Here is a 288358-nt window from a genome sequence, read left to right as displayed (position 1 = left end):
TACTGTTTGCTACACCACGAACAAGAGGCAGAAGAGTTTTACTAAAGCTTGGAAGGTTCGATATATGCAATATTATAATGGCAAATTTTGTCAAATAATATTCTTCTGCTGAAAGTCATGGACATGTCTGTTCCTCTGTTGAAACCCTTTCACCTATCTTTACAAAAACTCAAGGCTTCGCTAGGAAGGGAATATCTAGCATAGCGACTATTGGGGGAACGATTCTCAGGGCTTTCCTGAGGACAGGGTTCATTTTGTAGAAGTAATATCATGCTATAATTCCTCCCTAATCCCCATCTCATTTTTGTTACAAAATACGTGACTGAAAGGTAGGGAAGTTGTAGTCAATTCATCAAGCAGGCATTAAGCCCTGACATTGTGCAGGACATTGTGGGTTTTATGAGGAAAAGAAAAATGACTGAGAATCTGAAAATGTAATGAGAAGAGTAATTGCAAAATCCTAGGCCCAAGGAGTCAGAAACACCTTTTCTCAAAATCTAAATTCTAATACTTGCCAGTTATGTTACCTCCTGCAAGTTACTTAACCTCAGTTTCCCTGTCTTTAAAAATGTCTGTGCCATGAGGATTACAGGAGCAAAATGTGAGGAAAACTCTTGTATAACAACCATAAGAGAGGCATTCAGTACACGTTAGTGGAATCTGGCCCTGTTTCTGAAAGAAGTGACAGTGAAGTGGCCGGGAGAGAGCCAGGAGCCACCTGACCACCGCATGGGACAGAGGCGCCATGGGGAGGCCCATGTGGAGGAGTGTGGGGCTGAGAAAGGGACAACAGAGAAGGGGGCAGAACACTTCAGGGAAGAGGTAGTGCTTCAAGATTGGGTATATTCAGAATATTCAGAGGAATATTCCAGATGAACGAGTGTAAACAAGAGCACAGAGCAAAACAATCATGGGAACTGCATCTCTTGGAAATAGAAAGCATCCTGTGGAACTGGAGTTTGGGTTTCAGGACCAGAACCAGGCCCTCTCCAGGGACCCCAGGGTCCCTGTCCCAACATGCTGAGTGTTACTGAGGAACAAAGAGGGTGGGGTAGCTGCCCTCAGGAAGCAGCATGGAGAGCCGGTGAAGGGGGAAAGGTGGGGTCAGAGTTGTAAAGCTGGTAAACGCTTAGCAACTAGCTCTCAGGAGGACCCTGATTTGTAGCGTGGTGTAAGTACTCTCATCACGGCTGATTTCAAACTACCAACATGTTTAACAACCAGATGGCAAAATATTTCCTAAAATTTCAACAATAGGCTCTCACAAGCAAGTGTTAGCCAACAGCAGTACCTCTCTGGATTGGGTTGAAGAAAACTGGGAAATGCCATCCAGGTCCTCAGCATTTTAACATTTTGGACTCTTGGTTGTGATGAGCTTTCACAATGATTGTGAAGCTCTTCATAGTTTGGGGGGAATACCCCCATGCATTATCCAGATTTTACTAGTATGCCCACTTTACAGGGGACAAAACAGTGTCAGAGTCCATCTGACTTGACTAAACGGCACCATTAGAAATTTGGAGTCTGGGTTCAAATCTAATCTGCTGTCTTCCTGCCTCTCGAGCCCCAGAGGAGCCTTGCCACCTGACACCTCGTTCATTCCGGGTCAGAAAGAATGAGTCGCTTCCCTAGCTCCGCTCCATCCTGAGTTTCAAAAGATGCTGAATAGATTTAGGCCACCTGTCTTCCCAGCCTTTGGAAAGGGAACCCCAGGGGTAAGCCTGAAGCTAGGTTCTTCTTCTCCCCCGGCTTCCCCCACTCCAGTATTTCAAACCCCAAACTCCTTCCTACATGCTGCTTTCCAGCCCAAGAAAGTACAGCAATCTCATCACCTACAAACAATTTGCTTCAGTGCTGCCGCATCTTCCTGCTTATTAAATTGTACGATTACTCCACTCCACTGCCGCGACGGGGCTCCTGGACTGTTTTATTGCTCTGTTGCTCAAAACTGCTGAGCTCAGCACCACAGCTTGCTTCTCCAGGACTCCGGCGGCGAGATGGATGAGCTGGCACCCGCTAGCGCATACTGAAAGCAGAGACCTGTGCTCTAAGCCCCAAAATCAGTCTCCAGCTGAAGGTTTGCTTTCTAATTTTTTGTCTAACGGTAGCAAGCACGAAAAGAAAGGCCCAAACGTGGCTTATTTCTCCCTCTAACAAATCAGCAAGCGTTTGTGAGGAACCTTTCACAGAAATGTTTTGCCACTATCCGCCTCTCCCCCTCTTTTTCTACCTCAACTATTTTGCCCACCTAATCTCCTTTCTGGGTCTGTTACGTAGGCAAACCAGGCTACAACACCCTGACATTATGGTTAGCTGCGGGTGAAAGCGCGCGCTCCTGCGCTCCTGCGCACCAGCCCTCCCTGTGCTGCGCTGAGCAGCCTGGTGGCCTCAGCGCCTGTCTTCCTTTACCAGGTGCGCGGGTCAGTTTCTCCCCATTAAAACTTGCTCCTCGCCTGCCGATCTTCCCTCTTTATTTAGCAAACTCTAACTGGCATCTGATGAAACACACACACACACACACACACACACACACACACACACACACACACACAAATGCGGCAAGGCAGCCAACAGAGATTGCCAAACTTGATTACCTGCGTAGATCCATCAGAGGTGCTGATAAGGAATTTGTCTCCGATTTTTTTTCCTCCTAAGCAGGGCGGGCTCCTTCAATCCCCTCCCATCCTTCACTCCAGACCCCCCACGAGGTAAATCTGCATCTGCCCAGTGACCCAGGATGGAACTTGTACTTTTTTTATCTTTTACTAAGGTAGAAGACAACCTGCCCAGCCCTGCCCAGACCTACCACCCCAAGGAATCCCCACTCCGAATTCTCTCTTTTCTCCAGTTAGCACATTTCCTCTTGCATTTCCGAGCTCCATGGCAGTGGCACCTTCTCCATGAAGCCTTCCTGATCTGCAAGGCAGGACTAGAGCCTCCCCTCTCTTGGCTCCTGCATTGCTAGTTCAAGAACTATAGTACTTGTCCCTCCCTCTTGCAGCTCATGTCACCAGGCTGGCTCCCTCACTACACTGCAAAGTCTTTGTGTTCAGGAGCTGGGTCTTAGTAATCCATTTATCTCCAGCACCTGGTAAAGTATCTGGCACATAATAGGTGCACAATAAAGGTTGAGTGATGATATGAATTAACAAATGACACCAGTCTGTCCCCTGCGTTGTCCATACCTTCTAATCCTCCAAAAGATGAGAGCCATGAGACAAGGACAGGTGCAAAGCTATCAGTGTTTTTTGGGTCTCCCTCTTGGTGTTTAATAATATGAACTGCTTCGGCTTATCAAAGCCTCTTCCATTAAAAATGTTCCCCCATTCCTCTGCTTTCCTAAGGTAGGATTCAGATATGGACATAGAAAAATAAAATCTCAAATAACCATTCTTCATATAAATGGAAGTTCCCCAAACCCAAAACTCCTCCAGGCAAGTTGGAGAGATTGTTTGGAGTAGATAACTGCAGGAAATGTCCACAGTGGCCGAGCTAAAGACAAACTGATTTCACTTTTGCTTGCTATAATGTCCCCTGGGCTCCCTCTTCTGTCTTTAGCAGGAAGGGGACAGGGCAGGACCTGGGCTTTGTCTCTCACCTGAAGAATTAGGGTAGGTCTGGGGAGGGAAAGGCCAAGGAGAGGAGACCATCAGCAGGCAGGTCCCTGCCCCTCTCACTTCCTCTACAGTCCCCAGAGAATGCCTTAGGAATGAGGGGCTTCCAGCCCCAGCCCAGAAACAGAAGAATGGACAATGAGCAGTCAGATCCCCTGGAGCAGGAAAACATCTGGTCCCAGCTCCTGAAACTCTGGGATAGGTTCTGATTAATGTCGGAGTGGGGAGGGGCCAGGAGAGTAAAGGAAAAGAGGTATTAGACCCAGACCCCAAGGAGCAGAGGGTCAAACTTCCTCATGCGGGCCTCTCTTTACCTTCACCCATTCAGCAGATGTTTATTGAGCACCTACCACGTGCCAGGAACTGGGGGCAGGGAACGTAGGGCTTTCTTTCCTTTTAAGAGAGTCATGGTTTAGTGAGAAAGAAAGACAAGAAATCAATAACTATAAGATGATGTTTATTGGAGTATGCACAGACCACAGGATGTTATATGTGGAGTGGCTTCAGGATATAGTCGACTTACAGAGCCCTGGCTAGTGAATACCAACCCAAAAGTCAACTTCTGGCTGCACACCACTTGCACCAAGCAAGTCAACTAAAGAGATCCAATGAAGTGGGAGGAACAGTGAATTCAAGATGGCAGGAAGGGGCCTTGGTTTGATTTATTGATTTGGGTTCAGGGCTTTGGCCCCACCTGTTCCAACAGGTGTTCTGTACAACCTGGTGGGTGTATGCAGGGAGCATGCCTGGTCCTTCCAATTACCCCTTGGGAAGACACTGCCTTCTCTCAGGGAACTGTATTGACTCCAGAATCACCAGGCTTCTTTTGCTGTCTGTCTGTGTCCTCTGCGGTCTGTTTCTAAGAAGATCGTTCTATGGGGATCTAGTGTTAGGAAAAGAAATTGCCCCTAATTCTACCCATGAGACCACTAAGAAAAATATATACCTCTTCAAAACGGCACATCTTCATGTACTTGAAAACAGCTATCCTCCCTCTGCTCCCCAGCCATTACTTCTCCAAACTAACCATCCCCTGTTTCATAATCCTTCCTCAGAGTGACCTATTTCCAAGTCCAATGAACACTTTATTCTCACTTTCAGATTTGTATTGATCCTTCTGAAAATGTGAAGCCCATAACTGAACAGAATAAAGCAGGTATAATCAGAGCAGTACAGATTAGAGTAGGAATATCACTTCCCTTGTTTTCTGTATCATATTTCTAACAACACAACCAAAGACAGAATTTGCTCTTTTGACAGCCACATCACACCACTGAGTCCCACAAAGCGTACCATAAACTCAGACTCTAAGTTTTGGGGTTGTGTTTTGTTTTGTTTTCTATTTCTGCTGCTGCTAAACCACACCTTCCCCACCCCACATTTGTGCAGTTACTTTCTGGGCCAAAGTGCAGAAAATAAGCAGTGGCAGAAGAATTAACCTTAATGCCTCCTGACTTTGGGCCCTAACTGAGAAACCTCTCAGGGAGAGGTCCCCCTGGGTTCTCACCACGTGGGGCAGAGCTAGAGGCCTAGGACGAGTGAGAAGACGATGATGAAGTCTCCAGTTTGCAGGCAGCCCAAGAGGAACCCTCCCCCACCTCCAGTCCATGGGCTCTGATGTCCCCAGCAGGTTCTGGGAACAAGCTGTCTCCTTGTGTCACACTGTCCTTCCTGTTTCACCCCAAGAGGCCAGCACACTCCAAATATAGTACAGTGGGGGCTCTTAGAAACCTCTGTAGTGTCACTTTCGGTGTCCCTCCTCACTAGAAAGGCTTGCAGTTAACTCCGCGGACCTTTATGGAGAATCTGAGGCACAGTGCTGGGCGTGGAGTTAGATGAGCTTATAACCAGCATTTATTCAGGAGAGACTGGTAGGTAACTTCACGCTAATCCGGTGTTGGAATACTTGGGAGAGTTTGCAATCTTTCACTTGTTTCCTCAAAAGCTATAGATGTGACAGTAAGCTATGGGGCCGGGAGTCAGAGCAGAGGGAATGGCAGAGCGTTTTCAGGACCAGAGATGCTTGTGGGGACCAAGGATCTTATCACAACAGAGAAGCCCTGGCAAGGGCATGTTGAGGAGGAGAAGGAATGAGGATCAAGGGATATACAGTACATCAAACCAAAATATGTAGCCCTGGATTAGAGTAAGTGAGTACACACCACGATAATGGTGAGCTCCTGAGTGGAGGTGGGAGCCATGCGCTCCCAGCCCAAGCACCCTGCCCTCACGCCTCCATTCCTCTCTGCCCGCACACTCTTGTGCATCCCTTAAAAGAGTCTGGGGAATGCCTCTTAAAGATGCAGAACTAAAAACGTGGGGGAAGGGAGGACATTCTAGTGCTTTTGCCTCTAAAGTGACTTTAGAACAAAGAGCCAGACCGAGGGCCGGGGGGACAGGAGACTTCCAGCAAAGGCGCCCAGATGCGCTTCCCACCCTCCTCTAGACCTGCCATACAAACCTGAGTCCAACCAGTCCACCTGGATGATGGTGAATCAAGTCGAGGGAAGATAGGTAATAATAATGATAATTTAGGGCAGGTGAATTTGTCCTGGCCGTGTTGTCTGGGTTAGTCTTTATTTCAAGTTTTCTGAACAAATTTAGATCAAAGATGACCCCTGGAGGGGAAAGAATATGACCAGCAGGACCTGTGCTTATTTCTACCCTGGACACCCCTCCTTTCCTCCCTTTACCTTACATTTTGGGGCAGTCCGTCTCCTGCCTCTAGTCCTACCCTGGACCACCGTGAGCTTCTGAACCATAGTATGAGGGCTTCTTCCTCAGGGTTTTCATTCATGCTGGTCCTAACCAACTTCCTGCCCTCCCCGCATCTTTCCAGAGTTGATTCAAATGTCACCTTCTCTGTGGGACCTTCCCTGAATCTCATAGACAAAAGTTGACATACCGTGTTTCTCTGAAAATAAGACCTAGCCGGATCATCAACTCTAATGCGTCTTTTGGAGCAAATATTAATATAAGACCCGGTCTTATTTTACCATAAGACTGGGTCTTTAATATAATATAGTATAATACCGGGTCTTATATTAATTTTTGCTCCAAAAGATGCATTAGAGCTGATGGTCCGGCTAGGTCTTATTTTCGGGGAAACACAGTATCCCTTTTGGGGGTATTCATCGTGTTTTTCTCATTGGCCTGTTTCTTATGTCTGTTCATGTGTACAAGTACCATGTTTCCCAGAAAATAACACCAGGTCTTATATTAATTTTTGCTCCAAAAGACGCATCAGGGCTTATGTTCAGGGGATGTCATCCTGAAAAATCATGCTAGGGCTTATTTTCCAGTTAGGTCTTATTTTCAGGGAAACATGGTATATCTAAATTGGGATCTCCTAAAAGAGTAACCACAGTCTCTCACGAACGTGGTACAGAGATGATGCTCTCGTGGAGTGAGGCCATGAGGGAGAGCGTGAATGACTGAATGAGTGAGTGAATGAATGACCGAAATACAGGAGGAGGGAGAGGGATGCATGAGGGCACAGGGTCTCTAACCCACGTGTATGTGTGTGTCCACTTTCCCAGGTGCACTTTGCTTCTCTCTTTACTAATTGGAAAGTAGAAGAGCTGAGGCTACGCTAAGGCCAGTTGGGGAAGGTTTCCAGCTGGCAGGGAAACCATGTGCCCTGAGAGTTTGGGGAGGAGTCCTATACTTAAGAAAGTTTTATCCCCTGGACAATCTCCTTCCCCTGGTCCCCAACAGACTCTTTCTTTCTTCCAGAAAGAGTGCCAGGTGCTCCAAACAAATGTGAGGCCCTCCGAAACCAAGGGAGGCAGCATGGAGTGTTTGTTATAGTGAGCCTTTACGTGGAGGTCAGTAGCTCCAAGTAGATTAGAATCTTGACCCTACACTGGCTGTGTGAACTTGAGGCAGAGATTCTCCTCTGAGAGCCTTAGTTTCTTCATCTGTTTAGTAAGAGGTTTGGATTAGCTGATTCCTAAAGAGGTTTTGAGTAGATAGGACCTGGTTCTATGAAGGGCTGGGGGACAGGACTGCACCAAGGTACCCTTTAGATTGGGTTAACTCCCCTCCTCTACCTGGAAATGGGAGAAATCTAGCTTTGCTGCATGCAAGGAGATTGGCCTTGAGAATAAATAGAAATCAGGCTAGGGTTCTAGGCAAAATACACTACATTTGAAGAGACTTCAATTTCCCTTACCTTCCCAATGTGCCAAGAGGGAGAAGTGGGGAAAGGGGAGCAGGAACAGAGAAAAAGGGAGGGTAGGGTGGGGCCAAAAATGAGCAGGGCAAGAGGGAATTAATCAATAGTTGATAAACGAACCTCTTTAACTCTTCCTAGTGAGTTTGCTGGCTCGTTCTCCAGTTCCTTTTATCTTCCTAACTTTCCCTCACAAAGAGTAGTCTTTTCCCCAAGCCCAGGAATGGAAGGCAAGCAGGTTGCAAAGCCTCTTGGATTGTAAAAGCCACTTGCTTCTCACAGGAGAGCAGCAAACTCACTCTGTACTAGATGCCAGAGTAACTAACCCAGAAAGGGTCTCTGCTCTGACCCTTGGGCCTCTTTCTATAGCTGTCCCTTGATGGGCTGACGCATCTCTGCTGGATTCCTCAAGAGCACTGTGCACAGCTCAGAACCGGGGTCAGGGCTAAAAGCTCAAAAGGCCATCGATTTCCACTGTCTACACACATGGACACACACACACACACACACACACACACACACACACATACACACAGGAGGGCTTTTCTAGCCCAGATAAGATCAGAGCATTCCCTTCTCTCCACCCCAGGTCTTCGGGAGGCCAGAGCTTTCAGGGCCAGCGCTCAGATAACCTGCAGTCTCTCCAGTGATACCACCTCACCTCCCTTTTCTCCCTTTTCTGAGGTTTACAGAACAATAAGAAAGTAAGAACAGTTTGTAGAAAGGCCTCAACATTCACGGTCCCCTGGGGTGTGGGTTCTGAGAGGCGGAGCCAGCAGCCCAGGCCCTCTCTTCATTGGTTGGGCTCTGCAGGTAACCTGAAGCTTTATTGAGAGGTGCATAAATAAAGAGTGAAACTAGTCCCACCTCCTTGAAAGGGGCCAGTCCTTCTTCACCCTTGCCTTGGAAAAACCAGTTTCTCTCTCTTGTATTGTCTGTTACAAACTTCTATTCTAAAAGTTCAATGGAACCAACCATACTTCACTCTTTTTTTCCAGCTACCTTTACTCCCCCTACTCCAATTCCACTTTCCTCTGCTTTCATATTGCTTTTTATTAAAAGGAGAATGACTATTCAGGACCAGTCCCAACCTTCCCTCAGGAGCCATTTCTGTTCTGCACAGGCCTGCCGAACTGGACACTTTTTGTACAGTAAGTGTTTCTCATTTCTAATTTCCTGTCCTCAAGCCTTAGGAGTGAAAGAACATTCCAACACTTGGAATTCCTTCTCTTCCTCTCATATGCATGAGCCTCTAGCCACCTCTTTGTTCTGAATTATCTTATGAAAAATCGATTTATTGTTTTGCATCAAGCTCAAAGTAGGCCCTGCTATTTTGAAGGTACAGACACTCATACTTACAGGTAAGTCTCTGGATTTTGGGGCTTTGGGAGACTCACACTGAGAGGCTGTATCAAGAGGATCACTGAGCAGGAAGAGGATGAACTGTGGGAAAAGCCACAGTCACTGGAAGTTGATCATCAACTTCCTCCAAGGCTAAAATAGCTGAACCTGCTGCATTTAACCAAATCCCCAGCCCGTTCTATGTTTTCCTGGGGATTTCCAGTGATCCCAGGCAATAAATCTCACTGAAAATGGGAATCGGTGTGGTAAGGTGGGTGCTGAGAAGTTAAGTACCAAGTCTGCTGTTCTATCTGCTTTGTGGAGATTCACACAACTAGAACAGAGGCTTGGCTGGCTTTTCTGTCCTAGGCTGGAGGGTGCAGCTCTACCAGGAAATTTAGGACCTGGTTCCATTCTTTGCTTCTCATGTCCAAGTTGGTTTTATTAGGAAGCCATTTGGGGCAAATCTTGAGGGCAGTTGGGGGCAGGGGAGCAGTCACTGGATGAACTTACTCTATAGCCAAACACATGCGGGGTTTGCTTCAGTGCCCAAAACGCCACTCTGTTAGTGGCCAAGGCTAACGTCATTGGAGTGTCAAGTTAGCAAAGGCATGGTGGGCAGCGGACACTTGAACTCTGGGTATGTGGTCCAGAGTGGGTCAAGACTCCTGATATAGGTTCTAGCTTTTCTCATCGCTGCCTTGTAGCAGCTGCAGGTCTGTAGGGCAAGGGGAGAACCATAAGGGAAGGGCCTGCCTTTTCTGGGCTCTCTAATATCAAAGCTACCTCTCATTTGCATGGCCTTTCACAGTTAAAGTGCTTTTACAGACACTGTCATCTCTGGAGTATCCACCCTGCAGGCTAAGGACCCCATATGAGGGCGAGGCTCTCTGCACACTCCGATTGAGGACTTGAAGAATCTGGTGGACCATACATGTTGGGAGGGTAAGAGTGGGGTAAGGAGGGTCTGGAGGGAGACAAACTGACCCCTTTGCTTTCAAATTGGGGTAAAATCTAAAGAGAATGCAAAAAATCCTTCCATCCTAAAATTACTTTCTTTCACTGTCTCCTGCCATATTTATCAGAACCAAAGAGGCTGCTCTCTTTTTCCTTTGACTGTGAAGTAGGCCAAAGACAGTGCAGGAGGACTGGATAGCCTACATCATTCACAAGCAGGGCACATTCTCTGTCATGATTGAGAATGTGTGGATTCATAAAGAAAGCTGAGTGGAAGAGAATTGGCCGGTCTCCTTCCTCTCAATACCTATATCCCAGCCACCAGGACACCCTGTGTCCCCCCGACCAAAGACAGTGGGGCTCTTCCTCAGCAATAGGTGGAACCCCAAGCCCTTGTTGAAGAGTCTTTTTCAGAGGCCCAGTGCCCAAGGGGCTGGCTGCAGGGGGAGGGGCCCATTATAAGCTAGTGCCTCCCTGCATCGGGTTAGAACAAGCCCTAGGAAGAAAGTATTCCAAACAACAGGGTGGATCTGCCCTAACTCACCCAGTCTGCGTGTTGGTGCTGAGAACAGCCTTTTATGGGGCTTACACTGAGCCATGGGCATGTCTGAACACAGCAAGGAAGAGGCCAGAACAGCAACTACACAGCAACTGGTAGATGGGCATTTCTTTTAGCAGGGCGGGAAGCTCGCAGAGAGTTTCTATCTTCCCTGTTTAGTTCGGTCTCTAAACACCAGATTCCCTCCTCCTTCCCCACATCCCCCAACCTCATTCCCAAAGATGATGTGGCGGTGCCAATTCCCAAGCAGATTTGGGAAAGGAGGTGGAGTCACCTGAAAGCGGACATCCTAGATAATCCTATGGGAGCTAGATTCTAGAGTCTCCCTTCCTCTGCCCACCCCCACCCCCAGGAGCGGGCCTGGCTCCAGCCGGGTGTTCTGGTCCCTCCAGAGCTCCTCACCACCTCTTCCTGACTTCCCACTAGCAAAGGGGCCTGCAAAGTGCTGTTCATAGTCGACGGACAGTACGTTCTGCTGAGACACACCCTCGCCCCTGCATTCCATCACCTTGGTAAGCGAGTTCATAGTTGATGGATTTTTCTAAAGCAATTTCAGAACTCCTGACTTCTCCAGCCAGACCAGCCACACGGAGCTCAGTGATGTCACACACAGGGGGACACAAACAAAGGGAGAGGATGACCAGCATCCCAACTAAGGAAATAGGGAAGGTTCCACATGGACTTGTCTGGGGTGGCTGCCTGAGGGTGAGAAACAGCAGGAGCCCCCAGCCCCACAGTGCCATCCCCACCACTCAGCACTGCCCGTCTGTGCTGCAGACCTAGGCGTGTCTAGGTGAGCTGGCTCTCTGCAGCCTCCCGGAAGGAAGTGATCCTGGGAGAGCATTCAGGTCCTCCACATCTCTGAGTCAAAGATCCTGGAGGCCTTTGACCAAACAATAACCCTGCGTGCAGAGGCTAGGGTTGACATGAAGCCCACCCTCTGAGAAAAAGACCCCCAGACAATCCATGTGTTTCTCTTGTCCTTCATTCCACCGGAGTCTGTCTCATACCCAACCAGATTTCAGTGGAGTGAAGTTCAGGAGGCGTGGAGCTGACACCGCAGCAGCAGCAGCAGCAGCAGCAGTCACAGTAGCTCTGACTTAGAAAAAGGAACAGCCAATGAGAGATGTGATAGATAAGGAGACATCTGGAGGGCACGGTCTTCTAAAGAGGGGACGGGCCATGGGCAGGTTGCAAAAAGCACCACAGATGGCAACCGCTGGTTCTTTCCTAAAACTGATGCTATGGAAATATGTGTTTTCTGTAACTCGCAAAAATTAAAAGTCGTCTGTCTGCTGGAAGGCTGTGTCTGTGCTTCGTGCTGTTGGATGATGACTCCCTGACCTGAGTCACCTCCCCTTTGGGTTAGTGGTGGAGACATGACCTGGAACAACGTACTCAGGCCCCTCTCTCCTTGGGTTCTCCAGGCAGGTGACTGAAACTCTATTTGCAATCAGCAAGGAACCCCGCTGCCTTCTGTCCGCCTCCCCGCAGTTCCAGCAGGACCTGCAGAGTGGGGTGAAAAAACTCTATGGCCATGTTTTTAAGCCCATTTATACTGTAATAAAATTAATGTAAATAAGATTTAAGTGAAGGCAGGGTGCAGATATTTTAGACACTATACAAGTATGGGTGTAAATTCTGCGGAGGTTAATGAACTTAAACATATTTGACACATAAAAATGCCAGACCCAACATTAATCATTTACCCATGGTAATTGCCTTTATATGGGTCTTTTCTCCCCAAGAGGTATGCTTAAAGTACCAGGCTCGGTAGAAATCTGGGAGGAAAAACACAAATAATACATCTCATCTGTCAGGGTCTATGATTTGCTTTGATAGATTTACCATTGATTTCATTGGCTTCACAATCCTGTGTGATTTTTTTCCCTCCACATCTCTCCTTTAGGGAAGTAGAAGGTTGTGGGGAGGAGGGAGGACCCCTAAGTCCTAAGGAAGTCCACCAGGTTATGGACGGGATGCCAGAGCCTTTGTGTTAAACCCCCTCCTGCCCCCACCAGGTAAACAGGGTCTCCTTCAAGGAGCCAGCCTGGCTAAAGGGGCAAACTGTGAACAAAGCTCGGCCCTCAGAAAAACTGGGTTTTACCTCCAGAAAGTGCCCCAGGCAGCAAAACTCAGTAGAGCCCGGTGGCCTGATGAGGGTGTTTTTCTTAGCAGCTCCCTATAAAGGATTCCAGCTTTGCCAAGGGATGCCTGCCATGTAGGTATCCAGGCCCTCTCCCAGCCCACGACCTCTGAGGAGAGCTCTTCACCCTCCCTGCTTCCCTCTTCCCAGGGACTCTGCCCCTGAAGGATAAAGCGCTCCTAGACTGACAGCAGGAACCTAGAAGAGTAAGCATTTCTCCGAAGTATCTTCCTACTTCAAGTTAATATGGATTCAAAACCTGTCTCCGTCACCCTTGCCCCTTCATTCTGAGGTCCACGGATAACGAAGTGGTGAGGAGGCCACGCCACTGGTATTTTTAAAAGCTATGTTTACCCATAAAAATCTTAGGCAGTGAACCAGGTTGAGGAGGGCTGTTGGAGTACACAGGCGAATTAACCAGCAAATACCTTCCATTCGAGTTTCCACGAGAACAAAGGGGCACAAAGCAGAAATGATGTGGCGTTTCCATGTGCAGCTCGGTTTGAGCCCTATGACCTGGAATCTTTTTAAAGGAAGAAGTGTGTGTGTGTGTGTGTGTGTGTGTGTGTGTGTGTGTGTGTGTGTGAGAGAGAGAGAGAGAGAGAGAGAGAGAGAGAGAGAGAGAGAGAGAAGAACCTAGCTTAGGTGGGAGTTGGAACCAAAAATTGTGACCAGAGGGCTGACCGTCGAGGGCCAGCCAGGCATTATGCTGTGACTACAAAGGGGGCGCTACCTGATGGGCTACCTGTTGGGTCCCCACATCCCACATCCCACCCCAGCACCATCTTTGAAGCAGAGACACAGAGCTTGTATTTCTGGCACTGAGGTCTGAACTGCCCAGTTCCTCCCACCCCGCTGCAGAGGGAGACCACCCTGAGCCTGGCCGGAGCAGCTTGCCAGGGAGGCTGGGTTGTGCTGAGAGCTGGAAGAACTGCCCCATCCCTCCTCCCCGTCCAACCCCCACTATTTTATATCTCACATCGTCATGGCAGAACACAACCCTGAGAAAATGATTTAATCAAAATTCCCTTGCAACAACAACAACAAAAAAATAATATCGCTCTGCTTTCCTTATTCATGATCTTTTATTGAAGCGAAAGGCAAATATCATTGAGCCAAACCTGAATAGACAAATATATACAACCACTGGTAATTTAATATTTTGTGCTAATGGTATACACTGTAGATACAACACGAGAGGAGTAAATTACAATCCTATCAATAATACATCACATCTGGGCTCTGGTTTCCCACTTCATGAGAAAATGTGTATTGGCAAAAGGCTCTCCGAATATTAAAAGCCATGCACATAATGAGGCTGCGGGTACAGAAACTAGGCTCTCTCAGAGGACTGTGTTCTGGTCTTTGTGATCAAGGTCCCTCACGGGGGAAATAGCCCACGCTGAAGCTCTGACAGCCGGTGCTAAATGAAGACATCCTGTCCACATTCTCAGCAGATCTCCGGGTGAAGTTACAGTCACAGAATAACCTACAATCAAGGCACTCATTTGCCAGACTGCTCAGAGCACTGCATCCATTGGATGCCTCAGATCTATGGTAAACGTCTAAGGTGTGTTGGGGTACCAACAACAACGGACTGCAGAAAGCCCCACTGCAGACACCAATGTCTGAGAGCAAAGCCATGTGGCTTCAGAGCTCCCTCTCATCCTCATCGTGACCCCAGCTTCCCCAATTGTGGGTGCTCCTCCAACAGAAAGGAAGAAGGGAGGGAAGGCTGATAACAGGCAAGGAGCCAACCACCTGCAAAGGATAAGAGATTTATTCTGGAATTTAAAATGTCCCCACTTCTTAAAAGTCGGTGGATTCAAATTCCCTTACCCCTCGTACCAGGAGAAGCAAATGACAATCTTCTCTGAGAGAGGGGAGGAAGGATTTCTGTCATGGTAATATTACTATCATGGGTGAATTAGGTGAGTGTGTGCAAGAACACACACTGGTTCCCGTCTTTGACCTCCCCTGATTAAGGAAGTATTGAATCAGAAGGGCCAGCAGGGTCAGTACCTTCGCTGTTTTAATCAGACCCTGTAAGGAGAGCCCACAAAGGATTGGAAGCCTGTCAGGGGTTTCAGGCAAAAGGAAAGGGATGCAGTTGGCAGCCCCAACCTCAAGCTCAGTGATGAAAAGGCCTAGCCAGATACCAGTTCATTAGAGAAAATAAAACTTTCCTAAATTGTAGGGAACTGACCAGGCTTTCGAGAGAAAGACATCTGTGCATCAAAGGAAAACAAAGTTCCTTTGTCTGGAGGCAAGAATCAGTATCTGGAAGTCTTGTCACATTCTCCCTCTCTTCTCCCTACAACCCCTTCACACCCCTTCCATTCCTTTCCTGGGGTGAAGAAGGCCATTTTCCTGGCTGCATGTCAGATTGCAGGGCTGGGTGCGACACCTGGTGGGAAGTAGAGGAATTACACCTGCTTTCCGTCTCAAGCGTCACTGTCCCGGTTTGAGGAGACCTGGGCATCCTGACATCATGGGAAATAACAAGGCAGGCAGCTCCCTAGGGTATGTGAGAATGAAGTGACCTTTAAACGTAGTAGCAATTCGGTAGAAACTGACCTACATTTCTGCTATGTTCAACTGTATATGGGACGAATTGGTGGCTAAGAATAAATATAAACAAACAGACTCTATAGGTCAACAAATATACACTAAGATTGGCAATACAACTCCCTCATTATTTAAACTTAAAGTCATATTGAAAGCAGATACTGTTCCAGAGGACTCACCAATTTTAACAGCTGGGAGACTTCCCCCTGAAGATAACCTATAGATGAGAAACTCTTACCAAAGATAATCGAACATTGACTGCTCAAGGCTAATACTGATTCCTTATTTGTACCCAAGTGCATGTCCAGCAGCAGGCTACAGTTTTTGAGTCAATGTATGAAGTGTTAAGAAGTGTCAAATTAGAGCTGGAGCCAATTTGATCGGGTAGGGGACTTTGGGCCAGTCACGTAACCTCTCCAAGACCCAACTGATTTCCTTATCTGTCACATGGAAATACTAATAATAGCAAGTACTAAGGGTGAGAGACTGCATGCTTTGTGTATATTAAATCATTTAGTGCTGTCCATCACCTTAGTGGTATGATGGATATTCCAGTTTCATGGGTGATAAATAAAAACGGAGTGAGGGTAAGAGACTTATCCAAGGTCACGAAGTTTGTGAGTACCAGAAATGGGAGCCAAGGTGGGCTGTCCTGCTCTGGAGTTCACACATGGATGGAGGAATTGTTACTGCATCCCATCTTTTAATGTTGGCATGAGGATTAGGTAAGATTAATGCATGTAAAGAGCTTCGTAGGGGCTTAGTAGACTCCAAAGAATAAAAAAAATATTTATTACTGTAACCTCAGTATCACAAAAAGTATCTTTGAGAAGCTTGTCTAGTGTCCACCAACCAGAAACTACTAACTGTATGCACATCTTTGGCTGCCAGCAACCCACTGGTAAATTTACTGTGCAGATTAGTCACAACTGAGATCCACCTTAGCTTTAGAATAATTATCTCCTCCTCCCGTCACTTTCATTTTAGGTGAGTTTTCATTTTTTAGCTTCATATTCAGTACATGTGTCATACTGTGGGAACCTTGAGGATTTTTTTAAATAGGCATAGCATAAATCAGAAATAATCATTTTTCCAAGAGAAGTGCCATTTCAAATTTTACTCTGTTTTTCCGAGGGCAGGTGGAAAGTACTCGTGAAAAAAACTGGTGAAGAGCTAATAAAGAAGAAAACAAAACAAAAAACTTCCAAGCTCCCAAGAAAGTAGAACAATCAAGAGAAATAAATCAGGAAATAGCAAACAGACAACCAGAAAAGAGACTGCGATGGCACTCCACGCAGCACCCTGTAGCCAGCGTTTGAGGTTTGAGGGGCAGCTTTGTGCTGAAGCCAGCGTTGGAGCAGCTCTGATACCAGGTATGCTGTCCCCAGGCTGGAGTGCAGTCACCAAGAGCTTTCAGAGATGGGAGTGGGGGCAATGATGCCACTTGGACCCTTTGGCCCCTGGCTGTTAGGTCACCACTCCCTCCTGGAGTGTCCAGCTGATTTCAGAGGACGAGGGCTGTGGCTGCAGCTTCTCCCCTGAAGCTGGACAAAAAGTATGGCCAAAGGAGAAACTAAAACTGTTTACAGAGCAAGGGCCTTTTGTCTCATTACCTTACCCTGTGACCGTCTGCCTTTCATGAAGAAAGGGAGGCTGGAACAAAGAGACTGTTCACTTTAGTAACATAACCATATCAGTTACATTTCATTACTACACCATTACGGCAGAGTGCGTTATAATCCAACTGCTAATGGCCGCACCTCAAAAGCCCACATCACTCCCCTTTGCCCCCCAAAGGCCTGGCTTTTAGCCGTTACTTTACTGCAGTTAGGTCCAGACTCCTGTCTGTCCCTGCCAAGCCCGCACCAGTAATGGCAGCAACTTCCCTACACCCCAATAAGGGGGCTCTATCAAACATCTCTTGCCACTTGGAGGATAATCTTAAACGTTTCTACAGATTAATAAAGCAGCAGTGCTTCTTTAACGTCAGTGTGCATACAAGTCACCTGGGAATTTATAAAAATGATTCAGCAAATGTGGGCTGGGGCCTGAGATTCTGCATTTTTAACAGGCTCCCAAATGATGTGGTACAAGGACCTCACTTTGAATAGTAAAGAATTAGAGTTCTCACGATTCAAAGTGCAGTCCCCCCCAACACCACTCTGCTCAGTTCAGCATAAGGCCAGGACCTACGTCTCAGCATGGCTTTGATCCTTCTCCTCTGGTTTTTCTTTCAAGTCATTGGTGTCTTAGCCACTCTGGGTGGACGTGAGAGGCGCAGATGGTTCAGGATTGTCATGGCAACCCAGGCTCTGACATGTGACAAAGGAGTTGGGATCTTTCCCAAACTTGAAAATGGCCCGGACAATCCCTACCCAGAGAACCCACAGCATTTTAGGATAGAAATAGTACTCCCTAACATAGGAGGTCGATTACTCAGAAATGAAATCTTTGTGATTCAGGAACTAAGATGAAGCAACTTCAAGTACCTCTGCTAGTGACCCCCAACCACCTGGCACAAGTAGCCATGAGTATACTTTGGCTGTCAGAAAACTCAGAGCTAAAACTTAGTGAGCAGTTTTCAAGATGAAGGAAGAGAGAAGTCAAATGATTTACCAAAGACCAAGATTCTGGGCCAGACCTTGAACTGACCTAGCTCTTCTGCCTCTTAGCCCAGTGTTGTTTTGAGCAAGTCCCTCTATAGCTGTGCTCAGAACCTTCTGCTCTCTTGCTAACTTTCCATGTAGACATGTTAACACCCTAGAAGTCAATGCCTCAACTCGTTATTGTGTTGTTGTTTTTTTAATAAAATGGGAACTGTAGTGCTGATAAATTTTTTAATGAAATACTCGATATAATATATATTTATAAAAGTATACTCATAATGTTTAGCTATTTTTCAGCGTTTACTGGAGAAATGAGTATCTTAGATAAATGACCGTTCCAAGCAGTAACATGTTGGATCATGAAGTCAGTGACTGGGTGGAAAGAACTCCAGCGAAGGGGGACAAATTTGGGTTCAAAGCCAGTCTGTGCACTTCAGTGAAACAGTAGACCTATTTGTGCTTCACTTTACAAAAAGTTACAAAGCAAATCATAGCCCCTGCTCTCAAGATCACTGTAGGTACAAAATGTGCTCAGCGAACAACAAAAAGGAACCTGAGTGTTTTTATGCATCTCAATGGTAGTAGGACACACAGACAATGAAAGACAGCAGGACCGGAAGAGCTGAGGCAAGACAGTGAGATCAAAGCCCTGTGGGAACAAAAAAGGACCAAAGGCCTCAACAAAGTGGGGGTATAAAACCAAATGGGCAGACGAAACAAAAAGTCAGGATAAGCAGAGCATCCATGGGTCCAAATGATTGATGACGTATACATAGGCTGAGTGTACACACACTGCAGTCAACAACCAGAATAAAATAGTCGTTCAGCAAACCAAATACACGCGGTGTAGGAGTTCAGAAAGATGCATTTCCCAGAGTCAAGGTGAGGCAATGAGTCAAAAGGCCATGCAGGTTGGTGGGCAAGAAAGGCACCCAAGAAAGGCTAGAAGTTGACATTTTTAGAGGCAAGTGTCTGGCCCAGTCAAGAGGTCCTCAGTTCTTCCTATAAGTGCATGAAGAGCTCAAAGCCTGCAGATTTGGGCAGTGAAGCCACAGCGTCCGGCTAGATTGTAAAGAGAAGAACAGAGCAGCAATTGACAGCAGATTCTGACACAGCACTATTAACATATTCCTGACCCACATTCGTTTTGTCAAAAGATGCTTTTTAAAATTGAGTCATTATTGAGAAGATATGTACCTAACTCTGATTTGAACAGGCAAGATAGCTGCATGTAAAATAAGTTAGAGAGTACCTGCTTTATGCCATCGCTCTGTATCTAGAAGCAAAGCACCCTATTTTGTATTCATATACTGTGTTCGGAATAAACTGTCAGGTCCCTCCGCCAGATTTTTATGGATAATTAGAAGGCTGCACGAAGCAGATGCTATGAAACTATCTGTGACTAGTTCTTAATAGTAAATGACAAGAACTCAGCACCATTTCTTAATTACACGAGACATAACTAGAGGTGTAAAAAAAAGAGAGAGAGAGAGAGAGAGAGAGAACTTGTCCAAGACTGACAAGGTATCAAATGGTTAACCACCCACATTTAACCGGAACATTTCTTTACCATGTAATTGAGAACATAGGTCCCACCTCCCTTAAGCTGAATAATTTTGTAATTTGTGTATTCTCCTATGTTGCTGCATTTCAGGTTTTAATAACTAAAATATGAGCTTCTGCATAAAATAGGTGGTTTTTCTGGTTGAAATTGCCCTGACAAGAAATTTTGCATTTTATTAAATACAGACACAGTTTTGTTACATCAGATCCTATTCAGTAGGATAAAACGAAACTATACTGCTTGCGAAAATTGGGTTCTTGTCCCATGAATATGATAACACAACTAACAGTTTTTGAGATGTTGCTCTGTGGTGGACAACAGAGAAGCTTTTTGCCATATGTCACCTTATACAATCCTCACAGCAACTCTAGGTAGGTGGACATTTTATTAGGCCCACTTGACAGAAAGGAAACTAGTAATAACAACAATAATGAGAGCAACAAAAAACAATAGCTACTACTAATGGCAGGTACTGCATTCTTCCTATGTCCTCACATTCTACATTGCCTACGTCATCTCATTTAATAGGGCTAGGGTCATAATTATTTTTATGTCCATTTAACAGCCAGGGAAACTAAGTTTCCAAGAGATTAAATAATATGCCCAAGTGATTATAAATGTAAATTCAAAATTCCAATCCTAGTCTTTCTGACTCTAAAAATAGTATATTTAATTCCTGGGCTGTACGACCTCCATTTGGCTGGTTGACTGTTATGGGCTGAATTGTGTTCCCCAAAATTCGTATGTTGAAGTCCTAATGCCCGGTACCTCCAAATGTGGCTATATTTGGAGACAGGACCTTTAAAGTGATAGCCGAGGTCAAATGTGGTCACATGGATGGGTTCTAATCCAGTATGACAGCAAGAGGAGATTAGGACAAAAGTAGGCACCGAGGAAAAATCACGTGAAGACACAGGGAGGTGGCCATCGGCAAGCCAAGGAGAGGGGCCTTTTAGAAACCTACTCTGTCAACGCCTAGATCTGAAATGTATAGCCCCAATACTATGAGACAATAAATTTCTGTTGTGTGAGCCCCTCAGTCTGTGGTACTTTGTTATGGCAGCCCTAGCAAACTACTACAGTGTCCTCACTTAAGTCCCTGACTTCAGAATTTCTCAGTTTCTTGAGCTCGTTGTCTAAGACCCTTCCTAAGTGCAGCGCCCCCTGCGCACTCTCTCTTTTTAACCTTCTTTTCCCTGCTGGACAATTTGCCAAATACTTTCTTCCCATGGCCACACAGGCTAACAGTGCTCCTCACTCTTCAGTCTCGCTGACTTGTCCCTCCCTTTCTTTTGTCCTTCCCTGAGCTACTGGCCAAGGCCCAGGTCAGAAATAGTGGGGAGCAGCCCTGCAAGGGATATGAGGGGTGAGCCAGAGATGGAAGCTCAGTGAGAAACTGAGATCTTCTCCTCTTACCCCTAACATACTTTCTCGACTACCCAACTTTTATTTATACATTTATACATTTGTATATAATTATTTATACATTTATATTAAACATTATTGATAAATTACTCACAGTGTGGTAGCCTTTATGCAGTGTGCAGAAATATACTTAAAACAAAAACAGCATTCCGATGCTCATTGAGTATACAGTATAAAGGGGAAATGGAAATTAGATAATCATACTATTTATTGAATATGTAATCTGTTAAAGGACACAACTAAAACAATTTAGGAACAAGTCTGATGACATTTATTCAAGAGAAAACAGGTGCGCTCTGCTCCTCTTGCTTGGCTGGTGCCTGCAGGGCCTGAGGTTCACCATGTTCCAAAATGACCAAGCAGCTGGACAAGACCGCCAAGTACTACACCCTGGAAGAGATGCAGCAGCACAACCACAGCCAGAGCACCTGACTGACCCTGCACCACAAGCTGTTATGATTTGACCAAATTTTTTGGAGGAGCATCCTGGTGGGGAAAAAGGCTTAAGTGAGCTGGAGGTGATGCTACGGAAAAGTTTGAGGACATCAGGCACTGTCCAGGTGCTAGAGAATTGTCCAAAGCATACGTCACTGGGGAGCTTCATCCACACGACAGACCAAAGATAACCAAGCCTGCGGAAACTCTTATTACAACCGTTGATTCTAATTCCATCTGGTGGACCAACTGGGGGATCCCTGCCATCTCAGCACAGCTTGTGGCCCTGAAGTATCACCTCTACACAGCAGAAGGCTAGGTACATCCTCAGAGGTCAATGAAAGAAAAGACTGCTTTGGACCAGCAGGAGAGAAGCCAATGTTAAATGCTATGACTGACAGAAACCTTCACCTGAAAAATAATTTTGACATACCTCTTTCCGTTTTCTCCTATGTTGGAAACAAAACAAACCAAAAAAAAACTGTCCTATTCTCTCTACTCTTGAACTTCCGCAATGTGCCTTTTGGTTCATCAACTTTATTTCGATGTTCCATGACTATGTAATTCACTTATTGTAGGCATGAGCTTTTAAAAATATATCTGGGTTTTAAAATAAAGAGAGAGAGAGAGAGAAAACAATCCATGGATTGGTGAAGCCCTGTTCCCCAGAGACTTTGGGCGAGAGTGAGTTGTGTAGACCTTTATAAGAGGCACCCTGGGAGCAAGGCATGGCTGACTAGAAGGTTGTGATTTCCTTGTAAAGCCAGGAGGGCCTGTTTTCTATGGGAAGGTGAGTCAAAGCTGAGATGAAGAACTGCGATTGGTGTTAGGATCTCTTGACAGTGAGGCATTTCCCCAAAGTGCAGACTTTGTATGTGGCCCAGCCACTGGGTCATCCTCTATTTTGTGGGTCCCGATTACGAATTAACTTCATCAACTTTAAAACAAAAATTGATTCTCTGAAGGAAAAAAATCAGAGTTCATTAGACTTTCTATAGAGCCTTTTCCCCACACCCCAGAATAAAAAATTAGCCTAAAAAGGCAAATACTCCAGGCAAAGACAGCATACTGACTTACAATCACACCGAACTATAGATGATTAAATGAGTCCTTTGCCTACAACTCAGTTTTATGAAGATAATTAAATAGCAGAGGTAACAGGGTGCTGGGAGTAGGGAAAGAACACAGGAAAGAGATGCTAGATAACTGAAAACAAATACTTGCTGCTTTGCAGTTTCACTTGGGGCTGAGCTCGGCTGTTTCAGGAGGTCCACTGGCGTTTACCAAGTCCACATGGAGGAAAGAAGAGAACCTTAGACCCCCAGGCTCTACAGAAAGAGAAAAAAGTAACTTAAATGAAAAGGTCCCTCCTCTGAGATGTCAGGGAACTTTGTCTTAAATTGAATAAACAGGTACACACCCAGGAATAATTAGACAATGAAGATAACTCTACTCAGACTACCTGTCTTTGTTTTTACAGCAGTGAAAAACCAAATGCATTTCATTCTGCATCAAATACGGATGGAGAGCCTATGGTGAGCCACACTTGATGTTAGGCACTAGGGCTGGAAAGAAGAAAATTACATGGTCCTGTCCTCATCATCCAGAAGTTCACCGTGGAGGGAGAAATTCAGACTCATTATCAGATCACTGGCTGACAAAGGCAAAAACAGAGGGTACAGAATGGCAGAGGGAGGGGGCTTGGAGCCCACAGGATAAAGATGGATCAGAATGGAGAGAGGTTAATCAGGGAAGCATCTGGGTGATAGCGTTATGAGCAACGCCCGAAAACACAGGGGTAGCCACACAATAAATTATAACATCGGAGAAAAGTATTTGCCTATCAACTCTACAGGCAGCACAGAACGTGGAGCGGTGGAGAGGAGACAGGAGCTTTCCAATTACGGTAAGAGCGGTGGGATTTGCCAGAGAGGTGTTGCAGGATGGGTTCCCGACAAGCAGACTGAGACATACATGTCGTTTAGGAATTGCTCATGGGGCCGGCCCGGTGGCTCAGGCGATTAGAGCTCCGTGCTCCTAACTCCGAAGGCTGCCGGTTCAATTCCCACATGGGCCAGTGGGCTCTCAACCACACGGTTGCCGGTTCAACTCCTCGAGTCCCGCAAGGGATGGTGGGCTCTGCCCCCTGCAACTAAGATTGAACATGGCACCTTGAGCTGAGCTGCCGCTGAGCTGCCTCCCGGATGGCTCAGTTGGTTGGAGTGCGTCCTCTCAACCACAAGGTTGCCGGTTGGATGGTGGGCTGTGCCCCCTGCAACTAGAAAACGGCAACTGGACCTGGAGCTGAGCTGCGCCCTCCACAACTAAGACTGAAAGGACAACAACTTGAAGCCGAATGGCGCCCTCCACAACTAAGATTCAAAGGACAACAACTTGACTTGGAAAAAAGTCCTGGAAGTACACACTGTTCCCCAATAAAGTCCTGTTCCCCTTCCCCAATAAAATCTTAAAAAAAAAAAAAAAAAACAATTGCTCATGGAATTAATACCTGCAGAAGAGAGGACAAAAACAAGATTGGGAGAAGGAGATGTTAAGATGTGATGCAGGCCCAACAAAAACCTCAGGGACCTCACAGGGAGTTCTGGAGCTGGAGGGCCTTGCAGAGTTATACTGACTTGAGGTGAATGGGCCGAGCCTTTATACTCCTGTGATAAGTCATTGCATGTGGGACCCCGCTAGAAGGAGGCATGACCTCGGAAGAGGCAGCTTTCCCAAGCTGAGACAATCCCCTAGAGCTAGAGCTGATGGCCGTCTTAAGCGGCTGGGGAAATAAGTTCCCTTTTCCTGAAAGGGGGTCTGGGCAGCATGTCACAGCAGACTCCAGAGGCCACCTGTCGCACTGCTTGGATCCACTTCTTCACATAAGTTCTAGGGGGAGTTCCTCCATGATTCTAGTGAGCACCTCTTTGCAGGAAATCTTGGAAGAAGACTAATGGAATGAACTACGCAGTCTCCACCACTGCAGCTGGCTTGGGAGCTACAACTGACAGATTTCGCTCTCTCCTCTGCTATCTCCTAGAGATTCCCTCACTTTCAGCTATTACCTCTGCTGCTCTTGGTGTTATGACTCCTTGGAGTTCGAGCTCTTGGTCACTGTTCCCTCCTCACGCCAGGGTTTCTACACCTGCCCATTTCCTCCTACTGTTAAGAGTTTAGCCAAGCTACTCCATAGGACTGCTGCCTTAACATCCTTTTTTTTTTTCTTTTTGGTCAAGAGGCCTGCAGGGACCTTAAACAGACACTAGCCCTCCATGTAAGCACATACCCTGGATAGCAGCTGCAGAGTCACAAAAAATGTAAGTTCCTGATATTGTGATATTGATGTGACTTCCCCAACAGCCCTTGTGATAAACAGTCTTCCCTGCCTCCAAGCACCTAATGACTTATGAACCCCTTTAGATAAGACTCCCATGGGGCTTACAAAAACCCCACTCTTTTGGTTTGAATTGACTAATCCAGCCCTAGCCTGGGAACCCCAAAGCACTCCACCCACAAACCTTAATAAAAGCATGTGCTTAGGTCCTGCCTCTCTCTCTGCAACCTGCCTTGACCTCTCCATGTGGCGCCCCCGAGACGTGCCAAGTACTTTGTTGGGGACCTGTGACTAGTAAACTTCTCTATTTTAATTTCTCTTGTAGTCTGTTGTTGAATTCTGATTCACCATCTGGCATCCTGTGCTCCACTTAACAAATGTTAATTTAATAAATTCATAATACCTACTGAAAATGGTTAAGATAGTCCCAAGAGATGCCCAGGAGAATCACCCAAATGCCAAGCATGTTTCTCCTTGCCTCCAATGGGTAACAGCAGCCCTACTCCTCCTGCTGACCAGGGTAAAACAGTGACTCCTCTTTTTGCCCTCTGGTCCCCAGGCATAAGGAGCCTGAAGGGCCAACAAAGTAAGATTTCAGCAGGTTTTCCCCTTTAACAACAATTGTTCCTACACAGGCAGAGCCCAAAGTTGTGGGGGTGAAAAGCACATGTTCCCTAAGCACATGTCACTGGAATGAATCTATTCCTGCCCAAATACAGTCAATTTGTCACCAAGTGGCCATCTCCTTGAGGGATGTAGTCCAAAGTGAATTGGATTGTTGGAAACAGCGTTGGGTTGGAGAATCGGTTGTTGGTACTGAAAAGGACAGGAGAAAATTCTGAGGCATCCTAAGTTAAATTACTGTGGGCCAGAGGGTGGAAGGAAAAGACGAGAAGGGGTCAATCAGTTAACCACTGAGGGGCAAAACCAACAAAAGACTGCTAACATTCCAGAGTGTACAAGGTCGGACAATTAAGTTCACGAACTTGTTGCAAGGTGTTGATAAACTTTTATTGATATCAGAGGGATTATTCATTATGAATTTGTGCCAACTGGACAAACAGTTAACCAAGTCTACTATTTGGAAGTGCTGAAAGGGCTAAGTGAAAAAGTTAGATGACCTGAACTTTTCACCAACAATTCTTGGCTCTCACATCACAACAATGCACCAGCTCACACGGCACTGTCTGTGAGGGAGTTTTTAGCCAGTAAACACAAAACTGTATTGGAACACCCTCCCTACTCACCTGATCTGGTCCCCAGTGACTTCTTTCTTTACTGGAAGATAAAGGAAATATTGAAAGGAAGACATTTTGATGACATTCAGGACATCAAGCGTAATACGATGACAGCTCTAATGGCCATTCCAGAAAAGAAGTTCCAAAATTGCTTTGAAGGGTGGACTAGGTGCTGGCATCGGTGCATAGCTTCCCAAGGGGAGTACTTCAAAGGTGACCATAGTGATATTCAGCAATGAGGTATGTAGCACTTTTTCTAGGATGAGTTCAAGAACTTAATTGTCTGACCTCGTATGTTAGAACTTTGAATTAATTTCCAGGTGGCTATTTCAATGATTATCTAAAAGAGAATAGCCAGGTGACACCCCACCCCACGAGCCTCTGCTTCTTGCTTACACAGGAACTTTCCAGTCTGTGGCCCAGCACCCGTCCAAAGGAGCAAATACTTCTTCCTTACAGACTCTGCACTTGCCCAGAATCGCTTCACTTCAGCTTATCCCGCCCCCCTTATCTGCAGCCAATGTAAATTCTTTCAAAACAACTTCCATTTTTCTTAGCCCTACTTGATGTATGAAAAAAGGCCCATCGACTCCAGGACTGTGGGCATGGTGCCTTCTCCACCTAACCGTGCTGCCAGTGGTTTCGGCATCACACCCCAGGACCTGGTCTTTTCCTCATTAGCAACGATCCAGTAAACCCTTTCTTTTAAAAAGGTTTTCAGCCATGGAAGTTAAGTACTTTTGTTTTATAGGAAAAATCACACAGGCCCTCACACTGTTGTCCTCCTATGGCTGTGTCCCCATGCCAGAAAGGCCCAGCCAGTCTGGAAGACGTGACTTCTACTGCCTTCACTGCCTTCTCAAGGGTCTGGATCCTCTGCCTTCTCTCACAATCCTTTGTACCCAGCACTGTAAATATAATAAATGTTTTGAGAGGGGAAGAGGGCGAGAGACCACATTCACATAACTTTTATTACAGTGTATTTTGTATAATTGTTTTATTGTATTGTTACTTATTGTTATTAATCTCTTATTGTGCATAATTTATAAATTAAACTTGATCATAGGTGTGTATGTAGGTTAAGAAAAAACGTAGTGTATGTGGGATTTGGTGCTATCTGTGGTTTCAGCATCCAGTGGGGGTCTCGGGATGTACCCTCCACAGATGAGGGGTGCTGGGTACTGGGTGACTCAAGGACAACAACCAACTTTTCCTTTTTAAGTTTCCACCACTGTCTGCTCATAGCCTCACTATCAAGTGTTGAGAGGCAGAGCAGCTAAAAACTACTCACAGCAAATGGCCACTGATGATGAGTCAGAAACTCTTCAAAGCTGTAATCAGGGGCCAGTGCGATGCGATGCGTTCAGTACCGTGCTAGGCAAGCAGAAGTCACGTCCAAGGAGGATCACAATCACCGCCATCAGGCTGAAGCTGTGCGACCCCCCTCCCCCCAGCACCTGGCTCCTCATTAATTTACCTGTGACATGTTGCTACACTTAATTGCATTTGACAATTAGTAACATTTCAACACCTCTTTTAATGGAACAATTAAGAGAGTGCTTGTCTCCATTGCAAGAAAATATATGAGCTGATTTTTCAGAGGAAAAGACAAAACATAAAGCCCCAGTGGTAATTCAGTTATAGACAGCTTTGAGGTAAGCCCTTTCCCTTTCGCATTTGGCAAGAATTATGTGCCAGCACACCTTTTCGTGTTTGTTTGTTTGTTGCTTGGTTTCCCTGAATGAGCATTTCTCCACCAGACAGCTCCAGGCTGTTCACGCAGCCACGTGGTATTAATTACAAGGAAGAATGGATGCTAAGCAGTTGCCGTTACTCATTTCTCACTCGTGTTGTTGCATTGATGGCTTGGGAAAGCAGATGCCCCAAAGGCAGTTCGTCCCACAGGCAGGAAGGGCTCCAGGAAATGCTGAGAACAGTCCTTGAGGCTTTGTCCTGGTTTTCTGTTCCCTCCTAGTGATAGGCCAGTGGGGAAATGTGGCCCCTAGGGGTCCCTGAAAAATTTTAAGTGACTGCTTTTTCTATTATCCACCCCCCACACATATTTATAAAAGAAAATTATACTGTTCTGTTATTACAAAGCCTAGCTTACAGCAATAGTTTACAAATCTTTGGACTCACAAATGGCACAGTATTGCCCCTGTAGACAAGACGGCAAGGACTGTGTGCTTGAAGGCTTATCTACAGAGCTGTGAGGGCCACAGAATTAAATATGTCACTTGCAAAGGACCGATGCATTTCATTTCCCAAAACAGTCATTTGGCAGAGCAGATGGCCTCCATTATTGAAGTGGTGTCTGCCTTAGAAAAAGTCTCAAGAATATGACCGACACCATTGTTGAGGCTTCCGCCATCCCCAGTGCCCACCAAACCCAGCAGATTCCATCTTCATAGCCCACGGCCATCCTGGTTCTGGACAAACTGGATACTTGCTACCCCTGAAAGTGAGTGCTACTTTCCCACCACTTGGTCATATGTTCTTCCTGCAATGCCATCCTGCTCTGCTGTCCAAAGCCTGCCATTCCTCGAGATACAGCTCACGTCCATTGTCTTCAGGAAGCTTCCTCTGAATCCCTCACCCATTCTCTCGTACCCCTCACCACACTTGGATACATCTCATACCATTCATTATCTATGGCTTTGTCTTATGGGCAGCTGGATCTTCTGATCATGCCTGAGTAGACTGGAAACTCCTCTGCGTCCAAGAATCATATATTATTCTTGTTTAAATAATTCATAAACTCTAATACAGCGTATGCTTATTTATATTGTCAATAATAATTACAACTGTCAGGGATCCTTCACTAAGTGTTTGTCAAGTCAAATTGTATTGAATTTTCAGACAGTTGAGTCTGAATTTTAAAAACTACATTGGTTTGATTGACAGTTGCCTTTTTTACCCCACCTATGCCCCAAAATAGCACCTGTATAGATGAAAGGACGGGAAGGGCAAAGAAAGCATTTCTGCTCCTCCAGTTGTGGTTTTAATGCCCCTCAGTCAACTTAAGTTGGTGTATCGCACACTCCAGAGAAGCTGGGGATTTGTAACCCAAGCCCTGTCACAATGTCTCCCAAGGGAGAGATGCAATCAGAAGAGCAATAATGACTTTCTGTGAGCTGGGATGAACAGCCTCATCTCTTGGGTCACCAGGGCAACCATCCTGCGAGATCCACCACGATTTATCACAATCCTTTTTCTCCCTTTCCACACTGACACTATTTCCTCTTCCCTTACCCCCCACACAGCAGCGTGTAGCCAAGGGGCCCTGACTGGACTGTTCTCTCCTGGGTCAGGAGGGAAGGGGGTCACTGGTTCCAAAAGGGGGACTTAGTTTCTTCTTGCACCGAATATTCTCAACACTCACACCTCCCCAACACACACACACACACACGCAAGGCTAACTGCACACACTGTGCCACATCTTACTAATTGTGTTACCCTCGCTGGTTATTATTAAGGTCTTGCTTTCAGGACAGAGAGAGAACCAACCACGTAATGATCAAGGAGACAAATGGAGCATATCACGGCAGCGACTGCGCAATGATAATGAGTTACATAAATCACAAGTTCGGTAATTTACCTATCAGATTGAGCAGTGAATAGGGATTTTCAGCTACTGTGATTGTTTTGTGATAGATTTTTTTAATAACTCTTTGTACATAGATGTTCTAGAAACTAGAGATTTGTTTCCTAAAGGGGGGCAACAGAATGCTGTGCGAAGAAGACGGCGTGATGTGTCAAAAGCCCCTTGAGTTCATTTTAGCTCTGCCATGTTGGGGGAGGAACCAGCCCCCTTCTCTGGCCTGCAGATTCTTCTGTCAAATAGAAGGGCCTTTGCACTCCTTCAGGGTCCCTTTCCTTCTGAGATTCTATGTCATCTATACTCCTCAGACAAAATGCAGCAGGGCTCCTCCAGCGTTCTACTTTGCAGAGAGAACCGAGCAGCAATTTCAGTGAAAGTCAGGCCAGCCCTTCCCCAACAGAGAAACGGGAGTTTTTCCTCACTCTGTGACCCGATTCTAAATCAAAGGATGGTGTAATCCTCTTCCTCTTTTTACAGTGAGTGAAATGGTTTGTCCATGCATGTAACTGGGTGGTGTCATCCGCGTCATTTCCCTCGAGCTAGACCACAAACTGTTTGCAATGTTAAACCATTTTGTTTTGTTGGTGACTTGTGGGTTAATACTCAGGAACTTTAGGGAATAGATTATCTTTTGGACCTATGGAATTAATTATTCATTTTGTCCTGATTTCCCAATGGAATAAACTTCCATTAGGAAGTAGGATGTCCCCTGAACCAGGCCCAGACTCAAGAGGCAGAAAAATCCCATCAAGATCGTTAGATTCAGAAAGGAACCTGAGCGTGGGGATCCTTTGAGGGACTGTAACTAGGAGTGCATGTGTCCATATATGTATATGTGTGTCGTGTGTGTCTGCATATGTGTGTATGTGTATATGTGTACATATCCATGTGTGTGCTTCTATGTATGTATATGTATGTACACGTGTGTGTGTGTTGAGTCCCTGGATGAAGTGATGGTTATATTTATGACAAAAAGGGTGAAGATGCCAAAATCTTACCCCTTCCCCAAACCACTGGCCCCTGCCTCCTTCTCAAACAAGGATCTCTTCACTACAACCACAGGGAGAACATAATCTCTGCATGGAAGGAGACTCGCCAAGCACGAAGCAAGTTGGCGCTAGCTGCCTTAAAATGAACAGATAAACAAACAAACGGGAGCTTGAAAGGAGGGGATGGTTTATGAATAAAACAATGTTTTATTAGGTTGCTATTAAATTTCAATTGAACAGTGCTTGGGATACATAGGCACAGACATATTCCTGAAACTAATTGGTTTTCCACATCTGCCTTGCTTCCTAATTGGACTAATTACTGCACTGTAGGATCATGTTCATCGTACTACAGAAAGCAAGAAACCTTGATTTACAGTGAGAGAGCAGCAATTAGAGGGAATTAATTCATAAAGCAACATATAAATAAATCATATTATGAGAAGACAGCGATGTAATTATTGTGACTGGTGGGTCCCTGGTGGGGGAACATCAAACTTAAACCTCAGACCAAGCTGCTGAAGTCTCCCCAGATCAGTGTAGCATCTCCGATTTCATCGGGCGTGTACTACCTATTCGTTAAGGCCTAATTGAGGTGCGGTGTCAGAAACAATATGGCCCAACACTTCTCCTCTCCAGAGGTGGAGCAAAAGACATCGAGTTCTCACCATCTCATATTTGTCCTTTGTCAGAATGAAATATGAGCTCAGCACAACATGGGTAATGTGTTATGGCTACAGTTTCAAAATGGGAGCCTTTGCAAACTTAAGTGTCATTATGAATCTTCTCTTGACATCCAGTGGTATTTTGGGATTGTAGCTAAAAGAGCTTATTAGTAAGAATAACATGCTAAATGCTGATGTTTCAATAATTCATCTGGCCTCATTATGAAGTTACAGGCTAAGGTCCTGCTTGGCTCTCGTGGGTCTGAAAGCCCCACAGCCTTCACTTGGAGTTTCCTCCCCTTTGACAGTGGAGAGCCTCTTCATTTTTTTCTGTTGTTTTTGCCTTTTGTTTGTTTGTTTTCTTCTCACTGTGATTGAGAACCTGACAAAACTTGTGAACAGCTTCCAGAGTAAATCCTTTGAGGCTCAGTTTCCCCATTCATAAAATCTAGTTGTTTTTTTTTTTCCTTACTAAAGTGCCACCATGCAAGATGCTCTAAAAAGGGTTTCCCTACTTCTTCACATCAAGGCACATGTAGAAAATGATGCTTTTATATAACACTAGGGTAATCAGAAGGGGCTGTTTGTGGTTCAAGGCATTTCAGGTTTCTGGATCTAGGCTCTGGCCATCCCAGTACCTACCTGTCCTACTGCCTTGTTAACTGACAGGATGAATTACTTGGCACCCCTATAACCCATTGGTACTATGGACACCCATTGGGGAACTTTCTCCCAAAGAAACTACACTCTGTACTTCAAAGGAGCTTCCTGTACTCTCATTGGCCTGGAGCAGCCCAGTCCTGCAGCCTGGCCGTTCACAATACAGGTAGCCCTGAGCTCTCTGGCGACTAAGCCAACATTTGCTCCTCTCTCTCTGCTAGTAGAGAGGTAGGGACCACTCCAAGGACAATAACCTCCAAAGTAACCACACACAGTGTAAGGGCTCTGAACTTCCGTTGGAAGGGAGACTTATTGCATGCATATTAAATCAAGAGGCAAAGAGTTTAGCAGGGGGTCAGAGCATGGCTTTAGAAGCATGTCATTGACTCCAGGACTGGAAGAGTGTAACTGTCAAAAACAAGTGTGTTTAGAATCTTAAAAACCTGCATTTAAATCTACTTCTGTGTTGTTGAAGTTTGAATACACCATTTAACCTCTGCACCTCAGTGTTCTCATCCTCACAATGGGGATATTAATACCTGCCTCATGAGGTTGCTATAAGGATTAAGTAATACAGTGTGTATAGAGCAGTTAGCCCCTTTCTATGCCTAGACTAAGCTTCATAAAATAAAAGTTACTGTTGTTATTAATATTATCATTATTGTTATTATTATTAACCCCACCTAATTCTTCTGGTCATTCTCATGTAACCTCACCAAATGGTCGTCCATCTGAATTCCTCGGAGAATGGGAATTGACTTCCTTCTGAAACAGCCCATTTAATTTTCAAGCAGCCCTGAATTTCCTGGTTTCAACCTTCTGAAGGTACACTACATCAGTTTGTCTATGTCATTTCAAAATGATTCATTTTGCCCAAATTGATACAGCAGCATCATTCCCTGGGAGCGGAGTGAGCTTCCTGTAATGACTCGATCTTAGAAATGCTTCCACTGGGGCTTGTCTACAGAGGTTCACTTTGGGGATAATGATTCAAACGCAGCTCCAAGCAGATTCTTCAAATCCAAAGCATTATCTATTCTGATCTCACGAACATAATTCTACCTAGATTTATAAAAACAATAGCCAATAGGGAACAGTTTTGTTTAAAAAAAAAGTTGATTTCACTTCTATTTCTCTCCAGGCGCTTCCTTAAAATGCAGATCTGAAAGAACAAATTTCCTTGTGATATAGAAAGTATTTTATGTCACATTCCAAGACTCATTTGGATTCTATGAGATTGTGTAGGTCATTAGCTAACAAATATTAAAGTTGAATAAAAGTGAACATGCCCACACGAAATGTGATGGCCTCAAATAATTCAAGAAGCAGAGGATTTCAAATAGAAGATTTGGATTTGTCTTTGTTAAACACAAGACTCTAGCAACACCAGCCAGCCTCGCCAGGTTGAAAGAACTCTGGGGCAGGACTTCAGGACATGCACAAATCTGGCCTTCTCTCTACAGCTGTGGAGAAGTAACAATAGTGCACCTACATGTACCATGGGGTGGACCCCAGCAGAGGCACCCACCACCTCCATTTGCTCATTGTTTTGTGGGGTGAACATGGGAGTAGCTTTACATGGGAGGATACACATTTGGGCTCAGATGTCCAGTAGCCTCAGCTTAGGTGCCGGCTCTTGGAGGGATACCGAGAAACACATGTGCCTAATGCCTGGGGGACTTGTGGCCCCAGGACCTGTAGGAAGCTAAGTTTTGGCACAGCCCCTCCCTCTGTGGAAAGAGGAGCTTTTGACCTCAGCTACCTCAGGACCAGGCAAACCGAGCTTCCAGGCTCATTCACTGGACAGCCCTCTTTGTTTTTTCAGATTTCCAGCTTTATAGCCTAACAGTTACATGATTTTAGGGAAATAATTTAGGATCTCTGAGTCCTCAGTGTCCCATTAGTAAAATGTGGCTGACAGATACGCATGCTTGTCCCACAAAATGGTGGCGTGCGGAATAAATGAGATGCTGTGCACAAAAGGCCCCAGTCAACCACAATGCTGCCGTGAGCTCTCAGGTTTAGGACAATCCATTTGCGAACACCTCCCTTTTCACGAAGAGGAGCCTGGGCAGTAACTAACCCCTCCCCCCATCTATTTTCCTTTGTTGTTCTATAGTCACATCACATTAAGCTGTGTCAAATCACCTTCGTGTGATGGAGAAAAAAATGAACATAATATGGTGTTGGAGGGCCTGTTTGCTGCTCGATACACCATAAATTCCTCCAAATAAAAGCAAAGCTTCACAGAAAATTACCTGCTTTTAACCAAATTTTTATCCAGTATGAGCCAGAAAAATGAGGGATCATTTCAGGCAAGAAAGGGATCCATCCCAATTTGTGATGTTTACGCCGTGGCAAGAAGGCCCTACAATCTGTTCCCCAGCCAGTGTGGAGAGTATTGAAAGATAATGTCACTCCAGAAAGATGCAATCCAAGAGGGGCACAGAGTTGTTCAACATTGTTCTCTCTCTCTCCCTCTCTCTCCCTCTCTCCCTCCCTCCATCCCCTCACCTGTGGAATGAGTGACCATGATTTGACAAAGCCCAGAACATGCAGAGGCTTCAGCCCTCAGCCCCAGTAAAGATCTCAGCCGACAGTCGAAATCTTATCATATTATCAACCACTACACATGGGAGGGGGGTGAGTATTCAGATGATTCCAGCTCCCAGCCTTCAACTTTTCTAGCTGAGACCCCAGACATTGTGGAGTAAAGAAAGGTCCTGTTGAAATTCCTGACCCATGGAATCCAGGAGTCTAACAAAATGGTTCTCTTATACCACTAAGTTTTAGAGTAATTTGTTACGTATCCATAGTAACTGGAATATCATCTTAATAATAACAGGCTTAATAATAGCAACGCTTTCTAGCTTTTCATATTCACTACTCATGTAATCCCCAATGAGGAACATCTCATTACCGTCCTCCTTTTATACAAAGGCAAAGTTCCTCGATGAAGAGACAGAGCTGGCGTTGAAACCAAAATCTTAGTTTAATTTCTTCTATACTGCCTTCACTGGGTCATAATGCATTCTGATGAACAGGAGATGGGCTCAGTTAAATCTGTGATTTAGAGGTGATTCTAGTGGCGGTGTCACATGTTATGTGCTGCGGTTCTGGGATCAAATTGCCTGGGTTTCCGGCTGTGCCTCCTATGAGCTGTACGACCTGGGAGAATAGAGATGTGCCCAACTTTTATGATCAGTAAAGAATGTAGAACAATCTGGTAGATCAGACATGCTCAGTAAATGTTGATCATGATTATAAATTGTATGAGGTCAGACAATTAAGTTCACGAACTGATCCTAGGAAAAGTGCTACCTATCTCATTGCTGAATATCACTACGGTCACCTTCGAATATCACTACAGTACTCCCCTTGGAAAGCTATGCACCAACTCCAGTGCCTAGTCCACCCTTCAAAGCAATTTTGGAACTCTGTTTCTGGAATGGCCATCAGAGCTGTCATCGTATTACCCTTGGTGTATTGAATGTCATCAAAATGTCTCCCTTACAATATTTCCTTTATTTTCAGGTAAAGAAAGAAGTCATTGGGAGTCAGATCAAGTGAGTAGGGAGGGTGTTCCAATACAGTTATTTGTTTACTGGCTAAAAACTTCCTCACAGACAGTATCGTGCATTGTCATGATGCAAGCGCCATGGACTATTGGCGAAAAGTTCAGGTCATCTAACTTTTTCACGTAGATTTTCAGCACTTCCAAATAGTAAACTTGGTTTAATGTTTGTCCAGTTGGCACAAATTCATAATGAATAATCCCTCTGATATCAAAAAAGTTACCAACATCATTTTTACTCTTGATTTGGACTGATGGACCTTTTCGGATCGTGGAGAATTGGCTGACTTCCATTTGCAATTTGACGTTTTGTTGAAGGGTCATGTTGGTACACCCATGTTTCATCACCAGTGATAACACAGCCAAAAACATCCTCTTGCCTCTCCAAAAGGTCTTGGCAAACTTCAACAATACTTTGCTTTTGTTCATCGGTAAGCTCCTTCGGGACCATTGTTGTACACACCTTTCTTGTGCCAAGATTTTCAGTTAAGATTTTTCTGTTTCTCTATCAATGTTTACTTGGTCTGCCTCCTTCTCACAGCCAGCTGACGATTGTGATGCACAATTTGACGAATTTTTGCAATGTTTTCATCAGTTCTGCTCCTTCCTGGCTGCCCTGACCTCTCTTCATCAGTGACGCATTCTCTCCCCTCAGAAAACCGCTTAATCCATATATACACTGCCGTTTTCTTCATGGCATTATCCCCATAAACTTGTATTAGTATTTTCCTGATTTCACTTCCATTCTTGCCAAGTTTAACAAGAAATTTAATGTTTGTTTGTTCCTCTAATTCAAGCTCAGATATTCTCGCAACGGCACACAAAAACACGCAACAACAGTAATGAATGCCATTCAACGAGACACCACCATATGTCGACATGAACACAGCTGTGAGACACTGATATACCAAGGTTATGAAACCTTACTGAGCTGTTCGTACAGTGCTGCCCATGGAAGCGCACGGTGGCAAGTTCGTGAACATAATTGTCAGACCTGGATATAGAACAGGACAATGGAAGAACAGCAGAATTGGGGGGAGGAATATAGTGAGTTTGGTTCTGTGCATGCTGAACTTGAGGTATCAGCAGACTATCCAAATGGTGAGGACTATGGTTTTGATATATAGATATGGCAAATATTAAGGCATAGAGATGATGCAATCACCAGAGTGGGAGAAAAAGGATAGATAGCTTCTCAGAAGAAGAAGAACCAGTAAATACGCTGTATCAGTTACGATAAGCTGAAGTAACAAATGACCCCAAAAGCTCAGGAACTTAGAGCATCAAAGGTTTATTTCCCTTACACATGTGTATTGTGGGTCATTTATGGCTCTGTGCCATGTTCTCTAACCAGGACCCATGCAGGTGGAAAAGCATGCCTGGTGGGGGTTGCAGAGGGACAAGAGATAGTTCCCACACAGGTCCTGCTGCTAACATTTTATAGGGCAAAGCAAGCCACATGGTGAATCCTGCCATCAATGGGGTAGGGCAGTACAACCTCTCCCACAAAGAAGCAGTGATTATTTTTGAACAATAGTATAGATAATGACATGCCATTCTAGAAAGCAGGTCTTCACACCCGTGTCACACCTCCTTTCCCTATTCCATAGCTGAAGCTGCCTAGCCTGGGAGTAGGGTACAATGCTGCTTTTTGAATAATTAATAGTAGTGAACCAAGTTACCTGGTGGGGAGTGAGGCATTAAGGTGCTGATGTTCCAAATGGAGCAAAAGCATATACAAACGTATGGAAATGAGAGAAGTTTAATCACTTGGTAAGCACTTCATTATCTATCATGTACTAAGCACCAAGTACTGGAAAAAGATCATTCTACAAACTCAGGAAGTGGCCCAATACACCTAATACAAATAATGATTTATAGCCACAAGGGAAAGCAAATTTTTTAAATATTAAAATATAGTTGACATATACTATTATATTGGTTTCAGGTGTACAACACAGTGATTCAACATTTATATACATTGTGATGTGATTACATAAGTCTAGTAGCCACCTGTCACCATACAAAGTTATTACAAAATTATTGACTATATTCCCTTTGCTGCACCTTACAACCCATGAATTAGTAGGTTGGTGCAAAAGTAATTGCGGTTTAAAAAGTTAAAAATAATTGCAAAAACCACAATTACTTTTGCATCAACCTAATTTTTATTTTATAACTGGAAGTTTGTATCTCATATTTCCCTTCACCTTTTTCGCCCATCCTCCCAGTCCCCTCCCCTCTGGCAACCAACAGTTTGTTCTCTATATCTATGAGTCTATTTCTGTTTTGTTTTGTTTGTTCATTTGGTTTGTTTTTTTAGGTTCCACATATAAGTGAGATCATGTGGTATTTGTCTTTTTCTCTGATTTATTTTATTCAGCATAATATACTCTAAGCCCATCCATGTTTGCACAAGTGGCAAGATTTCATACTTTTTTTTATTGCTGAGTAATATTCCATTGTATATATGTACCATCTCTTCTTTATCTAATCATCTATTAATCGACCTTTCTTTATCCATTCATATATCAAAGGATACTTAGGTGGATTCCGTATCTTGACTATTATAAATAATGCTGTAATAAACATAGGGGTGCATAAACCTTTTTAAATTAGTGTTTTTATTTTCTTCAGATAAATATCCAGAAGTGGAATTGCTGGGTCAGATGGCAGTTCTACAAGATCTGACAATTAAGTTTGCGAACTTGCCACCATGTGTTACATTGGGCAGCTCTGTACAAACAGTTCGGTAAGGTTTCATATCCTTGGTATATCAGTGTCTCACAGCTGTGTTCATGTCGACGTGTGGAGGTGTCTTGCTGAGTGGTGTTCATTATTGTTGCGTTTTTGTGTGCTGTCGTGAAAATGTTTGAGTTTGAATTAGAGCAAAGAACAAACATTAAATTTCTTGTTAAGCTTGGCAAAGGTGGAAGTGAAATCAAGGACATGTTAATTCAAGTTTATTGGCATAATACCGTGAAGAAAATGGCAGTGTACAAATGGATTAAACATTTTTTTGAGGGGAGAGAACTTGTCATTGATGAAGAGAGGTCAAGGCAGCAAGTAGCGAGCAGAACTGATGAAAACATTGCAAAAATTCATCAAATTATGCATCACAATTGTCAGCTGACTGTGAGAAGCATAGCAGACCAAATAAACATTGATAGAGAAACAGTTAGCAAAATCTATTTTTTCAAAAGATTTTATTGGGGAAGGGGAACAGGACTTTATTGGGAAACAGTGTGTACTCCGGGACTTTTCCAAGTCAAGTTGTTGTCCTTTCAATCTTAGTTGTGGAGGGCACAGCTCAGCTCCAGTTGCTGATGTTAGTTGCAGGGGGCGCAGCCCACCATCCCTTGTGGGAGTCGAACTGGCAACCATGTGGCTGAGGGCCTACGCTCCAACCAACTGAGCCATCTGGCCACCTGGGAGCTGAGCGGCAGTTCATTGACTTCAGTCTAGTTGTGGAGGGCACAGCTTGCTGGCCCATGTGGGAATGAAACTGGCAACCCTGTTGCCCAGAGCTCACGTGGTAACCAACTGAGCCACCCGTCCGCCCCAGTTAGAAAAATTTTAACTGAAAATCTTGGTATGAGAAAGGTGTGTGCAAAAATGATTTCAAAGGAGTTCACCAATGAATAAAAGCAAAGGACAGTCGAAGTGTGCCAAGACCTTTTGGAGAGGCAAGATAATGTTTTTGGCCGTGTTATCACTGGTGATGAAACATGGTTGTACCAATACGATCCTGAAACCAAGTATCAAAGTGCACAATGGAAGTCAGCCAATTCTCCACGACCAAAAAAGTTCTGTCAATCCAAATCAAGAGTCAAAACAATGTTGCTAACATTTTTTGATATCAGAGGAATTATTCATTATGAATTTGTGCCAATTGGACAAACAGTTAACCAAGTTTACTATTTGGAAGTGCTGAAAAGGCTGAGTGAAAAAGTTAGATGACCTGAACTTTTCGCCAACAATTCATGGCTCTTACATCACAAGAATGCACCAGCTCACACGGCACTGTTTGTGAGGGAGTTTTTAGCCAGTAAACAAATAACTGTATTGGAACACCCTCCCTACTTACCTGCTCTGGCCCCCAATGATTTCTTTCTTTACCCGAAGATAAAGGAAATATTGAAAGGAAGACATTTGGATGACATTCAGGACATTAAAGGTGACAGCTCTGAGGGCCATTCCAGAAAAAGAGTTCCAAAATTGCTTTGAAGGGTGGACTAGGTGTATAGCTTCCCAAAGGGAGTACTTCGAAGGTGACCGTAGTGATATTCAGCAATGAGGTATGTAGCACTTTTTCTGGGATGAGTTCGCAAACTTAATTGTCAGATGTCATATATACAGAGGGTGCCAAAAAGAGTATACACATTTTTAAAAAGGAAGAAACTGTATTTAAATTACACTGATGGTAACCACTTTGAGCACCTCTTGAAATTGCAGAAGTCAAATGTGACTTGTATTCATCTTTTGTTATCGGTATATATTAAATATTACAATTTTCATACAGTTTTTTCCTTTCTTAAAATGTGTATACTTTTTTTGGCACCCTCTGTGTGCATGTGTGTATATATGTGTGCATATATATATATACATACATATATTATATATGTAATCAGTCTATTTTTTAGCTGATAGGTGTTTACATTAAAACTCATTCTAAAAGCACATGTTTACCCTCCCTCCTATGTTTCATGTTTTTGATGTCATATTTTAGTTTTTTTTGTTTTGTGTATTACCTAACTACTTATTGTACCACGTTTCCCTGAAAATAAGACCTAGCCTGACAATCAGTTCTAATGCATCTCTTGGAGCAAAAATTAATATAAGACCCAGTATTATTCTACTATAATATAAAAGCCGGTCTTTATAATATAATATAATATAATATAATATAATATAATATAATATAATATAATATAATATAATACAATACAATATAATATAATACAATATAATATAATATAATACAATATAATATACCAGGTCTTATATTAATTTTTGCTCTAAAAGATTCATTAGAACTGATTATCTGACTAGGTCTTATTTTCGGGGAAACAGGGTAGTTATGGTTGATTTTGCTATTTTTGCTCTTCAATTTATTGAGGCTTGTTTTTAGGCCTTTCATACTAGGTTTCCAAGTGGCTGCACTGCAGCAGCCTTTTCCGCCGCTAGAACTCTTGGACCGAGCTCCCATCCATGCTGTCTAAGGGGTTAAAGAGGGGAGATGTAAATAATGGCACCGCTCAACTCCTTTGATCCCAAAGAGTTTCTGCAGATCCTGAGGCTTTCTGTAGGTCCCCACCTGTTTAGCGGTTCCCTTGTGATTAGAAAATGGATTTTTTTCATATAATTTAGGCGCCCTTTAAATTACTTTTGATTGCTGTGCCCCAGGACAAGCCAGTCTGGATGCGGGCCCCTAAGTCTACTGTAGGTTGCCGCATATAGTAGGGTTCCCATGCTTACCTCCTCTGTCTCTCCTGCCGTTCTCTATTTGGTCCCTCTCTCGTTCGCTGTATAGAAGCTGTTCAATCTGCCCTCAGTGGTTGGTCTTCAGGAGGAATTGCTCTATATGTATACTTAGGGTGTTCATGGGAGGAGGTGAGTTCAGGGTCTTTCTATACCACTGTCTTGGACCTGCCCCCCAAAACAACCATTTTTAATGGAGCAGTTTCTAATTGCTTTATATCCACTAACCACCCTACCCAATAATAAGGTGATAATTATTAATGTCATTTTACAGATGAGGAGCGTGATGTTCTAGGTTTAATAACCTTCCCAAGGTTACCCTGCTGGCTAGGATCAGAGCCTGGATTCCAATCCAGTTCTCGTTCTAACCTCCCGTTGAATCATCTGTTTTCAGCATTCAGGAATCTGTCCAAAGTGTGGGAAAATTCAAGCACAGAGTAAACAGAAGAAAGGCCCCAAAAGAGACAGGGAGATAGTTATTAGGATACACAATTCATTTTAGATGGCAAAGATTCTTCCCACTGAACTCCTGGAGAAAGCAATGCATTAACACTAAGAAGGGACTGTCAAATATGGAAGACAAAGCATTGAGTAGAGCAGCTGGGTTGAGGTTGTAAGGTGAATATGGAGTAGGGAAGACAATGGAGAATTGTCTCGGTGAAGAAAGCATATCAGCCTTTGAGGGCCAACTGAATTATCATCTTTTCTCCACCTCTTTCCTAATCTCCCTAGCACATTTAGACTGTGTCATGAAGCACTTTGTAGCTCTCTTAAAACACCATATTCTGCTTTCTATTGTAGGTTGCAAACTGACCTTCCTTTGGAGATTGTAAACTTCCTAAATACTGCAACCGTCTTATTTGTCTTTGTTTGCCAACTGCTTGGCATTTATAGTAGAATGTCAGTGTATCTGACCAGTTCCTCAAATAAGTCTCCTTGAGGGAAAGGATAACTGCCCTTGATTGGAGAAATTTTAATGGCTATATTTATAAGAGAGGTTAAAGGGGCTTCTCCTGCAATGGGTTTAACTGGAGAGAAGAAAAGATTATTTCCAGAACATTAGGGGTTGCAGTAATTTGAAGAATCAAAGACAGTCTTCTCTGTCAACTCAAGGATGCTCCTTTGCATTTAAAAGCAATGCCATTTACTGACAAATTATAGTCTGTTTTATGCAAATGAACGACTTCTGGACAGTTTCCTCTCCCCCAGATTAGCTAAGAAATGTGGGGAAATTGACCAGGCCAGCAAAATCCTAAACCTGACCTGAAGCCTATTAAAATAAAGCTTCTGTTTAATTATTCCTATTTCTGAAATAAGAAGCAATTAGAACCCAGTGAAGTGGCAGAAGGGAGCTGGCCTAGAATTTTGCTTTTATTTATGTGGATTCTGGGTCTGGATGTGGCCAGCAGAGCACACTTGACCTGACAGTGTAGGGAAATTGCTGAGTGCAGCAGCCTGTCCCAGGCTGGACCTGACCCAAACTTGCAGGAGAATGTGGTAAATTACTGAATCCCTTTGGCCCTCTGTTTCTCTGTTAAATAGGGATAACCTCTTTATGGGAGAACTGATGAGATAATATTAATCTAGTGGCTGGTCTTCAACAATTTACAATTTACAAAGTGTTTTTGCATCCATTATCTCATTTTATCCACACTAGGTGGGAATTACTATCATTTGCATTTCCAACAGGAAAACTAGTGCTGTTAGAGGTTAAATTGCCCACGTCACATAATGAATTAGTGAGGGAGGCATGCTGCTTCTAACTCCAAATTCCATTAGGCCTTTTTTCCTTCCTCATAGATAGAAAGATAATGAGAAATGTAGGGGAGAAAAGATTTCTTCTTGCACCCATCTTAAGTTTTTCTTGTCAGCGTGACTGGCCAAAGGCAGATTAACAAGAAAAAACAAGCAGAAGTTTATTAATATGTGCACTACTCGTGCACATGGGAGCATCCATCAATGAGTAACCCGAAGGGTTGGTTTGAATTTGTGATTATCCCGATAGCACTTTAGGCTAAACAAAGGAAAAACAGTTAGGGGCTTCTGGGATGGGGGAGCCAAATAATGGAAAGGTGACCAGGAAAAGTATGGTAAACAAGAGTAGTTTAATAAGATCTGTAACACGGATTTAAGTTGTTGCCTTCTCCATTAATAAGAAGAGTTCTTAAGAGTCTTCTTCTTCCTCATCTCTACAAACAGAAATTTCCTCTATAAAATGAAAATTTTATAGTATTTTCTGCATCTACTTGCTCTCAATGGCCTTTAGCTCATGATAATTCGTATGCCAAAGGGGTATATTTTGAGGTGGCATATTCTGGTACCCCCGAGAAGATAAGACATACCTAATAACAAACACATATTACTTCCTAATTGCCAGGCATGGCTCAAACAGCCATATATATGCAAATTAATTTAATCTTCCCCAAAACCCAAAAAGGTAGGTGCTTTTGTGTCATTGGAATTCACCCCTGGTCCTTTGCAAAAGGTGGAAAGAATTCCCAGACTCAGCCTGAAATGAGGAGAGCAGGGAAGTAAGTTTATTCAAGAAAAAAGAAGCCGGCCTAGACGTTGCCGGGGCAGAGGACTGCACCTAACTTTAGGTTCGCTTTCTCTTATATAGGAAATTGTAGATAAATTTCCTTACGGCAGGAGATGTGACGCAATGACTGAAGCCATTGGATGGACATATGTTGGTTATATAACTAGTTTCTTTCTGCACATGCTCTTACCCAGAATGCATCCAGAAAAACGCACCGGAGTGGGGGCGGGGGTGGCAGGGGCAAGGCTTCATGTTCATTCCATTGTAATTGTATTATAATTAGGCTACAGTTCAACTAACGGCCAGGATTTGGCAGTTTGCGCATGTGTGAAGAACCAGTTAAAACCAGTTGGGTCTTATCTCTTCTTTTCATGAGGGTTTAGACATCTTAGATTTATTTCTATGGGATGAGCCTGGGCGATTTCTGGGGAGGGGATGCAGGCCTGGGCAGTCCCCCTTCAGGTTCACTTTTATTATCTCTTTTCTGCCTCATCAGGTGCTATTATTCTTCTCATTTTACAAATAAGGAAACGGAGACACAGAGAGGCCAAGTCACATAGCTAATAGGTAGTGGAGCTGAGATTAGAATTTAGTTGACCGGTTCTATAACACATGTATAATACATGTCTCTAATACATGTTGTTAAGCCCTGGATAATTACTTTACCCATTTCCTGTGGTCTAATAGGAGGAATATCTATGAATAGTTACAGCTATGGTACTACTTGAAAGATGAAAGTGCGTATTTCCTTCCCATACACCCCTTTTCCTCACCCAAGAGAAATCTTTCTTACTAACCACAATGTCAGAAATTCTACCATTACTGGTTATTTCTCTGGACAATATTATTAATTCTCTTTGTTTAAAGAGTCTAACTGCCTCCTTACTCACCCAGCCCACCCCGGGTGCATGCAAACAGAATAAAGTCTAATCCTCTAGTAGAAAGTCCTCCATGATTTCGATTCCCTCTTGTCTCAGCTCTCGGCCCTCCCTGATTCATACCCTGCCTTCCCAAACCCCTGTTTTTTATAAAGGCCACAATCTCTTGTGTATTGTTCATCTTCATGTTTAATTCTCTCTTCCTCATTACCTATTGAACACCTTTTTTTTTTTTAAAGTTCTTTTGATGCTTTCCCAGTTTACTTTTAATACACTTTCTTAGTGCTCCCATAGCAACCTGAGCAGTTTCTTTTCATAAGGCATAATTGTTTGAGCAAATTCACTGGGAGCTACTTAGCTACTTGTAGGAATATGTTCTTTTTGTTCGTCTGTGTATTACCTAGTTCAATGCCTGGTACTTAGGAGATATTTGATAAAGTTTCTCTAAGTCAATACTGTTTATCAATACTTTTATAAACTAGTTTATCAGTACTTTTCTTCCAGAATGAAAATAGCTTTATAGTTTTTTTTCCTGATTATTTAAGTAAGGCGTTCTTCTTGTGAATATTTTCCATTATTATAAGAAAATGTAAAGAAAAATAATCAACATCACTGATACAATATCACCATCAGAGATAACTTCTCTTTTAGATCGTTATCTATAATAGCAGCTAACTGAGAAAGGATGGTGCTTAGGACATGTTTGTTCAACATGAACAGGGCCAAGAGGAAAGGAGAGACTTAAACTATAGAGCTTCGCCCTTGCAAAGCATCTTTGAATTGAACACTTAACTGGCTATATTCCAGCTCAGTAGGGAGAAGCACAAGATCACTGGGTGCTGAAGAAAGAGCACCAGGAGAATATGACAGCAAAAGCTACAAGAAGAGAATGAAGAAATAGGCTTCTTTGCTGCTTTCACAGAGCAGAACCAGGACATGTAGAAAATTTGCAAGGAGTCAGTCTTTGACTCAATGTAAACAACTTCCTAATAATCAGAGAGATCTACAAAAACAATATACTATCTTTTGAGGTAGTAAGCAGCCTGTCCCTGGAGGTGTCCAAGGAGCTGCTGATATTACCAAACTCTGGTCCATGTGCTTAATGCTTCAAAAAGCCAAAACTCAAAACATCAGAGAAAACATCAGGGTTAAGAGGGGACTCTGGCTAAATCTACCTAATAGGATTCTTGGTGAAAGCAGGCCAAGGTGATCAGACACCACCTGGGGAATGGTGGATTATGAGAAACTCGATCAAATATTGAGAGTGATCAGATATTGAGGGTGGAGGATTCTGGTCAAACTTTTCTAGCAGAATTCTCGTTAAAACTGGACAATGAAAAGACAAACACAAAAATCCAAAAGTCAAGGCCTTATTGAGAGAAGAGTTCAGGGAAACCTAACTAGAGTTTTGGTCAAGGAGTTAATTATTGTCATTGGGATGTATACATTTATTTACTAAGTAAGCCATTCAATTGTGGGGGTTCAGAATGAGCCACCCCAAGATGGGCTTCAGAGGTATGCAGATTACTTTGAGTTAAAGGCAATTTAGCTGCAGGCTCCAGAGAAACTTGTGCCCCTCCCTTTAACTACCTAGAACTTTTATTAGGGGCTTTGCCCACAAGAGATTGTCAGGGATATCTTTTTTTGACCTATCTATAGGGCAAGGCAAACTTCTATTTACTAGATGTCTGTTCTTCTTGTCATCCTGCTGTGACCCTTGGAAACTCCCAAGGTGTATTACCTCATCTCTAGCTCAGGATGTCCTATATACCTCGGTCCCCCTTTCTATCTCTGAGCTTCTCGTGCATGTGGAAGTTCTGACTCGCATGTATGCAGGGTTCCCACACTTCTGTATGTATTACATTTGGTTATTTTTCTCTTGCTAATCTGTCTCGTGTCTATTTGATTATTGGACCAGCCAGAAGAACCTTGAAGGTAGAGGCAAGTTCGTTCCTCCCACACACAATCAATACTTAGCGAGCACCTGCTACTTGTCGAATGAAGTTCTAGGTGCTTGGGAACCAAACCAGCGGTCCTCATCCTCAGGTGGCCATGCATCACGGGCAAGATCCTGCTACTTTGGGGAAGCAAATGTTTAGTAAATAGAAGTCTGTCCTGTCCTACAGACAGATCAAAAGAGGTTATCTCTGATAATCTCCCACTATAGGCAAAGCCCTTGATTCAAATTTTTCCAAGTAGTCAAGGGCGGGGCATAAGTTTCTCCTGAACCAGCAGCTAAAATTGCCCTTAGTTCAAAATAATCTGCATACAATAAAAGCACATCTTGGGGTGACTCTCACACCACAATAGGTGCGAGGGTAGACCAGATGACTTTTGAGATCCTTTCTAACTACAGCATCCAATAAGTCTTGCTTCTGAGACGTTTGGTCCCTGAAAACTGCATAAATGTATTCCAGCTTGAATGTGGGTAAAGGAGAGAAATGGGCGGGCTTTTTGTGACACATTTCTACCTTCCTTGTTGAAGAGTGCCTATTACTCCTCCTCTAAGGGAGGAGAGAAAGAGTGGCTGCGTTTCTAGTTAGATTTAGGAAAATTCACTTTCCAAGAGGTTTGGATTTTTACAGGGTTTTATTTAAGTTAAATCATGGAGCAAACTTGGCTCATGACCAAAGGATTCTTCATTTCATAAAATAAACTGCAGTTTGGTGCTTCAACACTGGAAGCTCCCCTCTTGCCTTTACAATTGGATTTGATCTCACCAAAAAATAATCCTCTCACCTTTGAGGAGGCGGCCTCTTTGAGAAACCAAGGCTGACACGGTTATCTCCCAAGACCTTCACATGCTCAGTTTACCCCCTTCACACAGGTACGTCAACTCTTCCCTACTTCTTTGCTGCCTGCTCGGGATCCCTTTCTACTATCACAGATGACCTGGGACCTCGGCAGAGAGTTAGCGTCATGGGCATCTCGACGGTTGTAGAGGAAAGGCTTGCAGACTGAGCAAGTCACTGGACTTTTGTCTGGTGTGGACTTTAGGGACAGATGAGGTGCTTCCCTATGTAAATTGAATATCAGGTATTTTGTACCCTGGTAAATATCCTGATCCAGCCTACCTACTAAAAAATCAAACAGCATCCCCATAGGGTCCTCTTTGCCTAATTGCCTGGCACCCCAAATTTGCTGTTCCACTCCACCACATTTCTGGTACTAGATCCCCTTCCGTTCCCCTTCTTTCCTAGTCTCTATTGCAAAACATACCTGTGTTTCCCTCCACCCAAAAGTTTCATTATATTCTTTTCTTTCATAAGACCCCAGAGTGCAATTTTAATGTCATCCTAAATAATTAGCATGTGTAGGCATGCGTATACATGTGTACACATAAACACAGGGCAGGGAGGGTTTGGTATTCAGAAGCATAGTTGCTAGTAAGGAAATGTTTCTATTTTATTCAAGAGAAGGCCACCTTCCTGTCCGTAAGAGAAACTGACTTCTTCTAATGCAGCAAAGAAAAAGCCAAAAAGTAAGTTGAGCTTTTGACATTTTTTTTTAAAGCAAGTTGGACACAAATATTCTGTTGCATGTCCGTGGAAGATGTAGCCAAAACAGCTCAATGACTGCGGGCTCAGAGGAGGGCTGGGGATGCTCCACGTGTCACCAGGATGAGAGCAGAAGACACCACAAAGATGGTTGAAGACATCAGCCGCGGTGATGCCTGGGGTGGACCCTGCACGTTTCCCCCAACCTCTGCTGGTTGTTTCTGTTTCTGGCCTGGATAGAATGGCATGGGGGGATTCTACGAAAAGTACCAGATAGGCCGCTGAGTAAGCTGTCTGGGTGATTTTAGCATGTACTTCCTTAAAGGGGCTGTTTAAAAGAGTGGAGGAGAGAAGAGAGAGGTCAATGGCAAACTTTGTGAAGAAGAGTCTCCTTCTGAAGCCAATATTTGAATTCCCATCAGTAGGGCAGCTATGTATGGATATGCACATTATTTTCGGAAACACACACACACACACACACACACACACACACACACACACAGCCAAAGGGGCAAGTTAAGGCTGAAATCCAGGCTTGGCACAGGGCTACATTTACCCAGATCAGGTATCTCTTCCAAATTCCATAAAGGCACTGAATGGGTTAGCAACTCCTGCCAAGAAGTTGCTCTGAGATTATGCTGCTCGTATCATTCCAGTCCCAGAGTCCAGTCTGTTTCCCTGCCCTGGAGAAAGCTGGAAGCATCAGGACAAAACCCAGCACGATCACCATGTTCACATTCTCTCCACCCTGTCTGTACCCCCTCCCCTTTGGACAGGGGATTGAAGGAAGCTCTAAAGGGTGAAAACATGGAGGGGCTGAGGTGTCCAGGGAATGTGTTACAGCTGCTGCTGCCCTACTGTGTACCTATAATCTCCTTGGATCTTGGTGTCTTTGTTACTAAAATGAAATCTATCACAGTCCTACCTACCTTGAAGTTTATTGTGACAATAAAATAAAATGGATTCCCTGCCTTTCCCTGTCTTCAGGGATAATCAGAACCCCTCCATCCTGTTCTCTGCCCCTCCCCCACCGGACTTCAAGCAAGTGAGGACACTTTGCATTGTACCGATTTACTCCTGAAAATGCTGCAGTGTGTTTTCCCAAAGAAAATTTCCCTAGGGGCTTCCAGGGGTGGCTCTGAGCAGTCTCAGGCCCTGAGCCATTTTCTATCTCTCTGCAGCATTCCTCTACAATGGGAGGGAGAGGAAGTGCTTACCAAACTTGTTCAAGTAACTCCAGGCAGCTGAAACATGAGGTCGCCTGCCTGTCTTCTCTCCATCCCTTTGTCTGCTGCCCTCTGCTGCAGATAACTGGGGAAAGGCTGAAGTCCCCCTAGTCAGGGTGCAGAGGCTGGATCAGATGTCATTGTCACCATGCATATATGGCAGTTCCCTTTGCCCTTCAACCCAGCACTCCTTGCAGGGCAAAGCCTCTGGTGAGATCATTATTTGCTCCAACCTTCGGCTGCCAGCTGGGTGCTCCCAGAGCTCTCCATCTAGAAGGAGTCGGGACTGGAGATTTAGTAGCCAATCGGGGACCAGTGCTTCCAATTTATAGTTCAGAGGAAAGAAACCCTATTAATCTGGCACCTTTTATTCCACTGTAAATCCCAGCTGTATTTAACTCAGCCACCATCAAGATTTCCCCTCTATCCGCCAGTGGCAGAACCATAATAAAAACTTGCCAATTCAAGGAGAAATTAAGATCCTGCTTAGTATTCAAAGAGTGGTCCCTTTCACAAGCTTCTTTAGAAGCTCCCCACTATTCTCACTTAGGCAGGGGAAAAGCATCTCTGCCATAACAGGGCAGCACTTTGGGCCATGCGCCTGGGGAAAAAGAGACCTGGTTTCCTTTCAGCAAGTAAAAGGTAAACTTGGACTGTGCTGATGACCTAGTAACAGTCCCTTCCCTTCATGGGGCCCAGAGGACAAAATAACTCACCAAGGGGTTCATAAGTGGCAGAACCAGGGACAGAGAAAGGAGAAGAAAGGGGTTATAATTAATTAATTAACTAACTGACTGATTGATCAATCAATTAATTTTATGAGCATCTTCTGTATTCAAGGCACTTTTCCATATTCTTTCCTATTTTACAACTCTTCAATGTCAGTGTTACTCTCTCCATTTAAGAAAGGAAGAAACTGAGGTTCTGACCCCCTGGCTAATAAAGAGTAGGGCTAGGATTAAAGTCTCTGGCTCTAATGGCAATTCCTTCAGAGTTATCCAATATTTCCTGAGGACCTGCTATGTGCCAGGCACTATACTAGAAGTAGAGAATATAGAAGTAAACAGGAAATCTCTGTCTTCCATTCTAGTGGAAAGATACAAAAATAAAGAAATAAATAAAAACATATCAGAGTAATAAATGCTCTACAGAGAATAAAATAAGATCATGTATTAGAAAGAATTGACAGCAGATTGAGTAGTCAGGGAAGGCCTCTCTGAGGAGGTGACATTTAAGTAGGGATCTGAGGACAAGAAAGAGCCAGCTCAGGCGAAGGGAAAAGAAGGGGGAATCATGGTCACTGCAAAGGGCCAAACGCAGGAATGACTGCGGCTGGTTTATGAAACAGGAAGAAGGAAGAAACAGGAAGAAGGCCGGTGTGGCAGAGTGGGAGAAGGTGAGGTGAGCCCAGCACAGTAGGCAAAGGCCAGGAGAAGGAGTTTAGATTTTATTCCAAGTATAATGAGAAACCATTGGAAGGTTTTAAGTGAAAGGCTGACATCATCTTTATAATTTAAGAAGAGCCATTGGCCTCTACAACTTGAGTGGCAACGATGAGATGTAATTGTTTTCCTGGTTAAGAGTTTTTCAAAAAGTCAAGTAGCCAGATTCTCTATGATGTTATCTGCCATGGTTCCTGAAATTCTTGCCAGCAAAGGATTGTTTTCAGGCAAAGAAAATAATGAACCTCTCAAAAATAAAAACATGAAGGGGTCGGAACCACTAAACCAATTGTGGGGACAGGAGTGCAGTTTCCAGGTTCTCGGCCTCACATAGAAAGGTGCTCACTCGGGTAGTAAATGGCCATCAACTGTGATTGGATGGCCATCAGCTGTGGCTAGTTGGCTGTCAGCTGTAACCAGTGAGCCATTGGCCACTAATATAACTGCCGTGGCTACGCTAGCAGGAAATGGGGGCTAATAAGAAGATGGTGGCTGAGCCTGCAAGAGCAGATTGCAGTTAGCACTGTGGATTGCAGTTAGCAAGGGGTTGGTTAGTTGGCAGAGAAGCAGACGGCAGGTTGCAGATCGTGTGGCTCCTGCTTCCTGTGTCTCCAACCCAGCCATCAGTGAGACTATAGTGGTATGACTCCCCTATCTATGGCTCTGTGGGTGTTCCTTTTTGGCCTCACCATGTCCTGCTTTCTTAAGTGGGGAGTGGGACCAGAGACACCGCATGACACCATGCATGACACCAGTGTTAGCTGATACAGCAGAACAAGTTGACCAGCTAAGTCATTCTATGTTTATGGATCTGAGGTAAATAAGACCCAGGATGCTGAGGTGCTGATGGGGAAGGGTACAGATGAGACGAGACCACGGTGGTGGCCTGAACAGTCCGCTGGCTAATTCCCCCACACCTTACTCTAATGTGTTTGAAAGCTATCGGGGAGTAGACTATGTAACTTTCCATCTCTTCATACAAACTGGCAGCTGTAAAGTCAAAGTCTATAGCTCAGCCCCTGGAAGGTGATGGAAGGCAGGGTTCTCCTTCTACCTCATTAGGTGGCCAGCCCTCTTCCACTCTTCACAGAGTTGTTTGGATGTGATACCTGGACAACTAGTCCATGTGCTAGAACAAATGGCATGCCATTAACTCACGGGCAGAGCCAGGGAATGTGAATTTGCAAGAATGGCAGCATTCTGATGCTCACCAATATTTGTGGACTGCTGGATGACCTGCGAGTCACCTTCTGTTGGCTGAAGGTGGAAGTCCCTGGTGGTGGCAGCGGTGGTGGTGGTGGTGCTTCAGAATGTTGCTCATGTCAACTCCTGCTCATAATAGTTTGACCTCTACTCTTTTCAAAATGAAAATTATCTCATTTGTCTTCAAAAGCCTTAGGAGAAGGTAAGGAGGAATAGAAAGTGATAGAGACTGAGGTTTAATGACTTGCCCAAGGTCATGTAGCAGGTAAGGAGTAGAGCTGGGTTTGAATCAGGTCTTCAGAGTTCAAACCCCATGTTGTTTCAAATTATAGAAATCACCTGCCCCAGAACAAAGGAGAAATGCTCCTTCTTTGCAGCACTGGGAGGCGACTGCAGAGCCTGGAGGCAAAGAGGCTGTTTGGAAGCACCAAGCAGAAAAAGAAATGCTGTGTTTGGAAGGGACTTACTTGATCTGATTTATCTCAACACAAATAAGGAACTACCATGGGTCCTCAGAGTACAGGGAGTCCTGGTTTATTGTCCTTTCCCTGAGGCACATTTTAAGAAGTTCTAAAAGACTGGATTTTCATCTCTTGGTGCCTACCGTGTAGAGTAATCAGTTTCCTGATCACCTCCACCAGCACATGGAAGGGAGGGACTGAAGTTATTTCTCAATATGGGGAGGAGGCAAGAGGGGAGAAGATGGGGATTTGGGGTGAAATTTCTCTTTGTTCCTGGGCCAAGTAAGCTTGTCCCACTGTAGGCCCTTCAGGGAAAAGAGTGGGATTAGTTCTAAGGGGCTTCAAAGAAAAATCACAACTGCTTGGCAAGTCTGAAACTTGTCCAAGTTGGAGTGAGTCATGGGGGTGAGAGTAGGAGTTGACAGAGATTTTTAACCCCTTCTGGGGGAGAGGTGTCTGACCAGCCTAAATCAAAGATTTTCAAACCCTAATGTGGATAAGCATCACATTGGATTTTACTTAAAATGCAGATTCGTAGGCTCATCTCCAATGAATCTGATTCAGGAGGCCTGGGAAAGGGCGTCAGAATTCACCCTTTAGCAAGGACCCCCAGGTCATTCCATAAGATGGTCCACAAGCGCATACCTTGAGAAAAACTTGACTGCCTGGACCAGATCCAGGGCTAGGATTCTCACAGATTCCCCCCCAGTAGTAACATTTTACCTACACAGAGAAAATCCATTTCAAGTAGGGGCTTGATGACTCCCATAATCCACTGCTCTCTTCCCAGAGCACAGCTGCTCCTCAACCACATGATGGAAGGAGAACTACTCTTCCTTGTCTCTGACTTCCTTTTTCAGATTCTTTTCTACCATGTGACACTCCTTTGGTGCCCTTGTGAAATAGTTGCCCATGGATTCCAGGATATATAGGACGTGAAACGAGGCCAGGAGAGAGCAAGGGCAGAGAAAAGAGAAGTGCTTTTCAAGGTCAATAATGAGGTTTATGGGAGCGATAGAAGCCAAACAGTCCCTGGTGAAAGTGGGATCCAGATGTTTCCATTGAGAGAGGCTGAAGTGAATTTGTTTGTGGAAAGCAAAGAGACTCTCAAGCTGTAGAATTTAACATATCCACGTGGACATTGAAGTTGCCCAGACAATGATAGAAAATAGCTTGTAGAGGAAGACGGTATGCTGGATGCTGAATACTTCAGTGAAGAGATGGCCAGGGCCACCAGGTCAGTAGATGACAGCAAGCCCTGGGTATCAAAGGAGGAATAAAGTTGGACAATAATGGCTGAAAGCAAAAGTGACTGCCTAGAGGATGTCAACCTGGTCTCCATGCTGGAGCTGGAGGAGGGGTAGTGGTAGAAAGAGACACAAGCTAAATGAGTAACTTCCAAAGGCAATGGTTGCAAAGGAGGTGTTCCTATCAGGAGGAAGCCAAGCGTCAGTTAACACAGTATCCTGTAGTGATTTAGGAATTAGATAGACTTGGGTTCTAGCTTGGTTCTGCCAATTTCTAGTGTGCAGTCCGGGGCAAGACACTTCATCTCCCTTTGTCTCATTTTCCTTATTTGTGAAATGGAGATATAAGCAGTGCCTGCTTTCTAAGTTGTTTGTAAGGATTTGATAAATTAATGTATATTGGGTGATTAGCACATACTAAATGCTCAATAAATGTCAGCTATTATTACTAATATGAAGTTTTTTAAAAAAAATCAATGCATGGATGGAATAACTTAGAAAAAGTTTGGAGCGGAGAGGAAAAATTGCTTAGTGATTTTAAAAGAGATTAGTTAAATGTTTATCCATCCCATTTCTTCCTCCTGGGCACACAGGAAGACTGTTTCCCAGCCTCCTTTGCAGTGAATCTCCTAAGCTTGAATCTTACATAAATAAAACCTTTCTTTGAAGTAGTTTTTAATGTTTTCTGAGCAACACATATCAAGCACAAGAAAGCAACCAAAGGAAGTATAAGGGCGGAACAATTGCAAATAGAGAATCCAGTTATTTCCTTTGAGTTGGTAATAAGCCTGCTTTGTCTCCTTAACCCCTTCTATGAGCAACACTCCATGTGCTACAGATTATCATACAGTTTAGAGATAGCTTTTCTTCACCAGGTAGTGGAGAATGGGATTCACCTGAAACAGCAAAGTGCCTGCGACATAAGTTATCATCTTCATAGAAGATGCCATTGCCATTCCCAGCACACACTTTGAGTTGTTTCTTCTGGCACAGTCATATTCTCATCAAGTACAGCAACCATTGATAGGTCCCATTTTCGAGAAGACTGTTGAACATGTTAGGAACAGGGGAATCCAACCCACAGTCTTGACCTCATTAGGGCTGTGTTGTAATCAGCTCAATACGATCCCATAATCATGATGGAGTATGTAAGTGCAGACCCTCCAATGGTGAAACTCTATTCATTTATTTAACCAGTATTCATGGAGTGCCTTCTAGGTGTGAGACACCATGCTGGGTGCTAAGGGTTTGATGACAAACAACTCAGACAAGGTCCTAACTGACCTGGAAGATAACTATTAAAACAAGCTATAGCAGTGAAGTACCAAGGATGTTAGGATAGGGGGAGTACTACAGGAATAGATGTAATAAAAATCTAATTGCAGTATCCTTTTCATCAGTTCCCTGTGGATTGAATTACCCTGGGCAAGCCTTTCCTAGGTGTGTGTTTCAGTTTTGTCATCTATCCAATGAAATAGCACCCTTCTCCCTTCAGAAGCTTAGAGATAATGTATGTATAACATTTCATAAAACATATATTCTTGCCCAAATGTGAGAAAGTATGGCTTAGAGATTTACAATCTATCTTCCCTCCTGAAGGCCTCATCATGCTGAATGGTAAGGGAACTTCCTGATGGTTTGAGTTTTACCAAAATCAATAATGTGAAAGTCCATTTGTGGCTGAGCCCCAGGCTTGCAGGACTCACCAGCCAGAGGTACTTCTCTAAGGCTCATTCTCGGTGTCAGCTATTTGCACTTCTTCTGGATGTGCCTGAACTCTGCCCTGAACTCATTAGTCATCCCTGCTCTTTCCCTACTTTCCTGTCCCTTTTCCAGTATGGTTAACAGAGCACACTGCAAACTTCTCTCCTTTATTACTCAAAAATGTGGTCTGAATCACAGCAGCATCAGTATTCATTGGGTACTTATTAAATGGAGAATCATGGACCCTAACCTAAGCCTCCTGAATCAGAATCTAAATTTCAACATGATTTCCAGATGATCTAATGTGCATTAAAGTTTGGGGGACACTGGCTTAGAACATAAGTTGATTTCTACCCAGCTGCATAATTCTTTCATTCTAAAAATAATGACTCTGCACCTACTATGTGCTGACACTGTGAACCCCCAGGAAAATATCTGTTTGAAGTCTTTTTGGAATGAGGCCTATTACAAACTAATAAGAAGTGGCAAGGACTGACCCACAGATATATTGATGTAGTAGAATACGAGAACTGCTCTGTATGGATGACAAACGGCTGTGGGAATATGAAAAGAGTTAAGTTGGCACGGGCAGTTGACAAAGACTCCACAGAGAAGGCAATGCTTAGGCTTAATGTTGAAGGATGAGGAAGAGCTAAATGGGTGGAGCAGTGTGAGGATAAAATTCCCAGCCAAGGGACAGGGATGATGGACGTCAAGGCAAGAGGAGGCCTGTTCTGTTCTTGGCTGGAAGCCCAAGCTCTGCTGTCACCATGGGAAAGCTCTCTTCCACTTGATGCTCTGCCAACAACCACTGTGGGGCTTTGGGCAAACCACTGCGCCTATCGGGATCCCATCTTCATCTAAAACTTGGAGGTTGGATTACAACTTGGCAGTTTTCAAAATGTAAAGAGTTCTTTCAACCTTCAGCAATGGCCAAAGGGAATGCGGAAGAGGCAGGACTCAGGGCGGCCATGAGAATATGGGTTAAGTGTATGCGTTTTCCACCATGGGCTCCACTGAGCTTTAAAAAAGGAGGGGTGGATGGAGTGGGATTCTACATTTTTAACAAGTGTGAAAAACACTGAAGGGGTGACCTCTAAGGTCTCAAGTCAGTGTTAACAATGAATTCTTATCCAGTTCTTTAACAACTCTGCAGGTAACCACCTAGCTTAGACTTTCAACTTAATGGCCAGGGGCCTCTTTTTCAATATATGCCCTAGAACTGTAATTTTCACACTTTTTTTTTTTTTTTTTTTTTTTTTAGCAGAACTTCATTCCTAATTGAAATCATATAGGAAAAACGTAATATGAAGAAAAGATCAAGGAATAAACAGATGTCTGGGCAGATTAAATCTCATTATTTGGTAATATTCTTTTATATGGGGACTACTTGCCCCTATCACCACCCCACCTCCAGCCCTTCTGTAGACCCCCAGGATTGAATGTAAAAATCAATGATTCCAAGGAAGGGGTTCAAGCTGAGATGAAGGTTGTGATAAGTCCTGGAGCTATGAAAGCAGAGAGCTGTCCTAAAGGAAGGTACAGTGGGGGGCTGGGAACAGCAGCTTAAAGGGAGTTGGGAATGGAAAAAGGGAAAAGGAGAGAAACAGAGAAAAGAAGCCAAACAAACAAAAACACAAAAAGACAAGAACAGAAAGAAAGCTCCCCAAAAGGCCAATTAAATGGTCCGAAGGAAGACGATATAAAGGCTTAGTGCCTATACAGACATGAAAACCACCATTTAAAGAAAGGGACCCCAATTCATCCTTTCCCACTTGCTTGCTGCTATGGGTTGAATTGTGTCCCCCAAAATTATACGTTGAAGTCCTAATCTCCAATGCCTCATAACATGGTCTTATTGAGAAATAGGGTTGTTGCAGATGTAATTAGTTAAGACGAGGTCATACTGGAGTAGGACAGGACCTTAATCCAATACGACTGGTGTCCTTACAAAAGAGAGAAGACAGACACACAGGGAGAACACTATATATCACAGTGGAGGCAGAGATTGAAGTGTTATAGCTGTTAACCAAGGATTGCTAGCCACCAGCAGAAGCCAGGAAGAGGCAAGGAAGTATTCAGAGGGAGAATGGCCCTGCTGACACACTGATTGTGGATTTCCAGCCTTCCAGATGACAAATTTCTGTTGTTTAAAGCCACACAGTTTGTGGTACTTTACAAAAACAGCCCTAGGAAACTAATATACTTGCTATGGAACTAGCAGCAGTAGGTTTTCCTAAAGAAATCGTGCCTGCTCTCAGCAGGTCAGTTGGGCATGGGCGTGGACACAAGAGAGATGGGTCCCTCCAAGCCACCCTGGTACTCTCTGTCCAGTTGGGGTATTCCCATTTATTGATAGCAAATCACACCCTTTCTTTGGAACCACATAAATACAAATGGTAAAATCGAGAGAGCACAGATCAGAGCCCAGCTCACCACAAGTCACTGTTTGCTAAACAGAATTCACTCCTAGTCAACTCTGTGGCCGGAAGGAGAAGGCATCGAATACAGAAAAGAGATCTTTAGAGTAACAGAGGGGTGTAAGCAGGAACTCCCCCAGAAGGGTATGTGGTGTAGGCAGACTGTGGAATAAATCTGCTGCAGGGGTGAGGCATCACATCACCCTTGGAAGCACTGGAATGCCTATACTTGCAGGCAAGGATGCAAGGAGATAAGAAAGGGAAGCAAACGTGAAAAAAAAAATTTATGGATGAAGGAGGGAGGGACTGTATAGAATGACCAACCATCCCAGATTGCCCCAGAGTGAGGGAGCTCCTGGGACACGAGTTTGAAAACTGGGACAATCCCAGGTAAACAAGGATGAGCTGGTCACCCAACAAAAGAGAGTAAAGAGGGTCTGAGTGGAAGAAGAAAGGTTTTGGGTGATGGGAGAAGTTGTCAGCCCCCGGAACACGTATGCAGACGTGACCTAGACAGACGCAGATCAGGCCAGATGTGGAAGGCTTTTGGCTTTCCTGTGGCTTGGCCAGCTGGGCCTCTTAGTGGATTCAGGGGAACTGGTGCTCAGGATTCACTCAGAACCTGTACTCTGACCAAGGACTCTTGGGAAGGGCGTGGTGGGTGACAGGATCACCCCTTCTACGGTCTGGAAAACTTGTTCTGTCTAGCAATGTCACTAAGGGGAGGAGCCCTTTACATGGAACTTGCCAATAAATCTCCTTCAGTCGGAGGGGTCCACTGTATTCCTCAGTCCCACGGGGAGCCCTGGAAGGGAGGGAGCCCGAGGCCCTGTCCACAGAGATGCTTTTCCTTCTCCTTGTTTTTCACTCCCTCCCTGCCATGAGTCTTACCTGGGATGCTCTCGAGGATGTGGGGGAAAAGGCACTTACCAAATTATCCCCTCCAAGCGAGAGAAGTCCTTTTGTTTAAGTTTCTATATTCTCCCAGGTATATGGCCATCATGGCACTTTTCAGAATGTAACATGGTCATTGGTTTTATTTTCTACCTTCTCTGCATGAAAACTATTTTCTTCATAGCAGAGCCCATACCTTGCTCACCTTGGAAATCGTGTGCAGGAAAATGCCTGGCATGTAGGAGTTCCTCATGCAATGCCTGGCAAGTAAGCTAATTAATAAATGAGTAAGTTAGTTAATGTGGATTAGCATAATCTTTTGCTTTGAGTCAAGTATCTGTGACCTGGCACTTTCCGGATTTGTGATGTATCAGTCATTAAGCCACCTGCATGCGGTTCAAACAAAAGAGAACAAGAGAACGAACCATATGAGAGCCCTGCAGCCTCAGAGGTCGCACCTGAGTCAGCAGTCACTGTGGGCAGCTCTACGAGCAAGCCTAGGGTCTCATGCCAGGGCAGTGACAAGGCTCAGGAAGTGAGTACAGACGCATCACACATCACAACGGCCTCTTCTTTCATTCTTACCTGATGACTGGTTCTAAAAGAAGAAAGAAGAAACTGAGCTAGGGCAAAGACCAACTGTTGAGCTCCAGACGCCACTCGATAAAACAAACAGAATGGTATAAATTGGCAAAGGGAACACTTGGCTTGAACACTCTATACTATTAATCATATCTTGTAAAGAAGTCCCTTGATAATGAGGTAGGGGGCCTGGAGGCTGAGCTCCATTCTACTACTGTGTGTCTTTAGTCAGGTGGTCCAGCCTCTCTGAGTCTCTATTAGCCCATCTCTAAGCTCAGCTAATAATCTTTTTCCCCACAGGTCTGTTGAGCAGACATGCGAAACAACACATGTCAGATATCTTGAATTCTTCTAAAGAGATGCCCTCGAGAGATTCAAAACAGAGAATTTTCTCTGTCTTAAAATGACTCCCAGAGCTCCAAGGACAATTATTTTAGAAAACCTGCTGACGGATTAAAGTTTATGAACCCAAAAGCTAATGTACCTTCCTCTATAAAGAGCAGGGCACTGCTGGATTTTGGGCTGCAAAAAAACTCAAACATTCACCCAAGAAGCCTATTAGTAAATAAGGCTTATCTTCTGTAATGCAAGCATTCTACTTCTAGAACAACACTGTTCAAAATTCTTTTGTTCTGAAATTTAAAAAATAAACAGACCTAATATATCACTGATCTCCTGTGGGCAAAAGAAAGAAGTTCATTTGTTCCACAGATCTAGGTTTCCTGGCATGGGCTAAGGAAGAACTTCTTAACACTATCTACCCTATGGAAAATTCGTGCTCATTTACAGACCTCCTGGGGATGATATTCCACACACAGCATTTCATCTTGCCCCAGGATCCTTCAAGGCCTTGTGGAAAGTTCCTCAGGATAACTCCGCTGATACTGAAGTCCATTTTATAGTTGCATACAACGGCAAAGCAGGCAGTGCAGGGCAGGCATCATGGAGGAACTGATTGAAACACAGATTCCTGAGCTCTTCTAAGAGATTCTGATTTTGTGGGACTGGGCTAGACCTGGGAATCTGCATTATGTCGTAAATCTCAATTTAGAGAAGGAACCTCCCTCACCACACCCTAAAGAAACATGTGCTCAGAGTCAGCTAGAGCTTTGTAATCTACTAAAAGATGCAAGCTGAGATTGCAATCAGAAGCCTTTCAACAAGCACCAGGCCACTGAAACATAGGAATAGAGAGTCATTCAACTAGGGAATAGCTGGGACAAAAAATAAAGGCTATTCAGAAGGATGGGTCCAAGATCCAAGATCCAAGATTCCTTCAGAGGAGGTCACAAATAAGCATTGTTTAAATGGGTCAAAGGAATAAACAGCATTATTCTAATGCACTGTTTCTCTCATTAAGCCCTGTATTAGTTATCTATTGCTGCATAACAATACTCCAAAACGTGGCAGTTTAAAATAAACGTTAATTATCTCACACAGTTTCTGAGATCAGAAATTTGGGAGTAGCATCACTGAGTGAGTAGTTCTGACTCAGTAGCTCTCATCAGGCTGCAGGCCTGCCAAGCTGCAGGCCAAGGCTGCTGTCTTCTTAAGGCTGGAGGACCTGCTTCCAAGCCCAGCCATGTGGTTGTTAGGAGGCCTCAGTCTCTCACTGACTTGGTCAGAGGTCTCAGTTCCTTGCCATCTGAGCCTTTCCATATGGCTGCCTCAGTGTCCTCAAGACATGGAGATGGTATCCCACAGGGCAAGTGATGGAGAAGAAGAGAACCCATGAGGGAAGTTGTACTCTTTTATAACATAATATCAGAAGTGACAGGGATATTCTATTGGTTACACAGGATGATCTGTGAAACCAGTGGGGGAGGGGACTACACAAGCGTGTGAATACCAGGAGGCAGACCGAGATTATTGGGGGGCCATATTGGAGGCTGAGTACCACAAACTCCTCCTAGCTCTGCCCACCTTTCCTTGTCCACACAACCCCTCCATGTGCCAGGTACTATGCTAAGCACTAGCAATATAGCCAAGAACACAACAGCCAATTTCTTTTGTCCTGGAACTTCCTGTTTAATGTAAAAAATTGATAGTAGACAATTTAATCACATAAATAAATGTACAATTACATGTTTGAGGAGAAACTGAGAAGTTAACCTAAGATGCATGACATAAAAGCAGAACACTTTGCAGAGGGTTGGAGGGTGGAGCATTAATTGGAATGAAGAAATCAAGGAAAGCTTTTCTAAGGAAGTAAAGTTTCAAATTTAGTCCTGCAGTGAGCTAAAGGAAGGATAGGACAAAGAGTATTCCAGCAGTGAAACAACATGAGCGTATTTCCTATAAAAGGGAACATACTGGCACATTCAGGGATGTGAAAAGCTAGTGTAGCTAGAACTCTGTAGGCCAAGAAAAGAGTACACTTAGTTTTCCCCTTCTGGAACGGCCTCTCATTCAATTTTTCTCCTCCAAAGTATGCCCTTAGGGCTCATTGAAGCCTCACCTCCTCTCTAAGTCCTTACCTACGCCAACGTTTATCTCTCTCTGGTTATTCAGTCCTACACCACATAGCCCTAATGCCTTGTGATTCCAAAGTAGTTATGTATCATGCTGTATTATTTTATGGATTAATATGTTTTCTTTCTCTATGGATAGACTTGCGCACCTATTATAATGCATGACATATAATGGACATTTAATATGCTGGAAGAAGTTATACCGAAACCCATGATAAAAAAGTAGGATTGGAGACCTATCTGCATACTTGTACATACATATGATTGCATTCTCTTCAAATGTACACATGCATGTATGCATGCACGCACATCTATCTATACAGCAGGCTCTGAAAGTAAAAGTAGTAAACAGGACATCTGAACTCTGGTAAGATTAGACTATCCTGGTGATTTTAACTTATTCAAAGGAAGAAAGTAAAGATGTCAAAACAATGAAGACAGATTAAACGCACACAATTACATTTGTTTCCTCCAAAAATCTCACTAATATTACTGCTAAGACATATAAAGCATAACTCTCAAACATAAAACAAAAAGGCACAAGCAACAAAATTTTAGAAGCTGGAAAACAGATAAAAAAAAAATAGTAACTTAGTGACTTAAGAAACATGAAAAATATAAATCCTAAGCTAATAGTAGAGAAATCCTACAAGTAAAATTTATACTGAGGTAATTCCAAAAGCTCAGGGATTGGCAGCACAAGGCAATTCTGGAAGTGGGGATGAAGCTGGACCTGCAAACAGGAGCATTGATCTAAAGTCTGCTTAGAAGCAGTCACTCTGAGAAACATACCTTGAATGAAAAAAGCAAATTATAGAAGAACTACATATAATATGATACCATTCTTATAAGGCTCAAAACAAACAAAACCCAAAACATACAGTGTTTATGGATATATACATATGTGATATATACATTAAACCATTTTTAAAAACAGAGAAATGATAAATATAAAATTCACGATGGTTAATTACCTCTGAGATAGGATGATAAAGGAGGCTGGGAGATGGGAAAGAGGAGTATAGATGTAGGTCCAAAAATATTTAGAATGTTCTAGTTCTTAATTGTTCATTTTATTAATATGTTTCATAATTTACATGTGTTACTTGTATTATTTTATAAATATGTGTATATTTTATTTTGTATAAATATTACATAATTTAAAAAGTAAATAACCAGCTCTCTTTCCCCATTGCAAGAACCTGGGTGACTGCTTCTTCCATACTCAAAAAGAAAGACCAGAGATTTAATCTCTAAAGAGAGTAAAATAGAGTTTCTTTGGAATGGTAGATACCAATCAGAGTTAAAGAAAGGGGTCAAACTGTAAATAAACACAAAATGAATATGTATATTTATATTGAGTATTTTATGACCTTTAGTCATTTTCCTCCAATCAGTTTCCAGAATGATTACAGGTAGGCCTATAAGGTAGACGTTTGAAAGACATTACTTGGAGCCCAAAGACATTTCTGTTGGAGTCCATAGAAAAATGTTAAAGATTTTCACATTGGAGGTTTCCCAACGAATGGCCCACACTAATCACCTTATACTGCAGCTCAACAGTCACCAAATCCCACCTATGTGTTCAGAGATTTCAATTTTCTTGTTAGTGCTTATTCATAAATATGAGCAGATGACCAAAGATTCCTAAAAATCTGAAGAAGTCCTCTAATTAAAAGATAGACACAAAAACAAAGAGGAAAATATAACTTACAGAAAACAGACAATCCAAATAACACAAAAAATGTAAAATTTTATATCATCAGTGTTCTCAGAAAGATAACAAGAGAGATATTGTATCCATGCCATGAAACAGAAACAGCAAATTGTGAACGAAAATTAGAAAACAAAAAAAAAATGTTCTTGGAAATGAAGAAGATGATTGCAGAAACAAAATAGTCAATATAATAATTCAAAGATTAAATTGATAAAATTTTATAGAAAGTGAAACAGAGGGGAGAAAAAGAGAGAGGGAGGGGGAGAACGAGAGAATGAAAAACAGGAGAAAAGGTAAGAAAATTAGAGGCCAGTCCAGGAGGACCAATATTCAAATAGAAGGAATTCTAGAAAGAAACAACACAGGACATGAAAACAAGCATGAAGCAATGTAAAAAAATTTTCCAGGACTAGAAGACATGAGTTTCCAGATTGAAAAAAATCTACCAAATGCCAACAGATTAGAAATCTACCAAATAATACAGATTAGAAATGGATAAGAACAAACTCTCGTTATTATATAAACATGACATTTCAGAGCACTCAGGAAAAGGAAGGCATCTACAGTCATTTGTGCAGAGTGGGATGGGGATAGGGACAGATTACGTACAAAAGATTAGTAAACAAAATGGTTTTGTACTTTTGAACTGCTACATTGGGAGCTAAAAAACTGTGGGAAAGCCATCAAAATTCTAAAGGAAACTATTTTCAACCTAGAATTCTATACCCAACAAAATTATCAATTAAGTATGAGAGTATAATAATGCCATTTTTAGACAACCAAGGTCTCAAGAAATTTATTTCCTATGCTCTTTTCTCAGAAAGCTGTTAGAGAATATGAGATTGACTGCCTTTTTCATAGGAATCTTTGAATTTTTGACTGAAGTTCTGGGGTCTGTGAGAGAATTAAAGCTATGGCTCTAAGGCAGCAGTTCTTAAACTTTTTTTATTTCATGACCTCATAATACTCAAAAAAATTATTGAGGATCCCAATGAGCTTTGCTTTATATGGATTCTATGTATTGATATTTACATATTAAAATTTTTAATTGAGAAAAATTTTAATATTTATTTTAAAAACAGTAATAAACCTATTACATGTTAATAAAACAACATATTTTTATTAAAAGATTTTTTAAATAGTGAGAATAATGCATTGTTTTATTTTTTAAAATCTTTTTAAAGTCTAACTTAATGGAAACATTTGGATTTACATATCTGTTTCTTCATGCAATCTTTGTGATATTTTCTTGTGGTGAAGTAAATGAAGAAAATTCAGCCACACAAAGTGAGAATAATTTCAATAGCCCTTTCTAATAATTGGGGATATTCTTTGATTCTACACCAAAATGCAACAAATGATAGTTCCTTAAAGGTTTGTTATAATGTAGAATCTGATATCATGTCAATTAACTTTATGTACTCTGTTACATTAAAATTTACTCATCTACCTTGCAGTTTGAATGGTTCTTTTCGTCCATGTATGATTTTATAACACTATGTATTGGTCATTTGGAAAGTATTAGCTCACTGAGTTATGCAGATCTTTCCAAACGTTGACCTATTTTATTATACAATATCTAAAAGTTGTAATCATTAATACCATCATCAATCTCATCAGAAAATCTTTAGGTATTGAGGAATTGTCAAGCTCACAGTGGTAGATACGGATTTTCCAAAAATCTAATTTTCACTTGAAAACTCAGTTTTATCATAGGAAAAATATATTTTCAGTTGGTTTTCCCTGAACTGACTGGCCCTCTGATGTACCATATCTTGCTATGGATAATGTGCACTTTTTTGCCCAAATTTATGAGGGAAAAATAAGGATGCACATTATACATGAGCAGTACTAATTCCATATCTACATAAATGTTTTTAATTATTTTATTTATGCTTATGAGTTAAAAGTATAATAATAAATAAATAAATGTTAAAATTCCTTTACAATACAAAAAACCAAGTACCTAAATATAAACAAATAAAAATTTGAATTAAAAAATTAAAATGAGGGCTGGCCTGGTGGCTCAGGTGGTTGGAGCTCCGTCCTCCTAACACCGAAGGCTGCCGGTTCAATTCCCACATGGGCCAGTGGGCTCTCAACCACAAAGTTGCTGGTTCAACTCCTTGACTCCCGCAAGTGATGGTGGGCTCTGCCCCCTGCAACTAAGATTGAACATGGCACCTTGATCTGAGCTGACACTGAGCTCTCGGATAGCTCAGTTGGTTGGAGTGCATACTCTCAACCACAAGGTTGCCAGTTCAACTCCCGCAAAGGATGGTGGGCTGCGCCCCCTGCAACTAACAACGGCAACTGGACCTGGAGCTGAGCTGCACCCTCCACAACTACAATTGAAAGGATAATAACTTGACTTGGAAAAAATCCTGGAAGTACACACTGTTCCCCAGTAAAGTCCTGTTCCCCTTCCCCAATAAAAAAAATCTTTTTAAAAAAATTAAAATTAAAGATTTTTCCCCCTGAAAGTTTGGGCCAAAAACATGGGTGCGCATTATACATGGAAGCACATTATACTCAGCAAAATACAGTATTTGTTGGAAAATATCTGCTAAATACCCAAGTCTGAATAATAATAGTTTGTCTATCTGTCATTCTTTCAAGTAAAAATGGTGTTCCATGGAAGAATCTGCTAGTTCAGCCCCACAACTCAAACAATCATACAACTACTTTTCCTCAAAATGTTCATGGTACTTTATGCAGCAGAAATTATTTATGTATATTTGTTATTTTGTGACACAAAATGTTTTTTAAATCCTAATCAAGAAGACAATGGAGTAGATAAAGACTGTGCTTACCTCCTCTTATGACCACATTAAAATTACAAATAAATTATAGAACAATCAACCTGGAGAACCATCTGAACATTATCAGAATATAAGTCTAGAAATCCTATAATTAAAGATACAAAGAATAAGCCATGTAGAGACTGGTAGGAGGGCAGGAGACTCGGACCGGGACAGCCGCACACCTGCATGTGGTGGTTGAGATTTGGGATGGATATCTTGGCCAGAGAGGTCCTCTCCAAAGTAACAAAGGACCCCAGCCCCATATCAGGTACCCCAGCCCAGAATATTGGTGCCAGAAGAAGGGCCCCCACAACATCTGGTTGTGAAAAACAGTAGGGATTCCAACCTTCTCAGTGAGACAAAAGACTGTGGGAAACACAGATGTCGTTTTAAAAGGCCCGCACTACTCACATACTCGTAAGCACTCACCCTGGGCTCCAAAGGAGGGACAGTGACTCGGAAGGTGTCAGATAAATACAGGGAGAGACTGAGTTGTATGACTTTGGGTAGAGGACTGGAGGGACAGTCACTATTTTCCCTGTGTAGAATTCTCCTCTCCTGCAGCCAATAGGTAGGCACCATTTTTCCTGTATTGAGCCCTCACCCCATGCCCATGACCAAATCTGATTGGCCTGGTGAACTCCACTCACTCCACCCCTGTGACTAACTGGAAGCCCACCCCACCCAACTCCCGAAATGCCGGAGGCACGTTCAGGCAAATAGCCAGCCTTGCCTGTGCTACACTCTGTCTTGGACAACTCTTGGGGTTCCATGCGTCCCACCCAGGCAGGTGGTGTCTAGCCTCGATATGCTCTGAGACTTTTTGCTGAGTAGTTCTAGGCTCAGCACTGGCACCAAAACAAAATCCACATTAACCTGGTGAAAATCTCATCCCACCCTGATGACTCCCTGAGACCCAGCCTCACCCAACTTGTGGATCACCTGAGGCTCTCTCAGCAAATGAGCCTTATGGAAGCTGGCAGGTAGCAGCAGGCCTCAGGGTGCCCTGGGCTTTTTGTAGAGCTACCCCAGGCCCAGTACTGATGGCTGCCATACTCAATTGGCAGTGTGGCCTCTCACATGTGCCTCCAGGTCCAACACAGGCAGTGACAACCATAGATCACTTTGTATCTCCTACCAGTTAGTCCCTAGCTGATCACAGGCAGTGGCTGACCTAGGCCAGCATTGGAGCCTCTCACAAGAGGCTCCAAAACCAACAAACTTGGAGGTTTTCCGACAACGGCAGAGCATCACTCAATTAGCCCCACAAGTGGCACACTCAATCAGTGGTCTCAGAAGGCACTAGAGGCAACTGAGACAAATCCTGTCTACAGAGTAAGTCTCTCGCACAGCACTCCATAGGCTGTGGACAAGGCCGAGCCTCACAGCCAGTCAGCCTGAGGGTCAATCCCACCCACAGATGTGCCAATAACTATCAAGGCTGAAATATAACAGGAGGGCACACATAATCCCCACAAGGAACACACTTGGACTACCCAGCGAGGGGTGACCAGGGAGACTGACCTACTGGGCCCCACAGGACGCCTACTACATAAGGCTACCTGGCAAGACTGGAAGACGTAGCAGATCTACCTAATATGTAGAAACAAACACAGAGAGGCAGCCAAAATGAGGAAACAAAGAAATGTGCCCCAAATGAAAGAATAGGAGAAAACTCCAGAAAGAAAAAAACTAACTTAAAAGGAACATATCAGATACAGAGTTGAAAACAGTGGTGATAAAGATACTCAAGGAACTTAGTGAGAACTTCAACAAAGAGATAGCAAGCATAAAAAAGGACACAGAAACCATAAAAAAGAACCAGTCAGAAATGAAGAATGCAATAACTCAAATGAAGAATACAATAGAAGGAATCACCAGCAGACTAGATGAAGCACAGGATTGAATCAGAGATTTGGAAGATACGATAGTAGAAAACACCCAATCAGAACAGCAAAAAGAAAAAAGAATTAAAAACAACGAAGATAGTTTAAGAGTTCTCTGGGACAATACCAAGTGTAACAACATTCACATCATAAGGTAAGAGGAGGAGGAGGAGGAGGAGGAGGTGGAGGAGGAGGAGGAGTAGGAGGAGAAGGAGAAGAAGAAGAGAGGAAGGGATTGAGAATCAATTTGAAGAAATAATGAATAAAACCTTCCCTAACCTGGTGAAGGAAATAGACATACAAGTCCAAGAAGGACAAAAAGGCCCAAGAGGATGAGCCCAAAGAGGCCCAAACCAAGACACATCATAATTAAAATGCCAAAGGTTAAAAACAAAGAGATAATCTTAAAAGCAGCAAGAGAAAGGCACTAGTTATTTACAAGGGAGCTCCCATAAGTCTGTTGACTGATTTCTCAAAAGAAACTTTGTAGCCAAGGAAGGATTGGCACAAAATATTAAAAGTGATGAAAAGCAAGGACCTACAATCAAGATTACTCTACCCAACAAGGCTATCATTTAAAAATTGAAAGAAAGATAAAGAGCTTCCCAGACAATAAACAGCTAAAGGAGTTCATCACCACTAAACCAGTATTACAAGAAATGTTAAAGGGATTTCTTTAAGAAGAAGAGGGAGGAAATAACATAAATACGAATAATAAAATTGTAATAAGTATGTATCTATAAATAATCACCTTAAATATAAATGGATTAAATCCTCCAATCAAAAGACACAGGGTAGCAGAATGGAGAAGAAAATAAGACCCATGCATACTTGTATGCTGTCTATAAGACACCCACTTCAGATCGAAAGATACACACAGACTAAAAGTAAAAGGATGGAAAAAAGATATTTTTTGTGACTAGAAATGAAGAAAAAGTTGGGGTATCAAACAAAATAGACTTTAAAACAAAGCCTATAATAGGAGACAAAGAGGGACACTACATAATGATAAAGGGATAAATCCAAAAAGAGGGTGTAACACTTGTAAACATGTATGAACCCAACATAGGAGCACTTATATAAAGCAAATATTGCTGACATAAAGGGAGAGATCAACAGTAATATGGCCATAGTAGGGGAGTTTAAAACCGCATTGATAGTAATGGACAGATCTTGCAGACATAAAATCAACAAGAAAATTGCAGCCTTAAATGACACACCAGACGAGATGGATTTCATTAATATTTTTAGAGCATTTCATCCCAAAGCAGCAGAAAATACATTCTTGTCAAGTGCACATAGAACATTTTCCAAGATAGATCACATTTTAGGTTACAAAACAAGTCTCAATTTAAGAAAGTTGAAATCATATCAAGCAACTTTTCTGACCACAATGGTATGAAACTAAGAATCAATTATAAGGAAAAAAATTGAAAAATACACAAGCACATGAAGGCTAAATAACATGCTGCTAAATAATGAATTGGTCAACAATGAAATCAAGGAAGAAATCTTAAGATACCTTGAGAAAAATGAAAATTAAAGCACACAACCCAAAATCTATTAGACACAGCAAAAACAGTCCTAAGAGGGAAATTCATAGCAACACAGACCTACCTCAAGAAACCAGAAAAATCTCAAATAAACAATCTAACATTACACTTAAAGGAACTAGAGAAGGAAAAGCAAACAAAGCCCAAAGTGAGTTAGAAGGAGGGCAATGATAAAAATCAGAGTGACAATAAACTAGAATCTTAAAAAAAATACCAAAAAAAATCAATGAAACCAAGAGCTTTTTCATTGAAAAGATGAACAGAATTCATAAACCTTTAACTAGACTCATCGAGGAAAAAAGAGAGAGGACTCAAATAAATAAAATCAAAAATGAAAGAGGAAAAGTGACAACTGACACTACAGAAATACAAAGAATAAGAAAATGCTGTATTGTGCCATGTATAATGCACTCCCGTGTATAATGTGCACCCACATTTTTGGCCCAAACTTTCAGGGGAAAAAATCTTTTGTTTTAATTTTTTAATTCAAATTTTTATTTGTTTACATTTAGGTACTTGTTTTATTTTTTTGTACTATAAAGGACTTTTAGCATTTATTTTTAAACACATTATGGTACAGAAAAATTTATGTAATGAATAATTACAAAACACAAGAACAGATACAAGGTACAAGAAATTTTGTGTACCAGTAACTAATTTACAATATTTATGTATCATAGAAGGCCAAGAACTCTTCATTGTTGCAAGTTTGTCATAAGTTCAACAAAACTGATTATCATATTTCAGGGTATTATTTTGCATATGGATATCGTTATTGATTTCTAGAATTACACTTTTAACTCATAAGTATAAATAAAAGAATTAAAAACATTTACATAGATATGGAATTAGTACCATCCATGTATAATGCACATCCTTATTTTTCCCTTACAAATTTGGGTAAAACTGCACATTATACACAGCAAAATATAGTATTACAAACAATTATATGGCAACAAATTGGACAATCTGAAAAAAAATGGATAAATTCCTAGAAACATACAATCTTCTAAGAGTGAATCAGGAAGAAACAGAAAATCTGAAATGACTGATTACTACTCACAAAATCAAGTCAGTAATAAAAAAACTCCCAACAAACAAAAGTCCAGTCCTGGATGGCTTCACAGGTAGTTTGTCTGACATTGAAAGAAGAATTAATATCTATTTTTCTCAAACTGTTCCAAAAAATTCAAGAGGAGGGAAAGCTTCCAAGGTCATTTTATGAGGATACCATTACCCTGATTCCAAAACTAAATTTTACAATAAAAAAATTATAGATCAATATCCCTGATGAACATAGATGCAAAATTCCTCAAGAAAATATTAGCAAACCAGATGCAGCAATACATGAAAAGGTCATACACGATGATCAACTGGGATTTATTCCTGGGATGCAAGTTTGGTTCAATATCTGCAGATCAATTAACATGATAACACCATATAAAACAAAATAAAATACAAAAATCCTGTGATCACATCAATAGATGCAGAAAAAGTGTTTGACAAAATCCAGCATCTTTTATGATAAAAAATCCTCAGCAAAGTGGGAATAAAAGGAACATACCTCAATATAATGAAGGCCATTACGACTCAATGGGGGAAAGCTAAATGTAATCTCTTTAAGAACAGTAACAAGACAAGGATGCCCACTTTCACCACTTTTATTCAACATAGCATTGGAAGTCCTAGCCACAGAAATTAAACAAGAAAAGGAAATAAAAGTCATACAAATTGGAAAGAAAAAAATAAAACTGCCATTATTTGCAGATAACATGTTACTCTATATAGAGAACTTAAAGATTCCACCAAGAGCTCACAAGTACAACTTTAGTGGAAAATAAAATAAAGCAAAAGAAAAAAAAAAAAAGAAGAAGAAAAAAAAAGATTCCATCAAAAAACTATTAGAACTGATAAAGGAATTAAGTAAAGTAGCAGGATACAAAATTAATATTCAGAAATTGGTTGCATTTTTAGACACCAATAATGAACTGTCAGAAAGGGAAATGAGGAAAACAATGCCATTTATAATTGCATCAAAAAACAAATAAAATTTTACCTAGGAATAAATTTAACCAAGGAAGTAAAAGACCTATATTCAGAAAATTCTAAGACACTGAAGAAAGAAATTGAAGATACCAATAAATGGAAGGAAATACTGTGTTTATGGAGAGAAAGAATTAATATTGTTAATGTTCATACTATCCAAATAAATCTATAGATTCAATGAAATCCCTATCAAAATGCCATGGCATTTTTCACAGAACTAGAACAAATAATCTTAAAATTTAATAGAATCACAAAAGACCCTGAAAAGCCATAGCAATCTTGAGAAAGAAGAACAAAATTGGAGGTATCATGCTACCTGATATCAAACTATATTACAAGGCTATAGTAATTAAAACATCATGGCACTGGCATAAAAACAGACACATAGATCAATGGAACAAAATAGAGAGTCCAGAAATAAATCCATGCCTATATGGCCATTTAATCTATGACAAAGGAAGAAAATATACAGTGGGGTAAAGACAGTCAATTCAATAAATGTTGTTGGGAAAACTGGACAGATACATGCAAAAAAATGAAACCAGACTACCTTCTTACACCATATACGAGAATAAACTCAAAATGGGTTAAAGATTTAAATGTAAGACCCAAAACCATAAAACTCCTAGAAGAAAACATAGGCGGTAAACTTTCTGACATTGCTCTTAGTAATATTTTTTCTGATATATCTCCTTGGGCAAGGGAAACAAAAGAAAAAATAAACAAATGAGACTATATCAAACTAACACATTTTTGCACAGCAAAGAAAACCATGAATAAAATGGAAAGATAGCCTACTAAATGGACGAAGATATTCGTCAATGATACATCTGATAAGAGATTAATATACAAAACTGATAAAGAACTCATACAACTCAACACCAAAAGCAAACAGTCTAATTAAAAAATGGGCAGAGGACCAGAATAGGCATATTCCAACGAGGACATACACTTGGCCAACAGACATATGAAAAGATGCTGAGCACCACTAATCATCAGAGAAATGTAAATCTAAACCACAGTGAGATATCACCTCACACCTGTCGAAATGGCCATCATCAATAAATCAACAAACAACAAGTGCTGGTGAGGATGTGGAGAAAAGGGAACCCTTGTGCACGGTTGGTGGGATTGCAAATTGGTGCAGCCACTATGGAAAACAGTATGGAGGTTCCTCAAAGAATTAAAAATAGAACTACCTTATGACTCAGCAATTCCACTTCTGGGTATTTATCCGCAGAAATCCAAAACATTTATTTGAAAAGATATTGCACCCTTATGTTCACTGCAGCACTATTTACAATAGCCAAGATATGGAAGCAACCCAAGTGTCCAGCAATAAACGATTGGTTAAAGAAATTGTGGTACCTATATACAATGGAATATTACTCAGCCATAAAAAGGAATACAATCTTATCATTTGCAACAACATGGATAGACCTAGAGGGTATTATGCTATGTGAAATAAGTCAGACTGAGAAAGACAAATACTATACATGAAATCTAAAGAACAAAATAAATGAACAAACAAAACTGAAACACACTCATAGATGCAGAGAATAAACTGATGGTTGCCAGGTGGGAGGGGGTTCGAGGGGCTGGATGAAAAGGGGGAAGGGATTAACAAGTACAAATTGGTAGTTACAATATAGTCATGGGGATGTAGAGTACAGCATAGAGAATATAGTCTGTAAAGTTGCAACAACTATGTATAGAGACAGGTGGGCACTATACATAAACTTATTGGGGGATCACTGTGTAGAATAATCGGGGAGAATCAATGCATAAATTATATAAATGTCTAACCACTATGTTGTATACCTGAAATTAATATAAAATAATATTGAATGTCAACTGTAACTGAAATAAATAACTAAATAAATAAACTTTGAAAAGCCTACTGAAATAATTCTTAAGGGAAACCAACGTTTTTCCCCAGCAAATATGTGGTGGTAAAAAATGTAATATTTCTAGTGCAATTTATTGCCACTGGTTGATTCATGCTAAGGTGACAGTAGTTTAATTCACCACTACTTTTGTATAACCAATGCAATTGTCAACATAGTGAAAAAGGAAAATACAGTTGACCCTTTAACAACTGAGGGTTAGGGGTGGTGACCTCCTGTGCAGTCAAAAATCCATCTCTAGCTGTAGTCAGCCTTTTCATATGTGGACTCCCAAAACCAGAGTTGATCCTTGAACAACCAGGTTTGAACTTAGAGTGTCAACTGAAAAAAAAATCTGCTTATAAGTGGACCCATGCAGTTCAAACCCATGTAGTTTGAGGGTCAACCGTAATGTCTTAGAATTAGTATAAAAGTGTTTTGACCTCAAGGATCTCCTGAAAGAGTCTTAGAGGTAGCCGGGGACTCACACTCCACACTTTGAGAACCACAGTCATAAGGTATCCATTGTATGTAATGAATTAATTTATCTCCCAAGCATCTAAAACATCCTTGGGAGAATTGAGAAAATTGTCACTCGAATCACATTCTTGATTCTGTGATTCAACAGAGAAGTTCCTTTTGAAAAAGACTGCTACTGTGTGCATGTATATCTTTGAAACAAAATAAAATCAAAATTAATTAAGGGAGGTAAATTGGTGTTATCCACAGACTCAGCCACACCAACCAGCTGTTGGGCACTCTCTCCTCTACTCTCTCCCCATAATCATGACCAATCAGGAAACAAATGAGGCTACAAAGTTCAGGAGTGAGAACTTGTGATACAGATTCATGTTAACAATCATGTAGTGTAGAGGCCTAAACTAGAAGTCAGGAGACATTGTGCTTATGCTGTATTAGTATGATGTGGTAGAAATTGTCCAGGCTTTGGCAAGCCAGGTTCAAATCCCGACTCTGCCACTTACTAGCTGTGGGACCCTACTCAATGAATTCCAACTTTTCTAATCATCTGTAAAATGGCAATCATAACATCAACACTTACGGGGTATTGAAACTATTAAATAAAACAATGATTATCAAAACAATGACTAGCTCTGACTCTGTACAGAGATTGCCTATTAACATCATATACACAAAGCATAAGTTCAGGTCCCAAATTCAAGGAGCTTATGACTTAGATGGGGAGTCAGCATAACATACATGAAATAAGAGGTGGCAACAGCTGACCCCAGGTAACCAGATACTATTTCCAAGGTCCTGACTAATAGAATCCTAGAAACGAAGAGCCAGCACTCCTCTTTTTAGCCACATCAGAACAACTTTGGGACACTTACCATTCCTCATTATCCCTATGATGATTCTCAGGAAAACCAGGAAAAAAAAGGTAACCAGGCAGAAGCAGCGGGGACATAGGTGGCTACCTGCCCAGTAAATGCACTCAGGAGTTCCAGAGGCCTGTCTGCCCAAACAGGCCCTCCTCGACCATAACAACACTCTTTACTATAAGACCCTGGATCCTGAAAGCTCTTGTTTCAAGGGAGAAACATCAGCTTGAGTAGCTGACCATTAACTAGGGTTCAAGTGGTTTTACCAGTAGGATTATCTGAGAATGCAGAATTTCCAGGTCTCCTGAGGGCTGGTTGCTGACATCTACCTATTTCGGTCAGGGGAAGTCAGAGAAGGCCTTGATCTCAGGGAGGACCCGGCTAGGCTATGAGGCCCTTGGTCTGTATGAAACTCCCCCAAATCTGGAAGGATAACAAATCAGAAGGCTGATACCAGGACACTTCTTTTTACACTTTAATGAGGGCGTTAGCTCCTAAGAAGAGAGAAAGGAGAACCTCTGCTGAGGGCAGGTCTTGGATTCTCTGCTCTGTACACAAAAGTCCTACACTTTCAAGTGGGAAGTTTGACAGCCCTTCAAACACCCCCAGGTGCAGCAGACAGAAGGCACCCCCTGCCACTGAAGGCAGATTTTCCATATGCTGAGGGAGAGAACCGGGCTCAGCAGAGATGTCACACACACAATGTGACTTCCACTCACAAAGGTCAGCAAGAAAGATGAAACAGCCACTCCTGACAGGGAGAAGCGATTTAGAAATCAGCTGCTCCCATCTTCCACCATCTGCTGCTGAGCCACCGTAATTAAAATGGAGGGAAAACCTGTTGACAAGTTAATAACAGTGCTAGAAATCTCAAAGGAGTAAGTGGGGAAAGGTCCGTCATTAACTAGAACAGGAAGGCAGCCCTCAGGAAATGCCCAACTTACAAGGGAGATGAAAGGGAAACAGGAAGAACAGTGAGGGGTCTGAAACATCCCTAATTCAGTAGGCGGCTTGCAAGGGAGCTTTTGCTCGTGGCTGCTGTTTTCTTATTTTTCCTGCCCCAGGGCAGCTGGTTGTCAGGACAGCCACCACCACCACCACCTGAAGCTCTAGGCATCAACTGTAGGGATGCTGCCCCAGCCGTGAAGTCTCTGGAACTCGAACACTTGAAAAACTGAGCTCTGCTAAGTGCAGGTCAAACAGCCTAGCTCAATGGAGATCCTAGCAAGGTCGGGGTGGGGGGGACGGGGGGGATGTAGAGGGCATGGTAGACTCCATAGACTCCATAGACTCCATCCCAGGCTTGGCTCCTCAGCAGCAAGAACAGGAAGGCACGAGTTTCAGACCTACTGACTGGGTATTGAGCTGCATGAATGACATGGGGTGAAATGAGGGGCCAGAAAAAGCAGACTGCCACAGGTTATCAAAACCCGGTCTCTCTCCCACCCCAAAATATGCCCTTATAAATCTTCAATGGCTCCCTAGTGCCAATTTCTACATGATCAACTCTTAGTTTCTTTAAGGTCTTTCGCAGCTTCACCCCCATCTTTCCGCCCTCACTTTTCTTCACCCTCCCCATCTCTCCCTTCCCTGCCAGCCACGCACAACTTGTCGCCTTTCCCTGAACATCCCAGCTTTTGCAAATTCTGTTCCCTCTGCTGTGGTAGCCCGTTGCTTCCTTTCTTTCCAGAGCAATTTCAGTTTATCTGTCAAGGACCAGTTGTGAACTCTCCCCTTTATAGTCCCTTTGTTTTTTGTCCCCTCTAGTTATGCATATGGCACTGAAAGAATCTGTTTACCTAACAATAGTGATACTTAGTATCATTAATTGAATGGTAATTGTGTCCTAGGTATCGAGGATGTTCACAATGCATTGAAAGTATCTGTTTAACAATCTAATGACAATATAATAATGATAATGAGCATCATTAATTGATTGCTAATTGTGTTCGGAGCACCAGCCTACACATTTACAGAAATCATTTTGACACTTCACATAAGCCCATATGCTTATGCCAGGAGCAGAGGCAGGACCCAAACCGAGGATGGCCTGTGCCAGAAGACAGCTCCTCAGTGACAGGGACGATGCTTTATTTATTCTCGAACCCTCAGACTATATCAGGTCCTCAAATAAATGTTTGTAAAAAGAAGAAATGAGGGCACATAGGGGAACTTTACTCATGTTAGTGCCAATACCAGCTGAATGTTTATCGTTGGCCAGGCGCGATGCTTCACACTTCACTTGTCCTCATTTCATTTCATTTTTGCCAAAATATCTGTGAGGTAGGCACTATTATTATCAGCATCTGTCACAGAATTTGACACGTAATAGATGCTGAAGTAATACATGTTGAATGAGTTCATCTCTGTTTTATAGCTGTGGTAACTGAGGCTTAGAAATAGGAAGTATTTGGAGTACACAGGATAGGATGCAGCACAGCTGAGGCTGGGAAACTGTGTAACCTTCTCTGAGCTCACAGTAGAAAGGCTGGCAGACAGTTGGCTCTTCATTTAACAACATTCTAGATGAAGGACTGTGTTTGAGATTTCCAAACAGGGCATGGCGAGTTTCCTGAGGTGGGTTTTCTCTGTAGTATGCTTCGAAACATGTGGTAGAAACCAGCCCTGGACTATTTAGGAAGCCTGAACTCTGACCTGGTCTTAGCTCTTGTGCCAGACAGCAGAATAGCCACAGTGAGTCACAGGTACTGTCGGGACAGAGCTAGGAGTGCAGTTTCCAGGCTCTCACCCTCACGTGGAAAGGTGCTCACTCAGGTAGTAAATGGCCATCAACTGTGATTGGATGGCCATCAGCTGTGGCTAGTTGGCTGTCAGCTGTAACCAGTGAACCACTGGCCACTATTATAACTGCCGTGGCTATGCTAGCAGAAAAATGGGGGCTAGCAAGAAGATGGTGGCTGAGCCAGCAATAGCGTATTGCAGCTAGCAAGTGAGGTTGGTTGGCAGAGAGAAATGGACGGAAGGTTGCAGATAGTGTGGCTCCTACTTCCTGTGTCTCCAACCCAGCCGCCAGCGAGAATATAGTGGTACGACTCCCCTATCTATGGCTCCGTGGGTGTTCCTTTTTGGCCTCACCATATCCTGCGTTCTTATGTGGGGGGCGGGACCAGAGACCCCACCTGACACCCTGCATGACAGGTACTATTGTTTATGGGCTCAGGTGCCAATGTAGAGAAAAGTAGATGGTGTGGTATGAATATAAAGTTAGGGCACCTGTGAGTAAGATAAATCCACTGGTGATTATAGTATCTAGTATGATTGAGGCCTGATAAAGGGCTCCTGTGGGCTCACTGACTCTCAGGCAAGACAGACAATATGGGGAGTCAGCATTACCCCACAACTCACTCCAGCAGGGAGCTTCCAGAAAGTCCAATTAGCTACCTTGCACCCAACCTGGTCCGGGGCAGCTCTGGACCTCTGGGGAATCTGCCATCATCTTTCTTCCTCTGATTTTATTAGGACCATAACTGTACATTTTCCCACTTACCTGTGGTGATGAAAAAGCATCATTGTTCTCATAATGCATGGCCTGGGGAGTGAGGCTAGGTCTCCATGCATCACTTCTCATCGCAATGAAGCAGCACCAAAAAGCCATCCCTCATCATGTAAAAAACACTCTCCATACTGCAGTGTCTCTATTTGCAACAGCCTCTGAGATAATGCAATAGATCATATATTTGTCTGAGTCAATATTTCCCTGACACTGGAAGCCCGCCACCCATCCCTCCCATTCCCTTTGATAAAGCTCTTCTGTGTCACCTTTTCTCAGGCTTATAGGCTCCCAGGCCCTCCTTCACCACCTGATGGATGAAGTCCAGATGAAAGATTGCTTCACAAATTACTATCTTGGGAGCAGAGTCCCCGGAATTCAGTCAAGCCTGCCCAACAGTTGAGAAGACAGCAAAGAGATGTGGCATAAAGGCCAAAGTCTCATAGAACTCATCCAGAAAAGCTTGTAGTTCAACGTTCTAATTTAACAGATGAGGAAACTGAGGCTTACAGTGGTTAAGGAACTTGTCCAAGGTCTAGTAGACTTTGGATTCCCACCACACATGCTTTTTTTTTTTTTTTTTTAACTATACAGAGAAGATGGAGAGTGGTGGTTCCAGCTTGACTCTGAGGAAGAGCGGAGAATTCACTTCAAACCCTCTCTACTCAGCACCTAGCTGACCTCCTGAAGTGAGCACTCAGGCATGAATAGAACAGTTTCTGCCCTGGAAGCTCCACCCTTTGTCCTCTGGCTGAAGCAATTAGGTGACCAAACGAAGTGACCAGACTAAACATAAGTGTTCCGTGTGTATCACCATCCTGGTACCTACCCCCTCATCTCTCTCTAACCCTGCAACACACCTGCTTCCTCAAGGAAGCATTCCTGGTCAGCCTGTCTTTCCCTTTGCTCCATGTCCCACATTCCTCATGTGCATTGGGTCACCGAACCCTTCCAGGCGTGTGTCACAGACCCAAAACCCTCACACCTCATTCTTACCTCACTTTTTGCACTACATCTGTGCAACTGCCCTATTGTACATATTCTGCCTCCTCAAAATCTCTTCTCTCCAGTGGAATGTTTAATAGCCAGCATCCCCAAAAGAAGTCCCCTGGTTTATGGAATTTGCTGATTTACATGCTATAAATACCCCATTATATAAATAGATGAAAATAACCTTCAGAGCATAGATAATAGTAAGATATAATAAAATAATTAGAAAGCGAGACTTTTGAATATATATTACCTTTGTTTTTAATATAAAATTTTAAATTGTAAGTTTATGTAATTTAATTTATAATAAAGGCAGTGTTTAATAATTGGCTGAAAATTTAATAACTGGCTCTCGTGAGCTGGTGTAAGCTGGCTCCAGCACACTACTGTGTATCTGTTTTCTTTCCCTGGTTCCCTGTGTCCTCTTCACTTCTGTATCTTTGTCCTTCACCTGAACTATTTTAATAGCTTTCTAGACTGTCCTCTAGCGTCTGGTTTTCCCTACTCCAAACTATCCAGTTCTATCTTTCCAAACGTAGCTCCTAGTCTCGCTTACTCATAAATGGCAGGTATCTGATGCCTCCAAATCAAGTATAAACTCTTCCTGAATAGTTAAGGCCCTATACAGTAAGATTCCCCAAACTTTCTAGTTTTATATCCTAGGCAGTACACTACAGCTTTCTTGGCACTTCAGAGGCTGACCAGCCAGGGTTTGAAGTTTATCTTTGACACTTATTAGTTAGGTGACCTGGATCAAGTTACTTAACTTCTCTGACCATTAGTTTTCCCATCTGAAGAATGGAAAAATTCATAGAGTGATTGGGAGAATTAAATCAGATCACACATAATATTCCCAAGTCAGTGACTAGCCCATTTCAGGCAGCCAATTACAGCAGTGGAATCATCCTATGTGTAAACACTGGTTCTTTATCGCATTTTGTCTCATTGTTATCCCCAGTTGATAAATAAACAGAGATGTTTGGCAGCCATTTCTGCTAAATGCAGAAAACTGGAAAGACTATACAAATGCTATTCTCCATCCAATCTATTTTATTTCCCATTCTTCCCTAGCATTCACCCTTCTCCCTATTTAAGCTTTTGCTCCTGCACTGTGCCTCTTAAAAACATATCCATACAATAATAAAAAAGACACAAAACCTAATTAAAAAGTGGGGCAAGAATTTGAATAGACATTTCTCAAAAAAAAAAAAGAAAAGAAACATACAAATGGCTGAAAAGTGCATGAAGAGATGCTCAACATCATTAGTATTTAGAGAAATTTAAAGCAAAACCAAAATTAAATACCACTTCACACCCACCAGGATTCCACCATCAAAAAGACAAACAATAACAAGGATATGGAGAAATTGGAGCCCTAATTTAATTTGTTGCTGGTGGAAATATAATAAGGTGCAGCCACTTTGGAAAATAGTTAAACTTCTCAAAAAGTTAAACATAGAGATAACATATGACCCAGTAATTCCACTCCTAGTTATATGCCCAAGAAAAATAAAAACATATGTACACACAAAATTTTGTACATGAATATTCATTGCACCATTACTCATAATAACCAAAAAGTGGAAACATCCCAAACGTTCATCAACTGATGAATGGATAAACAAAATGTTGTATATCCATTCAATGGATTTATTCTGCCATAAAAAGAAATAAAGTACTGATACATGTTACAACATGAATTAACCTTGAAATCACACTAAGTGAAAGAAGACAGTCACAAAATACCACATACTAGTTCTGGTCAAATTGGTAGCATAGGTAAATATTGTGCTTGCCTCTTTGTGGGGACAGAGCCAGGAGTGCAGTTTCCAGGCTCTCGCCCTCATGTGGAAAGGTAGTAAATGGCCCTGGGTAGTAAATGGCCATCAACTGTGATTGGATGGCCATCAGCTGTGGCTAGTTGACCGTCAGCTGTAACCAGTGAGCCATTGGTCACTAATATAACTGCTGTGGCTACGCTAGCAGAAAATGGGGGCTAGCAAGAAGATGGTGGCTGAGCCTGCAAGAGCGGATTGCAGCTAGCAATTGAGGTTATTTGGCAGAAAAGTGGAAGGCAGGTTGCGGATAGTGTGGCTCTTGCTTCCTGTGTCTCCAACCCAGCCGCCAGCGAGAATATGGTAGTATGACTCCCCTACCTATGGCTCCGTGGGTGTCCCTTTTTGGCCTCAGCATGTCCAGCGTTCTTATGTGGGGAGTGGGAGCTGAGACCCCGCATGAGTCCCTGCATGACACTCCTCCAACCACATCAAAATTACAACTAAACTACAGAACAACCATCACTGAGAATCACTTGAAGTCTAGCTGAACAGATGTCCTATAACTAAAAGTATACAAAAGAAGCCACATCAAGACTGGTAGGAGGGGCAGAGACATAGAGTGGGCTGGTCTTATACCCACGTGTGGCAGTTAAAAAATCGTGAGGGATATTTTGGCTGCAGAGGTCCCTCCTCGAGAGTGATGGGTCCCAGACACACACTAAATTCCCCAGCCCAGGGTTCCAGTACCAGAAAGAAAAGCTGCCACAAGTTCTGGCTGTGAAAATCAGTGGAGATTGTGGCTGACTGAGAGGGAGGGCTGCTGGAATCCCAGGCATTGCTCTTAAAGGGCCCACACACATATTTACTCAGTGACGGACTCACATGTTCTGAGTTCCAGCGCTGGGGCATCAGCTCAAAAAGTACCAGGGACATATGGAGAGGAACTGAATTGTCTGGCTTTAGGACGAGGACTGGAGGGGAAGCTTTCTTTCAGACAGAAGTGCTGGCAGAATCCATTATTTCTTTATTGAGCCCCTGTCGTGCAGGGTAGCCTGCGGGGTCTCTGGTCCCGCTCCCCACATAAGAACGCAGGATATGGTGAGGCCAAAAAGGAACACCCATGGAACCATAGATAGGGGAGTCATACCACTATATTCTCGCTGGCGGCTGGGTTGGAGACACAGGAAGCAGGAGCCACAGAATCCGCAATCCACACTCTGCCACACTCTGCACTTGCTAGCTGCAATCCGTGCTTGCTAGCTCAGCCACCATCTTCTTGCTAGCCCCCATTTGCTGCTAGCATAGCCACAGCAGTTATATTAGTGGCCAATGGCTCACTGGTTACAGCTGATGGCCAACTAGCCACAGCTGATGTCCATCCAATCACAGTTGATGGCAATTTACTACCTGAGCCAGCACCTTTCCACGTGAGGCCAAGAGCCTGGAAACTGCACTCCTGGCTCTGTCCCCACAGCCCCCCCGCCCCCACACTCAGCCTGCACACACAGGCAGGCGCCATATCTGAGTCTCCATTAACCTGGCTAAGACCATTTGCCCCACCTTGGTGATTCCCTGAGGACCCACCCCACCCAATTTGTGGGCCCACTCAACTCATTTCAAGTTGCTTTTCCACTTGGCTCATGCTGCAGACTTGCCTAAAATCTCTCAAATGTTTGCAAACCACAAACTAGCAGCATCTGGCCTCAATGTGTCCCATACCTCTTGCTAAGCAGTTATAAGCCCAGCACTATTGGCAGCTTGCCTGTTTGTAGCTCAGCCTCTCTCAGGCACCTCCAAGTCCAGCACAGGTGGCAACCATCTGCAGATCACTTTGTAGCTCATACCAAGTGGCCCCAGGCAGGGCACAGGGAGCGGCTGAACTTAGGCTGCACCAGAGGCCCTCTCCAGAATCAACACACCAGTGGCCATCTTCAAAACACACCAGAGCACTCTCCAACCACCTCCACAAATAATACACCCAAAGGGCAGACTAGGATGGCACCAGAGCCCTGCAAAAGTAAAGCCTGCTCTGTAGGGTCAGCCCCTGCACAACAGCTCCTCCAATGTAGTCCTGGCCAATCTTTACAACCAATCAGCCTGGGGGAAATCCTTTCCAATGACCTGCCAATTATACTCAAGGCTCAAATACAACAAGAGGGCATACACAATCCACACAAGGGACACATCTGGAGTAGCCGGCTCAGGTGACCAGGAAGACTGTGCCACTGGGCCCCACAGCACACCAATTACATAAGGCCACTCTATCAATACTATTCAGCCATAAAAAGAAAAAGAAAGAAAGAAAAATAAATCTTGCCATCTGCAACAATATGAATGGACCTAGAGGGTATTATGCTGAGGACGGTAAGTCAGACAAATAAAGACAAATACCATATGATTTCACTTATATGTGGAATCTAAAAATAAAAATAAACAAACAAAACAGAAACAGACTCATAGATACAGGGAACATTTTGATGGTTTCCAGATGGGAGGGGGGTTGGCGGATGGGTGAAAAAGGAGAAGGAATTAAGAAATACAAAAATTGTAGTTATAAAATACTCATAGGGATTATGTCAATTATAGCATAGGGAATATAGTCAATAATATTGTAATGACCATGTATGATGTCAAATGGGTACTAGATTTATTGGAGTGACCACTTCATAAGTTATACAACTGTCTAATCACTATGTTGTCCACCTGAAACTAATATAATATTGTATGTCAATTCTAATTGAAAAATAAAAAAAATTATTTTAAAAGACACCACACACTGTATAATTCCATTCATACGAAATGTCCAGAATAGGGGAATCTATAGAGATAGAATATAGATGACTGGTTTCCTAAAGCGGGGGAGTAGGGAGAAATGATGGTGACTTCTTATTAGTGCTGGGTTTCTTTTTGGAGTAATAAAAATATTTTAAACTTAGATTGTGGTGATGGTTGCACACCTCCGTGAATATACTAAAAACCATCACATTATATACTTTAAAGGGGTGAATTTTGTAGTATTTGAACTATATCGCAATAAAGATTTTTTTAAAAAAAGAATATCTTGAAGAAAACAATTTCATTTATTATTACATCAGAAAGAATAAATATATAGGAATAAATTTAACCAAGGAGGGAAAAGACCTGTACAGTGAAAACTATAAGACATTGATGAAAGAAATTTAGGAAGACACAAATAAATGGAGATATTCTGTACTCATGGATTGGAAGAATTATATTGTTAAAATGTCCATACTGCCCAAAGAAGTCTACAAATTCAATGCAATCCCTATCAAAATTCCAATGGCATTTTTCACAACAATAGAACAAACAATCCTGAAGTTTGTATGGAACCATGAAAGACCCCAAATAGTCAAAGCAATCTTGAGAAAGAAGAACAAAGCTATAGGTATCACACTTTCTAATTTCAAACTATGTTATAAAGCTATAGTAATCAAAATAGCATATCATAGTAGTCAAAAAAGTATTAAAACAGATACGTAGATCAATGGACCAGAATAAAGAGCACACAAATAAACATATATATATATAATTTACAACAAAGGAACCAAGAATACACAATGGGGAAAGAATAGTCTTTTTAATAAATGATGCTAGGAAAACTGGAAAGCCATATGCAAGAGAATAAAACTGGACCCTTCTCTTATACCACACACAAAAATCAACTCAAAATAGATTAAAGACTTCAATGTAAGACCTAAAACCATAAAACTCCTAGAAGAAAACATAGGCAGTAAGCTCCTTGACATCAGTCTTGGTGGTAATTATTTTGGATTTGACACCAAAAGCAAAGAAAGCTAAAACAAAAATAAATAAATGGGATCACATCAATTAAAAAGCTTTTGTACAGCAAAGGAAACCATTGACAAAATGAAAAGGCAACCTATCAAATGGGAGAAAATATTTGCAATCATATATCTGATAACAGGTAAGTATCCAAAATATATAAAGAACTTAATAGCAAAAAACTAACAATACAATTAAAAAATGGGCAAAGGAACTGAATAGACATTTTTTCCAATGAAGACATACAAATAGCTAGTAGATACATGAAAACGTGTTCAACATCCCTAATCATGAGGGAAATGCAAATCAAAACCACAATGAGATATTATCTCACACCTGTTAGAATGTCTATTATGAAAAAGACAAGAAATAACAAATGTTGGTAAGGATGAGAAGAAAAGGCAATCCTTGTGCACTGTTGGTGGGAATGTAAATTGGTGCAACCACTATGAAAACCAGTATAGAGCTTCCTTAAGAAATTAAAAATAGAACTAGTATGTGATCCAGCAATCCCACTTCTGCGTGTGTATCTGAAGGACATGAAATCAGTATCCCAAAAAGATATCTGCACCGCCACATTCAGGGGAACATTATTTACAATAGCCAAGACATGGAAACAACCTAAGTGTCCATCGACAGATGAATGGCTCAAGAAAATGTGCTACACACACACACACACACACACACACACACACACACACACACACACACACACTGAAATATTATTTAGCCATAAAAAGGATATCCTGCCATTTGTGACAACATGGATGGACCTTGAGGGCATTATGCTAAGTGAAATAAGCCAGGCAGACAGACAGAGAAAGACAGATACTCTATGGTATCACTTATATGTGGAATCTAAAAAGAAAGGTCAAACTCACAGGAACAAAGAATAGAGAAGTGGTTGCCAGGGGCTGGGGGGTGGAGAGAAAAGGAAGAGGTTGGTAAAAGTGTACAAATTTTCACTATAAGATCAATAAAGTCTGAGGATCTAATGTAAAACATGGTGACTATAGTTGCTAACACTGTGTTATATAATTGAAATTTGCTAAGTGGCTAGAACTTAAATGTTCTCACCAAAACAGAAAATAAATAAACATTGAAAAGATAAATATGTAAGGTGATAGATTATCTTAATGAACTAGATGGTGGGAATACTTTCACAATGTATATGTATAATAAATCACTTTAAACATACTACAATTTTATTTGTTAATTACACCTCAGTAAAGCTGAAAAAAATACCTTGGAAAAAAAAGTTCATCCGTCAAAGATTATTGCAGAGAAAGAGCAATTCCTAGTCCCCACCTTCCTGCTCCCAGTTGGCTGTGATTGCTCCTTTTCTGAAGCCCAGTATCCACTGGGTGTTGTTTCTTTTCTCATTGCCCATAGTTTGCTTCCTATCCTAGTTATTTGTGTGTCACTTTTACCTATTAGACTAAATAGCCTCAAATTCTGTGAATGTGTAACATGGAGTAGATTCAATAGTATCCCTGAGAGATCACTCACACTTGTATTTTATGCTTTTTTTTCACACAGGGAAGAAAATAATGGTGTTTCAGCCCATACAGGAAGTAGTTGTGCCCGACCTGGGCCCACTCTCGGGAGTGTGTTGCTCACATGAATGTCATCCAACACAATGCGGGTGTTTGTGGGGTGGGGAGGCCACTATGCCTCTAATTGGGTAAAATCTACTGCAGAGCAATATCTGAGTTTTACAGCCTGGGCTCCCCTGTGGCCCCTGGCTCAGTGCTTACCCTACATAGGAATTCAAAGAATATGTGTGAAGTTCTTCCCTTGCTGACAAGGTGACCACCAAGGACAAAACTGAACTCATTCTTCAGCAGTTTTAAGTGTTCCTTTCACCAGGAAGCATTTGCCTTTACAACAACACATTGTCTTTGTTTTGACTTATTAATAAATTCGTACCCCCCTCCATCCCCCAGAATGAACCGTAGTGCCTTCTGGATGAGCAGAGGAGGACTGATTTTCTTCCTTTGGCACTTGGGTGCCCCATAGGGTATAGGGAGCTCATACAAATCCTGTATCTAGGCACAAAACTGATGAACAGTGTGGTCAAATCTAGAGAAGGAAAAGCAGAGTGGGGAGAAGGCTTCACTGGCCACAGAATGATAACACAGAGGCGAAGAAGGGAGGTGGGAGGGAGTCCAGTCTGTCCAGGGCAAAGGGATCAGGTGGTCCCTGCAGACCACAGACTCAGCATCTTCTAGGAAATGTGAGCTTGTTCAGAAGAGGGCTGCCATGGAGCTCTCCCTGAAACCTAATTGAATTGTTTCCCCCAGCGAAGATCAAGCGGAGAAGACAGAAGCAATCCATTTTCACTGAGTGTGACCCAGGGTGTTCAGTGGCTGCCTTGTGTTCCTGCTGCCTCATTTGCTGGTCACTGACATTAAAGTAAAAGTACACATCGATGGGTACGTATGCACATGCACGCACACGCAAACACACGCACAACCACACACTACCCTCACAAGCAGCTGGTACTCGTGGGTGCTAAAGCTGTTTTGTTAGAAGCAGCGGGCATGGATGAGTTAGTTATTTGTAAACCTGAGCTTGGTGACAAACCCACAGCGCCATTCTTTTAAGACCAGGGGAAAAAACGTTCATGCATCGCCACCTAATGGTACTTATACCTCATTACATCTAGGATCCATTCAAGACTAACAGGTAAGATGGGTCCTAAGGGAAAGATTCCTACTGAAAGATGTAAACTTGGACTCCATCTTCCAAACGTATATTCCAACTTTCCATCTGCAGCTCATGGAGTTGTGTGCAGTGTTAGTTGCTAGCAATACAGCTTGTGGCAGTGCTGCCTCGATGCCCCTATTCCAGTTCCTGTACTTTGGTGGCCCCTAGATATTCCTCCTGTGCTTCCCAGCTATTTCTTTAGTACAAAGTTTTGATCCCTTTTAACACATCCTCCTGAGGACTATCACTTTCCCAGATGTTGGATCAGGCTCTAAGGATAGGTTTCATCTGCCACACGATTTTTACCTAGGGCGAACCTGCCACATATGCCACCATCTTATGCTCAAGGTTCTAGCCTGCCTTCAAGGATTGCCCAGGGTCAAAGGGATTTGGAAAGCAAAATGCACCCCTGACTGGACTCTCAAGGGCTGAGCTCTGATTTGCTCCGAGTCCGGGAAGATGTTTGTGGCCTCTTGCCATACACTGGTTATATCAAGTCACAACCTCTGAAATTAGCAGAGTAGCTCTTGTTGACTTTTGAAAACCTAGGGATATTGGAAATCCTGAGGAACCAATAAGGAAGAAAGGGCGACTAAGCCACAGAGTGTTTGTCTGAATGACACCAGCCTGAAATGGGCCTGCCTCTGCCCTCTTCTCCCTGAGCTAAGCAATTCTCTCAGCTTCTCCCAACAAAAAGAGAGTGGTCGTGTTGTCCTCTGAGAGGCTGCACAAACAACATCCAGAGAAGTTAAGCCACTTGCCCATGATCACACAATGGAGCCTAGAGGAGAAAGCGCTGGGTTTTGGGTCTCCCAACATCCGGGCCTTAGCACATCCTTCCGGAGTCACGCTGGACAGGAAGGATGAACTTCCCTCTTTGAGGAATGACATTTACATTGCAAAATGCCCATTGTTGGTTGAACGACCAATAGTTATCTGAAGGGACAGGTTCCTAAATCTACTGTACCTTCTAGTAGAGTCCTATATGGGAAACTGGAACTATTTGTGTTAAATCAATGCATGAGTTGTTCACATGCCTTACTCTTTTAGTGCAGTAGTGGAATGTACTATGTGCGTGGGGGAAGACCGACTATGACAACCATTGCTTCTCTCTCTCTCTCTCTCTCTCTCTCTCTCTCTCTACCCCTTGCTCTCTTTTCTTCTCCTCTTGTACATCTCCTCTTCCTTCTCTATCCCTCTCTTGAATCCTTCTTCAGTAATTCCCTACAGAGTTTGATCAGGCTTTGCTTTTCTAAAAGAACATGCAGGAACTTTTTAGCTCAAATGCAAATCTTTCCCCCAATTTTGTAAGTATTCCTCCACCTAAACTTTTAAGGGTCATTTATAGTCAGTCTGTCCAAAGTTGACCTCATCATCTTTCCTCTGTATTGGATGGACTGATGGAGGAATCCATGGGGCCTTAATTCCATCAAATGAATATGATGGTAACTGATAAAAGTGGTCCCATCTGCTTTTGCCCACTCATACTCAGCATACTATGTTAAGAGGTAGAACCAAATGTTACCCACCTGTAGCTGAATGGACCAGAGAATGTTGGACAAGCTGAAGATGCCCCTACATGTGCTGGGCACAGGAGAGACCAGCCACCTATTCAGGGACTAACTAGAACTCTGTCCAGAAGAATCTCAACAAAAGTTGCTGGCATCAAACAAATTGTCCTTTGATTATAAATACAGCTGCCCATCTTAGAGCGAGGAAAACTAGTACCCTAATAGAGAAACCAACTCTTTTTGCCCAGGACTGTCACAGTTTTGAAGTGAAAGTCTTGTGTCCTGAGAACCCCTTAGTCCTAGAAAAATTGAGATAGCTGTTCACTGTAGACCCTAGCATTGCCGCTGTGGTGATAACCTCATCTCCTTCACCTTTCTGATGCCTTTGCAATAAATGTCCACAGTTTTGAGTGATCTAGATGCATCTCTTCTATGAAATCCATGAGGCACCTGGCCTGCAGATGACACTCTGCCTCCCCCAGCCCTGCTCCATCTCCCCACACTTGGCTCAACTTCTTTTTTCCAATCAATCCTCCCCTAGCTTATTCTATCCATGTTCTAGATGGCATTCGTCATCTTTGCTATGACTGTTTATTTTCATTACCTACGTGCAATTGATCAGTTCCACTGATTTATATTTTGAAATATCTGTGGAATGCATCTTTCTCTATCTTTGCTACCATTAGAATAATAATTGTAATAAAAGCAAACACCAACTCTAAGGACCAATTGGAATGGATTCAAGAAAAATGGAAGGAGACGAATGGGAATCCACAAATCTATAGAATTCAGAATTGCCCAAAATGATTTGATGATGAAACTTACTTTTCACAGAGCAGCTTCTGGGACCATTTTATTCCATGAAATACAATTTGGCCAGGACTCATCTAGCCTGTAGATGCACTGTTTTGCAGAATTAGAAAGAATATTTAAGAACATTAAGTTGAGCTCTATATTTTATATATGAAAACTCTGAGACCGTAAGGGCTTCAGCGGCCCAAGCCTCCCTGCTCACCTGCGGGAGACCCAGGCTTTGAAACAGGTCTCCTGACTGTTCAAGGTGCTTCACACTGTACCATCCCCTACCTCCTACCAGACACCCTGCATCCTGTTCCCCTCACTGAAACAGCCTTCCTCTCTCCCCATTGAATCCTACCCATAATTCAAAGCCAAGCCTGACTTTTAGTTTCTAGGCACACAAGCCCACACTGATGCCAACTGCTGCTAAATCGCTGTAAGAGTTAGTTATTTTTATCAATCAGTTTGCTATCTAATATCAGGCACTCTAAATACCTAGCACGTGGATCACCACCGACCCAATTTGTGACCATGTCCTTCATATCCAATCTGCCACAACATCCTCTTAGTCTGAACCTAGAAGAGCCTCAGAATGCTTTGCGGCATAATACTCCATATAGCCATAGCCACCCAGCCATGGTTAACCTGTAGGTGAAACTTGTGCGAAGCCCTGACTATGTCATCACACCATTTCACATCTGCATCTATTGGACCTTCCGAACAGCAAAGTCCGTCTCCTAATTCTTTCCCATAAACATTAGCTCCAAGTACAGTCCTTTGCCCTAAGAAGCGCTCAATAATTGTTTGTCTGAGTATCGTTAACATGGTACTAACTAACATTTACATAATGCTTAGTTACCAAGTACTTCCACACACGCTACCACGTTGCATTAATTCTCACAACAACCCTGAGAGATAGGGAAGACTATGCTCCCCGATTTCTTCTGGACAGTGACCCTCTGAAGGATGAGACTGTTTCATATGGGTCCCTGCGGGGCTCAGCTCAAAGTATGAGGTCGATTTCTGACGGTGCAGGCACAAGGTTTTGAGGGTTTTGTCATTTTCCCCAGGCCACCCCTCTGGCCACTGCACCACATAGCACAGCCAAGGCTTCCAAGTGCTCAAGCACCGAACCCTTTGCATTCTCCATGTTTGAATTCCACTGTCTCTAGCTTTTCTTTCCTCCTGGTAATGAAGCAAAGCCTGTGGGTTAATTAATCCTTCTGAAAGCTGGGCAGCAGTAATAGGATCAAGGAGAAAGCCTTTCTCCTGTTGCTCTCCCAAGGGTGCCCGGCGGGAGCCCGTGAGGAGATGGAACACAGCCTTCAGTCTGTTAATTGTTCAAGAGCAAATCATCTGTCAGTAGGAAACAGAAAAAAGACACCACTGAATTCAGAGTCAGAACAATAAATAACATTCAGTGTTGTACCCTTGAGAAAAATAAAGCTGCTGACATTCTGCTTCTCAGGGAAAACAAAAATGTGTAGAGTTTCTTCAGACCTGTGGAATGCAGTGTGATGCAGTAGAAAATACTGAAACCTGATCAAACTGGTTGTCTTTGATCAATTCAGGGCCCACCAACTCCTACCCCACACTCAGCACTCCGGCCCCAGGGGATCGAGGCAGGCAGCTAAGAAAACATGATCATTCAAATAGAAAAATCAGTTTCCTAGTGGGAAACCTCCTTTGGAGCAGGAGATAGAAGGCCCTATTACAATCGCCTCACCTCACACTAGTCTCCTTGCTTCCACTCCTCTACTCCCACAGCCTGAAGCTCCCCACAGACTTACAGATGAAGCCCAACCCCCATGATCTGGCACTTCTCTGGCTCTGCAGCCACACACCTCTGGCTTCAGCAGCACCAAATTGCTCATGATGCCACACTCAGGACACTGCTCCACTCTGAGCCTCTGTCTCTTCTTTCCCCCCATCAGGAGTGCCTATTCCTCCTCAGTCCTTACGGACCATATCACCTACTGTTACCACTTTCCCAACTCCAGCCTGGGCCACCAGAGTTGCTGTGCAACTACAGTCACATCCAGAATGGCAGTCCAGTACCATGGTCCAGTAAATATACCTGAGCCAGATAACTCGGGTTCTACTCTAATCTCTGCTGCATGTTGTTTGTGTGATCTTGTGTGTTTCCTCACTGCTGGATGCCTCTGTTCCTCACTTATAAAATGGGGTGGCGATAATAACAGTTTCTATTTGATAGAGTCATGTGAGGATTGAATTATTTAATACATGTCAATGACTTAGAACGGTGCTCATTGAGAGCTACTATGGGCATTAATTATATTTCATTATCATCGTTGTCAGGTCCATCTTCTCTAAGCTGTGAGTTCGATGAGGGAACAGTCCATATGTCATCCATTCCTCCATGCCCAGCACTGAGCATCATGTTCCCAAATGCCTGCTCCCCTCTGCCCTGTAAGAGGATTAGCCATCCCTCCCCATTGCCTGTGACTCGCAGTGCTTTCCCAAGGGAACATCGTGCATGATCCCGTGACTTGTTTTGGCCAATGAGATATGAGTGGAAGCGACAGTGGGCCAGTTCCAAAAAGAAGGTTCAAGAGGCATTGCGTGATCTCACCAGCAACCTTCCCACCTCTGCTATGAGAACAGCATGTCCCAGACAGAGGTTTTTCCTTTATCCTAGATCCCAGAAGACAGAACACACCTTGGAACAGAAGCACAACCACTCCTGACCTGCAACCAGTATATAATATGAAGAAGAAATAAGTATTTGGTTGTTAGCCACTGAGGTTTGAGGGCCATTTCTTACCACATAGTAATCTAGTAAAAGTGGCTGAATACAGCACCCAGTAAAGGCATGTTGAATAAATGATTGCATTGATAAATGAATGAATAAGTGAGTGACCTATGCTGTGTGTTCCTAGCTAGGATGATGGCTGTGTATGTACATCACTGAACCAACTAATTTAAGCCTGTGCTTTTTGAACAGTGAATGTATTTTCTAACATTTATTTTGAATATAATTCTTGGTAAATAAAAAATGAGATAGTGATTCTGTAATCATTCAGATACATTCAGAATATTCATCCCCAGGCCCAAGTGACAGTACATGTGTCAGTGGAACGAGTAGCATTTCTTGGACAGTTACTATTTGTGAGCGCTTTGCATTGGCCATCTCAGCAGGACCTTTCGACAATCCTAGGAGAAAACTGTTTCCAGACGTGGAGACTGTGGCTCAGAAACCACATGAAGGTCGCCAGAAATAACAAGTCATGATCCAGATGTGAACCCAGATCTTCAGAGCCCATTCTCTCTCCACCGAAGGACACTGACCACGGACGTATTTGAAGACAACCTGGGAAAAGCTGGCTATCCCACAACACTCTTCCTCTGCCATCTGACGGTCGTCACTTTCCTTTGGCACAGAGCCCAAAATTTTAACACAGATCCAAGTACAATAATTTGGCAACACAACATCTCTGGTGAGATTAAGCAGACTATCCGTCATTTATTCTCAGTAAATGGATTTGTATAATCAGATTGTTTTCTTATCACAAAATTAAAATCTGTCCAATAAAGGAGAAAATGCTAGTTTGGGTACAATGTGAAAGACAGAAAATGGCAAGAGTAATTTCCATCAGGGGCTTCAAATCTAAATGGCTCACAGGACCAAGAAGGTAAGCTAATACATGGAGAAGGCTGGGTGGGGTGTTGGCCATAGCGCACCTGCCTGGCCTATTGAGGACGGCAGCTGGTCTGTTTCAGTCAATCGCTGCTATGCTGGAATGCCAGGCTTCTAGAAGTGAGAAATCTGGATCTATGGGGAATCTTCAAATGTTGAAATGTTGGCAACAAATTCAGGTGTTTGTTTGTTTGTTTGTTTGTTTTGTTTTAATACTGCATATTCCAACCCTCCTCCAAAAGTTGTCACCCATTTGTGATGCAGAGGATGCTGGAGGAAATTGCAGGTTTGCAGGGACCCATGCTTGGAGAGGAAAAAGTGAGAAGGGGAGCCACCGTCTGAGCCTTATGCTCAGAAGGGAGGTGCCAAAGGCAGAGGATGCAAAGCAGGTGGAGAAGGTAAGGGGGGGCGGGGGTCCTAGGAAACGAACTTCTCTTAACACGATTGACTCAGTTCTTCCCCTATTTCAACCCTGCCTCAAGGAAAAGCAAACTCTGATAAGAAAAGCCATTTGTTCCCAAATAAACTTCATTACTCTGCTAAATATCTTTACTGGATTTCATTTGATCCCAGTCATTCTCAATTCAATATTGCAGTCAGCCAACTTAACCTTTTAAAAGGAGTTTTATTGATGGTGTGCTACGTAGGCATTAACAATTCTCAAATAAATAAATAAATAAATAAAATAGAAAGAATTAAATTGCTTTGCTTAGCGATCTTAATTATCTGAAATAATTAGCTCCAGTCAATTCTCCAACAAGAGCTCCCCAGAGAAATCAGTGTTTGGGGAAAGGGAAAAAAAAGGGAAGCCAAGCTTGGGACAAAAGCAAGCATTTGGCAAGTTATTTGGAAATATCTAATTAACCCCGAGAGTGAGGCTGACAATCAAATTCACTTCCTTAGTGCTTAATTATTAAAAGCAGTAAAGAAAGTAAATACTCAGGGAGCTATTCTATTGGCCACTGGGAAATAGGAGCCATTTTACACCAAAGTACTCAATAATCCCCCAACATACAGGCAGGGGAGTGTGTGTGTGTGTGTGTGTGTGTGTGTGTGTGTGTGTGTGTACACCCTTGCCTTTGTTCGTGAAGATCTCTGCTTAGGATATTCTTCCATCTCATCTCTGTTTAGAAACTGCTATCAGCCCTTTATGAAGTCTCCCTGACCCATCTTCCTCCCCAACCAGAGGAAATAACTCTCTCCTCTGTGCTTCCATAGTCTTTTGTACATAACAATCATCCCATGTATATTCAGTAGGTGCTTGTCTGTCCCCCTAGACTGTAGGCTTGGCAAAACTTGCGTTTAAGTGCTTATTCACCTCTGTATCCTCCGTGTCTGGTATATTTGGAACAGAGTAGGTGCTTAATAAATGGGAATTGAATGAACCTATGGATGAACAGCTTTTTGTGCCAAATCTGGTACATAGTAAAAATTCAAAAACTCATTCCTCATTTCCTTCTTTCTTTCCTCCCTTCTCTTTTCCTTTCTTTCTTTCTTTCTTTTTTTCCTTCCTTCCTTTCTTTCTATTTTTATTTCACTTTAGTTTCCACAATTAGAGGTATTGATGCTAGAGCTGCTGGACCCAGACAACAGTGTCTCCTATGTGAATTTGTCATTTTGACTTGTGATTGACTTTCAATAAGCCAATGCAGATATGCAGATCACTGGAGAGGCTGAGAAACCCCAGGGCAAGGGTGACACGGAGGTACCTACATGAGGAACTCCACTGGGAAGGAAGATTCTTGATCTGAAGGCACTACTCTTGGGCTTGTAGTGTATGAAACTGCTGGCCCCAAAAGAAGACTTGAAAGAAGACTGGAAGAGGAGAGAAGGAGGGAAGGGGAGAGGAAAACCGAATGACATACAAGGTTTCTGCTGATGTAACATGGGATGATTTGTCAAAATCAACTTGTATATATGCCTTGAGGACCATGAGAATCCTGGGGACAATTTGTAGAATTTGATTTAGATATTTGTCCCTGAACCTGGAGTTGAGTCTTAAAGGATGAGTAAGGATTAACTGGGTGAAGGATGTGGAAGGGTCTTCCGAAAGGAAGGAACAGCATGAACACAGCTCAAGGATGAAACAACATGGTGGGAGCAGGAACCCAGGCCAGACAATTTGGTTTTCTATACAACAGTGCTACTCTGCTAAAACATGCAAACAAAGAGTAAGGAAGATGTAAGACTAGTGAGTTCAAGGAGAAATATTTATAGTCCCCACTAATTTCTGGGTTCGGATGTGGCAAGGAAGTGATGATTCCCAACCCTGACATTCTCCCTAGTTACAGTTTCAGGGTACACTGCCTGCTAGACATTCATCCTCACTTGGGTGTCCCATAAGCACCCCAGATTCAACATGAAAAACAATCAATGCTTTATATTTCCCCATAGGCCTCTTTCTCCTCTTAATATTCTCTCCATTAATTGCACCATCGTTTTCCTAGTTGTCTAAGGCAAAATCTTGGAAATCATCCTCAATCCTCTCTTTCCCTTCCTTCCATACGCAACCAATCAGAAAGTCCTGAAGACTTGGCCTCCTAACACTTCTTGAATCTCTGCCGTCTTCCCCATTCCTACCATTAATATCGTCACGGTCTTTTTCCCTGGACAATAACCACCCAACAGGTTCCCTTACTTCCAGCCTTGCTTACCTCAATTCCAACCCTCCTACCTATTGTTCCTCTGCCAAAAGGTCTTCACTGGCTCCCCAGCACGTACAGGATAAGGTCCAAACCCCCAGTCATGTGTACAAGGTTTGCTGAGACCTGACCCTCTCATTTGATACCCTCCCACTTCTGTATGAGATATGACAATTAAGTTCAAGAACTTGTTGCAACGATGTTGCTAACCTTTTTTGATATCAGAGGGATTATTCATTATGAATTTGTACCAACTGGACAAGCACTTAACCAAGTATACTATTTGGAAGTGATGAAAAGGCTGCGTGAAAAAGTTAGACGATCTGAACTTTTCACCAACAATTCATGGCTCTTGCATCACGACAATGCCCCAGCTCACACGGCACTGTCTGTGAGGGAGTTTTTAGCCAGTAAACAAATAAGTGTATTGGAACACCCTCCTACTCACCTAATCTGACCCCCAATGACTTCTTTCCTTACCTGAAGATAAAGGAAATACTGAAAGGAAGACATTTTGATGACATTCAGGACATCAAGGGTAATATGATAACAGATCTGGTGGCCATTCCAGAAAAAGTTCCAAAATTGCTTTGAAGTGTGGACTAGGTGCTGGCATCAGTGCAAAGCTTCCGAAGGGGAGTACTTCGAAGGTGACCATAGTGATATTCAGCAATGAGGTACGTAGCGCTTTTTCCAGAATGAGTTCGCGAACTTAATTGTATTGCATTTTCCACTTTGGGAAATCTAAATGGCCTGGAGTTCCCCAAACACTCCCTGCTATTCCTCTCCTCTGTGGCTTTGCTCCTGCTCTCCCCGCTTCCTGAACATTAGTCCCACCTTTCTTTATCTGGCTATTACTCATCTTTCAACATTCAGTTCTCTTCCAGAAATCTTCCTTCAAAGGCCAGGCTTACCCACTTCCCCTCCTCTGTACTCCTACAGCTCCCTAGACACACCTGTGCCCTTTATCTTTCATCATTGTGCTGACATTATCTGGTTACAAGGAATCTGCCTCTGTAGGCTCTGACTTCCTCCAGGATGGCGGCCACCATGTCCTATCCATCTTAGTAAGTCCAGATCTTAATGTGGTGCTTGACACTCAGCAGTCACACATACGTTTGTTGAGCTGCCCTTCAGGCCATACCTCTTGAGATGTCTCTTTTGACAAACAGAAAATTCAGCCTGAGCCAAGGTATGCCTATTTTCACACACAGCAAAGGAAGGTGAGGAGAACAGCTGAGAGCTCCAGTGAGTTCTGGGAAGGTTTTTTTGTTGTTGTTTTTTTCTTTCAGTAAGTTCAAGAAGTGGAAAGAGCACAGGCTATGCAGTCCAAATGTATCTGGTTGAAATTATAGCTCTACAACTGTTAACTACTGCAAACTTGGGAGAGATATTTAATTTCTCTGGGCTTTAGGTGACTTGTCTGTAAAAATATGACTAATTTTTTTACATAAAAATTTGTTTACCTAAAAAAATGTTTGTAAAGCCCCTAGCACAGTCGCTGGAAAAATGTAAGTGCTCAATAAATATTAGTTCTCCCTTGTAGCCTCCCTATTTCTGGAGAAATGGCAAATCTTAGTAGCCTGGAATAGAGTGACTCTGGTTATCAGAAACACAAGATCTTTCTGTTTTTTGCATAACTTAAAACGTATTAGTTATCATTTCTAATTATCGTTATCAGTACTACTTGGCTTTCACCTATTAAGTGATTATTGTCTGCCAGGTACTATGCAAGACTCTTAATATACAGTGTCTCATGTAGGCCTCATGGTGACAATGATGATGGTGATGATGACGATGGGAGTTAACGCTTACTGAGTCCTTACTATGTGTTAAGCACTCGTCCGATTCCTCTCCAAGTATTGATGCATTCAGTCCTCACCATAGCCTTAGGAATAGGTAGGTAATATATGTCCATTTTACAAATGAGGAAACTGAGTCTCAGAGTCATTAAGCAATTCGCCTAAGGTACATATTATGAAGTAATGCTGGGACTAGAATCCAAGTCTGCCTGACATCAAAGACTCTGATTTTTTTTCACCTTGCTGTATAGTCTCTGCATTGTACACTGCTTTATTAAAAGTGAAGGTGATAGTTCTATTTTATTTTTAACACCTTCTTAGTAATGCCCCTCCCTTTTTGGTCACTTTATGTTGCTCAGCAAATAGTGTAGTAGGCAAGAGAAATATTGGGTAATTTTCAGCCTCAAGCTGCTTAATGAGATTGTAGGAGTTACGGATGTGACTAGCAAGAGGGAGAATATTTTGTGGACTGTCTCCACAAAGATCACCTAACCCTAATACTGACAGACCACTGTTTGGAAATTGTGGCAACACGTAATATTCAATAAGTGACTTGTAAGATACTTGCTGTACTGTATTGTATTTGAATATACATGGATTGAATTTGGAATTATGGAATTGCTTTAATACGGGCTGACTCTGGTTCTGAGAACCTTAAAGAACTGGGGTTAATTGCTCATACAGCAAGAATTCACTGGGTCCCTGATAAATCTCTGGACCTGTGGTAGTCTGAGGATTCAGAGATTATTAAATCACAGTTTCAGCTCATACGGTTCCATAGTTTTGTGGGGGAGACTCACAAAGGAATTGATTTGATGAAGGCTGACAAGTAGAAGTTCCCATATATAGATCCAAAGTGGAGTTCCTATATTTTGGAAGAGTTCTTAGTACACTATCCAGAATTCCATGCTTCTTTCTATCCTCTGAAATGAACTGATCTGGAAAACCTCAGCCTGCAGCAGTGGGGTATCTTGGGCAGAATGGACTCCCAGTATTGTGCTAGGGTGCTGAAGGATATTTGCTCCCACATGGACTCTCCTATGGCCAGATCTCTTCAGCCCTGGGTGTGAAAAAGGCTGGGCTGGACTTCTGCTTATGCTGGGTCCGATTCTCCTCCCCTTATTCTACCTCCCAAACAATGACATGCACCATCCTCCTCCCCCAGTTCCAGCTGTCTGCTCCATCCTCCCTCACAGATGCTCAAGCACGAGGTAGGCAAGACTCCTATTCTCTCCCATTGTAACAATGGGAGTTGTGGGGAGCATGAGTGTCTGGTCAAACCACAAATATTTCCTACATAAACAAAAGTCCAGTGAAATAAATATGCAGAACTCTCCCACTGGTGCCGGCTTGGTAGGGTCCACTCTTCATGTCAGGAAGGATAGGCAAGGTTTTTTTTTCAGCACACATTCCAGCTGTCCCAGCCCACAGGCCTTTGTGCATAACTTCTCTACTGAGACAGAGACACCCCCACCCCCTACCGCCACACTGCTGCTGGAGAGGCAGGTCTTTATTTGATCCTCAGTGGAGAGGAGGAAATAAGATATACTTTCTTAATCTGTTTCAGAAGGCTTGGGGCTTCAGTGGGCAGAGAGGAGCGCGCAAGAAGAAAGTGGGGAAACAGAAAGTGCCTACAGTGAAGCAGCCCACACATTTAGGAACCGGAAAAGGGAGAGCCCAGGCGTGGACAAAACCAGAATTATTTTCGTCTCCAAAAGAGGTGGCACGGAAGAAAGAAGGAGATGGCTTATTCAGCCTAGGGATTATCATAAGAAGAAACACATATGTGATTGAAAAAGGGGCTCAATAATCTTACAAGTTCAGAGACCCAAAGTAACCTCAAAGGGTCATGGTGGGTCGTCATGCCCCAGGCCTGTAAAAGGTTTATCTTTGTCTTAAGCAAGCCCTGTCCATTGTTCTTGTGCTTTGAGATTAACACACCTTTAAAAAAACAGAAGTAATCCTCTTTTCCAGACCCCTCAGAGGCTTAACCAAGGGGACACATAACCCGGTAATCCAACCACAGAGATTTTCCCACATTTCTTTCTCCCATTTTTATGTTATCTTTCTTACATTCCCTCCTTAATTCCACATGTGCGAAAAGAAGATTAAAACAGTCATTCTCCAGGTCATTCGAGAACTTGCTTCTTGGCATGTCATCAGTTGGCTCAAATAAACTCATAAAAATTCTCTACAGCTTTGATCATTCTTACGTCAACACATAGAGAAAATTCAAGAGGATGAAATGAATCTATGCTGCAGGAAAGAAATTTTTGGATTTGGAGGTGATGAAATTGTTGTGTTTTTCAGAAGCGGTATTATTCTCCCCTGCTCTACTCCACTGTCTGGGCTGGTACATGTAGAAGACAGGTTAACAAAAGAGAGCGTTTGTGATTTTAGTAATTCTCTCAGGTGCAGAACAAGAAACTCATCTCACATAACAGGTATGCTAAGGAGAAGCCCACTTGGCTGAGAAGGTTCGAATTGGCTGTTGATTGTGATCTCCTCACTCCTCTAACCTGCCCAAAGCAGAATGCAGAGGAGCACACCCAATTTCACACTCCCACATACCCACACCCACACCCACACTCACACAATGCTTGCAGTCACACTGGCGCACACACACACAGGCACATTTGTACATCTGCTCATACATGCATATACGCACACTCATATAATCACAGTCACACATGCTCACACTAGCACTCACACACATGTTCACAAGCGCACACGTACACTCACACAGAAGCCCATCTGGACGGGAAGCGGAAAGAATGAATGACCATAGCTGAGGCCAGGAGAACAAATGGGAACCAAGGGCGAGAGTCCTAGTGGGGAGACTTTTAGCCCTGTACTTCCCCACACCTGAAATGTTCTTCAAGATCATGTCCACATACATCCAAATCTTACCTGTCTGTAGGGTCACCTGCCAGAGGAGCTGCCCAGCCCCTGTTTTCTGGGAACTGCTTCCACAGCCCAAAGAGGGTCTTAGTAGCCATGTTTCTGGGGATAGTTCCTCAGGTCCCTAATTAGTTTAGAGGCTGAACTCCAGACACTTAGCTTGGTTAATCATTTATATCTCCCAGAAGTTGAAGGTTGGACCAGAAAGAGAATCACTGGCACTGAATTATATTGACAGTGGAACTCTCAGGAGAAGTGCCACCCATTTCTCTATTGTGGCCCCTGGGGATCTCAGCTTCCCACCCTGCCTGAGACTTATTTGTTGAGTACTTCCTTAAAGTCTGTGAGAGCCACAGCCTACTCCCCCGACCATCTAGAGCTAGATTGGCTTTGTTTTATTTTACTTGCAAATAAAAAATAAATCCACCATCCGCTCTAAGCCTCTTCAAACACCCACTCCTGCCTATGCCATCAGCTAGAAGAGATCTGTTCATCTTGTTTTTATGGCTCTATTATCTTTTCGGTACCACTGATTTTTCTCTTACCTTCAATAGTAGACCATAAGCTCCCTGAAGGGAGAAGCCACGTCTTACTCATTGTTTTAGCCCACGTAGCCCTAGGATACCACCTTGCACATAGTAGTTCTTGACGAGCATTTGTTGAACAAGTGAGCAAATGCATGATTGAATAAATGAATGAGTAAATAAATGATCACAAGTGATGCTAATATTTCTTCTCTTTCCCCCAGGAATTCATGAGGTCATGATCATAGAATCCAAACATCTTCACATGTGAATCAGCTCATTTTATTCCATTTTATTGATTTGTTGACGATCAACCATGCGTCAGACACGGGGGATACAAAGATGAGAGTAAGATATGGACTCCGTCCTTAAGAACCTGTGATCTCACTGGACATTAGGAGGTGGGGGTGAAAATGAGGCAGAGGTACATGGCTTCCTACTCTGGGGCGTAGCCAAGCACAGCCCGTTCCTGGGAGCAGCAGAACTGGGAAAGTCACATATTGTACATCCGCCCCAATCTTGCATCAAGGCTGTATTAAAAGCCATTTTTCAAGCCTGAGTAAGATGTTTATGACCTGTTAGATGATGGCTGGAAAACTCATTTCATCATAAATATCACAGCAGATAATATACTCCAGTATAAATGATGCATCTGCCTATGCTGTGATCCTCAGAGTGAGTAATGCGCCTCCATATGGGCTTCTTAAAGATAAACAAATTATGGACCGTAATTACCCAACGTTTGATTTTCTTTTTTATGAGCTTTTCTTCACACTCAGGGTGGGAAGATGGAAGCTACAATTGGGACACAAAGAAGGGAAGAAAAGGGATCTGTTCCCTCAGCAGCGAAGCGGATGTCAGATAAATGCCTAAAGAAGAAGCTGGCATTTCCATTGCTCTCGAAGGAAAGGAAAAATTCAGCAAGTCCACTGTGTGGAAAGTGGAGAAGTCAGTGGGGGAGAAAGTGGTGATTTCTCAAGAGGGTACATTTTTTAGAAGATGCATAAGACATAAAAGTAATTATTTCCCTGTCTCTGTCACACACACACACACACACACACACACACACACACACACTGCAGAGAGTGAGCCCAGATTTGCACATTTTTTAGCCCCCTGTGACTCCTGAATTTGACCCCTCCTCCTTTCTAACTGTAGTCTTTCCTGTGTCCCTTCCAAAGCATTGCTTAAACTTCAATTTTACAAACACCCCAAACCCTTCACCTTCTGATAGACTCTTGTCTGCTCTTATCAATTATCCCACCAAAATGTTTCCTCTGTGGTTTCAAGGACAAGTCATACTTGAAAATTAAACCTCACCTTAAACAAGGGACCAGATTCTATTGGGTTAGTATCTTCTTTTGAGGGATCAGAGAATACTTCAAAGCAGACAGGAAATATGTCATAAAAAAATCAATGAATCAACACGTAAGAGGGTCACAGTGTAACTTAGTAGAAAAAGCTCTGGATTAGACATCAGGAAATCTGGGTTTAATTACAACTTTTACCATTTCTTAGGCACGTAATGTTTCTTCACTTCTCTGCACATTATTTCCCCCTCACTTAAAAATGAGAATCACCCATCTATTAGGTTGTTTTGAAGGTTCAATGTAAGGATATTCCAAAAAGTCCCTGTCACTTTCTGGGTGTCCAATAAATATTTATTCCATCCCGGCTTCCTAAGTCTAGATAATAAAGGGCTCTAAAGTATTCACAGCATTCGATGCTGTGCTTTTGAAAGTTCTTTCCCATTAACAACATTCTCCGGAGGCAGGCAAGACAGAAGTGGTTTCCTCATTTTGTCAATGAAGACATTGGATCTCAAATAGGTTAAGAGAATGGCCCAAGGCCACATGGAGATTTAAACCCAGGTTCTCAAGTCTTTCCGTGCCTTTGAAGAAGGCACACCCATTTGGGATGCAGGTCAAGAGGAGGCTCCCTTCATTAAACATTTACAAAGCCTGACACTTCTGAGCAGAGAAGCAGCACACGCAGCTGCTGATCTGTGAATCCAGCAGACATGAGCTTTGCCCTCAAAAAAAAAAAAAAAAAGCAGCCAGCTGATACTGATGACAGGAACGTGACGGGTGAAGTTAATGACTGGACTCTGAGAAAACAAGCTGTGGGTAGGGGAGAGAACTATACAGAAACCTAGTGATACATGTGTTTGTTTCCTCAGGCTGATTAATAAATAAAGTACCGTAAACTGGGTGGCTTAAAACAACATATTCGCCCACAGTTCTAGACGCTAGAAATTCGAAATCAAGATGTTGGCAGGGCCATGTTCTAGGGAAGAGTGCTTCCTCAACTCATTTTAGCCTCTGGTGATTGCCAGCAGTCTTTGTGTTTCCTTGGCTGGCCTAGCGGTGCATCACCACTGTCTCTGCCTCCGTTTTCCTCCTTGGCATTCTCCCTGGATGTGTCTGTTTCAGTCTCTTCACCGCTCCTTCTTAAGACACCATCATACAGGATTCAGGTCCCAGCCTATTCCAGTCTGGTTTCATTTTAACTAACTTTATCAGCAATAAAGTCTTTCCAAATAAGGCCACTTTATTAGCCCAGGAACGGGCTGTGCTTGGCTATGAGGTTGTAGGTAAAATATGATATTTTGGGGGGTATGGGGGTCACCATTCAACCCAGTACAATAAGGAAATGAGAACCAAGCAGAAGAGGAAGATTGAGAAACCCAAGCAGACAAAACTGAAAGAAGAGAGAGACCATGAGAAAGAGAGACAAAAGACAAAGGAAGAGAGGTAAGAGGAGACCTAACTCGAGAGATAAAGAAAAACAGAGAGATGAGATGGGAAAAGAAAGAGAAAGGTGCTAGTAAAGGAAAGAAACATACACACAAACTCCTGCACACAAAGTGTGAGACACAGAGAAGAACATAAGAATTCCACTCAAAACATTCATCTTCCTTCTGACTAGATGTCCAGTGGGCAGCCCCAATGCTCTTCAGGGGCCTGAACTGCACCTGGATATTATCTTTGGGGTTAATAACGACCCCAGTAAGAGAGACCAGCTAGTTGGCGTCCTGGAAATCCCTAGCGGCTCTCACGTTTCTAGCTACTCCTATGACCCTGGCTCCAGGGGCTTCCAATTTTAAAGTCTGAGAGCCTGGGTGGTAGAGAAAAAAATTTTTTTTTTCAGAAAACCAATTCCAGGGTAGTCTCATGTTCATTCACCTCCTGTCGAGAAGAAAACGGGCCACCCAGGAGACGTGATGGCATTTCCCTCCTGAGGGGTATATGTTCCTGGTCTCTGAAAAGCTGCTAACTGTCCCTCTGTACCCATTATTCATCCAACCAGATGTTATTCATTGTGATTTTTCACATCCCACATCCTGATATTTCCAACTTCCTGGAGTTTCCCAAAGATTTGCAAAGGGGGAGACAAGACACTTTAGCATCAGCCAGAACAGACACCAGGTGAGAGGAATCATAAATTAACAGCAGGAAGGAGATCTCAGGACTGGCAGGCGAATGTGTGTGTGTGTGGGGGGGGGAGCCCTTTTGTGGAGAACTGGGTGGAGGCATAGGAAGCCCATCAATGTAGACCCAGCCATTTCTGAGCTTTGGGGCTCTAGAACCCTCTGTCATTGGAACAGTCACTCCTAATGGAAAGTCATGTAGAATAGGCAGAATTTATGAATGAGGGTCTCCCCTTGTTTTTCTTTTCTTTTGCCATATTGAAAATTAATTGAGTTTAGCTGTCAGGATAATAGTCCCCATTCTCTCTCCGTCATAGAAATCCCCACTTAAAAAGAGAGAGTCATAAACTTGCAGGGCTCCGCAGGGAAATTTCCCACACCAGCCTTACTTGTCCAGTAGTATGACTGGGGGAAGATAGGTCAAATTTCAGCAGGGCAGGCCAAGCCAAGGCTCACGTCCTTGGACACTGAGCCATTCCTTTGGAGATGTGAAGAGTCATCTTGCATTTCTGCATATTTGAAGCTCTGGATTTCTGGGCTCCCCAATCTTCTTCCTTCCCATAGTCGCAAAGGTAGTGAGGTGCCCATCTCCAGGGACAACCACAGAAAAGGAAGTGAGTTAGCAGGCATTTAACTCACATGGTCACTCACAGTGGCTGTTATTCATCCATTCACTCCCTTATCCATGCATTCGTTATTTTTCTTCGCCACACTTATATTGGACTATGTTAAGCATTAGAAGTACCAAGATGGAAAAAAATAAAACAAAGCTCGGTCACTACTTTTGATTCAGGATAAGAGTGAAGCAAGAAAAAGAAACTCCAGAAGCTGAGGTCTCAGTACCATAAACTGTAGCGATGGCCTTTTAAATCTCCCCCATAGAGCTGGGCCGGCTTTAGGTGAAATCACAAAGGAGTGTTTGGAGACCTCGTTCACTACTCTGGGACCCTCCTCTGCCCGGTGTCTAGCAACCCCTGATGACCAATTGACTTGAGACTCCCTGAGTTCATTCTCACAAGTTATGGCACTCCAACCCTCCAACCAGTTGGGGGACAAAAACCTCAGAGTTAATCAGTTAAGAGAAGTTTAGAAAGAACTGGAAGTCTGGAAATTTGAGAAGGGAGGTAGTTATTCTTGGTACCCTGTACTGACTGCCCCCAGTATTTCAAGCTAAAAGAGGAAGGGCAGACAGCACATAAGTGTGAAACAGTGAAATAAACAAAAATAGACATGGGTGCTAGCTGTACTAAGTCTGTGATGACACTAAATAAAAATCTGTGATGATACCATATACCCGAAGTTTCCCTGCTGGAATATCACTGGACCTAAGAAATACTCACCATGTAGAATTGCCTCCCAATATATGTTTGTGTTTCACCATAGGACTCCCACTTGAGCATCTGTAGCCAGGGTGGGGAATGGGAGAGCGATATCTCTGTCTCACAGTCCAGCCTATGCTCTACCTCCTCGGTGGAGCCTTTCCCAATTCCAGCGCTCTGTGCTGCTTTCCTTTCTCAGACTTCTTGCCACATGTACACTCACACGTGTGTCACACTTTGAAATGCTCCTCTTCTGTTTTGTTGGCACACTTCTTGCTTTTTCTAGCAAGACTGCAGGCTCTCTAGGAGCAGGATCCAGGTTTGAGATGTCCTTTGATGAATCAGGGGGGCACAAAGAGGGGTAGATCCAGGATTGGCTCAAGGACCTCACACTGGAGTGAGGCAGGGGTTGGGGACACCGACCGTAGAGGCAGAGTCTGGAGGCATCTTCCCTCCAGCGTGAAGACAAGGTGCAATTTGAAGGCTGCTGAGACTCCAGACATGATTCTTGTTGCAGCTGCTGAAGGAGATCCACTGGTCGGGAATAGGGAGGGCAAAGGACAGAGCACAGGGCAAAGAACCCAAGTAGCAGTTGGTGTTGAGGATGTAGGTCACTGGGTGCAGTCACCATCCAAGTAATGTCTGTTGCTAGTCAGACCCCAGGCAGTGGGCCAGAGCGTGATCCACCAGCCTTACACATCCAGGGAAAGGCAAGACAAGGCCCCCGGACACCAGGATGAGACTCAAATCAGGTAACTAGTGGTAGAGAGGCTGGACTTACGGACAGCAAAGCCATCAAGATTACAAAATGGGATTATTCAGCTCGTCTTGGGGGCTGACCCCGCCCAGAGCCCGAGCAGCATCTCTGGCCTCCTACCACCACCTCAGGGGTCCTCCCCAAGATGCAGAATTGACTCCCTCTCTCTCCTGACCTTCTCTCTTTGTAGCTGGTCCCAGATATCTGCCTACCCCTGTGAATTATTTCTTGATTCCCAAGATTTTATAATCCAAGACTCCCACTTTGTTCCCCTTTGAGGCAAGTCTGCAGCGACAGAGCTGTGGAAATAAGGTCCTGGTTGGTCCTTTATAACCCACAGCACCTGGAATTGTGCCAAGCACATACCTGTCCATCTGTTTCAACCCATCAAATAAGCTCAACTCACCAATGCAAGTGCATACCTGGACGGTGTGACGGATTCTCTGCTGGTGATGGCAAGTCAGCTTCAGAATGCATCCCAGTTATCTTCTCTGCCACTCCCTACTTTCCTCTAAAGATCAAGGAGACCTGGGTTCCCATCTGCCACTTACTAGCCTGGAACCTTGGGTAAATTAATTAACCTCTCAAAAAGATGGCAATAATAAATCCTGAGGGTAAGAGGCTCCTGGCCCAATCCCAGGGTACCAACTGGCCAACTTGCAACTCTACTTCACGCATCGAAATGTAGGGTTTGAGAATTGGTGCTCAGTGAAGACTTATTGTCTTGACCACTTGACTTGTGACTAAGGACATCAAGCTGCAGGCAAGGACCCATTTATTACAAGCAGGAGGACCCCAGCCCCGGGGATGTCATAGTTCAGTGCATGTGGGAACAGCTGATAGGATGTACACTGGTGGATTGTTCACAAGGATAGGCGCAAACTCTTCTTGAAAGACAAATCAGCATATAAATATGTGACACCATAGCAACATTGAGGCATGAGTCATGCTCAAAAGATGGATGGAAGAATGGCGGCAGAAGCACTAAGGAGGCAGAATGATGAAGGAGCAAGAATCTTTCTGTCTAGGCTACTGCCCCACACTCTGCTTCAAACTTTAGCATGTTTTTAATCACTTTACTATTACTTATACAAACCAATAGTAGGTCTCTGGTGGAAAAAAGAAAATAATGATTCAAGCATGAGAGTCATTTTCCTATTGATTTCCTTTCTCTTCATTTCCTTTTGACCTTAGCAGAGAAGGCACAAGTCTCACTACTCAAAGAAACCATAACTCAGTCCTCACTCATGGACTTTAAGAAGGTGCTTAATATTTTTCTTGTTATGTCCCAGGGAACTACATTTCAGGTGTTTAATCATCTTTACAGCCCCCAAATATTAGGGATTTATGGAAAGCATTTAAACTCAGTGGGGAAAAAGCCAGAATGTCTTAAATTCAGGGTAAATTTCTACTCTTATTATGGGTGTTAATTTATGATTCGATGGTGATTTCAAGGCTTCCCCTCAGATCCTCTGAGGCTTGTATTTTCTTATTATTCAACTTGGTTTTATTCTCAGTGTCAAATGAATCACACATTCAATCATACAGAGTATAATGTCCCCCGCCCAGGGTCTTAGTCAATGGAATTCTGAGCCTCCTGGGAAGAAGACCAGGTAGTTTTTGTGGTATCTCATCCCCCCTGCTGATGAAAATGCTTCATTCTTCAAAAGGCCGATTCTTGAAAGGGATAATGCTCCTGGGAGCTAAACCTTAGAGCAGAGTGTCTCAGCTGCTCTGAGTAAGCAATCCCGTAGAGTTATTCCAAAGTAATGAAGTGGTTTCTGGAAGCATTAATCTATGCCCACTAAATTGGCCTTAATTCCTTGGTCTCTGGGGGTGGATCCTTCAGCTGTTCTTCAAAGGAGGAAGAAGGAGCTGGGATCTGAAGCCTGTACTTTAGCAGTCAAGTTTTCCCACCCTTTGGTGAGAGACAAGAGAAATGGTTAGAACCAATCAAGGAGGTGGAGATTCAAGGCAGACTTTAGATGACATGGAAAATCCTAATGTTCTCCACCCAGTCATCATTGCTCCTGCCCAAGGCTGCAGGTATCTATGAAATGCCCCTGCAGCGACCATCTCAAGGCATAGCACAGTCTCCTCTACCCACCCTTGCTTTGTACTTTCATCTCTGGCCTTCCTGGATGCTGCCCCATGCTTTTCCCACCTGGACTCTCCCTTTCCGATTAGCCCCTTCAAACTGGTGACTTGTTTCAATATTCTGTCTGGATTTGGGCTTCAACTGCTTCCCAAGGTGAACCCCTAAGTCCCATATTCCTCACCTGTAGGCAAGTAATGCCCTCATCTGCACATTCTATCCAAAGCCCCCAGGTCCCCATTTGCCTAGAAGAGAGATTAGCTAGCCCGTGTTACCAACATTTCCAAAGGGAGACTGATGTGTCACTCAGGCTGTCCCGTGCTCCCTTCCTGTGTTTCCAGGCTCCGACACAGTGTGTACCCACAGGAGACCACTCAGGCCTGCAGGCCCTGAGCTGAACTGAGCTCTAGCTCTCCTCCACCTTTCTCCATCGAGGGTGCCTTAACTATGTCCCACAAGGCCTGCTAGGTCCGTGATATACTGATTTGAGATCAGGTGAAGACGGAAGTAACTTTTCAAAAGCCTATTTAAAAAGCCCCATGGAATGAGAGGTGGCATTATAGAACTTCAACTGGCCGGATGAAGGGATTATTTTAGGGAAAAATCATTCAGTGGTACTGTTCCAATCAAATTACATAGGATGAAAAAGCACCATAAGGAAGAAATAAACTAACGTTCACTTAGTACCTACTATGTGCCAGACACTGTGATGAGCTTTTCCTCATAAACTATTTTGTTCTATAAATAACTTACTTTTACAAACAGAAACTGAAACTTAACTAGATTAAGAAAATTAACTCATTCTACTCAGCTAGTAAGCTGCAGAGCTATAATCAAACCCAGGTCCGTATTTTCTCCTAAATTCAGGAGTTTTCTACCCCAGCATTTTCCCATGGTAGGCTTTTGGCTTCTGGAAGCCACTGTATTGATGCTTACATACTTTCCAGAGTAGCAACTGGTGGTAGTGGTGATGGTGGGTGTGGTGCTTTTCTCCATCGTCACCCTCTCTTCTGGCCCTGACACCACTTGCCACCCCAGGGAAAGATCAACGTCGAGCTGGCCACAGTGGTTCTTGCCTTGGGCCCATTCTGCTGCACACTGACCCCTCACCGCCTTGGGACAAGGCATCTCTCACGCTCAGAGACTCCAGACCTCTCAGGAGCCCTGCCTTGTTCTTGACGCTGCAGAGCCGTTCTCTGGAGGAGAGGTTTCAGAAGGGAAAAACCTGGATTTGGGCCCCAACAGAACTCCCCACTAGATGACTGCTCCAATTTAAGTAATCTGTAAATGGGAGCCAATTCTTCTCCGTGCACCTACCCATCTGGGAAACAACCTCGTAGAGATTGGGAAGAACAGAGAATCTTCTCAGCTCATAATAGTTTTGTTTCTTACACGAAGCATGATCCTTTCAGGTGCAAGGAAAATGCAAGTTCAGGGCTAAGCTGCTACTGAAATGCTTGAGTACTTGAGATGGAAGAAAAAAGTCCCATGACGCTTTTAGGAAACGAATATTAACCAAACAGCCACACAGAAGCCCAGAGAGTCCCAATAAAGCCAGATGACACCTTGCCTAACCCCCGTTGTCATTCCTTCAGCTATTTCTGATTCAGAGATTGTCGTTGGTGCCTCAGCCTCTTTCCCATTCTGATCATTGTCCATCTAACTCCTGGATTCAAGACCTGCTAGTGGAAGAGCGGCTAATAGTCACAGCAGCACCAGGGGGATAACTGCCTTTCTACCTCCCCCTTGGTTTCCGCAGAAAGAAAGGAGAATTAGGGGTTAATGCAGGAGCTCCCAAGACTCACACAGTGGCATAGGAACCAACCTTCTTCAAGTCTAATCAAATCTCTGTCCCTCTCTGACTGAGCAGAGAGGTAGGTGTGAGGCAAAGGAGCTCAAAGGTGAAGCATAAAGCTGTTACAAATTAACAAGAAAAAGATGAGCTCACTCTAGAGGAGTAAATCATGCCCCCCAAAAAAGACACGTGTAAGTCCCAACCCCCTCAGGACTTGTGAATGTCTTTGGACATAAGTTCTTTGCGGATGTAATCAAGTGAAGACGAGGTGATACTGGGTTGAGGTAGGACCTAATCCAATGACTCATGTCCTCAGAAGGAAAGGAAGATTTGTAGATGTACACACAGACAAGCAGGAAGAGAAGACAGATGCAGAAATCGGAGTAGTGCAACTACAAAGTAAGGAATACGAAGGATTCCGGGCAACTCCCAAATGCTAGGAAGACAATGAAGGACACTTCCTTAGAGTCTATAGTGGGAGCACGGCCCTGCTGATACTTTAATTTCAGACTTTTAGACTCCAGAACTGTGAGAGAATAAATGTCTGCTGATTCAATCTACCTCTATTGTAGTAGTTTGTTATGGCAGCTCTAGGAAACTAATACACACACTGTGTGGATAAAAAGGTAAAATTCTATGAAAAAGCAAATCATGAAAAAAGAAATGCAAGTACAATAAAACTTGTAAACAATGTCAACATCAGTGGTAAAAGAAGTGTGACTTAAAACAATGATATGCCCTTTTTACTCTTCAGATGGCAAAGATTAAAAAGAATTATAATGCCTGGTGTTGGCAAGAAGGTGGAAACGGACATCTCTACGCTGCTTTTTGGAATAAGTAGGAACAAATCGTCTGCAGCATAATATGGTAATATACATCAGAAGCTGTACAAACCATCATATTCAAGGAAATAATTAGGCAAGGGTGCACAGATCTATGCATAATGCTATCTTCATTAAAGCATTGTTTATAACAGCAAAATAAAGAAGGAAAGAAATTTAAAGTTCAAACAATAAGGAATTGTTAAATAATTTATGTTATGTTCACATCATAAAATTATTATGAAACCATTAAAAATTATACACACACACACACACACATTTTTTTACCAGTAATTTTTTATTGGACATTAATATTCAGTTAGGATATGAAAGGATTTAGGGGTGCCAGGCAAAGAAGGTCATGGTCAGTGATGCCTCTTTGGTGGTATTTGCATGGCCACTCATATTTGAGTTCCTGGTAAAAGTGCATAAGCTGCCAACACCATAGAAACCCCAGAGACGCTCCCTTTCTTCACATTGACACAGTTGTTGTAACACGGGTAGTAACTTCTTTGAAACGCTCCAGCAATGCCTTTAGGGATAGAAGCCCGCGTCACTAGCCAGCTTGGCATGCCCCTGTTGTGACATCATGAGTTTCTTCTCCTTCACTGGTCTGACGGATGCCATCTTGGAGTCCTGAGTGTCTGTTATCAATGTAGGTTGATATTTATCGACAAGGAGAGATGTTCATATATATTGCCAAGTGAGAAAGGCACAAATTAGAATAATATAATTGTGTGTGTGTGTGTGTGTGTGTGTGTGTGTGTGTGTGTTGATAGGGAAGAGAGAGAGGATATATACTATGTTAATTAGATGCTAACCTTATGAATAATCTGTTTTCTGAATTTTCTAAAATAAAAACAAATACTTTTTAAAACTAAATGTATGAAATGGATTTGAGCAGTCTTCTCCATATCTGGGGAGGAGAGGTCCCTGGGGTGCAGCCTGCCCACACCCCTTTGTTCAGCACAGCGCCCCAATCGTGCAGAGAGGGCCAAGTACGGACAGCAACTCCTCACCTTGCTTCTTGACTCTGCTTTGAAGCCTTGAGCACACCCTCCTTGTTTCACCTCCAAATCAATCAGTTCTTCCTCCAGCTACCATTTTTGGGGTTTTCTGCTCTTCTTCACAGCTTTCGTCTAACTTTTAACTAGGTCTAGTAACAAAACCAGTGCTTTCATCCTCCTTTCACATTGCGGCCCAACAACCTGTAGGACCGTCCATTTTCCCCACTATCGTGTGAGCCCCTTGAAGGAAGGACATCTAGTCTACCTGCATCTCCAGGGCCAGCACTGTGCCTGGCCCACAATTGTGAATTGAATACACAATTTCTAGAACTGAAAAAGGACTTGACAATCTTATTCTATGAAAATGAAAATGAAAAGCTCAGAAAACTGACATGACTTGTCAGTGGCAAAATTAGACACGAAGCAGAGCTACTGATGCTTAGACAGTGTTCTTCCCACTACACTACACTGGCTTTCTGAAGAAGTCCAGTCCTTCAGGCCTGGGCTGCAGGACCCCCAGTAGTTCCCACAGAACCTTCAGGAATTTTGGTGCCTTCATTGAGTCCTCCTACCTTTTCCTTCCCACATGTCTATCCCTCAGCTCCTTTCAGTGGGAACGACCTTCTTTATCAGTTGCCTTTCCTTCAGCCCGGGCTCTGCCCTTTGCCTGTCCTTGTTTCCCTGACTGCTCCCTCAGCCCTGGCCTATCTCATTTGGTCCCTCTCTAATGTTCTCATGCCTTCTGACCACATTTCTCTTCACCCTTTTTCTTGCCCCACCTCTGTCTCCACCCCAAGTTGACTTCCAGGCCGTCTTCCTTCAGTGGGCCCAGTGGGCCCAGAGAAAGTGGGTTGTGCCATTGCTGAGCCTTCAGGCCTCACATTCCACCTTCCACACCCGTGTTCATACCTAAGGACCTTTCTCCCGGATGTGGTGAGTGCTCAGCTTTCCCCACAGGTGACAGCTCATACGGTCTCTGCTTCAGCCCAAATGCAAGTGCCTCTGACCCCCTTCTCAGCGCTGCTGTTGTGCACACGTGGAGAATTCCTCTCACCCTGCCCTTCTCTCATCGTGGAAAGCAGACCTCAGCCAGCCTTTGCCTGTCTCCCCCAAAGGGAGGGTATGCTCCACATCCTCACCTTCATCTGCTGAGACATGAGCAAACCATTTCTCAGAAAGCTCACCATGGCTCTTGCGGGGCAGCAAGGCCTCTGTTACCACTCACTGTAGGTCAGTTTTAACCCCTGATGTGAGCTGGAGGAGAGAAAAGTGTTGGGGACAGAGCTCAGGAACAGGACCAAAGGCAAATGATGTGTAGATAAATAGGACATTGGTGTTTCCACAGAAACCAAGTTCCTCAGTGTCCCTGCGAGGTGGGGAGGGGCGGCCGGGCTGGCCGGGCTGAGAGCCCGCTCCTCACTTCACAGAGCAGCTTTATATTGAGAATAACTTCAGACTGTGTTTTTAAAATGGACACCATTATTAAAATCAAGGTTAAAAAATGAAAACCCTGAAGTTGGGGCTCTGGGGGGAGATTGGGTCTCAGGACTAAGGCAGGGGTTCAGTTTTCACGACTGGAACGTGTAGGCACTCGTTCGTTCACTTCACAAATGCTCTGAGTCATAATGTGCCAGGTGGCGAGCCAGGGTCAGGCTGCCCTGACTCACTGCGGAGGAAGGACTGTCTGACATGCAAGGTCGGGGTCGGGCTGGTTCTGAGGACTGGGTACCTGCCTTGGCCTGGGTTCCACTTGTTCTCTAACAAGCCACCTCAAAGGCAGGGCTGCAAACAACAACAATCATTTGTTTTGGTCACAAATGTGCAATGTGGGCAGGACTTGGTGGGGACAGCTCCTCTGCTTCATGCAGAGAATCATTTGAAGGCTGGCTCACATGTCTGGTGATTGATGCCGGCTGTCGTCTGGGACCTCAGCTGGAGCTGTCGGCTGAAACACCTCGACATGACTGTCCATGTGCCTGCTTGCTTCCTTGCAGTGGTGTCTGGGATCCACGAGTGAGCAAGAGAGAGAGAAAGTGGAAGTTGCCAGTTTCTTAACGCCTAGCCCCAGAAGCCAGCATGCTATTACTTCCCTATAGCCTATTCCCCTGAAGAAGCCACAAGGCCTAGATTCAAGGTGACAGTGGCATAGACCCCACCTCTTGACTCTTGATAAGAAGAGTATCAAAGACCTTTGGGGTCTTGTTTGTACATCGCCACAGTCTACAAGATAGGAAGAAACAGCCCCAGCGGGAGAGTGGTGAGGGTTGTAAACCCAGCTAACCTTTACCCTTCCTTCCATAAAGTATAATGGTTAAGAACGTGGCTTATGGTATCATTCACCCCTGGACACGTGCACTGCCCTGGCTGCTTATGGAAGATTGTCATAGAATAAATGATGGCTCCCTTACCCCGGGCCCAGTCCCAGGAATTACCTGTGCCCCAGACTAAGCCTTCTCAATTCCTTCATGATTTGTTTTCTAAGTCCCATTACCAAGCTGGTCAGTATCCATGGGAAACATCCACTCTTGTCAACGTGCCTTGGAAAATGCCACCCTTCATTCAGTGCTCACACCACTGACCAGCACCAAGTACCACTGGGCATCACCTCCCCATTGACTAATGCAGTCTAGGGTCTTCATCAGTCTCTTGGTTCCGTTAACACATACTGAGTTTGCAGGATCCTGAAACCCTCTCTCCTGTGGTGCTGTTAAACTCTAGCCCCTCATTCATAATAATTCAATTGCACAGCTATTAAGAGGAAAGCCTGTGCTTCGGCAGCTGGCAGTTGGGACCAAAGGATGGGACTTCACAAAACCTCGGAAGGGGAGCGTCACAGTGCGCCTTACAGTTTTCCTCTCTTAAGAGCGCTTTAGCTGAAGATTCCTGTTGCCAGAGGTATGGAAGTAGCACAGGCAGGGAGCGAGATATTACCTGTACTGTGGTTTTCAACAAGTTTAAAATACGCAACAGGACCATGAAATAATCTTGAGAAATGCCAATATCTTATTTCACTTCTCCACCCAAACCAGCCATGCTACTCCCTCCCAAGTGAGAGAGGGCACGTCCAAGAACAGATTTGGCTCCTAAACTGACAGGTGGTGGCACAGGGCTAGATTTATTTAGAAATACCTAATTAAGCTCCAGAGTAAACTAGTCATCAAGGTGTTTAATTGGCAGCATGTGACTATTAGGAGCTAATTAAGTTGTTCCATCATACTTTAATTAATGTTTGTCATTTGGTCACTGCATGGCTGGTGCAAGTTTAAGGAAAACAGAAGGGCCCTGCTGGCCAGCGTCTAGACTATGTCCCTAGCTGTTCTCAGCACCAAGGTGGAGCCGAGCAGATGGGGCAGTGTTGGGGCTGTGCAGCTCAGTTGACAGCCCCGTCCCCAGAAGTTACTTTGAATTCACTTAATAAATAGTTATTGAGGCTCTATTCCGTGACAGCCAGGCAGGCAGAGAGGCAGATTCTAAGCCTTGGCTCAAATCCCACTTCTACCTCTTACTCGTTGTATAACCATGCACCACCTGGCCTTTCTGAATTTTGATTTTCATATCTGTAGGATGACAACAAGTAACATTTACCTCATACAGCTATTGTTTTAAAATAAAACAGATATTCTCAATCCTGTGTTCAAAAACATTCAATGACTCCCCCATCTCAGAGGAAAAGTTAAAGCCCTCACAGTGATATGAAAAGCTTTTATAATTTGTCTCCTTCTTTCTCCTCCCCCCTTATCGCTCTACCTTCTCTTCCTACTACTTTCTTCTCCCTCTCCTTGCTCCAGCCACATTACTGTGTTTGCTGTTCCTTGTACACACCAAGTCCCCTCCTGCCTCAGGGCCTTTGCACTTGCTATTCCCTTCTCCTCCCTGGATATCCATATGGTTCACCCCCTCGATCTTTGCTCAAGTCACCTTTTCAGAGAGGCCTCCTCTGACCTACTTAAATTTCCAACACTCTCCCCTACCTAAAGTAAAAAGCTCGTAAGTACTCTGTCTCATTCCTGCTTTATTTTTCCCTTAGTATTTAATCCCATCTAACATACAATATATTTCAATATATTGTGTGTTTATTTATTGCTTTAGAATGCCTACCCCACTCCAATAGAGAAAGTAAACCCAATGACAGAAGAAAACGTTTTGTCTATTTTGCTCCTGGCTGCATTCCCAGTGCCTAGAACAGTGCCCAGTCCATGGTAGGCACTTGATAAATATTTGTTGATTAAACAAATGAGCATTAAATTAGATAAAGCACACAAAGGACATTGCTTGGTGCATATTGGTACCCGTTAATATTCATTTCCTTCTCTTGGCACTGCAAGAACTTGTCACTCTGCCTTTTAGGACCTCAAATCCACCAGGGAAAGAATTCATCGTGGACTTGCTGCACAAATACTCTCCCACCCATACCCCAACACCGGGAGCAGAGGAGAGACCAACAAGAGACCCCCCCTGTGGCAAGACTGAGTTGTTGCAATCAGCCACCCACAGGATTTATCCAGCACTGTCTGTAAAGCAAGTGTTCTGCCATGTGCCCTGGGAATTCTTACAAGATGGCTTACCACCTTCAGAAACTTATACTTTAGGACTCAACAAATTTCCTTGTAAAGAGCCAGATAGTAAATATATTTGGCTTTGCAGGTCATACAGTCTCTTGCAACTACTCTGCCATGGTAGCCCAAAAGCAGCCATGAAGAATATGCAAACAAACGGGTATGGCTGGGTTCCAATATAACTTTATTTGTGGATACTAATATTTAAATTTCATATAATTTTCATGTATCACAAACTATTCTTCGTTGTTTTTTTTCAATCATTAGAAAATGTGTATACTATTCTTAGCTCACAGTCTACAAAAAAGTGGACAAGATTTGGCCCATGGACAACCCCTGGTCTAGACAGAGAAAGAGCAAATAAAATACAGTTGCTTATAACTAATGTTTAAAATAGGATGCTGCAAACTACATCTTATAACTGTTCATGAAATGTTGGGATAAGAGCTGGACCGGAGCTGTCAGGGAAGATGTTTTGTTTTGGGGGAAAATTTACGCCCAGAGACTGAAATTTTATGCCCAATAATTTATTTAACACAGGATCCCTGTGGGAATTATAACAATTTCACAGGCCAGTAGCATACAGGATGATGTCTTTTAAAAAGCCAATAACGAAATACTTTAAATGAATTTATAATTGTTTTAAGCAAGGGGGGGGTTAAATGAAATAAAGTCCAGATTTAGTTTGATGTGTACATTTCTGTGAGTTGGTTGTCAAGAGTCGGCTTAGCCAACCCAGAGCTGATGTTCAGCTGCCAGCAAAAACCAAAGGTTCCTTGTTCCTAGAGCACAGTTGCTAGTGAAGGAAGGCACCGGTGTTGGCGGGCAAGCTAACATCCTTCATGGGGTGGCTGCACAGTTTTCTCCCCTGCTGATAAAGAGTGGCTTGACCAAGGCAGGAGCCCCAGGGTCTTTGGAGACCTCTTTAGGTCAGCAAAGAGTCGCTTTGCTCAGGCTGAACACTCTCGAATGGTCTCCCAAACTCTAGGTATTTATGACCTCTAGCCATAGTTGCCACCGTTGCTTCTCACCTGTTCTTATTGATAAGCCCCCCCCCCCCAGTGGTGCCCCTTAGCAGCTGAGCTACTACTGAGTGTTTACTGACAACCACAAATGTTGATGACGACATCCTGACACAACAACTTCACTCTTCTATCAAAACAGCTTTATTATAAAACAACTTCATTTTTGTCATAAGCAAATGGATCTGAAACCCCACCAAACCAATACACAACAGAAGACTTTGGAGAAGAGGTGAGATTTAGGCCAAGAGCTAAGTTATAGTTAGGGTCAGATAGGCTAAGCAGAGGACAGAAAGCTCCCCCAGCATGGAACATAACAGTAACAAGCGTAGTAGTAATAATGACAATAACGGCAGCTTATTGGGGGTACAGGAGGTAGCAGGCCCAGCTCTCAGCATTTTATAAACATTTTTTAATTGAATCCTCATAGGAAGTAAATTTACTCCCCTTTTCAAATGAAGAGACCAAAGCTCAGAGGGTTAATAATTTGCCCAAATATACAGTCAGTAACAGAGTCTGAATGTCAGCCTAGGTTTTCTGCCTCCAAAACCCACCCTCCATCCCTCCCACTAGATTCCACGCTTTGATCTAGATTCCCTCCCATTTCCTATGATCAGATGCTGCCAGGTCCCTGGTGTGTCTGTATTAATGTAAATAACCATTTCCTAAATACACTCAATGAAAAATCAATTACATAGCAAAAAGGCTGAGGTTTGGATAAACAACCTAATTGTTCCCTCTGGGGCTTCGGGCTGAGCCATCCCTGCTGAAAGGAGAATGAGAGTTACTGTTTATTAAGAGCTCTGCCTCAGGCACCGAATGTGCATTCTCTTCCTCCTTGGTCCCAGTGGGTCTGAACCCCTGTGACCAAGCCCTAACAGCTTCCCAGGGAAGTTGCTGGTCTTTTGTACCACTCCCAATGGGGCTAAGTGAGAACCCATGTTCCAAGTAGACCTCTGACTTGAGAACTTAACTCCCAGGGGTGCCTCCCAGAAGCCTTACTCAAAGATGAACACCTACCTGCCTTTTTGATTGATTTGATTGCAGCTCTCCAGGAAGGCCACCCTGCTTATACCCCTAGCTGCCCCTCATAAATTCTATGCTCCTATACTTAAATTTTTTCAATTAGACTTTCCTTCTTTTGAGTCAGGGTACTATCTCTGGTTGATATGCAGAGATCCCAATAAGGCGTATTCCATCCAACCAAATCATTAACACCTTACTGTGAATTAGTTTTCTGGACTTTTCAACCAGATAGGCAATTAAAATGGAGCATTGTCTGGAGAAGATGTAGAATCCAGGTTTGGGGCATAGTAAGGGAAGTTGGAAGGCAGAAAAATGGCCTTCAACGAGAAACTCTGAAAGGAAGTTATGGTATTCTTGACTGAATTCACATGGGCCTCCCTCAACCCCAGTTAATTATTATCACTAGTCATTTATGGTGAGCCAGGCAAGGTGTGTGGCTGGTGATGCCTGAACAAAGAAGGTATAGTTCATAACCAGGGATTCACAAATAATTACCATAGCATATAGTTAACATTTTAGGAACACCAGAACACATGTATCAGCTCTGTAGTAAAGTGTTCCAAGGTCTGACCATCTGACCATGGAAGTAGTAAGATAACTGAAGGAGCCCTAAACAAGAAGCCAAGAGACAAAGTTCTAATCCTGACTCTGCTGTGTGTGTATTTGCTGTGTGACCACTCTGGGTCATGGTTCACTCATGCATTCATTCATTCATTCATTCAATTTTGTGCCAGCACTATGCTAAGCTCTGGGTCTGAACACAGTGATAACAGATACTACCCCTGCTCTCATAGGCTTTACAGTTTAATGGGAAAAACAGACATGAAATAAATAATTTCACGGATAATTTTCCTCTAAAATGATGAAGTTGGTCTAGACCAGAGGCTTTCAACCCTGGTTACTGATTAGAATCTTACAATTCAAACTAGCAGGGCTCAGATGTAGAAATTATTTTACGTTCCCCCCAGTGATTCTCATGTGGAACCAAGAGTGAGGACCACTGAGCAAGACAACATATAAAGCTTCTTTCTGCTCTCACATTCTATCAGTCTTTTATATTCTATGGATAATCTAAGATACATATGTGTATTTCTGTCTATACGTATGTGAGATAAAGATGAAGATACGGGGAGAGAGAGAGAGAGAGAGAAAGAGAGAGAGAGACCAACCAAGACCATGTAGCATGTGGGTTAGAAGACTATGTAGTATGTGCGTAAGACAAAACATTGGAGACCAGTGGGAAAATAAACACTTCCCAAACCTAGCCTAAGGAACGTTCAGTTGGAAGTTTGGGTAGGGGCTATTGGCCTACTCAACATTCTTTCCTGTTCCTCTTTGGTTAGAAACCTCTGGATTAATTCAGGGCAGCAATGTGCCCGCATTTCCCAGCCTCCATGGCAGCTAGATGTGATCAATGAGATGGCAAAAAGAAGTCATGGATGGGACTTCATGAAATCTCTTTAAGGGAGATACTCACCACGAGGGAGCATACTTTATACCCTTTACTCCTTCCTTCAACTTTCTGCCTGGAACAGGGTGTGGTGGCCAGATATCATCAGCCATCTGGAACCGTGTAGCGACTTTGAGGATGGAAGCAATGAGCTAAGGATATTAGAACAGGAGATAAAAGGAGACTGGGTCCCAGATAATACCATGAGGCCACAGTCAGCTGGACTGCCTATTTCTGGATTTCTTTCACCTGAAAAAAAATTAAAATCCTACTTTGTTTAAATGACACACTGGAGATGATTTAACTCTGATACAGGCATTCTATGAACGAAAAAAGAAATCCCCTATTCAAATAAGTTTGGGAAATATTGCATATTCCAGGATAGTTCTACACATCATCTGTCAAGATTCCCATTGCACATTTGCCCATAATAAAGGTTCGTAACAACGAAACCTGTTCACTTTGTTTAACTTAACATTCAGAATCTGGCTTTCCCCAGACACATAGAGCATCTTTTAACATTGCATGGAACTAATATTCTTCGGTGCATTATTGGAGAACCTCTGACACAGAGATGTAAACATCCACCTGTTGACATTCCAGAATACTCGATATCTGAACAGTTCGATCCAAAACATCGATCAAATGTTTCACATAAGATGTGACAGAACCACAGTTAAGTGTTTTTTCTTTTTCATTTAGCTGTTGGTGTATTGGCGTAACAAAGTCACAAGTGTCTTAGTCAGAAACAGCCCCAACAACGTAATCCTTAATGGCCGAGGTGAGTTTTCTCCCTCCAGCAGCCAGTTGCTTCTGGCTACTCTTCTGCTCTGACTCAGCTTCATGCAGTGTATTGACATGTGTTTTCTTGCTCTAGCCTACCTGGAAGACTTCGTGGGATAGAAACAACAGTCAAGGCTGCCCAAGAACTGACTTTTAGAATAAAGCTCTGTTAGGAAATCCATTTCTCAGGCAGACCTAGGAAAGTATAAATCACCCAGCCACTAGCTTCTCCTTCATAATAACTAACTGTGAGTGTACACATATACGCAGCCTGACCTATTCAGGCTTGGCATTGGATTTGGCCATTTCAGGAGTCCCAAGGAGATCACCCAAGTGTTCCTCACTTAAAATCCTGAAACAGATGTATAGTCCTTTCACTTCACAAAAGCACAATCTGAAAAAAATTCCTGTGAAAAGAAATACTAACAAATTCACAAAAAGGACAGATGCCTGATACTCTTTCCTGAGAGCCAGAACAGTGGTTCTCTATCCCTTTATTTTAACCCATATGTGTCTTTATATGTAAAGTGTGTTTTGTAGATAACATAGTTGGGTCTTGTGTCTTTTATCCACTCTGACATTCTCTGTCTTTTAATTGGTGTATGCAGACCATTCATATTTAAAGTGACTATTGATGTAGCTGGATTAATCTCTCTCAAACGAACTCTCTCACACAGCCTCACACTCACACTGAAACATGCTCACGCTTACACACACCCACACATTCACACTCATGTACATCTGCACACACTCAAACTCAGACTCTCACATCCATACACATCCACACACATACTTATGCTTACACATATTGCAGAGGTTGGTGGGAGGCCCAGAAAGCTCTTTTATTTGCTTCAAGTCACACAGTACAACTGGGGCAGAAGTGGAGCTACATCCCAAGGTGAGAGCTCCCATTCAGTCCACCATGCTACCTACCTCTCATTGGGCAAGCAGGACAACAAGGGGCACAATGTGTCTGGGTGCATTAATAGCGATTCTTGTTTGCCACCAGCCAGCAACTGATGCCAGAACCATGAATAAATTAAGTACATTCCTAGGCTTTTGTGCTATTAGGACAGGTCTCCCTGCCTGTACTGCCTCAGAGAGAAACACTGTTGATTCTAAGGGCAGGAAGCACTTTGCTGACACAGCACTGAGCAGTCAGGGAACAGTGTGGACTTGCCAGGAACTGTCATCTTATCATCCCAGAAAAGCAGGGCAAAACATCTCAACCAAAAAATCAGATCACTCCCAGGCTCCTAAAAGGAAAGCCTGGGTGAAGGAAGCCATAGATGTTGTCCTAGAGCAGTGGTCTTCAAACTAGAGTGCTGTGTGACCTAATGCAAATAAAAGAAGTCTCTGGGCCTTCCACCAACCTCTGCAACGTGTTTGAGTATAGGTGTATTGTGGAAGTGTGTGAGGTTGTGAGTGTCTGAGTGAGCATGAGTGTGTGTGTATATGAGCATATGTTTCTGTGTGGGGGAGTTTGTAGGTATATGATATGTGTGATGGTGTATATGTATGTATGTGAGTCTGTGAATATATATGTGCGTGAGCAAGTGTTTGTAAGCGAGAAGGTGTGTAAGAGTGTGTTTGGGAGGGTATGATGAGTGTGAGCTTGTGAGGGTGTGTGAGTGAGAGTGCGTGCATGTGTGTGGTGCATAGATGGTGGAGAAAGATATTCCACACATGAGGACTTTCCAAGGGGAATGCAGATATGGCTAATCTTATCAATTGCAGGTCCCCAAATTCCATTTGCTACTTCCTGAGGTCATATGGGTTCCCTTTTCTCACTATTCCCCCTTTTTAATTGTCCTTCTTCCACTTTACAAAAGGAAGGTGCTTACCTCATTCATCCCCAACCTTACTATGATGTACTCTCCAAGATGTAAAATCCTTCAGGGTACCTAACAAAAAGGCAATTAAAAATATTATTTGGGGGTGAGTCTCCTTATTTATGAAGTAAAGCACAATAAACCCATCTTAGGACTTCCATCCCCTCCTTGTTTTATACATTCTTTAGCTAAAAGAAAGCCACAACCTTACATTCGCTCATAGAAGTGGTCTTTAATCAGATATATTATAGAATATGGACAGCGGGCCTGATGGCCATTTTCTAGTCAGGATGCCATCTCTACATTCCTCAAGTCTTATCTAAGAATGCATTGCTTTGACAAGGTCTGGGGAGAATGAAGAGAGGACAAGATTGTAAGAAATAATGAAGACTAAATATGGCTCCCCCCTGCCACACACATGCATATTAATGATAAGCAACTTTTTCCAACTATTCTCAATATTCAACCCTCAGAGGAGAAAAAACAAACAACAACAACAAAACAAAAAACCAAACATTTAAAAAAAAAAAAAAACTTTGAATAGTCAAACCAACATAGGTCTGCAACACTAATTGTTTTAAACATGACTGAAATGTTTTCAGGGGCTATTAAGTTGACAAGTTGTACTGGATAAAACCCACAGATAAAAATTTTATGTGATTTCTTTCTAATGCAGTTTGCATTATTCAATAGGAAGTTAAAATATATTTTATCAAATAATATACTGAGATACATATTCCAAATACAATCAATCCTGAGACTATTTCATCTTATAAAATGTTTAAAGTTTTTACCTCTTACACCTCCTATTAATCAAAAAAGAAAATTAAATACCAGCTGCTGCACAGATTCATTTTTAATAATATAGTTGACCCTTGAACAACGTAGAGGTTAGAGGCACCAGCTCCCCGCCCCATGCAGTTGAAAACCAGCAAATAAGTTTTGACTCCCCCAAAACTTAGTTGTCCCTTGGTATCCATAGAGGATTAATTCCAGAACCTCCTAAAAATACCAAAATCTGTGGATGCTCAAGTCCCCAATATAAAATGGTATAGATCAATGCATACAGTCTGTCCTCCACATCCATGCACTCCCAACCATACATCAAAAACAGCACAGGTAGGTTTCATCAAGCTGGTGGAGTAGGCAAATGTTGTGCTTGCCTCCTTCCATGACCACATTCAAATTACAACCAAATTATAGAATAATCAACTTGATTGTTCAGAACCAAGTTGATTGTTCAGATTTGACCTTGTGGGGGAAGGCTAGCTGAACAGAAGTCCTATAACTAAGGATATAAAAAAAGCCAAGTAGGGGCTGGTAGGAGCAGTGGAGACATGAAATAAGCTGGCCCTACACCCACATGAGGCACTTGAGAATTGGGAGGAATATCTCAGCTGAAGAGGTCTCCCATGAGGAGTAGGGAGTCCTAACCCTACACTGGGCACCCAGCCTGGAGCATTAGTGTTGGGGAAAGGAGCTCCCACAACATCTGGGTGAGAAAATCAGCAGGGATTCTGTCCACTCTGGTGAGATGGAAGGTTCCTGGAAACCCAGGCATCCTCTTGAAGGGGCACACAGACTCTCTTGCTCACAGGCACTAATCCTGGTCTCTGGAAGAGGGACTGTGGCTCGGAAGGCATCAGACATACAGGAAGAGACTGAATTGTGTGGCTTCAGAGAGAGGGCTGGAGGGATAATTGCCATTGTCCCTGTGTTGAGCCCTCCTCCCAGGCAGCTTACCAGTGGGCTTCATCTTTCCTGTGTTGAGCCCTCCCCACACAAGGTCAAATCTGAATCTACATTGGCCTGGTGAATTTGTCTAGGGACACCCTGGTGACTCCCTGGGACCCCATCCCACTCAACTCACTTATCACCTGAGGCTGTTTTGATGGTTGAGCTTTACCAGCAGCTGACAGGTGGCAGTAGGCCTCTGGTGCCATGGGCCTTTTGTTGAGCTGCCCCAGGCTCAGCACTGGTGCCAGCTGGCCTCAGTTCACAGCATGGCCTCAGTTCACACTGCAGCATCTCCCATGTGCTTCCAGGTCTAGCACAAGCATCGGCCAACTGTAGATCACTTTGTAGCTCCTACCAGGTAGCCCTGGTACAGGAAGCAGCTGACCTTGGCCTGTACTGGAGCCCCTCCCAAGAGGCCCCAGAACCAAAACACCCAGTGGCCAGCTTCATACCACAACAGAGCATCACCCGATTGGTCCCACACAGGGCATACCCAAAAGGTGTTCTCAGCAGGCACCAGAGCCAACTGAGATGAATCCCACTACATGGGGTCAGCCCCTGCACAGCAGCTTGCACACTGTGGTCATGGCCAATACTCACAGCCAGTGAGCCTGAGGGTCAATCCCACCCCCTGACATACCAACAGCAACCAATGTTCAACTACAACAGGAAGGCACACACAACTCACACAAGGGACACTCCTGGAGCACCTGGCTTAGGTGATCAGGTACACTCTGCCACTGGGCCCCACAGGACACCTACTACATAAGGTCACCCTGCGAAGACTGGGAGATGTATCAGATCTACTTAATACATAGAAACAAACACAGAGAAGCAGCCAAAATAAGGAGACAAACATGTCCCAAATAAAACAAACCAAATGAAACTAGACCACCTTCTTACAACATATATAAGAATAAACTCAAAATGGGTTAAAGACTTAAATGTAAGATTCAAAACCATAAAACTCCTAGAAGGAAACATAGGCAGTAAACTCTCTGACATTGTTGTTAGTATTTTTTTTTTTATCAGAATGTTTTTTCTGATATATCTCCTCAGGTAAGGGAAATAAAAGAGAAATAGACAAATGGAATATATCAAACTAAAAAGCTTTTGTACAGCAAAGGAAACCATGAATAAAACAAAAAGACAGACTACTGAATGGGAGAAGATATTCACCAATGATACATTTAATACTCAAAATTTATTTAAAAAAAAATAAACTCATTCATCTCAACACCAAAAGCAAACAATCCAATTAAAAAATGGGCAGAGGACCAGAATAGACATTTCTTCAACAAGGACATACACAAGGCAATGCACAGATGAAAAGATGTTCAATGTCACCAATCATCACAGAAATGCAAATCTAAACCATAAGATATCACCTTATACATGTCAAAACAGCCATCATCAAGAAATCAACAAACAACAAGTGTTGGTGAGGATGTGGAGAAAAGGGAACCCTCCTGACCAGTTGGTGGGATTGCAAATTGGTGCAGCCACTATGGAAAACAGTATGGAGGTTCCTCAAAGAATTAAAAATAGAACTATTTTATGACCCAGCAATTCCGTTTCTGGGTATTTAACCGAATAATCCAAAACACTGATTTGAAAAGATATATGTACCCCTATGTTCACTGCAGCACTATTTACAATAGCCAAGATATGGAAGCAACCCAAGTGTCCAGCAACAGATGGTTGGTTAAAGAAATATTGGTACATATATACAATGGAATATTACTCAGCCATAAAAAAGAATGCAGTCTTATCATTTGCGACAACATGAATAGACATAGAGGGTATTATGCTATATGAAATAACTCAGACTGAGAAAGACAAATATCATATGATCTCACTTTTATGTGAAATCTAAAGAACAAAATAAATGAACAAACAGGACAGAAATAGATTCATCGATGCAGAGAATAAACTGATGGTTGCCAGAGGGGAAGAGCATTGAAAAGCTAGGTCAAAAAGGTAAAGAGATTAAGAAATACAAATTGGTAGTTACAAAACAGTTATGGGGATGTAAAGTACAGTATACTCATAGAGAATATAGTCAATAAAATTACAACTACGTATAGTGCGAGACTAATTGGGGGATCACTTAGTAAATTATATAAATGTCTAACCACTTGCTGTACACCTAAACTTGATATAATATTGAATGTCAACTTCATATAAAATTGAATGTAATTGAAAAATGAATAAAAGTTACCAAAAAAACCAGAACAGGCATTTATTGAAAACAATCCATATATAAGTTGACATATATATGTGAACATATGTTGTTCAAGGGTCAACTGTACTGTATATAACTTTCTCTTTCATTAAATGTGTTGGAGAGTTTATCTCAATGTCTAATGAATTTAAGGAGTTATTTCTGTGTTTTTATACAAGATTCTTATTTAATTATTCCCAAATGCTAACTCCAAAGTTCAAAAAGTATACACACATGAATGCACGTTTACTGAAAAAAACACCTTTCATTATTTTTTTGTTTCATAAATAACTTACAATTTTGACTGCACATACCATTGAATTATGACAAACTAAGAGATGAGAAACAGCATATAGAGTTATTCTTGTTTTTATAACAGTTCATGAAATAGATTAATTATATTATGACCTTCATGATTTTAATCTTGAATGCTCTTACTACTCTTTTTTACAAGATTAGAAATAATCCTTCTTATGGTCGTTTTCATAATATTCCTCAAAATATAGGTTGTAATGTTGATTTGAATTAAAAATTTAAGTCAGTTTTTTCTTAGAGAAAGTAAGTCTGATTTGCAGATGAGTAGCTTTGACAAAGGAGAGTAGCTTTGCTAAGTAGATTATGTATAAGGCATTTTCCATAAATTAAATGAGCTAAATCTAAGCTCTAAGGTTTTGACTAAAAGATACTTAAGCATGTAATAAAATTAAAGTATTTTAGTTTTTAAAATTGTATTGGGAAAGTGGATTGAAATTAAAACTCTTTTAATTTTCCAACCCTTTTTTAAGAAATTAGAGCTGACAAGGTGAAAAAAATAACAGATGTAACTAATAGCTATTGAATAGATTTTAGAAAAGGCTCTTTGAATACTCCCAGAAATTGAGAAAGTGAATGGTTCTAACAGTGGATAACAAAGCTCTTAAGAGGCCTCTTTCTCTTTCAACAAAATTGTAGGATAAATATTTTTGAGGTGGGTCACTGTGTAATTTGGGGTATAATCCAAAATAATTAATGAAGTTATCATAATAAAACATCTCCTGTTTCTATCAACTTAGTGATGCAAACAAGATTTCAGTGTTCACATCTATAAAAACAAAACAAATTTTCAAAAAAGAATAGAATTGATGTTGCTCCCTTGCTCATTCTATCAGTAAGAAGTACTTGTTATTTAATTGGAGCGATCGCATTAATCTCATTGAAAAATGTAGTTCCAATCAATTTTTACTCTTTAATTTAGTATTGACAAAGTTTGTTATATTTATGTTCTATTGATTACTTGTACACTGGTAATTACTTTAATGATCACTCATTCAAGAAGTAATTTTAACATTTAGAACTTTATGGAAATATTTTAATGTTAAATTTTCTGACTACACACAACTGTGTGCATATACTTAACACTACTGAACTGTACACTTAATAGGGTTTACATGGCAAATTTTATGTTACGTGCATTTTAATCACAATTTAAATTTTTAAAGAATTTAAATTTCTGATTACATACCTATTTTTTCAGAAATGCATACTTGGTGACCAATAAAAGATTGTTAAGCATAAAAACGTACTACGTCAGAATAAAATTCTGTGGGAGATAGAAAGATGAGTTTAGGAAGATTAGAGAATGAAATCAAACTTCCCAATGTTAAAAAAAGTTTTCATGCGCATGCTTTTTAAATGGACGATGATGGACATCAAATCACTATGGTATTTAGATCTCATTGAATGCATTTAATAAGTGATAATGATTTCATTTTAAAGAGTCAGAATTTATAACACCCTGAAATTATATCCTTAGAATGATTTTTGACTTATGGAGAAAATTGTAGGCTAAGGATATTTGAGGAGCTATATGGATTTTCGGGATACATTGGGAGGTATGTGAGCAAAACTGAAGGCCTTTGAGCCTGGGGACCAGGAGGGGTCCTGGCAGCAGAGGTCAGCTTGGGGCTCCCTATGGAGTCATAATTTTCCTCCCACTTAGTTCCTTAAGAGTGTTTCTTTGTCCTGGAGAAAGCAGTGACCCTGTGGACCACTAGAGTTTGCAAAGGTATGGGTCCTTTTCTGGGTGTATCCACTCTGTGTTACACAGCTTTCCCAACTGGGAAACTCAGTTGGGCTGGGATTTTTAATGCGTGGACTACCTCATTACATTTAGGAAGGAGAGAAGGTAGGGATCTATAGTTATTGAGCAACTGCCATGTGCCAGATACTTTGCAGCATGCTTTACGTACATAATCTCATTTACTGATGAGAATAATTAAGGTTATTATGTACGGTTATTAATATTATATTGAGCGCTGAATATGTACCAGACACTGAACTTTACCAATCCTTACAATAATCCTATGAGGTAGGAATTATAATCATTCCCATTTGACAGATGAGAAAAATGAGGCTTAAATATAATAAATCTTTCAGAGTTAAACAGCTAATGGGTAACAAAGCCTGATGGTGACACCAGAGTCCACGTTTTTGACCACCAGAGTTGTCATTCCCAGTTATAACGAAGCTATGAGAGTCTACTGCTTGACAAGATTACAATTGCTAAGTCTGAGGTCAATCCGATTTATTTATTCCCTGTTTTGTTCCAGAAAGGAATCAAGGCCCTGCCTGATAACTACAAAGATTCATATTTATCTAGATCTTCCCAAGTACATTATTCACCTTGCTTCTTTGCCAGTTTTATAAAGTGGGCTGAATTAATTTTATGATAATTACTATTTTATTATTATAACTGATTTATATTATTATTATATAAGTACTATCCCCGCTTTGATGCAAATGAGGAAACCAAAACGCCCATAATCTTTTCTGAGACTCGCCCTGCCCCATCAGCATTCGCCAAATTCCTGATCAGAGCACATCTGACAGCTGTGAAAACTGAAAGCCAAGGCAGCTGACAAAACACCAGAGGCCCGCACAGCACACAGGGCTCCCGTGGCTGCGCTGGGGTGGGAAGCCCTTAACATACTCTTTGAGCTTTGCGGTAGCACTGCAGGTGAGGGCTCCTGACTGACTGGTCCCTTCCGAGGGGCCCTCTCTGTCCACAGTCTCCCTCACGGTTTTAAGTAGGGTGCCTCTGGGCCCCGGCCAGGGAGCAGACGGCATGAGGAGCAAGAGGGTGTGTGGGGCTCACGCCTCACTGCCACTCCCTGAACAGACGCATTTGTTTTGTTGCTTCAGAAAGGAAGAGTCTTCACTGGACTCTGCAAAAGGGCCTGTTTTTACTAATTATGCCCCAGGCAATGGTGGGAGCATTGGACAGGGGTCACCTACTCGGGTACCTAACACAACATACGCACAAGTACAACAGTGACTGCTTTTGAGAGGGCCGGAGCTGTGGAGGAGCGCACTAACCCGGGGAGGAAGAGGATGAGACAGAGCGGCCAGCGGCCAGGCCCCCACGGGGACCACCCTCCGCTCTTGCCTGCTGGGATCCCAGAATTCCCCTGCCTTCCCTACTCCACTGCTCCCAGGAATGACATATCGCAGGGAGAAATAGTCTCATACTGGTGCTTTTTGCTTTTTTTTTTTTTTTTTAAGGATTAGAGGGAAAGAAATAGGTTTTGTTTCCTTTTTTCCCAGTTGGCTAAACATGACATCTGACCCCCAGGCTCGGAAAAGAACTTGACTAGCAATGTGAGTGATTAGACAGGACAACAGCCTGGGGTATTCTCTCATGGAAGGGGGGAAGCCCAGGCTGTCGTTTCTTCTAAAATGTGTGGCAATCATCAGAAAAGAGCAGCTGTCAAACTCGCCTCCTGCCCCAATGGGGCTGCCAGGCTGCTGCAATCTTTATTTAATTGGTTTATTAATCTTACAACTCAATACCAGCCTGTCTCATTGTGCCTTACTAGCTAACCAGGTCTGGATTTTGTAAATATGTTTAATGAAGCTCCAAAAGCCACAAGCCTTCTCTCCTCTTGTATACACTCCCGCACCAGGCCAGACACCAGCCACAAGGGAAATAAATACATGGCTCTGCCTCCCTGACCACCTGATCCCATTGCGGGGTGATGATTTGAGGCCAGGACATTCTGAGGGAAGAAATGCTCACCTCATCACAGGGTTGCTGCTGTCCACAGCAGGAAGGCTGTTATTCTGTGGAGAAACATGAATCAAGAGTTCTAGAAGGAAAGGAAAGAAAGGACACTATTCAAACTTTTACATATAAATTACTCCTTCTCCCATCACCCATAGTTGTTGGGAAGGCAATCTACCCCCCACAAAGGAGCAGCCGTTTCCTAGGATTCTGTGAGGTCTCCAGGAGAGTGGGGGGAATGTGAAGCCAGGAAGAGAAGGTGAGTCTCCCCCAGAGATGAGTCTGGGGAAGAAATGAGTTTGGTGTATGTTCTACAACTGCTTTAACAGCTGTGTGCACGTCTGTCTCACCCAATAAACTGTGAGTCCCAGCGGGCAGGGACTAGTATGTGGCACTGTGCTGGGCACACAGTCGACATACAAATTTGAAGAAGGAAAATAAGGAAGGAAGACAGGAAGGAGGGAGTGAGAAAAAAGGATGGGAGGGAGGGAGGGAAGAGTGGAGGGAGGAAGGGAGAGAGGAAGGAAGGTGCATGAGGAGGTGGATGGATGGATGGATAAATGGATGGATAAATGGGTGGATGGGTGGGTGGGGGAATGAATGAGGTGATGAGGGTTTGGATGAGGGACTCCACTCACTATTACACAGACCTGTGGCTCCAGAAAACCAAGCCATGGAGCTTTTCCTTCAGGCTGTCCTTTCATTGGAAAAGTCTCTTTGCTAGGAAGGCCCCAGAGAGTGTGGTCAGACACAGCTTACGTGAAGTCTGCATAGCCCATGAGCAAAGCAATGCCAGCGGGAAGAAAAACATCCCAATCTCTCTACTAGTTGTCCGGAAGACAAGACGCTCAACAACTCACTGCTTGGGTTGTAGAGGTTATCTTTATTTATTCATCTATTTGTCTTTACTGAATTGTGTCTACAGGGCACCAAGCACCCAGAATAAGCAAAACTGAAAAAATTAGATCTACCATCTGGACATTTCCGAACATCTGGATATTAACTGGTTGTCTTATGGCCGTGTCCTTATAGCCCAGAGCAGCAGTGGACCAAAGAGGAAGCATAAATAAAGGTGGTTAGAGTGATCATATTTCAAATACTCTGCCCCATTGTCAGGCTGTGTCCCAATGTTTAATTTGAAAACTATGGTCATTCCAGACACAGTAGTAAAGGAGAGAGTCCAAAGGATAAGGGGAAGAAAGAGGAAGAAAAGACAGTGAGTAGGGGAGCCGACTGAGGGCACATCTCTTAGCAGTGAGACAGGGACAGCTGGAGATGTGAGCCCTGCCCGGTGGTGCTCCTGAGAGGGTGCTTTTCCCCAGAGCTACATGTAAGTTTAGCTGGGGCTGCTCTCCTCATCCCAAGCCCAAAACCCAGATGGAAATAGCCAGGACACCAGGTTCTCCTGGAGTTTATCTTACACCACTTTAACACCCCACTTTTCCTTACTCCAGTGATGTGGGAAGAGAAAGGAGAGTGAATCTCCCCATTCTACAGAGAAGAAAACTGAGGCTCAGGAGCAACAGAAGCTATCCAATGATGAGCTAAAGGCGAGGTGAATGGAAGCTCTGTGCTTCCAGAGCACCTTCTCCAGAGGGAGGAATACAGAGAAGCCTTGACTAAAGTTACCACTTTCCACTGCCCGAATATGCATCAAAAAAGTGGCAGGATGACACAAGGAAGCCTGGAAGATTGGCACCACTTTGAACATGACCCCAGACACACACACATGCACACATAAGCATACATATGCCATACGTCCTTAAGGTTCATTTTATTTTATACACATTAAGAGCAAAGTATTCTCTGTCCAGGGTCCCCCTCCCTGGCTGCCAGCTTTGCATCTCCTCTCAGGCATTCCAGCCTTGCCATGGTGTGTTTTCATTTTCTGTACTGTGTGATTGATAACAGAAGAGCAAATTAGCTTCCACTGCTTTTAAGATGCATTTTCTCTCTTCAGGAGATGATGTGTGTGAGCATTACTTCCCTCTCCCTGCTGCCTGCCTTGGCCGTTGACTGTAGTGACTGCAGTTTTAGAAGGGCATTCTCGAAGGGAGGAGCAGCGCACGCCCACTCTGCTGTGACCCAACCCTCACCCACCCTGCCTCCCCAAGTCTTCCCCTCCTGGCCCCAGGGAATCTCTCTGCTTACTCCAGGCTATTTGTACCCACCTCTGTGCCAATACATACGAATCCAGCTGCCTAGCGTAAGGTAGACACTGTTGAATGAATGAACACATAAACGACGAATAAAGTATAAACACCAATGTCTCAACGTAATGAAATAAATGTTCCCCTCCCCAGGCCCTCTGGCTGCTATGGACCTTGCTACTCAAAGCACAATCCCGGGATCAAAAGCTTTGACAGTCACCTGGGAGCAGGGTTTCCAGGTCCCCAGGTGACCTATATACACAAACATAGAAACTTGGTGAGGCACCGCTATGTGGTACTAAGTGGAGACAGCGTGGGAGACGAGGTGATCTCTTAAACCCCTCACTGTCTTATATGTCTCTCCGTCGGTGATATCAGGTGTGGTTACGGAAGGCTTCGCTCAGGATCGTTCCAGACGTGAGGACTGGCCTCAGAGAGGGAAGGTGGAATTTTAGCTCCTCTTTCCCTTTGGTTCCAGCCCTTCCTACTGTCTGTTTCTTTGAGGGGCCCAGCTGACAGAGTCGGAGCACAGCACGCCGCCTTTGCTCTAACTAATTGCCAACAGTTGGCTGTAGCTACATTCATTATTCAAAAAGGCTCATTAATCTCCTAATGCCAGTGCAGCCACGGCTGCTAATGCTGCCTCTCACCTCCTAACACCCAGTTCCCGGTGGGGCATCCCGGCTCCTTCTGGCAGCACAGCAATAGGAAAACAGCTTCCTTCTCAGAAGGCTGAGCTAGTGCCTGGAGACACGGAGCCAGGCCGATTCAGAACCTGGCGAAGCCCCGCTTATAGAAATACCAGGGGGAGGGCTGTCTATCTTTTGGAGGAGCTCAGCGGCCGTCTTTCAGCCAAATTATGGAATGTGTCTCTTTTTCTTTCGGGTACAAGGATGGGCACTCCCTTGGAAAACCTTGCAAGATGTTTGGAAACATGCAAGAGGTGCCTCCCAGAAAGCTCACGATGAAGTCTGAAGAACTTCAGAGCCTTTGGCCAAGGTTTGAGTCAAAGGTTCAATCTTGCCTTTATCCTATGGCTCCAAGAACATGATTTCAGTGTTCTCCGGATTTTCTCCTCTAAGTTCTGCTTCTGTGGGGTTTGTTTGTCTTTCCAAAGCGATAAATTCTTAAGGGAAGGGATCTGTTGTATCTGTCACACCTACACCCTGGTTCCCAGGGCCTGGCCTGTTAACCCATCAGCCATCCACCTAGACTCATGCCTAGAAATGGGAAAAGGAGAAAGTATGAGGGAGAAAGGAGATGAAGAAGAAACAAAGACAGGAAGGAAAACAAGCAAGTGAAGAAGGAAGCTGGTTGGGCAAAAACAATATGATGAATATTAAGAAAAAGATGCTTAATGAAGACTGATGCGTGGTGTCCAAAGGCAACCGGACTCATCTAGATGGGTGAGCCACCCACTAGCCATAGGGCTGAGGTGCCACACTTAGGGCTTTGTCCTATGTCTTCTCCTATCATTTTAATAAGACATTTTTCAGACAGAAAAGTTGAAAGAATTACACAGAAAACGCTACTTGTCTAATATAAGTGGTGGGTGTGTAAGGGTCCATCTTTTTTGCTGTTTCTGTTCTTCCAATGGACCAGACCCTCTGGCCTCTGTCAATTTCATCAGTATTGTCCAAGTGGATGTGCGAAAAGCGAGAGCAGGCCTTCTCCCCACAAAGTAGTCGTTGGAACAATACTGCCCTCTGCTGGCCACAGGCCCTCATTTCTCCGGTACAGCTCTGCCTGGCAAAGTGCTGCCTTAGGCGGTTCCTACCTAGCCCTTGGCTTTGTCCCTCCTGTCCCTTTGCTTAAATATCTCTACCATTGGAAAGCAGTAAAGCAGAATGGATCACTCAAAGAGTGGCCACCTCTGGGGCTGAAGTCGCTGTGTAACTGGAAGCTGAGAGAGCAGGATCTCGCTGTGCCTTTGCCATCTGTTTGATTCAGGATAGGTTAGAGCAGTGGACCTCAAACTTGACCTGTGTCAGAGTCACCTGGGAGAGCTGTTAAAACCCAGACTGCTGGCCCCACCCTCCATCTCTGATTCAGAATATGTGGGGTAAAGCCTGAGAATTTGCATTTCTAACAAGTTCTTAGGTAAGCTGCAGCTTCTGGAACACCTGGCCTCTGTACCTGACAGAAGGAAAGAAATGAGGAATCATGTTTGGGCTATTAACTGGCTCAGCCCAGAAGTGTGACACAGATCACATCCACTCACGTTCCATTGACCGGAGCTACTCATACGCCCTGCCTTTGTTCCAGGTAAACGTCTTCCATGTCCCTAGAAGAAGAGGTGAACTGGACGTTGGCGAACATTTGTGATGTCAACTATACCACCCAAGGACCTCTCTTTTCACTCTTCTATGCAATCAAATAAAAACGGGATGATGGTTAGTGGGAACACATTGTTGGCCTCTTAAATGTTGGTCATAGAGTAAAAGTGAAGGAGAAGAAGAAGAGAGAGGAGGAGGAGGAGGAGGAGGAGGAGGAGCAGGAGGAGGAGGAAGAGGAGGAGAAGGAGGAGAAGGAGGAGAAGGAGAAGGAGAAGAAAATGATGATGATGATAGACAATAACTACTGAAAACGTACCATGTGCCAGGAACCGTTGTAAGTATTTTTTGTGTATTAACTCATTTACCCCTCACAACAACACAATAAGTACCACTTACATTCTCATTTTATAAATGAGGCAAACTGTGGGTGTGTAGTTTTCCCAGGTCACACCGCTATGAGACAGAGCTGGGATTGGAACGCAGCCAGTCTGACACTAGAATCCATGTTTTGAAGGACTCTCCTGCTCTATCACTGAGTAGTTAACTTATTTTTGAAGAAAAGATAGGGTATAGTGGGAAGGCCTGGTCTCTAGATAAGCTCATAGTCCAAATCTAAATAATCTAAACACAAACAGTTCTACAGAGAGAGCATCCCCATACAAGTAGCTCTGCTGATATACAAAGGAGTTGGCTCGGCCAAATATGTTAAAATGAGATCCAGTTCCAATGGAGGGTCATAAGGGTACTCACTGATGCCCCACGAAAGCTAGAAGACCATGTGGGTAGTGTCTGCTCCCCCAAAAGAACACAATCTTCCTAGTAATTGGTTAGCAATCAGGAGGATGGGACAAGACATTTCTCGATTTTTCTCATAGTATTGCTTCCCAGATCATACAGGTCCTCCTTTAAAGAAGATCCAGGAATGTCGTTATTCTCACTTCCTTCCCACTTCCCCCCCACCGACCCCTCCCCTAGGCCCTACTCCACCTGGAAAAACACTTCAGGCTGTAGTGTCCCCCTCCCGAGATCTGAGCATCAGAACTCACTCTACCCTGGTGGGCTAGTGGCAGGTTCTTCCTTGACAGTATCATAGGAAGAGGCTTTAAGTCTTAGTATTACTGAGGTACAGTCCCTCTGAGTAGTGACTAAACTATTATAGTTCCTCAATTTGGATCACCTATGTGAAAAATAAGCCTTTCTCCCACTGATGCTGATATGCTCTCAAAACTTTGATGAATTATGGTAATAAAAACTGTTACTTTATTCTTTCTTACCAAAGACCCCCATTTCACAGGAAATTGGGAAAAGAGGAGCTAGGAAAAAATATAGTTGGGAGAGGGAAGAGAAAATGAATTTTAAAGGGCCTCTGGCTAACCCAAGAATGGTCAGCAGAGGGCGCTGGTCAGTCATGAGCTTCAGCTTGGTCCTCTCTAGTCACTCCATGACATCTCTGGGGGAATGTTACATCCACAAGAGGGATCTGTTTAACCCAAATGTTCCTTGTTAGTGCATCAAAGGGAGTCAGTCTTTGGCTTCAAAATGTCAGATTTCTTCCCTGGGATTTACTATCCTCCCATTTCCTGTTTTCCTTAATAAAAGTTCAAAATCTCCTTGGCAATGATTTTGAAACAGTTTTCAAGGCAATCTGAAAATACTGGCTATGTTATTTAGATAGCTATCAAGCATACACAATCAGTTATTCCACCTCTCTTTCTCTCTCTCTCCTACACTCACACATACATATGCACGCACGCGCACACACACACCACACTCAACATTCACAGTTTCTGCTGACAGCTCAAACCCACATCTGCAGCCTGGGATCCAGCTGAGAAGACAGATAATTGGGAATTAACTGAGTGCTCAAATAAGTAATTCTGCATTGAAAGTCTGTGTTGTAAAGGGTCTCCAACCTGTTCTGGAGTGTGCTTAGCATTAATTATCAAGCACAATCCCATCGAGTAGTGACTAAAGCGATTCTTTCTGGCTAAGTCTCCAAGTGCTTAAAGGCATGGAACCATATCTTTCCTTTCTTGCAAGAGTACCTGTCAGATGGATCAGCAATGGGAATTGTGCTTTGAAAACAGGCCGTAACAGCTCACTTCTCAGTTAACTCTGACATGTAAAGCACGGTGCATACTCAGCTCCTGGAGGGCACCCCATAGGCTCTGCCTCCAGATTGAGAATGGAAAAAAAATGGGTATTGAGGATTTCACACTGTTAGTAAATCCATGTCTTGAGAAGGCAGCGAAGGCAGACTTGGGATCGTCCATCGTTCTCCTTCCAGCCCTTGTGCAGGGGAAGCAGGCTGACCCAATACTCCTCACTGCAGCCCTGCCCAGCTGCACAAATTTCTACCCCCCGAGTCAGCCCTACCCATACTGTGAAGGTGTATTAGTTTGCTAGAGCTGCTGTAACAAAATATTACAAACTGGGTATCTGAAACAACAGTTTACTGTTTCACAGTAAATTCTGGAGGATAGGTCCAAAATCAAGCTGTTGGGAAGCTCTGAGGGAGAATCTGTTCCATGGCTCTCTCTTTGTTTCTGCTGCTTTGCCAACAATATGTGGCATTCCTTGGTTTGTAGAAGGCTTGTAGAAGCATCACCCTGAACTCCACGTCGATCTTCACATGGCATTCTCCCTGTGTGCATATCTGTATCCCAACTTTCCCTTTTTATAAGAACACCCGTCGTTGGATTAGAGCCCATCCCTCATTGTAACTATTAATTACATCTGCAACAACCATATTCCTAAATAAGATCCCATTCATAGGTACTGGGTATTCCTGGAAGTTTGATATGACTTGTAAAGGTGGAAAAATACAGGATGGGTGTCCTAGGCAAAAGGAGAGCACCGACGAGATGAAGTCCGTGAAGCATGAAACAATAAGGTCAGACCTGGGCTGTGCCATACAGCTTGGATATGATCCTGCAAGCAACTGGGGAGCCATGGACAAATTAAACAAGCTTGCATGTTCAGATTTGCATTACAGATCCATCACTCTAGCAGGGTTAGTGAAGAATGGGATGGGAGAAGGACAAAACTAGAGGCCATAAGCCCAAGTCAGAGCCCTTACTGTAATCCAGGCAAGACAAGATGAAGTCAACCCACGAAGATATGGAGAAGAAAAAGCAAATTCAAGAAACATTTAGGAATTAAATCAGTAAGACTTGGAGATTTGCTGGATGTGGAAGGACAAAGCGAGGTCACAAGTGACTCAGGCTTCCAGATTGGATGACTAAGAGGATAATAGCGTACAGGGGGAGGAACATGTGTGGGAAGAAGATGTCAGGTTCCGTTTTAGAGCTCAGCTTCACCCCTGTCCCTTAATGCTCCCTACGTCACAGTTCTCACTCCCCACTTAGGGACAGTTTTAGACATGCTGAACTTGAGGGGACTGTAGGGCCCCTGGGGACATGTTCCTCCCTGCCCTCAAATAATTCACATTTTAATAGAGAATAAACATATTTCATCAAAATATACATAGACATACAACTACCTACAATTCCACAACCCGTTATCTACAATTTCAAAATCAGAAAATCTGAAAGAATTATTTTTTAATAAATTTGAAGTTCATTTGGCAGCAAAACTAAACTTGAATTGACTTGAGCTCCCCACTTGGCCCATCGACTATGGCCAGGGGTAGGTTTTACATAGACGTTGCGGCTCTCATTGTGACGCAGGGCCCAGCTGGGCCCCCTGAACTCAGAATGCCTCCGGGATGCCCTGTCCCGGTTCTGGTTCCAGCTCCTTAGCTTCAGAGATCACCTTGTAGATGCTTGCTAATTACAAACTCTATGCTTAGCATTTTCCCGGGTTACTCCCCACTGTTCCTGGACCACTGGCCCCATAAGACATACGATGACAGAGGGGGACATCATGGAAGGAGAACAGACCTCTAGAGGTCATGCGGCCTCTGGGAGAGTGCCCTAGTTTTCCCTTAAATACCCCCAGCCGGTCTGAGAATGTAAGGCCGTTTTTGGAGGTGTTAACCTGCTGCCTTCTCAGACCACTGGTGCTCTGATAATAAACTCTTATTCTACGACCCAACTCCTGTGTCAATCTATCAGCTGGGCAGTGCAGGCAGCATGAGCGCCGGACTTGTTTGGCCTCCAGTTACCATTAGAGTCAGATAACAACCCCAGCCAAAAGGGGGTAGGTGTATATGTCCAGAAAGGGGAGAGAGTGCTGTGTAGACCCCACGGGAGCAATCCACTATGCTCATAAAAACTTTCATGCTGTCAAGACTGCATTATTCTTCCCATTCTATAGATGAAGAAACTGAGACTCAGATTTGTCTGAAGTCACCCAACAAGGACTCAGATCTAGAATGAAAACCTCTTCTATAAGATAAGAATTTGCACAGGGGTACTAGGGCCGGAACTCTTTATTCTAAGATAGGATTGACTTTTCCAGTTCACTTTCTGGTTGTTTTGATGTTGACTAAATACCGCCCACAGGCATGTTTTTCGCAACTGAGCTCTAACCCACCCTCCTCCAATCCATGGATTAGAAGCAGAATCTCTCCGGGGAGCCTTTCCCTGCAGGAAGAAACTATGCGATGATCTCCATGTGAAGAGAAAAGCCACAGAACACACTTTCTTGAATTTAAAAACAAGTAGGCTCTGGAATACAGACGGATAGTATATGCATGGAGGGTGCTGCTGTGTCTCTGCAAGTTTTGCTTCCAAATTTTGTGCACAAAAATGTCTAATATCTAACAGTGGCACAAGGCCAATTCTCCTGAGACCCCACGGGGTGTGCTAGTGCTGCTCTGCTCTGGGTTAGAAAGCTGGCTAGCTATGCCTGTGTTTCTGTTTTGCAGAAAAGAGGACAAAGCAGTGGTCCAGGAGTCTGGCTTGTCGATTTATTGGCTCATGGCACCTTCGGCCCTCCAATTGCAACTGAGAGTCCGTCAGGCCTGTGGCCACAGCTGCAGACTCGGCCCCATCCGAGGCGTGGTCACCAGGACAGTCTTCCACTAGGAGCCCAGAAGGGCCTTTCACTTAATGTTCATGAGACTCAGTTGCCATGCAGCCTTTCTCAGAGCTAGTGCTCAATTCTATGACCGAGTCCCTGCCTTGTTCCTGCAACCAATTCTCCTCTCGAAACCTCATTTTCAACCTGGATTCTTGTGCTGGGATCCCTGCATTAAAACTCTACCCAGTGCCCAATTCTTCTGCAACAATAGCACTGCCTTGCTTTTGTTACCGCCCCCACTTGGCTTAAAGTGTTGTCCTGATATCTCCCACTAAATCCCTCCCCCATGCTACCTGCCAGCCTGCCTTCCTGAACCCCAACTTAGATTGGTGGAATGAATTAATAAATGACTAGCTTTTGCAAGATGGCAGAGTAGATAAACACTGTCCCTATGTCCTTCTTTGAACACATTAAAGTTACAACTAAACTATAAAACAATAAGCCTGAAGAACAATCTGAAGTCTAGCTGAACAGAAGTCCAATAATTAAAAATATAAAGAAAAAGCCACATCGAGACAGGTAGGAGGGGTGGAGACATGAACAGGCCCCAAACCTTCGTGTGGCAGTTGAGAATCAGAAGGGCTGTCTCAGCCACAAAGGTTCCCCCGAGAGGCGTGAGGGACCCCAGCCGCACACCAGGCTCCCCAGTCCAAAGTACTGGTGCCAGGAAGAGGAGCCCCCACAACATATGACTGTGAAAAACAGTAGAGATTCTGACAATCCAAGTGGGATGGAGGGCTGCAGAAAACTCAGACCTCCTCTTAAACAGCCCACACACAGACTCACTCACTCGCAGGCACTCACCTTGAGCTCCGGTGGAGGGACAGTGACTCGGGAGGTGTTCAAGGCATATAGAGGGCAGATTGAGGTGTGTGGCTGTGGAACAAGGGCTGGAAGGCAGTCTCTATTTTCCCTGTGAGGCACCCTCCCGTGCAGCCAGCAGGCAGGTGCCATCTTTCCTGTGTTGAGCCCTCCCCCTCACGGCCATGTCTGAAGCTGATTGGTCTGGTGAGTTCTGCTGCTTCACCCTGCTGACTCTCTAGGACCCTAACCCCACTCAACTCCCCCAATGCTGGAGGCACTTTCTTGGGGAGCAACCAGCCCTGCCTGCATTACACTCTTTCTTAGAAAACTGTCAGGGTCTGCAGGTCCCAGGCAAGTGGTGACTGGCATTGATGTGCTCTGAGGCTTTTGCTGAGTGGCTCCAGGCTCAGCACTGGCACCAAACCGGTGACCACAACACTTCCAACTCTAGTGCCTCCCTGAGACCCTGCCTCACCCAACTTGCATACTTCATGAGGCTTTATCAGTGGCTAAACCTTAAGAGAACCAGCAGGTGGCAGCATGCCTTGGGATGTCTTGGCATTTTGCGGAGCTACCCCAGGCCTGGTACTGATGGCAGACATCCTCGGTTCACAGCTTGGTCTCTCTGACACCCCGCCAGGTTTAGCACAGGAAGCAAACAACTGCAGGTAGCTTTGTAGCTCCTATCAGGTATCCCCCAGCTGGTCACAGGCAGTGGGTAACCTGGGCCTGCCTCAGAGCCCCTCCCAAGAGGCCCCAGTATCAACATACTTGGAGGTTGGCTTCAGACTACAGCAGAGTACCGTCCAATTAGTCCTACTAGTGACACACACAAAGGATGGCCTCAACAGGCACCAGGGCCCTCTGGGGTGAATCTCACTCAGTGAGGTAACCGCCCTTTACCCTACAGCAGCCCATAAACTGTGGACGTGGCCAAACCCCACAGCCAATTAGCCTGAGGATCAATCCCACCCCTTGACATGCCAATAGCAGTCAAGGCTAAACTATAACAGTAGAACACACACAACCCACACAAGGGACACACCTAGAACAACCGGAACAGGTGACCAGGGAGATTGTGCCAGGGCCCCATAGGGCACCTACTACATAAGGCCACCTGCCTAAGACTGGGAGATATAGCAGATCTACCTAATACATAGAAACAAACAGAGAGACAGCCAAAGTGAGAACACAAAAAAATATGTTCCAAATCAAAGAACAGGAGAAAACTCCTGAAAAAGAACTAAATGAAATGGAGGCAAGCAAGCTATCCGACACAGAGTTCAAAACAATGGTTATAAGGATGCTCAAAAAACTTAGTGAGAACTTCAAAAAAGAGATAGCAAGCATAAAAATAAAAATAATTTTTTAAAGACTTAGAAAGCATTAAAAGGAGCCAGTCAGAGGTGAAGAATACAATAACTGAAATGAAGAACGCACTAGAAGGAATCACCAGCAGACTATGTGAAACAGAGGATCAAATCAGCAATTTGGAAGACAAGATAGCAAAAAAACACCCAATCAGAACAACAAAAAGAAAAAAGAATACAAAAATATGAGGGTAATTTAAGAGACCTCTGGGACAACATCAAGCATAACAACATTTACATCATAGGGGTATTGGAAGGAGAAAAGAGAGAGCAAGGGATTGAGAAACTATTTGAAGAAATAATGACTGAAAAACTTTCCTTACCTGGCAAAGGAAATAGACCAGGAAGTGCAGAGAGTCCCAAACAGGATGAACCCACAGGCCCACACAAAGACACATTATAATAAAAATGGCAAAGGTTAAAGATAGAGAGACAATCCTAAAAGCAGCAAGAGAAAGGCAACTACCATGTTTCCCCGAAAATAAGACCTAGCCGAACAATCAGCTCTAATGTGTCTTTTGGAGCAAAAATTAATATAAGACTTGGTCTTATTTTACTATAAAATAAAACCTGGTCTGTAATATAATATAATGTAATATAATATCAGATCTTATATGAATTTTTCTACAAAAGATGCATTAGAACTGATTGTTTGGCTAGGTCTTATTTTCAGGGAAACACAGTAGTAACTTACAAGGGAGCTCTCATAAGAATGTCAGCTGCTTGCTCAACAGAAATTTTGCAGGCCAGAAGGGATCAGCACAAAATATTCAACATGATGAAAAGCAAAGACCTACAACTAGGGTACTCTACACAGCAAAGCTATCATTTAAAATTGAAGGACAGATAAAGAGCTTCCCAGACAAGAAAAAGGTAAAGGAGTTCATCATCACCAAACCAATCTTACAAGAAATGTTAGAGGGACTTCTTTAAGACAGGAAAAAAAAAAAAAAGGATCAAAATTATGAATGATAAAATGGCAATAGCTACATATCTATCAATAATTACTTTCAATGTAAATGGACTAAATACGCCAATCAAAAGACAGGGTGACTGAATGAATAAGAAAACAAAATCCTTACATATGCTGTCTACAAGTAATTCACTTCAGAAAGAAAGACATACACAGACAGAAAGTAAAGGGGTGGAAAAAGTTATTTTATGAAAATGGGAAAAAAAAAATCTGGGGTAGCAATACTTACATCGAACAAAATAGACATTTAAAAAAGGCTATAAGAAGAGATCATGAAGATCCCACTGATCCCATTTCAGGGTATTTATCCAAAGAAACCCAAAATGCTACTCGGAGGAGACATGTACATCCATACGTTCATTGCAACATTGTTTACAATGGCCAAGGTGTGGAGGCAGCCTGGGTGTCTGTCAATGCACAAATGGATAAGAAGGAGGTGGTACATATATACAATGGAATACTGCTCGGCCATGGAAGGGAACGGGTGCTTGTCATCTGCGGCGGCATGAATAGACATGGAGGGTGTGGTGCTGAGTGAAGTGTCAGAGAAAGACAGATACAATGTAATTCCGCTTATATGTGGAATCTAAAGAACAAAACAAACAAACAAAAGAACAGAAACAAACTCATAGATACAAAGAACATGTTGATGGTTGCCAGATGGCAGGGTGTTGCGGGACAGGTGAAGAAAGGGGAAGAAATTAAAAAATACAAATTTCTTGTTACAAAGTAGTCAGGGGGATGTAGGGTATAGCATAAGGCATAGAGTCAATAATATTTTAATAACTATGTATCATGTCAGATGGATACTGAATTTATTGGGGTGACAGATGGGGTGCATTATGAAAAAGATGAAGGGATGAAGAAGCACAAATTGGTAGTTACAAAATAGTCATGAGGATGTAAAGTAAAGCGTAGGGAATATAGTCAATAATGTGGTAATGACTATGTATAGAGCCTGGTGGGTACTAGACTAGTCAGGAGGATCATGTCATAAGTTATATGAATGTCTAACCACTATTCTGTACACCTGAAATTAATATAAAATAATACTGAATGTCAACTGTAATTGAAAAATTGTAAATGAGGGGAAAAGGTGAAGGGGAATAAGAGTTCCAAATGTTCAAGTACAAAACAAATAAGCCATGGGGATGTAACATACAGCATAGAGAATATAGTCAATAATATTGTGTAGCGTGGTATGGTGTCAGATGGTTACTAGACTTAACATAGAAATCACTTCTTTAGGTCTATAAATGTTGAATAACTATGAAACGAATATTGTATGTGAGCTATATTTTTAATAAAAAATCTTTTTAAAAACACACATAATGAACAAAATGTATAGAAGTGCAACAATATGGTCTTTCAGGGTTACCAGCAGGCCAACGGATTATTCTTGCAAATTGAATTTGTTTAATAGAACAATACAAAATGTGTACAAAGTCTCTCCTGCGTCGCATAGGGGTTTCAGTGTTAAGTCAGACAGCGCTTTCTTAGGCACTTGAGGTCAAGCAGGAAGAGACGTCTTTGAGGCTAGAAAGGAATCAGGGATTCTGCACAGATTTCAGTTCATCTTTTGTTTCCACTCCTCAGCTGTTTATAAAGTAACTCCCTAATTTGGAGAAGCCCAGCCCCCAACCCCAAGGCTTTGCCTTAGATGGAACACAGCCTGCAAGTCTTTACCCAAAACAGGGGCTTCTGAGTCCCCAGACCTCTGACCACCCTCTTTCCCCAAGCTTCGGCTTCTTAGTTACGGCGACCAAGAGAAGAAAAGAAAAATATTTAAAATTCAATCATAAGTGTGTCTATGCATCAGTAAAGACAGACCTTTGCTCTGTTGCTTTCCAAACTTTAAAAACTCTATAATAAAAAAATTCATTAATGACTAGCTGCTATACACTAGGTGCTTAAAGACAGTATCTCCTCTAAGGTTTCAACATTTTGTGAAACAATTTAATAATTGAAAATTTTGAATATAATGGGAGACTGGATAAGGTATTGCTAAATGCTGCGGAGAGAGTGAACTACTTTGTTTTGGAGGATTTCAGAGAGGAGGTAAGATGTGAGCTATTCACGACGCCCAGTTCGTAATCCTCTCAGCAGTCCAGGCAGAGGAGCTCCATGCAAAGGCGTGTGGCATAAACATTGCAGAATCCTCCTTCTCCTAGACTCCCCACAGCTGTTCTCTGCACACTTGTGAGGTCCCCCTTACCTCTTGCAGGACCTTTGGGACACGAGGATTTGCTGGACATACCAGTCACTGCCATCATCACCCTCTCCAGATACTGAGCTCCACCTGGCCCCTAATCCTTCCATTCTTACCTGGTTTACAGATTATGATAAGGCCAACGTCACCTTACAGAGAAATGCCCAAAATGACCAAAATGACTGGCCTGACCTTAAGGCCGATACTTCAAAGGGTCCTAAGGTTGTAAAAGGAACAGGGACTGCCTTTCCTGGGTCTCGAGAATCTGCTATGCCCTAGTCTAGGAGAAGAATAGAGGAAATGTCTCCATCCCTTCTCTCTGCCACACCCCATCTTGCAGGCTTGGCCCCCAAATATGATCCTATCGGGTAGCTAATTTAGGTCCTCTAGACCCCAGGATCAATCAATAATTTCCTAGTGCTACTGAGTACACTGACCTTGCCACCATTACAAGAAGATAATGTGTCCCCTCTGTCATCCTTTAGTCTGGTTGCTTTCTCCACGGTTTTGGAAAGCTTGAACAGACCATTTTCTCTCTGCTTCCTCCCACCTGTCGTGGAGCGGCTGTGAGGGTGTAGAAATGCTGAAAGTTGAGATCAAAACAATCCATAATACAGAATGTCAATGCCAGCCTGCTCCCCACCCTCCTGCTGTGGACTTGCCTCCTGTAGGGGGTGCAGGAGCAAGCCTTAGATTCTGAGTGTTTTGTGTCTGTTCCTACACGCTGCACAGAGGGAGTCAGGCCATTCATTGTTCTCAGCCCACAGACCTTGCCCTGGAGGCTTCGTGCCTTCATTCTCTCCCTCCACAAAGCTCTTTCAATTCATCTCTGAAGGTCAAATTTGGACTATAGCACTGGGAACAGTTAGACAAGAGATCTGGTGTTTCAATCAAGCAATTGTTTCCTTCCTCAGGAGCGAATTATTTCTGCTGATTTCTACCTATCATGAGGTCTAGTATTTAAATGTTCCATCTTAGCAACAACAGCAGATGAGAACATTTAGGGGGTGATACTTCTAACAGCCTCGTGAGCCCTCCTTCTCCTGAAAGCTTAGAAGGGGACAAAGGAGAAAGGGGGAGGGGAAGGAGAAAGGATTCACCTGCTCCCAGTAGGTGGGCAGGGAGAGAACCCCTGGAAGGTTTCCTTGTTGCTACTTTCCCCAGGGACCCCTGGGTGGATGCATCCGAGAATGCTATCTAGCTCCCAGGTCCTCGGCATTCCAGTTGTTCAACAGTCCTGGTTGTCACTCTCCCAAGCCCATTAAGGAAAGGTTCGGTCTTTCACTGGCCACCACTTGTGACTGAGTCCATAACTACGGCATACATTGGACTTTCCTGGGTTCTAGAGTGCTTAGGAGCTCAGGACTGCTCATCTTCCTGGAAAAGACAGTTCTCTCAAGAGGAGAGAGGATCTGTTATCTCTGCCCCTTAGGATTTTAAGCTGAGAACTCACTGTGCATGGAAATCCTCTGTCCTAGACATCTCGTTTACAGGTGTGTACACACACACACACGCACACGCACACACACTCACCATGCAGACACTGCCCCTCCCTGGCCCCATCTACGGCCCTCACCCAGCTCTCCTGAGCTGCCTTATTCTCTTGTTCGGTCCCTGCAGTGTCTCAAACTGAGTCATACTCCCAAAGGGTATGATTTCCTGAGTGCTTATCATTTTCCAAGCACTTCCCAACCATTATCTCATTTAATTCTCATGACCCTCTTGTTGAGGAACATATTCACTTATGCCCATTTTACGCCTGAGAAACAGACTCAGACATGTGAAGAAACTTGCTTAGGATCACACCGCCAGGAACAGGGCTCCCAATTCAACCCCAAATCAACTCTTGTGTCTGACTCTTAATCTCTTCACAATGACTCTCAAAGAGGTGTATGCATATTGCAGAATTTCAGGGTCTCTCCGGGGAGGCACTCCTGAAAGGCAGACATTCACTCAGTAGCCGCATGCTTCCGGAATGTCTGCTCCGTGCCTGCTCTGTGCTGAGCACCACGGGGACAGAGAAGACTAGCAGGCAGTCTCTGTGGTCCCACTGAGTCTTTTCTACAGAGGGGAAGGGGCTCAGTAATCATCCCTGGAAAGTTTCTAGAAGGTTGACATCATGGGGATGACTGGTCTGAGACTCCCCCTCCTAAGGGGCAGCAGAGGCAGGCAGGTAGGAGAAGGAGTGTCACCTCAATGCCTGCCACCCCAATAGTGGAGACCCAACAAATATTTGTTGGTTATTATTATAGAAGAGGGACAGCAGTCACCACCCAAATCAGGAATGTGGAGAATTTTGAAGAAAGGCTTCTCTGAGGAAGGTTTGTTCAGGAAAAGTCCTGCCAAGAAAAGATTTGTCCTCCTTGCCACCAGAGGGCTGGACACAGGCACCAGGCCTGGGCAGAACATTGTCACTAGAGGGCAGTGGCAGCTCACTCTTGGGAGTGAAAAAGCCCTGATATCATCCCATCTTCTCTCTGGAGAAGCCAAGAACAAGCCTGCTGCAATGTAACACTTCCCCACGCAGCGGGGAGAACCTGGAGGTGAACACGTGATTCAACCGGGAATAAATGCCACATTTCTCTTCATGTCTCATATGAGTCCACATCCTTTTGTTTCATGTGATCCCAGCCGTAGACTTGTAGGATACACTGTTATCAGTAGTTCAGTTTGACAGGTGAAGAGAGAAAGATCCTTGAATTTTAGACTCATCCCAGGTTGCTTGGCTAATGGAGTTGGGGACAAATGCTAGGTCCCCTAAACCCCAGTCCAGGGCCGAATCCAAGACCTGTTGTACATGATTATGTGGGCTAAATGCTTTAGTGAAATTCTCGCCGTCATAATTTTTCCTTTATAGGCTATTCCCTTTGTTATTTGTTCCTTCCCTGGAGAGTTAGGAAGAAACAGAAAAAGAAGATTAAAATCAAATTGGACAACCAGGTGCTTTGTAACTAACCTTGATAAAAGTTTGGATGAGGCAACTAACACTCATGACTGCCCACCCACTGCCCTTAACCATTTCCCCCCCTCTCCCTGCCCCGCTGTCTTTCAAGGTCCTAAACTGGTGACCTTGGAGAGTCATGTCTGTTTCCTCCAGGTATGGATACAGAAATACATGCAGATTATGATGGAGAAAGATACTGCAACGTCTGCGGAGGCCCAGAAGCCGGTTGACACGTCTGAACTGCCTAGGTCATCAGCCAAAATACTGAAGCCCACAGTGACGGGCTGTACCCTGACCCCTACTTCTTCCTGGAACATGGCACACACCAAGGCTGGACTCATTTGGGAATGTGACTCAAGGCAACAAAGCTGATAGATTCTTTTAGCACATAGACACACAGCAACTCTGTGAGGAGGGGATCGGGTGAAAATCTAGTCATCCTGTAGACATCTTACCTGCAAGATCCAATGTCACCTTCACTCACCCCGGGTAGAGCCAGATAGAGCTGAATGTTTGCTGAACCTTGGCAGAGGCTGAGAAGAAGGACAGAAAGATCTGAAGAAAGGATACATAGGATGAATGAATCATGGGAAAGTGAAGAAAGAGAAGGTCCAGGTGGAATGGGCTGATGCCTTCCTCCCTATGTAGTTGGGGATGTGGGGAAACAGCCAGAGATTCTGACTGAATGGCCCATCTGACACACAACTCTCTGCAGACTCTAAAGAAATTGGAAGACGCAACACGAACCGGAAGAAGTAGGCTGTTTTATATATTCTCCTGGATTCTGCATGTGCATAGGGGCAGCCCATGGTAGGCCTGTTACTAACATGCTAAATACCTTCTCCTTCCTCTATTCATGGTATCTTACCCACGACACACCAGGAAACTCCTTTGAGGTTTTATTCAGCCTTTTGATTTTGCAGACCTTCGTGGGACATGCGCTCTGCCAGGCGAGATGGTAGCACGGAGGTGATTGAAGCATGTTTTCTATCCTCTGATAGCTGGTCACTAATGGGCAACCCTGACATGTACCAGACTGATTCCCACCCCAGTGGAGCAGGGTGGATGCTGTTGCAGAGACAGGCTTTGGGAGAACAGAGAGGGTCGTGCATTTTTCCTGTGGACGCAGGGAAGGGGGTTCAGTGGCGGAGACTGTTTAAAGGTCCAGCTCAAATGAGAAGACGATGAGCACATCGGAGACTGCAGGAGCAAAACCAAGACATAGCCGTGTCTATTCCTGGAAGTACTAGAAATCTGGCCTCTTATTTTTAAAATAAATATATACTGAAGTAGCAAGTCTTACATTGATTCATGCCCGTGTGCCAGCCTCTCTCTACTGTCCCGTAATTTCGATTCCTTCCCTCCTGCCCCCACTTCCTGTGCCTACTCTATTCTTTGTCATCCAGCTTCAAATTGGAAATGTGTTATGAAATAAGTGGTACTTATTCTTTGGTAGCCCATCTCCTGTCATACTTTCAAGGCTTTGCACAATCTGTTCCTTTTCCTGCTTCACCAGCTGCATTTGGGGCTTCTCTTCCTCTTGCTCTCACCGCCCAGCCACAATGCACTTCTCTGTCTCTCCAATAGATGCGGCTCCTTTCTACCTCAGGGCCTTTGCACATGCTGTTCTTTCACTTCTCTAAGTTTTCGTGTACCTAATTCTTTTTTTCTTCTGATTCCAGTTTGAAAGTGACTTCCTCGGGGCTAGGTAAGTTCCCCATAACATGTACTTTCATAATGCCCTAAATGATTCATAGCACTTATCACAATTGCGATTATCTGCATTTTTTGAAAATCTGGCGTTACTGCTAGAACATTAAGACTCATTAAGGCAGAGACGGTGCTTACCTTGTTTGTTACTGTGTGTCAGAGCCTAGCATATTGCTTAGCACAGGGTAGGTGCTTAACTATTTGTTGCATGACTAAATGAATGAAGATGGTTTTCCCTTCCCTTTTCTACCCTAGCACCTCATTATATCGTGTTATAATTTGGCATCCAAAAAGCTCAATCTAGGGATCTAATTAAAAATAAAAGACAGTGCAGACCAAGGGGAGGCAAGAATCGGTTCTTTGACAGAGAGAGGACTGCTCTGTCCTCCTGAGCACACTTCCCTTTTCTCCTCCTTACACCAAACCACAAGAGGACCATTGATTTTGATTATGTGGCGGTAAGCATGACCACACGGGGCAGCAGAAGTATCTAGCGAGTACACGTGGCCACTTCTCCCTCTGCCAATGTCACCTTGAAGTGAACAGCTGGCTAAGCTCAGATGTTTTGGGTGAGAGAAGGAGTCTCCCTTACGGGCATCATCACCTCCTCAGGTCAGCCCTTAGTTCAGGCCCTCTTCCCCTCAGGTCTTGCTGACTACAACGTCTTCTTGCTGACTTTCCAGTCTCTAATTTCTCCCAACTTCAGACCCACTGCCATGGTGTCTCACAAACACCCTTGCTTAGGAAGCTACAGCGACTCTCTAGCGACTTTGTGGCCAAGTCCCAAGCCCTTGGCCAGGCTGCTCAAACACCCTGCCCAACCAACCTTACTCTCTCCACATTGCAGGGCCGCCTTATCATTTCCAGCATGGCTCGTGTGTGTTTTAACCTGTGTTTTTCCTGATCCCAACCCACCCACCACACCTCCCAAATCTGCTCCCACTCATCCTTCAGGCCGAGGCTGACATCCACGAAACGTTTCCATGAAAACTTTCCTAAGTCTCCAGCCCACAGCAGTCTCCCCATGGCAACATGAGTTACTAGTACCCCACTTAGCTATTAATGGGCCCTGATTGTTTTCTGTATTCTAGTCTTATCTCCCCGACTGGGCACCGAGTTGATGTTTAATAAATATTTGGTTGAATTATTGATTGGGGAAAACATAGAGATAAGGCCTTTAAAAGAACCTGAACTGGGCAAAACTGCAAGCATGAGTGTACATGTGTGCATGCATGTATACATGCATGGGTGTGCATGTGTGTATGAGTGTATATGTGCATTGTGTGCATGTGTGTATATGTGCATGGGTGTACACGTGTACATGAGTGTACCTATGCATGCTGTGTATGTGTGTATGAGTGGATATGTGCATGTATGTATATATGCATGGGTATGCATGTATGCATGGATATGCATGTGTGCATGGGTGTACATGAGAGTATATATGCATGGGTGTACAGGTGTGCGTGCATGTATATATGCATGTGTGCATGTGTATATATACCTAAGTGTGCATGTGCTACCATGCTGAAAGCTCCCTTCCACCTCCTTGAGAAACATTCCCGAATACCCCTTCAGTTCTCTGTCACCTGTGCCAGTACTTGAACAATGGATGCCCCCACTCCCAGCTTCTCATGTCTGGTCAGTACCTGCAAGGTACTCAGCATAAACAGGCAACACTTTCTCCTATGGCACCCAACATCTGCGGAACCTATTATTTCCGTTGCCATGGCTGAGCATTCATTCCTGGCTCTGTGGCTTGCCAAGGCCAGCAGTGTGCAGGTGCGTTAGAGGGAAGGGAACAGAGAAAAGAGGATTCCGGTGGGCTCATGCTGTGAGGCACCAGCCCAATTCAAACTTGTACCAGAGCATGTTGTAAAACACAGAATTGGCTGATTCATGTGCTTGGACAGTAGAAGTTCTCTGAGTGTAGTGTCTGGGTCTGGTTTCATGTCCCTAATACCTAGTACCTAGTCAGTGCTTGGTAAATATTTAAGGAGTGTGTGTGTATATGTGTGTGCGCGCTGGAGAAGATGTCAAAGAGGTAGCAGTCAGCTCCCTGCAGAGATAAACTTTCTAATGTTTGTTGATGTCCATAAGTATTACTTGACTGTGATAAACTCCCCTGTCCAGTATTCAAATAGGAGGAGGATAGCTGCTAGCCAGGGGTGCCATACCCAGAGAGTTGAAGCAGTAGAAACATAAACTAGAATTCAAGGCAGAAAAAAAGATTAAGAACACAGGATAGCTCTGGACAAGAGTTTGGGGACAGCACAGAGGAGGGAGGGATTATTTCTGAGGACATTGGAAATCACAGAAGGCTTCATGGACGAGATGGCATTAGACGTGGATTTTAAAAATCAATAGCATTTTCATAGGCAGAGAATGAGGAAAGGATATTCTATACGGTAGATCAGCATTAGCAAAGGAGCTTTAGAAATAAGCAGCAGGTTAGAAACCAGTGTCTCATATGCTGTGGCTGGAGTGTCAGCTGGCTGGACGGAGGAACTCAGGGGAGGGGGGAGAATTTTGTGCCATATCTCAGAATGCCTTTAGTGATGGGATGAAGTGTTTGGATTTTATTCTGTAGGTAATAGATCTTTTTGAGGTGGCAGCAGTATGTTGTATGGAGGTAATTCTAGCAAGAATAAAAGTTGGATTGGAGGTAAAATAATAATAGCTAATATTTATTGCCTGCCTACCATGTGTCAGTCACTGTTCTAAGCAATGAGCATTCTGTCCCCACCCTACTAGAGTACGAAATAAGTTCAGTAGTTACCCTGTTTTACAAATGGAACAGCCAAGGCACAAAGAAATTAAGCCACTTGTTCAAGGCCATACATTATGTCAATGGATGACATAGGAGTCCAACCTAGAAGCGTTCTCCAGAGACACTTTCAACTCTCCCCATGGATCACCTCACCTGGGGACCAATTAGAGCCTAACCTATCACAATAGTACCCTAGAGAGAGGATGAGGGCCTGAGTTAAGATTGTAGAGATGAAATATAAAAGAGGCAGCATTTACTTACCACCTTTTGTATAAGAAAGGTATATATATATATATATATATATACACACACATACATATATTCATTTGCTTGTAGCCACATAAAGAAATACTGAGGAGATACATGAGGAACTAATAAAAGTGGCCACCTATAAAGGGCAGGGTAGGGGGAAGGGCTAAATGGGGAGTGATGTGGGGTGAGCCACCTCAGCGTATGCTTTTTAATAGAGTTCTGAGTTCTGCCCCATATGAATGTGTTATTTATTCAAAAATACATAAGTGATATACACTGAAAAGGTACAATTCCAAAGCTAATTCAAAGGGACAACCGAAAGTGCATAACAGCTGATTAGATTTGGAAGGCAATGCAAAAGCCAACACGGCCAAAGAAAGGGCCTGGGTCTTTAATTTGACTGTTTGGGAAGATGATAGCCCTTTAGCCTAGCTGGTGGATTTGAAGGAGGCTCTAACACGTGCAGTTGTGTTTGTTGATGGAAATAGACCTTTGGATGTTGAGATTATGGTGGACAAGCCAGATGGGGATGTTCATCTGGGACATTCACATGAAGACCCTGTGAGTGGATGTTGAGATTAAGGGGAGAGTAGAAAAGGAGAAGCAAGAGGGCAGACGGCAGAGACATTCAAGGAACCGACTCGGAAGGAGCAGCAATGAGAAGCTGGGATGGAGCCCGGGTCAAAGGCAGGAAGGAGAGGTGAGTATGAGGGAACAGAGGGAACAGAGTTTCCAGGAGGAGAGGAAGGTCTCCTAGGGTCTCATGAGTTAGGAATGAGCAGCGGACGGGAGGTGTGGGATCAGAATGCTCTGCTTCTAGAAACAGGAGAGGAGACAAATCAGAGATGTTTGGTGGAACCATTCAGCCCAGCTGCCCCTGAGGGACATCCAAGGACTTCTCTGTAAAAGACGGACAAGTCCGGTGGATACTGAGAGCTCTTCAGTCTCTACACTTCAGCCCATGTAATGTCTTACTGCTCAGGAAGAGGTTTTTAGACAACACACCCCAGCAATGGAGTGGTTAGGAGGGAAACTGAGCCAGGCAGTCCTAGGAGGCTTCTTGGATTTTCTGTTTTTACCCTATTCAAGACAATGGAAACCTCTAATCTGATGTCTTGGTTTGGCTTTTTATTTTTCGTCTCTCTCTTTCCATCACACACATGAATACAAACACAGTTACACACACACACACGTATGCATGCACGCACGCAAAGGCATAAAAAGGATCCTTTGCAAAAGCATTTTTCTGGATCAGACTAAATGCTGCTCAGAGGGAGGAAAAGCAGAGCAGAGGAAAGGAAGTAGAGATGCAAGCCACCTAGCTACTTTTCCTCCCCTTTAAGGCTGCCTGGTTACGGTCCTGGGAAAGAAAACCCCTGCAATCCTCCCCTTTAATTCGGTGTATTGTTAAAGCGCTGGAGCAGCTAATCCTCACAGACCTGTAGGAGCTGGAGTGGGAGCACCACGAGCGAATTCTTTCTGAGTCCCTGGGTAAGATGAACCTGCTCCTTTTCTTGGTTTGAGGAGGTTTCCTTGCTTGGTGGGAGGCATACGGCTCCTAGAGAGTGGGTTTGAAGAGCCACTTCTGTGAGCAACTTGGGTGTTTATTTCAACCCCAGTTCCTGTCTTGCCTGATTTCTTGTAGTATCAAGGGTAAGTTGTAGCTGCCTTGGAAAATAAGTCTGAATGGGGGTCCGGTGGGACCTCCGTGGGGAGCCATCTGGCCATCACTTCAGGGTTGGCTTGAGTGGGAACCTTTTGCACTTATGGGCAGAAAAAGGGGAGCAACCTATCTGTCTATGCCCCTCCTGCAATGCCTTCCTGCAGTCTGCATTCCAGGGACAATCCTCTGGGCTCTGTACCTGGGGGGGCGGTCCATCTGCAGGGTGTCAGGATCTCCAGCATGCTGCACCCCTGCCTCCTGTTTAGCCTTCCTCTCTTAACCTCTCTAATCCCACCTGTCAAATGGGGCAATGCCAGTTCTGCCTACCTGTCTGGGTTGTGGTGAGGATTAGGACAGCCAGTGGGCAAAAAGGAGGTTTGTAAACAGCCTGTGGCTCTGCAAACCCAAGGAGGGAGGACCAGCTTTAGTCCCCACAGCAGGGCAACGCAGGTTCAGGGACAGGCTCCGGCTCCTGGTTCCTGGCTGTATTAGGATGCAGAACTCGGCCAGTCACAAGACCTCTCCTTCACCTTCCCCAGGGGTGCATCCGTCTCCCTCCTGTCTTTAAACTTCCCAGATGTAGCTCTAGGGTAAAGATGGTAAAAGGAGGTCTGGATTCACCCCCACACCTATCCACACTGTGGCCCCTTCTGTCCGCGTAACTTTGACGCACAAACCTTAACCCTGGGGCTCCCGGAGGTGCTGCCACAGCTTGGGCTGGTTGGGCTGCAGTGCATGCTGGCCGACTGCTTGCTCTGGAGCCAGATAAATTGATCATGAGGAAAATCACTGAGATGGGTCAAGAGTCAAGCAGTTTCCGTCTTGGGTAAGGACATGATCTTTCCCAGAGCAGAGACTGGAGACAGAGCCTGGCCGCTGGCAATCCTACTGCCCTAAGCTTAACCAGGGCCAAAGATAAGACCCAACAGGCCATAACACAAAGTGCTTAGTAATACCTATAAAGGGGACCACACTTTCAGTTGATAAATCACCTTCAGGACAAGCCCGTCAGGTTGGTAGAGCAGGCAGTATTTCTCCCTTAGTATAGATGAGACCACTGAGACACAAAGAAGTTAAATGGTTTGCCTAGGGTGCAAAGCTGGATACTGGCAGTATCCATTTGATGATAGCAGCATTTGAACCCAGATCTTCTGACATAATCAGTGACCTTTCCATGATATTGCAGATTACTATGGTGTATGTATGGGTGGGGTTGGTTATTAAGAGCACTCCTTAGAAAGAGGGGGCAAAACTTTGGGAAAGAAGCCCGAGGTTAGAGTGAGAAGAGGTTTGAGCTGGAGCTGGGAGAGGCTCGGGCAGTAGATGTTTGGGCCCCAGCCTCAATGCTGAGAAATCTGAGTGATCCGGGGATGCAGCCTTTCCCAGACCATCTGAGCCATGTGTTCGCCGGGAGCAGTCAGGTGTTGGGATTGCATGAAAGCATCCTAAGGATGCGGGCAGGGCGAAGGTAAGTGACATGTGACAACCAACACCTGGAAGGAGGCAACAGGTTACCTGGAGGGGGCACAAGGCAGCTGCTGTGGCCTCGGAGGGGCTAGGCTCCAGCTCAGTTCTGTCCTTTACCATCTGTTTGATTTGGGGCATTTTGCTGAACATCAGTACCTCAACTATAAAACGGGTTAATGATACCTATCATGAAAGAAGACAATGCAGGTGAAGTGCCTAGCACAGGGCCCCACCCTCGTGAGCAGCCCCTGCAGGCGGTGGTACTGTAAGTGCTGGGGCAGTTCTGGCTGGGACCGAAAAGAATCCCCCTGTAAGAGCCGAATGCCTCCCTCGCTCCCCTTCCCCCACTCACACACGCACACGGCCAGAAATAAATTGCCACAGCGAGTGCCTGCGAGGGATGGGGCCCAGCCGCAGCCTGCCAGAGCCCGCGGAGTGAATGAGCTGCAGGATGAATGAGCGGCGGGGAGCGGCTGAGTCTGTGAACCGGCGGCGTGCCGGCGCTACAACTGCAGGCGCGCCGCCAGGGTCAAAGGCGAGGGGGCTGGGGCAGAGCTGGGCGGCTGCCAGAGCGAAAGCAAGCCTGTGGAGGTCATGGGGCTGCAGGGGCTGTGATGCCTGTCAAACCTGTGTCCTCGGAGGGAAGGCTGCGAAAGCAGAGCTTCTCGCCACAACCATCCTGAGCTCAGCGCGTCCTGCCTTCTGGGCCTCCTCCCTCCCTGGGTGGAGATGCCTCCTCTCACCTTCTGGAAGGCGCAGTATAGTGCCTGGCTGGTGTGGTTTATAGTTAGCAGCCCACACTGATGCAAAGGAGGCACCTCTTGCATGGGAGTTAAGCTTAAAGGCAGAGTGTGGCAGACGCACAGCCGCCACTGTTACCCTTGAAAACTCCTTAGAGAGGTGCCCCAGTGGAGATCAGCATATGGCCCATGGAAAAAAAAAAAAAAAACCCACCAGCAGTGTTTCTTCCTACAGTGTTGCAACAGATCTGTTTTCTTGGTTGAGTACCAGATGAAGTCGTTGGTTTGCATTTCAGGACCATGATGTATGAGAATTTGTATATTTTTAAACACTTTAAAATCACAGTAAGATGAGATGCTCACGCTGTGAGAGGCATGTGGGAGCTGAGACCAGTTGAGGGAACAGCAGATCCACAGCTCCTGTCCTGAATTCACCGCTATTTAAATAATTATCTGTTTCCCTCTCTCTCTCACACCAGTGCATGGGTATTTAATTCACGTGCCTATAGTGGGGGCCCAATGCATAGCAAGCACTTCAGAGGTTGCAGAATGCCTTCATGCCCACCGATGTACTGGACACCCACAGGAGTGCTGAGAAATAGACAGAGACCATTATTCCCATTCAGCAGATGAGGAAACTGAGGCCCACCATGGTTAGAAGCACATTAAGAATAAATAGCACACCCCGATCTCTCTAGCGACTCCTAAGTGTTGATCTCTTAGCCACCAGATGAAGCCCAAGAGAATGTGCCTCACTTCCTAGATGAAAGGCACACGTAACCTTAAGTAGCACATGAATTCTGGCTTGTCACTGCAGCAGGAGAAATCTGATTAAACTTAAATGTGGGTTTGAGCCTGAAATAAACTGCAGGAGGCAATTGAAAAACATCCTTCCTCGGTGATTTTATGAACAGAAACTGGCAAGCAGAGCTGACCTTTGAGGTACAGGACTAGTGGGAGGGTTAGGGATAGAGTCATGTTCCTTGGAAGTTCTGTCCAGCCGGAATCTCCAGGGAGCTTTAGGGTCCCGGGCCTGGGCTCTGGCCAGCTGAACCGTCACTTGAGCTGCAGCCCGTGACCTGGAAACAGGTTCTGACAGCACACACAGACCCAGCTGCATGCCGGTGACTCTGTAAGGGAAGCAGGACTGTGAGTGATGGCCACAGGCTGCTGGAAATTTCATATATTGCTCCAACAAACAGACACTCACAGAGCGTCAGGGGTGGCCTAGTCCCTGTTTTCCAGAGTAAGCTCTGGGCAACCCTAGGTGCCCTGGATGCTAGGAGGTATTAAGAAAAGAGAGGGTTTCACAGTCTAGTAAATTTGGGGGCTGCCGGGTTAAACAGCATGAAGCAGGTGTTTTTAATTGTCCTCAAAGCCCTTAATAAGCTCGTGGCCCTTAACGTGGCTCGTGGCTCCCCAAGAAGAGGCAGCAAATCCACTTTGCTCAGAGAGTCTCCTGGGACTAACATTCTAAAACACAAACTTCAGGGAAACTTCACCTAGTCCAATCTCTTCTTTTCACCAAGGAGAGAAGTGGAAGCCCAGAGATGTACAGTGGTCTGCCTGGGGCTGCAGAGCTCCTAGGTGCCAAGCCAAGGCTGCAGCCAGAACGTGAGTTCTTTCTAGTGTGGCCTGAATCCAGGAACCGGTGGAGCCCGGGCAAGGACACATCCCAGCATCAGCCTTTCAGCCCCTTTATAACCAGGTGATTTACGTACTGTCATGACTCCTGTGCCCCAATCTGGAGGCAGAGAGCACATTCTCATGACAGATGATCCGACTGATAACCTCCCTTCAAGACCCATGGGCCTTTCTGAGTCATGCTCCCAAGAAATGGAAAACCGTGGAAGCACAAAGCAGTCTCAGGGTGGCCTGATTCCTCTGAAATGAGTAACAGAGCCACACATGGTCCTCCAGGAAGGCGCCGAGGCCTGCCCACCATGCCCCAAGTGAGGGCACTGTCAAGGCCGCTGGCTGTCCCTGTAGGTGGGGTCGAGAGCCATTATCTGCGGGTTGAAGGTTGCATAGGTGTCACTCAACGATTCTCTCCTTCCCTGTCCCATCTCCTCTGGTCTTAGTGTCCAGTTTAGGAACTGGACTGTGGGTTTGGGAAACACACACTTGAATGGATTGAATTAAATCAAATCGAACTGAATTGAATTCAATGCCTGTGGATTAAAACATGATGATCCCAAGACGCGGGAACATCTTGTCAGGAGGGGTGACATGCTTAAGCAATTAGCCTAGCTGGTTCATTTAATAAGCACCTCAGTGCAGAGTTCTAAGTGTCTGTGACTGAAAATAGGAAACTTTTGATAAGTAGTCATGTGTAGGAGGGCAGGCTGGTGTGAGGGTCCAGAGAGAAGGTCCAGGGCAGTGTGGGGTCGTGAGGTGGCCTGGCACCTTCAGGGTATGTGGTGATGATGAGGAGGCCACTGAAAATGAACTTCACCTGCTGTAGAGTTCTGTCTGGGGCTAGTGCTGCTCCTGTGACCAAATGGAGCCTGAGAAGGAGAGAAGGACAGTGACGCCCCATGGAAGAAGCATGTGAAGGGTGCCTGCCTCCTGGGCTCACAGCCCAAGATCTCTCACCAGTACCTCATAAATAGCCAGGCTGGATGCTACCAGGGATCACACAGCCTATTCTTAGAAGCTCAGGTACTCAGAGGCAGCCTCCACCCCACGTCTGTACAGCCTGCCTTTCAGGAAATACTTTCCCCTCTGTGGTCTCCTCCACAGCTGTGAAAATTTCCCAAGAGACCAGGAAGACCATCCAAAAATACACAACTGAACACTAGCTAGAGCCAAGCACTGAGCTGGGCCCGAGGGAGACAACGAGATGGACCCCATCTTTATCCACATGGAGTCGCTTTCTAGTGAGGATATGACCTCAACCAAACAAACAGGAGAATTGCAGGTGCTCAGAGGTGTCACAGAATCCAGGCTCAGGCTCACATTGGAGAGTAACTGTCGGGGGCTGACACTGGATAGAATGCTCAGGGCAGGCCTCTCCAAGTATCCCATGGAAGTTCTGCTGACCAAGAACTGAGCCCAGAGCCAATCCCAGGTCCTACATCGTCTGACCCTGAAGTGACGATGATGACAAAGGAGTCAGGTCGATTCTGCCCTCTCTGCTGCTTTGTCCTCGGCAGGGCCTCACAGCGAGAGCTCCAAGAGAGGACGCCCTCCTGCCTGCCCTTCCCAGGGCGCAGGGTTTCTGGCTGCATTTCTCTCTACAGCAATATCAGGACTACACCCCCCACCTTTCAATACCCATCTTAAGTCCAACTCCTCCACAAAGCCTTCCCTGATCAACCCTTGCCACCCCTGACCCCCCAGGACTCTCCTCCCCATTCACTCATTTAACAAATACAGGCTGACCCCTCAGTATGTCCCAGGCTCAGCACCAGGCACTAGAGATTCCAAGATGAGGAATGCATGGCTCCCGCCCTTGAAGCGCTCGTGTTCCGGTTAATCGATGATCGACCTCAAACCATTGTGGTCCTGATACAGCACATAGCGTACCTTCTATTGCTCTGGGTTTTTAGATGTTTATTTATATAGCTTGGCTTGGTCTTTCCAACTTGATGGTAAGCACTGTCTAGGGTAGCCTCATATCATAGAAATGCTGCATTAGTCCTGTGGGTAGACAGGAGGTAGTCAAAAAATGCTCGCTGAGTGAAGGAGTGTTACCTCCACAACTCAAAGGTGGTTCCACATAATAAGGTTATTTCCTTTGCCTGGAGCCATTTTTTGCAAATATTCTTGAGGGTTTGGTCCTGTTAAGGAGTGAGGAGCCTGAACCAGCCCGAATGCCAACATCCACAGCATCTCTGAATCTCACTCAGAGAAGAAAGTCTACAGTGGCTATTGTGGCGCTTTGAAGCCCAACAGAAGTAATTGCCGGAAATAGAGAGAGGTAGGGAGTATTTTAGAAATAAATGAGAGCAATACTGGAGCTTCACCCTTCTCAGAATTTGTTCTCTTTTCCTCTGAAAGGGCCTAGATTACAGATGTCAGGAATGGAGGGGGAGGAGTTTGAGGAAAAGAAGCAGGATGCAGCCTCGGAACGTGGGCCCGTCTCAGAGCTCACTGTTAGACTTCCACCACACAGGACACAGGGACCTGGAGGCTTCTCTGAGGTCAAGGAGGGGTGGGAATGAAGCAGGGGTTCAGATCCGGGCCCCAGACTTTTCCACAGAACTCTGAAGATGGAACTAAATTGTTAGGATTGAATGTATGGGAGGAAGGGTGGGCGGAAAAGATGTTTTCTTATAGCCTAGCTTAGGCTAAGAATACTATGTTTTTAAGCTATTTAAGAGATGAGAAAGAAGGAACAGTGAGTACAGATCTGCTAATGAGGTGGTGAAGCCTCCTGGAGAGCAGGCTGTCATTCCATGGGGGCTCCAGAAGGGGGAGTGATGAACGGCCAGCTGATGGGCCCTGAGCTGGAAAGAAGGCTTTTGATTGGCTCCCGACAGAGGAAAAGCAGCGTCTGCAGTCGTGTTCTGTGGAGAAGGAGAGAGAAAGAGAAGGAACCACACAAACTGACCCTGTTGGTTGGGCTCCTTTTAACGTCCACCCTTTTGCCCTCATTCCCTACATTCTTCAAGACTTCTCCGCCACATTCTATCTACACAGTAAGAAGCATTTGGTCCAAGCCCAGACACCAACTCTGCTAAGTGGAAGCTTTGGGACTAAATCTGTAGAATGGTATCTGACTAAAGATAGCTCTCTAGTCTAATAGTCCATCTTCCTCACAGCAGTCTCAGCCAGTCAGGGTCCATTTGTCTCCACCTCGTAGACTGTGCCCTCGAGGTCCAGGGTCAGGCCACCATTACATTGCTGGCAAGTCCGCTGCCCAGTGCCTGGGTCCTGAATTGCTATGGTTCCTTTGAGCTGCCACCCTGCCAAAAGGAGAAAATCAACAAATGGGCCTGAAGATACAAGCCCAGGCCACCAGATCTATATTTGGCTGTATCAGATGCTAAGGAATTCTTAATGTTTCTCACATGGGTTTTTCATAATAATAGCCACCAATTATTATCCAGCCAGGTTGCAAATTTACACACTGTATTAAAATGTGCAAAGAAAACATAGCTTCTTTATTTCCTATAAAATCTCATCCCACCAGTCAGCAAAAAGGAAATGGGAAATTCTACATTTGAATTTGTCCATTATACTAACTCGGATTTCATAAATAGTGTCATTCAGCTGACCCAGTGTGTTTCAGGAAAACACACAGCTTGACATGGCCTTTCCTCCTCCTGCTCTAGTTCAAGGTGGCATTTTACGTTATGGGGTGCTTACATGACTATGTTGTCGTATGGGAGAAGGAGCCCCAGACTTACCAGGGACTTCGGGTCCCAGTCAGTCGCCTGGAATCTCACTTAGGGCTGACTAGTGACCTCTGAGGTGTGACTGGTCCCATCTGGCCCAAGGAACGTCATGCTGACAACCTCCATTAAAGACCCTGATCCCAGCCATTGGCTTCCACTGAGACACCCTGATTGGAGCCATCTCTTCAGCCAGACCCCAGCTGACTTTCCCTCTAGCAGCAATATATCCCCTCACCAAGGCCACGGGCAGAGGATTGCTGGCAAATGTTTAATGTCTGGTGCTTAGAGGGTGGGGGAGGAGTGGGAGATGCCCTGGTTCCATGGTTTAAATACTCCACCATGGCGATTTCATGCCAACAACAGGAGGCCACTAAGCATGGAGCTGGGAAGACATGTGCGTAGTCAGCTGTCATGAGCTGGTACAAACTGGCTCCAGTCCCCCACAGGCCCTGGGGAACTTCTGCAGGTCCTGTGACACCATCTCACTCAGCTTCTCCCTCTAGGCCTGCCCATCTTTACTTCTGCCCCCTTAGGTGTGGCTGCAGTCAGAGTTCCCTCTAGGCTTATAGTCTCCTAGCAATAGAGTCCTGGGAAGCCCACCCATCCATGTCACCAACCTCCCCAATTTCTAGATGGTTGTTAGCAAAGATGTGTGCCTATAACACCTACACCATCGGTCTCCCCGCCTTCTCCCCACGACCCACTCTGGCCAACAGTGTCCGTCTTTCCGTGCCTGTCCTCTCTAGCAAGGATATCATGTGTGTCACATTCTTCTTATCCCCAGGGTCTAAGCCTCACCGTTATAGACATAAGTGGAAGAGGTTTCCTTCTGTACTACAGAACCTACTTTACGACATGAGTCCTCCAGATGGGGATTACCAGGAATGAAAAGACATCAATTCAATAGCCCCCAAATATTATCTCTGCTACAACTGTTTAATACATGTAAGATAATATACTAAGTCTCTAGGTACACTATTTCGTCTACTCTTCACCATAACCATAAGGGGCTTTGTCTCTATTTTACACATGAGCTGATAGACTCAAAAGGATTAATAACCTGCTTAAGGCCATTTAACTAGTAACCAGCAGAGGTAGGATTTGAATTCAGGGTGACCCCCAAACCTATGCTGTTTAACTAATGCTACATTGTGAAGGCACAAAGTTTCTCTTTGTTCTGAAGATATTAGAAGACCCCATGGATTCTACTAACATTTTTTTTTTAATAGGGAAGAATGGGCATTACCTAAGAGGGCAGCCATTAGATATACTTTCCTACTTCTCTGTCAGGTCCGAGGAGTTTGGGGAAGAGGGTGCTGGCTGACATGTGTCTCACTCACTACTCTCAGACATTCAGTGGTCCTCCATCTAACTGTACTGGGGTATTTAGGGCAGCATACCTAAAGGAACAGAGAGTCCCTCCAGCCACCCAACCACACCCCAAAAACATGCTTCTCCTTAGTAATCATGACTTCAGAAAGGGTACCATCAACCTGGGATGCTCCTACCAGAAACATGAGAGTCAATCAAGATTCTTTCACCCCACCATAGGCACATCACATAGCATCGTAGATAACTGCACCCCCAGAATAGATCCCGGATCCACCTACTTCTCTCCTTCCCTACCACCGTGGTCCAAGCCACCATCATCCCTCTCATAGGTTTCCACCCCTACCTATTTTCAGTGTATCAACTCTAGCCCCCTCTACTCCATTTCCAGAGTAGCTAAAATGAGCTCTTAAAAACCTTAGTGGTGTAATTTAACTCCCTTGCTAAAAATCCTTCAAGTCTTCCAGTCTCACCAGGGAAGAAAACAGTGTCTATAAGGCCTATGTCCTGTCCTGTGCCTGCCTCTTCCTGCCCACTTACCCCGCCATGCCATGCAGAGTTCACCTGCTCGACCCACACTGTTCCTCCTGTCCCTGTGGATTTCTGTGTTTTATTTCTTCTGCCAAAACGCTCCTTTACACACCCTCCTTCACAAACTTCCCATCTCAGCTTAAATACGACCTGCTCAGAGAGGCCTCCTCTGACTTCCGTCTAAAGAAGACCTGCTCTGTCTCTGTGACAAGCCCAGGGTTTGTTCTTCCATGGTTTTCCCACTCTTTCTCACTATGCATATGTTAGTTTACTTTCTTGTTACGGGCCCCAGGAAGGAAGGGCCGTCATCTGTGTTGTCCATCAGCACCGGGCACATCGTAGGTGTTGACCATCCAATGACTATGGTAACTCCAGAACTCCGATATCAAAGTCAGGACATGGTTCAGTTCAGATTTTAATGACGCACGATTTTCCCAGCACTGTGCTAAACGTGGTGGGAGTTACAAAGGAAACAATGCTCATTCATCTGCCATTCATTCGTTTGACCTGTAACAGGTACTGTGTTTCCCCGAAAATAAGACCTAGCCAGACAATCAGCTCTAACACGTCTTTTGGAGCAATACATAATGTAAGACCCTGTCTTATACTGTATTATATAAGACCGGGTCTTATATTATAGTAAAATAAGACCTGGTCTTATACTAATTTTTGCTCCAAAAGATGTATTACATTGCGTCTTTTTAAGATTGTCAGCTAGGCCTTATTTTCAGGGAAACACGGTAGGAGAGAGGTGGGAGTAGAAATGATTGGGGGAGGCGGGAGAGCTGGGATAATAGGAAGTCAGGCTGACTTGGTAATGGGAATAAACACCTTGGCCGTCACCTGGTAAGGTAGGAAATGCCTCGGCTCAGCTCAGATCTCCTCAAGGTGGATATTCCCATGTTAATCTATACATGTCTATGTTACCGCCCTTAAGTACGTATGTAAAAGTTGAGTTTCCACTGTAAACTCCTTGAGCATGTGGCAAGCACAAAGGGCCTGTACCAGACATTCAATAAGTTGTAGTAATTTAAAAAGCAGGAATAGTCTTATTATTGCCAATTATCCAGATTTTGCTCCTCATCTTTCCTTCTAGTTGTTACATGAAGGACGTGAGTATTTTTTATTCTTTTTACAACTTGCTCTCATCTGATTTGAGAAATTAGCTGATGGGCCCCTTTCTTGCCTTCCTTAAACAAAGCATCCCCAGAAGCTTCAACTCTGGAGGCGATGGGTCGAAAGGAAGAAGATGACTGCAGTTCCTGGAAGAAACAGACCACCAACATCCGGAAAACCTTCATCTTCATGGAAGTGCTGGGATCGTGAGTACAGAGTACAGAGAGACTGAAGGGGTGGCTGGGCTGCCTTCTGGGGGGAGTTGGAAAGGAGTTGTTCCGAGCCAGCAGAGACTGAAAAACTGGGACTGAGGCTGCTGTGACATCATCTCAGAAGCTGTAAGGGAACTAGGGAGGTGGAGTAGGAGCCGTGGGGGCGAGAGTAGGAGAAGATATCCCTGGGAAATACAGAGGATGACAATGCACTGGAGCCCTCAGGGAATATCAGCTCCTCCCCCCAAGTTCTACCACCTGACTCGCCCCCGGGGACCCCTGCCTACTTCCACATCTGCCTCAACTAGTAAGTTCTAATTGTAGGAGAGAGACATTCTGGAGCACCTCCGGAGATTCAGTGATCCTAGAACTCTCCTGGGCCTCTTCACCCAGTGTCTTCATTTCTCCTGCAGTGACCAGGTCAATCCCACTATCGACAATAGACAGAAGAGAAGGTTCTTTGGAGGCCCAGAGAGCTGGTGGGTTACATACACCTGAATCAATCAGCCCCCCACCCCACCATTCTCTCTGCTCCATGTTTATGTGTTGTGTTGGAAAAATAAAGTCGTGCTGTAGCCCAAATTCCTACCAGCCGCCGGGGTGTCTGTGCCTGCCCCTTGACAATGATTACACGGCTGGCAGAGCAGAGACGGCTTGTCTGGAGCTGCCACTCCACTTAGTCCTACCCCTCCTCCAGGAGGGCACAGTCTCTGACGCAGGCTGGCAGCAGCTCTGGGCCACCGGCCCCATCGCCTCAGAACCCCAGCTGGTCAGCTAATTAGTCTGGGCTAATTGGGCCCGGGGCCCGGGGAAGGAAGGGGCAGTTAGTGGGCTCCTATGCAAGCACGCATTCCCTTTAGCCAGCTCGGCTAAGTTTAGCTCCCTCCGCCTTGGCTAGGAGGCAGTGACCTCAGGCAGTGAGAGAGTGCCCACACTCTCACTACAGATGGAGAGGAGCCAGGTTCAGCCCTGAGAGCAGGCCTCTGGGCCCTCGCTGCCCAGGCGAGGGTCAGGCTCCACACACACAGGAGGATCTCAGTGGTGGCGCTGGTCATCAGAGCATTGGCCCTCCATCAAGGGCCTTTGCCAAGACGGGGGTGGCTAGAGAGGGCGTTTTGGCAAGACAGAGGAACAAGGCTCGTGAGTGAATCAGAATGATTTGCTAAGCAGTCCAAAAATCAAGAGGAGGAAGCAGGAAGCCTGGGTTGACAGGAGCTTATTCACCGTCTGCTCAGCCTTGTGCCGAGGCCTGTCAGAAGATAGACACGCACTGCCCTCATGGAGCTCGGTGAAACCTGCCACAGCAGCTTCTAAACCCAGGGGGACATCGGAGTCACTTGCAGAGCTTAGCTCTCTAACTTGTAACTGTGAACATGTTTAAGTAAAGAAAAGGTGAAATACACCAACATACCCAACTGCTAAATTCAACACTTGTTAACACTTCACTGTTTTACACACACACACACACACACACACACACACACACACACACTTTACAGAACTGTTTGTCTATAGGTTGCAAACTTCATGACACATCAATGCTTCTGTCTGCATCTCCTAAGGATAAAGGAATTTTCTTCTGAATCCACTATATCATTGTTACACTCAAGAAAATTCATAACAATTCCCTATTATTTCAGCCTTGGTGATTTTTTGAAAAATACAGATTTCTAGTCCCAGACCTACTAAACTGGGATTGGGACGACAGGACCCAGCAGCCAAGAATCTACATTTTAAGTGTTTCTGGGGGGCTGTAGCGTATCCCGCTGAGAGGACAAGACAGGGCAAGTCACTGTTGCAGAAGTTAGGGCAGAGCAAACCTCTGTGGTGCTGAGGAGGAGGCCCCAGGCTGCAGACCCCAGGGGGTTACCAAGGGGAGGTGCTGTGGAGAGGGGAGCAGTCAGGCAGAGCAGACTCCCCAGATCAGGATGCACCAGGACCTTCTGCCAAAGCCTCTTCTCTCTAGTCCTCAGCTTCTCCCAAATAACCCCTCACAGACAATAGACTTTTGCTAAATCTACCCAGACACCACCCACAACTCCAGAACCCTAGGGCAACTGTATGGACACTGGCAAAGCTAGTCCATAGCACGGGGTATGACACCCAAGTCACCTTCATCCTTTCACTGCCCAAGAAGACGTTTTTACCCTTGGTCCCTGCCCCCCACTTCCTCCACCACCCAGGCTCCCAGCAAGAGTGGAGAGCTATTCAGAGCAGGAAACGCAAATGGAGTTCTATTGCAGCAATCCCTCCTGGCTCTGAAGGCTCTGCCTGTTCTACCTTCTGACCCAAACAACCTTGGCTGCTCAAAGCTAGCTCTCTGCTCCCCAGTCTGACAGATGGCACAATTAAATCTAATCCGTCTCCCCGTCCCTGCCCCCCACCACCTCCACCCCTACCCCCCACACACTGTAGAAAGCAGCCTGAGGCAGAAGAGCAGTAACACCATTTCAAATGGCCACAACAGGTGCCACCGACACATACTTCCGTGTGCATAGCACCCCAGGAAGGCCTTAATTTGATCTCATTTCACAAGAGGACCCAGAGTGGGTGTCAGCTTTGAAATTAGGACACCATGAGTCCTTCTAAAAGTATAGGTGAAAGGGACTTCTCTGAAGGTGGATCCTAAAATGTCACAGCTGGAAGGAATCGTTCAGGCCAGCTAGTTCAACTCCTTCATTTTATAGATAAGGAAAATGGAGTCCCTACCCCTACCTGCTCTTCCACTTTTTCTCATGCTTCTTCCCCGACCCCACCCAAAACAACACTTTCGAGTTTTTATTTCCCCACTGGGCTAATGCTCATTCATTCCTTTAAACTGAGCTCAGGATGTTCAAAAGTCAGACAGCCATGAGTTATGTTCTCATCTATTCCAAGTGGTCACTTTGTACACATTAGGAAAAAGCGCCATTTTCCCTAGCCTGCTGTCTGCTGGGGGGAAATGTAACAATTATCATATGAAAATATGCAGTGGCTCCAAGGTGAATGGCACCTGCTGGAATTGTACAGTGCACAACCTGCCCAACCATAGCAGTGACCTTGTCTTTTCTTTCAACTTCATCATTTATTTATTCCCCTTCACCTTTTTTCCCCCTTTTAAATTTTTCTATTACAGTTGACAGTCAATATTATTTATATTAATTTCAGGTGTGCAGCATAGTGGTTAGACATTTATATAATTTAAGAAGTGATCCCCCTGACTAGTCTAGTACCCACCTGGCACTATGCATAATTATTACCATATTTCTGACTATATTCCCTATACTTTACTTTACATCCCATGACTATTTTGTAACTACCAATTTGTACTTCTTCTTGCCCTCACCTTTCTCACCCTGGCCCCCAAACTCCCTCCCATCTATCAACCCGATCTAGTACCCATCTGACGCCATACATAGTTATTACATTATCGACTGTATTCCTTAAGCTATACCGTACACCCCCTGACTACTGTGTAACAACCAATATGTACTTCGTAACCCCTTCTCTGCTTTTCACTCACCCCCCTAATCCCCCTCCCACCTGGCAACCATTAAAATGTTCTCTGTATCTGTGACAGAGGCCATATCTTAAGTCTCCATTTTCTGTGGTCTCATAACACCTCCTGCTTATCTGTATGTGTCTATCTCTTATACTAGATTCTAAGCTTGACCAACACTAATCCCATTGCCTAACACAGAGAGGTTCTGACAGCTCAACAAGCATTCATTTAATAGCTGATAATATTTTTCAAATCATATATTAATTGCTTATTTGTCTGTGTTCTTCACTAGCATACAGGCTCCTTCAGCACAGAAACATCTTTCTATCTCCAGTGTCCAAGGGTCAGTAGGCGCTCAATAAATCTTCATTGAAGGAATGAGTGAATGAATGAATGACTAGACCATCTCTGAAAGCTCTGATTAACTCTGTTCCAAGTGCAGCTGGGGGAAACAGGAAACACCACATATTTTCTATTACAGATTCTCAAAGTCCTTTCACAAGCTTGATTGCTATTAGACCTTCATTCTAGAATACCCACATGGCATTCTAGGGGAGAGGATGGCTCAGCTGTTCCTCGCTTAAACTTTATCTCCTCTTGTTACTACCAGGTGTCCTCCTTAATGGCATCGAAATACTTGTAATAGTAATAATAATAACAGTATCTAACACATAGTCTAATAGATATTAGGAACAGTTTTAAGCACCTTACATATATTAACTCATTTAATCTTGTAAACAACCGTATGAATCAGATACTATTGATATTCCCATTTTTCAGATGAAGAAACTGGGCATATAGAAGTTACATGACTTGTCGCCCCAAAAAACTGAGGTTCTAACATGGGCAATCAGGCTCCAGTACCCCCCACCAGCTAACTGCTGTTCTGATGGCCTGGTCTCCAGAGGACTCCCTTCAAACCATGAAGCCTGTAATATGGAATCCTACCCTGTGTTGCTATTGGGTTCCATCCTCTCTGTCTTCAGAAGCCTGCCCAGAGCTGCTGGTTTCTGTCTTTTATCCTCACATATCCTACTGAATGAGAGGGTATTCGGCCTGCTTGCCTCTTATCATTGGTTCAGGGTGATTACCACCATCTAAAACAGATACACAAGTCTTTTCTCTCTCACTGTGTCTGAGCCCTGTCCCCCAGTGCTACCTCCAACTGCCTCTCCAGTGTCCCGCACTGTGCCAGGTTGGAAGAAGAGAAGTAAAATGACTCTGCAGTGGCCTCTCTTTAATGGGTTTGCCAAGTGCAGGAATCTTTCCATAGAAAATCCTTCCCAAATTATAATTCCAGGAAATAGCACACCTCCCCCTACACACACCGCCACCCCCTCCCGCAGTCCCTGAGTCTGTAATGACTCGTTTTCCTCCCACCTAGCAGATGAAAGAAAGGACACAATGGCATACCAGACAGGTTTCTGCCATCAGTACAGCTCATCAGGTCCCCACAATGACAATGGCAACTAGTTACCAGCCACATCTTCCTTCACTGACCCTTTGGTTTTGCTTCCAGCAATGTCCAGCCAGCCAGTACTAATTTTTTTCTCCTGGCGTCCTCTACTTAGAGGAGCTTTTTCAGAAGTTTTCCTGGTGAAGCAAAGGGTGACTGGGCAGCTCTTCGCCCTGAAGTGTATCAAGAAGTCACCTGCCTTCCGGGACAGCAGCCTGGAGAATGAGATCGCTGTGTTGAAAAAGTGAGTGGGTCTCAGAGTTGGTCGGGTACAACTGGGGGATCACACATTTCCTTTACAAAATACCTTCAAGAAGGACTGGGGCTTGATTCCCACACCAAAAGGCATTGTGCCCTTTGATTGAGCTAATGGGTCAGTTTGATCAATCAGCTAAGTGTAGCCCGCCAGCTGTCTTGGCTGATTTTTTTTTTTTTTCAGCAAATTGACTAGTGAACCAATTGGTAGCAGAGCTGGTTTGTTCACATAGACAAGAGGGTAATTAACTCAAAGAAACAAATATCAATTGAGGACCAACACCAGGAAGAATCAATAATTAAGGAGGCAGCATAAGACTTGGAAATTAACCTCAGTTTGTTCCAAAGCAAATGTAGGTTCAGCACTCCAAGCTTCATGATGGAGGCTACACTAACAAATCATCAAAACACAACAAATCCTTGTGGAATCTCTCTGGTGTGCCAAAAGTGTAATAGGCGTCAGGACCGCAAGGATGAAGCCGACAAAATGCCTTACTCTCCGGAGCTCACATTTTCTGGGCAAGAGACAGAGGTGTCCACAATAAACTCTAATCCCATTAGATGTCGCCATACTAGTGGAAGTCAGAGTTTGGAGGAGACAGGGATTCGTTTTGCCTACATGTGTGTTTTTATGAATATGAATCATTAGGTGCATTTTCAAAGAAGATGAACCTTGGTGGATGAATAGAATTTTATGGAGGCAGGAAGGGCAGAAAGGTAATTCAGATTGAGAATAGTTGAAGCCATTAGGTAACCACTGCAAGAGGTCTATATTTTAAAATATATCTTAAGATAACGATACGATTAATTATGTGTTTAGTATTCCCCAGGCTTTGTACTAAGCATTGACATACATTTCTTTTTTAATACTGATATTACCCTATGAGAGAGATGTACTTTAGAGACAGGGAAAATGAGGCTTAGAAGATTTGAATAAGCCAGCCAAAGTTACCCAGTTGGGAAATGCCTCAGCTGGATCTGAACTCAGACCCAATTGACTTAGAGTTTATTTCTTAACTGCTGTGCTACAGAGCTGTGAGTAAAACTTCCTAGAAATTTTCCTCCTGAACAGTCATGCACAGAATTGCTGACAGGAAGACCAGGCCCATGAGCTAATACAATTACTCCGTTGCCTCAGCCTCTGAGTAATCCCAGACAAAGGTCATCGAGGGCAGGGTTTCTCAGCCTCAGCACTATTGACATTTTAGACCAGATAATTCTTTGTTGTGTTGGATGTAGGACGTTTAGCAGCATCCTGCTTCTACCCACTAAATGCCTGTAGCATCTCTCTCCTCCCCAGTCATGACAAATCAAAAATGTCTCTAGATATTGCCAAATGTCCCCTGAGGGACAAAATGGCCCCTGATTGAGAGTCACTATCTAAGGCATCCCACAGGATTGACCCCCAAATGAGCGTCTGCCTTCTCACAATATCTTGGAACAATACTTTGCAAACACTTCTTCCATGAGGGGGCCTCGCTAACCAAATCCCTCCTATCATAGTAGCCTTTCTTCATGCGATGTTTCTGAAGGAGATCTGGATACCCATTTTGTAGAACACCCAGGTATGGTAGCTGCTCCCTTAGCCTTCCTCAGTCTTTTAAACTTTCTCTTTTGGTCAACTTGAAAGAGATCCCTGGAGTAACAATGAAACATTTATTCCCTGAAGGCAGATGATCGATTATCCGCTCAAAAATATGAATTGACAACGACTCTGGGACTCTTTCCTCTGGATTTCTTTGTGACTGCCTCCTTATCAGGGTCACCAGGACCCTCTCTTCTTAAACATTGTCATTGAAAGTCTCTAACATAAATAAGAGTACAATTGAGCTGCATCTATATTCTTTGTCTGGACAATCTAAACCACATACCTTTCACGATGACTCTTAACTTTTCCCCAGGATCAAACATGAAAACATCGTGACCCTGGAGGACATCTATGAGAGTACCACTCACTATTACCTGGTCATGCAGCTGTAAGTGAAAGGTGACCCGCTTCCTCCACAGACGTCTCATGGGGGTGGCTGGTGGTGAGGGAAAGATGGTGATGAAAAGACAAAATGAAGAATTAGTTCAAGAGGATTTGAAATGCCAAGAGTCCTGTTCATACCAGAATGCCTCTGGGTGTGACATGTTCTGTGTGGACCGAGGGGTAAAACTTGGGTTGATTTATTGAGTTGGGACATACCAGTACAGCCTTACCAGTTGTTAAAATATTTCCTACCAGTCGGCAAATAGCTGTGACCCCAACCCATCCATCCTCCCCTGCTGCCCCAGACCCTTCCCCTGAGACTTTCTGGACCTCCCCACAATTGAAGGGATACTGTCCGGTACAGCAGGGGGCCTCAGAACCCTTCTCTACCATCATGGCTTGACTCCGTTTTGACCAGTCATGTCTCACACTGGATATTAAATGTTGTAACAACACTCCAGGGTAAAATTACCCTGGGAGTAGCAGCCACGGGTAGATAGATTTTGATTCAGCATAAAGAAAGACTTTCTCAAAAGCGAGACACCCAAAGTTAAAAACAGGATGTCATTGTGTGTATGCGTGTCCACGTGTAGGACAGAAATGGTGCCGCATTAGAAAGGGCGCCACATTACTGTCGTATCCAAGTAAGAGCTCTGCCTGAGAGTGACTGCCGTAGGGTGGGTCAGTGCTCCTGAGGGCTCAGCCTTGGTCTCAGAGGCACTTCTATTTATAAAGTACACACACACACACACACATCACTCTGCAATCTCAGCATAGCTGGATGCAATGTTTTTGACTGACAGGCTGATTCCTCAGACACTTTACTGAGCTAACGCAGGCCTTAGCAGCCTATCAACTCCTGGGCTCACCTGCGGCCCAGTGAATCGCGGTGGCAGGCAGTCAAGGGAGTAAGGTTGAGGGGGCCCCCGGGCATCACTAACAAGCGAGCAGGGACCATGTGGCACCTGAATGAAGCCAATTCAACAGGATGAGCACACAGTCATTCAGAGGACTGAGGGGAGGCAGGAAGGTGGGCAGGTTCAGAAGTCACTGAAGAACCACCCAGCCTCCTCGAGCATCAGCTGCAGACCCAGGGTACCACCAGTCAGGAATTCACAGGTGTGTGCAAAGAGCATCTTCCTCAGGGGCCTCCAGCTCTTACAGCGGAGCCTACAGCTTCAGGACAGAAGCAAAAGGAATAGGGTCGCATGCACTTTGATTGGAGAAGTTCTACTCCCTTATTACTGTGTGGGCCTGTCATATGTGCATATCCACAGCCAATGTCATGGAACCGTGGGCAGGGGATTGGAAACCCTGGCTCGTGGTTGAAGTAGTTTGGGATGTTTATCCCAAAGAAGGCCTCAGGAGAGAGAGCGTTTCACTGTCTGCACCTACTTGTAAAGATTCATATGAAACGATGTGATTTTTGTTGTGCGGCCTTAGTGGGCCCAATGGTGGAATTAGTGTCTGCTGTAGAAACTACAGGGAGTCTGGTTTCATCATAATTGGTAAAAATATCAAGGTGACAAAAGATAAGACTGTCTGTCTTAGGAGGCAGTGAGTTCACTGCCACTGATGTGTTCCAGTACTAACTGGAAAACTTCTTGGCAACTATAAGGTAGATGGTATTCAAGAGCTGGGGGTCAGACTTGTTCTTAAATCTCTCCTGAATCCTAAGATACCATATCAGGTGAGCCTCAAATACTGCTACAACTCCACCTCATAATTTCAGCTTTAGGTAGCCCGATTTTCCAAAATGGGGAAAGAATGCCTGACATCAGCACAGTTGGTCTCATTTGCACACCTTCTCTTTCCTACTTTGATTTGAATTCCACTTTTCCTGATTTTAATTCCACTTTTCCCTTTCCTCATGGCTTCCTGGGTCCTCAGCCAGGAAAGGAGATAAGAAATGTGTCCAGAGAAAGGGATTATTGGCTTCCTGTGAAACTCGAACCAGGGGCATTTTGCATTTTAAAGGCTATTTCCAGGGAGAGGTCAACCATTGGCCCCAAGAAACAACCTCCTAGTGATATCATTCCAGGCACCTGAAGGAGGTATTCTGAGGCTAGATGATTAGTTCTCCCTGCACAGCCCAGGGGTACTTGTCTATTTCACCACAGCTGTGTTTCCATGGCTACAGAGCAAACACATTCACATTCCTTTGACCTGAAATAAGAGCTGAATTCCTGGACTTGCCCTTGTGCCCACAGTGTTTCTGGTGGGGAGCTCTTTGACCGGATCCTGGAGCGGGGTGTCTATACAGAGAAGGATGCCAGCCTGGTGATCCAGCAGGTCTTGTCAGCTGTGAAATATCTCCATGAGAATGGCATCGTCCACAGAGACTTAAAGGTGCCAAGGCAGGAGCCCTGGGGGTGGGGGTGGGCAGACAAATGACCCTTTAGGAAGTTGCATGGGCAGTCTGAGCTCGGTAAAATGAGAGGGTTGGCCTAGCTCACTCCTAAGGCCCTTTCTGCCATTAGACTGAACAAATCTTAAGAGGGTGACTGAACAATCATTGTTAAATTACACCTCAGCCTTTCGCGGAACTTTTCACTAGGCCTTACCCTGTTTGGATACCAAGATAAACCACAAGTTTCTTGAGCCCAGCCACAGTCCAACTCAAAAGTAACAAATACTTATTGAGAGTCAACAATGCATCAGGCATGTACCAAACTTTAGAGCTATCAGGGACAGTTAACCAAGAGTTGGTTGCCTCAGAAAACAGTCTTAGGGTTGTTGGGGATAAGGAGAGAGAGCGCTTAGTAGATTAACGGCTATAAGGCTAAGCAGAGTCAAGACATAAGCAAAATACAGAATGGTGGGGTGCTGGGATTAAGGGCGCAGGTAGGAGGCAGGAGGGAAGAATGAGGGAAGATCAGTCTGGCCTTGAAGTCAGGAGCCCAGGACACAGCTCCCTAAGGAATTGTATGTCAGGGGGAATGAAAGGGATGTGTGTTTCAGATGATTATGTCCTATGTTACATGACATGTCTCTTCTCCCACAGCCCGAAAACCTGCTGTACCTCACCCCTGAAGAGAATTCTAAGATCATGATCACAGACTTTGGTCTGTCCAAGATGGAACAGAGTGGTGTCATGTCCACTGCATGTGGGACCCCAGGCTATGTGGGTGAGTGTGGGAGAAGAAGGGAGGTTGAAGAGTTGGATACATTCAGTCACATGGATATTATTCAGAGAGTGGGTGGTTGTCAGGAGACAAGTTCAACTTCAGGGGTGATCCAGGCAGAGCATTCACTTATGAGGTTCAAGCCAGCCAATCCATTGATCTCTGGAACTATCCCTACTGCTCCTAAATCCTACATCTTAAAGACAGCTTACCCCTGAGCCCTTCCCATAGCCCCAGCTCATTCTTTGGTTCTTACTTTTGCAGGCGGACTTCCTGTCTTTGCCTTTCCAGCTAGACCAGCGGGAGAGAAAAGATCACAAACCCAGAGACCATTAGATTGCTGAGGAGTTGACCACTAGCCCCCCTTTCCTTTCTCCCACTCTAGAGGAGCCCTAAGCACACACACCCACACCCCCGCAATGTTCATATCCTGGAGGCATAGTGTTGAGTTTGAATCTGAGGAACCCAGACATGGGCTCCTAAATATATACCCTAGGAAACTGGCGGAGGTTTCCAGGAGGCTCCTAAACAGGAGGTTTCCAGGGCCGACCAAAAAAGTAAGGGCAGGCAAGATACCAGGTGAGAGCATCCCTGAGATCCATGGGGGAGAAACCGGAAGTCAGAGCGTCTTCTCCTGCCCCTTGCCTCTTAGCCAGTCATAACTGGGTTGGGGTTGGGAAATGGGAAGCAGAACTCTGACTCAATAGAGGGAATCTGCTGTCTCCTGACAAGTGAAGTTGGTCACTTACCATCAGATGTGGAGCCCCACTAGGAACAAAGCCCTGGTGTCTGGGATAAATGTCCCAGAGCTCCCAATCAGAGGAAGATATGGTCATTCCCTCATGGAGCTTACGATTTGATTGGGCAGACTAAACCCCACCCTCAGACGGTACCAGAGACTGATGGGACACGTACTACCTGCCCTTTGGTAGTTCCTCGCTTAACAGGAGAGACTCAGTCTCTACCTTCAAGGAGATCCTGGTCTAGTGGGAGAGAGACAGCCCCTAACTCGTATATTTTCCCATCTGATGGGAGACACACCCCCTCTTCCCTGGGGATCCCCCATCTGAGTCGGGAGACACAGGGCCTGCCTTCAGAGAGTATTCAGTCTGATGGAGGAGATGTAGCCCTGGAGCTCTCCAGTCTGATGGAGGGTCATAGGGCCTGTCATGGGACCTTCTCATCTGATGGGAAAAGCTTTAGTCTGATGGGAGAGACACAGTCCCTGCCCTAGGGGAGTTTTCAGACTTACAGAAACACCATCCCGAGGCTGCCCTAAGTCCTCTTCTCTAAGCCTCTTCCTGACCTTCAGCCCCAAACCATAGCCCTCTCCTCTTGCCCCAGCCCTGACTCTGCCTTTGGTTTGCTGCAGCCCCAGAAGTGCTGGCCCAGAAACCCTACAGTAAGGCTGTGGATTGCTGGTCCATTGGCGTCATCACTTACATACTGTGAGTAGAAGCTGGCATTGTCTCAGTTCCTGGGAAATCTCAGAGCCTCCTCACCCCTTTTTCTCCCCTCCAGTCTCAGCTCCTCAAGCAGCATCCACCTTCAAAGCATGTGCATGTACATGTGTGCACATGCAAACACACACACGTGCACACAGCTCCAGATAGTCCTGTCCTGATCTCTACCAGGTTATAAAAACAGAGTGCGGTGTGAACACAGTGTTCAGCCACATGGTACCCCCTCACCGCACCCACCCCTATGTACTATCTGTTAATGTGTCGAGTCCTGCTCTGTGCAATGAGCGGTGAAAAGGGGAGATGCCAAGTGAAGCTTGGAAGCCAGGTGGACACAATGTTCACATCTCAGACTTCTCACCTGGCGCCGTCAGCCTGCAGCAAAACGGTGGCATGCAGGCACCTGGTCCCCTGCTCCTTTCCACACGCGGTCAGGCTCTCCTTCCAAACCGTCATCGCCCCTTTGCCACCACCCTCCTCACCTATTGTAAACTTTGCGCTGAGGAAAACTGACCTGCTCAGTCATCCACTGCTTACTGTAGTTTCAGTTTTCTATTTCCTAAGCTTATACTGAACAACTGCTTTCATCCACTTACTCAACAAATATTCATTGACTGTCTACCCTGTGCCAGTCCCTGGTTTAGGTACTAAAGAATAAAGAACAAGATAGCCTAAAAACTCCCTCATGAAACTTACACGCAAGTGGACATTTCACCATCCTTCTTAAAGATGTTTTATACATCATCCAAGAGTCAGCAGAAGTGCAGGGAGAGGTGGCAAGGGTTTGGGGGAATAATTTACCAGGGCTGTCTGTTCCAAGCGTTGACTCCTTTGTAAACCCTTGATGGGACCTGCACCCCTCCTGAACCAGAGGCAGGTCCCTGTCCTGATCACACTGCTGCTAGGGGACGCGTGTCGCCTGTCTGTGTATCCAGTGGGAGGTTGGGCGGAGGGGAGAGGCTGGCCCAGGGCGTAAGGGGTAGTTCAGCAGCATGTCTGTCCCCTTCCTGTCCCTCTGCAGGTTATGTGGGTATCCTCCTTTCTACGAAGAAACTGAGTCTAAGCTTTTTGAGAAGATCAAGGAGGGCTATTATGAGTTTGAGTCTCCATTCTGGGATGACATTTCTGAGTCAGGTAAGGCCAATGGGTGTGAAGGACAAGATAACAGGCTCAAGGCAGAAGCTGCCAAGAGAAAATAGCTTAACAAAGGATGACAGTCCTGGCTTTTGGAAGTCCCTGGGGAAGCTTACAGAAAACAGGCCGCCACAGAGAGTAGAGAAATCTTCATCTGGTTCAAAGGCCAAATAAATTATTCGCCTTCGTGTTTTTGTTTTCCTGGAGGCAGAACCACAGGATGCCTGGTAAAAGCAGGGGAGGTAGTTCAAAGGAAAGGTCAGGAGGGCAGAGCCAGGCAGAGGGGAGTGTTCCAGCAGGAGTGGCAAAACCAAGGCCAAGTTTTGCCTTTTACACACCAAGACCGAGAGCATGCCATGTCTGTGTATGTGACAGGGCAGTCATTGCATGTTGTTGGGTCCCTTAAGTGGAGATCAGTGCTGGAAAAGCCAGCACTCACATGTGTGCCCATGTGCGGATGCTGGTCCCTGAATGGTGGAAAACACACACCCACGTGGCCTGCAGCACGTTGGTGCCTTGTGACGAGAGATGTATCTGCAGTGCTACGTGGGTGAGGCTGCGTAGTGCCTCTCTTTGGTGATTTATGGTGGGTTGTTAGGTGGTTTGGATTTTTTTTTTCCTCTCTTTTTAAGACTTAAAATTGCCTCTTTGGAAGATTAGCTAAAAGATGCATTCACTGCCACCCACCATCCCGGAAGTGAAATTCCATCAGTCATGAAATCTGGTCCTTAGCTGCTGTGTCTTTGATTGCTCCTCTTAGCCAAGGATTTTATTTGCCACTTGCTGGAGAAGGACCCGAATGAGCGGTACACCTGTGAGAAGGCCTTGAGGCACCCCTGGTGAGTGAGGGGTGGGGTGGGCTCTAGCCGCAGCCTACGGCTCCCCAAATACCAGGTTGACCTGTTCATGTGGTGTTTTCCTGGTTGCCCTGCTTGCCCTGAGCTGCTGTGGACCGAGGAGCACAGTGTCTATCAGGTCCAGTTAGCGATGCAGATAGCACTTACTTACGCGGGTTCTGACCCAAGGGTGTCATCCAGTCAAGAGCAGGAAGCAGGGTGGCCAGGCACTGTCATCAGCACTCGTGTGCAATACTCAGTTCTGTTACTCAAAAGGCACCCAGGTGTGGGCAACTCTGCCCTGTCCTTAGAACATCATTTTACTCTACTCCGGGGTCAAAACCTGCTCCATGTGAGGCGATTTGAGAACAGTCAAAATTTGTAAGGTAGGTACATAAAGTCTTGAAAAACTTCCCTTGCTTTCCCTTGAAACACTTTCCATGCTACTTCCCTGCTCAAGAATTTATAATAGTTCCCTATTTCCTACCACAGAAAGCCCAGAATCCTTTGCGTTTCCAGGCTTTCCCTAATCTGGCCCGACCCTTCACCTCCAACTTCATTTCCCAGGATTCTTAACATACCTTCTCTCTTCCAGGAAGGCCTAAGAGCTGTACTTCTCTCGCCGCCCTCCCCCATGTCATATACCAAGCTCTTTCCAAACCACACCGTGGGTCATACCATTTTCCCCACCTAGAATGTCCTGCTCTGCCTTGTACGGAGCGTCCTTCAGGATCCAGAGTGGGCTGCGCCCCTCCCTGAAGCCCTGGCTCCTGCAGTCCAGGCAGACCTCCCTATCGTTCTTTATCGGTTACATGGCTTACCACGAGTTACTCCAGTTCATGGCATGAAGCTCGGCTCCCACACCTACGCTGCAGGCCCCTAGGAGCAGGACCACGTCTGCTACTTCTTGGGTCCCTTAGTACATAGAAAGTGCTGTGCACATGGCAAGTGTCGGAGGAAACTTTAGAGACAGGCGGATAAGGCACTGAGGGGACAGGAAAAAGGCAGCCTGTATTGGGGGGCCTCACTGAGAAAGGCTTCCAGGAGGAGGTGGGTTCCAAGCAAAGTTTTGAGTTACAGGATGGTGACGATCCAAATGCCTTCTGACAGGGTCAGTTGAACTTTTTCTGAAAAACAGCCAGATAGTCAATATTTTAGGCTTTACTGGCCATACTGTCTCTATGGCAACTGGTCAATCTGACTTTGTAGCACAGAAGCAGCCATAGCCCATACCTGAATGAATGGGCGTGTCTGTGTCCCAATAAGACCTTATTTACAAAATCAGGCAATGGGTAGATTTGGCCCAAAGGCCATAGTTTGCTGATCTGCATCTCTAAAGCAAGTGTTTGGTTTTGCCAAAGCTAGGCCTCCTGTGACCCTCCCGGGGACAGAGGAGCCCTGCTCTGGCCTCTCCTCCTGTGGGCTGCCCTTCTCCTGGGGCACGCCACTCGGTTTAACCTGGTCCTGAGTACACAGCCGGCTGCCCAAGCCCTGGCTGAGTTCCCAGGCCTTTCACTAGCCTGGTGTCCCCTCTGCATGCACAGGGTTGCTGGAAACACAGCCCTCCACCGGGACATCTACCCATCTGTCAGCCTCCAGATCCAGAAAAACTTCGCAAAGAGCAAGTGGAGGGTAAGTGGTCCTTTCCAGGAGGTGGCAGGCTGTTCTGGAGCCCTGGAGGCTGGGCTGGGGTAGTTGGCTGGGGGAGAGGCTCCTTGGGGCTTCCCAGCAGACTGCGATGCTCCCTGGACCCTCTCTGAAATGAGAGGCGGGCACTTCGGTTTCCAGAGGCCATAGGGCAGAGGGAAAGCTTGAGCCCTGTGGCCTCTGAGCATAGAGATGGCCAGAGGCTGGTCCTGTGTCTCCTTAGCAAGCCTTCAATGCAGCCGCTGTGGTACACCACATGAGGAAGTTGCACATGAACCTGCACAGCCCAGGGTCCGCCCAGAGATGGAGAACAGGCCACCTGTCACTCAAGCCTCAGAAGCTTCAAGACCCACCTCCCCCGAGATCAGCATCACCGAGGCACCCGCCCCGGACCAGAGTGTGGCACTCCCTGCCCTGATCCGGCTGCCCTGCCAGTGTGGCCCCCGGCCCCCTGCCCCCAGTGGCAAGTCCCTCAACTGCCTGGTCAACGGCTCCCTGCGCATCAGCAGCAGCCTGGTGCCCATGCAACAGGGGCCCTTGGCCGTGGGGCCCTGTGGCTGCTGCTCCAGCTGCCTGAACATCGGGAGCAAAGGGAAGTCCTCCTACTGCTCCGAGCCCACACTCCTCAAAAAGGCCAACAAAAAACAGTACGTTTTGCCCCCTAAGGCGGAGGCCTAGCCCTGCTCAGCCTGGGTGTGAACAAACTCAGCCAACGGCTGGAAGAAATGGGCCAAAGGGCCTGTCCCACTCAAGGCAGCTCCACAGGGAGGGAGGGAAGAGCTCTGGATCCAGGTCAAGGGAAATGTTTCCAGTCCTGTCCTTACCACCCACTAGCTGTGTGGCCATTGACAAATCAGTGTCTCTATTTCTAGTTTGCTCATCTGTAAAATGGGTTGATTGAATTATTTTTCCCTGCTCAGCCTGTCTCAGAGGTACTGTAAAAGTTTAGTGAAGCAACAGGGATTATAAATATCTGCAGAAAACTAGGTCTATGTGAATGGTGAGCATCAGATTCCTTGAGTTTCCAGGGCCTCGGTGTTTTGGCAGAGGGGCGGGGGTTGGTTCTTGTTTGTCTTTTCTGCAAATACTTGTACTTTCTGAACCTCATAAAGGGAGAGCTGAGTGGATGCCACAGGCATAGAGAACTATCTCGGCTCTTCTTCCTTCCTCAAACATATCATAGCCTGCTGCTTCATTTCCTTTCCAGGAACTTCAAATCTGAGGTCATGGTGCCAGTCAAAGCCAGCGGCAGCTCCCACTGCCGAGCGGGACAGACTGGAGTCTGTCTCATTATGTGATCCCAGGGGTCCATGCCTGTGTCACTGCACTTTTCAGGTGAGGGGACTGGAGGCAAGAGGACCAGGGCAGAGGCTGGGCGGTGAGGGGCTTCTGTCTCAGAAGAAAAGCCCCATCCCAGAGTCTGAATGATGGGGTCTGAGGGATGCCAAAGGCAGCAGCCCCACCCCCACCCTGAACCGCTTTCCTCTGCAGGAGAGATGGTCAACTCTTCTCTGCCTTTCCAAACCTGGGGTCTACCCTGCAGCAGGAGGAAGGGGAGCAGGTGGAGCGGGGCCTGGCGGGAGCGGATTCTGGTCAGCAGCAGCCGACTGCAGGGGTCTGGGGCAGACCCTCACTGAAAGCCCATGAGCCCCAAGGAGCCCCCAGGCGTGGAGCCTCTCTGAAGCAGTGGGCAGGAGGAGCGGCATCTGCTGCCTTCCAGGTGTCCCTGGCCTGCCCGCTCTGCGCCCCACACCCTACGTGCCGTAGCTCTGTGCAGTGTACGCAGATAGCTCTTGCCTGGGTCTGTGTCATTTGTCGTGAAAAGCTTAACAGGCTGGTCAGGCCATGTCACCTTCAGAGCAAAGCCATAAGGAGTATCTCCCCAGACTCCCCACTCAGCACACACCTGCTCCTGCCTCTCTGGCCTTGATGGGCTCATTAATGTAGTCGCCTGCCCATCTGCATGAATGACAGGCAGCTCTGTGGTCTGCCTGTGAGTTCTCAAAGTCTGAATCCTCAACTCCAGATTAGCTCCCAACGGAGCTGAGACCCCCAGCATACCCGGCCCACTTCTGAGCCACCTCCCTCCCCGCCCCGGTCCAAAAGCAGTGCCACACCCTCCAAGAGGAAAAAGGAAGAAATCCCTGACTGTACCGTGAAGGAGTTAGTATGCTGGCCAGACGCCCTCCACACACACACCCCAGGAAGTAAAACTTGGAAGTTGACTTTTTAATTTCAGCCAGTGTTTCTAATCCTGCCTCTGCCCCCCTTTTTCTCCCTGAAAGTCAGGCGCTTTCTTGTTCCCCAGTTTTCTTACTCCAGCTTCATGCTCAGTGTTGTGCTCAATAAAATGGACATATTTTTCTCTATGAGGCTTCATTTGGTTCTTCTCAAAGAAGCAGTTTCAGGCACTTGGGAGCCTGTGACGGTGGAAAGTGCTGGAAGCCGGGTAGAACCCAGCAATGGAGTGGCTGATATGCACTGGAAGCCCACGCAGGGGCTTTACGACGCGAGTTACCTGTGCCGACCCATTTCTGCCGCACAGCAACCCCTTGGGATAGGCTCTGTTGGAGCCCAGCTGCTCCGACGCCAGCGTCCGTTCTCCTAATACTGTATGAGATGAGCGTGAAGTTGAGGCCTAGCCTGCCCTGGTGTCACCTGTGACCTTGGGAAGTTATGTAGCCCTTTGTGCCTTGGTTTCCTCACTTGTCAGCGCCACCCACTTCCTGAGGTAGGGCGGATGATGTGTCCAGCACAGTGCTCAATAAATTATTAACACGGTCAATAATGATCAAGACGTTCACGTAGATAAATGTCTAGCCCAGTGCCTGGGCTATGGCAGCACACAAATGTTCACGCCATTTCCATACCCGCCCCCCACATACAAATACACACACATATACGCAGACACACAAATACACACAGACACACAAATACACATACACACACAACACAAGCACACACATACACACACACATACACAAATAGACATACAAATACACACATACACACACATACACAAATACACACATACACACATACACAAATACAAATACACCCAAATATACACAAATACAAAGACATACACAGAAATACACATACAAACACACAAAACACATACACACCTACACACAAATACACACACAGACATACACATACACACAGACACAAACATACACACATCCATTACAACTTTGAGATCCCAAGACACACAGAATCTGGTCATTGTTCTGCCTCTAGGAGCTGTGTAAATTTGGACACCTTCCTTCCTTCCTCTGGATTTCTATTTCCTTGTCTGTCAATGTGAAACCGGATCGTTGTCCTAAGATGAAAAGGGCCCCTCTGATCTCTTGAGGATGGAATCCATCAGGTTCCGGGCAAAGAGGGCCAGTATCCCTCAGTTCAGGTGACGAGCCAGCTGGACTGGGCAGCGTGGGACAGCTTGTGCTTGGTACACCATCAGGCCTTTGGCTTAAGCACCCAGCAACCCCCAATGGGAGACCAAAAAAAGTGACAAATGTTTATTTGCTTAATGGAAGGCAGACTATTTTCCGTCTTTGAACCTCCAGACTCCTTTCCAAAGATTCATATTGGGCCTTTCATTTGTACATCATTTTGAGTTAAGTTTTTCTCCTTGGAGGATTCAGCCTCCATGGAGAACAAAAGGCGAGGACGCTGCCCAGCCAAGCTCCCTCCACTTGAGAGCTCCTGGTCACAGTGGATGGCCCACTTCCACCATCTCTGTGCCTCAAATGTGGCTGTCCCATCAGCTCAGGCTCAGCTGCAGCACAGACTAATCTTAACAGCTGCACACCAGCGGTGGCACAAGTGGTGCTTTTGGCTGCATAACAGGAGCTAGAGAGCATTTCAACCCAGTCTGCCCCCCAAAGCAAAGAGGGCAGATACAGGGGGTCAGGGGCTGGCGGCTGGGGCATCACTTGCAGGTGGCGTAATAGAGCACACGCTCGTTGATGTGGTCGCGGATCTGCTCCACGTGCTTCTCCAGCCCTGTCAGGTCTGCAGAGCGAAGCATGATAGCCTGGCTCCCGTGAAGCAGCTCGGACTCCATGTCTGAGGGGACATGGGACAGCAGGGGTTAGAGGAGGCAGGACTGGGGAACCTCCCCCATTCTCCCAACCCCTTCTCTCCTCCCACCCACCTGGGGGCAGCACCTGCAGGAAGAATCATGTTTAGGGGAGCCTTCTCAAGGGCAGCCCTCTCCAGCCTCACGTGCCCCCAGCCCTGTCCCACTACTGGAGAAACAAATGTGGCAGGGGCCAGACCCAGGAAACCTTCACCCCAATTATCCCGTGGCCCTACCCTTCTCCCTGCTCTAGGACCCCTCAGTTGTCCCAGACTGATGGGAGGGGCCACTGGCGCCAATATTAGCAACCCGTTCCTATTGGACCCACACAACTGCCATCCCACCAACGATCCTCAGGTGGGTAGCAGGGCGAATAGTTGGCTGGGTGACCAGAATTCCTCCCCCCTTTCCCTCCTCAAAATGCCCCTCCAGAGCTAGTCCCGCCCCTCCAGTCCATTCTGAACGGAGGACTGGAGGAGCTCCAAAGTGGCCTAGTTCACCTGCCCCTCCTATCACCCAAGGCAGGCGACTCCTCCACCACATTCAAGAGAGCGACCCAGCCTCAGCCGGAAGTTTTCCAGGAATAGGGAGGGAGGACATCTCCTCACAAGGTTCCAACTTTAGGCAGCTCTAGTTATTTACAAAATGTCTTGGGGCCGGCCCAGTGGCTCAGGCGGTTGGAGCTCCGTGCTCCTAATGCTAAAGGCTGCCGGTTCGATTGCCACATGGGCCAGTACCCAATAGCTCAGTTGGTTGAAGTGCAGGCTCTCAACCACAAGGTTGCTGGCTGCAAGGGATGGTGGGTTGCGCCCCCTGCAACTAACAACGGCAACTGGACCTGGAGCAGAGCTGCGTCCTCCACAACTAAGATTGAAAGGACAACAACTTGACTTGGAAAAAAAGTCCTGGAAGTACACACTCTTCCCCAATAAAGTCCTGTTCCCTTTCCCCAAATAAATAAATAAAAATATAAACATATAAAAAAAGTCTTCTCATTAAGCCAGAATCTGACCACTTCTTGCTTCTACCCAGTCAATTCAGGACTATCTCCTGGGGGTGTAGGAGTATATTTGCTCCGTCTCCCACGTCACAGTCCTTCAAATGTCTGATGCCTCATCTTCTCCAGGTTAAACTTCCTTAATTCCTGCATCCATTCCTTATCTGATACAATCATCAACCTTCCCGACCTCCCCACCCTGGTCATTCTCCCTGTGATGTTTCGTTTTTCAATATCCCTTCTGAAGATGTAGCAGCCACCACTGAACACAACCGCCCAGGTGAGCTCCTGTATGCAGAGTGTAACAGGGTTGTTACTGGGCTGACATTCAGCCAGTGGGCACCCATATGGACCAATGGGTTGATAAAATACTGACATTTTAGTAGCTGCTGTTCTGTTCCCTGGTCCCCACCCACAGGGGCCACCTACGCACGATCATCCCAATAATCCTGCAATTAAAAGTAAATTCCTGCAAGAAGGTAAGTGGCTGTTCCAACGCTACAACCTGAATTGGTAGGTGCATGACGCACCAGTTACTAAATATTTTTAATATCACCGCTGAGCCATTACTCCCCTTATTTTGGCTGTTCTGTACTTACTCGCTCTTTTGGCAGTAACAAGACACTGCTGACTTAGATCAAGCCTACAGTACTCCAGACTCTTGGGTCTTTTTCAGGTAAGAAACGACTCATTTGCTTATCACTTACCAGTTAATAAAGTGTTTTCAGCTATATTAGCCACTGAGAAGCCAAGCCTCATACAAGCTGTACTTCTGGGTTTAGGCCCAAATGAGGCCAGACTGGAAGATAATTTTTCTCCTTATTTAATTTCATCCTGTTAGTTAGCCCAGCCTTTTAGACTTCTGAGATTGCCTTAGAATAATGGTTCTGTTATCTACCGTGTTTCCCCAAAAATAAGACTGGCTCTTATGTTAATTTTTGTTCCAAAAGATGCATTAGGGCTTATGTCCAGGACATGTCCTCCTGAAAAATCACGCTAGGGCTTATTTTCCAGTTAGGTCTTATTTTCGGGGAAACATGGTGGTGTATTAACTGTCTGTCATCCACAGATTTGATAAGCAAATTCTTTAGGCTCCTCCATCTAGGTCAGCTCCTCTCACCTCACCCTCAGGTCTGGCGGGCCACAGCCTCATGTCTACCCACTGTCAACTTGACGGCCCAACCTGTCCATAGTGCCCACCTGGCTAGTAAAATCGAGTTTTGTCTGTTTGCTCTGACATTCAGAGAAACTCTGTTTGAGGCATTCACGGGCACACCAGGGCTGTGACCCCATAGTCACATCTTCAAGATTGAGCCTGTTTCTTAGAAATCCCTGTTCTCCTTTCGGAGGAACCTCAGAACCCTTTCGAAAGCTCCTTTCATTACGTCTCTGCCACATGCGAAAGCCTTGGATTTCAGGGCTGAGCCTCCCCTCCCGTCCTGGCATGGGGGCCAGGAGCACGGACCCAGGCACGCTGGCCCCTGCTCTTCTCTCCCCTCAGAACAGGCCCCGGTCTTCCCACCCACCGTCTTGAAGCCTCTCCCCTTCCTCACAGCCTCTCCCAGGCCTACGTGTCCTTCCAGACCCTCGTCTAATCTTTTTTTGGAACATTCCCTTCACAGAACATTACTCCCTGACATTATTTATCCTCTGCACCCCCAGACCTCTTAATATCCAGTTTCCTACCACAGACCACCTTGTGCGGTTAAATACAGTTCCATGCATCTTGCAGGCAATAGGAAACACGGCACCACCTGGGTTGCAAGCTTCTGGAGGCGAGGCCAAGTCTCGCGAGCATCTCTTCACTCCCCACAGCCCCATCCCCGTGCCTCATACCAGGTGCTCCCGACTGACCTCCCTACTGACCTCACTCCTTTAGCACTGCTAGCTCCACAAAGACTGGGCCTTGGAAACCCTGGGTTGGGACCTGCCTTCAGGACGCCCACAGTCCAAGCCCGCACACCGTCCCCTCACCTTTCATCTTGTCCATCATCTCCATGGTCTCCCCAAACAGTTCCTCTGCCTCTGTCTTGACGCTCAGGATCCGGTTGCCCTGCTCCCCCAGCATGGGGCTCTGACCCAACCGGTCCTTCAGCTCAGCATATTTTTGCTTTATTCGCTCAAATCCCTGAAAAGTAGCAGAAGAGTCTCTGTCACCATCATCATGGTCCAAAATCCTAAAGAGCTTTGGCTAGAGCACTTGCGATCACCCAAATCAACACGGAGGGATAGTGTGCTATTGAGCCTCAGTGGGCTGGTTTTGCCTATAACACCCCTTGACTGCAAACTGTATCTTAAACTTCTTCTGTGTTTCCCTCCCTCTGTCTGTAGCGCCTGTCGTTTCCCCCTCACCTCCAGCATAGAGTTGTCACTTAATTATACACATGGCAGCGTGGCCAATGTACCAGGGTTATAATGCTAACACTCCTGGTACACTGGAGACACTGAGGGTGGCCCTTTGATCTCGCTCATCTATTAGGCTGGTGCAAAAGTAACTGCGGTTTTCGCAATTGTTTTTAACCTTTTAAACCGCAATTCCTTCTGCACCAACCTAATAATTCTGACACTGATGGGCTCTCAGGTTAGGCTAAGTCAAGAATGTCTGTCCGTCTGGGCAGCCATGACAGGGGACAAGCTCTGGATTGGGAGTCAGGAGACCTGCTTTGTAGATGAGCTTTGGGCCTGGGCAGTTACCTTCATCTGTAAAAGGTGAGAGATTGGACTAGATCGTTCCCAATATCGCTGAGCCAGCTACACCAAAGGCAGCCAGCGGTAGAATTCAGATGTCTGGCCAGGTTTGGGTTAATCCTAGAGCCCCTTCTGGTTATTCTACAATAACTGTTATTCTAATTGCTTTGGAGCCCAGGGTCCTATAAAGTGTATGAAGTGTACACTGATAAAGTGTACACCTCTGCTGCTGGAGCCCTTCACGGCTGTGCTCCCTCGGGCTAACTCTGCTGTCTCTGTACCTCCTGGGCACTCAGCGCCCGCTCGCTGGCACCCTCCGCGAGCTGCTGGGCCTGGGTTGCTTGTGCCCGCTGCTGCTCGGCCTGGTGGTGGAGCTTCTCCATCCGTGCTCGGAAGTCACCCAGCTGCTCCATCATGCCCGTCACTAGTCTTTCTGCTGGCCCCAGGACCTGCTGGACCTTTGTGGAAAGAGGGAGACCTGGGGTTTGTGGTGGGCCTTCATCCTTCTTTTCTCCAACGCATCAGGCAGCTACAACTTTCTCCAACCAAGACATCACTATTGCCCCCCTCCTAATCCCCAATCTGTCCACTTGCGTCCAGGCCTCCCCCTTCTCCAGCTCAGCGGACCCCCACTCCTTTCTGCACCCAGCCATGAGAACAGAAAACCAACGGCTCAAAGCCAGGTTCAAGGCTGTAACCTTCCTTCTTTAGGTCCCCAGCTCAGTTTCCATCTGGGTCACCTTCTGGCATCTTCTATCCTTGTGCCTGAATCTGTCTGATTGTTCCCAAAATGGGGGAGGGAAGCCAAACCAGCGCACCTCAGCAACCCTGTCCTGGATCAGCCGAAGGGAGCGGCTGGTGCCACTCATGGTATCCTGAGCTTCCTGCAGCGCCACCGTGCCCTGCCGCAGGTTCCCCACCACGTCTTCCACCTGGTTCTCCACTGCATGCGCTCGGCTCCTGGGGCCAGGAGAGCGGAAGGGAGAGGGGAGAGAACGTGTGGGGAGAGACAGGGAAGGAAGAGATGTGTGGTTCAACTCACTCACCAGTCCAAGGGAATAGTCTTCCCAACTCAGTAGCTTTTTCATCCCAGGACCCCACCAAGCAGGCATGATGAATGGAGTGTGATGTCGGAGACACCCTTGGGGCGTGGGTGCAGTACGGAAGGGCCATGCCGAGTCAAGTATAACCTGAATGCCAGGTATCACTTCACCACCCCCACTGTTAGCACCCCTCCTATCACCCAGCACCCAGTAACCCTCTGACTTGGAGAGCTTCTTCTCTCACTTCCAGGAACAGACTTGGGAGCAACATACCAGCCCCGTCCTCGGCGGGGAGGAGCTCAGGGCCCAGGGCCATACCTGGCCTGCTCGGCCTCAGCCTGGAGCCTGCGGGCTCGAGCAATGTCCTGCTTGGTCTGGGACAGCACCAGGTCCACGTTGGGAAGCCTGGCAGCAATGGCCTGAATCTCATTCATCTTCTGTAGGACTGTGGCAGAGTCTGTGGGCAGCCACAGGGCCAGCACAGCCTCACTGACCTCCTGGATGGTGGCTGCATCGGTGTCGGGGTCTGGAAGACAGCCATCAATCAGACTGGGGGAGCCCAGCCACCTCCCCAAAGACCAGAGTCCTCTGCAGGCTGAGCGGCACCCACGGAGAGCACCACGGTGCCATCTCTGCCTAGTGCCTCAAGGCCCTGCCACACCCCCCTCCGGCATACTCAGTTGCCTAATTTCTGAGAGTTTCCGGCAACGCTGTGGGAGGATGGTTGTCAGCACAGCTGTGGCAACTAAGTGTCTGGTGGCACAGGAAACTGCAGGCTGGGGAGAAGGAGGCTGTGCCAGACAGCTGGTCCTAAACAATGCCTGGAGCACAAACATAATCAGCCCGAAGTTGGAGAGAGCGGCCAGGAACTGGAACTGCTTCCTGGGCAATAAGACCCCTTGCACATGAGCCTTGTCAGATCAGGGAGCTCATCTTCGCAAAGGCAGATAAAGATTGCCAGGTCTTTGCTCAAATGTCACCTTTTCAGAGGGGCCAACCCTGGCCGTCCAATCCAGAATCGCAACCTCCACCCTACACGGACACTCCTTACCCTTCTCTGCTTATCTTTCTCTCTGCATCTGTCATGCAAAACACTTCACTCAGTCACCTGATTTGCTGTCAGTTTCCCCACTAGAACATGACCTGCACAAGGGCAGGACTGGGTTTCACCCACAGCTCTGTCCCCAGCCCCTAGCACAGTGCTTGGCACTTGGAGGCACTCCGTGTTTGTAGAGGGAACGAATGATTGAAACGGCCCCAGACCCACACCTTCCCTTTACTAGTCAAGCAACCTGGAGCAAGTCACATGGAGCTCAGTTTTCTGACCTGTGAAATGGGAATAACCATCCTCAACCTGAAGGGATGAAATGAAACAATGAGGTAGCAAGAATTTTACAAAGCAACTGTGGGTCAGAGAAGCAGCTCAGAAGCATAGAGATGGCATGTCCTCCCCATCTCTCTCTGTTCACCTTACAGATTCCACCGGTAATGACATGACAGGGAAGGGGGTGTGACAGGCAAGAACCACTGTCGTCACACCAAGCCCTCAACTCCTCGTAACTGGGCTCCCGGCCAAGCAAATTCTCTGGCAGGGACAAGAAATCTAATAATATCAACTCATATTCCTGAGGCACCTTTAATTTTTCAAAACACATTTCACATCAGTTACTCGATCCCCAAAATAAACTTGTGAAATACTACCATCCTGGTTTGCAGAAGTGAAAGATAAGGCAAAGAGAAAAGCAACTTGCCCAAAGTCACCCAGGTTCCCAAGTTTTGTCCACAGATCTTTCCACTCCCTACGGCGGAATCTGGTTCATTTATTCACTCAACCAACATTGGGTGACTGGTCTTATGCTAGGTGCCAGTGACACAGTGAACAAGACAGACAGCCATCCCTGCCCTCTTGGAGTTTATAGTCTAGTGGGAAGACAAACAATACACTCAAAGGCAAATGAATTCAACAACACAGGCCAGAGCAGGGCAATGAAGGCCAGAGGGGAATGGGAGGGGAGGGGACAACCGCATAGGATGGTCAGGAAAGGGTCCTCTAGGGAGATGAAATTTAAATTGAGACCTGGAGGGCAAGAATCAGCAGCCTTGGAGAGAGCATTCCAGGCAGAGAAAGAACAAGTAAACGTTTCAAGATGGGCAAGCGCCTGTCCTGTTCAAGGATGGTCTGTGACCAAAGTGGGAGGACACAAGGCCACACCCAGGAGGTGAACAGAGGCCATGATACGGAGTTGGAGTTTATCCCAAGAACAAGAGGAAGCCAGTGAAGGATTTTAGGCATGAGTAGGATGTGATCCCACGTACACGTTTTTCAAAGATGTTTTAGGCTGTTCTGTTGAGAATGAACCTGAGGGAACAGAAGGGGAGGTGGGAGAATAACCAGGTGAGGGATGGGGGCCAGGCGAGGCAAGGAAGCGGCCGGCTGTCCCGCCAGGACGGCAGGAGCGGAAAGACAGCCTGGGGTAGGATGAAGTCCAGGCCCACCTGAGAGGAAGTCCCGGACCTGCTGGATGAGAAGCCGAGTGCGCCTGACGTCTTCCTCCATCTGGGAGCGGCTGCTGCTCACCTGGGTCTCCAGGCGCTGAGCATCCAATTGCACCTGCGAGGCGGCGTCCTCGGCTGCCCTGATCTGCCGACACACACCATAGGTCAGCAGTGGTCAAAGCCCCGAGAGAGCCGCTCAGCAGCCCCCCAGAATTCTGTGAACACTCAAGACCTACCTGGGAAACATTTGACACTCAGCCGGATTGAGCCCAGAGAAGCATGATGTGGAGTCGGGGTTCAAAAAACCCAAAACATTGGCCCCACATTCTACCTCTCACTTGCTGTGGGCCCTGGGGTAAGTCACTTGACATCTACGGGCCTTCATCTCCTGAATGTAAAATGGGAACTGACTTGCCCAGGGCCTCCGTCCCCTCGGCCTCCTCCTACGAGTGCCCACCCGGCCTTGGCCACACCTACCATCTGCCTGGTCTGCTGAAGCTGGGCGTTGAAGCCCTGTAGCTGCTTGGCCACCTGTCCCGCCGTCTGGAAGGCCCCACTGGCCCTGGGAAGGACACCTCTGCAGTGGGAGCCACAGGCCGTACCGTTGTCTCGGGGACAGAGCTCACCAGGGCATGCTCCTGGGGTGCAGGCTGTCTGCCTGGAGCCGCCACAGAGCTGTGGAGAGAGGGGGCATCAAAAAGGTTGCCCAAGGCTCCTCAACAACCACTCCCATCCCACACCAGGGAAACTAACAGCCAGACATGTCCATGGCAACTGGGTCCCAGAAACTTGTTTCCTTGGCAACCTCTGAGCACACGGGTGAGGGGCAAAGGGTTGGGATGTGTAGGGCAGCCAGGTAGGTTCACATTTCCCTAACGGGAACCATATAGCTGGTGGTGACAAGCTGGGGCGGGGGCTCTGGGAAGTGGCACTCCATGCCATCCACGACTCACCTTGTTGATGGTGGGTGTCAGATCAGGCAAGGAAGCCATTTCCTGCCTCAGGGCTGCCAGCTGGGGACCACCGGCCCCTCCGCCTCCTCCCACCTGCTGCTCCAGCCTCTCAGCCTCTCTCCGGCTGTCCCTGAACTGGAGAAGCTGGCGGGAGCTGTCAGAGACCTGCTGGGCTGCCTGGGATGACCGCTGGTAGGCTGCAGTCAGCATCCGGAAGGCTCCTGCGAGAAGAGGAGAGGAAACAGTCACCCCTCCACCTGGAGGCTTGGAGACAGAGGAGCAGGAGGGGAGACAAGGTGTGGCGTGGTGACGCATGTGGCTGTCTGAGGAACCGTTCCTCACCTGAAGGATCGGCACTGCTGAGTTTTTCAAACTGCTCTCTCTTATTCTGATACATAACAAGGAGGTGATTGAAGCTTCTGTCCAGATTCTCCAGGTCTCCCGGAAGGGACAGGGTTTCCTCCTCTAGGACCAGATGCGGCTGCAGGTCCTGGAGAGTCCGCCTGAGATGAGAGAGGAGCTTTCACTAAACTATAGGACCAGCCCTCTCCTTGGAGAAACTGCTCCTGAGTCAGGAAGAACAGAGGCCTTCAGGAAACGCAACAGAACGGCAACTCCACAGGCTGAAGAGGATTCTGCTGGGCAAAGCCTAGGAGGGCCGGCTGTCCTCCGTCCATCCTTCTGCAGGCAGGTCGAGAAAACTCTCTCCTTGGACTTGTGTGACCCTGACACTCACGATTCTCTTCCACCTCCCACAGCTGGCTTCCACAAGGAGCAGCACCCTGACCCTCCTGAGCTCGCGAACAGCTGACTTCAGCCACCACCTGTACAGCCGAGGCACCCGAGGCTCTCTTCTGCAGTTGCTGCCGCTGGTCTTCTCCACCTGACGGGGTCACCTACCCAGACCCACAACCATTGACCTTTCAGAGGTTCCCTTCTCCCCATGCCCTTGGCAGCTCCACCAACCACCAGCTCCTTCCCATAAGCCTCGCATTCTCCACCCCCAGGCTTTGCTGAGGCTGGGGACGCCCTTCCATGCCGGCATTTCCAGCCTACCAAATGCCTATGGATTCATTACTCTGTTGTGAGACTTACACCTGGACAGCTCTGGGCACTGACAGTCAGAGAGTGCTCACGGAAGGCACACTAATTATAGAAGCTTCCAGAACCAAATCTCACTAAGAAGGTGCCTCTGCGGGTAGCAGGGTTTGTGAGAAGGACCGCTCTCATTCCAAAGGCAAATACCAGTTATTTTTAGAGAATATAACTGCCTCCTGGATGTCCTCCGCCAGGGTGACTAATCCAGAGCTGAGTCTCTCTCACAGGCAGCGCTGGGCATCTGAAAGAACACTGGGCTTGGGTGCCAGCCCGTGCCCCAAGTCCCTGCTCTGCCCCTCAGTGGCCTTGTGGCTCTGTCACATCATCTATCTGTGTCTGTTTCCTCATCTGAAAACAGAACTAATAACGCCTACCACACCAATCACACAGGACTGTTGTGATAGTTAAAAGACAGAACGTCCGTGAAAATGCTTTGTAAACTGTTAAAGGCTGTACCAAGGTAAGGAAGGACCAGGGTGCCCCTTGTGTGAGCCCATGTGTGCTTGGCAGGGAAATGGAATTACCTGATGGAGAAGATGGCATTGCCCACCTGCGCCACCTCCTGCTCCGTGCCCGGGGCACTGCTGAGAATTGCTTGGATCTGCTTGATCTTGTTCTTTGCATCCAGGATCCGGGAGACCAGGTGGGGGTCCTCTAGGCCAGGCCCGGGTCGCAGGATGGCAGTGGCGTTTCGGAGGCTGCTGAGGCGTAGGGCCTGCTCCTGGAGCTCAGCCTCATAGGTCTGGAAGCAAGGGTGACAGGCCACGCACACCGGGTAGCGGTCACAGTAACCTCGCTGGCACTGGTCGCAGCGGGGCCCGGTCAAGCCAGAGCGGCAGATGCAGCGGCCTGAGGCCTTGTCACAGCCTGGGCCCTCAGTTCCCCTGAAGTCACAGTCACAGGCTGGGGTGGGGAGAAATGAGGCCAGGGTCAGGGAGACAAAGGTGTCTGGTAGGGAAAGCCTGAAGAGGAGGTCTGACCTAAGGGTCTTTATTTAAAATAATAGACTGTCAAGGCCCAAATAGAATCATGGTGATGACACCAACAAAAGCAAGCACTTTGTCAGCACCTACTGTGCGCCAGGTACTGTTCTAAGTGTCACACCACACACACAGTAACTCATGTGACCCTCATACCCACTCCATGACACAGTTAGCCACCTTTATGTCCTCATTTTTGTAGACGCAGCAACTGAGGCACGGAGTGCAATGTGCCCCTTCCCCAGAGGAGGAAACTGAGGCCTGCAGAGAGGGAGCGACTTGACCCACCTCACTCGGTGAGGGAGAGGCCGAGCTGAGACCAGACCCGGGTCTGCATGGTCCTGTGGCTACGGTACTTGTCTAACTGGCTTTCTGGGGAAACTACACCTCCCTGCTCAGGACTCACTTTCTCCATCTGTGAAGAGGGAAGAAATGTCCTCCCCTCCCTGCTGTGGCCCAGGAGATGGCTCTGGGAAATGCTTTTTCAGTGAAGTGGGGAGCAAAGCAACCCTCCTGTCATGGGGTGTGGGGACAGCTTGATGTCACCCACTGGCTCAGGGCTGGGAGGCCAAGCCAGCTCTGGAGCAGTGGGGCATGTGCTCTCACGGGGAGACCAGGGCCCACACCACACGCACGATTACGATGTCCCCATCCACAGACTATGCGCCCCCTCTGCCAGCCCACCCAAGAGCTCTCCCCCCACAGCCTCAGCGTGCCCCCACCCAGTGGGTATGTACCTCGGCATCCCCTGGCCGCGTCTCCGTAGGTCCGGTCGGGACACTGGCGGATGGCTGCAGCGTTACACGTCAGGCCACCAAACCCTTCCCGACAGGCACACTGCCCTGTGAACTGGAAGGAGAGCAGTGTGAGGGAGCCTCCTTTGCAGGCCCGGCCTTGCAAAACCTCCCCGGTGCTGCACCCCAAACAAGGACTCCCACTCAGAGATAAGCTCTTAAGTCCAAGCCCAGGATGGCCCTGCAGAGGGCGTGGCCAAAGACGTTGCCAAAGCTCCAAGCTACAGGAGGGACATTGGGTGGCCTTCCCAAAAGGGATGGCGACAAAAGCAACCCAGCCTGATTTTGGAAAGGCCCCGAAGGGCAGCATTGGAGGGGAGACAGACATGCTGGTGGGCAGGCCCCCTCCCCTGCGCAGGGCCCCACGGGACCACCCCCACTTTTTACCTGATTGCACTGGGGGCTGAGGGAGTTGTTTGGGTCGCACGCACAGGGCTCGCAGCCCCTGCCGCTGGCCAGCTTCCAGTGGTAGGGAGCACACTGGTCACATTTGGGGCCCACCACGTGGGGCAGACACAGGCAGCGCCCACTCTCCTCATCACATGGCATGTCCTGCCTGGACCCCAGGACGCTGCAGTCGCAGCCTGCAAGAAGGAGGGCTGCTGAGCTGGGGGAACAGCTCACCAGAAACTTATCCCCAGAGAACACGCACCAGGAGGGGCCCAGCCTGGGAGAAGAATCAGGCAGTCCCTATCCCTCCAGATAATCTGGCTGACTCATAAAGCCACTGCATTTCCCACTAGTTCCAGCACCTGGCAGTTTGGCTGACCGCCCTCCCTTCCCATGAAGGACTCAGTCCCATCTTCCAACCAGGGGCTGTGCTGCCACCTGCTGGAGGCCAGTGGCACAGCATCTGGCACACAGCACAGTGAGGGGGCAAGTCGTGGGTCTGGCCACCTCCTGCAGCCTGCCCCAGGCCATGCCAGGCTGGGCCCCCCTACTCACGGTGGCAGCCCTGCGGGTTGGCGGAGGTAAGTCCTGTAAATCCCGGCTTGCACAGGTCACAGCGCTCCCCCTGCACATGCTCCTTGCACACGCACTGCCCGGTCACTCTGTCACAGGGAACCCCTGGCACTGCCCCATCTGGGTCACACTCGCAGGCTGAGAGACAAAAGCAGCCACCGCAGTAGGAAGAGAGAACAAAAGCACAATGTTAAGAGCAGATTGTAGGTAGGAACCAGACTGCCTGGTTCAGGTCCTTGTTCCACTACTTATTGACTTACAACCTTACACCTTAGTCAAGTTATTTAACCCCTCTGTGCCTCAGTTTCCTCATCTGTGAAATGGGGATCATTATACACCTCTCCTAGGTTTCTTAGGAGGAATAAATGAGTAAATGTAAAACAGGTAGAACAGAGCTGGGCACATGTTGTGCACTACACAAGTTTTGTTGCCATGATTTGCTATGTGCCAAGCACTGAGCGGGTGCTCTTGCAAGTTTCCTTAGGTAAGCCTCCTGAAGAAGGTGGGGATGATTATCCCTATTGTACAGATAAGGAAACTGAGGCTCAGAGATGGTAAAGAACATACTCAGGTCACACAGCAAGAAAGTTCTAACAGAAGTCAAATTTACGACTTTCTCACTCTTTCTATAAACAAATAGTATTAACAGGAAGTGACCCAGCTTTCTCCCACGACCTCTTTCATGGCCTTTAAAACACAGACTCTTGCTTCACCGAGAAAGTCTTTCCTGGTTAACCCGCCTGAGTCACATTGCTTCCGTCCATCCTGTATGAACCCACTGACCGTTGTGGACGTGTTGTCACTCTTGGGTGTTCCATCACATTACATTTCATTTCTTTATTCAAGAAACAATGTCTGAGCATTAATTTTTTGCTTGCCATTGTGCTAGGGCGTGAGAATACAAGAAATAATCCCTGCCAGAGAGGAATTCTCAATGTTGGAGGAAATAGAAAAATATAAAGCGAACCACATTACAACATTTAAAGGCAATAACATACATAGATACAAGGTCCCTTTTTCTCATCTGTGTACGGTTATATCACCAAACAATGTGTATGCTTCTTGATAGCAGGAACTGCATCTTATATTTACTTTTTCCTCTCCTATGCCCAAATTAAGGGCTGCGTAATGATTGAGTGACTGATTCACTGATGGTCCAGAGAGGTTAGGTGATTTAATTAGCAGTGCACAGCTAAGTTAAAACAATTGCCCACAAGTCCTGACACACGGCCAACTCTTCATGTTTCCTGAGGGCTTGTGTGTCTCCGGGTACATGTGCTGTGTTGTGTCCAGAACAGATGGGGAGTACTGGACAGATGGTACCCTGGGAAGCCCCTACTTACGGATACAGGTCTCCTGAATGGGAGCACCAGGGCGCCGGTTCCGGAAATAGTGCAGCTGACACTGCTCACAGTTCTTGCCCTCGGTGTGGTCCCGGCAGTTGTCACACACCCCTCCATGTGCCCCCTGGCTGGTGGCAAACACAGCTGGGTCAAAGTGACATGTCTCTGAGTGCCCGTTGCAGTCGCACCCTGAAAAAGTAGAGCGCCGACAATGTAGAGGCTGACAATGGACCAGCACCTGTCTGCCATCTACAAAGCGCGTCTCTGTTAGCTCGTTCGCATCTCTAGCAACTCTGCAATATGCTTAGATTTGGGCACTTGGGAAACGAGGACTAGGGACGCTTGTGTTATTTATTTAAGGTTATGTGGCCACTGAGAAAGAAGAGTAGAGTGATAACTCAGGCCTCCTGACTCCCAGTGTCGGGGCTAACCCAAGAATAATGTCCGTGTTGGACCAAAGAGAGAGTTCTTTGAATGGTCTATTCCAACGCTCCCCCATTGCCATCGTGACTCTCCCACTGGGTCACTGCCTCTCTCTGGGCTGGGGATCCCCGTTTCCCTCATCTATGCAGAGAAAGGCCCTGAGTCCAGGAGACCAGTTGAAATCGGAAACAAGATACTCCTACACGGGATAAGGCAAGTGGAGGGGCCAGGAAAACAAAAGCATCAGAAAGAAAAAGCCTTGTGGCATAAAAGCATGGACCAAGTCCCTCCGGGCTTAGATGAGGAAAAGAATGGAGGAGCCAGAGGGCAGTTGCAACCCAAATACTCTCTCCATTCCCACAGAGCAAGGAGAGCTTAAATTGCAGGGGTGCAATTAAGGTTCAATTTAAATAATAAAGCCCAGTCATAATAAAGCCCAGCCCAGCCAGTCATACTTTGGCATTCATGGGGGTTCTGGTCCTCTGCAGGTCTCCAGGGCCGATTGTTGTAGAAGGGTGCACAGCGGTCACAGTTGGGGCCCGCGGTGTTGTGCTGACAGACGCAGACATCATGGACCTGGGAGAGGGGCCGTCAGTCACCAGGAATGATTATCCAAGCAGTGTCCCAGGATGGACCCGCACTCTCTCCTCTCACCTTCCCGCCCCTCACTCAGGGTCCAGCTCAGACCCCAGCTCCTCCAGCCGCCACTCAACTCCAGCATCACTCAGCTGCCCGCTTGTGTGTGTGTGTGTGTGTGTGTGTGTGTGTGTGTGTCTGCGCTGCTCTTCTAGCTAGGTGTTTACAAGCTCATTCTTTGCACTTGGACGCCCCCGTGATGCTCAGTCCAAAGCAGCACCTGGAAGGTGCTCAGGTACTCTTGTTGGTAAACTGTGACTCTAGAAGCTTCTGGGCCCTCTAGAGATTCGTATTCCAATAATCTATGACTGAGGTTGTTTGGCTAATTGGACTGCATGATGAGTTGTTACTCGATTCATTAAGGCCCAAAAATAGAACAGCTATTGTGTGCTGATTGCCTTCTAAATTGAGCCCAACACCCTCAGCCTGGCGTTCAAGGAAGGACCGTACATTTATTCCATTCTTATCTCCCACGCCCTCCTGACAGCACAGCCTTGCTGAGCTCTAGCTGCTCCCGCTGCAAATCCTACTTTTCCCCACCTTTCGGCATTTACGAATGTAGTTCTTTGGACCTGGAATATCCTTCTCTCTCTATTCACCAACAAGATCCTAGTAGCTAGCACGGCACCTCCTTCACCAGGCCTCTCCGGTCACTCTAGTTCCACGGACTTCAACCCTGGGCATACTTCAGAATCATCTGGGGGCTTTTAAAAAATACCAACAACAGGTCCAATTCAACCTGAATCTCACAGGCCAGGGCCAGGCGGCCGTCCTTTTTAAAGCGTGATTCCCTTGTACAGCGAGATTTGGGAACCACTGGGACTCGGCATGCCTGCCCCTCCGCTCCACCCCACAGCACGGTGTGCGCGGTGTAGTCTCATGTTGGCTGTCCCGCTCAGTCCGTGCTCTGGGCCTTTTTCTAGGGGCCCTAACAGATGACAGGAATCTGGAGCTGGTCTCCCTTTGGCCTCCTCTGCAGCCAGGAGCAGGAGCGGGCCCAGAAGTGGAACGAATAGAGCAGCCAATGTTCATTTCCCCTTTTTCTCCCTTGCAGGCCATTTTACACGATTTCCTTGAGCGCCTATCCATATAGCAAATATCTCATTCCCATATGTTAACAGAGCTAAAGCCCCAGAACAATGAAATGACAGCTCCCTCGTCTTGGTCCAGGGTTCTCCTTTATGGGTAGTTCTCAAGTTTGCTTTCACAGCAAAACCCCCTGGGTTGCTCGATAAGCTGGAGCTTCTCACCCCCAACCCCATCCCTGATGCATCTGGCTCAGCTGCTCGGGGGCACACCTGGCACCTGTGTTAGACTCTGTTCTCTCATCACTAGATGGGACTTTAGAGTCCCCACACCAGGGGCTCTGAATCCTGGCAGTATGTTAACATCATCTGGAAGCTTTACAAAACAAGAACAAAATCAGAGTATCTGGGAGTGGAGGTCTGGGCAATATTTTTAGCTCCCCAGGAAACAGTCATGTGTAGCCAAGGTTGAGAAGCATTGCCTTACGCTCCCTGCAACACTCACACATAAGCTTACATGTAAATAGAAAAGAAAAAAAATCCCAAACTATAATGCAGGTCTAAGGAAGTGCTACAAAATTCTGATCTTTGAAATGAAAATCGCTTTTCACCACTGCTAAAATATTAAATACCCACGTCTTAAAATTTAGAGCCACCCTGCTTTCCAGGAGCCTCAAGGACATCCTTATTCAGCTCTGGTCTTGCCCCTCCCACCCTGGACTGTCACCTGCACAATGGTGGAGGGGCTGGCAGGGGCTCCGGGCTGGGGGGCACAGCGGTCAGCGTGGCCATGACAGAAGCAGCTCCCCTGCAGACGCAACTGGGAAACTGCATAGTATGCGCTGGGTGGATAGCGGCCCTTCTGAGATACAGGGGCCAGCCTGGTGAAGTTGATTCTCAAGTTTGTGATCTCCCCCAGCTCTGAGAGGGGGCAAACAACAAGGAAGGAAGGAAGGGATTGGGAAAGGAAAATAAAGACAAGAAGTTAGAGGCACATGGAGTCTCCTAGGGCAGGTGGATAAGGAAAGGAATTCTGGTTTCACCTCTCCTTCAGCCCTGCTTTCATAAAGTTATTCCAGGGACCATCCCCCACAGCCTTCAACGCTCCCATGGCAGAAAAGACACCCCGACTCCAACTCAGGCCTTTGGCGTCTCTGGGGATACCACAGGTACCCCATGGGGTAAGCAGGGCCGGTATTCAATCCAACCATGTTGATAGAAACATGGAAGACCAGGAAAGTTCCAAGACCTGGGTTCCAACCCTGTTTTATTCCCCAGCCAACGTCCCACAGGCTAGAGGGGCAGCCACACTGACCTTGAATCTTTTGACTTTGAGTTGCTGGAATCCCAGAAGCTAAATTCATAAGGTTAAGTTGGACCTATGGAAAGAGGGAAAGGGAGACAATGAGGAAGAGGTAAACTGTGTGCCCCAAGCTCAGAAGAAGTGTCCTTTCCATTCGATGCCCCGCCCTCCTCGTGCTACGCTGAGGTCCTTCTGACCTGGAACCTGAGACAAACATGGACTTGAGGCCTGCCCACCACCTTCAGGGAGTGAGATGATCACTAGGCCCTAAATGAGTGTGTGTGCGTGTATGTGTGTATGTGTGTGTGTGTGTGTGTGTGTGTGTGTGTGTGTGTGTACCATCTGTCCTCTCCATTGAACACATAGCAATCCCAAGAATTCCTGATTTCCTTGGGCCAGAAATTACAATAAGGGTTCAGGGTATACTAATTTTCCAAAACCCAGGATGAACGAGAAGACGCAGAGTCCAGGGATGGATGGATGGATGTGGTGACCACCCCCTTCTTGACCCCAATTTCAACCATGCTTTTTGGTTTTAATAAAAACCCTTCATTAGATGAGACGTCCTCTTATATCCCAAGAAGCGCTTTCATAGCAGCCCTCCACAAGTCAGGAACAAGTCCTATGTCCTGATCTGGGGTCTGGAGAATGTGGTCATCGTGGATCTGGGTGCAATTATAATCAAGGAGCCATCGTTACAGTGGAGGAAAGAGATGCACTGCCCACAGGGAGGGTGGCCTTCTGAGCATGTGCAGGTCCGAGCAGCTCCGAGGGCTGCCCTGAGCCTGGGCCAGAGAAAGGAGGAGGACACACAGCCTCCCATGGCAGTGGGAAAAGCAGTTATGGAAGAAAGGAAAGGATCTGACCCCAGGTGGGAGGACGCAGGAAGAGGTGTTCTGAGCTGTTTCTAGAGGCAGGTTCTCTTTTCTAGCTCAGGGTTTAAGTTCCAATGACCTGGAGCTGTGGCTTATGCCCAAATTTCCTCAAGGGTGATGATGGGGCTAGCTAGACAGGTTAAACAGGGCAAGTTCATTCTTGTGTTAAACCCTACAGGTGAAATCAGAAATTAAATTAAATTTGTGTAACTTGCTCACTTGACTCTAACTAGCCATCTCAAAGTCCTCACACTGGACCAAAGCCGGCTGTACCTTCTCCACTATGGGACATGACAACACGCCGGGGAGGATGAGGCCAGAGAGCAGGGCTGGGGCATGCAGCGCACTCCGTGTGTTTCTGAAACACCCCTCCTCCGGGGCAACAAAGAGGACCAGCAGCAAATGGTTTGCTCAGGAGAGTCAGCAAGGAGCACTGCCCGGAGGTGTGCTCATCTCTTCCTGAGTCTGCGTGAAGGAGTGAGCAATGGGCTGGTGTAGACCCCTCTCCATGGCTACTTTTTCAGGGTTCCTTTTCCTACCTTCCCCCCATTTAGGTGCGCGTTAGGCCTCTGGGGCAGAGACTGGCACCGGGCGTCCTGCCAGCTCTGAGGCTGGCCCTGGCGGACGCGGGGGAAGGCCGAGGAGCAGTCAGTGGCCAGGTACTGGTACACGTGCCAGGTCTTGCCGAAGTCTGAGGAGCGCTCAATCAGCATTCCAGCAGGCACGTTCCCCTGCAGAGACACAGACAGGGCGGGGCCTGAGTGACTGAAGGGAGGGGCAGCCCTGGGGACACAATCCCAGAAACAGGCTTTGACAGACCTGGTGCCTGAAGGATGGCAGCTGCATCCCTGAGCCCTACTCACTAGATGTCAACAGCACACTCACAGTTGGGACAACCAAAATGTCTCCCGGAATTGCCAAACACCCCCGGGCTGAAACCAGTACAGTAATCTATAGGCCCCCGCCTGTCTTAATCACAGTTTTATCCCCCGCATGCAGCACATAGGAGATGCTTAGTTCACATTCGTTGAATGACTAGGTGAGTCTTTTGTTTGTTCTCCCCACTCCCCATTTATACCTGTAAACTCATCTCTCACTAGTTTGCAGACCACCGCATCCCTACCTCTCTCACAAACGCATACTGGCCGCCCCCCAGAACCTAGGTCCATCCCCCTCCCCAAGTACATACCCTCTGGTCTCTTGCTTCTTCACATTTACACTATACTGTTTTCTTTGCCTAGAATGAACTTTTCCCTTCCCTGGGCTATTACTGGTCTAGAAAGGCTTATCTTCCCCAGGGTATGTTCTCTGACCACCCCCCCAAACCTCCCCAAGACAAGACCAAGCTGCATGCCCCCTCTCCCATGCTCCCCAATATCTCTTCTTACCAATATCAGCGCACACATCACATTCTCTCATAAACTAAAGCAACTTGAGGACTGCGATTTAGCTTTATTCATCTTTTCATCCCTGACATCTGCCACCTAACATATAATCAGTGTTATATACGTCTGTAGCAAGAATGGGCACAGGGGCCGGCCCGGTGGCTCAGGCGGTTGGAGCTCCATGCTCCTAACTCCGAAGGCTGCCGGTTCAATTCCCACATGGGCCAGTGGGCTCTCAACCACAAGGTTGCCAGTTCAATTCCTCGACACCTGCAAGGGATGGTGGGCTGCACCCCCCTGCAACTAACAACAGCAACTGGACCTGGAGCTGAGCTGCGCCCTCCACAATTAAGATTGAAAGGACAACTTGAAGCTGAACGGCACCCTCCACAACTAAGATTGAAAGGACAACAACTTGACTTGGAAAGAAAAAAAAAGAAAAGTTCTGGAAGTACACACTGTCCCCAATAAAGTCCTGTTCCCCTTCCCCAATAAAATCTTAAAAAAAAAAAAAAAAAAGAATGGACATATACATGAATGGGTGAGTGATAATAAAACTACGCAACTAACAGTAGCCATCCACCTGAATGCTGCCCTTCAAAGTTGTCACCTTAGAGAGTGGGCATTTATTTAAATGACACTGGTATTTCGCAAAATACTTTTGACCTTTTCTTGAAGGGATGTTCTGAGAGCTAACTTCCTTGGTCACACAAGAAATCAGATTCTATTGCTACTTATTCATAGCTCATTTTAACTCCTAAAAATGGTATCGCCCTTCCTGATCATCTAATCTTATTAACCAAACTCAATCCTTAAATGTTTGACTATTTCTGTAGAAAGAAGAAAATCAAATCTTTTCCTAAAAGAAAAAAAATGACCTGTCACCAGTGAATAAACATGTTCCCTTCAGAAGGAGCATCTCAGAAGACCATTGCAAAAGCAGAATCCGAGAGTGCTCTGAGCAGAAATAGCAGTACATTGCTCCAAAGCATACCTTTCACGTGGATGGGCCAGTTCTTGGCTGTTGGAAACCCAATCTCATCAGCGAAGTTATAAAAACAGAGGACACCAAGAGTACACGGCTACACGATACGCGACCACGCCCAGCAAAATTGGTACTTGGCAGAGCTGAGTTAATTAGATGGGTTGAGGGCAGAGGAAGCAGAGAAGAAGCGGACATATAACCACTGCATGGCCTGGACGGGGACCCTGGAGGTGCCACTGTCCTCTCTGGAGTGAGTGAGGCCTCTGCTGTCACTGTGACACAGGCTCAGGGTAAGTGTCACCCAGCCTGGGAAAGGGCGGGCCTCCCAGCACGTGGTCCGCAGCCCACTGGGTAGACAAGAACTCTGCTACCCAGCGGTCTGAGCCCACGCGGCCCAGGGCCCCTCTCCATTCCACTGCCACCCCCAAGGAAGCACACCTTAAAATCCATCACGATGCCTTGAAGCTGGAATTTCCTGTCCAGGTCCAGCTGCAGAGAGACAGGGTTCACATCTGGAAGGACAAAGAGTTGGAACATTAGACCGGGGACTTTCTACCTTCCTCACGGAAGAAGGCTGTGGACTACACCAGCTCTCGGCAGTCAGAAACCCTCTCGCTGTGATTCTCCAGTTTCCCTCTCAGAGAGGAACGGCACCAGAATTTTCCCACTTACATTATCTAGGCAAGATCCTATCTATTTTTGGCCAAATGTCTTTCCCACCATCACTTGATGCCCCTACTACCTTACAGAGTTTCAACTTGTCTGCTCAACGCAGACCTGTTCCCGAAGCTCAGTTCCTTCAACAAGCCCTCTGCGAGGAAGTAGAGTGAAATAAAGGCGTTCCTTCCTCTTCTCACCCTTCCCTTAACTTCCAATAAACTCTTCTACCTGCCACATTGGAAAGACCTCCTATGCAGGCAGAAGTTTCTGCTTGTCAACCACCCGTGTCCCAAAGGGATCCCAGGCACCCTCCAGCCACCCCCACCTACGGGAGCCTCTGTAAGTTTGGGAGCCTTTACCCCAAGGTGGCAGGCCCTTACCGTTCTGCGACTGCCACCAGCGTGTGGGGCCTGAGGACGAAGCCACATTCTCCACTCGGTGACTATTGTAATTGTGAGGCAGCCTGGAGTCACACTTGCAGCATTTTATGTGCCACTGTGGGGCAGGGAGACAACAGAGACTCAGAGGCGGGGTATAGACAGAATTGTCCCCTTGGGTCCTGAAAGCCCAGGACATTCCCTCCATGGAAATGCTCCCACTAGAGATCCACTGATTTCATTAATACACTTGGAAGGATTAACCTCTCAAAATAAGGCTACTGGTCATCTTTTAATTTAATTCCTTTGTGTCTGTCCTAACACATAGCTAAGTGAATAGTACATAGATGTTAGGTTGGGAAAGAGGTATGGAGTGGTAGAAAAATCTTTGGTAGATGACACTGCTTTGAAGAGAAACTTGAAAAGGGTGCCAAGAAACAAAGGAGAGAAATTCCCATTAATTTATCATCTACTATGTGCTAAATGCAGGCTACAGAGTTTCCATCTCATCTCACTTAATCCTGGCAGCCTGAGGAAAATTGAGCTTCTGAGGATCAGGGAGAGGGGACAGACAAACAGGACAAGGGAATTTGGGGTTCCAGTTCTAGCTCTGTTACCCCGCTTGCTGAGCTCAGTTTTCTCTTCTGTAAATTGAGTGGAGGTTGGAACACAGTCATTTAATCATTCAACCAACATTTATTGAGTATGTACTATGTGCTCAACCATGCTCGAGGCTCTGGAGTTATAACAGTGAACAAAACAAAGACCCTGCCCTCAAGGAGCCAACATTCTAGTAACATTTAGAACATCTCTAAGGCCTTCCAACACTGAAACCTGGGACTTGATCTTTCCCAGGCTTGGTGTTCCCTACCCACAGGAGAGAATCACACGATCCCCAACCAACTAGCACTGTGCAGGTAGGCGGTCCGAAGGCCAGGAAGGCATACAGCCCTGGGGCTGAGGGCACAGGCCCATCCCCAAGAAGAGCTGGGCTAAAGTGGGCAGCCAAGAAGGAAACAGCCTCATATTGTTGCTCCCCAAAAACCACACCTTCCCAGGCCTGCCCATGCTCTGGAATGAGACAAGAGGCAGAGCTGAACCCCCTGGGCTCCAGAGCTGGGCAGAGATCACCAAGAAAAAACAAAAGCAAAAACATGGCCAGAGAAGATGGCCCTTGTCCTTTCCTTGTTCTTTTAGTCCGTGTGCATGTACATACACAAGTACGCACACACACACACCCCCACACACACCCCCACAGAGATAGTATAACCGTGTCCCAGCTGCCCCATGCAATACACATACAATTGTTTTCTCTGAGTAACCACGGTCCCAAACCTTGTGCTCAGGGTAAAGGACACTGTTCAGAGTGCTCCAGTTCACCCATGAGGAGAAGCAAGGCTTGGACAAGAACCTCCCCACCTGCTGCTCCTTCCGGGCAGGGACAACTGGGTTTCCCCACACCGCGTGCTTCTGCTTCCCCACACGTGCTCCCCACACGTGCTCCCCACACGTGCTCCCCACACGTGCTTCCCCACATGTGCTCCCCACACCACGTGCTTCTGCTTTCCCCTATGCCTCCACTCACCAGAACCAAGGGAAAGCTCAGGCCCCCTTCTCCGAGGCCTTCCAGTCCCTGGCCCTCTGGCCTGTCCGGGGAAGGTGATAAGCTAACGAGGTGGTGTCTGCTGAGCTGATGAACCTGACAGCTCAGTCCCAAAGAGACGAGGTAACATGCCAAGGCGGTGACTTAGTTATAACACCCAACACCATCTTTCCTCTCCACAGCCAACAAAGCTTGAAACTGTGATCGTGGAAGGGGTGCCAGGAGTCCTGGCTCGCTGAGCCTCTGCGTCCCACCCCACGTTCCAGCTCTCACCTCCGTTCTGCAGAGTAAGAGAATTGTCACCTGTCCTGGTGCTGGAGCTGTCCTCATCACGTCCAAAGTGCTTTCTTAAACAACAATTTTTTGGAACGTTTTCGGCTCCAATGATGGCTGGCACATGTGCCCTGTGTGAAACAGCACCCACTGCCCCCTCGCCCCTCTCTGTCCCTATCCATTCCCTGCCCTGCCACATGTTTGTTCACTTGACATACTGGGCACTTATTGTCTACTCGCCTAAGTATTTGTTTGCTGTCGGCCTCCCCCCTGCTAGAATGGATACTCCATGAGGGAAGGAAAGAACCACTTTCCTTTACTGCTGCATTCTCAGCGGTTAGAAAAGTGCACAGCACATAGTAGGCCCTCAATAAATATTTGTTGAATGAACAGTAACTGCTCAGCAGTGCTAACATTTTCATTAACATTATTACTAGCTACTTCCTTCTTGCACTCAGGGAGTTTAAAAGGAGGTGTGGGGGAATGCGGAGGTAATAAAACACCAATAGTAAGTGATGGAGCACCTACTATGTGCCAGGTACTGTGTTAGGAGTCTCCATACCATAACCTATCGTATTTCCTCAAAAATAAGACCGGGTCTTATACCATGTTTCCGAAAAAAAGACCAGGTCTTACATTAATTTTTGCTCCAAAAGACACATTAGGGCATATTTTCAGGGGATATCTTATTTTTTCATGTACAACAATCTACATTTATTCAAATAGAGTCACATCATCTTCTTCTGGAATATCGTCATAAAGTACTAAATGCGTCCGTCTGGCTGACGATCTTAACTGGGGCTTATTTTCAGGGTAGGTCTTATTTTCGAGAAATACAGTATTTAAGCCTCACAACAACCCTATGTGGTAAGGAGCATTATTCCCATTTTACATATGAGAATGCTGAGGTTCAAAGAGGCTACGTGACTTCCTATTGACTGATAGCCAGTGTTAGCACCAGCACCAGAGAGGGCCCTTTCCCTCCTCTCCTCTCCTCTCTTTTCCTCTCCTCTCCTCTCCTCTTCTCTCTTCTTCCCTCCCCTCCCTATCCTCCCTCTCTCCCTCCCTCCCTCCCTATCATCCTGTCATCCTCAATTTCCACTAGGTAACCAGCTGGATGCACAGACATCATGGGAAGCATGGTAAAGGGGGAGAAATCCTGTCTCACCCAAAGGGCTTGTCTGATCCTGAAGCTGACCCTGAGGGAGGCCATGGCACGGAATGCACCTTGGGAAGAAAGCCAGCTTCTCAGGTTGACCCAGCTCAGTTAACACAGAGACTGCAGAAGTGTCAGTGGCTGAAATAAATACCTGAGCACTTAGAATAATTCCTTTCTGGGCAAAAGAAGCTTCTAGCTGGAATCTGACTCTCCTCCAGAATCTTATTTTGGTCCCTGGCAGTGAGCATGCCCTTCTCCCCACTCTGCCCAGCCTCTCAGGGGCAAACTTTTCCACTCCCCATCCTGTCTGCACTCAGCACATGTCCCACAGAGAGACAAGAGCCAGCTGCCTTCCGGTGTCCTGTCACCAGAGCCCTCTCCCCAGCCCTGCTGGGGGCTGATCCCAGCCTGCTCCCTGGCCAAGAGCGTGCCAGAAACAAGGCTCTTTCTTTGGGCCATGGGACGTAGGAGCTAGAACAGTTCAAGCCGGGATTGTAGAAATGCCCTTGATATTCCCCAATGATGGAATATTATGTAGTTATTAGAGAAATATGGGGGAAATGCTCACATTATAATGTTTTATGCAAAAAAATTGGAAATAAACGTGCATACATCATGCTCTCAAAAATATATTTTTAAAGAAATGGGAAATGTTTGGAAGAAAATACATGAATATGTTAAACTGATATGCCTGTTTTCCATATGAAATGACTAATATTCAGCCATTTTTACCTACAAAAATGGCAACTGCATGCAGTTTAACCTAATATCTCTGGGAAATGGCATTACAGGTAAATTTTTTCCTTCCTTGTTATTTTTTAATAATCTAAAACTTTTATACTTCGGGTATATATTAACTCTTTTGCTCAGGAAAATAGTCATTATTATAAAATAAACAAATTAAAAATGTCCCAGGTATTTAGTATGTGCTCGTCACCCTGCTTCCTCCCCCAGTCTTCACAGTCTGGGGGTACCCATGCTTTTATCACCTTCCTTCCACATGTGCAGGCACTGACGGAGGGATCCGATGGCCGCGTGCACTTAAACGTACGTGCTGCTTATCATAGTAACACAGCTAAAGGAGGAATTCGTCGCAATCCTTACCGACAGGCTACTCTGGCAGCCCTGGGACAGGTATTTTAAGCAGCTCTGCTTGTCAACTAACTGGCAGGATGGAGGTCCGAAATAAAATGGCTTATGGCAGAAGCCCAGGTGAAGACAAGCTGCTAGCTTCTTCTTTCCCTTTGGGCCTCAGTTTCCCTTTCTATTTTAGTCTTGTATGCCTCTATGTAGTATGTGAATAAGTGTGTGTGTGTGTGTGATTCTCAACGTGAGGCTCTTCCCCTGGTGTGTGTTCCATGCCTCTGTCTCTCCCGGAGACGAAAGCTCTCAGCTGCAGCTGCCTCCCTCTCCGGGGTCATTTGGCCAGCATTCCTCTGGCTGTCCTACCTCAGAGACATGGCATTATTATCAATCCAGCCTGTCAGGCCTCCAGCCAGTTTGGCTCCTGCTTGCTCTCCATCTGGAAAGGCTGAGTCTCTTCCCCTATCCTAGAGCCTTCTAGAAGCTCAGCTCAGTCTGGCCAGAAGACAAATCCTCCCAGAGATCTCAGGGAAGGCAAAGGAGAGCCTGAATCACAGTGGAGAGGGGTGAAAAAAAGGAAGGTGAGGCAAATCAAAGCTCTGTGTCTTTGTAGAACACAGAGCTAATTCTAGGAGGAAATAGGAAAACAGGGTGTGGTTATATATGGCCCAGCTCCCTCCCAGGAGCAAGCCAGAGGTCACCTGTGTCCATGTAAGGGGCTACCGTAGGGTCATGACTGCCAACCAGGGCCCAAAGAAAGAAAGCCAGGATCAACAAAAAAAAAAAAAAAAAAATCCAGTTCCCTGAAAGAAAAAAACATTCCCTCCACTTCAGCTTCCTCATTGGTAACATGCAGGTGTGGGTGGAGGTAATGAAGTTCCTCCTTGCTCTAATGCGCTATTAGAATTCTCCCCTACTCCAGCTTATCAGCTCAAAAGTTAGGCACTCCAAACAAGAATGCAAAAGAAGTAAGAGAAATAGAAGACATTGGCCAGACGCTGTACTTGGAGAAACACTTCCCAGCCAAGTGGACAGGGGAAGAGGCTATGGTCAGTAAGGCCTCCATGAGACCCCACTGGGATGCACAAGCCTCACCACTTCTACGTCAATGGATGTAGCCAGCAAAGGTCAAAAGTTAGGGCCTGTTGCGGGGCCGGGTGGGAGGACAGCCCCGGTGCTGTAAGGTACTTTTCTTTTTTAATTCATTTTTAAATTTTTTTTTAAATTCCAGTCTCAATGTGGCCTCTTTTTTATATTCTTATACGGTTTCTCTTCAGCTAGTCTTCAGATGATTCTTGAGGTTGAGTGTTCTATAATTTATTTGTCATTCTGGTGTGATCCTGGGATGCAGGAGGCAGAGCGTTTTACCTAATCCGCCAACTTGGACCCTCTCCCTATGAGGTACTTTCAACGTAATCTTCCTTGTCATGAAGTAACATCTTGCACCCTTAACTCTGCACCACCCTTATCTCCATCCACACTAAGTTCAGAAAAGTCACTTTCTGAAGCTGATTATAGCAACGATGTAACCACACACCTAAAAATTATACAGTACCAGGCTCTTTCCCGAGCACAGTACATATGTTACCTCATTTCATGCTTCCCAAATCCCTGAGGTAGGTATATTATGTTAAACGATGGGTATCCTCATTTCACAGATTAGGAAACCAAGTCTTGGAGAAGTTAAGAAATGTGTCCAAGTCATAGAGTTAGGAAGAGAGGAAGCAGGGATTTCTGTCCCAGGCTATCTGGCTCCAAACTTTCTTGTCCTGTTATGATTCAAGGGACACAGTGGTCACTTGACAACCGTGGGAAATTGCAAGGACTAGAACTAGTTGTTAAGATGCTCTCGCTCTTCTCCCCGGGGAAAGGCAGCCTCAACCCCAGCCTAGACATGTACAAAAAGGTGTCCCCCTAGACCTGAGTGCAGAGAGTTGGTTTGTGTGCCCAAACCTCTACAGGCTCTACCAGTCACAATGGTTCCTACGGGCCTTGTTGACAAAGAAGCAAGGTAGGTCTGTAAGACATTGCCCACCGGCTTCAAGGGACCTGAACCCCAGGAGAAATGGGGTGAGAGGTCAGGCCACAAAAGCTGTGAGGCCACCCAGGTTTGTGTCCAGGCCTTGCCATCACACCTTTCCCCTTGCTTCTCCCCTTTCAGCTACACAAGCCATTCCCCAGCCCATAACAACCAGGACCCAAGAATCTCACATTCCACCAACCCAAGCTTTGCTTCCCTCTGATAGCACCTCTTTGCCAATGTCCCTTTCCATTTTCTTCTTTCTCCTCTAAACTTACTCATCCTGGGTCTTACTCTCTTGGGACACTTTGCAAAAGCCACAGCTAATTTTCTCATAAGCAAACCCTTTCTGAGATATAAACGGTTGATAATAGATTGATATATGGTGCTTTTCCCAAGAGTATTTGCATTTTAAACAATCAACTCAACAATGCTTCATTCAAAAGAGTGAACCCCCAGTGGTAGGAGCTTTGGGAGTTTCAGACCTGCTGAGAGCTTCTGGAGAACAGGAGGACATGTGTTTTGGTCCGAGACAGGCTCAAAGTCCTCTGAGAGGAAGGAGGATGAGAATCTGAAGACATATATGAATGTGCTCTGACTACACATTAGCCATGACAAAGGTCAAGAAAACAGACGATCATCAAAGAAAGGCAATGGTGGTTGAGGTGTGTGCGTCTGTGTGCGTCTGTGTGCGTCTGTGTGTGTGTGTGTGTGTGTGTGTGTGTGTGTGTGTGTTGGGGAGGAGGGGCTATCAACTGGCTACTGCTCCTCATCTTGTTTCCAGGAGACAAAAAGGACAGCTGTTTGGTTTACACAGCTAATTAACCTGAGAAATGTACGATGCAAGACTGTTATTAAGGCAGCTGGGTAATTAAGTTTTCCCCTGTGAAGGAAAAAAGTGGGGGATAAATAAAGCATTTGGGGGAGCAGACACAACATTGGAGAGGCACTGTCAGGAGCAGAAATAGGGCTGGAAAGCTTCCAGGGGAAGTCGGCAGTTCCTGAGGAGCGTATACCAGCCCAGAGACGAGCAAAGGGCTCAGCCCCTGCCACTGCTCATCTGAGAGACCATGGGGGACCCTCAAGGGCTCACACATGGCCAGCCACCTCCAAGAAGCTGGTGGGCAGTGATGCTAGAGACGAACAAATGTAAAGGCTGACTAACCCCACTCATTCATTTCATAAATTGGGGAAATGGGGGAGAAGTCATGACCTTTGTAAGGTCACATTTCTATTCTAAGTGTCAGAGCCAGGACCAGAACTAGAGTCTCCATCCCAGGGGAGGTGACTTCGCCAACCATGAGTGCCTCCAAATCAGATGGGTAGGGGTCATCTCAAAAGCTGAGAGTGGGCTGGCCCACGGACGGGCTGATTTCAGCAAGTATGTGAGTGTGTTTCCTGATCAGGGCAGAAATTCTCAGAAGTGTCATTCACAGATGTGTCATTCACAGATGGCCTCTGCATGCAGACACAGGTCCCTGGAGGTAGGTGTGGGAGGGGGGCGAAACATTGGCATCTTCCAGACCCATGCCAGTCGTCATATGGCTTGCTCCTGTATACAGTCCTCACATCGACTCGTTGAAATGGGTGCTACCACTACTCCCAGTTTTCAAATGAGGAACTGGGGCTCAGGGAAAACACAGAGGAGGACAAAGGCAGGGACCTGTCACAGACATTGTCATTCATGCTGGAGCTTTAGGGGCCAACGGTGCAGTGAGTTGACCCAGAAGTCATCTAGGAGCTGAAAGAAAGAGAGCAAGGGGACACAGTGGGACTGCAGCCTCAGGCCGTTTAAGTAAAGAACTGCCTGGGTTCAGTCCCAGACAATTAATGTGGAGTCAGGGCTGGCAAGGCCAGAAGGGCAAAGGTGGGCATGTGGAAGGTACATAAGGCACAGCTGGCCAAGGCCGATGTCCACGTAAGGGACCCAAAACCCACAGAAGCATGCCCTCAAGGCCAATGGGGTTTAGCCACTGAGACAAAATTAGACAGAGGAGGTAACATGCCAACAGGCAGACTAGCCCACAAAGAAGGAGAACGGGAGCTGGGAGAGACAATTTTGGAACTGGAAGCAGTCCCTACTGCTCCTGCAATTCCCATGGCACTGAGGCCCCGCAAGTGGCGGGCGGTGGGGGTGGGGTGGGGATAGTGAGCAGTGCAGAAATGTCCAAGGTCATAAGTCCCCATTGCACTTGCATTCGTGCCACATCAGTAGGCAGGCAGCAGGTGCTGAGTGATTTCTACTGAGCTCAGGGCTCACAATGTCACCCGTGTACGGAAATAGAGCAGAGGCACTAAACCAGAGGCTTGGACTTAAGAAGGTGTGCACATAGGGATGGGGGTGGTCGAGAGCGGTGGGGGCGGAGGGGGCAGTGCGGAGTCAGGAGGACGGCAGCTCTGCATCATTTCCCACTGGGGCCGCCGCCAGAAAACTCAACGCCTGTGTGTTTCCATTAGAAATCTGGGGTCCCAGAACACACTTAAACCCTCCCAGTAGCTCATGGGGATCACAAGCGCCACCTCATAGAGGATTCTGAAAATTAAATGAGGTAATTTATATAAAACTCTTAGTATGATGCCTGGAACACATAATATGTGCTCAATAAATTACAGTTGCTATAATATTTAATAATAAAATAAAAATAATAAATTAAACTTAAAAACTGAAATTGGAACTCAGCAGATTAAATCTGGGTTGCTAATTTCCGTCACCCATGCACCACCACACCTGGGCAGGATTCAGGGTACGTCTGTACAGAGGGACTATCTGTGCCTTTCGAGTGTGTGTTCCTGGCTGGCAACCAGTAGCCTCTAGGTTACATGGATAAGGGAGAGGGAAAGCGAAATCAGACAAGACAGGGATGTGGAAGGTAGGGGAAAAGAAGCTCCTTCTCAGAAGTCAGCTCATTCCCAAAGAAAGCTGACGCAAGGAGTGACCCTAAAGTTCATTTCATCTAACACTCACTCACGGGTAGGAAAGCGAGACTTAGAGAGGGGTATTATCTGGCCCAAGATTTCACCCCAAGTGAGTGGCAGACCTGGGGTGCCATCCTGCACCCAAGATGCCCTATCCTTTACTCTTTCCAAGAGGTTCCATGGATTTACAGAAAAAGGGGAAAAAAAAAAAAAGAGAGAGCCAATACTTCCCAATTTTCACTGCAGCAAAATAGCTGAAATTTATCCATCCCTAGGGTTGCAAAAGTCTAGACTTCTCTTTTGCAAGCACCCTGTGTTTTACTCTGGTGGGGTAGGCTTAAAAGCAGGGGAGGCAGTTGGCTCTCTGGGGCATCTGGGAGAGGCAGAGGGCAGGCCAGAACGAAGCCCAAAGCCCCACGCCTCGCAGGAGAGAGGCTGTGAAGGCAGGGCTGGGACCCAGGGGCGCCCAGCACAGGGGCCTCTGACCTCTCCTTGCTTTCCCTCCCAGAAGGCAGGTCAGCCTGAGGAAGGGAATCTCAGGTCTCCCTGAAATTTTTAGACATGGCTCAGTGCCACAAGGTTTTGAGAGCGTATGGGAAGGGGGCAGCTAGAAATCATTCTATTGCCCAGAAAGCTCAATACTGCCTGGCCCCTGATGTCTGTGGAGTAATCTGGGCCCACGGGGAGGACTGGCCTGGTGCCGGCCATCTTACCCAACACTGTCAAATGGGCTTTCTTTCCCATATCCAAGTGGGTGAGATGCAGAAGCCACAGCCATCTCTGCCTAGCACCTCCAAAGCCATGAACGAGGACTATCTGTGATTAAAAGTTGCCAAGAGAACACTGGGGACTATAAGGACAGTGAGCCCCAGTGACAGTATCAGATATATCACCATCGTCCTGAGGGCAGTCTGGAAAGAGGAAACCACAGACAACCCAAGTCTCCGTCATGGCAATCAATCTCTCACTCCCTTGCTGTCTCTGTCTCGCTCTCCCTTTTTTTCCCCTCAAAGGCTGCAGAGACTCAGGGCAAACCACTCCCTCACCCATTTCTTTGTCCAAACCTGTATTCTGAGGGTAGAAAAACGGTCCAATGAGATAGGGAGCTGGGAAACAAGAAAACACTGAGTGATTTCGACCTTGGTGAACATGAGGAACAAAGACCCCAACTTTGTTGAAGGGAAAAGAAAACCAAAGTTCCTACAAAAAAGGCAATGTAGAAGAAAAATCGCAACATCTCTGAACAAATCAGTTGCCTATATAGGCAATGTTAAGGGACCTAGTTCAAAGTGTTCCAGTTCCTGGATTCCCTCAGCTCGTCTTCTTAATTATCGACTGAGTCCCCAGCCTTCTTGCTAACCTCAAGTCACCCCCTCATTTATTTCACTGATCTATGCGCTTTCACAACAGTTTGACTGTTGCCCACTTTGCCTGGGGTGACATGGACCAAGGAGGCTGAGAGGCAAGTTGGTTTTTCATACACGACAACTGCAAAGCATCGAAGGTAAACCCCAGCTTACGATCACGTATTCTCCTCCTGGCTCTGCCCACACCCACACCCCAGTGCTGGCCAGAGAGATGGTGGCAGCAGAGTGACCGTGGCGCAACTCAGTTCACCCCATGGCAAGACACAACCCGGCACACACATCCCAGCACCTGTGCTCCACCAGCCTTGACTTCATCCACCAAAGGTGGCACGTTAGACTCTACATATAAAGGATCAACACTTACCTGGTTGCCTATCTCCAAGACTTGAAAAACTGTCCTGCCCACGCCTAAGGGCTGAGAAAACACTCCCACTTTATGGAGCAGAAGAGGGGAAAGAGCTATGCAGCTAACTGAGTACACTTTCTCTTCCCAGCCCTATGCTTTTCTTGCTCCCCCTCCCCCACAGTGCACGGGGCTGGGCGTATACAAGTACACCCTAAGTGTTCAGTGAGCAATGGCAGCCTCCCCCACGCCCCCTACTTCATCTTCCTCCAGCCCTGGAGGCCGTGAGCTGGCGCGTACCTCGCCATAGTAGGTGCAGTAGGTCTCAGGCCTGGTCAGTCCACAGGTGGAGGAAGCTCGGAGAAACCGGGTCCTCCCAATGAGCAGGTCCCCAACAGGTGGATAGCAGGCCCCGTGGGAGCAGGATTGCTGGGCACACAGGAGGCTGGGCAAGGCTGAAATCACAGGGGTTCTGGGGTTCAGCCTGGAGAGAAGAGGGTGTAGCCAGCCTCCCCAGCGTCCCCCAGGGAGGCAGACATCGACCAGACGAGACCCTGTCCTGCTCCCACTCGCTGGTGGTGCTAATGCCTGCATCCCTGGGCTGTTAGGTAAAAAAGCTGACTTCATATTCTGCAACTCCCAACTGAAAAAAGAAGGCGACACACTGGAAACCAAAACGCATGGATGCTCCTGAAACGTGGCGTCCCTGTGTGGCTTTGAGAACCAAGCTCCCGGCTCATGCTTGGCCACCAGCACGTGGTCCACAACTGTCCTCAGTGACAGCGTGGCCTCCACCTACAGCTCAGAGGAGGGCTGGCTGCTGCCATCTGTGAACATTGGGAGAGACCTGCATTCTTTCTGCTCCTTTGTCTGCAAAGTTGACCCAACCACACCATGTGAGTGCCCTGCTGCAATTCAGGGCAGAGAATTGTTCGAGAGTTCAAGCCACGATGGCCCTGGAGCCAGCTCGTGTGAGACAGGATGGGAAATAAACTGTGCAGGGCACCTGGGGAACCACCAACCGCTCTTAGGCAGGAGTAAGAAGATACCTGGGCGCCTCGCAAGAGAGACGGAAAAGTATCTTCCCCAAAGGCCTAAGGGAGTAGAGAAACCTCAGGGGTGTCCCCGCTAAAGAAGTGTTCCAAACCCCAGGATTACAGGGTGACAAGGTAATGCTCACACTTTGGCTAATTGTCCTCCTCCCCATGCACTGTCAGCTTCCTGCTATATGACGAGGCTTGGAAGGATCGGAGGGGATACCTACCAAAACACAGGAGAAGAAAGAGCCTCATCTTCAGCCAGTGGGGTGATCCCTGGAGAGGACCTCACCTGGGACAGATCAAAGCAGCCCGTGTAAAACAGTGCAAACCTCTAAGGCACACTAGCCCCCTGTCTATTCCTGGACTCATGTTTTTTCAGAAGACTTTACCTAGGACATCTCTGACCAGCAGGTACATTTGTAGCCAAAACCTTGGAAAATGCCAGAGCCCTGGACCCCTGACCCAATAAGCATGGGACTCATAGGTGCCCTGGAAAAATGCCAGCCCCTCCCATACTTCAGCTTCCTCATCTGAAATGGAAGGGAGGAGGCTCGCCAGGTCCTGCCCGCAGAGTCATAAGGACAAGGTGGGGAGCAGGAAACTACTGGCCCTTTGCAGGAGAGGAGCTGGAGAGGTCTGAGGCCTTGTTGCTGCCTGAGAAAGAGGTCTGGCCTTTCTCAGGGCCTGGCCCAGCCTACAGGCCCAAAGGTGAGCAGGTCAAAGTGGCTGAGGGTCTGGAGGTGAGCCCTCTCCTGCCATTGGCATGGTCTCCAATCCCACCAAGGGCCACCCCAAGGGTAAGGCTGTGGTGGCCACCACTCTGGGCGAAGTGGCCAGCCGGAATGTGATGGGGAGAGAGGCAGGCCTGGCAGTCTTTGAAAGGTGACTGAGGATTTTACTGAACTGGAAGCAGCCCAAATGCCTCTAGTTATGGGCTGAGGCTGTGCAGGATGGATGGGGCTAGGAGGCCACAGATTCCGAAGGAGGCTGGGGATGGATACTCGAAGGGTCCAAAAGAGGCAGGCAGGCCTGCCCTGCTTGTGCAGCGACCACCTCTGTCTTGAACTGGAGGCTCGCTCTGCTCCAGTGACAGCCACAAAGTCCTTTGGCTGGGCTGGGGGGACATGGGATTGGCAATGCAGGGGCAGAGAGGGAACTGGGGCTCTCCTGGCATCTTTATATTATATATCCTTACACTTTGAAATCATTCCTTCCAGTCAGCTCCCAGAAGAGTCAGGGGCCCGGAGAAGACAGGTAGCCTGAGTTCATACAGCTAATCATGGCCTAAGAGGGAAACCCATCTCCTGGCTCTCCTTCAGTGCTGTCTCTGCCCTCCTACCCCGGAACTAGGCATTCTGAGAAGCCTTAGAAGAGCTCTGGCGGGGCCAGCCCACCCTTTCCACTTCTCTTTGTGCTCAGCCCTGATCTGAACCTGCTTTCTTCCAAGTCACTGAGATGCTTATCAGATGTGAAAAAGCAATCCAAACCTGGGCACACATTTAACCTAGCCTTTGCAGCTGACTCGCTCAGGTGAGCTCACAGGAAGAGGAAGAACTGGGCCTGCTACCAGGCCCCAGACACCCAGAGTACAGCCCTTCTCCCTGCCCAGCCCCCACCAGGCAGGGGCAGGCAGGTAACATACCTGGCTCCGTGCTGTTGCTGTTCTTTCTCCAGATGGCCTCTCTGAGAGCACCCCTTGAATGTGGGGGGTCCGCTCTCCTGGCTCCCAGGTTTTAAACAACGGCTTTACCTCTGGAGACTCCCACTGCAGGGCGGGTCTCAGGAATCTGGCGGCTGGCACGCCCATCTGCCGTCACTGCACCCCCACCCCACCCCACCCCCAGGACAGGACTGGGCAAGTGGGTCGGTCCCAAAGGCCTCACAGCGAGCCCGGCTGTGCCGACCTGCCTGTGGGTGCGATGAGAGGTGAAGGGGGGCACTGCAAAGCACCAGGCAAATGTTTGTGATCCTTCCACACCAGGATCCAGAGGGTGGGAAGGGTACTGGCATTTGTGACAGGCACTGTACTTGGCGTTTTCCCCGAAGCCCGTAGGGGTCAGCTTCCTCTTGTGTCCTGGACCACCCTGGACAGAAGACCAAGCAGAGGACACAAAAAGCAGGGCTTGTATATAGGGTGTTACAGCCCCAGATCTGTCACCCAAACATCCAGGAGACTGGAAGGCAATAGACCCTCCCCTCCACCAGGGAAAACAAGAACAGTGGAAAATCCCTGCTTCTCAGGGAATTTGGAGCAGCTTTAAAAGGCTACAGTTCATCAGGAAGGGATCAGAGCCCAATTCACCCCGGGAAAGCTTAACAGGAATAAGCAGGAATCAACTCTAAATGCGTCGCCTCCGGCTCCCTCCCTGGGTTGGCAGGGAGCCCCAGGACAGGTAACTACCTGTGAGTCATTGCCCCCAGCTCAGGAGGGCTGGTGTGCTAGCCTCTCCCTCCCGGGGCAGGAATGCCCGCCTGCAGGGCCAGAAAACAGACCTGACCACAAGTGGTACAAGGCAAGGCTGAGGCCTAACTGGACAGACCTGCCCTGACCCCCCACCAGGCCTGGGAACACAGCTTCCTTTGTGGGACCCTGAGCAAGCTCCTAGCTCAAGCCTACGGGGCTGAGAGCCACTGTAAATGGCAGTAACAGGCCAGATAGAAAGGCTGGCCTCAGAGGACACTTTTCTCCCAGGTTAGGGCCAGAGGGCTTTAAAGCGTTCTGGAAGGCCACCCAGTTCATACCTCGGCCCTGGACAGCCTGCACTGGCACTGTTTGGGAACAGTATTGCCTCAAAGTTTCTATTTAAAGGAGACTCTTAACTAGCCATTCCTGCCTGTCAGTCTCTCCTACGCTGGATGGTCTCTGCAATAGAAGGGTTAAGTCCAAGAAATCGATTTGACCACCCTTAAGGGGAAGATGTAGAATTTTTTGCAGATTAAGCTGGGCATTTCGAACGCTGTTTCTAGTTTAGCTGAGACATTGAGATGGGCAGGAGAAACACTGTCATTAGCGAATGGGCAACCAGTTGTTTAGATGCATAATGGAAACTCCAGTAACTCTTAGTGTCATGGCCCCTGTAAGCATTCCAGTGAAATCTGGCTGAACTCAACAAGCCGAGCCAGTACACGCAGCTTCTCTTCATGGGCCCTGCCTCTGCAACAAGGACACAGAGAGATACCCATCCAGTCCCCCAGAGAAAGGTCACCGCTGACACCCTTGGGTTCTGAGGCCGCCCGCCTGGTCTCAGTCTCTCCACTGCTCCAACTCCCTAAACCCAAGGCTTCCAAGGGTGCTTTCAGCGTCCTGGATCTGCCCACCTCTGCCCACCCCACCCGGAAAGAGGATGTGACAAAGAACTCATTAATAGTTAACTCAGCAGAACAGCAGGTGTTGCAATCCCAGATCTTCAGCCGAGGTGGGGCCGGCATGTGGTGGGCCTCACGTTTAAACCCCTCTCCTATTCCCCTCTTAGGAGGCAGAAGCCCAGGTAAATAAGCCTTTGGTGTTTCAGACATCACAGGCTGGGGCAGGTCCAGGGAGTGGTTTAGCCTCTCCAGAGGGAAATGACAATTGCTCTGTTTGGGCCCCCCATGTACTCCTGGCCAAGTCCAGATGTTGTTTCTGCAGAACCCAAGAATAGCCCAGTCAGCCTCACTCCTTGGGGACACTGATCACACCCCCGTGCAGGTCTAGCCCCCTGCTCCCCGGGGCTACAGGGCCCAGGCACAGGCTTTGAAATTCAGAACCCAATCTATTCAGACACAAGAAGCCTAAAATAGAGCCAGAGGCTGGGTTAGGACCCAGCCAGAGCTAAAGGCGAGACTGGGGCACCACTCCAACACTGAAGCCCCCCGTCTGTGTACCCTTCACTCTCTCTGCCTCCCACCACCCTGCTCTGGAGCCCTCAGCCCTCCGTGGCCCCCCTACTCATTTGAACTTATCCTCAGGAAAGTGGCTGTGAAATCAACCTTGACTGACTCCTGTTTCTCTGGCACCCACATCAACTTATCAGGCAATTCTGTTACCTCTCCTTCCAAGAGCAGCCAGGGCTATTTCTACCCGTCTAGCTTGGGCCTCTCTTCCCCAGACTTCTGCGACAGCCTCCCAACTGGTCTGCAGTCTAGTCCCAACACAACAGGTCACAGACTCCCCTGCTCAGAACCCTGCACCAGCTCCCCTCTGCAGTAAACGGCAAAGCCAAAGCCCTTAAAGAGGCCCCAAGTGATATGACACCCCCCCCCCCCATTACTTCTCTACAAGACCAAGACATCGCATCACCCTCACTTTCTGCTCCAGCCTCATGGCCTTCTTGCTGTGCCTCTGAATTACCAGGCTGCTTCTATCTGAGGGCATTGCCCCAGCTGCTCTCTCCACTGATGTCTGCAAGGCTAACCCCTCTTACCTCTTTTAAGTCTTGGTTCAAATGCTACCTTTTCAATGAGGCCTACTCTGACCATGTTCTTCAAAAGGCGCCATCCCTGTCCCATCCCTGTCCCCACCCCAGCACTCCCAGTCCCACTAACTTACATTATTGGTTGGTTCTGCTTTAGGTATTTTTGTTTTTGTTTTTTTTTGTTTTTGTTTTTTTTTTTGCAACACTTCCCTCCTTCTAACTAACTATATAACTTACCTATTCATCCTATTTATTTTCTGTCTCTCCCCACCAGAATGTACTGCCCCAAAAGGCAAAGATTTGTGTCCAGTTTGTTAACTACTGTTTTCCAAGTGCCTAGAAATAGTGCCTGGCACATAGCAGGTGCTCAACGTTTGTAGAATGAATGGATTCACACTGAAGTATAAATAACCTATATCATTTAATGAGTCTCCATGCTTTTATAGGTGTAGTTCCACGCTCAGAAGGTACAGTCTGGGCTTTTGGCCACTAGAATGGATGGCTTATAGTAGTAATTCATTCATCAGTCAGCTGTAAGGGCGGGGGTCTATTTTGAGGCACCTACCCTCAGATTACAAAGATGTCATCGTGTTGATGTAGGCAGGCTTCTTCTCTGCTTGCTTCTCCATCATTCCCGGCAGTGTCTCTGAGAGGCTATGGGGGCAGCATTGGAAGCTACTGTCTCCAGTATCCATGTGTCAGGCTTAAACCATCCAAATTCCCAGGGAGGTCAACCAAGATTTAATCAATGAGAGATCAAAGGGTAGGGAGCAAGGAAAGGAGGGGAAAGGACGCAAAGGAGAACCTAGAGGTTAAGGATAAGCGAGCCTGGTCCAGGCTGTGAATGCTGATACTGAGGTGTTGGAGGAAGGTGACTCAGGCTCAGACATCACCTGGACACAGTGACTCATGGCTGAGTGCCTGTCTATGGGGCAGGGTGGGCTCCAGGAGTGGCCTTGGAATTTGCCATGTGACTCAAGCTGGCGTGGCCCGCCACTCCAGCACAACTGCTCAGCTGACCAGACAATCAGTCACTCTTTTGTGTGCCTCCCCAAAACCCAAAGAGAGAAAGCGGGCCTGCTATGTCACAGAGCAGACAGGAACCCAGCCCCAGGCAGAGGCCAGCAGTAAGCAGGAAACTGGGCTGCCTGTCGTAGGATGACTCTATTCCATACCCCTTTTCTCGACCCCCATTCGCAGCTTCCCAACCTCCATGTCTGCCCAACGGACAACCGTGCTCACGGGCCTGGCATGAGGTCTGGGAGAAATCAGGCAGTCAGCCTAAGTCAGCCTAAATCAACTGCAGCTAACGTTTCACCAAGTGCTCGCAGGATGCCAGGCACTGTGCTAAGCCCTTTACAGGTACTAACTCATTTAACACCCACCATATCTCTGTGGGGCTGAAGGGGGTAGACCCTTAATTATCCTTCCTTTGCAGATGAAGGAGGCACATTTTCAATAACGTGGGCCCAGCTAGTGAGTGGTCATTTGAACCCAGACCAGTTTGCTACAGCACTCATACTCTTAACTGTTACTTCAAGCCTAAGATCTCCTACACCCCCTGTCTCCACCCTTGTAATCCTTGACCAGAGTCCACCACGTTTCCCAAACCGAATCAAGACCCAATATCTGAAAAAAATGCCTCTTTGAACCTTTGTTCCAACTCTGAGAGCACTGATGTTGACTGGGGGCTCCTGGGGAAACAGATGCTGTGGAAACATCCAGAACAGATGCCATGAGGTGATTTTTTGCTTGTTTTCCATAGTGACGGCCTCGTCTGTGTGGGCACAGACAGAGAAGGTGCTGGCCTCCAGCTCCCCCTTGCAGAGGCTCCGGCACGGACTTGCAGGGTTTGCCCTCACACCAACAGGAAGCTGCTCTGAGTGAGGACGTGAGCATTCTGAGTGGAAACACAGGGAAGATGACCACACAAACATCACAGTGGCACGGTGAGATCACATAAAGGGCATGATGACAGGATGACACAACTTCCCCTCACCAAAGGAAGGGGGAATCCCTTCTACTGAGGTCAGGCTCCTGGGTCACCTCAGGGGCCTCAGCAGCTTCTGTTCTATCTCCCAGGACACACCCCTAAGGGTGCCCCCCACCCTCCCGAGGGGTACAGCCCAGGGCAGCCTTCAGCTTCAGCCTTCAGTCGAATGCTGGCCCATGGCTGGCCCATGGCTGATGGGCTCCCAGAGAAAAGCGAGAAAAATCTTGGCGTTGATGCCACGGTCACTGCCTCCCAAATTCCCTGCATCCGTCTGGCAGACAAGACAGCTCATGACCCCGCCCTCTCCTACACCCCCAGCCACCTCTAGCTCTACTGTCCAGCCAGTGCCTTCTGGGAATTAGGTTCTCGGGACCTAAGTCCAACGTCTGTGACCTTCCTGCTGTGAACTTTGGCCACCGGTTTGCCATGTGGAACTGGCCATGTGGCCATGGCCAAGCCTCACATGAGAGGAGCAGACTTATACCTCAAGGGGCAACATGCAGCCACGTGGCCCGTCAGGAGCACCTGGGGAAGGAACGGCTGGCTGAGAGCGTCACGGGGATTTTGCATCATGAGACCTGCTTCCCAGGCTAGCAGAGGACTGCCCCACAGGACTTTAACATTCTATGATCCCAGAAAGGGCCATTAGAGGGACAAACGCTATGTCCTAATGTTCAAAACGGTGGTTGCGGGCTGAATGTGGAGGCATGAGCATCTGTGGTTTGAGGAGGAGGGAATGTGGGTCGGTCCGGTTTCATGTCTGGAATCAATGCCTCCTAAAGGATTTCAATCAGGCCCCCCTCCCACGCCGGGGGCCCCATGGGGTTTATATGTGGATTTCAACGTGTCCTGAACCCCGGACCGAGCTCCGGCTCTTCTACTCAACAGAAGCATAAAGTTGGGCAAACGCCTCTCTGGGTCTCAGTCTCATCATTCGTAAGTAAAGCTGCTGGATTTTACTAGTTGTCAACCCAGGCAGCCCCTCAGAATTACTTACAGAACTTATAAAATCATGTCCTTATGCCAGCCCCACTCAGGGATTTAACTGGCTTTCAGAGGGGCAGGGACATTCAATGTGTTTTTCAAGCTCCCCTGAAGCGCCGTCCAGCGAGTGCTAGGGTGCTCTGCTCTCCGGGGCTGGTGGTTTAGAACAGCAGTTAAAAGCCTAGACTTAGGGAGAGAGAGGTGAAGGGACAAGTCTGGCTCTGCACTGCCCAGCTGTGACTTTGGGCAACCAGAGCAAGTTGCCTCAGAAGGGAATAGTAACAGTGTAAGGGAAAAGTAACAATGTACATTATGGATCCTTGTAAAGATCAAAGGAAACAATGCACCTCAGCAAACGGCCAGGTGAGGTGAGGTGAGGTGCGTGCTCTGTAAAGGGTGTTTGTCCCAATGTGTGCGCCATACACAGGTGTTTGGGGCTATGGTCGGCAGTCTTTGTAGTTGTGTTTAACAAAAAGCACCTATCACTCCCAGGCAGATGTTTCATAGCTCACCTACCGGGCAGTCAGTGGCTGGGCTGCTCCCCTCCTCCTCCCAGGGGGGCCCCAGGTCCCAACCCGAGAATCTGTGCTTTGTGCATTTCACTCTGTTCTGTAGGGGCTGCAAACTCCCCAGGAGCCATGATCTGGACCAGAGGGGGCACTCAGGGGGCAAATCGAGCTCCCCTAGTAGGGTGATGCTTCTGGCCTTTCTGAACAGGGAAGGTCAGAGGGTGGGGTGGGAGAAGTGTTTACAGAGGACACAGGGTGGAGGAGTAAGCGTAAGCATGACATTGTTTTACAGCCTTCAAGCATTAGTAAAACCAGAGTCCAACACCTGATAAAGATAGGAGTCAAAGCTTGTCTGGACAGCAAGTTTATTACTTAGCTCAGGGCAGTTGCCCAGAAAGTCTGAGGGCCACAGAGAAGACACACTTTCTTTTCCTAGGGCCTCTGCTTACACAGATCAAAGTCTGGTCAATATCTCATCAGACAAGGGTGTTGAGTCCTTATCTAATCTAATTCCTTCTCCTTAAAACATCATTCACAACTGACTATCTTCTGATCCAAAATACCGATAAAGAGGTTTTAATAACCTGGGGAAATGTTTAGGAGATATGGTTAACTGGGGGAAAAGTAAGAAAACAAATGTGCATGAAATCTACTTCAAAGAAAAAAATACTCAAAAAGAAGACAGGGAGAGAATATCCAAAGTGCTAATATTTCCCATCTGTTTATATTTCTCTGTATGTTCCCATCTTCCACAATGAGCATATTTTACTAGAATGATCAGTACAAGTAAAAAGTTTCAGGGGAGGAGAGTGATTTTTGTCCACCGACTCCTTCCTCTCTTTGCCCTGAACCCCTTCCACTATACCCACAGACTACCCAAGAATTTGCTACAGATTTCTAAATCATTGTAGATTTTGTAAGATACGGTTTCCCCTTCTTAAGAAGTACAGTATTGCTTCTTTGGGGGTTGTTATATTTCTTTTGTCAAGAAAGCAATTAGCACAGTTTCTCAATAAACCTACGTACTAAATGTGTGCGGAAGGAAGGAAAGACCAGGAGGGAGGGAGGGCAGAACACGTCATATAAGGAACTACCAGAACCTTATCTTCCTGCGTGTGCAAACCAAAAAGAAAGAGAGTCAGTTCTCATTTACCTATATTTTGAGGGGAAAGAGGAAGTGAGGACAACTAACCTTTTTATCCTCGCCCAAATTTGTCACTGCCATGCAACTGTCACAGGATAATGACACCTACTTCTGAACTTTCCCATGGCGTTTTCAGAAATCTGTATACCCAGCAACTCCTAGTGTTCAAGTACAAATAAGCATCTGTGGTCATAACTGTGAGATTATATCTCTATCTCGTGTGTACACTGCCTCCAACAAGAGGCCACAGCTCCTTATAGCAAGGACTGCCAGATAAAAGACAGGGATCCCAGTTAAACTGAAACTCAGATAAACAAGGAATAGCTGGTTAGTCTAAGCAGACCCCAAATATTGCATGGGACGTATTTATAGTAAGATAGTCATTATTTATCTGATATTCTAATTTTACTGGGCTCCTTGTATAATATATTTATTTGCTAAATCCCCCAACCTTACCTGTGTGTTGTTCAGCTATTCCCATGACTTCCAGACTTTTCCTAACCTAATCATCTTCCTCTAGAAATTGCCCCATCTGTCAATAATCTTCCTAAAATATGATGCTTAGAAGTGAACACAGGTGTCCTGGTGTCCAGATGCCTGACATCTGGGCATGGGTCCCTTTAGCAAAGACCACTCAAGGTGAAGTATTGAGAACTGAACTAACAGTGTAGGGCTAGACATAATCCCTGCCTCATCTTGAGAGTACGTGTGTGTTCCCCTGGGCCTTATGGGCTGTATTTACTCCTTTGTTTAAATACAACTCCAGAAAGAAATAGTTATATATTACCCTGAAAGAACTGAAGGGAATGAAATATTTTTCATTCTTCCTATCTACTGTGTTTCCCCGAAATAAGACCTAGCCGGGCCATTAGCTCTAACATATCTTTTGGAACAAAAATTAATGTAAGACCCGGTTTTATTTTACTATAAGATATAAGATATTTTACTTATAACATAAAATAAGACCGGGTCTTATATTAATTTTGGCTCCAAAAGACGCATTAGAGCTGGTGGTCCGGCTAGGTCTTATTTTCTGGCTAGGGAAACATGGTATGAGGCACCATTCTATCTCACTGAAGCATCACAGCAGCCCTTTAAGATGCCTCTTTGAGGGAGATATTATTCCCCTTTTTTACACTCTCAGCTTTATTAAGTAGCCGGTACAAGGTTACAGTGTTATGCAGATGCCCCCACCCCCTGCTGATTCATTTGTTCTAGCCCTAACCCCAATGTGACGGTATTAGGAGGTGGGGGCCTTATACAATGATTAGGTTTAGATGAGGTCACGTGGGTGGAGTCCCCATAAAGGGATTAGTGCCCATCTGAAAAAAGGAACAGACACCAGAGGACACAGCAAGAGGAAAACTGTCTGAAGGCCAGGAAGTAGGCTCTCACCAGGAACCCAGTCTACTGGCATCTTGATTCTAGATTTCTAGCCTCCAGAACTATGAGAAATAAAGTCTGTTGCTTAAGCCGCCCAGTCTGTGGCATTGTTCTGCAGCCTGACGTGATACAGACACAGAACTAGTGTTTTAGTCAAATTAGGCTAGCCTCTGCTACAGTAATACAGGAACCCCCACATCTCAGCTACTTAACAAAACAAATGTTTATGTGTTGTTTGCATAAACTGAAATGCAAGACAACGGTGAGTCACTCAGGGACCTCCACCATCTTGTAGCTGCGCCAACCAGGACACCTGGCCTTCATGATTGTAGCAGCCAGGTTAGAGGAGCACGAAGGAACTCTTCCCTGTTACTCCATGCTTCAGTTCTGAAGTGGCGCAGTCACTCTGCTTACAATCTATTGGCCAGAACTACTCACACGACTCCTAAGTGATCTTCCCATGCTCCCAGAAGAGGAAAATGAAGCACAACGTAGTGAACACACAGCATTGTCTACCACAATGAGTATATGGTGAAACCAGAATCCAACAGCAGATCTTTAAGCTTCCAAAGTCTATCTCAAGCAGATCTTTAAGCAGTCCTCTTTGTAGACTTGGGGGAAGAAAAAGTACGAGAAAATGACTTCTGTTCTGAAGACTCTACTCCTGCCGCTGCCTCCAGCCAAATCACACCATGGACCCGTACTGAGCTTATAGATACATTAATGCCTCTGTCTTTTGCAAGTCAAATACTGTTAAAACAGGTTACCCTCAATCTTGAATGTGTGCCATTCTTAACGCAGGCAAGTATGTGCACACACACGCACACACGCATACGTGCCTTTGCACTTTTACCTATTACATTTTGTCTCAGCTTTGGCCTAATGCCCCATTTGCTAAATTGGATTATGTATGCACTTTGACATGTACACTCTCCGTCATCTCCAGGCTAAAGTCCAGTGTCCACAGCCAGGCATTTAGGGTCCTGCTGAAAAAAGCTGCATTTTTGGCCCTAACTCACACAGCCTCCTTCACTCAAGTACTTTCTGATCCAGCTCTGCCGTTCCCTTGGCCACACTTGGGCTTGAGTCATCATCTGGCTCTGACTGTCTACGTTGCCCTCTCCACCTCTTGTATCCTTGACAAATCCTAAATCCAAGACTCATTTCAGATTCATGGATCAGCGATGACTTCTCTGCTATTCTCTGTAAATTCTTCCTGAACTTCCCCAAAACTCAAACTTTAGCACCAGAATTACCTGGAGGACTTTTTATAACGCAGAGGGCTAGTCCTGCATACAGAATTTTTGATTCAATACATTTGGGATGGGGCTCAAGAATCTGCAGACCTTACTGATAGAATTCAGTTCTGTTCTGTTCGATAAAACCTTTCTATCTCAGGTTGACATACTTATGGTTATTCAACTTTTACTTATTTTGTGATTTGTCCCCAAAACTGGATTGCAAACTCCTTGAGGACAGGAACACTTCTTGGCCACTCTTTTCATCCCCTTACGGAATGCATGACCCAGTGTTTGCACATAGTAAGTGCTCAATAAACAGATACTGAATTATTACTATGGTTCCTTGGGGTAAGGAAATACCTAACAAAAAAGTGTTCGAAGACTATGATGCCATTAATATTACCCCATAATTCCCTCTCGAGGTAACATAGAGAGAAAATCATCCAGAAAAAGAAATATTTTCCCCCCTAAGACTGGAAACTGAGAAAATTCCTGATGAGCTAATCCACTGATCAGCTGACTTCCAAGGCCATACTTCCTATTCTAGCCGCCACAGCTGGTACTTGGGAACAGAAAGGCCAGAAGTGAAACTGGCAGTACTTTTGCTATTTGGGACTGAAATACTGATAATGAATAGGTTTCGTTACGAAGTGAAGCAAAGCACTCACACAGCAGCTGGACGGTGATTTGGGTCATGGACTAATTTTTTTAAGATAGCGATATCAGAGTATGTTTGCATGCTGATAGAATACTATAATAAAGAAGAAGAAACTGATCATTCAGGAAGAAGGGGGACCTGGCAGGAAGTTCACCCCCTATCCGAAACCCATACCCTCCTTCCTCCTTGCTAAAGATCCTCAGTGTTATTCAAGACCTCAGGGCAGCTGTCCTTTCCCCAGCTCAGAGATTAGCCTAAACCAGTGGTTCTCAAACTTTAGCACCAGAATTACCTGGAGGACTTTTTATAACGCAGAGGGCTAGTCCTGCATACAGAATTTTTGATTCAATACATTTGGGATGGGGCTCAAGAATCTGCATTTCTCACAAGTTCTCAGGTGACGTTGCTGCGGCTGTTCCCAGGGACAACCCTTGAGATCCACTGGTCTTAGCTCCTGATGGCAATCCCTTCATAAGTAGTTCTAGGGATGGGCACTCACCCCAGCTCGGGCCAATGAGAGAAAGTCTCTGAGGGGATCCTAGGCAAGGTTTCTTTGGCAATAAAAGAGAAAGAACAGCCTCTCTTCCTTCGCTGGATGTTGTCATATTGAAAGCAATGCCTGGAACTGTGGCAACGATCTTGGAACCGTAATGTGAGCTAGACTGTAACAAGTCTCCATGCTGAAGAAATAAGAGAAGAAAGATAGAAAGAACCCGGGTTCTTGACAGTGTTACACTACTGAGTGAGTCAGTCCTGAAATCACTGTCCTGAGAAATCATATATTTTTTTCTTACTGTTAAACCATTTTGAATCATATTTCCTTACTTGTAGGCTACCGCAACCTGAGCCATTCATGGACTCCCAAGACCTTCAGTAGATGAGTCAGGATGAGATGGAGGGACAGCTCTATACACAAAGAATCGGAGATGCTTCTCCCTGGTAATGAACCTAATAGAAGGTACCTATTAGGTACCTCCCTGGTAATGTGATAGAAGGTACAGCATATGAAGGATACTGAAGCAGATCGGATACAGGATACCGAAGCAGATCGATTGGGTAGTTGGAAAATGAAGTAGCTCCTGTCTTGATTCTTTCTATTTCACCAGGGCATAAGGTGTCAGAAAAGTAGAGGCTATAGCCTATTTGGGAAGTGGGGAACACGTGTGGAAAAATCTTTTTAGAGAGTAATAAATATAATTAACTTGGAAAACATAGTAAATTATAGCTGACTGCCCATTTGAGATTTGTGGTCTTAAATTTACAGAAAATAAACAGTCAGCCTGGTTGGGCAATTTTTTTCTGCAAGTGATAAACTGCTTGGGGATAGACTGATACAAAGTGGAAAGCTGATTCCAACCCTGGTTAAGTGTCTCTGGGTAAATATGAGAGACACAGAGAAGGGCAAGTTGTCTGCAAGGAAGAGCTTATGACGAAGGACCATAGAATGGAAGCCAGAGTCTCCCCCTCCTGGTTAGTCTTCTTCGTCCTCGTCACGTTTTTCACAGGTTTCCTCCTGTCATTCCAACAGGAGATCCTAGCAATGCTGCTTGTCTTAGTTTTTAATTGCTGCATAGCAAATTAACACAAGCTTAATAGTTTAAAATAAAATCCATTTCTTAACTCACACTTCTGTAGTCCGGGGTTTTGGGCACAGCCACTCAGCTTCTCAAAAGGCTAATAGCAAGTTGTCTGGTGAGCTGTGTCCTCATCTGGATCTCGGGGTCTTCTTTCGATCTGATGTAGTCGCAGGATAATTCAGTTCCTTATTGTTGTAGAAAGCAAAGAAAATCAAGAGATAGTTAAGAGATAGAATGACAAGTGTTGGTGATTGTTTATAAAAGAGAGGTGACAGAGAGAGGAGTAAAGGATGGCTCCCAGGCTTAGGACCTGAGCTGTGAGGTAGGGGTGAAGCCTAGACTATGAAAGACGGGGGTGAGAGTTTATGGAGTAGAAATATTGAATTTGGTTTTAGACATGGTAAGTTTGGTGCGTGCACGATATCCAAGTGTAGATGTAACATAGGCAGGGGAGACATGGGTCTAGAGCTCAGATTTGTACGTTATTTGCACAGAGGCGGTAATGGAAGCTTTGGGAATAAACTAACTCACCTAAAGAGAGCATGTGGAATAAGAAAAGAGGCCCCAGGACTGAGTCCTGAGAAAGGCTGACATTTAGAGGTTGGACAAAAAGCAAAAGTGAGGAAAAGAACTAAGAAGTGTCCAGAATAGGGCAGGACGAAAACCAGGAGGCTGTGTTATGGAAGCCAAGGAGAATGTGTTTCTAGAAGAGAGGAGTCAGCAGTTCCTAAGTACGGCACATGCTGTCGATAATTTACATAATTGGTTATCATCCGGCTCCTGCCCACTGCAGCCTCCTCATTTCCTGCCATTTCCCAAAACCCGTCCTTTATATTCTAACACCAATCTTGCCTAACTTCTCCTGGACCATGCAATGCTTTCTCAGGCGTCCTCCCTTTTCACACGCAGTCCTTTCTCATTCCACGCCTCCCTCAGCCCTGAACGCGACTCCCTCCCAGAGTTACCTGGTGAACACTAGCCATCCTTTAATATCTTAAACTGCTCAGTTATCATCTACTCTTAGGCCTTCCTTGACCATCTCCTCCCCAAATTGAATCAATATATTTCCCCTATTCTATTTGTTCACCTGACATATACTTCCATTGTTGTGCTTATCCTAGCATATTGTAATAATTTATTTAATGTCTGTGTCCTATACTTGACAATGAGCTTCTTGAGGGCAAGGATGATTTTGTATTCAGCTTTCTACAACTATACTTAACACAGTACCAGATACATGGCTAGCTTCAACAGATTTGGACTTTATTGCTTCCTATATGTCACCTAGGGAATGTAAGTGTCCTGCGTTGGGATACAGGACCATAGGAACTGCTAACGTGGAGCAAGAGGCAGACAACCGAAATGTAACAGAATAAGAACTGAATCAATAACATTTATTGACCGTTTCATTTGAGCCAAACCACTAAGTCCTTCACAGTGTTACAGCTCATTCAGTCACCGCACCCCGTTTCATAGGTAGTGTCATCACCCTCACTTTACAGATGAGGCAACGGAGGCTGGAGAAGTTACGCCACTGATAAGGGCAGACCCTGGTAACAGGAGCCCGGCTTAAATGAACACAAGTCTGTTCGACTCCAGAGCCCAACTCTCTCAAGCCCAGCTAGCATTTGTACTTGGGCAAAGTTCTCGGGGCTGATTCCAACTTATAATGCACAGCACTGAGATTCAGAAGTGGTGTGTGGGCAGCAGGGTGCCCGTGGCTACCCAAGGCTCCCAGCACATCCTGCATGCTCCAAAAGCCGGTGGCTCTGCTTGGCCAGAAACCACGAGGGGCAAAAGCAAAATGTCTAGGAAGGGTCTGTTCCTCAGAGTGGATTTGTCCAGGCCCTGGGATCCTAGGAGCAGGTTGGAAGGGTGCCCGAGAGCGAGGCAGCTGCTGCAATGTTAGATAATAAGTTGCCAGTACAAGTGAAAGGTGAGGAAACCGGAGTGCAGGGAAATCAGCCAAGCTGCCAGATCGTGGGCAATTTCAACCCCAAGGACAAACCACTGTGCCTAAAATAACCTCCCAAGAGAGTTTTAACTGATGGTGTTGCAATGTCTATCCCAGTACTGACTTCTAGGTCAATGTAACTAGTCTTGATTGGGCCCCTAATGTATGTTAGCTTCATAAATGGTACAGGGATCTGGTCTTCCACAGACACAGGGCCAGCCCACAGGAGACAATGGAGAACTGTATCCAACAGCACACAATGCAGTGCCAACCTGCACAGTACAAGCCAGAAAGGCAGCTGAAATTCACAGAAAGGAGTGGTCAGGGTGTGCTGGCACAAGAGGGCGTGGCTTCTTGGAGCACAGACACTGAAGGAAGGAAGACAGAATAGAAAGAAAACAGCATTTCAGGTAGGAAGAAGAGGATGAGTGAAGGTGAGGCAGCAACAATGCAAACGAGTTATTTCTTGGGCTGTAAGAAACCCATCTGTGGAGCAAAGGGTTTCTGTTGGAGAAGAATGAGAGAGAAAGTTCGGTGAGTAAGGAAGATTCATTCATAGAGGTCTGGATTCCAAAAATATTGGTCCAGCAAATCTAACATGCAGAATCCAGGAGTTCATCATGCAGGTGAGACATCATCCCAGGCTTTAAACAGGCAATTAAGAATAAAAAAACGTAATTGTAGGAAGATTTATTTGGTGGTGGTGTTTGAGATGGATTAGAGAGGAAAGGACATAAGGCAAAAAAAAAAAAAAAAAAAAAGAATCCTAAATGCCTCTTTGAGCGTCCACTAAAAGTCTGACTGCAGGCAAACATAACAAACATAGTTCCTCCCCACCAGACTTTGCAATCCAATGGGAAAGACATTCATTAATGCCAGTTACCTAGTAAGGACCTACTATGTGCCAAGAACTATACTGGGCCCTGGGAACACAGGGAAAAACAAAACAAAGTCCCGGCCCTCATGAGGCTCATCCTCCAAACTACCTGGAAGACAACACAACAAGCAAATAAATAATTATAGTATCAATAATCAGGTACCGAGTGCTATGTAGAAAAATAAAGCAGGGCATTGGGTAGAGAATGGTGGAATGAAGTGGTCAGGGAAGGCCTCTCCTTCCCTGTGAGAAAATACCACAATATTTTAGGCCCAGAGAACAGGTAAAATGTGGATGCCACTGCTAGAAATAAGGATATTGAGAAGTTGACTTAGTTTGTAAGAGGACAGAGAATGTGGGGAGTCTCGTTTAGGTGTGTCAGGTTGTGGTAAAGGCAGGATATCCACACAAAAATGTCTAGACTCTAGAACTCTACTCTACAAGACTAGAAGAAGATAAAGTTTCGATGTGTAGATTTAAAAATCATCTATTGATATTTAAGCAATAAGAAACCTTCTCTCCAAAACTATTTACATGAAATGAAAGTAACTCAAGGACTAAAAAAAAAAAAAAAAAAATGAGATGTGGGAGACAGAACTAGTTTTATTTATCGTATCTCCTATGATGACCCCTCCGTCCAGCCTTGCGGAATGCCAAGGTAGGTAGCGAATTCGATAGGCAGCAAGCAGCTGGTAACAAAATGGTAATACTAATAACTAGTAACTTAAGGTTCACACACAACCAACCACCCAAAAGACCTCTGTCGCCTACTCCTTCAATCTTCAAGGCACAGATGCTGAGACAGCTCCATCCCCTTGGAGCACAGGTTACCCCTTTGTGATTATTTCCTCTGCAGACAGTTCTGGGTGCTTTAATGTTTGGAACAAAGGGATTTGGAAAGCAAAATAAACAAATTTTAAACTGGCCTTCCTTGCCTTCCTAGAAATGGCAAGAATTAAACACTGGGGTAGACTCAAGGGTAGGGTCACCAACCAACCGTTCCAGTCTGCCTGGAACTGTCCCAGTTTCAACACTGCAAGTCCTGCATCTTGGGGAAACCCCTCAGCACTGGGTGAAATGGGACAGTTGGTCCCCCTACCGCAGGTCTGACCTTCATAGCTATAACCTATGGCTATAGGTTATAGCCATATAGCTGTGTGACACAACACAAGCTTTACATCTCTAAAGTGACATCAATGAGTTAAAGCAGATGCTTAGTCTCCCAACAAAGTGACTCTGGATTTCTCCTCCTTCTATTCCCTCCACCTCCCACTCAGCCCAACCTACTACCTAAACCAGGCACATCAACCCCATCGGTGACCCTAGGCCATGCCATTTGCAGCCCTCTGCCCAGCCCTGGCCAGCAAGCTGGCGGGGCCTGAGGGTTCACTGAAGTCAGTTTATCAAAGAAGGAGAGGGGAACTCATGTGAGGTGATGACAGGCTCTACCACAGCAAATCACAAGAAAGGGGAACCTCTGATAAATTACAGTCCGCTGACCCTGACAGACTTGCGATTTTCGTCTGTTAAAGAAACACCGGAAATGCTTATTGACACATTAATTTCAGAATTTTGTGTTCACCAGGTAAAAGCCCTGATATTAAGGTACACATATGTTCTTCCAGAAGCCGTATATTGCAACACTCACAGGTCTTGGAAAAGCTCATAGGTCATTTCTGCCAATCATTAGAGACTTCTCCAAAATTATAAGGAAGATTCAAAGAAAATGTCAAGAGTGATATTAATCTCAGCTTGGTCCCTTGTTACAGAATTTTCCTGCTTGACAAGTTTAAAAGAATAACAAGCAAGGTACACAAGCCTCCAGGAACAATCCCTCTTTGGCCCCTTGTCACCTTGACTGCTTGTGTATAGACAAAAATGTAGAATGTTAAATAAGCTCTTTAGGTAACCTTTCCAGTGCACAGAGCAATCCTATTCACTAGCAGCGAAGGCAAAGAGAAGTTGTTATTGTTGCCTTTTTTAACTGAATTATCTGGAAAATTGCCTCAGACCCCCAAAGAAAAATTACTATTAAAACTTCCAGCGACTCAACTACTCAAATATTTGATCCCTGAAACAGCCCTTCCCAGTCCCTCCCAGCAGGGCTCAGCCTGACTGACTGTGACAGGCTGTTGCAAGATTGCCTCACTGACTTTTGCAATTTTCTGGCCAGTCTGATTTCTCCCTCTTCCCCCTGCCCTCTCCCTTTCCCTGCTTGAGGCCCTTTGGCCTACCTGTCTCTCCTTCTCCCCTACTTGATACTCTGGTATATGACAGCCAAAGCTAAATCAGAATCCCCACCCCACCCCAAGGCAATTATGTTTAATCCTAGTCACAATCCATCCTGCTAGCCCTCACTCTTCCAAGAGTACAATCTACTCTTTAACTTCTTATCCAAACCGTCTACTTTCACTCTTCCGCCCCTAAACTGTTTCTATAAGCTCAGCTGGCACAGTGGAGTTGCAGCCCCAGATCCAGGTAGGTGGCAAATAATTACTGAGTACAGCATGAAGTATTTACACTCTGGACCTGCAGACAAACTTTTCCCAACAGCCCTCCTTCCATCTTCATCACACCCAGCCCCCAACTTCACTTCTCAAGTGAATTGAATTTAATGGCAGTTCCCTGAAACACAGAAATGTATATACAAACACCTGCAGGCACAGAGATTGACATCACACACACACACACAAAACCTCTGTATAAAAGGGCACTCTCAATGAATCTATCAGGTGACCCTAACAATACAAGCACCTGTGAATAAAACCAGTCAGGCAAGAAAGAATAGTATAAGCACACACTGCCTTATGCAGAGCCTGGAGACCTGTTTGGTCTTTACCTGGATCCCTCCCCCTTGCCTTCTCCCCCCCTCTGATCCCCACACCTGTGGGAAGATGACAACCCTTCCAAATAAAAACGACTGATTTTTCAGTTAGGTAGAACCCCATTACGGGTTCTTCTCAGGCTGCCCCAGACGAGGGAAGCTGTACACCCACCCACACCGCTAAAAAGGGTCATGTCGCAAATGCACACGGATACCTCCCTGGGCTCCGGGTCCTCGCCCGGAGGTCCTCACCCGCAGGCGCGCACCTGCAGTAGGCCCTCCCGCAGCCAGGCCGCCCTCCCCGCCCCCAGGCGCGGTCTCCCCCTCCTGGCCCCCAGCTCACACAGCCCAGGCGTGCCCAGCTCGTGGCCGCCGTCCCCCAGGTCCGTGGCCCGCTCCTCCCCCTCCTCCTCCCCCCACCCCCTCCTCCTCTGTCTGGCTCGCGTTCCGCTGGCCCCAGTCCAGGAAGCCAGGAGGCGGGTCTTGGAGAAAAGATATAAGCGGCCCTGGGACGCTGACAAAGTGCCAGCTGCGGAGTCTTCTTCACCTGAAAGAGCCGCAACTGCCCAGAAGGAGAAGAACGCAGAGCTGGCCGGACCGACGGACGCGCTCTCCATCCCCCAGTTCGCGCTGCCTCGAGGAGCTCCCTGCGTCGCTCAGGTGAGCCCCCGCCGACAGGGTCTGGGAGCCCCCTTTCTGTGGTTCTCTACCAAGAGAGCTGAGGGAGGGGTGCTGGAACCATCCTTCAGTGGCTAACGGTCCCCTTTCCTGCGCCGCTCCTCCCGCAGGTCCCTCCGGCCCGAGAGCCCAGGTCTGGAATGGAAATGGTGCAGGAACTGATTCCTCTGGCCAAGGAGATGATGACCCAGAAGCCCAACCGGAAACTGGTGAAGCTGTACGTGCTGGGCAGCGTGCTGGCTTTCTTCGGCGTGGTACTCATCCTGGTGGAGACTGTGTGCAGCCCCTTCACGGCCTCCAGCCGCCTGCGGGAAGAGGAGGCAGCGGTGGCCGAGCTGCGGGCTGCCCGGGAGCGCCAGGCCCTCCGGACACAGACCCGGCTGGAGAAAGGCAAGCAGCATGAGGCCGCCCTCTGCAGCCGGGCTCTCTCCAAGCGGCAGCAAGGCTCCTAGGAACTGTGGGAGGCCAGCAAAGGGAGGGGGAGAGGAGAGAGAGAGAGAAGTAAAGAAAGAAAAAGAGAGAGACAGAGACCGACTCACATAGGAGAGAGCGAGAGTCCTGTGCTGTTTGGACTTATTTCGAAGAAGACACTGACTTCTAGAACTGAACGCACACAGTTCCACCGAAAGGAGTTCCACCCAAAGGGACCGAGGTTTTGCTGCTGTGCAGCACTGCGGAAGGATGTCCAACACTATGTGTCTTTGAGCTATCTGAGTGCATCTACCATTTTGCACTAGGGCAGAAGGAAGAGAAATGTTTTTTATATTATTATTATTATTATTACAATGACTACCATTTTTGCATTTGAAATATAAACGTTTTATACTATGTCTCAGTATCTGATTCCTGAAGGGCATGGTTCCCTGGGGTGGGTGGGCAGCAGGGAGCCTGGGCATGCTGGGGAAGGGGATCTTACCTGACCCCTGGAGAGAGCAGCTTCCTGAAGGTGCACTTGCTTCACTGCTAGGGACTCTGCTATTCATAGTACGTGCTCATAAGTACTTTGAGGACTTGGTTTTGCTTCATGTTAGTGGTGGGAAGAAAGAAACTTTTATAAGTCCCACCAGACTTAGCATTTTAATTAAGATCAGAAGATAAATAAACTTCTGAGCTAGAATTCATGAATGGCAGATACTGATCAACTCTAGGGCAGAAAATCCACTTACCATTTCACACCTGTGCAGCAGAGGCTCTGATGGCTGGTACCTCTTTCTTCCTAACTGTATTTTACCAAGAGAAAGGGGGGGAGGGGAGGGAGAACGCCAAGGAGCTGGTCGGAAAAGAGGGAAGGCAAGCTCCCAACACCTGATTGGATTCTGTTCTACCCAGCCTTCTTCTTCATGAAGTCAAATCACAGTAAGAGAAGCTCTAGGTTAAGAGAAAAGACTGGTTGTCACAGACCTGAGTCCCCTTCCTCCAGGGACAGCGTTTCTCTGCAGTAATAACTAATTCAGAGGCCCTACAGGGCTCAGCAAAGGAAATTTTAAACAATGGCTCTTAAAGAGGTAGCTAGGGGCATGGGCCTGATGCCACTCTCCTCTTGATTTTAATGTCTCCAACCCCAACCAGGTACAGATATTTCAGTCTTGTCATCAATGGCTACACATTTTTGCAAAACATACCAATGATTTCTGTCATTGCCTCTGATCAGACTCTCCCCACCACCCCCTTCTCCACACACACACCCCTCCATGTTATTTCTGCCAGCTCAAATCCTACCCAGTGTTCCTGGCCCTAATCAAATGTCATCTCTCCCTGAAATCTATCCTTATCATTCCAAGCTAAAGAACAATCAGAATGCGATGAGATTGAGCAGCCCAGTGGCTCAGGCGAACACCGAAGGCCGCAGGTTCGATTCCCACATGGGCCAGTGAGCTGCGCCCTCTACAACTAAGACTGTGAACAACAGCTCTCTCTGGAGCTGGGCTGCTGTGAACAGCCAGAGCTCCGTGTGAGCTGCTGTGCTGCCTGTGCTACTGTGAGTAGCTGACCGTGCTGGCCAGCAGCCATCGTGAGCGGCGGGACCACCCGACTTAAACCGCTGTGAGCGGCCGACCAGTGACCAACTGCCTCACCGGGTGGAGAGCAAGGCTCATAATACCAGCTTGGGCCAGGGAGCTGTGCCCTACAACTAAACTGAGAAACAATGGCTTAAAAACCAGGGGGTGGGGGCAACAACAAAAAAAGAATGCGGTGAGATTAACCAGGAGAAATAGACATACTTAATGGAAGAATATCAGTGGTACCACTGTTCTCCGTTTCCAAATGGGAAACTCAACCCTACATGAAGACATAGATAGCCTTGACTTATTTTAGGGATTCACCCTATCTTACTCTTCTAAGTTGGTCTTCCTAATGCCTCTCCTATTATGTTCATTTTTCCACCCATTTGCCCAGCTCTCAACAGCTTAAACCACCCTCTAGCACATTCGCCCCAAACCAATCCACTGCCAGACTATTCTTCCTTCAATACCTTTCATCCTGCTGCTCCTCCACTCAAGAAGCATCACAAACTAAACTCCCAGGCCTCAGTGGGTCCATGATCTGCTTCCATCCCAGCCCTTTCACCTGACTTCTCAGGCTGCCCAGTGCAAACCCTGGGATATTCCTTTTGGTCTTCTCTATCTTTGTTCACATTACTCTTCCCACCTGAATGTCCTCCCACCCACAATCTCCACATCTTCTGAAACCATGTACGTCAAATTCTCCAACTCAGGTATAGTTTCAAATATCCCACCCTTTGCCAAGCTCCATATTAAATCATGTACTCCAATTTTTGGTTTAGAAGTAATGCCTATATTTTTTTGGTTTGCCTATATATAAGAAAATATATTTTTTACATATTTGCCTGAATATATAAGTAATGCCTATACACTTTTAGTTTACAAGGTTATGCCTCATGCCTATACATATTCAAACTACCCAACCCAATCAAGTCAGCTGTTTAAATCTCTGTCCTCACTGATCTCCTCATTTCTCTGAATTCTTATAGACCATACAATCTGGGTCTCACACTGGATGACTAAGTAATGGAGCTTTTTTTCCAGTTGTTTTATGGATCTGGATCTGGTCATATCTCTCATAGTATAATCGTCTTGAAGTCAAGGATTATATCTTCCTCTTTCATGTTCACAGAAATTATCAAATCCTTGGCAAATAGTAGGTTCTTCATAAATGATTTCTCAATCTATTGAACCTAGAATAAGATTCTCAGTGGGAGGGAGGACAATTTTGTCACCCCAGGAGACATTTGAAAATGTCTGGAGACATTTCTGGTTGTCTGGTAGGGAAGGAAAGGCATTACTGCCAACAGCTAGTGGGTAGAATCCAGGGGTGCTGTTAAACATCTTATAATGCACAGGACAGCCGCCCACAACAAAGGATTCTCCAGTCCAAAATGTCAGTAGGACCAAGGTTGAGAAACCCTGGGTTAAAGGGAAGGAGAAAGGATTTGCTTAATAGTTTCAGGATCACGATTTTGAGGTGGTCTCACAAGACTATGCGTGGTTGTGATCAAACATGATAAGTCCTTTTCCCAACACTGCGACAAAAACGTCCTTGTCTCTATCCTGGTTGGCAATTTTATCAGCAACCGAGTAGGAGAAGTGACAGAAAGTATACTTATCAATTCTGTTGAGATTAGTAGAGAGCTGAGATTAGTAGTCAGGATTCAAAATGACTCAGCAGGTTGGAACCAGGCACTGAAGCTAACTGATTGAAAGAAACTAAATAGGGAAGAAGACACAGCACAGAATTTAGGTCCAAAAAATCAGTTGTTTGACTACAGAATTATGAAAGCAACAGATCGTATGAAAAAGACTTAGGTGTTTTCACTGATTATAAGCTCAAGATAAGCCAACAAGGGCTTGTGACAGGCCTGCGAAAACAAAATAACACCTTGTTGGTAGACGTAGAATGTCCAGTAAAAGGGAAGAGGAGGAGGTTTTGTTTTACTTTGCAATCTGGCAGGTGGGAAACAAAAGACGTTAAATCCAACTGCATGGATTGCTTGGGTTTGCATTATTCTTTTTTTTTCTTCTTTTCCTTTTTGAGTTTTAATGACTGAAGCAAAAAAGATCTAAAATCGCAGCTTCTGGAAGAAACATTTGTTCTTGCCGGTCTTGTACCTCTCTTCGAACTTGACCTTGGCCTCCTGTCGGGTCTTGCATTTCAGAGCAAGGTCTCTGAAGACATCTTTGTTAACAACAGTTTTGTCCAAGGGGATATCCACAGAGTACTTTGTGGGCATGAGGTGATTGCAGTTATAAACTTTCACAAAGGATTTGATCTTTGACCTCTTAGCAATTCTCTTCTTGCCCATGGCCGCTGATACTTTTCAGGGACAGCAGTCAATTCCATCCACCAGAGCATGGCTGTAAGGGCGGTTTGAGGTGCCATCATCAATGTTCTTCACGATGACCGCTTTGCGTTTGGAGTAGCATCTGACCAGGACCAGCACCACCTTCCCAGGTTTCATAAACTTGCCTTCTGGAACCTACAGCAGAAAGGTAAGAACCGCTCTTCTCTCTGGGTTTGCATTCTGACTCCCCTATTTGTGAGTTTTAAGACCTTGGACAAGTTACTTATAACCTGTCTGCCTCAAGTTACTTAAATTCTTTCCTCATCTATAAAATAGTACCTTCCTCATGAGGTAATTTTGCAAATTAAATGAAGTAAGGGCTTAGAGAGGACAGTTGACCTTTGAACAATGTTAGGGGCACTGCATCCTCTACAGTTGGCACTTCATCCCCATGTATAACTTTTGACTCCCCCAAAAACTTAACTACCCTCGATGTTCATGGGGGATTGGTTCCAGGAGTCTCCCCACTTGGCGGATACCAAAATCTGCGGATGTTCACGTCTTCTATATAAAATAGCATAGATCAATGCATACAGTATGCCCTCCAAATCCACAGACTTCCAACCACAGATCAAAAACAGTACAAGTTACTTCCTGAAAAAATTCTCACATCACTAGACCTGTGTAGTTCATGCCTGTGTTGTTCAAGGGTCAATTGTAGTAAGCTGCCAGCCAATGATAACTGTTGTTGTTGTTGTTGTTATTGTTGTTGTTATAATTTAAGACAAACCTGTTTAGAGTAGAGTGACTTGGGCAGATAAAAGTACAGAAACCCTGGCACATACAGAACAATAAAATGGGTCATAAGAGAAGATAAGATACAGCAGTGTCACATAACAATTGCCTTCAAATTTATGAGGGGCTGCCATATAGGTCCAATAAAGTACAATAAAATAGACTTATTTTAGGTGGTTTGAAAGTGCAGAACTAAGACTAGCCAGTAGGAATACAAAGAAGCAGATCTTAGGTCATTAAGAAATCAGAGTATTTCAACACATAATGAGTTACTTTGTGATATATAGTAAGCACCCCATTACTAAGAGCACCCTGGCATAGGTTGGATATCATCTGCCAGGGATGGTATAAAGTGGAGAGGAAATCTCTGAACTTGGAAGCATGTTAGTCTTATGACCTCTGTGGTCCCATCCAATTATAAGATGCTAAGATTCTATTTAGTACAACCACCAAATAGGGAATATATTTCCCACTCCTACTCCCGCCTATTTCTCTAGAACCCACCCTCTCTTCTCTATATTTCTAACGCCTTTGTTCTTTTTCTCAGCATGTTGACAAATATTTTCCTTCTTAATGGATGATTATTAAAAGTAATAAATTTAATTCCAGAAATAAACTATTTCCTGCCTAAGTTTATCTAACTAAAACTCTTGCCTCTTAGAAAATACCCTAACCTAGTGGTTGAACCTCATGGTTCTCAAACTTGGTCAGAATGAAACATTTCTTAGTCTACCTCGCTCTGTACAAAACACCACAAAAGTCTGATCCATGAATATGAATAAATATATTATTATGTGTTATATCAGTTACCAATTTGCACTGTGTTCTGGTGAAAACAAATAGTAGATACCAACTGTGGGAATATTAAAAAGTTAACAAATTCTTGGGAAAAGTTTGATTGTTCTATAATCATGGTACCCAGAACCGGTTATAAACCAATTGGCTCAATCAATGACAACTCGCCTCAGGTCACACATTTTTACATGCCAAACCAATCAGCGATAGCCCCTCACTTCTGAGGGTCAGCGAACCAGGATCTGACTCACCCCATAAATACATTTCAGAGTGCCAGCCAATCAACAAATAAATATGCTTCTATAGATGACATCAGCCTACTTATGTCTGGGAAAGTACACCAATTCCTGAACTTCATGCTTCCCCAAAACCAACAGGCGTATGTACTTGGCTCCTTGGGCCCAAACTCTGTCCTTCGATCTGTTGCCAGATAAATCAGGGTCAATAGCAGTCTGAATTCAATTAGTTTCACTGAGTTCTCATCACTTCCATGATGTATAACCTGGCAGGTCTTTGTATAAAACCATTAGACCTCAATCTTTGTATAAAGTAATTAGAAATTTTAGTGTACAGATGTACATTCTGGTAAATAATTATACCTAGACCTTTACATAAGGTTATTAGACCTTTGCATAATGAGACATAGGTCCGTATAAACTCATCAGACCTTTTTGTTGTAGAGGTGTGCCATTTGATGACTATTTTTGTCATTAAGCTGTGTAGTCCTCTGGTGCTCACTTTGCTTTTGCTTTTGTTTGTCTATATTATAAAGTCTTATTTTACGTGTTCTTTCTTTGTTCTGGAACGCCTTATTTCTGAGATATGAATAATGGAGTGTTGCGTATGGAATGGCCCAATAGGTCACCAGTCTAATCCAAGCTGGTCCTAAGGGATAACAGTTGAAAGTCCATTCAACTGGAAACCAATTCAGGAAAAGTAATTGGTTCAAATTCAGCTTTAGGTCCCCTACACGAGGGCACTCTCTGTCTTGTCAATGTGTGAAAAGTCACTTTTAGTCTGTATTCTGGGATCAAAGATTGTCAGGTCATTGAGTGCATGGCCCTTTTCTGACCTTTGCTTAGAAAGGGAAACCCAAGATACCATCTGCAGGCACACATTCTTCCTAAGTAGCCTCTTTTGTCTCTTTTGGGTTCTTGTATGTCAAAACCACAACTTCCTCTTAGAAGAACTCCTGCTTTCCATATAAAGCTGCACTGTAATCCTAACTCTTGCACTTACTTTGATAAAGAGCAAAAACTTTGAGTTAGAATAACAATACCATCATAGAGAACTTCTGACATGTCAAAATCAATAAATTAATTCATTTAAGAGGAACCCCAGAAATCTAGAGTCAATAGTTGGCTTCTTTAATTAGTATACTGAGGTTAAACAAACAACATTCTAACTCCAGCATGGTCTCTTTCAAAGACTCTGAGACCTTCTGAAACCCATCCTCATTTCATTTCTCTCTTTCCACTCATCTTTACCTGGCCTTCTATATAAGCCACCATTTTTTCAGTGTTTTCTCTGGGGGAAAAAAGACGTTACACTGCAAAATTGCTAAACCAGAAGGCAGCCCTAAAGAAGTTGGGTATACCAAACTAGTTTTTGTTTTGTTTTAGTTTAAATAAATTGAAATTTTTTTTAAAAAAGAAGTTAAATTTAAACCCTGGTCTAGAGCCATATTAAGAGTCATAATTAAGGATTTCCCTAACCCTCAGGAAGCGAGGTAGAAATCTGTTACACAATTCAAGATTTTATTAGGTACTTAATGTCCTGCACTACAGATCTGGACCAACTAGTTAAAGTGTTAGTGTTTCAGCTGGAGAAAAATATTTAAAAGCAGCAGGGTAAAAAAGAAAATTTTTTAAATAACTCATCTGTGTAAAATGAAGAAAAAGTTTCCTTAGATAGAAAGAAAAAAATAAAAAATACAGTACAAAAGACAATTCTAGAGGACTTTCTTTTAAAGATACATTGGACAAAGATTCAAAATTATAAACTAAATAAAAATGAAAACAGACTTCAGGAAACTTTCAAGGAGTATTCTAGCATAGACCCAATAGTTTTTCTTCTAATGGGCTCAAATATGAATTAGGAGATTTAATGAGAAAAAAATTAATTGAAATCCAAACCTAGCAGTTTAGAAAATATTCAATATGTGGGTAGACATTTTCAGAGAGCCTCAGAAAGTAAATAAGCTAGAAATCAATACAACTTATGGGTCTCTAGATTAAAACAAACAAACAAGAACAAAAACCTGGCTCCTGAAAGAAAAACAAGACTAAAAGGTCTTCTATCCTCTAAGAACTGAGAGCCCATAGATAAGGATACTTGTAGCTATTACAAGCAGAAGAATCATTGTAAGAACCAATGTCCCTTTATGGCTAACAAACAGAAAGATGACTATCCGAAATCTGTCCAATGATGCTGCTCCAAAGGAAACATTAGCACCCAACAATTCCAGTCCTTCCTAAATTTATGTCCCCAAATCTCAGAGAGACCAGTATGCGGCCATATCAATTATACTCTCCATCAGGGCAGAGCTATGTCTAGTTTGACTCATCACTCTAAGTAAACATTTGTTGAAAAGTGAATACAGGGGCAGCCGGATGGCTCAGTTGATGAGAACGAGAGCTCTGAACAATAGGGTTGACAGTTCAATTCCCGCATGGAATGGTGGGCTGCACCTCCCGCATCTAAAGATTGAAAACGACGACTGGACTTGGAGCTGAGCTGTGCCCTCCACAACTAGATTGAAGGACAACTTGGAGCTGATGGGCCCTGGAGAAACACACTGTTCCCCAATATTCCCCAATAATTTTTTTTTAAAAAGTGAATACATAAATGGATGAAGAAAGTGACCTCCATCATTAACTGGTGTGAATCAGGCTGGAGTTATTGTCCTCACACATGGAGACCCTACCCCACCTGGATCCCATCTCAGGCTCCTGTCTCCCCTCTACCACTCCACACTCCTGCTGATGTGATCACATAATGGTTTATAAGTCATACAGGTAATTCCCTAAAGAGCTTATAATTGAGAAACGTGTAGACACACAGGCCTCACAGGTACATTGGATCACTAGAGTCTCTTCTCATGCAGAATGAAAATCTGCCCAAACCCAGTTCTCGTTTCAGTACTTTCCTTTGAGGCAAAGCCAGGAATCTGAGAGCTAAGGGTGGGACAGGGGTTCTGCCTGGTGTGACTGTGGCATATTTAAAGCTAACAATAGTATTAAATCAGTCTCCAGAGCAACCAGCGCCACTTCCAATCATCCAGGTCCTGGACAGCCTCAGGAGGTTCTCTGTCCTTTGGGGAACACTGATGACTGCCACCCAGGATTGGGCCACTCTGGCTGCCTTTTGGGGCTCCTCTCCCGGTGCCTCCCGGCTGCAAGCTTGATCCTAGCGTAGGGCCTTCTTCCTTGGGGTGGGTTTCACCTCCTTGTATCAGGTGGCAGACCAGCTGCTTCCAGTCTCGAATCAGGTCTTCTGACTCCTCCCAGAAACCAACCAACTTCTGAGCAGGAAATCCCGCCCCTCCCCAAAGAGTGGGAAACCGCAGAGGAAGAGAGAAATGAAACAGAAGGGAAAGCAGAGGAGGAGGGAGAGGGAGACAAGAAGCAAAAGGAAAAAGGAGATCAATAAAAAGAAGTCAAATTTGGGTGAAATCTCAAGGTAAGACTTTTTAAAATCACATTATATGTAATAGCATCGCCATTTGTGTCAGATCCTAGTTCACAGTAGGTCCTCCAAAAACCGCTATTGAAATAATGCATCTACTGGAATAAATGAGAGAGCTGGGCTGAAGGGAGATTCAATGTCAAATGCTGGTCAAAAAAAGAAATGCCCAATGAGTTACAAAATATGTAGGAGGGAAGATATGATAAGACGCAGATGGAACCAAATGTCTGTTACTGGCAATGAGAGCATTCTGATCATTTTGGGACAGAAAGTTAAGTTGAACAAAAAGTTGCAAAAATAGTCTTAAAAATGTCTGCATGTTCTGTTGATAACATACAAAGATTGCAGTTTGTAAGCATTTTTAAAAATTGGCTTTAAACGGATGACAGAGCACAAACACCAGGCTGTATCTTGGGAATTGCTAAGAGTGCTGATATCTGCATTTTGCATCCAATCATCAGCTAGTTTAATATTATTAATATTGAAGTCTGGAGCTTTGAGAAAGGCTCATTTTATTTCAAGAAATCTTGTTCAATGGACCAAGGGAGGCCTAAAGTTGTCAATCAAAATTCTTCATGTGCTGTTCACCTTTAATCCCAGTCCAGCCTGGCTGCTCAGGATACTGACCCTCTGAGCTTTAAAAGGGCCTGTTCAGAGAGCCTTCAAAGGCACTTCTTTCAGGTCAGTTAGAGAAACCCTGACAGGAACAGGAAATGCCATTCCCCACCCCCACCATTTACCCAAACCCTCACTTGCCATCAATAGACAGTATCATCCAAAAGTTTGTGGTTTACTGATCCAGTCACTTGGAGGGATTAAAATAGCTAGAGTCATGCTTTGGAAAGCGTCTATAGACGATGGTGATGTTTTCACAACAGTTGGCTTTTAAGAGTCCTGCTTCCCCAACTTTTCCAACAGAGCTAAACAATCCAGAGGGACACGTTTGAAGTGTGTTGTTTATTTGGGGTTTTTTGTGGGGTTTTTTTGGTGCCAGTATTTCTCTTTGGGGTTTGTGTGAGTAAATCAAAGTCGGAAGCTGAAAGGAGGGTGGGAGAGGTACTGAGAGATGGAAGAATCTCACTCCGCTGGCTTGCCAAGATTTGAAAGGAATTGCTTTTCCCCTGTTAGCATGATATGAAAATAAAATCCAAAAATCCAAGCTTGCTCTTTATACTAATTTCAGTACAGCTAAAAGCTCCCTGCATCCAATTTCTGAGCTGGAACAAATATTAAAGTTAATCTAATTTAATTCCTCTTGTTTACCAGGTGAGGGAATTAAAGCCAAGACAGGGGAAGGACCCTGCCTGAGGTCACATATATGTCAGTAGTGGCGGGGAGAATGGAACTCAATTCTCTTGGTCCCACCCAGGAGCCTTTCAAGTAACAACCCAAACTTTACAGGAAGGTGCCCCAGACGCCCCAGGACTCATAAACACTGTATCTGGTGATTAAATAAAATATTCCATTGAAAGATGCTCAAGTAATCCTTGCCTGGCAGAGATGAAAAGGAGGAAAAGATTTGCCTAATAGTTAAGTTTTTCCAGAATCTTTTTTTTATAACTGTCAGGGGACTAGAGATTATAAAAGGAGGATTTAAGGTAGGTTTGTCATGAGAGAATTCGAATATTTTACATTCCTACCATTAATCCAGCATTTTATATCTCTTTATATAATCTCATAGCATCCCCATTTTACAAATACCATTGTTTGAATTGGCTCAAATTCAGAGGGAATAGCATAGTATTATTTCTGCATCTATCATTAGCAGGCTCAGGATTATGCTCTGGACTGACATGGATATTTACAGTTTAATGACCGTTAAAGTCTTACTCAGGCCACTCCCCAACATGGACCCTTGTTCCAGCCATTTCAACCTCCTTGAGGTTCTTCTGACATGTCATGCTATTTCTAGACCCCTTGCCTGAATATGTACAGTTCCCTCTACTTAGGATGCTTTTCCCCCAACTTCATCTCCGTAACTTGTACTTATCCTTCAAAACTTTACTCCTGGACCGCCTCCTCTCAGAAGTCTTCCCCCACTGCCACACTGGGCTGATTTGGATGGACTGTTCTGTACTCCTGTAGCATTTTATGCACACCCTAGTTATAGTATACTACTATGCTATTGTGACTTTTCATTTACTTGCCTACCTACCTTCCTTATACTTAATTACAATCTCCTTGAAGGAGGAAGACACCAAATATTGCTCAGCTCTTATATTCTGGCACCTAGCACAGTTTGGGTCATTTGTTAGTTCATGCTCAGTAAACATTTGGAATAAATGGATGAATAAAAAATGAAATATTTTCCTTCCTTTTCTTCCATTAAAATGATTTAATAAAAAGCTTTATTTCCACACTCTTGACTTCTGGGTAACTTGAGAAATAGAAGATGTCACTATTATAAGCTTTCTCTCGTTTCAATCCTGACAGTCTACTCGAAAGAGCTATCAAAGGGTTAAACATGGCATTTGAACAAACATACTAATTTCTATTTCCTTAAAAAATGCACTAATCACAGTAGAAGAATTTACATGCTATAAGCCACAAAGACAAAGAGAACTGGAATTGAGACAACAGCAGATGAGAGATGTCAATACCCTTTCGGAAGATGGAAAGCAAATGGACAAGTGATGAGTGACTTAGCAAACTGGACACTGCTGAAGCCCAAGTGTCCATGACAGGAAGCCAACAAGAAGCCACAGAGCCCAGGAGAGTCTCAGGGATCAGAGCATCAGGAATCTCAGAACATACAGGGAGAGATGAGGGCAAAAACAGGAGACATTCCAGATCCCCTCTCTTGCCCTCCAACTGAAGAAGGGAAGTTTATTATCTGGAGAAACTGGCCAAAGAGGTAGCAGACTTAGGGACATCAGGCACAGAGGAGGGTGTGGTTAGTCATGGAGCTAGAAACAGAAGGATTAGAGAATGACTCCATCCTGAAAGCTGAGATTCCCCAGCCCTTTACCTTGGCTAAGCTCCCAGAACACCAACAGCCTGGCTTATATCCCTCTCCATTCACCCTACTCCAGCCCACACTAGGCAGAAAAATTAAGGATTCCTGTGTAGAAAGTATCCAACCAAAGGAAAAAACAAACCTAAAGGCACTGGTATTTGGGGTCCCCCAAGGAAAGTGTCCAGTGTCTTCTGGATTGTCCTACAGTAGAGTCCAACAATTAACAAGCCCTGCCCTCACACACAAAGTTTCCAACAGCCAAGGAGTGGACCCCAAGGATCACCAATCATGGAATGAAAGCCTCTGACATTGAAGATGGAGACTCCAAAGTAAGTAATTGAGACAACAGAAGAAATCATTAATAACAACAGCCATGATGACATCGATGTTCCCCAGAGATAAGGGAAGACTCTGCATCCATGAATGAAGACCAGGAAACCAATGTGTTAAAACAGTAGTAAAGAATAAGAAAGAGCTTTTCAAAATAAGAATACAACGAGAAGTTTAAAAGTTAAAATGAAGCACTGGAAGATATAATTGACAAAATGTTCCAGAAAGCAGGACAAAAAGGGAAAGAATAAAAACATAGGACAAAAACAATAAGAAACTTACAGGGTTCATCCAGGAACTCTGATATCTTCTAATAAGAATACCAAAAAGAAAGCACAGAGAAAATGGAGGGGACTACATTAACCAAAAACATAATTTCTCCAAAATTTCCCATAATGAAAGATTTGCAGTTTTATATCGATAGGACCCAGTAGGTGCTCCACACAATAAAAGAAAGAAAGAAAGAAACCTCTCCCCAAAGTACATGATTGTAAATGTTAGAACCCCAGGAATAAAAGGATCTCAAAAGCTCTAGAAAGAAGCAAACCAGTTCACAAACCAAAGATCAGGAATCCATGCAGCAATTGGACTTCTCAGAATCAACACTAGATGCTGGAAACTAAAAGGCAATATGGCAATGTCTTCCAATTCCATGAGAAAATAATCTCCGATCTAGAAAACCTTACCTAGACAAACCAGGAATCAATAGACGGTATAATAAGGGCAAGCAGGCAGAGCTGCTACCCTGGGATTTATGTGGCCATGGTCTGATGGATTAATGCCCACGTAAAGATGTTAAATGTAAAATAGCAGTCCTGAACCCAAGGTCTCAAAAAATTTCCTTACCATTCATGAGAAGTCAACCAAGAAAGAGAGGAGTTGGAGTTCCGATGTGGATGGCAAAGGGACAGCCTCACTACCAGCCTATCAAGTCCTAATCCAGACTGCAACAGGAGGCCTGGGGGCTCCAAGAGGGGTAGCTCCAAGGAAAACAACAGATAGACTTCCCCAATTAATTTGACCAACTAATTTGAGTTTTCTAGCTCTTGTCAGAGGATTTGTAGAACATAGACAACTAAGTAATCCATGAAACAAAAATGTGATTGTAAACTCAGGGGTTCGGAGGGAGGGTAGGAATAGAAGAAAAGAAATGCAATCATAATACATGACATCGATGAGCTGTAAACAATTAGTCATAATAATATGAACACTGACTACTGATTTAATTAAAAATTGTGAAACAATAGTATTAGGAATCTAGGAGAAAGGAAATGAGTGTTGATCTGTATTGCAAAAAAAAAAAAAGCAAAATCCTAATACTTCTTATTAGGAAATCAATAAATAATTTCTTTTTTAAAAATAAATTTTATTGGGAACATTGGGGGACAGTGTGTTTCTCCAGGGCCCATCAGCTCCAAGTAGTTCTCCTTTAATCTAGTTGTGGAGGGCGCAGCTCATGTGGGAATTGAACCAACAACCTTGTTGAGAGCTCGCGCTCTAACCAAATGAGCCATCTGGCCGCCCCTCTGGCAGCTCAGGGGCAGCTTGTCCTCTTCAATCTAGTTGTGGAGGGCGCAGCTCACTGGCCCAGGTGAGAATCGAACCAGCAACCCTGCTGCTCAGAGCTCGCGCTCTAACTAACTAAGCCCTCCCTCCGGCCGCCCCAATAAATAATTTCTAAAAGCAAAATCAAGAAATAGCAATAAAAGCATATTGTTTAAAAATATGGGGTTGATTCACAGAGGAAAAAAATAAGATTTAAAAAAGGCAACACCTCTGAATGAGGCTAGAGTATGGAGAAGGGAGGAGCAAGGACTGTTACTCATGAAAAGCCTTTGGAACAGTGTGACTTTCTCAAACCTCGTCATGTATTATATTGATAAATGTTAAAATTACTTTTTTAAAAAAAAGAGAGATAATGGTTCAATCTTAACAGTGGTCTCCCATAGATTACATTCTACCAGTCGACACGTTGATGCCTGGAGCCATTCAATTAAATCTCAAACGAGCTATAGTTAAAGTATTTACCTAGTTACCCAGAACAGTTCTCCAGTCTGTGTGTTCACAGTTTACTTCAGAATCGCCTGGGGAGCTCTGTAAAAATCCAGATTCCTGGGTCCCTCCCTTGATGGTTCTGATTTAACAGGGCTTCGTGGGGCCTGGGAATCTGCCTCTAGTTCCCACCTCCCACCCCACCGCTCCCATGATTCAGTGGCACAGCAAGGTTTAGGAACCACTGGACTAGAGCATAAATTGTGCTGGTAAAGAGGGGTAGGGAGGGGATTATAGGTGATTTGTGTGGAGTGAACTGTTTCTGTGTGTATGTCAGTGTGTTGTGAATCTATCTTTCCCCCTTCCTCCCTCTTTCATCCTCTTTTATCTGAACTTAACCCATAAATCCCTCTGGACGGCTGAAAACATTGCCAGAAATGACGTCCCCATCCTGGCGATTTTTAATCCCAGCAGTCTGAACTTTCTCTCCCAACCTTGGGGCGCCCTCTGCTGGCAGAAGCCTGTTAAAACTCAGTATCCTAAAACTAGAAATTCTCCTTCCGTTCCTATTAGGTCATTTTCCTCGGCTGTTTCCAAGCCCTCAAACTTCATGACCCCTCCCAGCAGACAGAAAATGGAAAATTCAGCCAACCTGGGAATGACTTCTTTGCCTTATAGGTGTGAATACCGGTATATAAAGATCCGGAGGGAACGGGACGAGGCAGAAATGAGAATGAAAGGTACATACTGCTGTCAAGCCTGAGGAAAAGCAGACCTTAAGGAGTTCTATTCCCCATCTTCTTCTTCGTCCCCTTCCCCCAAGAGAGATGAATGGATGAGGTAGCCACATCCATCTACCTCCCAAAAATTAAAAAATGATACACGTTAGGCTAAAAAGCTCACTGAATTTGGAAGCAGAAGACATGGGTTCAATATCCACCCTCAGTTCACTTCCTCCATCCTCCTCTGGAGGCATGTGCCTCCTCATCAGACCCCATAAATCATGCCCCTCCGGATTCTGTCTGTGGACTCTGCTGGATTTTTCCCACCAGCTGAAAACATGCTCAGCCTGGTTCGGTGTCTGGCACAGAGAAAATGCTCAAACATATTTGAATGAAAACTTAACTCATGGCTATTGTAAAAATCAAAACCCTCCTGCAGATTTCCACACCTTTCAAGCTCCTCAGAAATATTCCCCCACGCCCACACTGAACATTATTTCCTCGTGTCCCCTCACCCTTCAAGCCATAGCATCCAGCGTTCGCTTCTTCAGAACTTTCTGGCATAGGTCTCTCCAGTAATTCTTGTCACTTCTCATCCTCCTTGGCCTCCCAGGTGCTCAAAGCTGTGACCTCTCCCATCTCCTTGAGACACACCCCCTCCACCCTCACTCCTGAGGTCCCCTGGTCTCTCAGGTCCTCCCGCTCTCTGCTTCTCGTTTGTTCTCCTTCCCCAGCTCTCCTCTTCTGCCTGGCCCATAAACGTTAGTGAGGTACTGTCCCTCGTACCCTCCACCCTCTCCCTACCAGCCTCATCTACTCCTAGGGCTTCCGCTTTCACTGATATGATTTAATTCCCCGAATCTGTATCTCTAGCCTAGACCATTCCCCTGAGCTCCAGATCCACACCAGACATCTTTATCTGATTGTATAAGAATCACTTTCCCATTAAACACTCAAAATATGCTTTCTGAGCACCTACTGTATGCTAAGCACCGTGCTAAGCCCTGGAGATACACTGACAAGATGGACCAGGCCTCTGCCCTCCCAGAGCTGTTGTGTAATGGGGAAAACAGACAAGTGAGCGACTATGAATACCAACTGATGGGAGCTATGGGAAGACAAACGCCCAGTGTTTGGGGGCAGCCAGACCAGGTGAGGTGACTTTGAAGGGTAGAACCTGAAGGATAAGAAGGAGTGGGGGCCGGGGTGGTGAGGTTCCTGGGAAAGGATTTCAAACCTGGTGAAGAACTTGTAAAGCTGAAACAGTGAGTTTGGACTTTAGCCTAAGAATAATAAAGATCCACTGAAGAAGAATTAGATGGAGTGGAGCCCACATGGCGCTTCCACAGTGTTGGCAACGGTCAGGTCTTAAGGTAAACGGTAAACCCATAAGAGTTCACCTTGTTATTATGCCTCATAAATTACTTATGGTTTCATATTTTTTTGTGCATATCAAATGCTTCACAACCTTTTTTTAAGTAAATGGACTGCAGAAGGTGACATAAGCAGAGAGAAGAGTGAGCAGGTTACTGAAGCAGAAAATAGCAGTAGCCTGAGGTACGATAGTTATAGTGAGGGTGAAGTTTGGGAGATGGTTCTAGAGAGACTTAGGAAGTACAATCGGCTGGACTTGTGGGGATATGGAGAGGGAGGAGTAAAGGACTGCCAAGATTCTGGATATTAATTGGATGGATGGTGAAGCCATTGATTGAAATAGAGATCACTAGGAGATGGTGAATAATAATAAGAATGCCACTGGCAAACAGTTTAGCAGTTTCTTAAAAAGTTAAATATAAATTTACCACACAACCCAGCAATGCACTCCTGGGTATATACCCAAGAGAAATGAAACAATGTCTAGACGAAGACTTCCACACCAATGTTTATAGCTGTGCTATCCATACTAGCCAAAAAGTGAGAAATTCCAAATGTCTGCGAATTGGCGAATGGGTACACAAAATGTGGTAGAGCCATACACTGGAATATGATTTGGCAATGAAAAGAAACAAAGCACTGATACATGCTACAATATAGATGAACCTCAAAGACATCATGCTAGACTCAAAGAAGTCAGACACAAAAGATCACATGTTATGTCATTCCGCTAATATGAAAGACAGAAAGTAGATTATTGGTTGCCTGGAGCTTGGAATGGGACCAGAGAGTAATTGTAAATTGGTAAGAGGGAGTGATAGAAATGTTCTAAAACGATTGTGGTTATGGTTTCCCAACTCTGGAAATTTATTAAAAACCATTGAATGATACACTTACCATGCGATACTTTTCTGGTATGTAACTAGACTGAAAAAAAAATATGTTAAAAATAGCGTGGCCAGTTTGGGCATGTTGAGTCTGAGGTGTTTAGGAGACATTCAAAAGGAGAGGATGAGTCAACAGGGCGTGATGCTACCTGAAGCTTAAGAGGCAAGTGCTGCCCAGGAGGTAGAGATTTTTAAGACTCAGCAATATAAAGGTAGTGAGTGGAGCCATAAGAGTGCGGGGAAATCACCCAGAGAAGACAGAGGGAGAGTGGAGTGTTGATGCAGGGAGTGAGGCTGGGTTGACGAGCCTGAGGTGTGCAGAGGACCCAGAATTGCCAGCATGAGGCAGGGAGAGAATGCCAAAGGTCAGTGAAGGGGCAGAATTCTGGGAGGGGATGAAGAGACCGCAGGGTGCAAAGGCTTCATGACTGAAAGTAGATGGCCAAAACGACAGATTCCAGCAGTACATATTCAAGGCCCTCAAGGATGTGGTAGCTGTTTACTTCTCCAAGTTTACTTCTCACCATGGAATCCCACCCTTTCAAACTCAGTGATCCTGCTCCATGGAATTGTTTGCAGTTTCCTAAACACACCATTCTCTTTGATACCTCCCTCTGTTTTCTCACATGGCTTCCTCTGCGTAGAATGTTCTAGAACCAACCCTCCCCTCTCCCCACACACTGCTGGAATTCAACTCAGTGCTTATCCTACCCTTTCTCATTTGCCTGGTGTATTCCTGCTCTTGTTCAATATGGATCAAGGTTAGCCTCGCCTCTGAAGCCTTTCCTACGTGCACATCTCCCATGTGGGATGAGCTATTTCCTTCTTCACGCCCCCGCCAGAGATTTCTACTGCAGCACTGGTAACACTTTATAGATTTCATTTATTTCCACATCTGTCTTCTCCTAGGGCTTGGAAAGCATTTTGTTTGTTTTTTTAATTCATAGTACCTGACCCACAGTAAGTACTAAAAAAATGTTAGTGGATGAAATCTCCACTCAGCCGCCTTCTAGCCTCTGGCACTCTTTTCCTCCTTTCCTACTTAGAGCCCTTGTGAGAGCTGTCTGTGGCCAGGCTGCTGGGCTCCACTGTGGGGAAGGTAGATGAGGTAGTCTTACCTTTGCTATCAGTAGCCATGGTCAAGGATGTTTTGTCCACACCTAACACAGTTTCCCAGTGTCCCCAAAGCTCTGTGCCACTTCTAGGATTGCTAGATAAAACATAAGACTCCCAGTTAAATCTGAATTTCAGGTAATGTTTTAGTGTAAGTATATCCCATGCAATAGTAGAGAATATATATATATCCTAAAAATGTATTCATTATTTACCTGCAATTCAAATTTAACTGGGTGCCCTGTATTTCTATCTGCTAAACTTGCTAAATCTGGTAGCTCTACTCCCCAAAGGGACGTGGCTTCCCTCTAATGCTGAAGTCACTGGCAGGCACCCCCAAGAAACCCACCCAGCTGAGGCTGCTGTGCCATCGTGATGTGCTTCCTGAAAGCTGGGCTGAACAACCAAGAAACAACACTGGGTGGCCAAAACTGTGTGCTGGCTTTGCTGGCGTCAGTCCTCTCAGACGCATGGGACTCTCCCTCTGTTCCCTTGGGCCATCCATGTTTCACCTAAGTTTGCAGGCAGTAACTTCTTCAGTTCCTGTGTGTGGGCCCTATCTCTCCTCCATGCTCGGATGCAAATCCATGGGAGCAAGGCCAGACAAAGAACCTGAAAAACCGCAACTACAACATGTTCAGAGTTGCCTGCACCACACCCCCCCGAGGGGCAGGGGCAGGCCACACTCTGGGCCTCACTAGGGTACTCGTTCTTTCCCAAGAGGCTCTTGGCTCTCCCAGGCAACGACTCCAGAGGGTCGGCCCCACCAGGGCCCCTGCCACAGACTACATACTGGATGATGGGCGGGGGGACAGGGCAGCACCTACAGGGTGGGGAATCCCATCTCTGGTTCATTTTTCCACATCTAGGTTCCATTAGTTGGAAACTATGAATAAGTCTGTCCCTTAGGAGTAGGGTCATGCAGAAGGGTTAACAAATGAGAACTTCTTCCCCAGGGGAGTGAGAAGAAAAGGAGGAGGGCAGGGAGGCGGGAGTCCATGCTAGTAGATAAAACAAGAGTTGCTTCCATACCTGGAACAGATGCTGACGGCCATGGCACAGATTTATAAATTCAAAAAAAATCAGACCTGAGGAACTGGATTGGGGTGGGCAGGGCGACGGGAAGGGGAGGATTTTATGCATTCTGATAGTATGCTGAGGTTCTTTCCTGTCTGAACATGTTGTTGTTATTTTCCCAGGGAAGGCAGAACCTCCCAACAGAGACGGTTCATTCACCTTTTACTCTGATGTCTGCCCACTAGTCCCCTGGCAGAATTCATTTTCAAAAATAAGAGGACACTTTCTTAGCAAAGCTACTAAACAGTTTGCAAAGTGCTACAGCGGCTGCTGCCTCCGAAATGACAGGTGGTCCTCTCAGGATCCACATTTTATGCCAAATATATGCAAATTCCCCTCTGGCTGCTCCTCCTCACATGTGCCGTCACCGGTTTGTCCTCCCAGGTCTGGCCCATCCCTCAGAGGCTCTTTGCCATTCAACCCCTGTGCTCTTCTCACCGTGTTGCTTTTTCTCGACCCCATTTAATCGGCTGAGGATCAATGCCTGGCTGGCCTCTGACATGCACCCCAGCTGAGGGGAACCTAGTCTATGTGGGTTTTGAAAACTGCCAGGTTGTAGTCATGGCACTTTACTGAAAGCCTGCTCTTAAATGTAGATGGTCAATGCATTACAAAGGAGGGGGGGCATGCAGAAGAGGGCTGGGTGGGTATATGGTAGCTCTACTCAATTTTTTGAGGAACTTCCATACTGTTTTCCATAGTGGCTGCACTAATTTACATGTGTACCAACAGTTCACGAGGTTCCCTTTTTTACACATACTCACCAACAGTTATTTCTTTTTAATAATGGCCATTCTAACAGGTGGTTACTAGAGGGGAAAGGGGGTGGGGGCAGAAAAAAAGTGGGGAATGGAGGTCAAATATTTGGTAATGGAATGAAATTAGACTTCAAGTGGTAAGCAGTAGAGTATACAGATGTCAAATTAATATGTTGTACACCTGAAAATTATGTTATTAACCAATGTCACCCCAATAAATTTAATTTCAGAAAAAGGAGCGGCAGCACGAAGGAGTGAACAGCTAGCTTCGTTGCTGTGGCAGTGAAAAGAACTTAATTGGGGAAAGTTTGGCTCAAAACAAATGCTAGGTGAAACAGTCTTATTTCCTCTTTTTAAAAAAAACATATAAAACAAAGCATAATATACGTATGCTTATATATTCTTGAGTTTTAAAAAATCTATCTTCATTTCTAATGCCATCAGCATCCATAACTAAAACCCAACTTTGCAAACTTCTTTGAGATCCTCAATAACTTTTAAGATTGTAAAGGCATCCTGAGACCAAAAATTTTGAGAACTGCTAAGACAATATATCATCTACCATTACAGTGTCCTCATTTCTCGTTAATGCATTTTATTGACTAAAAATTATTTCATCTAATTCCATGAAAATTACTTTATTGGGTGCTTTCTCTATATCCTTATATTCTGAGCATGATTGCTATTAGGTCATCTAATTATTAATCTGTGTGTGTGTGTGTGTGTGTGTGTGTCTAATGTGTCCATGTTTCAATGTCTTTTGAGGCAGCACAATGTTGGATTTTATGTTAATTCAGCCAATAATCAACAATACTTGATGCACTGGTTTTACATTCTATCACTTGTTATTTATCTTACTCATTTTTATGTTTGCTTTCTGTAAATTATGTTTTCTGTAGTGCACTTTAAAATTCTTTCTTTTTTGTCAGACAATAAACTTCCCTAGTCAGTTCATCTTTCTATCATTTCAGCATCATCGTATTTTAAAGCAATTTTCATTGTTTCCTATAATTCTGCTATTAATAGTATAGTATTAAGAAAATAAACTTAAATTTCCTTCTCTCTAGAGATGAAAATGGAGTCTGGTCTGTAACATATCTTGGTACCATAAAGTTCTTTACAAAATTATGCATATATTATCTTGCAGTTCTGACAATTTGTAAAACACGTCTAATTTTCCACTTGAATTTTCTTTATATATGTTTTTCCTATTTTGTCCTCCACAATTCTCAAGTTCTATCTAGCTCTCAACTCTTCCCAAATCTCCACTGTTTTCTTGAAGTGAACTCCACAGCTGTGGGCCTTTGTTGACAAATTATTTCATCTCCTTTGAGTCTTAAATTATTTTCCCTTACTCTGAAGTGAAAACTCAGTGAATGTTTCCGGATACTGTACTTGGGGTCATAACTCGATTTGTCTTAATCTTGTGTGAATCCCCCAGCCTGTGCCCTCAACCCACATTCCTCCTCCAAAGCTCTGGTACCCATTCTTATCATCACGTTTAAATGGTTTTCTCGGTTCTATTGGTCATTTGCAGCATTCTACATCTGCTCTGTGATGGGGTAATTTTTTATAGTTTGGTTTGTTGGTTTTAAGTTGAAAAACTTAACAATATCTTAAATTCTTTCTCTGAGGATTGTTCCTTACGAATTCTTGCTACAGACATACCAAGGTAGTTATTTTCATATTTCTGTGATAAATTCTAAATTACTAGGGTTTTCTCTTCTATGATCCTTTGATCGTTACCAAATCAATTTTCAGCTGGACATGGGCTTTTCAAGTCAGTTTTGTTTCAACGATGCTAGTTCTTTTTACTTCTGCAGCAGGGCTCCTCTTCCTAGCATCTTCTCCATGTTTCTTGTTCCTCTGTAGCATTTACGAGACCCAGTTTAATAGCTTCATGCTTTTTTTTTCTCTTGGCATTCGTCATTTCTTCTTTATTTGCTGTTAAAGTAATAAGTGTATGTTCCTCTGCACTTGCCTGAGAATCTTGAACTGGTCTTGAGTTTCCCACCATCTGGGTCGGGCTGGTTTGCAATCCCCTTTGATGTTATAATTCATGTTCCTTGAACTTGAGTTTGGGGCTTATCGGGCTTGTTTGCTTGTTTACTTTCCAAGATGTGCACATTTTTTCGTAGGCTCCTTTTTCTGTTTTGTGCTATTATTTTTAATTGTTTCTGACTCGGAGATGGGCTGAGAGTGAGAATTAGCCTGACTTTGGCTCTTTTTGCTATTACTCACTTTTTCCCAGAAGCCCCACACATACTTTCTGTATTTTACAGAAAGGCCCTTGATTCCTGGCTTAAAGGGTGTTAAGAGGAAGATGGGCTCAGGGTCGGGATGCTCAGGAATCCAGTCCTGTACAGTCATGAACTTGGCCATCTAGAAGTCTCTTCTTGCTCAATGAAATGGAGTAAACATTGTCCATTATGAAATCCACTATGCAGGCTGCCAGGACAAATGGGATCCCACCCAAAGCCAATCGTTGCTCGTACAGGGAAATTGGCTAGCTCTGCCTGAGACTACTCCAGCCTCCCCCGTCCCTGATGTCACAACTCAGAGGCTGCTGCCTGCCTAGGAGGTTGTAGAAAGTTCTGTAGGTCCTCTCTGTGTGTCCTACAGGGCTCCTCAGGCCAGGTCCCTGTCTGATGGCTTTTATGAAAAACTCTCTGCTCCCCATTCTGGGGATCTTCTTGGCCTACTACTATTCTACATATGAGGAATTCAGACCAGGTAAGTACCAATGTGTCTAATTTTGGAGGAATAGATTTTTTAAAAAGGAAAGAAACAGGGTAGCTGGAGTATTTCTGATGATCATGATGACTTCCTGATACCCAAAGCTGCTGAATAACAGGGGACCCTGAAGTGGGACTGTATTCCTGTGTACTCCAGCCACAGGCTATGGGGAATAGGGGTGTGGAGAAGGGTAATCGTATAGCCAAAAGGTTGCCAAATAGTCCATGCTGTGTTTGGCATCCTTATTAGAAAGCAATTTTGGATCCCCTACAAAAATGAGGGTAATTCTAAAATTCACAGGCTCTGTGGAGAGCCTGATAAGGGGAGGTCAGAAAGCAATCTGGAGTTGCTGACTAACTAGAAATGAGGAGAAATCCCTGGAATGTCTACGAGCACATGTGTTTTGATGACTTTTTTGAATTTTATTTCTATTGAGCATAACTGGATGATTCCATAAGTGTCTAGAACTCTGTCCATGGAGTTTTTTTAGGAAGGGCAGTAGGGAGACTTGGTTTTGAACAACAAGCCAGAGCCCCATTTCAGACCATATTTACGAAAGACTAAGTGTTCCTTCATGGATTTCTGCAGTTTGAGATAAGTTGATCCGGGCTCATGACCTTTAGACACTGAGATAAGGTTGCCCATATCCAGAGCAGCAGGAGGAATGTTGCTGCCGAGTTGGGTATGCTTCTCACTTCCTTTTGGGGTTTCCCAGAGATGCTCCGAGGAAAGAAAGTGATTGTCACCGGGGCCAGCAAGGGCATCGGAAAAGAGATGGCCTATCATCTGGCGAAGATGGGAGCCCATGTGATGGTGACAGCGAGGTCAGAAGAAACTCTAAAAAAGGTGAAGGTTTTGTGCCCACAGACACATACACCCTCACAAGCCCACACGCATTCTTATATAGACTCACATACACATGCCAACACACAGGCTGGCACATCCACACACAGACGCATACACACACATAAACAAACACACATGCACACAAGCCTGCAGGCTCAAACACCCACAAAACTATAAAACTATGCATTTCAGGATTCATTCCCATGCACATATACAGACAAAGTTCCTGGGCTGTGTATACGCATAGACAGTCCAAGCCCCTTTTCACACACATTTACACATGAAGTCAGAGATATATGGGTATATGTTCAGATACCCAAATTCCAGAACCTACCCATGAATTCATATTCTCACACCCACGCAGATTCTCAAACACATGCCCTCTCATATACTCAGACTCACAAACCCAAGTACATACAAGCATTCACAAACCTAGGGCGACCCACATAGAAACTAGCACCGTTCAGAAATATCTGTTCACATAAACTCGAAAACACAAATCATGGACTTGAACCCCAGTACAAGGATGATTTATCCATTACACCCTACCTGAAATATTTCCAGAAAGTAGTTCATACAGAGGACAAAGAGTGTTCCTGGTTGCATTTAGTAACACACACACAAGCACACACACACACACACACACTCACTGAACTCACTCTCACTTGCACAAGCCCGCTACCGTTTCTTATCCCGACAGTGCTGTGAGCAACCTCTCCTTTAACCGTCCATGACTGTACAGACTGCCCCCAAAGGTCTGCAGCCAGTACTGACACCGTCCTCACTGTGTCCCTGCAGGTGGTGTCCCACTGCCAGGAGCTTGGCGCAGCCTCTGCACACTACATGGCTGGCAGCATGGACGACATGACTTTCGCAGAGCAATTTGTTGCCGAAGCTGGAAAGCTCATGGGTGAGGCTGCTTCTCCTCTTTCCTCTTTTGGACTTTGCTCTAGGCGTCACCAGGGAGCTTTGGGGAGGGGGACAGGGAGAGGGAGCAGGGGAGGAAAGGTATCAACCCCACATGGTTTCTCTCAACACCGCCATTTCTTGTAGGAGGACTAGACATGCTCATTCTCAACCACATCACCAGCGTGACTATGGTACCATTCAATGGTGATGTCCACTTACTGCGCAAAAGCATGGAGGTGAACTTCCTGAGTTACGTGGTCCTGAGTACGGCTGCCTTGCCCATGCTGAAGCAGAGCAACGGAAGCATTGTTGTTGTCTCCTCAGTGGCTGGTGAGTGGGGCGGGGGCCCATGTGGAAGGCAGGAGCAGGAGAAGTGCCAGGAATGGTGTTGGGGGCTCTGTGGTACATCTGAATTTGTTTTATCAGTTTTCGTGCAGAGAAGTAACATGCTACAAACTGGAAGTTGAAATGCTCACAGTGATATTGAGCGAAACTGATTAGTTGCTTACCTATATGTGTGGACAGGCAGATGTATGAGTACGAGATTTGGGTATGTAAACTCCATGAAGAGCATGCATGCTGAGTAACAGATATGCTGTTGAGAACAAGTGGGGCCATACGAAATGTGAGATTATTCAAGATAGATGGGCTACAAGATCCCTGGAAGGAACAGAGAAAGAGCAGCAGTTCAGAGTATCCACCAGAAGCCTGGTGTTTTGTGATCTACAAATGGAAGTTCAAAGGGACATCAAGAAACTGCTGGAGGTATAGCCTGTCCTGATACTTAAGGGAGAGACCTGATCGTGACGGATAAAAAAGATCTTGCTTTATTCATGGCCAAGAGAGATAGGTTGGTGAAGTTAGTTGATGCCAAGGTAGAACTGAGAGGTGACATATTTTCACAACATACCGTTGTCTGGTCAGTGAATTAAGCAAAGGCAAAATGAAATGAACAATAAATACACACACACACACACACACACACACACACATACACACACACCATATTATTAACAGACCTGCCTATACTGGGGTGTTCTCCAAAATCTGAACTTGCTACATTAAAAGTCCAATTTAAACAACCAACGGGGTAGGAGAGAGTGTGTACAGAGAAATATTCATGAAGAGAACACTGTATGATCACAAGAAGTCCCTGATGATTTGGATGATGGCCGTGTCAGAAGTTATCAACAGGAAAAAGCCTGAGAATTTCCAGCTTGGGGGATTCCTAGGCCCATTTCATTGTGGGTCCAGGAGAGAAGCGCCACACACATTTGTTGATTAGTCCGTTAGAGGATGTGGCTGGAAAGTGCAAACACCAGGATCAAAGTCAGCCATCCAAATGTTCCTGGCAGTGTAAAAACAAACAACCCAGAGGAATTTGTGAATACTTAAGTACATCACAAATGTTAGTTATTAACTGTAACGAAAAACGCCATCTATGTTGTAGAATTCTACTTCCTGGATGGAAAAGGCCTTCATGGTGATGGAATAAAAGGGCATTGTGTCTGTGCTACCCGCCAAAAGGAGTGATTGATATGCATCCCTATGCTTCCCAGACAACACAGACTTGCTACCCCTCCCCAGACACAGCCTCTCTCTGGGCTGAAAGGAAGGGAGAGCTTCCCGATGCATACTGAGTGGGAAGGCGCTGGGCACATCCCCAATTCACCCTAGGGCATTGGCTAAAATCCTCACATCGGTCATGATACAGGTGGCTTTAAGGATTCCAGCTGACTAAATAATACGTCCACTCTAGGCAAAGGTGTGCTTTATCTTTGACTGGAGAGTTGAACTTTTGATAATGTACACACAGTGTCAATGTTCTCGAAAGGAACACGAATGACTGTCGAAGTCCAGGGCATGTTGAAATGCTGATAACCTCTGCTTCCATGCATCTTCTACACCTACCAAGTGTCACTTTGTAATTTCCATGGACTCTGGGAGGACTACTGTACTTCATCTCTGTTATTTGTATATCCAAAAGAATTCAGCCTGTTTGCTTTGAAGCATGTCTGTGAACTCCCTAAGTGAAGAATTTCTCTATTCTATGCTATCTTCTTTTAAATAGTCAGCAAACATGTTCATTATTCCCTCCTCCTTAAAATCTAAATTCCACAAACATGAAATGCTAAACCTCAAACTGAGGTCAGCCAAAGAGAATTGGGGTGGATTTTTCATCATTCCTTCCAGAGAATGCAGTAAGCTGTTTAGTGAATTACAGTGATAAGCAATTGTTTTTGTCCACAATGCATTCCCTGGTATTGCATTACATGGAAATCCTATACTTGTAATATATTCTTTAAAGCCTCCGCTACTTCTTTGGTATCAACAGAAACAGTATTGCTGTCTCTGGGGATGTCCTTGCAGACCACAGCCATCCACCACTCAACACGGTTTTTCCACCTTCTGATCAATGTACAAGTGACACTGATTAGTCTCCCCTCCTTTCACCATTCAAGTTTAGATATAAGTTCAGCTACTGTAACACATACCCTAATTTACAAGGGCTTAAACAAATAGAAATTTATTTTTTTCTCATGAAACAGCCTAGGGTAAGCAGTCCAGGACTGATATGATAGTTCTATCCCATGATGTTGTCTAGGAACCTTAGTATCTCAAAAACACCATCTCTGGGGTGTTACCCTCGCGTGCATGTCAAGACGGCTCATTATCAAGTCAGAATGGTAGCTGGAGAAAATAGAGAAAGAAGAGTATATACAATGTGTGAGTTATACACTTCTCTTCTGCCACAGCTGGCTGCAATTGTGGTCTTTCTTTGAAGAGGATTGTGTGCAACTGAAAATCAGAGATTCTATTTCTAGAAAAGGTACCATTGTTGATAAACAACTAAGTGTCCAACATCACTCACGAGAAGATGCATTCAGACTAGAAAGCAGCCGTCCTTCCAGGCCACCCCACATGTGTTGCCCACACCATACACACTCACCCCAGACCAAATGTCTCTCACATTCAAGGTCCATCACGAAAACAAAACCCCTTCCATCAGGCAGTGGTGCAGGGGACAGTGGGGTAGGTGAAATAATGGAAAGAGAATGCCTGCATGGTATTTGCAAAACAAACTGAGACAGAGATATTAATACTTCATTTTAACTGGAAAAAAATCCCTCAATTGTGCAGATAACATTTGGAAACATCTAGAAAATTTTATCTGCCATTAGTCAAAATGGGTCTTCATGACATAGGTTCCACTTTAGAAAAGTAAAGTTCATTCCATTTTAACACCCCTTAGCTCTGCGAACCCCATAACTATGGCACATCGCATCAGCTATACACATGGCATCTAGAACCCAGCATCCAGCTCTGCTTCTCTGCCTCTTCTTTCCTCCCTCCCAGGAGAATCATGGACCAGCCTTGTCACCCCCTGCCCCTTTCTCTGTTCAGGATCCATTTAAACTCACCCTGGCAAATACTTCATAAGACAATGCTTTTGTGGAAAACTCAAGCCAATATATGAAATCATTTGTTAGACATTAACCTATTTGTCAGTCGAAAGCCGTCTGTGTGGTCTAAACCTGTTTTAAAAATCCAACATTACAAAGAGGGAAAAAAAAGAAAAAAGAAAACACGTTTCTCAACTACACACATCAACTAACAGGATTATGAATGTCCATGATGGTGTTTCGGTGTTTTGCATAAAGACAAGAATATACAAATGTTAATTTCATCCCTGCCATCAGCTCCAGCATACCTACTTTTTCCTGAAAGGTAGACCAATGCTTCAATGTATGGATATACGTTGGGGTGCAGTGGGGAAAGGGAGCTAAAGTCAAGGTCTAGGATGCAAAGGGACCTAGGAACTAGAGTAGATAGGGGTGATGTATCCCTCCCTCAATTGTTCTAATTTTTCTAAGGAAAGATGAATCTTTATGCTTAAATCCAATTACCCCTAAAAATAATTTTCAGACCAAAATTTCCCAAATGAGTAGAAGTGTTTATGCATATGAGTACAGGTATTTATTTGTACAGGGGAAAAGGGGATTGCTGCTGCAGGTTTGGACTATTTGGAGAGAAATATGGGGAAGTGAGGTATGTGTGTGTATAGCTATGTCATCTATAGGGCCTGGAAGAAGGACAAAAAGGAAATCAGAGTAAGAATCAACAACCTGGATGTAAAAATTTCATTGTTGCCTAAATTCAAGAGATTATGTTTAGGCAGAACCTGAAGGATTAAGAGAACCTGCTGGACTCAATTTCAAGTTCAGTGTTATATCTGCCCCCCAAAGAGGCACAAGATGAGATTTAAAAGGGGGAGAGATGACTCCCTGCTAAAGACAGTTGACAATTTAGTTGTCAACAATTTAGTTGACAACAATTTAGTTGTCAACTAATCCATGACAACCATTGGCTCCACATTCCCCCCTTGAAAGGCTGGTTAGAGCTTAAGCAGTCAGGGCTACTTACCCCTGCTAGGCTATTGGTTTCGTTCAGTGTCCTTCCGGATGAAATAGCAGGGTTCCAGCATCATTCATTTCTTTACTCACCAAGAAGTTTGAGAAGACTTACAACAAAGACACTCTAATTAAAATATACAAATAAAAAACTAGATCTTCAGAAAAGGACATAAAAATGCCAAAATTAGACTCAACACAGATGCTGTGCTTAAGTTTCAATTTTGGTTCTTGAATTTCTTAACAAAAAAAAGAGTAGGGTCAGTATATATGTAAAATTATATTCAAAGAAGGAAGCACTACAGAAAGCAAATAATTTCTGAAATTAATTTCTCAGAAAAGATTATAAATTGATGGCACAAAGTAATCAAAAGGGTAATGCCCCAACTTTTTAAAAATGTTTCTATGATTATAAAAGTTACACACACACACACACACACACACACCATGCAAATTTTAAAAATTATATAAAGTGTAAAATGAAATTAAAATCCTCCATAATTAATGCCAAAATTTTGGAGAATTTTCTTCCAGATAGATATAGATACAGATGTAGATATAGCTATACGAGGTCTGACAATTAAGTTTGTGAACTTGTTGCAACAATGTTACTAAACTTTTTTGATATCAGAGGTATTATTTATTATGAATTTGTACCAACTGGACAAACAGTTAACCAACTGTACTATCTGGAAGTGCTGAAAAGGCTGCATGAAACACTTAGACAAAAATGACCTGAACTTTTCTCCAACAATTCTTGGCTCTTGCATCATGACAATGCATCAGCTCACTGTCTGTGAGGGAGGTTTTAGCCAGTAAACAAATAACTGTATTGGAACACCCTCCCTACTCACCTGCTCTGGCCCCCAGTGACTTCTTTCTTTAACCGAAGATAAAGGAAATATTGAAAGGAAGACATTTTGATGACATTCAGGACATCAAGGGTAATACAATGACAGCTTGATGGCCACTCCAGAAAGAGTTCCAAAATTGCTTTGAAGGGTGGACTAGGTGCATAACTTCCCAAGAGGAGTACTTTGAAGGTGACCATAATGATATTCAGCAATGAGGTATGTAGTACTTTTTCTAGGATGAGTTCGCGAACTTAATTGTCTGACCTCATAGAGTACATTTTTCTACTGCCAGATATTTAGGTTACTTTCAATATTTTGCTTTTTAAAAAACTCTATAATAAATGTTCTTGTTCATAAATCTGTGGCTAAGTTGATGATCATTTCCTTGATAAATTCTTAGCACTAGATTTACTGGGTGAAATGTTGGAACCATTTTTAAGGCTGTTGGTACATGTTTCCAAATTGCTTTAGACAAAATGAAAAATAAAGGTTTAGACTTTTTAAATATACAAAAATAAATCCAATTTAAATGAATGCTATGAGCATGGTGTCCCATTCCCATCCTGAGTGTACATGTGAGTATTCATGTCACACCTACTTGCAGAGTTAACAAAAGTTTTCAGCTACCGACAATTTTGTAGATAAAAGTAAAAGGTGTTTAGTGCAGTTCCCTGGGTATCCACAGGGCACTGGTTCCAGGACACCACCACCATCCCCACCCCAGGATACCCAAAAGGTGTTTAGTGCAGTTCCCTGGGTATCCACAGGGCACTGGTTCCAGGACACCACCACCATCCCCACCCCAGGATACCCAAATCCATGGATGTTCAAGTCCCTTACATAAAATGGCATAGTATATGCATATAACCTACGCATATCCTCCTGTAATACTTTTGTGAAGTGATGACCACAAGTGACTTCATCTTGTACTCTGGACTCCATCTTGTTGGACAAACAAATTGCACTAACCTTGCTAAGCTGCCAAAAAAAAAAAAAATTATTTGCTGAGAAGAAAACTTTCAAGGACTGCAGAAAATAGTTGTGCCTTTTAAGGACTATGCAAAAAAGATTTGTTTCCCGGTAACGGAAAGGAAACCAATGATTGCAAAAGATAAATTTCCCTCCAATCATAATTCTTGGTAAACAACCAACGTAAACTGAACGCTGATTCCCCAGACAGGACACTTTTTTGGTTGCTGCCAGTATCTGTGTCCCTGAATTGCAAATCAAGACCCCAAATAAATACTTTGCTTGCCTTGCAGCCTTGCCTTTTTCTCTTGGTCAACACTTTAAATCACCTCTAGATTACTTATAATACTTAATAAAATGTGAATACTATAAATAGTTGTACTGTATTGTTTAGGGAATAATGACAAGACAAAGTGTCTGTGCATGTTCAGTCAGATGCACTATCATAGGTCTAACTACATAGATGTCTACAACAACATAACATTTTTTTTAGAATATTTTCAATCCACTGTTAGTTGAATCTATCCGTGAAGAATCTGCAGATACAGAGGGCAGGCTGTAGTTATAATTTGAATTTTTTTGTTTACTGGTGAGATGGAACATTGTCCCCCTGAAATCAGTAGTACGTATTCTATTTTTAGTTACCATTACAGCCTTATTTCCTGAAACAGCACCTGGCATGTAGTGGCTATTTAACGAATATCAGGTAATTAATGAATGAATTTCATTTTCATGTGTTTATAGGCTATTTATATTTTCTGTTCTGTGGATTCTTTTTCCATGTCCTTATCCACTGAGGTGTTAGCAAAACGCTTAACAACAAATACAGCAAATCAATTTTACATGCGGCTTCTTGTTGCAAACTTTGAAAAAGGCATATCATTGAAAATACAAACTAAATATAATTTTAAAGTGAAAAGCGAATCTGACATGGTGTGAATATATAGCTTTAGATGGTTGAGCTACACCCAAGGAGGATTCCTGTTGAAATAAGTACTGATTTCGATGAGAAGTCCACTTGAGGTACCACCAGATGAGGAATGGCTAGGAAGAGAGCATAACTTTACAACTGAGAAATTTATTCTAGAAATAAACTTGCACAAGTGTTCCCCAAATATATTCATTCATTTATTCAAAAACTATGAATTTAGGATCCACTGAGCGCCAGGCACTGTGCCAGATGCTGGGGCTATGCAGTTAACAAGAGAGGCAAGGTAAGCTTCTGGTCCCCAGGGAGCCCACATCCCAGTGTGAGGCGTTAGGGCCCTGTTTATAGACATCAAAAATAATAATAAACTGAAAGCAACCGAATACCCACCACAAGGACAAGGTCCTAGATTGTAGTAATCTACTATGTAAACGTTTATACATACTGACTATAAAAATCACATGCTCAAAAAAATAATTTAGATAACAGTATATATAGTAGTAGCTCAATCGTGTTTAAGGAAAGGGGCTTTTACTTTTCATTTTATACACTTTGGAACTGCTTATTGTACAACAATCTTGGTATAAATTACTACAATATATATATATATATTTTTTTTTAAGTAAAAGATAGGGCTCTATATGGTAACCAAAACAAAACACTTCTCCTTTCAGAGTGGCGGACTTCATGAGGACAGAGCTCCTGCGCAATCTCACAAGTAAACGAACAAATTCAAATAACTAAAACAACTACCACATTCAAACTACTAAATACCATGGTGGGGGTGGGGGTGTTGTTTTTTGTTGTTTTGGTTTCTTGGTTTAGCTACAAAATTATCAATTGTTGAAAACTTGGTTAATTCCACAAAGGAGGTATGAGATAGGCTCTCTCAGGTACTCTTGGTGGAAAAGGATATAGTTCCTTTATTCATTTTAACTGTTTTTCACTATTGGTTTTTAAAAGTCTAGTCCTTCATTTTCATTTTGTCTAAAGCAATTTGGCAATATGTATCAATTGCTTTAAAAGTATTCCCACGATGTCACCCAACAAATATAATGCTAAGAATCTATGAAGGAATAATCAACCCAGTCACAGATATATGTACAAAAACATGTATGGTAGGATTTTTTTCAATGTGTCTATGAACCTATAAGCAAAACTACCAACGTTAAAAATAGTCAAGTGACATGTGCCTGAAGTCGGCCGTCACAGTCAACTGAAAGTCGGAATCCAATTAATGTCTGGCATGGTCCATTTTACTCTTTGGGTTTTAAATTATTTAATGTTTTTCCATGAAGTTTTCTGGTTCAGGAACTCCTATGTAATATGCACAGATAATAAATCCTTTATTTCTAGCATTAGAAAATCAGTCTTTCCCTGTACTCTCTAAATCAGGAAATGTTGAACAATATTTAAAGACTATTATTTTGAAGAAGTGCCGAATCACTGGCCCATCTTGGGCACACTTCTGTCTCAGTCCATTCCTGGGGAGACAGCTGGCCTTATGGGAACTGCAGCAGAGAAGCCATCAGGAAATAAGGTCACCCCAGGATCTCCCAGGGCTGACTAGCATGGTTATGCCATACCTGCTTCTCTCAGCATATGTGCTCCTCTTTCTTCTCTATAATCCTTTGCTTTATTTGGTACATAGTTAAACCTGGCTGCCATAGTCCCTTTCTCAGCATAACAACTTGCACAATACGCTTTTGACTTCTGCCCCATGGCCAACTCTCTTAGTCTTTCAGTCTCCCAACTCCAAATTTTCCCCCAAAGAAAAGCTCTCTAATTGGTTCAGCTGAATTCTATATGTCAATTCCCCCAAGTCATTCAGCCTAAAGAGGTACAGTTATTGACAGGTCTAATCGGTGAGGCCACGGGGAGGGCAGAGTTAGGCTACAAGCAAGGCAGGCAGTGGTAGACAAGTCAGAGTCCCTTGCATATCCTTTGGATGCTCTTCCTTAAATATTGCTCTGTCAGCACAGGTTGTCAAGCTTGAGCAGGATGGGACAGCTTTGTCAGGGAGCAGTCATGGCAGCCTGACTTGGGATATCAAGACGGAGATGAAATAAGGAAGGAGTCCACACGAGGGGCAGCAATGGTAATTTGGTTCACACCAGGCCAAGGAAGTTATCCATGCAGCACCTGGCATGGGGTGCCAGAACGAAGAGAGGCAACGAGGGCATCTGCAAAGGGGGCTGCAATGGGGTAGCTCAACATGGAGTGAAGAGGGCATCGTGTGGCCTGGCATGGGGTGTCAGCGTTCAAGGGGATGAGGAGGGCGCCCACACAGAGGGCACAGAGCAACTGAAGAATAATCACATGCAGGGGCATTAAGCAAATAAGTGATATATGTTGAGAATAATGGAAGCTAGGTTCTTACTGTCAGTGTTACAAATATGAAACGGAAGAAAATTAGAATGAACCCTGTGATCCTGCCAAAAAAAATGCATAGCCTGAATCAAATCATGAGGAAACAACAGAAAAATAAAAACAGAGGGACATTCATCAGCAGTGTGCTAGCAAATATTTAACAACTAGCTCTCTAGAAGAGGAAAATTAAAAAAAAAAAAAAATGTTTGTAGCATTTCCGTGGTCTGAAGAATCTCATGATGGCCACTTCAACATGACCTCAACCTGCCTGCAAAATTCATGGAAAGTGAACAGTCAGTTTTCGTGATCCAGTGTGAGCCGGCTCCAGCCTATCACCTTGTACAGAATTATTGGCAGCACTCAACAGTGTCAAGGTCATGACAGTCAAGGAAATACTGGGGAATGTTCCAGCTTAAAAGAAGCTGAAGAGTGATGACAACTAAATGCAACATGTGATCCTCAATTGGACCATTTGCTATAAAAGATATTACTAGGACAAGTGGCAAAACTTGAATGGGGTTTATGGACTAGATGACAGGGATACCTCAGTGTTAATGCAGTAGGTTGAATGGTGGCCCTGAAAAAGACATGTCTATATGCTAAGTCCCTGAACCGTGTATGCGACCTAATTTGTAAAAAGGATCTTTGAAGATGAGAGTTAAGGGTCTTGTGAGGAGATCATCATTTCCTAGGATTATGGGATCGGCTCTAAAGCCAATGGATAAGTGTCCTTAGAAGGGACAGAAGAGAAGACAGGAACAGAAGGAGACAAAGAGAAGGCCAGGTAACGATACAGATACGTGCAAACAAACAAAACTGGACCACTTTCTCACATCATATACCAAAATAAACTCAAAATGGATTAAAGACTTAAATGTTAGACTTGAAACTATAAAACTTCTGGAAGAAAACATAGGCAGTAAACCCTTTGACACTGCTCTTAGTAATATCTTTTTGGATATATCTCCTTGAGCAAGGGAAACAAAAGAAAAAATAAACTACATCAAACTAAAAAGTTTTTAAACAGCAAAGGAAACTATCAACAAAATGAAACAACCTACTGAATGGGAGAAGATATTCGCAAATGACACATCTGATAAGGGGTTAATAAGCAAAATATATAAAGAACTCACACAACTTAACACCAAAGCAACAGCAACAAAAAAGTAATCCAATTAAGAAACAGGCAGAGGACCTGAATAGACATTTCTCCCAAGAGGACATACAGATGGCCAACAGACATATGAAAAGATGCTCAATGTCACTAATCATCAGGGAAATGCAAATTAAAACCAGAATGAGATATCACCTCACACCTGTCAGGATGGCTGCCATCAATAAATCAACAGACAACAAGTGCTGGCGAGGATATGGACCCTGGTGCACTGTTGGTGGGATTGCAAATTGGTTTAGCCACTACGGGAAACAGTACGGAGGTTCTTCAAAAAATTAAAAACAGAGCTGCCATACAATCCAGCAATTCCACTTCTGGATATTTATCCAAAGAAAACAAAAACACTAATCTGAAAAGGCATATGCACCCCTATGTTTATTGCAGCATTACTAGTAATAGCCAGGATATGGAAGCAACCCAGATGTCCATCAATAGATGAATGCATAAAGAAGATGTGGGACATATAATGGAATACTACTCAACAATAAAAAGGAATGAAATCTTAACATTTGCAACAATATGGATGATCCAGAGTATTACGCTAAGTGAAAAAAGTCAGACAGAGAAAGAAATTTACCATGTGATCTCACTTATGTGTGGAATCCAAAAAAAACAAATGAATAAACAAAACAAAACAGAAACAGACCCAGAGATATAGAGAACAAGCTGATGGTTGCCAAAGGGAAGGAGGTCGGGGGATGGGAACAAATAAATAAGTAAATAAAGAGGCAGAGTTTACAGTGATGGAGCCATAAGGAATGCTGACAGCCCCTACACGCTGGGAGAGGAAAGGGAGGATTCTCTCTGCCTGAGAGCTTTTGCAGGGCATGCAGCCCTGCCCACAGCTTGATTTTAGACTTCTGGTCCCCAGAACTGTGAGAGAATACATTTCTATTGTCTTAAGTCACCCAGCTTATGGTAACTGATTATGGCAGGTCCCAGAAACTAGTAAGTTTTGCTGATTTATGTAGAAGAACGTCTCTATGTGCAGGAAATACATGCCAACATATTCAGAGTGATGAAACATCAGGTCCAGTAATTACTTCAATTATAGCAATTATTCTCAAATAGTTCAGGAAGGTGAGGGGGAGGTCATTTATACTATTCTCCCAACGCTTCTGTAAGTTTGAAATTATTTCAAAAGAAAAAAGTGGCTTGGAGGAGGTGAGAATGGATTGTGTGAGGCTTTTTCGTGGATTTCTCAGAGATCCCCTGCAGGAGACCCCCTTAGCCTCAATAATGCTTCCTCTAGCTCACGCCTTTCAGCTGGGTGTTGATCAGCCCAGCCCTCTCGGCCCAGCCCACCTACCATTCCTCAGCAGGGGACCCCGAGCCAGCCCCACTCCCTGGGATCCCTGCCATTTGTGGACAGATAAGATCTCATAATGCACTCAGCTTTGCTCTCAAACTAGGGCAGTTCCAGCCCTGCCTCTTGCCTTTAGACTTTCAGGTGTGAGTTAAATAACAACCCCCAAACTCCAGAGGACACTTGTAAAGGTCTCCAAATAATCCTCTTGAGGCCACTCTCATGTGACTTAAAGTGAAGGGAATGCTTCCTCTAACCCTTGGTTCGATGAACGCACAGGACACTGGTAAATCTCCCTTCTCCAAGCACAACTATTTAGGTTGCATGTGGGTGGTTAGGTAAAGCTGGTGGAACTGGTTTGCGACCACCATTCAACTGTGGGGGTTCTTAAAATCTGTGCTTTTATTCTTGCCTTGGGAATTGTGCTTATGCTCTGAGACAATAGGAGGAGCCACATTTCACAGGCAGGTAGGAGGCACAGAAATGCTCTTGCCAAAGTCACCTTGTAAAATTGAATAATAGATTTTATCTTCCTTCTCTCTGTAGCATTTTGTGCTGTTTCAACACCATACACTCCTCCTTTGTCTTCAGCCAAAACACTTCCCTGGATTTCCTCCAACTGCTTAGACTGCCCCCTCTTCAGTTCTGTTCATCTCCCCAGTCTTATGTTTGGTCCTTGGGATACTTTCCACCCTACGCCCTCTTCTGTTTTCATCCTGGGCAATGTCATCCATTCCCGTTGCTTCAATTATTATTGGATTATGAGTTGTCTCAATACTTAGGATGACGCCTCAGGTTCTCCAAAGCCTGGAGTAGTGAGATGGATTTATTTTTAAATCTGACTCAGCCCAAACAACTAAAGAGTTTAGACCATGAGGGTCCCAGCTGGGGAAAGAATTTTTGGAAGAGCTGGAATAAAGGGGCAGAATCCAGGGTGCCTTCTCAGCCTCAAAGCCATCGAGGCCGCGAGAACCTCAAGACGGGGCTCAGTCAGAAGACCTGGTACATGTGCCTGGGGTCACTCCAAAAATGAAGGCAGGCAGGAAGTTTTTCAATCCTGTACATTTTCTTCTGACCTCCCGATTAAAGCAGTTTAAAATCTGCTTTTGAAACGGAAATAATTTCGAAATCTCAGAAAGGCAGCTGGGGATAGAGGGTGTGGAATGGAGGATGAAAGCTCTGAGGCCTGCTTTTGACCTCTTCTGCTCAGTTAACAAGCTCCAGCACACAACTTAATGTGCCAGCACTCTGGCTCCTGCTGTTTCTACAGTGGCTAAGTCCCAGAGTTTCTGGGACAGAGCTAATTGCAAACAGTCTGTCCCAGTTATCACCAAGTCTGCACTCTTACTTGTCAGGCTCTACGTCCCATATTTAAGTTCAGAGAATATGGTCACCATAGCTCAGTGTCTTTGTATCTAAAACCTCCCAGAAAAGCAATCTGACTGCCATATAGCTGTTCTTCTGTAATACTAGCTTCATTCTCCCCATTTAAACCAAAACTTAATCTTGGTCAAAGCACTCAGGCTTCTAATCCTCTCAGTTTCATGACTGCTTCATGTATATTAGAACGGTACATTTATTAACTTATTAATTTCATTTAATTAAGCTCATACTTTGGCATATTTTTTAAGTGGTAGTTGAGCAAGTGGATCTTGTAGGGTGCAATCAGAAAACAACCTGACTCTTTCCTTCAGACCTATTCTATGTGTGAGCTCTTCTCTGAACCTGGATGTGATCTAGGGCAGATGGCAACACTCTACGATAATAAGAGACCCTATGGCTGCTTCCAAAAAAGGTCTCACTTCAGTAATTTAGATGTCCAGTCGTATATAATTTAACTCAAGTTTCTGCCCTCATCAAACTCGAACCTGCTGTTGTAGAAAACCTGGGGTAGGAAAAGAGATAAGTTTGGCCTTTCTTCCTGTTCCCCATCTCCTCCTCACTCACCAGGCTTCCTCCAGCCTCTCTTGTATAAAAGAAAGGGGAGAATGAAGGGACGAAGAGACTGTTGGGGTAGGAAAGGTCTTACTTGGCTGGCACCCAGCTGTTACAGCATTGGACTCCTCTGGCCCCGGCGGATGTTCGAAGCCCATGCTCTCTGGACTGGGAGGATAATCATATCTGACTCTTGCGTTGGGTGCTGTCGTGGGTCCTTTAGAGGGCCCTGCTGGAATATTAGTCATACTTCCTGTGATTTGGGTAGCAGTTGCTGATGTTATTTCCCTCAGATTCTGGAAATCCAGTGGGAATACAGGCGAATACACCCACCACTTTGGGATGTTCTTTGGGGCAGGATTAGAAGTAACTCCGGGAGCAAAGGGATGAGCCCTGGAACAAGGCCCATAGGGTGGTGAGCAAAGTGTGGGCTGGATTTCAAGGCTCCCACAGGGAGAGTTCAACACATTTTGCAGTAGCTCTGCAATGATCTTGCCCATAACCAGAGACTCTCAGGTTGGGTCAGACCCCAGTCCTTGGTGGACCTCAAACTCCTGGGGACAAACTCTCCACAAGGTATCCCTGAAGCTCCTCTCACGAGGACTGATGTGAGCGGAAGCCCCCACCCTGAGACACTGCTCATTTCCTCTCCCTAACTCCTGTCCTCTCTGGCCTCTTCACCTAAGCCTTTTCAGTCCCATGGGATGATTGAGGGTCCACATGTTGCAAACTCATTTTTGCTTTGGGGTTTTGTGAGTGTGTGTGTGTGTGTTTTGTGTGTGTGTGTGTATGTGTGTGTGGGGGTATGTGTTACCACATCCTATATAAGGTCACTAGTCTGGAGCTTCCCTTCAGAATATGAACAATTACTATGTTAACCTTTGAACCGCAGCTGAAACTAGAGCAAGAAAAGTATTTGTGGCACAAAAATCACTGCTAGAGAAATTCAGACCACAGGTTCACATGGTCTCTTGCTTCTGCATCTCTGTTGCTACCTGGGCAAATACATTATAAAATGCCACAGTCAATGCCGTTATCATAATCTAGAAGGGTGTAGTGGGCTGAATGGAGGCCCTCCAAAAGATACATCCACCTAGAAACTGTGAATGTGACCTTATATGGAGAAGGGTCTTTGCACATGTAATTAAGTTATGGATCCCAAGATGAGATCACCCCGGATTATCTGGATGGGCCTAAATCCGATGAAAGTGTGCTAATAAGAAGAGTAAGATACACACAAAATTGGAGGAGAAAGCAATGTGAAGATGAAGGTAGATATTGGAGTGATGCATCTATAAACCAATGAATGCCAAAGATTGACAGAGACATTAGAATCTTGAAGAGACAAGGAAGGATTCTCCACTAGAGCCTTTAGAGGGAAGGTGGCCCTGCTCATACCTTACTTTTGGACTTCTAGCCTCCAGAACTATGAGAAAATAAATTTCTATTGTCTCAACTCACTAAATTTATGGTGATTTGTCATGGCAGTACTGGGAAAGTAATACAAAAGGACTAGGAGTGACTAACACTAACAATTTTGGGTACCCCTCTGTCAGATTAGAAGTGAAAACAATACTGCTATTCATAAATTTTGCCAATTTTAGGTTTAATTTTCAAGCAGAGAGAATTTTCACCAAGTGAGAAATGGCTGGCTTTGACACATGGCTCCTGAAGAACACTCATATAAAGAACAGTGGCTTGCATTCCCAAAATATCTGAAAACATTTATCCGTAAAGATATATACATCCCTATGTTCATTTCAGAATTATTCACGGTGGCCAAGAAATGGAAACAACTGAAGTGCCCTTCGATAGATGATTGGATAAAGAAAATGTGGTATATATACACAATGGAATATTACTCAGCCATAAGAAAAGATGAAATATTGCCATTTACGACAACATGAATGGATCTTGAGATTATCATGCTAAGAAAAATTAGTCAAATAGAAAAAGTCGAGACCCATATGATTTCACTCATATGTGGGATATAAAACTGAAAGCAACAAATGAACAAGAAAAACAAACAAAAACTCACAGGCAGAGACAACAGTTTAGTGGTTACCAGAGGGTAAGAATAGAGGTGGGAAGGTAGAAGAGGATAAAGAGGGTCAAATATATGGTGACGGAAGGAGATTTCACTTACAATTGACATTCAATGTGATTCTTATATTAATTTCAGGTATACAGAATAGTGGTTAGACATTTATATAATTTAAGTGATCCCCCTGACTAATCTAGAACCCAACTGGCACTATACATAGTTAAAACCATATTACTGACTATATTCCCTACGCTTTACTTTACATCCCCATGACTATTTTGTAACTACAAATTAGTACTTCTTATTCCCTTCACCTTTTTCATCCTGCCTTCCAACCCCCCCCCAATTTATCATCCCGATAAATCTAGTACCCATCTGACATCACACATAGCTATTATTGACCATATTCCTAATGCTATACCCTACAACCCCATGACTATTGTGTACTTCTTAATCCCTTCCCCTTTTTCATCCATCCCTCAACCTCCCCCCACCCATTTTACAATTACCAAAATGTTTTCTGTATTTATGAGTTTGTTTCTGTTTTGTTTGTTTGTTTATATTGTTCTTTAGATTCCACATATAAGTGAAATCACATTGCATCTGTCTTTCTCTGTCTGATATACTCCACTCAGCACAATACTCTGCAGGTCCATCCATGCCACCACAAATGGCAAGAACCCATTCCCTTCCATAGCTGAGCAATATTCCGTTGTATAGATGTACCACCTCCTCCTTATCCATTTACCCATCAAGAGACACCCAGGTAGCCTCCACATTTTGGCTATTGTAAACAATGCTGCAATGAACATATGGATGCACACGTACCCTCGATGCAACATTTTGGGTTTCTTCAGATAAATTCCCAGAAGTGGGATTACTGGGTCCTTCTTTGTCTCTTGTAATAGCCTTTGTTTTAAAATCTGTCTGGTATAAGTATTGCTAACTCAGATTTTTTTTTTGTTTATTTGTTTCCATTTTCATGAAATATCTTTTTTCCATCCTTTTACTTTCAGTCTGTGTGTGTCTTTCGAAGTGAGTCTCCTGTAAGCAGCATATGTAAGGGTCTTGTTTTCTTATTCATTCAGCCACTCTCTTTTTTGATTGCAGCATTTAATCCATTTACACTGAAAGTAATTGTTGATAGGTATGTAATTATTGCCATTTTATTATTCATATAGTTTATCTTTTTTTTTTCATCTGAAAGAAGTCCCTCTAAGATTCCTTGTAATACTAGTTTGACGGTGATGAACTCCTTTAGCTTTTCTTGTCTTGAAAGCTCTTTATCTGTCCTTCAATTCTAAATGATAGCTTTGTTGGGTAGAGTAATCTTGGTTGTAGGTCCTTGCTTTTTATCACTTTGTATACTTTGTGCCAATCCCTTCTGATCAGCAAAGTTTCTGTTCAGAAATCAGCAGATAGTCTTATGGGAGCTCCCTTGTAGGTAACTAACTGCTTTTCTCTTGCTGCTTTTAAGATTCTCTCTTTGTCTTTAACCTTTGGTATTTTAATTATGATGTGTCTTGGTGTGGGCCTCTTTGGGTTCATCTTGTTTGGAACTCTCTGTGCTTCCTGGGCTTGTATATCTATTTCCTTCAGCAGGTTAGGGAAGTTTTCCATCATTATTTCTTCAAATAGGTTTTCAATTCCTTGCTCTCTCTCTTTTCCTTCTGGTATCCCTATAATGTGAATGTTGGTATGCTTGATGTTTCCAGAGGCCCTTTAAATGATCTTCATTTTTTTGGATTCTTTTTTCTGTTTGCTCTTCTGATTGGGTGTTTCCTGCTACCTTATCTATTAAATCACTGTGTCAATCCTCTGCTTCATCTAATCTACTTTTGATTCTCTCTAATGTATTCTTCATTTTGGTTATTGTATTCTTTATTTCTGACTTTTTTATGTTGTCTATCTCCATTTTTATGTTTCCTATTTCTTTGTTGAAGTTCACCCTGAAATCATTGAGCATCCTTATACCCAGTGTTTTGAACTCTGCATCTGATATATTGCTAGCTTCCATTTCATTTAGTTTTTTTCTGGAGCATTGTCCTGTTCTTTCATTTGGGACATGTTTCTTTGTCTCCCCATTTTGCTTGCCTCCCTGTGTTGTTTCTGTGTTTTAAGTAGGGCTGCTGTGCCTCCTGGTCCTAGTACAGTGGCCTTATGTAGTAGGTGTCCTATGGAAACCAGTGGCTCAGTCTCCCTGGTCACCTAAGCTGGGTGTTCCAGGTGTGTCCCTTGTGTGTGTTGTGTGTGCCCTCCTGTTGTAGTTGAGCCTTGGTTGCTGTTTGCATGTCAATGGGAGGGATTTATCCTTGGGCTGGTTGGTTGTAAGGATTGGCCATGACTACAATGAAGGAGCTGTTGGGCAGGGGCTAATTCTACAGAGCAGAATCCACTTTAGCAGGGCTCTGGTGCCTTCACAGTCTTCCCTTTGGATGTGTCATCTTTGGTGGCAGCTCTGTCTTGGTCCAAAGCTAACACTGGGCATGCCAGCTCCAGGACTTCCTGGAAGGGGCCCCACCACAGGCCAAATTCAGCTCCAGCCAGTGCCCTGCCTGGGACCACCTGGCATGAGACACAAAGCAATCCGCAGATAGCCACCACCTGTGTTGTGGTTGGAGCTGCCTTGAGAGGCCAAACCATGAACTGAGGCCAGCTGCGGCTAGTGCCAGGCTTAGGACTGCTCAGAAAGAGGTACAGGACACATTGAAGCCAGATGCTGCTTGTTTGGATTTTGTGAACCTTGAGAAATTTTAGGAAAGTCTGCATCATGAGCCAAGACAGACCATTTATAGGGAAACGCCACTGGAAGCGGTTTGGGTGTGCCCAAAAGTCGGGTGGGGCGGGGTCTCAGGGAATCACTAGGGTGGAACGAACGAATAGTGCTAGCCAGGTTAGTAGACTCAGATACAGCAGCCACCTGTGCCTACACACCAGGAAGGGGATGGCTCAATAAAAGAACAATGGCTTCTGCCAGCTCCTCTGTCAGGGAGAAAACTGCCCCTCCAGCCCTCACCCTAAGCCAGACAACTCAGTTCCTACCAGTATGTGCCTGGCACCTTTTGAGCTGCTGCCCTAGTGCTGGAGCTCAGAACAAGTGAGTCCATCAGCAAGTAAGTCCATGCATGAGCCCTTTAACAGGAACGATTGGGACTCCACCCGCCCTCATCTCACTCAGCCATAATCTCCACTTGTTTTCACAGCCAGAAGTTACTGGGGCTTCTCTCCCCGGCACTGGAACCTTTGATTGGGGAGCCTGGTGTGAGGCTGGGACTCCTTGGGAGGGACCTCTGCAGATAAGATATCCGTCCCAATTTTTAATGATCACACACGAGTGTGGGACCAGACCATTCCATATCTCTGCTTCTCTTACCAGTTTCAAGATGGCTTCTTCTGTATGTCTTTAGTTGTAGGGCTTCAGTTCCACTGGACTTCAGGTGATTCTCAATGATAGTGTTTCTGTAGTTTAGTTGTAATTCAGATGTGCTTGTGAGAGGAGGCAAGAACAGTGTTTACCTACTCCACCGTCTTGACTGGAAATTCCCTGCTTGGGTCTTTGGTCCCAGCCCTAGACTAGTCAGTACCCCAGTGGTATCAGATACTCTGGTTGGACATTCTGTGTCCAGCTATTCCTGGAACTTGAATGTAGAGTCATCCCAAGCCAAAATTCATGATTGAGGATGGAGGTGGAGTGGTTCCCTAAAGAGATTTGTTTGTATTTTTTAAGAATTCTTTATACATTAAAGATTGAGGATATTAAGCTTTTGTCTTTCTAATATGTTGCAAATGGTTTTCTAGTTTATCATTTACCCTTTACCTTTGTAGTGATGTGATTATGGTTACTGTTTTGACATATACAAATTTTATATAATCAAATATTCTTTGTCTTTACATATATTTTTACTTTTCTATTAGAATGATCTTTCATAACTAAAGACCTGATAAATATTTGCCTATACTATCCTCTTTCTCTGATTGAATTATTTTTTATCAGCCAGAAGCATTCTGTTGCTCATGTAACAAAAACATCACTTAAAATCTCTTAACGTTAAATATGGGTTTCTTTTTCTCAAGTAATCAGAAGTTCAGAACTGGTTTAGTGGACTTATTACAAGTATATATTAAAGAATCCAAGTTTATTCCATATTTCTGTTCTATAATACTTAATGTGTAGCTTTTCCTCAAGTTCACAAATGACTGATGCAATTTTAGGCATCACATCTGAAGTCCACTTAGGAAGAAAGGGGAAGAATAAAATGTAAAAGCTGTATGCTACTGGAATCCACCTATTTTATCAGGAGGAAATCAATATCTTTCCTGAAGACCACTTCTGTTAGATATCTCATTAACAGAACTAGATCACATGACTAACCAAAAGAGCAAGGGAATCTTGAGGAAGTAAATATTTTTACCAGAACACATTGCTGTCCTGAACCAAAACATGTTCTATTATTAAAGAAGGGGAAATGAATATTGGGTAGACAACATCTTCTGCCATTTTTCATCTAGAATTTTTATATATATATATGATATAAAATAAGACACTAACAATTTTTTCCCATTACTTAACTAACTTTTCCAGTATCTTTACTGAATAAGCAAACCATCATTTTTTCATTGATTTGGCATGCAACATCATTATATTTAAAAACTTAAAGAGGTTCCAATTCCAATAATGGCAGAGTACCTAACAGAACAACCTTCCCCAGATGACAAGCATTGGAAAAAATATAGAAAACAACCATTGAAAGCACTGGAGAGAAAAAGCAAAAGCAGAAAGAAACTGTAGAGTTGTTGAGAATTGAAAGAGGAAAATGACACTAGGTGAGTTTCCCAATTTTATGATTTATGCTTTAAAGGCAAGCCCTAATCAGTGCCACATCTGGGACAGAAACCTGCTATCTCACTATCTTGAAGAAGGAAGAGTTTGGGGTTTCTGTAGCAGCCAGAAAATGAAAGGAGACATCCTGCAAAGGAAAGAGCCACAGTGAAGGAGCATCAAATACTATATATATAAGTTCTTTCCAAATCTCTCTTTGTACCCTGGGCTTCTCTTGGCAGCACAGATACCAAGAAGCCTAGTTAAGATTAAATAATTAAACAGAGATTTTAGCTGGCACCTACTGCAAGAGATATAGGGTTTCAGCCAAGTTAACTGCCCATCTAAAAAAATAAAAATTTATACTCTTTGAAGGAATATGACAGAATCCAGAGACTCTACAATGTATCATTCACAATATCAAGAATACAATGCAAAATTACTACACATAGAAGAATAGGAAATGTGACTGATACTCAGAAAGAAAGGCAACCAAGGGAGATCAATCCTAAAATGGCCCATATTTTAGAATTAGCAGGCAAGGATTTTAAAGGAGCTGTTATAACAATGCTCAGCAAAGAGTCTAAGGTCTCAGGCTACTTCTACTCCCTCCTCTTGAAAAGAATATAAAAAACAGGGTATCCTATCAGGCATATGTCCACATGTCCTCCCTAAAACTGGAGTGAGAATTAACCAGGTTGATGGACGTAAGAAAAGTAGTTTTGGGGAGAAAAGCAAATACAGGAGTTTGTATTCCTCTTGTATAGAAAGTAAATAAGTGATAGTTCACTGTGTTGGAAAAGAGCTCTTGCCAAACCCTTGGATCCCCAGCTCTCTTGGATCAGAGGTGGAAGAATTATCAGCTATGGGATTACATGTCTCTTTTTTAGTCCCCTTTACTTACCACCCTTATGAAAATATAACCAATTCCTCTTCAATGATGGCTTTCCTGCAGCCCACACCATATCCCACCCCAGTCTCTTCAAGGGAAACTTCTTTGATACCTTAATAATATTTTTCTTTCAGAAATTCAACACAGCATGATAATCTCTATAGGGGGCAGAGAGAAAGTATGACTCCAAGGTAAAAGGACTCCACAGGGGTTACAAAGCCTGCTATAGATAAAGCAAAGATCAGCTCTGTCAGAGTTGAAATGTTAACCCATGTTAACCTTGGGTCACCATGTTAACCCATTTCTCTATCATTTAGGGAAAATAGCTAATCCACTTGTTGCTTCCTATGCTGCAAGCAAATTTGCCCTGGATGGGTTTTTCTCCTCCATCAGAATGGAATATTCAGTGACCAAAGTCAATGTGTCGATTACTCTCTGTATCCTCGGCCTCATAAACACAGGTAAGGAAAAGAGATTGGAATAAATGGCTTGCCGATGGATTGTCTGCCTTGCCATGGTGGGTAACGAAGGTGCTGAGCTCCCTGATTCATGTGTAATGTACTAAAAACCAGTGAGAGCACTCATCCTTACTTAAGGAAGCACTTCTTCCCTAAATGACTTAAGGAAGTCACTAGTGGAGCCTCTGACTAATCTTTGACCCTTCTTCAATTCTGACCACCAAATATGCTGAGTGACAGCACATTCATCACCTGACTCTATTCCGAATATCATGCGTCGTCATAGACACTCAAAGGCCATTGCTTTAGTGTATGATACTTATCAAATGTAAGTTTGTTTTTCTTAATAACATCACCAGTAATAAGACACATCAACATATGAACTTTTTTTTTTGATGCACTGAGGACACAGCATTATTTTTGTAGTATTCTTGCCAAAAATGCATAACCTCATTCCAATTATAAAAGAAAAATGGGCAAACTCAAATTGAGAGGCATTGTACAAAACATTTGATCAGTACTCTTCAAAAATGTCAAGTTCATGACAGACAGGGAAAGACTAAAGAACTGTCACAGACTGGAGACAAAATAGGAAGAAATTAGTACTAAGCGTAATCCTGGATGAGATCATGAAACATAAAAAGGATATCAGTGAAAAATAAGGTCTGTAGTTTAGTTAGTAATATTGTTCCAATTAGATCATGCCTGCTGTTGATAATTGTACAACGGTTATGTACTATGTTCCAATTAGGGGAAGCAGAGTGAAGGACACAAGGGAATGCTCTGCGTAATTTTATAATTCTTCTGTAAGTCCAAATGCAAGTTGATCTAAAACATGTGGCAGGTATGATAAGAAAACTTTATTTAAAGAGTAATTGAGTAAATTGAGTAATAATTACAGAATCAGAGTGAGGGAGGAGAAAGGGAGGGAGAGAAAGAGAGAAACAAGAAATGGGTGGAGAGAGATACAGAAGCTGTGTAAGAAGAACATGAAAATTTGGAAGGAGAGAGAAGCTAACAATAGAGTTTCCTTCTAAGTGAAAGTGGTTAGTGTTGACAAGGGAACAAAGGCATGGATTCTTGTCCATTCCTTCCTCTCGCAAGTCAATAGATCATTAGCATACAGCACTCTGTGTTTGCCCTCTCACACTTCTCATTAGCTACTGGGTTATCATATGACTTCTGTCTATTCTGCTCCCCCATGTTACTCCCTCAACCCCAACCAGAACACTCAAGAGAGGAACATGGGACAAATCTTTCAACTAATCACCTCTAACTGCCCCCACAAGTCTTTGTCCAGGAAGACAGGGCCTGTATTAACACTAAGCCTCTCTTTGCCCAACAAGCCTTAAGCATACCCAGTCTTCTCCATGTATTGCCAACGGGGCCCATGGGTCCTGCAGAGCAAGCACTGGCAAACAGCCCCTAATAGCTAGTCGTTGGTGTCAGCAGGCCTTCCATCACGTAGACTCTATCAGTCTTGGATAACCCCACTCTTCTCTTGTCGTTTAACAGACACAGCCATAAATGCAATTTCTGGGATACTCGACACAGAAGCATCTCCAAAGGAAGAATGTGCCCTGGAGATTATCAAAGGGGGAGCTCTGCGTCAAGAGGAAGTGTATTATGTCAATTCAGTATGGACTACTCTCCTACTGAAAACTCCAGTGAGAAAGATCCTAGAATTTCTCTCCCTAAGAAATTATAATATGGACAAATTTATAAAAAATTAGGAACTTTCTTAGGGCTGGGCATGATAAAGGAGCTTGGGACTGTTCTGCCTGATATTTATCTAAGCTCCATCCATGAAGGTATCTCCCCAGAGAGTTAAATGAGTCTCCCCAGAGAGTTGCAAGTCACGCCTCACATCTCAACAATTTGAAGGAGCTCCTCTAACACTTGCACAGTGGACATGTCATTATCATAAATGTCATGAACCTACAGTTGTGAAGTTGATAGTAATCATAGGTATAATTACAACGTAGTTATATCAAATTTACCTCATATATAATAATGTTATGATGCTTAATACAATATTAATTATAATAAAGGTCATATAAACTATAAATTCTTAACTGGTCAATATAACTTCAGTACATTCAGTATGGTTCCTTTAAAACCATGACCTATACAAGTAAAAATTTTCAATGTTCATTTCTTATTTTGTGGTCTGAACCTTTTAATTGTCCCTGAGTTGAAGGACTCGCACTACTCTTCATGTAATGGACATAGTGTCCTCACCATTCTGTATATTTCAGATACTTTTCTGATTATTTTATATTGCTCCTCCAGGAAGGAGCACGCCTGGATATGAATCACCAAGACAAAGCC

The 288358-nt window shown here is 44.9% G+C and overlaps 4 protein-coding genes and 2 pseudogenes across 7 annotated transcripts; 4 read left to right on the top strand and 2 right to left on the bottom strand.

The window, feature by feature from the left end:
• The first annotated feature begins 21305 nt into the window (after positions 1-21305).
• LOC117015035 (cytochrome b5-like) lies at positions 21306-21708 on the top strand (annotated as a pseudogene).
• A 133307-nt stretch (positions 21709-155015) lies between these two features.
• On the top strand, positions 155016-183830 carry CAMK1G (calcium/calmodulin dependent protein kinase IG). Its single transcript, XM_033091930.1, is given in 14 exon segments — positions 155016-155186; positions 165969-166089; positions 171148-171276; positions 173189-173263; positions 175470-175608; positions 176264-176387; positions 177757-177832; positions 178866-178978; positions 179739-179817; positions 181359-181446; positions 181685-181751; positions 181754-182108; positions 182669-182796; positions 182953-183830. Coding segments are annotated over 12 exon segments (1428 nt in total). The 5' UTR covers positions 155016-155186; positions 165969-165997; the 3' UTR covers positions 182760-182796; positions 182953-183830.
• A 1138-nt stretch (positions 183831-184968) lies between these two features.
• Positions 184969-238597, bottom strand: LAMB3 (laminin subunit beta 3). Of its 3 annotated transcripts, XM_033092681.1 has the most exons (24): positions 238459-238597; positions 232305-232441; positions 218598-218662; positions 217634-217788; positions 206573-206687; positions 205971-206044; positions 203702-203893; positions 202300-202363; positions 201712-201905; positions 199779-199899; positions 198901-199089; positions 197540-197695; positions 196982-197178; positions 196538-196649; positions 195345-195723; positions 194065-194225; positions 193723-193943; positions 193247-193444; positions 192770-192914; positions 190592-190799; positions 190049-190190; positions 189512-189688; positions 188517-188670; positions 184969-185532 (listed from the first exon to the last, which is right to left on the bottom strand). In XM_033092681.1, exons 3-24 carry the CDS (start codon positions 218623-218625, stop codon positions 185396-185398), a joined length of 3519 nt encoding a protein of 1172 aa, XP_032948572.1. In that variant the 5' UTR covers positions 218626-218662; positions 232305-232441; positions 238459-238597; the 3' UTR covers positions 184969-185395. The 3 variants fall into 3 exon arrangements, with proteins under 3 accessions (XP_032948572.1, XP_032948571.1, XP_032948573.1); XM_033092680.1 differs by lacking the exons at positions 232305-232441; positions 238459-238597 and adding an exon at positions 220016-220285; XM_033092682.1 differs by lacking the exons at positions 217634-217788; positions 218598-218662.
• Positions 238434-239109, top strand: G0S2 (G0/G1 switch 2). The gene is made up of 2 exons (XM_033092683.1): positions 238434-238571; positions 238700-239109. Exon 2 carries the CDS (start codon positions 238730-238732, stop codon positions 239039-239041), a length of 312 nt encoding a protein of 103 aa, XP_032948574.1. The 5' UTR covers positions 238434-238571; positions 238700-238729; the 3' UTR covers positions 239042-239109.
• Positions 239110-242667: 3558 nt separating this feature from the next.
• Positions 242668-243069, bottom strand: LOC117015154 (60S ribosomal protein L27-like; annotated as a pseudogene).
• Positions 243070-248079: 5010 nt separating this feature from the next.
• Positions 248080-288095, top strand: HSD11B1 (hydroxysteroid 11-beta dehydrogenase 1). Of its 2 annotated transcripts, XM_033093493.1 has the most exons (8): positions 248144-248160; positions 254018-254184; positions 261998-262108; positions 262827-262957; positions 263756-263867; positions 264011-264196; positions 285887-286030; positions 287543-288095. In XM_033093493.1, the coding sequence occupies exons 2-8, from the start codon at positions 254055-254057 to the stop codon at positions 287758-287760; spliced, it is 1032 nt and encodes a 343-aa protein (XP_032949384.1). In that variant the 5' UTR covers positions 248144-248160; positions 254018-254054; the 3' UTR covers positions 287761-288095. The 2 variants fall into 2 exon arrangements, with proteins under 2 accessions (XP_032949385.1, XP_032949384.1); XM_033093494.1 differs by lacking the exon at positions 254018-254184 and having other exon boundaries at positions 248080-248160.
• Positions 288096-288358: the final 263 nt, after the last annotated feature.

The sequence above is a fragment of the Rhinolophus ferrumequinum genome, chromosome 22 (genome assembly GCF_004115265.2).
Source record: "Rhinolophus ferrumequinum isolate MPI-CBG mRhiFer1 chromosome 22, mRhiFer1_v1.p, whole genome shotgun sequence".
NCBI lineage: Eukaryota > Metazoa > Chordata > Mammalia > Chiroptera > Rhinolophidae > Rhinolophus > Rhinolophus ferrumequinum.
Note: the sequence above shows the minus strand (reverse complement) of the source record. Positions and strands in the feature narration are given on the sequence as shown.

What these genes read in the sequence shown, in the direction of transcription:
- LAMB3 (XM_033092681.1), bottom strand. Translation starts at nt 218,625, where the DNA reads ATGAGGCTCTTTCTTCTCCTGTGTTTTG. An exon ending in ACTGCACCTACTATGGCGAG is followed by an intron (nt 206,688 to 217,633) that starts GTACGCGCCAGC and finishes CCTGCCCCACAG; the next exon opens with TGGCACATAAAATGCTGCAA. An exon ending in CAGCAGTGCCGATCCTTCAG is followed by an intron (nt 193,944 to 194,064) that starts GTGAGGAACGGT and finishes CTCTTCTCGCAG; the next exon opens with GAGCCTTCCGGATGCTGACT.
- G0S2 (XM_033092683.1), top strand. Translation starts at nt 238,730, where the DNA reads ATGGAAATGGTGCAGGAACTGATTCCTCTGGCCAAGGAGATGATGACC.
- HSD11B1 (XM_033093493.1), top strand. Translation starts at nt 254,055, where the DNA reads ATGACCCCTCCCAGCAGACAGAAAATGGAAAATTCAGCCAACCTGGGA. An exon ending in CGAAGCTGGAAAGCTCATGG is followed by an intron (nt 263,868 to 264,010) that starts GTGAGGCTGCTT and finishes CATTTCTTGTAG; the next exon opens with GAGGACTAGACATGCTCATT. An exon ending in CCTCGGCCTCATAAACACAG is followed by an intron (nt 286,031 to 287,542) that starts GTAAGGAAAAGA and finishes GTCGTTTAACAG; the next exon opens with ACACAGCCATAAATGCAATT.